Raw genomic sequence first — 288358 nt, 5'->3', positions numbered from 1 at the left:
AATGGGTACTCAGAGTCGTGCACTCTTTGTATCTGTATTCAATTTCGAGGGATGAGTGAAGAATGAGAGAGGAGAGGGAGGAATGATAGTGCCCCCTTCACTGCATATAATCGTCTCTCTTTGTCCTTGTTGTCTGATTATGAATTAATTCTTTTTGGTCGCTAACAGCACATCATTTGTCAGCATCGGCACTGAACACAGCGAAGGAGATTTTCAGATGAGAATGCACACCAGCAGATTTCTAATAATTGTTTTTTGAAACAGACACAATTCTTTGGAGAATGAAACATAACCGTTCAACCAACTGCAATTTCGATAGAATGAACCACGGCATGGTTTGCAGGGTGATAGATGTGGTAAGATGTGGAGTTCTAAGACATGTGCATACTATAATTGTTTGCCACGATTTTGCTGATTGACAAATTTTGCGGATTGTAAAAGATTTCATTTGTTGAAGGGAGAAATCGGCAGTTATAATGGTTTACTTACATTATGCTATTATATTGATAATTTAGATTTCCTCACCCAACCCCAAACCTAAACCTAACCTATTAACAACAATATAAAACATGTAACAATAGGCAGGTACATGTAGTCACAATTATTTTATTTACATTACATTAAAATATATATATTTTTGAAACTGAAGGTTTTAAAAATATCTATATATCTATATAAAATATATATCTATATATCTATATTTTAATAATACAATATATTGAAACTGAAGGTTTTAGTCGCTGAAAATCTTCCTCTTTGTGTAGGCAGTCACATCTTATTCAAAAATATACATCCAAACATTAGTCACAACCGGTCACATGACACATGAGAGCCAATGGTATTTGACATCAAAGTGACATCTAAAATATGGACAAAGGGTGATGTTTTGGTGACGTAGGGAAGAAATAGCTGTAAGTATGTATCGTAGAGACTGTGTTGGACTGCTCCAATGAGGGCTGTCTAACAAACCAATAGGAGCAAAGCAATTCATGAAGTACAGTAGTTTTCTTTGCTATATGTATAAGTATATGTACTTTATATGGTACAGTTTGACATAAAAGACTGTTGATACTATGATACTAAAGTCTGCCTTGGATTTTACCCAAGATCTTACAAGCAACAATATTAAAGGACAGAATAAAATGACAGAATCGCACAGTGTGCATCTGACTTAAGCTGTGCTAACTATAGATTTCATGCTACATTATTGTCAGCTAAACCACTGGAAAATGTTTATTTATATCTTTTAAAATGTATAAATGACCAGATTTAGGTCTTTTAGGATGTCCTACGACCAAATATAGATATTTAGAGACGTCTAATTTTGAAATTTAATAGCTGTGGAGGAAATTGCCTTTTCGATATGAAGGTGAAAGTAAAAATGAGGTGCAAGCTACTATATATATCCAGTACAGTAACTAGGGCTTGGTGATGTATTGAATATTCACAATATAATCACAATGATTTGGCCTGAACTATTGTGAATATCACAATATTTTGAATTTTCTTTTTATTTGGCGTTTTCTAAAAATTTTGCTTATTTCACAACCCTTCAGGGCTACAGTTAATCAAACTAACACCAGAATCACAATACTACAGTAGGTAGTCAACCAGAATGACCCTACATCTGTGTTTAAGGCAACATGGTAAATACATGCAAGCCATCTTGTTCACAAAAATACTACCAGGTGGTGGCTGTTAAGTCAGAATGAAAAAGGCAAGAATAGTTGTACCCGTAATGTGGTGATAGTGGTCGGGTCTCGGATCCTTCCATCTTCATCCTTCAGGTTATATCCCTCCGGTCTCTTATCTCTCTCACTGATCTTCCACAATTTTACAGTTTTATCTAAAAATAAATCAAAACACAGAGAGCAGCTTCAATACACCATTTAGAGATAGTGGGACATAATAGAAGAAGAAATTGGGAGAAAGATGGAAATAGAAGGTGGGCAGTGGGAAATTTTGCAATCTGTGGCACACAATCTGGCACAGGGCTGGCATTGATCCTGCACCAACAGGGAATGAAAACAACAGCCATACCATCTGAACATGCAGAGATGTATGATGACACTGAAAAAGAAAGCCGAATTTCCTGTTCCTTCGTAATATCTTGATTTCGTTATTAGAATCTTAGCTTGTACATTCTGCTCAAATGATTCAAATCATTACAAATCAACAAAATTCTCATGGAACTGTTTGGTTAGCAATTTTTTGGTGACTGGCAGTGGTTTTGGAAACATAATTCAGAGGAAGAAGGGTGAGGCTATTGTATTCAACTGCAAAGAATTGAAAATACTCTATAATCTTCTGAAGGGAAAACAATAGAGCACAACAATAGGGTCCAAAATCCCATTCATTTTCTCCATAGCGAAAATCATTTTCATATACACCTTTCTAGACAGAGCTAATGTGAGCTCTGAGGTTGTTAAGCGATGGATGGTACTAGAGAAGCCTGTGTCAGTTTGTCAGTGTGGTTTCTACTTCATTTAAAAGTTGTTTGATTAATTATTGGATTCTTGGTGAAAAATAATACTACCCATATTCCTGAAGAGAGATCCGCCAATCAGAGAAGTTGCTGTAAACTAGTTACTCAGCAGTAACCACCCACTCATATAAAGTATTGCATATATTGTAATAGAGTCTCCCTACACTCTCAAAAAAAAATATTTGATATATTTTAATATATTTCGCAATTTTTATAATCTTACAGTCAATCATTTTATACAGTACCTCAATGAAGTACAATACAGTACTTCAGTCGCAATAAATTCCTATGCTTCATTAGAATAAGTAGTTTGTTCCTCTTAAAAGTACACAGTCTGATCCCTAAGTAATTTTTGATTTTCAAATACCTTTTTAGCTTTAAATGTAAGTTTGTAATGCTGAACTGGTTTGAGCTGGTTTGCTGTTTTAAAATACTTTGGTTCCAGAAATATTTTCCTCATTCATTTTTTTAATGCTTACCGATTACCATGCTAGTGGAACCATTACTCAACCTACTCAGAACCGTTCAGCCTGATGGTGGAAAAGTTCATTAAACTTATGGTTAATTAAAAAAATGTTTTATTGAAACCTCAAGTGCACTCACCATTGGTGGACAGCAGGAAGTATGCAGCATTTTGTTGAGGCAGCCAACGAATCTTATTGATCTTCTCCTCAATCTCTAAACTCTTCAGGTAGTCAAACTCCGGCTCATGACTCTGAAACGTGCTGTAAACATTGTACTCCCCACGTCTGTGCGGCTGGTTCTTGCTCTGTGGGAGAGAAAAGAGAAATGTGTCAAATAAATCCAAATCCAACTGTCTAGATTGCCAACTTTGTTGATTAGACCAGCACAGCTGGGGACCAGAACATGTTGTGTTTTGGACACTGTTACCAAGCATGGGCTGCTGGTGTGCTGGCGCCTTCACCTGACTCTATCTAAGTGTCTCATCGGACATTTAACCTAGAATTGTAATACGCGTACAAAACCGCGTAATATCATCTTGCAAAACTTTGCCACAGACACATAATTTTCATGAGATCAGGCTGGCTTTATCTGTTTGCACATGCACAGCGATTTGAAGAGAAGAATTTGTGTTCATTCTTGAGTATATAGGTGCTGAATAACCATTCTCAGATGCAATCTCTGGACATTCTATTAACATTTAATGTGAAACAGAAAGTCCAGAAGCAGAAAGTTGATTTTGGAAAATAATTGGTGGAATGTGGAATTGCTTTAAACCTGGTTACATGTGATAACAGAGCTAAGAGCAATGCATGCTTAGTGGTAGCTAAAAACATAATCTGCCAAAAATATTTAATAAACAAACACAAGGAACAGAGTATGTGTAGTACTCTGTGAATGGTGGGTGCTCAAATTCTCAGGAAATTTGCAGTGCTTTGTCTGGGCCTGTGAAAAACCTATAAAATGCTTCTGATTCTGTTTCCAGCTAATTGCAGGTTTCCAGTTCACAGTTGACCAGTTACATTAATGCATTCACAATCAATGGCAGCATGGAAATAAGGAAGTGTTCATGATGGGAACCATCAAAATCAATAAATGTGAAACCACTCATGCAGTTAAATTAAAGTAAACAGAAGGGTAACGAGAAGGAGGCCCTTTTTAAAGGGGGTGTGTTATGTGTGTGCGTGTGTGTGTGTGTGTGTGTGTGTGTGTGTGTGTGTGTGTGTGTGTGAGTGTGTGTATGTGTGTGCGTGTATTTATCACTTTGTGGGGACCAAATGTCCCCATAAGTATAGTAAAACCTGAAATTTTTGACCTTGTGGGGACATTTTGTCGGGTCCCCATGAGGAAAACAGCTTATAAATCATACTAAATTATGTTTTTGAAAATGTAAAAATGCAGAAAGTTTTCTGTGAGGGTTAGGTTTAGGGGTAGGGTTAGGTTTAGGGGATAGAATATAAAGTTTGTACAGTATAAAAACCATTATGTCTATGGAAAGTCCCCATAAAACATGGAAACACAACATGAGTGTGTGTGTGTGTGTGTGTGTGTGTGTGTGTGTGTGTGTGTGTGTGTGTGTGTGTGTGTGTGTGTGTGTGTGTGTGTGTGTGTGTGAGTGTGTGTATGTGTGTGCGTGTATTTATCACTTTGTGGGGACCAAATGTCCCCATAAGTATAGTAAAACCTGAAATTTTTGACCTTGTGGGGACATTTTGTCGGTCCCCATGAGGAAAACAGCTTATAAATCATACTAAATTATGTTTTTGAAAATGTAAAAATGCAGAAAGTTTTCTGTGAGGGTTAGGTTTAGGGGTAGGGTTAGGTTTAGGGGATAGAATATAAAGTTTGTACAGTATAAAAACCATTATGTCTATGGAAAGTCCCCATAAAACATGGAAACACAACATGTGTGTGTGTGTGTGTGTGTGTGTGTGTGTGTGAGCGTGTATTTATCACTTTGTGGGGACCAAATGTCCCCATAAGGATAGTAAAACCCGAAATTTTTGACCTTGTGGGGACATTTTGTCGGTCCCCATGAGGAAAACAGCTTATAAATCATACTAAATTATGTTTTTTGAAAATGTAAAAATGCAGAAAGTTTTCTGTGAGGGTTAGGTTTAGGGGTAGGGTTAGGTTTAGGGGATAGAATATAAAGTTTGTACAGTATAAAAACCATTATGTCTATGGAAAGTCCCCATAAAACATGGAAACACTACGTGTGTGTGTGTGTGTGTGTGTGTGTGTGTGTTTATAAAATGTAGGGTTTTGTAAAAAAAGCTGGCATGTCCCAATGTGGCTGGATTAGCTAACAGTGTGCACCTTTTCCACAGACAACAAATTTTATTTGATTTAGTGGCTAAATAACTCAAAAAAGCTTCATGTTTGAGAATGTGCACGTCCGATTAAACCTGTGGTTTATTAGATGCCTGTGTTTCTTTAAAAGCCTCATCTGTTTTCAGATTGTGTGCCCATTGAATCCTTGTTAAATGCCACAGGAATTATTGTTACAGGGTGAGGTTCTGAGGTTTTTCTCTTTCTCGGTCATACAGTAAGAAAAGTACAGATTCTTTGACCTGCTGTCAACATGCTGTCTACATGAATCTGTGTATAGGAAAGATTTTATGATCTTACCTCTTGTTCCCTTTGGAAAACTACCACTCTTCCTCCTTTGTCTCCTGTAGCCAAGAGCTCTCCTGTAGAGTTGAACTCCACAGTAGAGATGATGTCAGCTGCAACAGAATACAGTCTTTATGATTACAATGCTTAACATTTTATGTAAGAGATAATGTAGAGTCAGTCATTATCTACTTCACATCATTGTCTTGATCAACCTTTCAGTGTTTATTTAATGAGAATGACCAGCTGACTGCACATTATCCCACTTACTACAAGATTACTTAACAAATAAATAATAAAATGGACATGAAATATTGATCCTTATTTTTAGAGAGGTCTGAGTGGTCTGATACAGATAACTGATACTTTACAGCTTGTTGTGGCCGATAACGATAACTGATCATTTTACTTTTGACGTTTTAACCCTTTAAAATGGAGCTGCTAGCGGTTTTTTTCAATATTCACAATTGAACCAGAAAGTATGTCTGTATTACAGATGTTATGCTGATTTGATTAATAATACATTAGAATAATCTTGCTCAAATTGTACTGTGCCCTTAAGAGGACACAATATTTAACCATGATATTTGTAATTAAACTATAGCGATAATACAGGAAAATGAAAATATTAATAAAAACCATAATTTTGTGGTTATGTTTTTACAATACAAATACCATAGTTTAATTCATATAGTTTTACTATAGTAATATTATAGACTATATAGTAACTATAGTTTTTGGCGGAAATAGTTTTTCTATAGTAATATTGTAACCATTACTGTTGTAGGCTAACCATGTTTTGTTTTTTGGCGGAAACCATGGTTTTACTATAGTAATATTGTAGTAACTAACTACGAAACGTAAGTTAAGTAACCATGTTTTTTTAGCCGAAACCATGTTTTTAATACAATTCACTGTATCCATATAGTATCCATGGTTGTACTATAGATTAACCATGGTAATTGTTTTTGTTACTATGGTTTTACAAATATTTGTAGTAAAACCATAAAAACAAACACAAAACAGCCATACCATCTGAACATGCAGAGATGTATGATGACACTGAAAGAGAAAGCCGAATAAAAACACAAAATTATGATTTCTATTACCATAGCTTTCCATTTCCTGTATTGTTAATATGGTTTTACTATGAATATCAAGGTTAAAATATGGTTACTACTTTAAAACCATGTTCAATTTATTCCAAGGGAATGCAAAAGTACCATTTCTTAAAAACATTTTCCTGCCCTGTCCTCTAAGGGGCTCTGTAGTGTCCACATGAGAATTTAAGTTAATCCTGATGAATGTTGAAAAAAATAAAATAAATAGGCATGATAATAATAATTACATTTTCCTAGTTATCAACCAATAGTATATCGGCTGCCAATATCATGTGTACCTGTAGTTATTTTAGTGAAATGAGCAGTGTTTGATAAGTTACCTCAAATGAAAATGTTATTACTAACATTACTAATTACTTTTCGAAAACAAATTCAAAATAATGTCTATAATTTCTTCTTGTTCATTGTTGCACACAAGTCATACACTCAGCACTGCATGTTTCTCCTTTATAATTACTTAAAGTGACTCTGCAGCTGTCATACAAACACAAAGAGACATATATATATATATATATTAATTTAATTAGTGATTAAATGTATTCTACAAAAATACTATTATTTTAGAAATATGTTTATCCCAGTAATTTAATTAAAGTAATTAAATTAACTGAAAGTCAGTAACTGTAATCTGATTACAATATTTTTAAATGTAATTTATTACACTACCTTTAATACTTTAAAAAAGTAGTTCACTTACAGTAACTAATTACTCTGTACTTGGATATGAGAGACATGAAACCATCACAGCTATGTAGGAAATTGGTTGCCTGGATCTATCCATTTGCGGTCATTATACAAAAATATTTGACCAAGCAATACTGCGATTGACCAAATATTTGGTCAAATATATTTAAAAAGACAATATATGTAATTTTACGGTAAATTTAAAAATATATATATATTTTGTAATGTTAAAATATGATTTTCTGTATAATTAACAGTAAAAATGTATATTATGTTTAACAAGAGAGTACATGTATGGTAAATTATTGTTAAAATGACGTTAAAAACAATAATCGGGCATTCACAGAATTCCCTGTGTGACCCATTTCATTATATTTTATGGGATTAGTTATGTTTTATAACATCACATGACAAATACAGTAACAATACAACAGTTTATTTACTGAAAGAAGTGCATTAAACAAATACACATATCCCCATACACACACTCAACTTGCATCAATAAAAAAAAAATGTAACTACATTATTTACAATTTGTTTTCAGGTAAAGCCTACATTTCATTTTCAGGATGTTCATATATGGTACAAAGAGCTGAACAAAGTCTTCCCAATTGCCCTTAGCAATGCAAGTTAGTCTTTCCAGACCTGTACAGTCGGATAGCTCCCTTATCCACATTTTCAAAGATGGAGCATTCATACTCTTCCAACATAGTGCAATAGCTCTACTGGCTTGAAGGAGTCCAAAGTCCAGAAGTTTAGTCTGTTTCAATGTTTGTATAAAGTCTATCGGATATATTCCAAGAACACAAAGTTTAACATTCAAAGGGACTTTGGTGTTAAACATTTCCAACAGACATTTCATAACCTCCTTCCAGATGTTTTGGATCTTTGGACATCTCCAAAGACAGTGATATAGAGTACCATTCTCATCTAAACATTTAGTACACTCATCTGGAATATTAGCAGACATATAATGAAGTTTGACAGGAGATATGTACATTGTCATTAACCACTTATATTGGAGTCATTTAAACCTTGTAATTATTGTCTCTGTTTGCACTTTTAGACAAGCATCATTCCAAACTGCCTCACCAAAGACTTCTTGTATATCCATTTTCCAAGCATTTAATTTGTCTAGTGTTGATATTGTACTATAGTTAACATTATGGTATAATATATAGATATGTGTCCATTCCCTTCTAAATTCACAAGTGTTATTTCCTCTAATTCTGATAAAGGTGGTATACATGTTATCTGTTCATATTTTGATGACATGTAGCTTTTTAACTGTAAATATTTAAATATTTTTTTTGGGGGGGGGATTAGATATCTCTGACATAATTGATCAAAAGAAAGTAAAAATCGATCATCATAAAGATCATCATGTTCCGAATAACTTTTATATTCCATGACTTAAATCCTCCATGTTTCCTATCAGGCGTAAACTGTTCATTACCCCAAATAGAAGTACATTTAGACAGTGCAGGCATATCACCTATATGTTTATGTGCAGCATGCCAGACTGAGATTGTGTTTTTAAGAAAATAATTTTTTGTGCACTTCTTCAGTTACTTAATATCCAAGGAGTGTAGATACAGATTTAATGGTAGATTTGGAACGGACTCTTGTTCGATGCCTACCCAGGCTGGGGGTGCTTTTGTATGGAAATAATATGATGCTGAGGTCAGTTAGGCAGCCATATAATACCATCTGAGATTGGGAAATTTAAGCCCTTCCCTCTCATAAGGCAGATATAATAGTTTAAGTTGAAGTCTAGCTTTCCTGTCATTCCAGATAAATTGACCAAATAATTAGTTACATTTGTCGTAAAACATGTTTGGTAGTGGCAGTGGGAGTGCTTGAAAATAAAATAAAAATATGGGTAGAATAGTCATTTTTATTATATTTATTCGTCTGAACATGGATATAGGCTAATTGGACCAGCTATTCAATTCTCCAGTTATTCTGTCTACCAGGGGGTCATTATTTGTTGGGATTATTTCACTGAGGTCAGGGGTGATTTTGACACCCAAGTACCTGAATCCTTTAGTCAGAGTATTGACTATGGGATTATATCTTTCTTCCTTATTAAGAAACATTAATTCTAATTTTATATGCAGAAAATTCCCAATTCTACTTTTTACCTTTGTCAGGAAAAATATGTAATTTACATATAAAGAAATACGATGATCTTTCCCCCCAATTGTAATGCCTGATAATCCTGTATGCATTCTCACTGCCATGGCTAGGGGTTCGACTGCCAACACAAATAGCAGTGGAGACAAAGGGCAACCCTGACGGGTGGATTGTTGTAAACTAAAGGGTCTCGAGATGGTACTATTAACAATCGTATAACAATCAAATCCATTCGAGAAAAGTTTCGCCTAATCCGAATCTTGGGAGTACTTCAAAAAGGTAATTGTATTCTATCCTATTGAAGGCTTGACATGCATCTACTTATAGCATTGCTGTGTCTTTTGCATTATGCCTCATGTAGTAAATTAAAAACTTTTCTAATATTGTGATAACCTTGTCTTTTTTGTACAAAACCTTGTTGATCATCAATAATCAACTGAGGAAGATATTTATCCAATCTTCTAAAAAGCACTTTACATAGTATTTTTGTGTCACATCCCATTAAACTAATTGGTCTGTAAGACAAGCATTTTTAATATTTAAGTTATTATAGCTAATCTTAATGAATCTGGGAGCGTTCCTTCAATAAACGATTCTTCATACATGTCAAAAAGTGGCCTTACAAGTTTTCTCTTAAATGTTTTGTAAAACTCTATTGGTAACCCGTCCGGGTCGGGTGCTTTACCACTATTAATGTCCCCTATACCTCACAAAGGTCTTCTGTCTTCAATGGACTGTCTAGTGCTATTTTGTCATCATCTGATATAGTCTGAAATTGTAACTGGTCAAGAAATGCGTTGTGAACTTTTCTATTTTCCGTATATTCTGATTTGTATAGCAATATATAAAAGTGTCTAAAATTATTATTAATCTCTAATGGGTCCATAGTTAAGTTGCTAGATACTGATTTTATACTATTAATTGTTCTTTCAGCTTGCATTTTCTTTATCCTCCAGGCCAATAATTTACCTGCCTTTTCCTGCTGATCATAGTATGTTTGGCTAGTCCACATTAGATTATTTTGCTACTTTGTCTGTATCATAATTAGCTCTCATGACAGATAGATTATGCTATTTTTCAAGGTCGTTGTCAATATTAATTTCAGTTTAGCTTTTTTAATATGGTTTTCTAATGCTCGTAATTCTTGGTTGTACTGTTTGGTTTTAGAACTTGTATAACTAATAATTTCTCCTCGCTTTAAATGCTTCCCATCAGATGCTGGCTGTGGTTTCGTCCGTATTTAATTCAAAATATTATCAATACAGCTTTCCACAAATGTAACAAATCCTGGATCCTGTAACAAATAAACTTGTAATGTCCATCTTGAACACTGCTCAAATCTACCTAAATGGATCTATATATATATATATATATATATATAGCGGCATGATCACTAATTAATATACTATTGTAACAGCATTCTTTTAAATTAGACAGTAGTTCCATAGAAATGAAAAAGTAATCAATACATGAATGAGTTTTATGTGAGCTTGAGTAACAGGAGTATTCCCTTTTGTTCGGTTTCTGCATTCTCCAACCTTCAATTAATCTTAGATCCTTCATATAGTCAATCAATGTTTTTCTAGTTTGTACATGAGTTGTATAAATTCGGGTGGATCTGTCCAATACTGAGTCGAGGGCAGAGTTAAAATCTCCTCCGATAATATTAAGTCCCTCTAATGTAGACAGTTAAAAATAATCGTTAAAAAAATTATGGGTTGCCATCATTGGGACCATAGATATTTATAAGATTTACTTTTTGTGACAAAATATTACCTTGAACAATAATATATCTTCCAGATGGATCTTGGGTAGTTTTTGTAATTTCAAATTATATTGATTTGTGTATGAGGATAACTACACCCCTTGCATTGAAGTATTAAAGGTAGCATGAAATACTTCTTTCACCCAAATAATGTATGGCTAATGCAATCAAATGTGATTCCTGTAGAAAAACGATTTACATTTGAGATATTTTATCCTATTTAATACTTGTTTCAGTTTGGCAAGCTTTCTCATTCCCCGGACATTCCACCTTGTGATTTTAATATCGAAACTACTTTTCTGTTTCGTTTTCACCATAAATGATTAGTTATGTTTCTTATTTTTACTATCAGTTATTTACACTGGAGTGTTTTGTGTTATATTTGATGTAGTTTAGTTAAGGTTTATTACATTATTTTAATTTCACATGTGTTACCCTGATGGTGTTTAGTGTTTGTGAGAGTGACACTGAGCACTGTCTGCAGGTTAATATATCAAGCGTATTATTTAATATCATAAATGAGAGTAATGCATTGTAAAATATACAGGCATCAAAATAACATCATGTAAAGCCTGAAATGTGGTTACCGTATTTTTTACGCTGAATTTCTGGCAACTACAGTGCCCGTTTTCTACCGCAGCTTTAACAGGATTTTTTTACAGTGTAATGATTAGGTCTGATGTGCATCTCAATTCAGAGAACAACTGGTCTAGAGAAAAGCCTACCAGAACATTTTATATCAAGACACAGTAATATTGCATTCAAATAATGCATGTTGTCTCAGTAATTCTTAAATCTACTCTAATATCTACACCATTCATTACAAAGTGTTGTTACACATTTCTTTCTGCAAAGCCAGAGCACAATAAGCTCCATCAAATCTATTAATCACAGCAGAATTAAAACCTGGGTTCTTATCAGCTACAGTGATTAGCATTAGTAAAATGTATTATTTGTCAAAACAACATGTGATTTGTGGGGAAACATCAATTAATCCTCCATCTTAATCTGCATGTGTTAACATGCTTTAAATCTGTTGTAAAATCTGCCTCTCTGAATAAATTTAAGCTGTCGATACCAGCAAAAAGAAGGGAAGAATGGCATGCTGTTCTACTGCCCAACATTTGTGTGAAAAATAGGTCAAATGAGACTTATGAAATGTATAGGATTTTTTGTGTATACAAATGCATAGCCTGAAATAATCCCCCAAAATAATTTTTAGAGGAAGATTAATTGTTTTTAATGTGATACCTTCTTTACAGAACCCCAGGATACTTAAACAGAGAGCAAATGCTGCCATTTCTGCATCATATTCAGTTCAAAATTCTTCCTCTCCGCCCCTCCAGAGAGCCATCACTCCCCTCCTCCGACACAGACAATGATTTGCTATCCATTCATTATCGTCTGACACAGAAATACACAACATCCTTCACATTCAACACTAAATCCTCAAGATTCACAGCCAAGGACCCAAACTGCCGTACAATTTACATACGGAGGATTAGCGAAGACATCTAATAAATCAGATTCCAGAAAGATTTATTCTGATGTTCATACATACAGTGTGTACATAGAAAAGCACATTCAGAGCAAGGAAGCTTATGCATCCATCACAAAGCAACTCTCCATCTTCTCCCAGCACATAAAATGAGCAAAAGTGACAGATTTTGTGACTCAATGCATTCTACCAAATACTATTGGAGTACTTATAAAATAGGAGGGTCTCCTACCTTGAAGAAATCTCCTTTTATCTTCCTCAAAAAGATGCATCTGTTTCACAAGCTGAAGCTTTGTAAGGTTGATCAACTCAATATAAAGAAAACAAATTCTTAATTAGTCTGCATACAATTGTAATCTAAATGCATGTTTTTGCAGAGGTTGTGTCTTTAGTGCTGTTCGCTTATGAAATATGGAGCAATAGATGTAACAAGTAGGAAGGGGTGCTTCAATTTTTTTGTTTTTTATATACCCACACACACACCCTCAATGGATTTATTGCTTGCTAAATTGAAAATGGGAGGAAATGGTTGCCATGGAGACCCTTTCCATTTCTGTTGTGCTACATTTGACTGAAAGACTTGTTAATCAGACTAAATGCATGGTTTACAGTCAATGGTACACTGAGAGAGACGACTCTATATATTCCCATACTACAGGGGCCAAGAAAAACATCTAAAAATATTATGTATGTACACAATATATATATATATATATGTGTATCCATTTTAAAATATATTATCATATTTGAAGTAGGGCTGTTGATTTAATGCATTAATCTGGTGCGATCAGTTATATGAAAAATAACACATTAAAAACATCAATGCAATTAATCATGTCCCCAACCATTACATAAATCCCATAATAAGGAATATTTCTATCATCAGAGCAATTCAAGCCTGATGTACCACTTTGATGTTTTTGTGAATATGTGGCATTAAGGGGCAGTCAGCACAACTCTGGCAGAGCAGTCTTCCAAAGATGACACACTCGTACGCTCAAAGACATCCAGATAAGGCACAACAGAACACAGAATTCTCAAGACCGGTTTTTGACATTTTCAAACTACGATTAACTTGCCATAATGTCCTAAAGCAATTAAAGGCGGTCGCACACCAGATGAGAATCACCATGCCGCATTGTGATGTGGCTAGGACACATCCATGAGGTTCATGTGGCAGACAGTACACACAAAAGTTAGCAAGGTTTTTCACTTCTTAAAGAATGAACAAGGCTAGAGTAAATAATATATGTCCATTGATAATGATTTGGGTCGAATTTAGTGGAAAATATTTGAGTTGAGCTCCGTGGCGCAGCAGAAATTTGAGCAGCCTCCAGAGTTGTAGGTGGGCACCGCCGCTTACAGACGGTGTGCATACATTCATAGAAAACAATTGTTTTGAATTTTAGAACGCGCCATGTCATGCTCGAGATGCCAGTGTGCTGCCCCCTTAAGACTAGTGACGCTGAATGACTAGAGCTAAAGACGCTAAAATGTAGTGAGATGCGACCAAAGTGAGACACTCCAAAGGCATCCGTCTGAAGCATAGGTACACAGACTAACAATTCAAAAATTGTGCAGATGGAATATGGCTAATAATAAGGGTACATTTCTCTATATTTAATATGCAATTAATTTGATTAATTAATTGTTACATTTTTTAAAAGATTGACCTCCCTAATTTTAATACGTACATTATATATAATTATTTTATAATATATATTAATATATATTTAATAAAATTATATTCAGTCATATATCTTTATCAAATTTATATAGATATCGCTATAGATGCTATACTAATTTAAAACAAACATTCCATTACAAATTATATTATCAGCATAATAACATAATAAGCACATAACTGGTAATCTGGTAATCAGAAGTTTGCTGGTTCGAGCCCCACAGTCACCACCATTGTGTCCTTGAGCAAGGCACTTAACTCCAAGTTGCTCCAGAGGGATTGTCCCTGTAATAAGTTTCCCTGCAAGTTGCTTTAGATAAAAGTGTTTGTCAAATGCATAAATGTAAATGTAATTCTGTAGATATATTAGATGTAGCTAAATTTATATATACAGTATATAGATACAGAAACAATATTGGTTATGTCAATTGAAACCACCATATAACCAGCTTGTATAAAATTAAATAAGGAGGAGTCTACTGTTTTATTGTTTCCTGTAACTACACGAGCCTCCCTTTTCTAACGGTTAAGTATGGAGAACAGAGCGCTTAGTGGTGTGGTTAGGTGGGGTGTCAGAAGACTCCGGCCCTCCTTTAAATGAAGATGATGGAGGACTCTGAATGAGGATTAGGACACAGGGGTCTGTTGTTTCACAGAAACGTTACTGAATTACTGATGCATTGTCCAATAGTCAGAAGATCTGTCATGCACTCCCTTGCTAATAAATAAAGCAGGGATATTCAACCTGATGTTTGAGTCCATTGATCTGGATGCTGTATTTCTTATCTGTGCCTGCAAAAAGACTATAGATCCCCCCAGATTTTACAGCTTCTTGAGGGAGGGTGAGTTGAGCTTGGGGAATACATTCACTACAGTCACACTTAATAAAATACTAAATAGGCTTTCATCTTGTTGTTCTTTGTTTCTCAATAGTGATCAACTTATCAAAAGAGAAAAAAGAAGCAAAAAAGCTTCTAGTACAGGGTTGTATAATGACACACTAGAGTTCTAAAGACTAGTAAGGTGCCTTGCTTTCTACTGATTTGAAATGCTTTTAGTTATGTCTACTTTTCGGTAAATAATTGTTACCTGTGATGCATTAATTGCTGCTTCTGGAGGCAGCTCACTAGGTTTTGGAACAGAGCAAAGGTAATGATACAGCTTTTCAGAGCAGCTGCTGTATACAGCAATATTTCATTAACTGTTAAGGTGCGCCTGACAATAAACACACCGCTTTGCAGCAACGCAGACCTTTCTCTCATTATAAACACATTAGCATGATGCAGTCTGTGACGGAAGAAAACTGATGACAATGTTTTAATGAGTTTGCTCAATTACAGACACATTATTCCTCATCTTGCTCTTAAGGATGAATGGGAGAGTGCAGAGCAGAGATAGAAAACTTGAGGGGGAGGGGCTAAAATCAAAGCATCTGTTGACTTAATAGAGACTGATTTTATAAAAGCAATTTCAAGGCTTCTTGACCAGGGTCCCCTTGCACATTACTGTTTGACAAGGAAATATCCAGGACAAGACTATTTTAAAATAGCATATCCCTGTTTTACTTGCTTTGACTCCCCAGAACTAGGTCACATTTCAGGCCAAAATCAAGAGAAAAGAACTAAGAAATTATATTTTGCAGAATGTTTTGAAAATTAGGACAATTTGAGAACACTTTTTTGAGAAAAGATTTTTTCGCAATGTGACACTATCATTTATCTGCAAACGGCAATGCAAAAACACTCATTATTATTACTGTAATGTGAAGAAAATAATGTAATGTAATGTAATATTATTCAAACTGTTAAGTATTTATTAGGATTTTGAATTGAATAAATGTTTTTAATTAATTAATTGCAGAGTATCCTGTGATTGCATGTTTACATGCCAATCATGTTATTAAAATTTGGGCAAAATCAGTGGACTCAAATGGGCAGATTCAGTTCATATCAAGCTTTACTGGCAAGAGAAACTTAAGTGTACATTGCCTATGCAGTATTTGACAGTCTGTACATACAAATATAAAACAAATTTGATCCTGCCTTTCAGTATCTATTGCCACCTTCCTGTCTCTCTCCAGTGGTTTCGCTTTTGACACGGACTGGTTCAGATGGCATTGAGTGAGCGTCTTCGGGCGATGCGAAGAGATGAGGCAGCTTGCCCGTATCTCTCCCACACTTGGCTCACAGCTTCCAGGTAAAGTCTCCATTCTCAGTACAGTAAATCCACACCCTTGTTTATTATGCTCGGGACATGTGTCGTGCGTAATGAATAAGCATGCATTGCTCCACGCAATCAGTTTCTGTGCTAGTATATGCAGTCGAGTTGAGCGTGTAACTTTGAAAATTTACATATGCCAATTTTAGCCACATGAAGTGTGGAAAAACATTAGTGAATTTCAGGAAGTGAAAAAAAAACAGACTAATTAAATTAGTTTAATTTATTTTACATATTAACGGTCAATTATCAAATTAAGATGTAAAATTTCCCAGCCCTAGTATTTTTACATCATTAAAATAAAATAATCATTGTATTATAGTAATTCTTTATTTAAATGACTGAATAAAAGTAATTCAAATCTAATGAGAATTACCATTGAGAATTATGGCAATTACAAAACCTGTCTAGAACACATTATGGTAATGAGAATTGCCTAAAAGCTTCATGATCTTAAAAATCGAATTTCTTATTTCTTTCTTTTAATTTTGGCATGAAGTATGAAATATGTTCTTGAGAGCAAGTGGAGAGCATTCATTGTATCAAAAGGAATCAAATATCAGGTCTAATGTCCTGCGGGTTAGTCAGCTACTTTGAATATCTTTATGCATTGCTGGCCATAACAAAGTGGGCAGTGAGTTACAGAGTGCAGTCAATAAATCCTGCCGGCAGCCGTGTCTGCAGCAGCAGGGTCAAAGTTCAGGGTCTCATATAGCAGAGTGCTGCTGGGAGTGAAGCGATCGCTCTCGTGCTGTAATTTGCAGCCGCTCTCATTACTCACGCACTATAAAGTGGGTTACCGTGCCAACCTGTCTAATCCCAGCACCCCTGGCGACTGTTCGACATGTATGATCATGGCTTCCCCAACACCAAGGCATCATGGGAAATACCAAAAATATAATGTTCTGGATAGCATACTGCCATACTACATGTACTCCTTCTAAAGTATGGAGTATGAATCCACAGTGTTTGGATTCTCTGTAGGCATGGAATACCTGGATCACAATACCTTATTAATTTACAAATGTATTTTCTTCACTTTTGCACACACAAAATAAGAATGAGATAGAATCAAGATCATCATAACAAAGTATTAAATGCCACTGAAGGCTATGCAGTGATGTAAAGGACAAGACCAACAAGCACTGGGAGGGTAAATTGCAAATTGAATGGGTTTTGTGGTATAGTTTCTACTATCAACCCTCAAATAATATGAATATCTCATTGAGGTTTCAGCATAGCACAGCTGTCTGCCACATAAAAGAGCGACTGGTTTAGGCAAAAGTAGGTCAGTGGGAGTCTGCTCAGCCACTTGCAGCCTAAAGAACATCCAATCATGTTTATTTTAAAGTTAAGCCCAAATGAAACTATTCTGTGCAGAGCCTGAGTGTATGTGTATGTCTGCAAGGAATCTGCAATTACCACAGAACCTGATAGAGCACTGTGTTGTAATATATTGTTGCATGTTCAGCGGCGTCTCTGAGATTAGAGCCCTTTTGCTGAGCTCAGCACCTATAAGGATCAGTCTGAAAAAGAAGATTACTGCCTTAACTTCTCTGTTCTCTGGTCATATACATTAAGTGCCTATAAAGAATGAAAAATTGGTTGGTTGACCCCTAACAGTGAACAAACAGTGTTAAATGGTCAAGATTGTATGGGGTGGATTAAAGGGTAGTTCACTTAAAAAGGAAAACTCTGTCATCATTTATTCACCCTCATATCATTCCAAACCTGTATGACTTGCATTTATGCATTTTTAAGCATTTATGCATTTGGCAGACACTTTTATCCAAAGCGACTTACAGAGCCCTTATTACAGGGACAATCCCCCCGGAACAACCTGGAGTTAAGTGCCTTGCTCAAGGACACAATGGTGGTGGCTGTGGGGATTGAACCAGCGACCTTCTGATTACAAGTTTACCAGTTATGTGGTTTAGACCTCTACACCACACCACCACCACTCCTTCAGACCCGAATTTCTTCCATGGAACACAAAAGGAGAGGTTAGGCAGAGTTCCTGTAGCTCAACCGGTAGAGCATGGCGCTAGAAACACCAAGATCATGGGTTTGATTCCCAAGGAACACACAAAATTATACAATGTATACCCTGAATGCACTTTAAGTTGCTTTGGATAAATGCACAATAAAAATACCATAAAAGTAGTCCAGACTAGTTACTATTAATTACCTATTAACTGAAAGCCTTCCTCTCTGCTGGAGCTTTCAAATCACATTCACGTATATTTAGATATACACCAGATTTGATGTAAATTATTCTAAACGCCATTGGTTCTCCTTTGTCTGGTGCAATCTAAATTGCTCTGGATGCAGCAACTTTAATATACGTTTCCTTATAGGAAACTATCTTATTGATTCAGAGCATTTGGAATATAGCGCACAAGTAGCCTTGGGCTCGATGCCTTTTTCACGCATTGATAATCTGAAGGTTCTCCCGATGATTATCAATATATATCAGTATTCTTTAAGATATAAATTAGGCTGTTTGTTGCACAATAGTCTTTATCTTTTCAAATATTTTTCTCAACACAACTTTAAAGTGTGAGCGCAGGGTAAACTACAGGGACACCAGACGTGTCTGGCTGACGACATGGTGTGTTCTAATATTTGAGACAATTATTCTTCACGAAAGTACGCACACACCACCAACGTTCAGCACCAAAATTCTGAAGTGCTACTGTTTTCCATTAAATTGGACCTAAATCATTATCCAAGGACAAATATTATCTATTCTTGCCATTGCTGGATGATATATTGTGTTCATTCTTGAAGTACAAAAAACTTTGGACTGCCATCTGCTGTGCTGCATCAGCTAGTCCTGTGTGTGTGTGTGTGTGTGTGATCGTTACCAAGACCGGCTTCAGTAAATTTTATATCACCCTCTTGTGGTCTCCCAGCGCTATTATGCCATACTGTTAAACAGAAGCCAACTGAGTGAATTGGAAAGCACGCAAATTAGGCCTCTAATTCCAATGTAAAATTCCCCCTATTCACTCTCCATGCACTGTTGCCTTGTTATTTAGATTATAGATTTAAACGCTGACCAATAGCTGTGTGCACAATGTTCTAACTGGCTTCTGTTGTGAAAAATGTTACATAAAGTCACAATCATATAGATTATTATTGTTAAATGGATATCATAGAGCAAACACAGACAGCTCTTGATGTTTCTGATTTTCCTGTTCATTCTTTACCATTAAAATCAAATCATATTGATCAACCAATCTATACTTTTCAGCCAGGACAGCAAACAAAACAACAAGCAGTAGACTGTGCCTGATGGTTATTTATATTCCTGGATTGTATCAACTGATGACTCCATCGATTTGCTTTAAGTCTATGTCTGGCAGTTTCAAAGGCAGTGGAATAAAGGGTTGCCTTCGGCCGGCTGCTAAATGAAGCAGGTCTGGACTAATTTCACCAGACACGGGCATGATTTGAGCGGGTAATAATAAGCTTGACCACCTGCTGATCGACAACAATGTCAGTGATTCTCTGATACACACAGTCATAGCGAAGTCATAGTCATCCATTCACCACTGCAGACAGAATGAGACCAAATAAAAAAGCTAATTAACCTTATTTCTTGGAAAAATGCCCTGTGGAAATGAAAGAGAGAGATGGTGCAGGACTCTTGGGAATGATTTGTTGGTTGTGTGTGTGTGTCTGTGTATCTGAGACAAGGGCTGTAAAACGAGATTGCATGAAGGGGGCTGATCTTCTAAGAGGGGGAAACTTGGTTTGAATTTCACACGTCATTAACAGATACATAATTTAACTACAGATGTGGTGAACTAAAGCCATGGGATGCCAGATAAAACACAAGAAAAGTGACAGACAGTGTATGTACAGTGCCTCATTAAACTGTAGTGCGTCTTCTCTCTTTGCCAAGAAAAAAAAAGCATGAATGGCTAAATATAAAGAGAGAAATTAGCTCTGTTCCAAAAACTAGTAACTAGTGAGCCTAAGCTGGTTTGCTGGTCTCAACTGGTTTCCAGCTGACAGACTTGCTAAACTAGCTGAACTCCACTGGCAAGACTGGAAGACCAGCTTGGAGGCCCGCTAGGACCAGCAAAATAGTTTATCTGGTTTAAGATGCTTTTTTTTTCAGCAGGGCTATCTAACTCAACAACATTTTAAGGCATCATACACACTCCTGATGTGAAGGCCATTCCCAAATCTCATTTGATCTAATTCTGCTATCAAAGGTACATTGTTTTGGAGGAATTTTAAGGCAGAATCACATGTATACTTTGCAGAAAATGCAATTCCATAATGTACTGCGATGAGCACAGTTAAAAAAATTATGGTGATGGTGGACAAAGCTAGAAAACTTTTGACTATAAATATGCTTATACTTCATTTAGTACTGAAAATTAATAATACAAAAAGTGAAATCTAATTAAAATGTACTGTTTTACCCAGTTTTTGCACGTGCAATGTATTTTTATGCATACTAGAGTATCATCCTAGCAACATCATAATGTCATACTTAATAGAACAGTCTGGTTCTGGAAGAAAAAATTCAGTTAATTTTCTTCACAGGCGAACTGATTTTGAAAACAGACCTACCATTTAAGTTGTAAATCGATTGCATAAGCTTCTGTTGAAGCCATCAACCTGCGTCATTTCAACTTATTTAAAAAATGTGCTTAATGACAGAATTTCTGGTGAATAATTATACTACCCATGGTCATGAGGAGAAACACTCCACCAATCAGAGATTTGCGACCAACAAATTGCAACAAAAGAGCTTGGCAGCAGCCACCACCTCCCATGACACACTGTGAATGACACAAGTGAGTCAATCTACAATCTCAAAAAATTTATATAGTTGTATATATCTGAATATTTTGCAATAAAATTCAAGTATACCTTTGTCTTTTTGTTTCAAATTAAAAAAAATTTTCAAATCAAAATTTGTAATGTTACGATTCGCCTTTGAGCTGATTGGTTTGGTTCATGGCTTAGAAGTCTTTTATGAAATCTCTATGGAACAAATGTAAGGGAAAAATTCTTCCAGAAACAAGTCATCTGAAAAGGTTGGCTGGTACTTTTTTGCTATTGTAATCAGCTGAATTGAGACTCCTGTTTGGAGCACTACTTGTGTGGCGTATGAAGTTGCCACCTATGTAGAGTGTTTCAAATACATTTCTATCTTGGTAGGCAGCTGTCTATGTAGGCAGTTGACTAGGTTTTATGTTCCCTCCTGAAAAAAGAAAACAGAATAGCTGGTCACCAGCATATATTATGTTCTGATTGCTGGAGTACTGGTTTTCCAATAAGGCTTCTAAACTAGCTTAAGCAAAAAGACACTCTTGTCAAACAGCATCACCAAAATGTCCATGCTGGTCAACTTGTCTCTCCGCTAAATACTGCTGGTGAACCTCAGGGCTATGCTGGTCCAACAGCTAGAAAAGTGTCAAACCAGCTAGGCCCGTCTGATCGTGGTTATTTGCATCAACCACGGTTATTTGAGATAACCGTGATTATTATTTACTTCAAATTTCAATCACATTTTAATGCCCAAATAAGAAAATTTTAAGTGAATATATAAATGGCATCAGTAGTGTGTTTGTGTCATTCGGTTGAACTCTGAGCATCACTGAGCCGCACCGCAGATGTCAACCAACGCAAAGCGCTCCTGTTTCACTTTAAACAATCGCGTACTGGGAAATGTTCCTGCTCATAATGGGTTCATAAACACAGTGTTAATGACATGCAGTGACACAGAGGAGGAGACACTCGCTTACTCTATTTCTCTGGAGTGATATAATGATATCTCAAAGGATTTGCTCCATGAGAAATAAGGGCTCATGGGTTTAATCAAAGAAATATGACAATTTATATGACAAGTAATCGTGAAAGCCCTAAAACAGACAACTAATCGTCATAAATCCCAATTATTTATTTGACAATTAATAGTCAGCCAAATGTCATAATTGTGACAGCCTTAAAACCAGCACTAACAGCACAAACTAGCCTGGACCAGCACAGGAATTCATGCTGGTCTTTTCAGCAGGATTATTTGTCCTTTGAAGGAGCCTGATTTCAACCTCATACTTCAGTTTATGAGTTTAGATTTCTCCTCATGTGGTATTGGCTACATCCCTCGTTAAAAATCTCAGAGTTTGACAGCAGTTCAATGTTTAATGCAACCAGCCCCTCACTGTTTGTCCTCCTCTTGCACTCCGCCTGACGCTTGGCAACAACATTAGCACCTCACTGTTTCCCTCTGAATTAAAAATGGGCCCCTTTGGGCGGGTGAGATATTTCTCTTTATGATTAAAGTCTTAAAGTGTAGCCTTGAACAGTTTGTGTTGGCAACGTCGACTGATGCCGTCTGTCTGCCCGTCACTCTGTCTCTCATTCTCTCTTTCCTGGATAATACCACCAGGCCTGTGCGGGGAAGTGCATGTCATTATCCCTGATGTACTGTTAGAGCATGGGGGTGTAAATTGTATTGCAGGGGTTAGAGTGGTGGGGTCACCCCCACTGGGCCGCTTTGAGCTTCGTCCTCCCTACTGATGAACTACAGAGCTATTTTAAACAAGACCATTACATGGCAAGAGCAGAGAGGGCTATGAACCTTCTGAGAGAAAAAAAAACAGTACAATGTAGGGGGAAAGATTTGGTTACACATCTAAACGAAAATGGATTTAGTTTGCCCTCAAGCACTGAATATGTTGTTTATAAGGTTTATAGCTAGAATGACCATGCTTTTATTCTGTAAATGGTAGCATTTTATTACCCCAACATGAAGAAGGGCAGATATATATAGTCAACATCACTGGTTTCCACAGCAATTCCATTTACTCATTATTATAAGGTAAGATTATATTGTGGGCTGAGATTGTGATGAGGTAATATTGTATCGCAAAGAGGTAAGATCTCATTGCAGTAAGAGTGAGGTAAGATTGTGGTTAGACACTATTAAATTAAATAGTTCACCCAAAAATGACAAATCAGTCATCCAACAAGCTACACCATGATCATAAAAAGCACCATAAAAGCATTGCATATGACTATTCCAAATCTTCTGAAGCCATATAAGACAGCTTTGTGTGAGGAGTCCAAATTTAAGTTATTTGTTGAATATTTTCCCACTGCCAAACAAAACTTATTCGCAAGGTTGTCAAATAAAAATGTGAATATTTGTCAAATTTTAAATAAAAATGCACATTTAAATGCAAAAACTGTGCATTTGAATTTGAGATGTGTGCCAAGCACTGATGCTGACTTGTGGAGGCTATTGGTCATCATCCCGCAGCACAAGGAGGCCATTTACACAGAACCATTATTTGTTGTCTGCTCTGTTTTCCCATTGTTTTTCTATGTAATACAACCTTTCTATGTTGCACCACGTCCAGCTGCTATTTTGAGTCTTGTGTACGGTGGCACCGGTGTACCATGCAATACTAATGCCATGTCCACACTAATATGTTTTTGTTTGAAAACGCATACTTTTGTCTACATTTTAGCCTTCCGTCTACATTGAGACAGCGTTTTTGACAGCGAAAAATGAGCTTTTTGAAGAACGCACTCCCAAGTGGATACATTTACAAATTACATCTTTGCGTTGTAGCGAGGACAAGAGAAACGGAGATTTATGAAACCGATGACGTATTTGCTGTCATGTGATCCATTCAACCTATCACAATCAAGATGCAGCCCATGTTGTAGCGGCATTGTTGTATCTGCGATTCACTTTGATAGCATTGTTAAAGATAAACGTTACTTTGTACAACCTTCACATTGCATTCCTTCAAAGGCAACAGCAAGTTTACTGGGAACTGTTGTCCCGTGACAGAACACGAGGACAATTGCATTTCAGACCATAAATGGAACGCTAGGTAACCTTCCATTTTGACGTGAATGAACTATACTTCCGTGCATGCATACACAGGCAGTTGGCGCATCCGCGCTACGATTGCTATGAAACACTGGACTTTCTCTTTAGACCCTTTATAGTCCTTCAGACTCAAGTTATACAAATACAGGTATCTCCAGACCTCCTCCACACACACTCTTGACTTGCACATCCACTGTTGTAGTTTTTACCTTCATGTCCTTATGTTTAGCAGCGATCACATCTTCTTCAAGCGCTTCTTCGTGACAGCACTAGCTCAAATGTGAGTGCTGCAACCTTGTGGACCCACTAATTAGTACAAATATCTCGATGCAGATACTGTATATACGGGCTGCACACGTTCAATGCTCGTGGACTGCTGGTGACGACATTTACATAATGCATCCTGTACGCAGACCCTCATTGTTTGTGTCTGACCGAAGTATACTTTGGGCGTAAGGAGATTTAAGAGTTTTCATACATTTCAGTGTGGACGAACAACTTTTAGAAAAAGCTTGAAAACAGCACTGTGGACGAAGAGCGTTTAGATAAAACTAAAACGCCATTTTCAAATTGATCTGGATTAATGTGGATGTAGCCTAAGTTAACAGATCTGTCTATTGAAGCGTTCCTTCAGCTTAAGATAAGAAAATACAAACTGGCTTAAAATCTTTTGATTTTAAATTTGATGTACTTTTGTTTAAAATGAAATGCATTTTCATTAGGTACAGTAACTGAAATAATGTCTTTAAAATCATATGTATAGTGGTAATATTTAAGTGAAATATTCAAATTTAGTTCCTCAGTATTTTGACAGCCCTAACTTCCAAAAACAATGAGGTGTTTGGCATCAATGATGTTAAAATTGGCACAATGCGTCTTCATGTGGCAACTAAAGTCTTCAATTTCAGTCTGTTCTTCACACAAACTGTCTTCTGAATCATATGGCTTCAGAACACTTGGAATATAGCGAACGAGTCATCTGAACTACTTTTATGGTGCATTTCTGATGCCTTTGTGTCCTTCAGCCCATGATCACTGTATGTTTTCATTATATGAATAAAAGCAGTATGTAATATGGGTTTGGAACTTAAATCTAGATGCTGCAATCTACTTCTTTTAGTGCAGTAGTGCTTACATAAGTAGTATTATAACTGCGTCTGGACCAGCTGCCTGCTCTGAACCATGGGGTCATTACTGTCTGTTGAAAGTTCTGTTGGCTTCGGTCCCTGTCTCTCTCTCTCTTTCCCTATGAGAACTTAAGCAGTGCCGTAGAATTGAGCTACTTTGCTAGCTTGTATGATGATGTTGTCTGTTTTTCAGTGCATTTTCTCATTCATTAGTGTGTCGTGTAGCATGAGTGCTGGAAAGGTCTGATGTTTAAGGATGTAGGGGGAGCGTTCTGGTCAGTTAAACCCATTCAACCCAAATAAAGACAAAAGCAGAATCTTTTTTCTCTTTCTCAGCATGGTCACATCCATCCTTCAGCTGTTAACACTGTCATCCTGCTAGCATCGTTAAATTGTATTGAATTTTGTGCAGTCACCTTATTCCAACAGGGAAAAAACTGATCTAAAAAATTGTATCTGTGCGTGTTTGGCCTATGGTCATTTCCAAAAAAGGTATGAAATATCAGAATACCCGGTGCAAAGGAAATGCTGGGGAATTACGCTGCTGTGGAATATGACTCCCGTGGATATCATTTTGAAAGGCGCAATATTCCAGGAGCTATTAAAAAACTAATTTCCAGATCAGCTCTGCACAAATCAATGCAGCGTTTACACTGCAGTCGTGGAATATTAACTCTATTCATATTAACTCTTTACCTAAAAGGTCATAATGCACCCCCCCATAGCATAATTTGATATTTGTCTTTCCCGTAATGGATGGGGGTGCCAATAGTTGTCTTTTCTAAAACACTTCAATATCACCTCTTTCACCTCTCTGTCAGGGTTTTATTAGGTTTGGGACCCCACAAACCACTACTGGGATTACAAAGTTACTCTTTGAAATCCAATTACAATGGCCATGCCACTTAAGTGAATTAGTCAAATTGGGTAAGAGAAGAGGTATTTTGGTAGGTCACGTTCCTGGGTCATAGGGCACTTAGAACAGTTTGTTTCAGGGATGTGTGCACGTGATAATAAAAATCAAAGATGGAATGGTCTATAAAACAGCAATTATCATTGTGCATCAACACACACTACACTCCACTGTAATTGATCCCAGTGGAGAATTCACAATACACCAATCTACAATGCCACATTCTATGTGTGTCTATAGATGGAAACACAAGAGTGTTATAGTGCTGTGTTATTAAACAGCCTCCTCAGCCTGATGGAGAAAACATAGAGAGTGTAACCTTGGACCTGAAGTACACCTCTATGGATGTCTGTAGTGGGAAATACCACCATCATCTACAGCATCACGTGAGCCAGACAGTGTTCGTAATGCACTGAAATGTAGTAGTAAGGGTGCGGGGATGATAGATCCACATCCATTAACTTTAGAATCTAGAGCACTAGATTGTAACACTCAAATGCAAATATGTGCACAGCATTTGCAAATGGCATATTAAAAAACATTGGTGTACTGATTAGTGGTCGACCGATATGTCGCTGAGGCCGATAAATCAGCCTGACTTTTTTAATAATCGGCTTCTACCAATAAATTTTCCAGTTTGGGCAATTTTGTTCTTGAGGGCACCAAAAATCACCTGCATGCATGTGAAGCGGCTGGGACATGTAAACGACCAGTCATGGTTAATTTTGTTGTTACATGCCATCGTGTTACCACAATACTGTGCAATACAGTCTAATTTAAATGATCCGCATATCAGAGCCGCCACAGCAGATGTGTTTGAGCTCATAATGTTAAAGTTTTAACTTTTAACGTCTTGTCTAATGATAAAAAGGCAAATATCAATACAAATATTTTCACGGATGTAATAAACCAACCTCACACAACTTCAGCAGATCCAGCATCCTCATAAATCTTCCTCTGAAACACGTATACTAACAGTCTCTCCTCAACTGTTCCCTGTAACTTTTCTAATTATAAAAGGCAAATATCAATAAAACTTGTATTATGTACCATTTGCAAATATGCAGATATCTTGTTAAAACCTCATGAAAATCCAGCATTTTCTTCCCATCGTGCACTCATCTAATATCTTCCTGCGTGTATTCCATCAACCAGAATCAAAAACTTCATGATCAGGTTCAAAGTGCCTCTCATTCACAAACCATTATGGTCACTCCGTATTACTCCAAGCAGGCATTCTAGCCCGTTTAATCTGTCAGGAGATGTCAGCTGCTGCTCGCGCTGGATCCGCACAAGCTCATGAGTGCAACTTCAAGGCTGTGTCCGAAACTAGGAAAATGCTGCCTCCAGAGGCTATACACAGAGGTATGATTAAAATAAGGTGGTTTTCAAACTGTTCGGAAACCAGTTTCCTAAGGAATTCCATTCATTCAAAACAGATGTCAGTTAAGCCATTAACTGATTAGGCAGCAAGGTAGCAAGCAGATGTGGAAAGTAACAAATTACAACTACTCTCATTACAGTACTTGCGTACATTTTAAAACATTTTCAACATTTTAAAGAATAAATAAATAATAGTACTATAAAAATGAAGTATTCAACTTCGCTACAATTATTTTTCAATTACCAAGTAAAAAAAACAATTCGGAATTTTTGGGAAAAAGTAAGTTCTAAGGGCACAGATTCATGAGCACAGAAGCTTGCATAAACTGCCACCAGTGTCCTCTCTTCTCTAGCTTCTCCAAGACTTTCTGGCCTGTCACGATACAAGAACTATAATACTGTGATTTTCTGCATATGTCATTTTATTCTGGAAAGGTACCGTTCATTCAGGAACGAGGCAATCGTCTGAACATGTTTAACCACTGATCAAACTTCACTTGTTTTTAAGGTAGGCAATGTTTTAACTGTGCCACACATTAACACAATGTAGTTTGACATATATGTGGAAATATCTTGTTTAATTGTTACTATATATCTAAAATAAACTTTTTAAATACTTTAGAAAGATACAATGCCAATAGTGTTGGAAATTAACAGGGAATCGGAGCAAAAATGCCACCAAAATTGGCAAAAATATCCCTGAAATTAAAAATATGGGGGCAAAACAGAGTTCCCGTGTGTTTTTAATAATATCTGATATAGTTACAATTACATATATTGTGATATTCTTTTGACTTTCCCCTGAACATAATTGTTTCCCCGCCATCCAGTTCTTCGCACCATCGCTCTTCGCTTCTATCAATCCGCATCAGTTCGGTATTTTACTCCAGCATTAAATTCCATAACCGTTCACCCCTCTTGTTCCAAATAAACTGTCCTAACGGGTTACACTCTTGCTCACGGTGCTGTACTGTACATCTCTGCCCTGTGCTGCTGTTTATCTGTCTGAAAAGCTTCACACTCTAAAGGCCAAAAGTGCACAAGGGATAGATGTTATATAAAAAAGGTATGAGAATCACAAAACGTTTATTATTACAATTGTAATTCAATAATACATATACAGAACAACCACTTTTAGTGTTTGAATCAATTATATCTCTCAATAAACATTGTGAAATGTTTATTTTTGCCTTATATTATTCAGTTGGCGTGTAGGAGATGATAACAGTTTTTTCTTAATAATCTCATTCCATATCTGGATAATTGCTGCAATATCATAGAGGATACATTTCCTCCTCTATGATATTGCATTATATTAGATTTTTACAGTATGTTATTTAATAGCCAAAATACGCAGAACGACGTGATGGCGAGGAAGTCCACCCCTCCTCCCAACGACCAGGTGCTCTGTCTTACCACGGCAGATGTGCGGAAAACTCTACGTAGAGTCAACCCACGGAAGGCTGCTGGACCAGACAACATTCCTGGCAGAGTGCTCAGAGGATGTGCAGACCAGCTAGCAGATGTTCTTACCGACATCTTCAACATCTCTCTGAGCAGCGCTGTCGTTCCAACGTGCTTCAAGGCCACCACCATCATCCCCATGCCAAAGAAGTCTTCAGTGTCCTGCCTCAACGACTACCGTCCCGTCGCACTTACACCCATCATCATGAAGTGCTTCGAGAGGCTCGTCATGAGGCAGATTAAGACCCAGCTGCCCCCCTCACTAGACCCACTGCAGTTTGCGTATCGTTCAAACCGTTCAACGGACGATGCTATCACCATAACCCTCCATCTGGCCCTCACCCACCTAGACAATAAGGACTCATACGTTCGAATGCTGTTCATAGATTTCAGCTCAGCATTCAACACAATCATTCCCCAGCACCTGATTGGAAAGCTGAACCTGCTGGGCCTGGACACCTCCCTCTGCAACTGGATCCTGGACTTCCTGACTGGGAGACCTCAGTCAGTCCGGATCGGGAACAGCCTCTCCACCACCACCACCACCACACTGAGCACTGGGGCCCCCCAGGGCTGTGTGCTCAGTCCACTGCTGTTCACTCTGCTGACTCACGACTGTGCAGCAATGCACAGCTCGAATCACATCATCAAGTTCGATGACACGACCGTGGTGGGTCTCATCAGCAAGAACGACGAGTCAGCATACAGAGAGGAGGTGCAGCGGCTGACGAACTGGTGTAGAGCCAACAACCTGTCCCTGAATGTCGACAAAACAAAAGAGATGGTTGTTGACTTTAGGAGAGCACAAGGTGAACACACTCCGCTGAACATCGACGGCTCCTCTGTGGAGATCGTCAAAAGCACCAAATTCCTTGGTGTTCACTTGGCGGAGAACCTCACCTGGTCCCTCAACACCAGCTCTATCACCAAGAAAGCCCAGCAGCGTCTCTACTTTCTTCGAAGGCTGAGGAAAGCACATCTCCCAACCCCCATCCTCACTACATTCTATAGAGGGACTATTGAGAGCATCCTGAGCAGCTGCATCACTGCCTGGTTTGGGACTTGCACCGTTTCGGACCGCAAAGCCCTGCAGAGGATAGTGAGGACAGCTGAGAAGATCATTGGGGTCTCTCTTCCCTCCATCAAAGACAATTACAAAAAACACTGTATCCGCAAATCAACCAGCATTGTGGACGACCCCACACACCCCTCACACAAACTCTTTACCCTCCTCCCGTCTGGCAAGAGGTACCGAAGCATTCGTGCCCTCACGGCCAGACTGTGTAACAGCTTCTTCCCCCAAGCCATCAGACTCCTCAATACTCAGAGACTGGTTTGACACGCACGTGTCCTGAGTTGCACTTTAATTACTGTCACTTTATAACTGTCTGCTACCTCAATAACTGCTATGTGCATAGAACATTATCTCATAGTATGTTATGTTTACATTTTTAGAAACTGTCATCTTTTTGCACTACTGAGTACTGGTCGGCGCTGCACTGTCTATTGTCCTGTTCATTGTCAGAAATTTGTTGTACTGTCCTGTACTTTTTGCACATGTTTGCACGTGCACTTTATATAGGTATATGTAGGTTTTTTTATATAGGTATTTTATTTCGTTGTGTTGTCCTGTGTTGGTCCTTTGTTGTTTTTATGTAGCACCATGGTCCTGGAGGAACGTTGTCTCGTTTTGCTGTGTACTGTACTAACTGTATATGGTTGAAACGACAATAAAAACCACTTGACTTGACTTGACTTGGACATAGCTATTTCTATTTAAATAAATGTTGTATTCTTAAAATATTCTGTTTGCCCAAGAATCCTCTTGCAGCAATGCAGGTCCCTCACAATTGCTTAATCTATCACTCGCTGTCCACTAACGCATTGTTTCTGCCACTCATGCCATTGATCTGCTCTGCTCTAACCTACTGTATTTCTGTAACCCGCACACACAAACACAAGACGAGACAGTCACAATGTTGGAGAAAACTGCTTTATTCCAACAAAGCAGGCAACAGTACAAAAACAGGGCAAATCCAGTGAAGAATGGTCAGGGTGAGCGTTAAATCGAAGCCGGGGAATCAAGATAGGGTAAAGGGGCAAATCCAGGAGAGAGTGGTCAACGAGAGCGTAGGGGGTCAAAGCCGGGGTAATCAGAATAAGAATAACAAGTGGGAGCAAAAGACAGGGGAACAAGGGGAGCTGGCAAGCTAAGAGGTGAATGAGAGGAGGTCAAAACTAGACTAGCGGGGGCAAAGACACGGGAAACTAAATACAATAACCAACAACCGTGAGACGAAAGGGTAGTGATATATATATAGGGGCAAGTGCAGGTGTAAACCATGACAGGTGATGAGACGAGTGCAGGTGAAACTAATGTGCAGGAGTGCAGATGACGCGAGTGCAGGTGGTCATAATGTTCTGGGGGATTGGAAACGCGTGAGAAACTCAAGGAAGGGAGATTGCCTACGAGCATGTGAGCGAGTAGGAGCAAAGTGGGCGTGAGGGCTCGAGCGAGCAAAAAGAGCGTGCGAGCTCGAGGGGGCGGAACGAGCGTGGGAGCTCGAGGGGGCGGAGCGAGGGAGCGGGGTTCGTGACAGTACTCCCCCCTCTAAAATGGACGGCTCCTGACGGCCGCGCTCGGTTGCGAGGAAGTGGTGCTGGACGAACCCAACAAACAAAAAACCCTGAACAGACAACCCACAAAACACACAAACAAAATTGAGGGCAGTCCAAGGGGCACAGAGGGAAATGAGACAGTCCATGGGGTCAATGGGCAGTATCAAGGCAAGGTCTGGGGGAAAATAGCGGACAGGTGGGTGGTCAGGAGATCTAGGGGGCAGCTGTAGGGCAGAGACAGGGTCAGGGGGTCTGGAAGGCGACTGGAGGACAGGGACTGGGTCCGGGGGTCTGGAAGGTGACCACCGGACAGGAATAGGGTCTGGAGGCCAGGGAAGAGGCCACAGCACAGGGAGAGGGTCAGGAAGTCCGGGCTGAGCCGTGAAAGGCGGTGCCGTCAGAGGCGGCACTGTAGGCAGCTCTGGAGGTGGGGTTCTGGAAGGCTCTGCAGGTGGAGCCGAAGGAGGCTTTAGGGGCGAAGGCCTGAAAGGCTCTGGAGGTGGAGCCGACGGAGGCTTTGGGGGGGAAGGCCTGGAAGGCTCAGGAGGTGGAGCCAATGGAGGTGGCGCCGTGGGAGGTCCCCGAGGCGACGACCTGGCAGGCTCTGTAGTCTCGGGGGGTAGAGCCGTAGGAGGCCGAGAGGCGGAGCCATAGAAAGCTCTGAAGTCTTTGGGAGCAGAGCCGTGAGGGGCTCGGGAGGTGGAGCCGTGGGAGGCTCGGGAGGCGGAGCCGTAGGAGGCTCGAGAGGCGAAGCCCTAGGAAGCTCTGGAGTCTCTGGGAGTAGAGCCGTGAGAGGCTCGGGGAAAAAGGTCACGGAAGACTCGAGAGGCTCTAGAGGTGGGGCCCTGGAAGACTCGAGAGACGAAGCCCTGAGAGGCTTGGAAGGGGGTGGAGCCCTGAAAGACTCAAGAGGAGAATCCCTGAGAGGCTTGAGGGGAGGGGGAGCCCTGAGAGACTCGAGAGGGGAAGCCCTGAGAGGCTTGAGAGGGGGAGGTGCCCTGAGAGACTCGAGAGGCAAAGCCGTGAGAGGCTTGAGGGGTGGAGCCATGAAAGACTCGAGGGACGGAGCCCTGAGAGGCTCGAGGGGAGGAGGAGCCCTGAGAGACTCGAGAGGCGAAGCCGTGAGAGGCTTAAGGGGTGGAGCCATGAAAGACTCGAGGGACGGAGCCCTGAGAGGCTCGAGGGGTGGAGCCATGAAAGACTCGAGGGACGGAGCCCTGAGAAGCTCGAGAGGAGGAGGAGCCCTGAAAGACTCGAGAGGGGAAGCCCTGAGAGGCTCGAGGGGGGGAGGAGCCCTGAGAGACTTGAGAGGAGAAGCCCTGAGAGGCTTGGGAGGGGGAGCCCTGAAAGACTCGAGAGGAGAAGCCCTGAGAGGCTTGGGAGGGGGAGCCCTGAAAGACTCGAGAGGAGAAGCCCTGAGAGGCTCGAGAGGAGCCCTGGGAGGCTTGAGAGGAGGAGCCTTGGGAGGCTCGAGAAGAGGAGCCCTGGGTGGCTTGGGAGGAGGAGCCTTGAAAGACTCGGGAGGAGAAGCCCTGAGAGGCGGCGCTCTGGGAGGCTCGAGACTTGAAAGGCAGAACCCTGGGGGGCTTGGGAGGTAGAGCTCTGGGAGGCTCGATAGGAAGAGCCCTGGGAGGCTTGAGAGGAGGAGCCTTGGGAGGCTCGAGAAGAGGAGCCCTGGGTGGCTTGGGAGGAGGAGCCTTGAAAGACTCGGGAGGAGAAGCCCTGAGAGGCGGCGCTCTGGGAGGCTCGAGACTTGAAAGGCAGAACCCTGGGGGGCTTGGGAGGTAGAGCTCTGGGAGGCTCGATAGGAAGAGCCCTGGGAGGCTTGAGAGGAGCCCTGGGAGGCTTGGGAGGAGGAGCATTGGGAGACTCGAGAGGCGGAGGCCGCGAGGGATCTGAGGGGCGAGCAAAGGCTGGCAGAGCCGTGGAAGACTCTGGGGGCGGAGCAGAACCCAGCAGAGCCGTGGAAGACTCTGGGGGCGGAGCAGAACCCGGCAGAGCCGTGGAAGACTCTGGGGGCGGAGCAGAACCCGGCAGAGCCGTGGAAGACTCTGGGGGCGGAGCAGAACCCGGCAGAGCCGTGGAAGACTCTGGGGGCGGAGCAGAACCCGGCAGAGCCGTGGAAGACTCTGGGGGCGGAGCAGAGGTCGGCAGAGCCGTGGAAGACTCTGGGGGCGGAGCAGAGGTCGGTAGAGCTGTGGAAGACTCTGAGGGAACCTCTGCGGTCTTGAGCACAAGACGAGACTGGGGAGAAGGGGCCCTCTTCCTTCTCTTGCGTCCTCGGCCAACAGGGGACGTGGCCATGGGGACGGTTGAGGCTACAGGCGCTGGCTCGCCGACCGTGGCGGGCATGGGCGCTGGCTCGTTGGCCGTGGCGGACATGGGGGCTGACTCTCTGGCCGTGGCGGGCATGGGCGTTGACTCGCTGGCCGTGCCAGGCTTCGAGACTGGGGCCGTGACAGGCTTCGGGACTGGGGCCGTGACAGGCCTCGGGACTGGGGCCGTGTCAGGCTTCGGGGCTGGGGCCGTGTCAGGCTTCGGGACTGGGACCGGGACAGGCCTCGGGACTGGGGCCGTGTCAGGCTTCGGGGCTAGGGCCGTGTAAGGCTTCGGGGCTAGGGCCGTGTCAGGCTTCGGGGCTAGGGCCGTGTAAGGCTTCGGGGCTAGGGCCGTGTCAGGCTTCAAGACGGGGTACGTGGTAGGCTTCAAGACGGGGGCCGTGGTATGGAACGCTGGTTCAGTTTCTGCCTCCCCCACAGTAAACGAGGAACCAGCGTACAGTAGGGCGAGGTCAATAAACTGAGCCAGGTTGAGAGAGCAGCGACCACCAGGCATGAATGATGAGGCTGGCTCATTCAGTCCAAACTGAAAAATGTCTTTCAGAGCCACCTCATCAAAATTCACCTGGTACGCCAGGGCACAAAAATCCATAATATAAGCCTCCAAGGGTTGGCTCCCCTGGCGCAAACCCAAGAGTTGGGCCGCTGGCTCCATAATGTCAAGGACGGAGTTATGAGTTACATAACCACTGCCTTGCACGGAAAACCCTTGGTTCGCGTCCGATGAGCCATAAAACCTCTCCGGGATGGAGAGCATACGGCGCTCGCGGATGCGTGGAAAGCATCAACGGGCTCAGGGGCAGACACAGGTGAAACAGGGTGAAAAATTTCAGACATAGAACATACCTGCTGCCCCTGGGCCGCGAGCGCTCGGTCAAGTTTCCACACCGTAGCTCCTCGCGCTGAATGTGACGTGTTCCTCCGCTCTAGTGAGCTGCGCGAATCCTCAGCGTGACGCATTGTGACTGTCTTCGGTGGGGTTGGTTATTTTGTAACCCGCACACACAAACACAAGACGAGACAGTCACAATGTCGGAGAAAACTGCTTTATTCCAACAAAGCAGGCAACAGTACAAAAACAGGGCAAATCCAGTGAAGAATGGTCAGGGTGAGCGTTAAATCGAAGCCGGGGAATCAAGATAGGGTAAAGGGGCAAATCCAGGAGAGAGTGGTCAACGAGAGCGTAGGGGGTCAAAGCCGGGGTAATCAGAATAAGAATAACAAGTGGGAGCAAAAGACAGGGGAACAAGGGGAGCTGGCAAGCTAAGAGGTGAACGAGAGGAGGTCAAAACTAGACGAGACTAGCGGGAGGCAAAGACACGGGAAACTAAATACAATAACCAACAACCATGAGATGAAAGGGTAGTGATATATACAGGGGCAAGTGCAGGTGTAAACCATGACAGGTGATGAGACGAGTGCAGGTGAAACTAATGTGCAGGAGTGCAGATGACGCGAGTGCAGGTGGTCATAATGTTCTGGGGGATTGGAAACGTGTGAGAAACTCGAGGAAGGGAGATTGCCTACGAGCATGTGAGCGAGCAGGAGCAAAGTGGGCATGAGGGCTCGAGCGAGCAAAAAGAGCGTGTGAGCTCGAGGGGGCGGAACGAGCGTGGGAGCTCGAGGGGGTGGAACGAGCGTGGAAGCTCGAGGGGGCGGAGCGAGGGAGCGGGGTTCGTGACAATTTCTGGAGTGTGCGTGCATCGACCGGGCTTCCCTCGATAACGTGGTGCAGACAACCCATTTGAATTCTAGTTAGAATTTTCTAGTTTAAAGTGCTATGGAAGAAGCCAAACCTCTCAAACAGCCCTGAAATACTAAACAGCTTTGAGGAGGAAAAGTTAAACAGTTGTGTTATGCGCCAAAATAAAGGGTTTTCAAATTAAACATTATCACTCTTAATAAAATGTATAAAAATTGCACTATAAAAGAAAATGCGAGCCAGACTACATTAAATCCAGGTTACGTTTTTTCCTAAGTTGGTCAGCCACTTGATGTCCAATGTAAAATCTGGGTCTCAAAGCAAAACCAGTTGAAAACCACTGCTCTAAGGGGGTCTGTAGATTTGCAATGGCCAATTCTTAAACTTTTACATTTGCCAAACCCCCCCCCCCAGTCGTAAATATTTGGTTACATTTATGCTTGCACCCATAGTCATGAATCTCTAAAGCTCCAGCAGTGAGTCTGTGTAATTACGACAGATTTCTAAATTTTGCTCTCTTCAAACAGCAGTAACACGCACTAAAAACAGCAGTGAAAACAGCTAGAACCATGAGGTAAAGCCCTACTTAGTGATCTCTGAGATACTGCAAAGAGAACAGAGCTTAATGACTTTGTAGTGTTTAATATTTATGCTTGGAGACGGTCAATGCCTTACTGCAGATAAGAACGATCTGTTCTCTGTAGTATCTACTGGCTCAAATGGTCTTTTTACAAATCACACATATATTGTGTAAGATGATTTCTAAATTTCTTATGATCAACATAAATGAAACTGCTTATGATTGCATATCTGACTCTCAAAAATGTCAATTGTCGAATGCACCGGAAATATAGTCAGCCTAAAATCCAAGTCCAAAAGACTCTGCCTTCCCCTTTATGACTGTACATGCATTATAAATATACAAAAAGAGCCTAGATATTTGACGGTAAAAGACGATGTGCGGCTTGCAGTATTTGTGTGTGCGTGCGTGTGTCAGCAAATGCTTTACTGCTACTGTGTGATTTACAGAGTAGCCTGGGTTGGCAAGACAATTCATAAACCAGGAAAACTAGTGGTATGTGAGTCTGAGGGCCACTGATTGATTTTGCTCAATGGGTCTGTTTTGCAAAACCTCCCACATCCATTAATCACTGCCCAGGAAGATGCCCACAACTTGGGAAGGGAGTGTCCCAGACCCTGCTTCCACTGAAAATGTATGCTTTACACATGACAGGAGATGGCTGACCTGAAACCTGTGCCTGACTTACATTTCTCCAAAGTAATTTACAAATGAGAATAATACAAGCAGACGTGAGTAATCCAAGTGAGAGGGCAATACAATAAGTCTTACAATACAATATCTCAACTGCACAAACCAAATCTCTAGTGGGGCACTTACAATGGAAGTGAATGGGACCAATCTGTAAACAACTGTAAACAATGAAATACTAACTGTTTTAAAAGTACAGTCATAAAGAATATGTGTGTAAACATGATTTTAGATTTCTGTGTAGTTACAATGGCTGTGTCTCGTTTGGAAGGCTGCATGCTAGGTAGGACGTGTCCTTTGAAGGCTGCAGTATACCAAGTGTCTTCATTTAAACAAGCCTTGTTTAAACGAGACGGCCTTCGTGTGACAAACAGAAACGGGACGTAACATGGTTGCTTTGACAGAACGCCACTTTCTCTTTAGAAGGGAATATATGAGGTACATTTTAGGAGAGTTCTAATGATGTAAAGAGAAAAGAAAATAGATTTTACATGTGTACTTTTAGTTTAATACTTTATTTTAATTATATACTAATAAAATTATACATATTATATACTCTGCACCCATCTGCTGAGGTACTTCAACTTAACATTACTTGCATTTGAACATCATATTTATGGGCAAATTGGCTTCATTTTTTTAGACATTTCCATTGAAGCAAAGAATTGTGGGTTGTGAGTGCCCACGAAGGATACACCTCATGGATCCTCCGAATTCCTGTGAAAGAAGGTCGCATTCGAAGGCTGCATTTGAAGTGCCCTACTTGCTTTTCTGAAACGAGACAGCCTCGATGATGTACTGTATGCAGCCAACAAATGCAACCTCCAGAGGACACAGCCTTCCAAACGAGACACAGCCAGTATGTCCAATTTTACAACATTGTTGCCACGGCATCATAACGTCATTAACCCTTAACCTTAAAACTACCATTAAAACAATGGTTCAAACAATTCTACAGCTGAAATAATACACAGGATTTAACAGAAGAATTCATATAAGTGCTTTTATATAATTATAAGCTTCACATTTCTGTCTTTAAATTCTCCCAAAAATTGGCTCCATTCACTTCCATTGTAAATGCCTCACTGTAACCTCAGTTTTACAGTGTTTTTTGTGGTAATCAACACTGTGCCACAAATGCTGTCAATTGAGCTTAACTTGTATTGAACCAGGAAAATTCCTTTAAGCTGGTCACTGTTCAGCTAAACCAATTGTGCACCAGCATGGCCAGACTGGGGGACCATCTTAAACCAGCAAAGACCAGCAAACCATTTTAGCAGGGACATTACATGTCCTTTATCAAAGCTTTTGAGTATGCATGCATAACTTGCAATGTGCTGACATCAAACAGAAAGTCTAGAAAAAGATGCACCCCCCACACACACACATATACAATGTATATATTATATCTTAAAAAGATCTTCCGTGACACACCCTTAAAAGCAACCATTCCAAAGCATACCCATCCCCTCTGTATCACTGCACTGCTGATAAATTGCACAAGTCTTCTGTTATGCCAGTCATATCTGACTCATTGTACATGTCACTTGCTCAATGGCATAGTAACACCTAAAACCAGAGCACAGTGAAATATAATGCCTATATATAGTCCTTAATAGTTTTTAGCCTATATAAAAGTAAATAGATTTTATTCCAAGCTGTCTTGAAAATATGTTATCTAATGCGCCATGCACACTACATAGGAGATATAATAAACTGCACCCTACATATGAATAGAATACATAAATCACAAGTATACTTAAAATTACCAATCAGCAATAACAATCAGGAATGCACCAACAAGCTCTATATGCACATCCACCATATTAATACACAGGAATGGTCTTCAACATAAACCCACTTCGCATCTCACCCACCCCCCGCCATCATTAATATCCGAGAGAATCGAATTCAATTCGATTTTTCCAAATACCTTCGGTTGCATAGTTGTGGTCCCGAAGGAAGCTGTTGTTGATTTTGCGGCTGTCACTCTCCTCCTCCATTTATGATACCGTTATATGTTAATCTTAAAGTAGACACGCAGGAATCCATCGTGGACACCGAACATCAGCAGGCGGTTCTCGGGTCCATCGCGCTGTCTGTCATGACACCGGTCGCTCCTCTCATATACGTGACGGATGATCTAACGCCGGAGGCTCCTGTCCGTTTGCCACGGGGGGCATCAACTGTAACGCTTGGCAGCAAAGCGACGTCCCACGGTGATACAGTGCCAAAAATCGCTCAATTCATAATTCACGCGTGGGAACGACTTCTGAAACAGGTGTATCGGCGAACCCGTCTAAAAATCTCCTTTCTAGAGAGCTTGAATGAAAAACGAATGCGTAAAAGGAGCAAGACTGTCGCATGAGCCCTGGTAAACTGGGTGCGCGAGATGTGGTAAAGTGAGGATTTAAAACTAGGGCAGGGATTTCCACCTTCTGAGCCGAGGGGGCGGGGTTATGCGTCAAGTCCACCTCTCCAGCCTATCTTTCTCTATCTCTCTCTATCGCTCGATCTTGGTTTGCTGCTAAAACAGTCTGTTTCGTTACGAGAACGAGCTTCTCATACGATTGCAACGTTCTAGAAGTTCTAGTAAGCGCGAGCTCCTCCCATTCATTCAGGCGCTGTCCAGTGCTGAAATGACAGCACGTGCCTTTCCGAATGTCCTCTATCGTGGATCTTACCACAACTGCGAACAAATGACTTGAGGCACTAGAATAGCTGACAGTTATTCACCATGTGTACACTGTTTTATTGGTAGCACTTTACAGCGCCTAAAAACTAAATACCTTGCGATTCCAGTGCTTGCTCGGCAGCAATGTATTGACATTTTTCTTAGTTCTTTTAATTCCATTTATTCTGCTCGAACCAATTAATGAAATCATTTCAAACTTTATTTTCTAGATAATTCAGCATCAAGGGCTGTTCTGAAGTCTGCGCTATTTTTAATAGTTTTACCTATGCAAACATGCGCTAGACGGACATCACTGTTGCGTCTGGAGCTCCGGGTTTTTATAGCCACGTTTTTAAATGTGTTGTTTTTTAAAACATTTCCTTGTGTTTATTTAGTAAAAAAACGGTGGGAAACATACCTTCATTCATTTTAACTAGATTTTTATTTAATGCCTTTAAAATATTGAATCTACTTGGCCACAATGGCTGTTTGCATTACATGATGGTTCCTTAGATTATTATTTATTTTTGTATTTTTTTTAAATGGCACGTCAGTTTTGGATAGATTTGATTTACATGCTGTTTTTAATATCAAACTCTGCATGCATGTTCCCTTGCTAATCTAATTTTCTGATGTCTTCAGCATATTTTCCACTTTAATCTATCAGATGTCAGTGTCGAAAACAAATTGGCTTAATAAATAAATCTGGTTTATTGCGCCTAAAGGCTCCAGACATTTAATTTCAAAAGCCAAATTACAGATCAAATCCTTTTGCCACAATCTGTCTGTAGGCCTTTTCGTTAATACAGTCCACCATCATGTGCCATTTTCCACTTAATCGGCCCTTAGTTTCCAATAGAATGCATGTGTGCTGCATCTCTGGGCAAGCTGTAATCAAGCATATTGCACTGCACCTGTTTCCATGTGATTTTCAAACCTTTCCACCCCACTGAATGTATCTGAAGCATCTCAGCTCAAGCCCACATGCTGTTCCTCTCCCCTGATGACAATCCTTATCATTATTCCAACAGGGCGACAAAAATCAATGATTTTCTGTCAGGGGAGAAGGAGGACCGGGATGATGACAAATTCCAGTTGGCATCATTTAAAGATCAACAGAGAGAGCAGATATCTGTCAGTCAGAAGGAGAGAGGGGGGCGAGAGATATAGGGGAGAGAAGGAGATGCAGAGATGCATTAATAAAAAAAGAGATGGAGTGGGAGGGAGGGAGGGAGGGAGGGAGACAGTCGAGAGAAAAAAAGGAGAGATTGGAGAGTGGGGCAGACTGTTTTACAGAGAGAGCCGCACATTGCCAACAGCATCAACAGTCTGCTTGGAGATCAGTCGTGATGCTTTATTTAAAGTCCAGCCACTCTGCCTTTACATTCCTCTGTAGCAGTGACTTAAAGGAATAGTTTACCCAAAAAAGAAAAACCTGCACTGAAAAAAGTGGTAACCTGTAACCTTAAGGAGCTACCTGACATAAACCTTACAATGACTTTCGCTGGTGTAACTTAATTAATTCAGGTTGATTTAGTGGTGTTAAATGGTTCTCAACCTTTTTGACTCCAAGGCCCCCAGTTGATGGAGAAACTATTCAAAGGACCCCCATGTTGGCCAATATTTCCTCTGTAGTTCCAGTGTAATGATGACAAAGCTGCTTGCTTTCAAACTTTATTAATAGAAACTAGGAATGTCAATAGATAAATTAATTGTGATTAATTTTGTGATTCCAGAAGTTTTGAGAACTGTGTGTTCTTCAGTAAAAAAGTTGTTAAAGGAAGTAGTTGAATTAAAATAAATAATGATGTCAGTTTACATGTTTTACATCTTGATTTTAAGCAGTTCTAACGTCTCACGTGTTGGGTTTACTTCATATATATGTAGCATTTTTGCATCACGTTTTTTTAAGTAAATTCAACTTACGGTCATTTTATGCCAGCATAGCTAGAAAAACTTTGCTAAATATATACACAAATGTATCAGTTCATTCAACTTTATTTACTTGAAAAGGTATGTCACATAAATTATTCAAGTACAGCGGCTTATGGGTAATCCCCACATCCTCAGTTCTGTACTTGATTATTTGTTAGTAGCACTTAAAATCTTAATTTTATGGATATGTAAGCCAAAGAAGTTCAAGGAACTCACAGTTATTCATTTACTTTATGTAACACTCTAAGGTCACCTTCTAATTAAACATTTGTTTTGTACACATTACTGCAAATTAGGTAAAGCTAAACATTTTATAAATATGCACGTTTCAGAGTAGAAGCTATATATTTTCTTACGTAAGGGTTCATAATTTCTTTCGGTGTATTATAGCGAGTAAAATTCTTGTAATATAGCTTATATTAAATACTTTAAAATCACCTCGAAGCCCTTTTGAATGTTTTTGGTGCCCCTTTTTATTGGGCCCTGGCCCCCTGTTTGAGAACCACTGGGTTAAATCATATTTTTGACTTAAAGGTGCAGTAAGCAATTTTTTTCATGGAAAGGTAAGCAAAAAATTGTCCTACTCCCTGAAAGATCTTAATGAAATAAGTGTTGTGAGATATCTCACCGGTTTCTGTGACAGCTCTAGACTTATCTCACAGGCCGTGGACAATGATGCTTTCTGCATTTTGGACATTCTCATAGTATTGCAGTTGCAGTGAATTATTGAGGCATAATGCCATTTTTATGCCATGTTGCTCATAACGTCTAGGTTACGTATGTAACCTCCGTTCCCTGATGGAGGGAACAAGACGTTGTGTCAGAAAAGCGACACTAGGGGTCTCTCTTGAGCGCCGATATTCACCTCTGAACTATGAAAAAAGGCCAATGAGAGTTGGCAACCAGTATTTGCATGTCCCGCCCCCGGACATACGGGTATTTAAGCGGCGCAAATACGGCAGTTCATTCAGGATTTTTCCGAGGAGCCGGAAATGGTCCGGCCACAACAGTGGCTCGGCTCAGCGACGTGGCAGGGGAGACACAACGTCTCGTTCCCTCCATAAGGGAATGGAGGTTACATACGTAACCTAGACGTTCCCCTTCTGTCGCTCTCTCCACGTTGTGTCAGAGAAGCGACACTAGGGGTCCACTTATAAAAGCGCCACGCGCTGAGCCGTGTACGTGAACTGCTGATACAGGAGCGAGCAGGTATTCTTACGTGCAGGACGACCAACTGTATCAGGCTGCACGTACCCTTCCCCAATGCCCCATTTAAGCCATCAGGATTCCTTATCGTTACCCTGGAGGGGGGAACAAGGTGCTGGCCGCCAACCTGGGAACGGGCCAAGCCTGGCCGGGCCTCTTTTCTCTCTATGTTTCTCGCATAGAGCAATTTACACGCATTGAGGGAAGGGGGTCTTAGCCCTTATTCAGGGTGGAGAAGACCCTGCGGAGGCCACGCCTACCCGAGAGGGGAGGCAAGTTTAAGTGGCAAAACCATCACAGGCCTGACTTAGGGCCTATGTGGAAAAGTCGGTGCGGTGGTGGATCCAGCCTATAGAGGGGGGAACATACAGCACGGCAACCGAGGCAGCCGTGACTGCCTAAGGGAAGTACGGGAGTCCACTCGCCAGAGGGGACAGAACAGTGGCGTTACACACAGGGGGATTCCGAAGGAGGCCTTACCTGTGGAGCACCTATACCAGTGCAGGGTAGCTTGCGGTACCCGCAGTGGCTTGGGTCGGCGAGTTCCTCCGCTGAACTGCGACCCACGAGGGCTAGGGAGGAATCAACCAGTGTCCCAAACCTGAGATCTCCTGGGAATGAAGGCGCACTGTTTTCCCTGGTTAGGGGGAAGGGCGCTAGATGCAAGCGATTCACCCGGTCAGATCGTGGGCGTGCCACAGAGTTCTATGGGCTCGGTACCTGAGAGAACACGGGACGATACTGACTCAACTCGGAGATTGTAGAATCTCGCGAAAGTGTTCGGTGTTGCCCAGCCCGCTGCTCTACAAATGTCTGCTAGGGCAGTGCCCCTAGCCAGTGCCCATGAGGACACAACACTCCTGGTGGAGTGGGCTCGGACCCGCAAAGGGGGGGGCACGGCCTGGGTGTGATAAGCCAGGAAATGGCGTCGAGAACCCAATGGGCGAGTCTCTGCTTGGAGACAGCATTCCCTTTCTGCTGTCCCCCAAAGCAGACGAAGAGCTGCTCAGAGCATCTAGTGCTCTGTGTGCAGTCCAGGTAGATACGTAAGGCATGTACTGGACACAGTGAAAGGGCTGGATCTGCCTCCTCCCGGGGCAGCGCTTGCAGGTTCACTACCTGATCCCTGAAGGGTGTGGTAGGAACCTTGGGCACATAGCCCGGTTGCGGTCTTAGGATCATGAACGTGTCTGCCGGACCGAACTCCAGGCAAGCGTCGCTAACAGAGAATGCATGCAGGTCCCCGACCCTCTTGATGGAAGCGAGCGCGATCAGCAGGGCGGTCTTGAGAGAGAGGGCCCTGAGTCCAACTGAGTCAAGCGGCTCGAAGGGGGGTCTCTGGAGTCCCGTAAGGACGACCGAGAGATCCCAGGAGGGGAACAGGTTAGGCCGGGAGGGAGCTATCCTCCGGGCACCTTTTAGGAACCTGACGATTAAGTCGTGCTTCCCAAGAGACTTTCCATCTACCGTGTTGTGGTGGGCCGCGATAGCGGCGACATACACCTTGAGGGTGGAGGGGTACAGCCTCCTCTCCAGCCTCTCCTGAAGAAACACGAGCACTGACCTAACTGCGCACTTCTGCGGGTCTTCGGCTCGGGAAGAACACCAGTCCGCGAACAGACGCCACTTTAGGGCGTAAAGATGCCTGGTAGAGGGGGCTCTGGCTTGGCTGATTGTATCTACGACGGTAGATGGTAGACCGGCTAGATCTTCCACATCCCGTCCAGGGGCCAGACGTGGAGGTTCCAGAGGTCTGGGTGCGGGTGCCAGAGCATGCCCCGTCCCTGAGAAAGAAGGTCCTTCCTCAGGGGAATCCGCCAGGGAAGGGCTGTCGTCCTTCCGGGTAGGCCAATAGGGGGCTACCAGAATGACTTGCTCCTCGTCCTCCCTGACCCTGCATAGCACCTGTGCAAGAAGTCTCACTGGGGGAAATGCGTACTTGCGCAGCCCCGCGGGCCAGCTGTGTGCCAGCGCATCTGCCCCGAGGGGAGCCTCTGTCCGGGCATACCAGAGCAGGCAGTGGGAGGTTTCTTGGGAGGCAAACAGGTCTACCTGAGCCTTGCCGAACCGGTCCCAAATCAGCTGGACCGACTGGGGGTGGAGCCTCCACTCCCCGCCAGGCAAGCTTTGTCTTGACAGCGTGTCCGCTATCACATTGAGGTTGCCGGGGATGTGAGTGGCGCGCAGTGACTCCAGTCGCTGCTGACTCCAAAGGAGGAGACGACGGGCGAGCTGTGACATGTGGAGGGAGCGTACTCCGCCTTGGCGGTTTATGTAGGCTACGACCGTGGTGCTGTCTGTCCTGACTAAGACGTGTTTGTGCCGAATTAACGGAAGAAACTTCTGCAGGGCCAGAAAAACAGCCAGCAGCTCTAGGCAGTTGATGTGCCAGCGCAGCGGGCCTCGGTTCCACCGGCCTGCGGCTGCGTGCCCGTTGTACACGGCGCCCCAACCCAATTTGGAGGCGTCGGTCGTGACCAGAATGCGTCGGGACACCTGCTGCAAGGGTACTCCAGCCCTTAGAAAGCAAAGGTCTGTCCAGGGTTTGAAGGTCTGGCGGCAGGCAGAGGTAACATTTACGTTGTGCGTGCCGCGGCTCCATGCTCGTCTCGGGACTCGGGTCCAGAGCCAGTGCTGAAGTGGTCTCATATGCATCAACCCCAGCGGCGCGGCCGCCGCGGAGGATGCCATATGTCCCAGGAGCTGTTGGAAACGTTTTAGCGGGACCACGGCGCCTGGCTTGAAGGAAGCGAGGCATTTCAGCACTGACTGATCACGCTCGTTGGAGAGACGTGCTGTCATTGAGACTGAGTCTAACTCCAGACCGAGAAAAGAGATGCTCTGAACCGGGGAGAGCTTGCTCTTTTCCCAGTTGACCTGAAGCCCCAAACGGCTGAGGTGCCTGAGCACCTGGTCTCTGTGTGCGCATAGTAACTCTTGAGAGTGAGCCAGTATGAGCCAGTCGTCGAGGTAATTGAGTATGCGTATGCCGGCTACTCGGAGCGGGGCAAGAGCTGCCTCTGCGACGTTCGTGAAGACGCGAGGGGACAGAGACAGGCCGAAGGGGAGGACTTTGTACTGATACGCCTGACCGTCGAACGCGAACCGTAGGAAGGGTCGTTGTTGAGGGCAAATTGAGACGTGGAAGTACGCGTCCTTCAGGTCTACCGCTGCGAACCAATCTAGATGCCGGACGCCAAATAGAATTTGTTTCTGGGTAAACATTTTGAACAGGAGTTTGGACAAGGTCCGATTGAAAACTCGCAGGTACAAGATCGGTCGTAAGCCACCGCCTTTCTTGGGTACAACAAAGTAAGGGCTGTAGAAACCCTTCTTCATTTCGGTTGGAGGGACAGGCTCTATCGCGTCCTTTAATAGAAGGGAGGCGATTTCTTCGCGCAGGGAATGGGCATGTTGGCCGTGGCAAATGAAAAAACAAAGGATTCTCCTCCCGGCCCTCCACTGGGGGACGGAGCGGTCTTACCACCTCCGGAGCTAACTTCTTGGACTCTGGGTGCATTGTCTCAGGAGCGCCTGGGAGCCTTCCGGGTCCTCGAGGGGGTCCGTGAGACAGGGGGCGTGTGCTTCCCGCAGTTTGCTCAATGCTGGGGCTGAGAGCTGGGCCCGGGTTGAGGCGGAGCTGGAGCTTGACTTCTGGCCGCGGGAGGACGCCCTCGGCGAGCAGACGGGGCATGGGCCGTGGCGGCAGGCTTGCGGCGAGGCATGATGTGAGAGATGGCCTCCGTCTGCTTCTTTACCGTGGAGAACTGCTGGGCAAAGTCCTCGACGGTGTCGCCGAAGAGGCCGAACTGGGAGACAGGGGCGTTGAGGAAGCGAGTCTTGTAGGCTTCACGCATCTCGACCATGTACAGCCACAGTTGACGTTCCTGGACCACTAGCGTGGCCATCGCCTGCCCGAGTGCTTCCGCTGTGACCTTCGTCGCTCTCAGGGCGAGGTCGGTCGCTGAGCGCAGTTCCTGCAGCGTGTCGGGATCAGGGCCACCCCCGTGCATGTTGCGAAGTGCCTTGGCTTGGTGGACCTGCAGGAGAGCCATGGCATGCAGGGCGGAAGCGGCGCGTCCGGTGGCGCTGTAGGCCTTCGCTGTCAGCGAGGAGGTTGCTCTACAGGTCCAGGAAGGGAGTACGGGGCAACCTCGCCAGGTGGTAGGGGTACCGGGGCATAGATGGATCGGAACCGCCCTATCCACCTGGGGAATCGCCAGCGTACCGCGGGCGCTCCGCCGTCGAGGGTGGCGAGGGCGGACGAGCCTGTGGCGGTGTGACGAGTGGAGAGGGTTGCTCTCCACGAAGACGTCAGCTTGTCATGCACTTCCGGGAAAAACGGAACTGGGGGGGCGAGGCTGTGTGCGGCGCGCAGACCCCAGGAACCAGTCATCCAGCCGTGATGGCTGTGGGGAGGATGGAGGGTTGTTGTATGAATGGCTATTATAACACTCGAGGCCTTTGGGCTTTCTTTTGCAGTCCTGTGAGTGGCGCGCAGTGACTCCAGTCGCTGCTGACTCCAAACGAGGAGACGACGGGCGAGCTGTGACATGTGGAGGGAGCGTACTCCGCCTTGGCGGTTTATGTAGGCTACGACCGTGGTGCTGTCTGTCCTGACTAAGACATGTTTGTGCCGAATTAACGGGTGGCGAGGGCGGACGAGCCTGTGGCGGTGTGACGAGTGGAGAGGGGTGCTCTCCACGAAGACGTCAGCTCGTCATGCACTACCGGGAAAAACGGAACCGGGGGGGCGAGGCTGTGAGCGGCGCGCAGACCCCAGGAACCAGTCATCCAGCCGTGATGGCTGTGGGGAGGATGGAGGGTTCCAATCCAAGCCCACGCTGTTGGCTGCCCGGGAAAGCATGTCGGACATCTGTGCGTCAGCCCCAACCATGGGCGTGCAAGCCCGAAGGCGGCAGCCCAGGGGAGTCCTCTGCATCAGATGCCACACCCTCCGATGTCGCGGCGAGCTCATCGGCTTCCATCGCAAGAGGGTCGGCTGACTGGCTGTGAGGCGAGTCGCCGCCGCCTCGAGCACGGACGGGAATCAACGAGCGTGCTGGGGCGCGGGTGGTCCGAGGGGGCGTACCCGGCGGAGCTGCACCTGCAGCCATCCCCAAATCGCCTCCATCGCCAGCCGCATCGTCCTCAATCCCGTGGGAAGAAGGGTTGTGAAGCTGTTGTGCGCCGTGGACTCCAACAGTTATGCAGCAGAGGGATGACAGGAACTCGGTGTGTAGTATGCAGCAATTGCAGAAATGACCATCGGCTCCGAAGAAATTTTCTGAATGAACTCCCGTATTTGCGCCGCTTAAATACCCGTATGTCCGGGGGCGGGACATGCAAATACTGGTTGCCAACTCTCATTGGCCTTTTTTCATAGTTCAGAGGTGAATATCGGCGCTCAAGAGAGACCCCTAGTGTCGCTTCTCTGACACAACGTGGAGAGAGCGACAGAAGGGGAACAGTTGTTAGATGAGGGCGCTATTTTGCAGCTTAAAAACACCATAAATAAACCATGACAATTACTTGTATACTATATTTCAAGACGTGAATTCTTGTGAAAACTTTGTGCGATGAACAGGCCGAAATTTAAGTTGTTATTTAAAGAAAATGTTCTTCTCCACCAGAGCAGTCAAATAAAATATTTTGAAGCCAGTGATGTTTGTTCATGCACAAGACACACAACATGATGCCAATGACGTCCAAACTGACATGATGTGTCAAAGGTCCTATATTTATATTTGAAAGCCACAGCAGAGGGAAAGATTTTCAGTACATAACAACTAACATTTTTTTTTTTTCAAACAAAGGTATTTTATGACTTTAGAAGACACAAGTCATATGGATTTCTTATATGGCTGTTTTGGCAGTTTTTCACCAATTTGGAGATTGATAGAAATAGTCAATTAAAAATGAAAAGATTTTTCCCAATTACCTAAGTTTGATATCTTATAATAATTTGTATTGATGGCAAAATCATGAGTTGTCATGAGACCATGTTGAAGCATGAATGTTTGGAACAAACCATGGGTGAGTAAATAATGACAGAATTCTCATTTTGGGTGAACTATTCCTTCATAGAAATGCTCCAATATTAATCTGTCTGTACATGTCTCTGCAAAGCCACTTGAGACCCTGTTTTGGCAAATCTCTCCTACACTGCAATTATACTCTGTGCAACAAATTAAAACATAGCCATTTCAAATACAGCAAGATCCATATGTACTCTAAGAGAGTATATTAGGGGAAATTGCTGTGTTCTTAGAAAACCTGTGGCCTCACAGAGATGTATGAATGGCTATTAAAACACTCGAGGCCTTTGGGCTTTCTTTTGCAGTCCTGTGATTTAGCCCATGCAATGGTGTGCATCAAGGCTTCAGCACAAAACATGAAGATAATTACAATGCTGTGATATCTTCATGGCCAATTGCTCGCACTGATGTGCAGTAATTGTGTTGGCCTGAGGATGCCTTTCCTGGGAAGCCTGCAGCACTCAGACCAACAGACCACTGAAGCCTTAACAGAGAACAGCCATGATAATTTCACAATGGTTAATCAATACATTAGTATTGATCCTTACTCCTCAATCATGTGTCCTGCAAAAAATATGATTTGAGTTTTATGATTATTAGTATCAAATGGCTTCATCAATATATATATATATATATATATATATAGAGAGAGAGAGAGAGAGAGAGAGAGAGAGAGAGAGAGAGAGAGAGAGAGAGAGAGAGAGAGAGATTAAACCCTAACCTGACTGAGATGGGAGTAAGAATCCTTTTGAAAGTAGCTGACAAAACAAGATCCTCAAATATGTGCTACTGCAAATGGAGCGCTTCAAGAACAGCATATAAAGTATAAACCAAATGTGACATTTATCAAGCCAGAAAGCATGCAATCAACATAGATGACAAATGTTGCAAACAAAGAAAATAAGGTCATCATGGGATGTGAGAAAGAAAGAGAGGGGGGGGGTGTAGACAACCAGATGGATGCATAGTTTTAGCAATGCTTTTAACCTAAAGCCCAGAGGCAAGCGCCTTTGTCAGGCCAGTTTACATGCGAAGTCATTCCAGTTAAAAGATTGAGTAGCTTACTCCATCACTGCATTTAGCATACTAACACAAAGACTCACATCCTGAGAGAGCATGTGCATGCTGGGTAGATTATTTTAGAGGGCATCCAGTTAACCCATCGCTATATATATATATATATATATATATATATATATATATATATATATATATATATATATATATATATATATATATATATATATACATACAGTACACACACATCCTGTACATTAGAAATATGATGGCTTGATTAATTGAGTGAAAGTAAAAGGAAGAAATTAAAGCAATGCAGAAAATTGTTTGACATTTTATATAATTAATATTATAATGTTAATTTGAAAATAAAAACATGGACAAATTAACCAATTTATAAATGGGAGCAACTAATGAACTTTCAACTTTTAAGACACCTCCTCTCCCACGTGCCACTCGAAGGAGATGTAAGACGCCCTGTCATTGGATGGTTATTTATTTATATATGTATGAGCAGTTTGTGCTCTATGAAGCCAGAGCAAAAGAAAGTACCATGAAGCATTTCAGAAGTTAATGGTCTCTTGTCACCGCTGCTGTTAAATGCAGAGTGTGGCCCTCCTCGAGTGTGAATAATGGAAGGGAGCCGGTGAGGTACCGAGCCGCTGGAGAAAGATTCTGGACCTCCGGGCTGCAGCGGCCGCCGGAACTTGAACCAACCTGAAGCAAATACTTCTTCTATTTGTCAAAGTCAAAAGAACCCACAATCAAGTCTCTAATATTCTGGGTTCTACAGTATATACTGTACGTTTCAGGTCCCTCTTTCAGTGTAAATCTATGGGATGTTTCTTGCCTGTTTTATTGTCTGCCAGTCGGAAAATATTTGGTCTAATCACTCAGAAAAGTAATCGCAAATCTCTCCTCAACAAGCCGCATGGTTGAGGTATCAGTCATGTCTGTAGCTTGTTAAATTGTAATACTTAGGGTTATAGGTTTGTTCCAGTAAACAGCAGTAATAATAAAACTATAAAAAATAAAAGATATTTAAATCAAAACAAAAGAGAAAAGGAGAGAGCAAATACTAACAAGTGTGTGAGCTGATCTCAAAAGACATGTGCAAATAAACCAACACACTCACATGGCGAAATCGGCAGGATTCGTATCACTTTTCTAAATTTGGTTAATTCATATGATATCGTGTGACTGCACTCGTTTGAATTCCTACGACTTTCACTACAGCCAATGACATCGCCCGACATCATTTCCATCTAATACGTGACAATTACTTGCTTCTGTCACACACAACAGCTTCATATCATGTTTACATACTCTACTGATTTAAGTTTAGGATAAGTTAAATTAAGGTTAAGTTTAGATAAGTGATTTGGGTTAGGGCATAATATTATTAAGTATGTCCTTAATGCCTCATTGTGTGGAACTAACGCTTCCACCCTCATTAGACATCCGGGAATTTGCACGTGATGAAGTCTTACAAGTTTATGCAAACAACATCGTGCGAGACCATATGAAATAGCCAACCCGTAATTATGTATGACTTTTGACTTCTGTCCCCTAACCCTCACAGAAACCTTTTTGCATTTTTACATTTTCAAAAAAACATGTTTAGTATGTTTAATAATCCATTTCCCTCGTGGGGACTGCTGGCTAGGCCCCACAAGGTAGGTGATCTCAGGTTTTACTATCCTTTTTGGGACATTTGGTCCCCACAATGTAGTATAAAAACACACACACACACACACACACACACAGGCACTTTTCCAAGGCAGAGTATCATTGTGAATTCTCATAAGAATACAGAAAATACAGAATTTTACAGTCATTCCCAATTGTGATTGTAAGGAAGAAAAGCACGGCAAAGGAATCCTTTACCATCACACTGGTTGCTAGGAAACTGCTTATAGAACAAACCATTGCTATGCAGCACAACAGCTGTCTGTATAATTGGATCATTAAACATCCTAAACTTCATCATTTGAACCATAGCTGCTTTAATGCAGTCAAAGCACAGCTAACATCTTTCTAACATGAAGGTTAATCGCCCAAGCAAGAATAACTGCCAAGATGACTCGTCTATTTACACGTTTCATTTGAGATTTTTGGAATTAATCTTTCACAGTATATGTAGAGTGGTGTTGACAAAGTGTTTCAAAGTGATTTTACTAATGACATTAAAATATATCACCCATGTCTATGTGCCCATATACAATTTCCTATGCAGTCATCAAACATGTACCTTTTAAACTGTGGATTTTAGAAAGTCAATATTTTAAAATAGCTGCAGGGAAATACAAGTATTCTTGCCCCTCATTTCAGGATGCATGACAGACTTTCACATTACCTGTCTACTATCTTGTCATCTAGACTTGTAATTGACCAGCAGTGACCATTAAAACAAGCCAACCTGTGCTGCTGGAAAAAGAAATAAAGAAATAATGGATAAAAGCTGAGAAGGCTTGGTCAGTTTTTTCCATGAATGAATGATGCACGAATTTGCACCATTATAGTAATTATGTGTAATCATTTAATTGTTGCTTGTAGTAATTATCTACAATGGCTGCACCATCACTCAGAATCTCTGCTCTATACCAACAAGATGTATTTTTTGGTCAGCCAATTATGGTATAAAAAGCATAGCTCTTCAAGTTGGCAGTCGGGCTCCAGGGATTCTCTCTGGCATAACTCCACTCCAATGATGAATATTTTAATAGAGAGAGGGAGAGAGCCCGGGGTTTAGCTCTCTCGAGTCTCAACAATCATGCTCGGCCAGAGTCCTAACAAGCCCCTCTAGAGTTGAAAACAGTGTTATCAGATCTCGCTAGAAAAACAAGCAACCTTGCTTAAATTCATATATCACATTTATTGTGCACTGTAAAACCGAATGTACTCAGGTTGAATCAGTCATGTTAAATAATATTTTTTGACTTGAATCAAACCAGTTAATTTGAGATGTTTCCACATAAAGTTCTGTACCGTATACTGTATTCTGGAAATAAGCCCAAAATGTATAAGTGACTTACCAAAAAAAAAACAAATCCCAATGTTGCTCTTTATAAGCAAACATGGCAACACTGGTTATTTTGGTAGATTCTGGTGGATTTTACATAGCCAAGCTCAACCCAAAGCCCCTACTCTCCCTTCCTGGCCCCTCCCCTCTCCTCTGCCCCAACACAGACCCTTAATCTGCGGGACAATCCCATTTGGCCGAGCAGCTGCCAGGTCTGATCACAAGCAGGCTGCAGCCGTCTTCCCCCGCGGGGATGCCAAGCTGTCCATGGAGGACCCGACACAGCCCACCCACTCTGTTTTCCCTATTCGTTCTTTGCTTGTCTTATTCAATCACTCTATACTCTCTCTCTCTCTGTCTTCTTCAAATCTCTCACTCTCTTGCTTTCACACCCCCCTTCCCCCCATTCACGCTTCTGTGCCCAGGGGCTGCTCGAGACCTTCGTCATCCTCCATTTTCCCAGTCTCTGGAATGGATCAACGGGTACTGTTTGATATCGTGATGACAGAACCATTATAAGTGGAGAACTCTGACTGAAATGACTCACACAACAAAGAAACTAAGCTCAATAAAGTCATGGAACTATATAAAATAAAATAATAATAATAATACAAAAAAGTTTTTATTTTAAGTAACATTTACATTTTTGCTGTTCAACCATTTATGCTTGGATGGGCCACTGCTGGCAGGTCCGTGAGAAAAAATATAATTATCAAAATATTAATAACTACAGTCTTGACCAACACAAAATAGGTATCATTTTTAAAGCATTTGGAAAGGTTAGAGCTCCCTAAAGCTTCAAAGCTCCCTCAGAAGATGTTCTTTACAACGCATGTACTTTACAATGACCAAAAGTGAGCAAGTGCTTTCAAATTTTCAGACAAATCAGAAGTGTTCAGTTTTGATAATTTAGAAATAATATTTGCAATGTGTATATTTGCACTGATCAAATAGCCATGTGTCATATGTCGTTGGAAATACAATGAGCATATTTGTTTTGTATTATTATATTATTACTTACAGACAAAAATATAGCGAGTACCACCCAAGCAAATGTGTTTCACATACATGTTATATGCAAACAGATGTTTGCCGCGTTTTCGCTTTTAAATTCATGAAAAATAAACAGTATATAAAATATCACATACCATTAATTAGAGGAGGCGATGATCTTTCAGTGAGCCCACACACAAGGTTTCATAGATCATTAGATAATTTGTTAGCTTTCCTGGATCTGATTATGTCATCCGAAATGATGTAGCATCATGGAACGCTAAACAAATCGGATTGGGTTCAGATCTGGGCAAAAAGTCATCCATATTTGGGCAAAGAGACATGTGATTGGTGATGGTCACATATGGCCACCAGATGATGACTCAAATGGCACAGAATGAAATCATTCTTTGAAATCTCCTTACTGAAACCATGTTTGCATGATATGCAAACCTTTAGTCACTGTTGTGTTTGCATGTGTATTAGTTGTATATTTTCATTAGTTTTTATGTACAATTATAATGTTTTATTTGTTTGGAGAGGCTTTTGGACAAATGGATATGTTTTTGTACACTAGGATAAATTATTTTTGTTATGCAACAACAACAAAAAATTCTCAATTCTACAGTTACAAATACAGTACACGATTGGGAACAAAACAAATACAGTTTTTCAGAGCTAACTTATTTAAACCAGAGATAAGAAAAAAAGTTAATTTTTGGTTAAAGTTTTTTAGCCATTTCTTTGGCTGAAAGTCACAGAATGTATCATAATCTATATCATTCAACGTTTTTAAAAGTTTACTTTACAATGATACAAAAGACTTTATCCTCCTTGTTTTTACTTTTTTTTTTTTTTTCTACAAGCCTTTCATTTTGGGCATGCCAATGAAACAGGAAATATTTAAAAACACCCTCAGAGCTTAAAGATTTAAAGAATCATTTGGTTATTCATAGCAGTTTTCCTATTTACATTTAGCTTAAAAGCCATTAAATTAGACTTAAAAAAGATGTAATTAATTTAACAAATGTTGACCTTTTGTGACAAGTTATGGGGAATGCTGTCACAATAAAGGTCAGCGTGTGTTAAAGGAATGTTCCGTGTCCAATACAAGTTAAGCTCGTATACACTAATATACACAATCTCGAAAGTCTCAAATTTATAGACACAAGATGTACACATTAAAAGTATTAACATGATTTTAGTGAGATAAAACACTTACTATCCTTATTAGTGTAAAGTTACTGTATATCCAGTACTAATATTACAGGGTTTTGTTGTCATGGCAACAAAGTTGCAATATTAAGCTAGGAAGCAATTTTATCACACTAAAATCATGTTAACATACTATAATAATACACTATAATGTTAACATCTTGAGGCTATACTTTACTGTAAAACAGTGTGTATTTTAGCATTTATGGACTGGCCCCTTTCACCTCCATTGTAAGCATCTCACTGTAACCACAATTGTTTTTGTATTTGTTTAATAACCAGGGTAGAGTCAAAACTTTTTTTTCTTGTGAAAATCAGCATTATAGCTTAACTGGTACATTCCTTTAAATAAACATTTTCCTGGGCATTAACAGTGCAACATTTCTATATATAGTTTGACAACAAGCCATGATCTGCTCTAAAATAATAATAATAATAATAATAACAACAATAATAAACTTATTTTATAGAAATCCTTTATTACAAGCAAAGGAAGGTATCCAAAAAAAATATTTAGCCTTATTTTAAATATTTTTTAAGATTTGTAAGATTTACACAATTTCATAAAAACGTGCATTGAATTGAATTGTGTAATTTTTAACAAAGTTAAATTAATATATATTTGTTAATATATATTATTAATAAATATACATTCCATTGATGTGCCCTTCACCGAAATCAATAATACCCTCAAAACTAAATTTTTAAATGTACACACACACACACACACACACACACACACACACACACACGCGCGCGCGTGTTAAGCTTAAAATTTCGTTTTTCAGTGTATTATTGATTTCGGTGAAGGTCACATCAATAGAATGACCCAATAATCTGCTGAATGGTTTTGACTGTGTGTAATTCATCATAGCTGTGAGAGGCATTGAGCTGTTTGTGGAGGATACAGGTGCTCTAGTGAAAGCACGCTACAATGTGTCTGGCTGATAGGATGGGCCGGTAACATAAGATGATGCCATGTGGCAGTCAGAGTCACAGACAGACCTGACATCTGTGTGAGAGGAACATTTATTTCTTCATCACATTTAAACCACATTGTGTATTTACATTTATGCCCACTGTATTCTCCTGTATCCTTGTCCCTATCTTTTATTTACCCCTTCATTTCCTTCATATTTATTTACTTCACCAACACCACTTATTTCTGGTGCTTGTTTAAGGTGACACAACTGAGTGACATAACTATAACACATTTGATATATTTATTGTTTGATTTACTTATGGCAACTTGACTTGTATTCACTGGATTGATAATTATAAATGATACATTAAAACTGATTCACTGTAACCAAACTTTAAATTAATTTAAAATTATCCATTTCCAATCCTAATTTTGTGTTCAGTTGTAAAGGGTTTATTCAAACTAGTAAAGTTATCCAGTGAAAAGCAGTGTATTTTTCTTTTTTGTATTGTTGTTTGATTAATATTCCCTACACATTCATATGTATGTACGGGACGTATGCAAACTAAAGGACTGTTAATAATTGTATATTAATTAGTATATTAGTAAATACCATGTGCTCCCTTTGATTTACCCTGATATTATTAAAGCAACATAAAGTGGCTAAGGGTAAAACATTATCCTGCATATGGTGAGGGTTTGTCCAATCCAGCCATTCACCTAAAATTAATTTGACCCTTGATTTATCAACCTGAACAACCAAACATAATATATGGATAAATCCTATATGTAACGTGAGAGTCACATAAATGCATTTAGAAATTGCATTTAAAGTTTTTGTTTTTTTTTGAGAGAGAGAGAGAGAGGGGGGTTGATGGGGTGACATTTTTCTTGGTTTCTGCCACTGCCCTTCAAAATGTCTGTGCATGTCCTTGCCATAGGCGTACATTTAAGAAGGATATCATAACTGGAGTGGTGGCTTGGGCAAGGAAGCAACCTCCCAGAAAACCCTAGCAACCACCAAGCAACGCCCTGGCGACCACCCAGAACACCATGTGACCATATGCTGGAAAACCTAAGAACACTACCAACCACATAGTAAAATCCTGGCAACCATACAAAACACCCTAGCATTGTGCCAACAAGTTGTGGACAAGAAAGGATCTGTAACATTTTCTTCAGAAAATCTAGTTTTTTATATTGTATATTTCTATTATTCTAAGTACTTTATAATCTTTGTGAATATTGTAAATGTTAACAATCATTACAAAAAAATATCTGAGGACACAACTAAAGAGAAAAAAAGAAAGACATAGCAGAGCTAAATAGAGAGATAGTTTTTGGGAGAAAAGGAAGAATATGTATTTATATTATTAGATATATACACTGGCAGCCAAAACTGCTGTTTCGGAAGGAAATTGGTACTTTAATTCGTCAAGGAAAGAAATAATTTTTGATCAAATCTAGACAGACCCCATTTCCAGCAGCCATCACTCCAACATCTTATCCTTGAGTAATCATGCTAAATTGCTAATTTGTACTAGAAAATCACTTTATCACCATTATATCAAACACAGTTGAAAGCTATTTATTTCATTAAATGAAACTTAGCATTGTGTTTGTATTTATTTTTGTGTTGCCACAGTATGCAATAGACTGGCATGTCTTAAGTTCAATATTAGGTCAAAAATGGCAAAAAAGAAACAGCGTTCTCTAGAAACCCATCAGTCAATCATTGTTTTGAGGATTGAAGGCTACACAATGCTTGACATTTTTCAGACAAAGTGCAACTGGCTCTAACAAGGACAGAAAGAGATGTGGAAGGCCAGATAAACAAGAGGATAAGTACATCAGAGTCTCTAGTTTGAGAAACAGACACCTCACATGTCCTCAGCTGACAGCTTCATTGAATTCTACCTGCTCAACACCAGTTTCATGTACAACAGTAAAGAGAAGACTCAGGGGTGCAGCCTTATGGGTAGAATTGAAAGAATAAAAAAGAAAAAATCCTTTTGTTGGATCAGCTAAATCAGGGGTCGGGAACCTATGGTTCTAGTGGCTCTTTGTTAAAAAATAAAATGGCTCGCTGGGTGTCTCACCATTCACAAACACATGATCATTTAAAACTTTCTAGATATAATTTTCTTTGCAAAGCTTGAAGTCAATGACACTGTTTTGATTTCCTTTCTCCTGAATTTGTTGTACAGCCTACTCCTGGTGAACAAGGTTTGAAATGAACACCCGCCAAATGCAGATTTTTCATACAGAGTATTTTGCTGATATACCAGCCACTGTGGAGGCGACCTGTAAGACTTCTCAAAGTAATATATTACAAGAAATTAGACACAAAGACGCAAATTTTCAGAAACATGTGTGATTATATTTTGAAGAACAGACGAAAGAAAAGCGCCACTGCACGTCTGATTTGATATATGTGTGCGCAGTTAGCTCTGAGTGCAATGAAAGCGCTTCTCCAAGACACACACATGTACAGAGTTCTGGGCCTTATTTCCCAATAACTGTTGATCTTAGCTGTTAAGATCATTTTCTACAATCGATTTTATGAACATTTGTAATTTTTTTATGTGCGCCCAGGGTGTGAAATAGCACCCACCACACTCCAAATGCCACGAGACTCAATCCAGTTTGCAGGTCCTCGTCCAAATGTATATCATGCGCAAGTAATTTTACTTATCTACCAGCAACAGGCAGGTGACCTGTAAGATGTCTTGGAGTGAAACGTGCTAGAAAAAGCACACTTTTTTATTTTTTTAAGAAAAGCCATCAATGCTCGTGTCTGATTCTCTGTTTGTTCAGAAGCGTGCAATGGGGCCCTGTCTCATGGAACAAGCACATGTACAGAGTTATCTCTCCCTTTTCTCTGTTTCATTCATCTAAAAACTGTTTGGAAGAATAATGTTGTCTATGAGAATGCAGCACATGATCTCCGATCATCTCATGAAGTACTACGAGTTTAGTTCGCTCTTACACATTGTGAATGTGACTCTGCAGGTTGAGTAATATATACAAGCATCTTTGTATTAAAGAAACAAGGACGAAAATTATTAAATCACAAAGCAATACAAGACACATTCACCTTGATCCTAAAATTGAGTTTTCTTTTCTTTTCTTTTGGCAGCATTAGCTATGATGATTATTATAATTATCTTTACATTTATAATTGTCTTTAGTTCTTAATCTGTAGGCTATTAGTAATTTTCCACCTGTTGTCATTAATGGATGCTTGCGTGATGGCAAATGGGGCCATTGGAGATGGAAATGTTTGGATTTGAGGAGGTGGTTAAATAAGATAATTTAATCACTTTGTTATTTTAATGCTTTTTGGTTTCTTTTAAATTGTCATTTGAATTTCGAACTGTCTTTTGTTTTAAGTTTTTCATATTTCAAATTAATGTAATTTTTAAAGCAAAATCAATAAAGCAAAAATATTCACCGACCCTTGGCAGGGGGTTGACCATATAAACCGATATCGCAATATTTATAAGGCGATTATCGTAAAAATATTTTTTACATATCGCCCAGTGAAAAGAGAAGTTTAATTTTTCATGAACAATTGTAAGTCAAACACGTGTACTTAATTACATATTGCAACATGTTACCTATTCATTTTAGCATATTGTGTTTTTGAGTAGTCTATGTGCAATATAAGCACTTTATTTTATTGAAAAACTTTGATTTTAAAAATAGTAAATTATTTGTTTGTGGTATGGCTCTTTCGAAAACATTTATCAACCAACATTTTTAAAATAGTCTCTTTATTGAAAAAAAGGTTCCTGACCCCTGAGCTAGACTGTAAGGACAAGACAGTCACATCTATGGCAAGTGCTACAGGAAGTGTGGGGTGAAATGTCACCAAAGTATCTGAACAAACTGACAGCTAGAATGTCAAGAATCTGCAAAGCTGTCATTGATGCAGGTGGAGGATTTTTTGATGAGAACTCTATGAAGTAGTTTAAGAAGTTCAGAAAATTTTTATTTGTTTATTTTTGTCAAATTGTAATAGTAATTTTTCACGTTATTAATGTCCTGACTGTACATTGTGATCAGTTGAATGCCACTTTGGTGAATAAAAGTAACAGTTTATTCCCATAAGAGCAAAATCTCTACATTATTCCACTGTACATTATACTAATAATATATATATATATTATTTTCATAGATAATATTTATTTATATTTATTTTGAAATTAATACATATATATATATATATATATACACATGTTATTTTACACATTTCGCAAAAACTATCTCTATTTAGCTCTAGAATCCTCCTGGCTAATAGTCTATCTAATGTCACAGCACCATCTGCTGGACTGACCCTTAAAAAACACTAATGTGGCTGTTCCATGTGATGGAAATAGATTGTAATACCATGGTACTTTAATAGGTTAAATACCATGATACTGAATGAGTACCATATTCATGTACTATGGTATTTACATAATACTCCAAAGTACTTAAAAAAAATACCACAGTACTACTAGAGCATATGACCAAAAAATTGTATTAGCATGGTAAATATTAAAATGAAAAAACCCATGGGATTATTATGATGGTGTCACGTACAGAAAACATAGTAGTGCAATTGCAGTTTTTGTTAAGGAGAGAAGTTTATTTCTCTACCTGGAAATAAAACTGAAATAATTCTTTGAGTGAAACAGCAGAGAGCGCTATAACACACACACTAGATTATAAACCACTGTTTTTATCCAGCATTGTACCATTACTTTAATTCAAGAGCAGCTAGAAACAGAGTTCAGCGTGTGCTGCTATATTTACTCCATTACCTGCTGTTGCTCTTTCACATTTTGAGTCAAAGGTCAATTTATGAGACTGTACGTGAGTTCAAACTAAACATATTGACTGTGCCAAGATACCAGCCTGGTTGGTTATTCTGTCTTAGTGGGGACTTTCCATTGACTTCTGTTGTTTTTATACAAAACTGATGATATTTTCTGGCCCCTACTTATAAACCTAACCCTCACAGAAACCTTTGCATTTTTATATTTATATTAAGCCATTATTTAGTAAGTTTATTAAGCCATTTTCCTCATCTTAGCAAATCAGGGCAGCGTTTGAGACATTAATAAGATCTCCCCTATTTCTTAGGACACACATTTGAGTTACTGGGGTCTTTCTCTCATGAAAGTATCCATTTGCTAATTGAATCTACAGTAATTACTGTCAAGTAAAAACAAATGAGAAAAGGCCATGTTTGTGTTTTCTGCCCTATGGAGAGAGAGAGAGAGAGACCCCTCACATGCGCATAGACAGTCATAACCTCATTCTTACTTGTGCAAATGTTAGTCTTGCAAAAACAATCTCTCTCTCAATATCCAACAAACCCTAGGCCCAAACAAATCGTCTCGGGTTATGACTATAACCCTTGTTCCCTGAGAAGGGAACGAGACACTGCGTCGTTGAAAACGACTCTTTGGGGAACGCTCCTTAGCGTGCGCCTCTGAATTATGAATGAAACTATTCCAATCTTGATTGGTGTTAGCGCCATGACGTAACATGTGACGGCATAACCGATGCATAAAAGTGACGCCGTACACATACACATTAGCCTAGCGATGAAGCAAGCCGCCTCAGGCCTTGAGGGGCGTGGCAGGACGACGCAGTGTCTCGCTCCCTTCAGGGAACAAGGGTTATAGTCATAACCCGAGACGCTCCTTCCGAGGGAACTCGCGACCGCGCCGCTGAAAACCACTCTTTGGGGAACGAATGCCCACTAGGCCACGCGACCAAAAAAAGGCCTGCCCTAGGGTGAAACTGAACTCAGGCACTCAGCTAGGACGAGAGCACATGTGCCAGGCGCATTAGGGAGGTGCAGACTGTAAAACCTGATGAAAGTGTGCGGGTAGCCCAACCGCTGCCTCACAGATCTCCTGGAGGGGTACTCCCGATAAGAGAGCCCTAGAGGACGCCATGCCTCTAGTTGAATGAGCCCTCACGGCCAAAGGTGAAGGCAAATTAGCGACCTTGTAGGCCGAGATAATAGCCTGAACAATCCAATTACTAATGGTTTGTTTCGAGGCAGGGAGCCCCTTCTTAGGTGACCCAAAACACACTAACAGTTGGTCCGACCTCCTCCAAGAAGAGGACCTCTCGAGGTAAACACTCAAAGATCTGACAGGGCAGATCAAATGGAGCCTCTTCTTCTGCCGACACATGAGGTGGAGGATAAAAGCCTGCAGGATCAGAGACCGTGCCGTGTTAGACGGCACCTTAGGCACATAGCCAGGTCTCGGTGTAAAATGGCTTTAACTCCGCCAGGGGCAAACTCCAAGCAAGCTGGCGCCACTGCCAGGGCTTGAAGATCACCCACCCTCTTTAGAGAGGTAATAGCTAAGAGAAAAGCCATCTTGAACGCCAGGTCCTGGGCTGAGCCGACTGAAGGGGTTCAAGGGGGCCAGGGATAACCCTTCGAGAACCACCGCCAGGTCCCAGGCAGGAACCCTGGACCTGGTTGTCGGTCTCATCCTCCATGTACCACGGAGAAAACGAATGACCAGCTGGTGCCTCCCCAGAGGCCCATCACTCAGTGGTGCATGGAACTCAAATGGCAGCCACGCACACCTTAAGTGTGGAAGGGAGAGACCACGAGAGAAACGATCTTGAAGAAACTCCAGAACTGAAGCCACCGGGCAGTTAACTGGATCTAATTCATGTTCTCTACACCAAGTGGAGAACACATTCCACTTGAGGCCATATAATCTCCTAGTAGACGGAGCCCTAGAGCCAAGTATGGTTTCAACCACCCCCGCTGATAGACCAGCATTTAGGTACTGAACCCCTCAGGGGCCAGACCCACAGTTTCCACAGCTCTGGACGAGGGTGGAAGACTGTGCCCCCGCCTGAGACAACAGATCCCTCCTCAGAGGAATCTGCCATGGCATGAGCTATCAGGAGTGAAATTATGTCTGAGAACCATACTGGCCGGCCACATGGGGCAACCAGAAGTAGACTGATGCCCTCTTGGCGACCCTTTCCAGGACTCCCGGAGCAGAGCGATCGGGGAAATGCGCACAGGCTAAGCCTCGCCAAGCCTGTACCATGGCATCCAACCCCAGTGGGGCTGGATGTGAGAGGGAGAACCAAAGTGGACAGTGGGACGCTCTCGAGACGCCAATAGATCCACTTCTGATGGTCCAAATTTGTCCCATATCAACTTCACCACCTCTGGATGAAGTCTCCATTCCCCGGCCTCAGCCCCTGCCTCGACAGGATGTCTGCTCCCTGATTCTGAACCCCGAATATACATGCTCTGATAGACAGTATTTTCCCTTGGGACCAAAGAATTATCTGATGCGCCAGTCTGCACAGAGGGCGCGATCTGAGTCCTCCTTGTCGGTTCAGATAAGCTACCACTGATGTATTGTCCTAACGCATCTAGGACATGGTAACCTTTGATGTCTGGAAGGAAGCTCCTCAGAGCCCTGAACACAGCCAACATCTCTAGACAGTTTATGTGCCAAGAATGATGATGGTCCTGCCACAGACCCCTGGCAAAAGCTGCCGCCCATGATCAAGGCTTCAGCCAGTGAGGGAGGCGCCTGTCTAAACGGTTTTCCGCGCACATGACGCCCCAACACTGGCCCTAGGGACAGGAACCAAGGTTTCTTCCATATTAGCAGAGAACGAAGGCATCTGCGCTGCTACTCTGATTATACTGAAATGGATTCCCCTTGGGGAAAACACCTTGGCTTTCAGCCACCACTGGAGGGGCCTCATGTGTAGAAGGCCCAAAGGTATCAAGTTGGATGCCGCTGCCATGAGGCCCAGCAGTCTTTGAAACTGCTTTACAGTGATGGCCTGGCCTAGTTTTAACCCGACACTATCGCCAGAACGGACTCGACACGCGCAGGAGACATGCGTGCCTGCATCGTAATCGAAGTCCCACACAACACCCAGAAACGCTGTGCACTGGGATGGTTGTAACACACTCTTTTGTGTTGAGTCTCAACGCCAAACTTCGAATATGGCCAAGGATCTACATCTCGATGTCGAATCGCCATTTCTCGAGACTGGGCCAGAATGAGCCAGTCATCGATAAAATTCAGTATGCGGATGCCCTGAAGTCTCAGAGGAGCAGGAGCTGCATCCATACATTTGGTGAATGTGCGGGAGAGAGTGCTAGGCCTAACGGAAGAACCCGATATTGGTAAGCTCACTCAAAGCTTAACCTCAGGAACCTCCTGTGACATGGAAGGATGGGTACATGAAAATAGGCGCCTTTTAGATCTATCATGACAAACCAGTCCTCGGATCTGATCTGACTCACGATGACAGGAATGGTAAGCATTTTGAACCTGAACCTCCTCAAAGGCCGGTTCAAAACTCTGAGATCTAAAATCGGCCTCAACCCCCATCCTTCTCTACAAAATCTACTACGGAACCAGCCTCTCGAGGCTGGTCTCGGTGTTTTTCGAGCACTGTTCTCGACTTCCTGAAGCTGAGATACCGCAGGATTTAGTCGATACAGTCCTTGTGACCACAATTGATGTGTGTTTTTTATTTTTTGACGCTAACAGCACGGTGTAGCGCTCACTGGAAATTGATGTGGCCCGGCGCCAGAGACGGGCGGAACCGACACCGATTTCCTGAGAACTCAGCCATGCAGAGCAACCTCGGTTGCTCTGCAGCGGGAGACAGCCCTCCGAGGTTCTACCACCTCGGTAGGACCTCTTTCCCAAGCTTCCACTAAGGAACCAGCCTCTCGAGGCTGGTCTCGGTGTTTTTCAAGCACTGTTCTCGACTTCCTGAAGCTGAAAGACCGCAGGATTTAGTCGACACGGTTTCTGTGACCACCATTGATGCTTGTTTTTTTTTTTGACACCTAACGGCACGGTAGTGCTCGCTGGAAATTGATGTGGCCCGGCGCCAGAGACGGCGGAACCGACACCGATTTCCTGAGGACTCGGCTGCAGAGCAACCTCGGTTGCTCTGCAGCGGGGATAGCCCTCCGAGGTTCTACCACCTCGTAGGACCTCTTTCCTGAAGCTTCAACTAGGGAACCAGCCTCTCGAGGCTGGTCTCGGTGTTTTTCGAGCAGTGTTCCCGACTTCCTGAAGCGGAAACCGCAGGATTTAGTCGATACGGTTCTTGTGACCACAATTGATGCTTGTTGTTTTTATTTTATTTTTTATATTATTTTTTTTTTTTTGACACCTAACGCTCGCTAGCGCTCGCTGGAAATTGATGTGGCCCGGCGCCAGAGACGGCGGAAACCAACACCGACAGTGTGCGCCATGTAAGCCCTACTTATTAAAGCAGATGTATCTCTGCAGGGCTTACTAGGCAGCGCCGGGTTTTAGCCCATATACCGCGCTCCCCAAAACATCGCCTGTAATCAAACACTGGGGCTGGAGATACGGGATGAATGCGGTTTACCCCACGCATCTCGCTTTTAGATATCTTTGTGGAGATCGGGAAAACGGCAAACCCCGGCGCTGAGTTTGTGATCTGTGCCGCAGGAAACGCACGCCTAATTGCTTTCAACTTGCGCTCCCTGCTCATTTTGTGGCCAGCTGATATGCAGTCTGGCCACGGCACGCGTCACAACCTCAATCAGCTCCTCATAAGCTTGGCCAAAAACTGGCGTGCTTGGCTCCCGGTCGTCCACATCGATGCTGAGCATATCCACTTCCTCGGAAGCAGTGAGCTCAAGCAAGGGGACCTGATCATGGGCAGAAGAAGCCGCGACGCGGGCTTCTGCACCACTCACAGTAGGCTCGGATCCTCAAACGAAGAATGAGAACGTGCCGCAGCAGTCTCATTCTCATCTGCAAAATCCGCTGCGAACCCCGCGATTTCAACCGCCGCGCTGCCTCAACAGACGCGGGCCAAAACCGTGGGGAACGCGAGCCTGACCGTGCTCATCGAAGCACGCCAACCGGGAGCACAGCACTCTCATGGGTAGTGCTTCATTAACTTTCACAGGCAGATCCCTCGAGAGCTGCCTGTGCAGCTGTGCTCCCAAACAGTTCACACATAAAGCGTGCGTGTCCCTACCCGTAATGAAACGAGGGCAGGGGTGCACGCACTTCTTGAACTGTTCGGTGGCCATAATATTTTTAAATCAGACAAACAACACCAAATAAGACAAACAATTTCAACATAGAGCGCTTGCTGAAGAGCGAAAGCTAATGTGTATGTGTACCGGCGTCACTTTTATGCATCCGGTTATGCCGTCACATGTTACGTCATGACGCAACACCAATCAAGATTGGAATAGTTTCATTCATAATTCAGAGGCGCACGCTAAGGAGCGTTCCCCAAAGAGTCGTTTTCAACGACGCAGTGCGAGTTCCCTCGGAAGGGAACCACAATCTCTCTCACTCACTTTTTCTCTTTTTGAGACACGCATTCCCACATATACACATTCACACACACATACACTTAAGTATGCTCACACTGACTGGATATCTCCCCCATGTGATGTCATACTAAACAAACAGAAAAGACATTGATTCCAATCTGCCTGGAGCAAGAGCTTTTGAAAGGAAACAGGGCTGGATCAAAGCTCTGCTGTAGGACTGTTTCAGGCTCCATCTGTTCCACACTAAATTACAACAGAACCATGATACAACATCAAAACCCCAGCCTATACCCATAAACTCTCAAAGAAAGTTTTAGAAAAGGATGTGATCCCAGTCTATACAAAACATTTTCCTTGAAAGTTTCTATGTATTTCCTTCTAAAAAACACACACCTAGCCCATTTCTCCTAATACATTCAGATCAGCACACCGCATAACGGCTTTAAAGGGGTCATTTGACAATTTTATTTTTTATCTAAATGGACATCCAAATGGTAATGTACCCAGCAATTGACCCTATTCTGCCAGATGACTGACTAGCGCTATCCCCATCAGACATTTTTGTATTAAAGGTGCAGTAGCTGATTTATTCATGGAATGGTATGCACATTGTTTTCTTACTCCCTGCAAGATATTAATGAAATAAGAATCATGAGATATCTCACTGGTCTCTGTGACAGCTCTAGACTTCATAAACAGCAAACAAAAATGTGTCCATAGGCCGTGGACAATGATGCTTTCTGCCTGTCAATCATTTTGGACATTCTCATAGTACTGCCGTTGCAGTGAATTATTGAGGCATAATGTCATTTTTATGCCATGTTGCTCATAACAGTTGTCATTTGAGGGCGCTATTTTGCAGCTGATGTTTCTGTACAATGTTGGTCTCAAATAAAGCTCATTTGGTATCTTTGGAGTGCGGGTTTTGGAAAAAGGGGGCGTAGCTAATTCAAAGGCTCAATTTGTGGAAATTCTAGAAAGTCTAAAATCGCTAAAAGCACCTTTAATTCAAACGTGTTCACCTTTCCCTATGACGCTACTGATGCATGAACAACCTCCAAGACTGGTTCTTGGAAACATGTAAGTAATGGTGTTCATATATATATAATGGGGAGTGCGATTCAAAGGCTCTATTTTCATTCTAAAATGTTTTGATTAACTTTTGAATGCTGTTTGAATAACTCATGTACGCTTTCTATATTTTTCAAAAATATTGGCACCCTTTGTAAATATGAGCAAATAAGGATGTGGAAATATGTCTTTATTGTTTATCCTTTTGATCTTTCATTCATTATGTGGGATCTCATAATTAAATAAATATTTTTTTTCACCCCTATTATTAGCACCCCTAGAAATTCTTATGAGTAAAATGGATCATGAGGATGGCATCATGGACTAAGCTGCCAGAAAGCTTAAAATGGGCTGCGGTTGGATCTTCCAGCAGGACAATAATCCAAAACACACATAAATATCAACACAAAAAGTTCACTGACCACAAAATCAAGGTTCTGCCATGGTCATTTTAATCCCCTGACCTGAACCCATAGAACACATGTGTGGTGAACTGAAGAGGAGAGTCCACCAACATGGACCTCTGAATTTGAAGGATCTTTATAGATTCTGTATGGACGAATGGTCTCAGATCACTTGCCAGGTGTTCTCCAACCTCATCATGCCTTGACTCAGAGCTGTTATCTTAGCAAAGGGAGGTTGCACAAAGCATGGAATAAAAGGGTGGCAATAATTGTGTCACACATATATTTAACGTGTTGTGTTTGCAATCGTTTGATATCCATTAGAGGACAGATTTTTGTGAATATTTTGAATGAAAGACCAAAAGGATAAACAATAAGGATATATTTTTCACATCCTTCTTTTCTCATATTTACCAAGGGTACCAAGGTCTTTGAAAGAGAACTGAAAGAGGAAACTCTACTTGTCTAAATATATATTTTTATATATATCAACAGGCCTCTGTTCAGATACCTCAATCCAATTACCAGCCTGAACCGAAACCCAATCCGGGAGGTAATTACCTGAAAATTACATACCTCTTACAGAGTTCATGACATGAGAAGTGGTCCATAGCTCGAGTGCCGCAGAAGAGGTATATCTGGTGTATTATTTGGAGAAGAAAAGCCTGACTTAAGCAGAGATGGTGTATTAGTGAGGTTAAAAAAGAAAGAGTTCTCATTAGCTGTGTAAAGAGGCGGTAATGTAGCAGGGGCATTTTGTTCTGCTTTTGTCAATTCTAGCAGAATCACTGTGTCTCTATGAGAACCAGGGTATAGATGCCATAAAGTCAACATGAAATCAAAATTGACCCTATTTGCTTTTTAAAAATCTGTTCCTGGTCTTATTCCTAGTGCATTCATCAGTGCAAGATATTCCAAAGAAGAAAAAAAGCTTATCTTCGTAATCTTTCATCAAAATGTAATAACTTGCTCCACCTCTAAAATGACTTTCTTATTTGGCTGACATCACCTAAGCCATATGGGTGGGGAAAATAATAATGTTATCCAATAGTCAAACAATTTAGGCATTGTTTTTGGCTACTGTTGTAGTATATGGAGTCAAATACCTTGACAATATTTAATGCAATAATTTAATGCCGGTTTACGTTGCCGTTATGGCAATAGCAAATATTAAACAATCTAAAAAAATAAGTGGTTTCATTAAGAGATGCTCTCAAGGGTAGACTTGACTTTCAGTCTTCCATGTCCCAGTCACTCTTGGTTCCCAACAGATAAAGTCTTAAATAAGGTACAATAAGATACCTGAGACAACATTTTCATCACCTCTACAATAGCCTACAAACTTGCATTCATGTCTTGCTCTATTCTATTATTCAACAGTCGATTATTTTTGGACGGAAAGTGTTCCAAGGGTGCTGATCAGCCATCAGACCATCAGCACTGGGATGCTTCACTCCGCTTGTGTTTGTGCCGTTCCAAATGTGTAAGAGCAGCTAGATGTGTGAATTTTCATTTGTCCCTATGATATTAAAGATTTGAGCCAGTAGGTGGCGGCAAAAGACCGTCTTGTGTGTGTTACGAGCGAGTTAAGCTGATGTTGACAAACTGTCAGTCAAGTGGGGTCACACTACACATTACCCACTACACGGAGGGGTAGAGGGAAGACCGCCGTCCGCGAGGGGAGGAGGGAAGTAACTCCCCGATCGCCTGGAGTGGTAGGGCCACTGCCAGGGGCGGAGGAATGTCCCCAGGTGCTGCCAGAAAAGCTGGAGGTCGGAGGTTTGACTCCGGTTCGCCCCAGGAGGAGCGGCTGTCGTCCGCTGGAGAGTGTGGCGGAGTGTTCGAGGACCACGCGAAGGTACATCAGAGAACCGGTGAGTGAGCTTATTCTCTCTCTCCTCTCTCTCTGTCGCACCGTGTTGGCCTTTTCCCTCACCTATTTTTTTGTTGTAGTTGTTGTTTTTCCCCTCCTGTCTCCTCCCAGGTCGAGGAAGGTGGGGATGACCTGACGGGGCGCAAAGCACGCCCCTCCCCAGGGAAAGAGGGGGGGTGTACATCATGCCGGTGGCACCCCGGCCTGAGGTAACGCCGGGACGAGTGTGGAGCGGAGGGGGGGGCGGGGCCGGGCTACAATGTCGCAATCGGTTCGAGAGAGAGAGAATTACGGGCATGTCCGTCATGTGTGTGTTTATGTTTGTGCTTTTGGTTTAAGTTTCTATTAAATTATTATTTATATTGACAAGCCGGTTCTCGCCTCCTCCTTGCCCATCTTAACCCCCTTACAATGATAAACATGTATAAACAATTATTCTTTGAGGCACTGATCCTCACAAATCTTAAAACTGCCATTGGACAGGCCAGTTGTATTTATTTTTTTGTCATACAGATTGAGGAAAATGTCCGAAAATTTAAATGAGAATACCAGTATCTATCATTAACAGGGACAGTACTGGTATTCTCATTTAACTTTTCATACATTCTTCCTCAATCTGCATGACTTTCTAAATAATAAAAAAAGAACATTATAACAGCACTGCTCACTTTAATATTGTGCAATCAGTCAGCATTTAGTATTTATTGTGTGTTTGTTTAATTTTTTTCAGCAGACTGCTAGTTTTCCCACATCCCCTGATTGTGCACTTCTTTTTTATGTGGCTATTGTTGTTGTTTCTGTCTGTACTGTCACCATCTGCACCATGGTACATTTCTTGAATATTTTTTATATTCAAATTTGAAATTGAAATTCAAACTCAATTCAAATTTAGTTTGACAAATGTGTGTGATATTATTTGACATTGCTGGGAAGAACCATGACAGAACAGAAAAGAAAGCCTAAATGTGAAGACATTTTGAGCATTCTCTTTTTCACTTGCATACTCTATTCACTTTTAAAACAAACATTTTCCTTTATAACAAGTTAAGTCCCAGCTAAATCCTCCTTTTAAAGCTCTACTCAGCTTCCTTTGACATATTTCTTTTCACCCTATTTGAGTCTCTGCTCAACATAATTGTGCAACCTTGCAGAAACACGTTACTATACCAATATTTTTGCATTGTTTGTATCGCAGCAGTTTCCTGGTTAAAATGAACATTAGAGGTGCTACAACAACAACAACACTTTTATTCACTTTCACACAAATCATGGCAGACCTAATTGTGCGGTAGCTCAACTTAAGGCCAAAGTACACTTCGGTTGTCCACGTTGCTGATCGCTCCACGCACACTATTTGTGACGCAAATTTCTTCCTCAGCACAATCTGCACGGACTGTCAGCTGGCGGCACAGATTTGACACTCGCACATCCTTGTCTGTGCACACATTGGTGCATGCGGCAGCCATTGACAGTACTAAAAAAGGATCACAAAGCATTCGTAGTGCACATGTGTCAAACGCATTTGTATCTGCTTGCTATCAGAAGAGTATACTTTGAAAGGTAACACAGTTGAATGGACACAATGCGATCCGGAACGCAGAAAAACAAAGTGTACCCGGGCTTTGATAGATCATTGCACTTGCGATACAAAGGACCGGGTACCAGTCCTGAAGACACGTGAGCTGAAAGTGTCCAAAAATCACTACAAAACAACATGGTTGCTTTAACAAGTGTGTTTTTCACCTCACATTTGCTTTTTATGACACTATTGGTTAGGTTTAGGTTTAGGAAAGGGTGGTCGGGTTTTGTTGATTTAAAACTGCATAAAGCATTCACCTTAAAACCCCCCTCTGTTTGGGAGAAAATTAAACTCACTTTGCTCCACTCAGTGGACATTTCACCTCAGAACTGCTGCAATATGTGTAATGAACCACGCAATATTATTTTGCAATAAACTCGCCACAGTCAGATCATTTTCATGAGATCAGGCTGTACTTTTTGTCAAAAAAAAATATTTATCTTGACTAAGTAACTTCAGGGAGACATAGCAGGATTAGCTTATGTACAGTATAACATATCAGTATAAGAATCCAACATTTACTTTGCTAATGTTGCCTTGATTAATCAGCAACTATTTCTGTTGATCTCTGTGTGTAAGCATTTTATTCACTTTGCCCTCAAAGTGCATGACCCAGATGTGCATATCTTCCTGATCCCAGAGACTCCATTCAATCATGCAATGCCAATCCTCAAATTCCTAATCCCACTAACCAAAATCACAGAGATAGAGGATCCAAATGGTGTCAAAGAAGGGATTACCAGATGCAACAGCGCTCTGAGACCCTGCAAGTAAAACGCTTTCCAAAGACCAGATTTCCCTATCCAAACATAAACATTGACTTTATGTGAGATTTGTGGATTTCAGGGAAATCTCTGAAGGAAGGAAGTGACCTCAGCACACAAACATTTCAAAACACAGATTTGTTTGTTGATGCACATTAAAACTGATTAATAGACAGGAAATTATGTGAGCAAAGAAATAGGCTAGAAATCAGCAGTCGCGTGGTCACGTGTATGACTGTCAGTTCCAAATAACTGCCTTATTTTATCCATTAATTGACAGTAGGGGAAATCCTTAAAGGGGCCATTTCTAACACTTCTGTAAAATGTTATTATAAATATGTTTCTAGCAAACCATTGCTGAGATGTGTGGACTAAAACTTTCTGACTTTGTTAACACAGGATATCAAAACGTCACCTCAAAAATGGCTAATTTATATTTTCATTTTATGTGTGTGTATTTTCACTTTGTTATGCATGTGGTCTTCCCAGTCAAAAATGACTGACATATACAAAATTGCTTATAAGTCTCTAATTATGCTATATTATTACCAAATATTGGATTAGATCTTTTTGACAATTAGTTTTCTTTGAATTAGCACAGGTTTTGTATTTCTATTTGGAACTTACTGATCGTAGGCCTCATTGACCTGACCTTATGCACCTAATTGTTGAGTGGAAAAACATAAAACATTATTTGTGGTTATTTTTACTATTTAACACACTAGTGTGCTTTAATGTTTAACCTGGAAGTTTGTTTTAAAATGCTTTTATTTTGTACAAAATGGCACAAAGTCACACTTGTGGTGTTCCCGGTCAAAAATGACCGGCCATTGAAAACATTGTACCAACCTCAATTCCCAGTTGGCGTGGTTTGGCCCTAGGGTAATCGCAGGCCAAAAGCAATTGGCCATAAATCGGCCTAGGATTTTACATAGAAACTGGCCCAACTGGCTAACATTTACTAATATACAGAAGTTTTCCCATATTTAAGGTAAAGCCTCATATGGCCTTGCTCATTATTCACTTTGTGGCAGCACAATGGCCAAGCGGTTCTCTGCGAGTTTCAATAAAAGTCTTGATTTTTGTGATCTTCCCCATTCATTTTCCATGGCCAGTCATTTTGAGTTTTTCAAAATAAACTTCCTGTTTAGACCTTGAAGCGCACTTTTGTGATATATAGTTGTGAGGGACCGCACAGTCAAGGAATAAGGGCCGTAACAAACTGTTTCCCAAAATAATCTTTTAATTAATCAGACCAAAATAATTCAAATAGAAACAAAAAAACAAAGTCCAGATAACCCAAATCCAGGCAAATAAAAGAGGTCAACAGAACAAAATTAAACTCCAATAACAGAATATAAGAGAACTGAACTGACCTCTTGAATAAAACAACTGGGACACATTTATACAAACGGACTAGTCCACATGAACACACAAGGGAAACCAAAAACACAAACTTCAAATACAAATAACAAAATTCATAACCAGGCCAGTTAAAGAATCAGAATAAAATGAAAAACATATCTTGAAGAAATAAACAAATATCAATTAAGAAAACCAACAAATTAGAAACGAAAATCCACAACACATCCACCCCATTTCCCCACAGTCAATCTGCTTGTTGGTAGCGGCAAGTGGAACTAAAGCAGCGGTCGAAGTGCCATGCCGGTCCTTAAAACACTCGGACCAGGAATGCGGAAACTCCACCACTATTCACAGCCAACAGCTCCAGCCATCCACTCCTCAGCACCACAGCGGTAACTTAAACTCAGAAAATGCAATATTAATAAAAGTATAAACCGTACACCATAAACTAGAATGTGTGCACTCCAACTAGTCAATGATGCACTAGAACTTAAATAACTAAATATAATTACCATAATACCTGCGATATGAATACAGGCCCTTAAGAGAATGAACATAAGCTCAAAAATGTGCCGGATAAATTAGAGCCAGCATGTACATGTGTATGTGCGCGTGTGTGTGGTATGTATGTGTGCATGTGTAACATTACCGCTCATTGATGTGTGGCTGCCTCGTGGGCCATCACATACTCCCCCTTCACACATGTCACTGGCACAGCGGGAAAGATAGTCTGCCGTTAGGTTCTCTTTGCCAGGGACATGTTGGATGGAGAAGCGAAAGGGCTGCATGGCCAGGTACCAACGGGTTATTCGACTGTTGGTATCTTTCATTTTTGGAGCCACTGCAGAGCCTTGTGGTCGGTTTCCAGAACAAATTCCCTTCCCAAGAGGTAATATTTCAGGGAGTCCAACGCCCACTTCACAGCTGAGACATTCCTTTTCCACAATGGAATAACGGACTTCTCTGGGAAAGAGTTTGCGACTGAGGAAAGCAATGGGATGTCGGGCATCAGGAGGACCCTGCAACAATACTGCTCCTAGGCCTCTATCAGAAGCGTCTGTCTGAAGAATAAAAGGTTGGTTAAAATCAGCATTATGCAATAAAGGGTTCCTGCTCAAGGCAGTTCGAAGGTCTTTGAATGCCGCTTCTGCTTCTTTCGTCCAGCGAACCTGATTCGGACACTTTGAACCCACCATATCGGTCAACACTGCAGCTCTACTAGAAAAGTTGGGGATAAATTTGTTGTAAAATCCAGCCATGCCCAGGAATGATCGCAGTTCCTTTCGTGTCCGTGGCTGAGGGCACGTTTCAATGGCCCGGACCTTTCCCACCTGCGGCCTGATCACTCCACCACCAATTACAAATCCCAGATACTCAGTCTCAGTCTTTGCAATGGCACACTTTTGTGGGTTAACCGTCAAACCAGCTCTCTGGAGACGTTGCAGAACCAGCTGGATGTGTTTCAGATGTTGCTCCCACGTGTTGCTGTAAATCACAATGTCATCCAGATAAGCAGCTGTAAAGGTTAATCCTCGTAATACTTGGTCCATGAGTCTTTGAAAACTGGCGGGTGCCCGTGTAATCCAAAAGGAAGGACCTTGAAATGGAACAAACCCAATGGGGTCTTGAAAGCGGTGAGCTCCGGGACTCACAAGTCAGAGGGATCTGCCAATAGCCTTTTGAAAGGTCGATGGTCGTCAGAAACTGTGAGTTACCCAGGCGGTCGATAAGGTCACCTATACGTGGAGTGGGATAGGCATCAAATTTTGTCACAGAATTGAGGTAACGGAAGTCTATACAGAATCTTATGGTACCATCCTTTTTGGAACCAGGACCACAGGATGGCACCATTCGCTTCTGGATGGCTCGATGATCCCCAGCCTCAGCATCAAATCGACTTCCTTCTTTAGGGACTCTTGGAGACGCTCGGGGACCCTGTAGCTCATTCTCCTTACAACCGCATCAGGCTTCAACACAATGTTATGTTGTATTAAAGTTGTGAATCCAGGATATTCTGAGAAAACCCCAGCTAGATCAAGGGCCCTCACCTCATGCTGACACTGTGGGGACAAATGATGCAGACTGACATCTCCTAGAGCAGGCTGGGGTAAGTATTGGTCATCCAATTCCTCTTCTTCCTCCACCTGCCTAATCATCAAGATTTGTACAGTCGGATCAGGGCGGGGACCCATTGCTTAAGAAGATTAATATGCAAAATTCGGCTCGACCCATCTTTGCCCAACGTTGAAATTTCATAGGTGGTAGGCCCAAGTTTCCTTCGGACTTCAAACGGGCCTTGCCATTTGGCCAACAACTTACTTTCTTTACTGGGTAGCATCACCAGGACCTTCTGACCTGGTTCAAAACTTCGCCCCGAGCAGACTGATCGTACCATGTTTTCTGGCGCGTTTGTGCCTCAGCCAGGTGAGATTGGGCCAATGAAGCCATCTTTCCCAAGCGCTCTCGCATCTGTACCACATAGGACACAACGTTCATCGGTTCATCCCTTGTCTGGTCCCCGTCCCATATTTCTCGAAGCAAAGCCAGAGGACCCCTTACCTCGTGTCCATATAGGAGTTCAAAAGGGAAAAACCAGTAGATGATTGTGGCACCTCTCTATAGGCAAAGAGAAGGTAGGGAAGCCATTGGTCCCAATCTTTACCTGAATCACAGACAAACTTGCTAAGCATCTGTTTAAGTGTCTGGTTAAATCGTTCTGTAAGCCCATCCGTCTGGGGGTGGTAAGGGGTTGTTCTCAAACTTTTAATACCCAGCAGCTTGTATACCTGGTTCAAAAGGGTGGACATGAAGTTAGTCCCCTGATCTGTCAAGATCTCACAAGGAAATCCAACTCTGGAGAACAATTGCACAAGACAAGTCGCCACATATTTTGCTTTGATGGACTTTAATGGGAACACTTCTGGATACCTTGTAGCATAGTCTGTTACAACCAGCATAAATCGGTTACCTGCGTAACTTCTTTCCACAGGCCCGACCACATCCATTCCCAGTCTTTCAAATGGAGTGCCAATGATTGGAAGTGGCTGAAGAGGAACCTGACAAGGGCCATGTGCAGAGACTTTTTGACATTCTGGGCAACTTCTACAATACTGGGTTACCTCTGATTTCAGGCCGGGCCAATGAAAGTATTTCCTAATCCTAGCAAGGGTTTTACATTTCCCCAGGTGGCCAGCCCAGGGAATCGAATGGCCCAGGATAAGAATCACTTTACGGACACACTGCGGTACCACCAGCTGTGTCACCAACCCAAGTCGACGGTAGAGTATCCCCTGTTGAAGAAAGTATCTTTCCTTTGTGAGGTCACCATCAATATCATTCTCTACATCCTCTTCCTTTACCTTTCCCAAGTAAGGGACAAGACTGGCATCATCCTGTTGTAACTGAGCGATGTTATTGGGCAGCTTAAATTCAGAGGAAAAGTTAGAGAGGGAGTCATCTGGCATTTTAACAGCATTATACTTTATTTTTTCCAACCTTTTCTGTCGACGAGATTTCCTGGGCTTAACGGAGTCAACGATTTCCTCTTCATTATTAAAGAAAGGTAGGGCACGAAGCAACTGTTCCCCTTCTTCCTCTTTGCTTGCTTTAGCCCGGGTGACAACCATACTACATAAAGGTACGGGCTGCAACAAATCACAGAGCACGGGCAAGTCATGACCCAAGACCACAGGAAACGGCAAGTTGTCCGCTACGCCCACATCCAGGAGATAAGCTTGTCCTCTCACCTTGATATACACATCTGCCGTAGGAAGCAGTTTTTCATCACCGTGAACACAGCTGAATAGCTTTCCTGTCGCTGAAGTTAAGTAGGGCAGGTAGTATATATCTGTGATGTACCAGCGTCTGATCACTCCCAGTGTCTACCAGGGCCTGCAACTCCTTTCCATTCACCTCCACCGTTATCATCTGTGGTGACCACTTAGCTTTTCCTGGTGGCCCCGTACCACCCCTGGGCACATAACAAAGGTGAGTAGTCTTGACTGTATTTTTAGGACACATTGGTTTCAGTATGGCCTTCCTGACCACACAAATAGCAGATTGGCACTCTTTTGTGACTCTTGAGAGAGGTTGCAAATGCAGGTTCTCCTCCAGCAGGCTTACCGGCACTGGAAAAACTTCTCTGGCTTTGCTGGGGAAGGTTTAATCTGCGGTCATCTCTGCTGGTTTTCCAAGCCCATGATTGATTCCTCTTACGTGCAGCCACGAACACATCCGCCAGGGTTGCAGCTTGTGCGGCAGTTTTAGGATCATGTTCCCACGAGCCAAACCTGGAGCTCAGGAGAAAGCATTCTTAGATATTGCTCAAGAATTATAATTTCACCAACTTCCTCAACCGACTTAGCTTTTGGTTGGATCCACTTCCCATAAAGTTCCTTTAACCGCACATATAATTCTTTGGGACTCTCAAGGGGTTCAACATCCAGAGAACTGAAACTGTTGTCTATACGTTTCCTGGTTGATGTCATATTTTCTTAAGATGACGGACTTAACTTCCTCATAGTCAAGAGAATCATCCACATCCATATGTACATAAGCCGCTCTGGCCTTACCTGTCAAGAGAGGAATTAAACGGAAGGCCCAATCCTCCTTCGGCCACCGGCAAACAGCTGCAAGTCTCTCAAAGGTAATTAAATAATGTTCAATGTCATCAGCTTCCGATAACTTCTCAAGTCTTAGCTCTTTAAACTGATACTGACCTGCAGCACGAATTTCTGAACGATCCTTCTGACAGGTAGTAGACTGAGACAGCAGGCGACTAGGGACAGCTTCCTCATCATCAGGACCTTCCAAGGGGTCTCCAGCCATCAGCAGTGGATTGGGAGTTGGAGTCGTACGAGCCTGCACCTCCAGCTGCAACAGACCAAACTGGTGTTGAAGGACTTTAAAGCGACGCTCCTGCTGAGAATACTCTTGAGTCCTGTGAGCTTCTTGGGCATCCATCTTCGCCATATGAGCTCGAAACAAACCAGTCAAGTCTGCAAGTGTGGGCTCTCGGCTTCCAGGCTCCATATCCTCCACCTCACTCACTTTCTGTACTGCTCCATCTTCCCCCAGCTCTTGGAACACTTCCTCAGGTTGCTCTGTTGGAGAAGTCTTTGGGGCTGCCTTCCTTCCCCGGTTCATGGCACATGGAGTTTAAGTGGACAAATTTTTTTTTTTTTTTTTGGAGAAACTAGGCCCGACTGGCTTATCCCACCGCTGCCACCACTTGTGAGGGACCGCACAGTCAAGGAATAAGGGCCGTAACAAACTGTTTCCCAAAATAATCTTTTAATTAATCAGACCAAAATAATTCAAATAGAAACAAAAAACAAAGTCCAGATAACCCAAATCCAGGCAAATAAAAGAGGTCAACAGAACAAAATTAAACTCCAATAACAGAATATGAGAGAACTGAACTGACCTCTTGAATAAAACAACTGGGACACATTTATACAAACGGACTAGTCCACATGAACACACAAGGGAAACCAAAAACACAAACTTCAAATACAAATAACAAAATTCATAACCAGGCCAGTTAAAGAATCAGAATAAAATGAAAAACATATCTTGAAGAAATAAACAAATATCAATTAAGAAAACCAACAAATTAGAAACGAAAATCCACAACACATCCACCCCATTTCCCCACAGTCAATCTGCTTGTTGGTAGCGGCAAGTGGAACTAAAGCAGCGGTCGAAGTGCCATGCCGGTCCTTAAAACACTCGGACCAGGAATGCGGAAACTCCACCACTATTCACAGCCAACAGCTCCAGCCATCCACTCCTCAGCACCACAGCGGTAACTTAAACTCAGAAAATGCAATATTAATAAAAGTATAAACCGTACACCATAAACTAGAATGTGTGCACTCCAACTAGTCAATGATGCACTAGAACTTAAATAACTAAATATAATTACCATAATACCTGCGATATGAATACAGGCCCTTAAGAGAATGAACATAAGCTCAAAAATGTGCCGGATAAATTAGAGCCAGCATGTACATGTGTATGTGCGCGTGTGTGTGGTATGTATGTGTGCATGTGTAACATTACCGCTCATTGATGTGTGGCTGCCTCGTGGGCCATCACAATAGTACAGCATGTTTTCATATTTGATTTAATATTGCCAAAATGATCCACAAATAATATTTCTTTCACTCAAAAATTAGGTGCATAAGCGCAGGTCAATGAGGCCTATAATCAGTAAGTTCCAAATAGAAATGCAAAACCTGTGCTAATTCAAACGAAACAAATTGACAACCTGATCCATTACTACATGGCTTCAGTTTTCTCCTGTGTGTTAGCCCAGCAGCTCAGCAATGACTCACACACCACTAACAGACACACACTGAGATAGAGTGTAGAGAGAGAGAGAGAGAGAGAGAGAGAGAGAGAGAGAGAGAGAGAGAGAGACAGAGAGAGAGAGAGATTGGGGGAAAGTGGATCTTCACCAAGGCCCTGTAAGATCTATTCAGTGCTCTCCAGTGCAAAGGTCATTGGCATTAAACATGCATTTAAAATAGCTGATGGAGGCTGATGGGTTTTTGCATATTATAATTTAATTAGTCTAATGAATTGGACATGTAGGAGCAGATGTCTGATTAGTTCTCTTAATGTGCAATGTTTTCAACATGCAACACATGCACTGTATATCATCTCTCTCCATCTAGTTTGGAACCTTAAACCCTCTGATCATATGCAAATGTTCCCTGTCCTTGTTGCTGAAATTCACCTGCATGTCTATCAGACAGTGTTTTAAAAATATATATCTTTTGAAATATAAGCGTTAGATGTACAACATAGACATACTCTCAAAGCTCCCTCAAGTCCCTCCTTTATCAAGTTACACTTGATAAATGGCAACCAATGTTTATCCCGGGTACGGGTTCAGGATTAAACTTAAAGGGATAGTTCACCCAAAAATGAAAATTTTCTCATCATTTACTCACCCTCATGCCTGTGGTAGTTTCACATGTGAAGGTGTAAATTAAGGGATAATGTACAGTCAGCCCTTCATTATCACAAAATAAACCCAGACAGGACGATAAGGACTGCCTATACGAAGCTTACTACATGTCAATTTATAAATACATTATATAAGTTAAAATGACTCTATTTTGTGAGAAGAGACCACAGAATGATACGAGACACATTAAATGTGTGTGGGACAATGTTTTTACAGTCAGTTTTACAGTGATGCGGTCATTATAGAAAAATATTTGACCACAGAATGCCGTTATTGACCAATCGGAGTCAAGTATTTCAAGAGTGTATTAACTGAGGGTATTTACATATAGAGGTCTTAAAGGTACAGTAGCAAAACAGGTTTAATTCTAAGGATCCGATTGCATAACTATTTATCTCAATGACAGTTGCTTGGCGGGCACATACAAAAATTGCTGAAGCAAACTCACAATTTTGTGGTGCTTCGATGACACTATAGGCTCAAGTGTTGACTCTTATGCTTTTCAGGACTCCCCGATCATCCCCTCTATCAGCTGAGCTACTGCGCAATTTGACCGTGCTCAAACAACCTTGTAAATGTAGTTTATGTAATGCAAACATTACAACTGGACAAATTGATGCCCTATGCAGAGTTCCAGGTGGAAGGGGGGGGGTCATCTGTGTTCCGCAACTGCTTTCAGGCCCTTTTTCATACCCAATTTAAGATTCTCTTTGAACTGTTGCTCCACCATGACATTAGTTGACCTGAAAAAAGACAATTTACCATAGCAGTAGACAGTTTACGCAAATTACCCACCTTATCACCCCTTGCGGATAAGCTGAGAGCGCAACGCATACTTGCGTTGAAAGAGGGAGAGCAAATGTGTATATGTAAGAATGTTAAGCATGCAACACTTTAGATAACACTTCAGAGTGAACCAAACATGACATAAAAGATACAATGTATGTGTGAGAAGGAAAAAAACGCTGACTCATTCGGCCCATGTCTCTCTCTCTCTCTCTCTCTCTCTCTATGTCTTGCTCGGCTTAGTCATATGCCAGATGGGGAAAAAAGGTAATTGATCCAGCAGGTTTCTTTTTAAAGCTGCACTTCCCTTCTATTCAGCGTTTCCTAAATGTGCAGAATAAAGCCTAGACAATAGAGCTCCTTATCTATGAACACTGCAAAGCTGCAGCCCCCAAAATGTCCTGAGTGGCGAGCATTGTGTGAAAATCCCAGAAGATCAGCAGTTGCAAAAATTCTCAAACCAGCACCAACAATCATGCCATGGTCCAAATCACTGAGATAAAAATTTTCTCCATTCCGATGGTTGATGTGAACATTAACTGAAGCTCCTGACCCTTATCTGCATGGTTTTATTCACTGCACTGCTGCCACTTGATTGTCTGATTACATAATCGCATGGATGATTGTTGGTGCCAGACGGGCTGATTTGAGTATTTCTGTAACTGCTGATCTTCTGGGATTTTCACACAAACTACAGTCTCTCTATTTACTCAGAATGGTGATAAAAACAAAAAACTTCCAGTGAGCGGCAGCTCTGTGGACGGAAATGTCTTGTTGATGAGAGAGGCCAATAAAGAATGGCCAGACTGGTTTGAATTGACAAAGTCTACGGTAACTCGGATAACCGCTCTGTACAATTGTGGTGAGTAGAATGGCATGCAATTCTGAGATGCGGGTTGGTGCTGTTTTGGCAGCACGAGGGGGGCCTACACAATTAGGCAGGTGGTTTTAATGTTGTGGCTTATCGGTGTATGTAACATGCATTGAGCACTCTCTCTCTCTCTCTCTCTCTCTCTCTCTCTCTCTCTTCCTGGAGTTTCTTTACAGATTTGAATCAGCTGACCTGCCCTGGAGTCTGGAGAACACAAAGCAGGATTTGTGCTGCTGTGGTCTCTCGTCTCTCTTTATGAACGAGTGGACGGAAGACTAATGCATCTAGTGCTTTAGAAAGGAAACTGATGCAGGATTTAGACAAAGATAAAGTGTTTGTGAGAGCATGTTTAAGAATGGACAAACACCTGGCTTGGGAAAATTCAAAGCTGTAAGGACTTTGCTAATGAGCAGAAAAATCATACTTTTTAAATCTCCTATAATACTTTATAAATAACCAAATGCTCAATTTTACCAGAGCAAATTTTACCAGTTCAAAAGGGTCGTGTTAACACATGACCTCCAAACTGGAAATTGTAGGTAATTTTCTGGAAAAGGCTGTATGTGTGAACTATTGACTAAATCCAAAAAATGGGGCAAATAATTGTGTGATGGAGAGGCTTGCTTCAGAATCAATCATGTTAAATGTTAAGCCTCTTCTTTATTTTCCTGTGTGGATGGAAAATAACGATGCAGATAAAATTTAATGGAATTGAAAATCACACAGAGTGCATACCCCTCAACAAATGTACAGATGCATCCCTGCTGAGAAGTCAAATCTTTTCACCAATTTGATACTTTTGAATCTGTAAAACTGTTTCAAAAAGTGATCTGAATGATTCATTTTGCGAACTGATTCACAAATCTGAATCAAAATCACACAGAACCCCAAACAGCATGTGTTGAGTCTCCACTTGGGAAAGTGAAGAGGCTGTTAGTGTAAGCTTTAATCTTTTTTTTTTTTTTTTTTTGGCTATAAATGAATTTTTTATATTTGTGTACTTTATTAACACTGTGAAATATGAATGAAGTTTCCCAACTTTCCTGGAGAACTGTTAGTATGTGTAATATTTAGCAGTTTGTAAGTGAATACAAATTTGGTTTGCACTTACATTTAACCACAGTACCAAGATTATGAATCAACAATGAAGAGCTGTGCACTTATTTATGCCACTTACTTTACTTTAGGTGCATTTTATTTCAGCTACTTTAATACTTTTATATGAGAATGTTTCTCATGAGCTACTTAAAATTTAATTTGTGTCAGTTTCCATAAACTTATCTTTGGCAATTGGTTAATTTACACATCACTGATGTAAACAAATCATTCTATACCTAAAATTATTAAACCTAAAATTGTTCTTGACAAAATGTCCCATTGTTCGTTGATCGTTCCTGTCGCAGCTGGTTAGGACCAAAAATATATATATATTTTCATGGAAAATATAGATTTTTTTTAGTTTGTTGCTTCTGAATGTTCATGTATACTGAAATTAACCTCATTCTGCTGAATTACTGACAAATGCCTTCCCCATCAGACATTTTTGCATCAATTCATGATTAACCATTTCCTGTGGTGCCACTGAGACACGGGTTCTGATGCCATGAAAACTCTGGAGTAATCGTGTTCACATAAACATTAGTGAGCGCAGGGCCTGGGTAGTTCAGCTTTAAAGATGCTGAGTACCAAACCTGGAGTCGCAAGTTCAAATCCAGGGCGTTCTAAGTGACTCCAGTCAGGCTTCCTAAGCAACCAATTGGCCTGGTTGCTATGGTGGATAGAGTCACATTGGGTTAACCTCCTTGTGGTAGCTATAATGTGTGCTTCTCGCTCTCAGTGGGACGCGTGGTGAGTTGGCGTGGATGCCGCGGAGAATAGCGTGAGCCTCCACACGAGTAACGATGTCTCCGCGGTAACGCGCTCAACAAGATGCGTGGATTGACGGTCTGAGAAATAGAGGCAACTGAGATTCATACTCTGCCACCCGGATTGAGGCGAGTCACTACACAAGACAAAGAATTAGAGCACATTGGGAATTGGGCATGCCAAATTGGAGAGAAAAGGGAGAAAAAACAAAAAACTATAGTGAGTGCAATTTGGATGTTATATTTTCGAGTATTAGGGCACGAGCACACAGCATACAAAACTCAATGAGACAATTAACAAACACTGAAGATAAAAAAATACAGATGATCATTGTGATTCTTCAACACAACACAGCACTGCTACATTACAGTAGCAATTGGTCCTGTTCACTGTGAAGTCGGAGTATACAGTTGTCTTTTAATTGTAATTAATTGTAGAAATACTGCTGTTAAATATACTGTGAGTGTGAAAGTCATGCAACTAATCCAGGAATTTACTGTGAACTCACACAAATTATTATTTTACAGTTAAGTCTTTTCCTTCAGTCCCCTACTTCTCAGATTTTTCAGAGATAAAGACGGCAATCACAAGTCAGACTTCAATATGAACTTTAGTCAAAATGACAGATTTTCAATTCTCGATTCTTCAAACAAATTTCAATACTACATAAAAAAATTACAATTATGCTTTATTTAAAGTAAATATTATCAATTAAAATAAAAAATATAGCACGCAGCCTTAAAGTATTTCTCAATGAAGTAAACATTGCTTTAAGTTTTTCAAGTAATAATTCAAATTGTCAGTAATAAATAATGAACAAAGAAACAAATGACAAGCAATAGGACAAATGAAATCAATTGGACAAAGATACCAGTTAAGTAAACTTTGATTTTCAATTACCTAACAGCAGTGTCATGTATTCATGTGAACAGAAATAAATACCAAAAATTAAATAATAATAAAATAAACATCTTAAAACATCTTAAATACATAAGTCTCCTCAACCATGATAGAGCAACTTCTGCAATACAGCTTTCATCTGGACACACACGGCCTCTGTCCCGCAGTCTGCTTAGTTAAGAGGCTGGAGAGGCATTTATTCCTTGCATGCAGGCACTTAAAGAGATCGACTTTTCTTTCTGTTCACTACGTAATGTGTCCACAGTCTACTATCTCTGATGTCTCTCCTCCCCCCATTTAAACTCTCACAACTCTTCCCTCATATAATTATATCTGCTTTATAGCTCGGACACACACACACACACACAGAGAGAGAGAGAGAGAGAGAGAGAGAAACATGCTCTCATGTTGTCTAGTTTCCATCATTATTGGCTGATTAACAGTGATGCAGAAATATAGGGCTCTCTCTGAAATGTGTGCATGTGGGTGTGTGTTTGTGCACATACATGTGAGTTTCTAGGATGGATTTATTTATGACACACTTAGTGCGGTGTAGATACAGTTAGTGTGTATTTAGTACAATGGGAGTCCAAAAGTCTGAACTGAGTAGTGAAAATGCTTCTGTTTTGCATTTGTCTAATTTAATGAAAAGAAAATGTTCATAACTTTTGTTATCTGCATAACAATTTGAGTGAAAAATTGTATTTATGTAACACTTAATTAATGTTTGCTTTGTTAATGTTTTATAAAGGTAATCTTTAAGGAATAATAAGTAATTTACAAATGCATTATAAATCATTTATATAAAGTTATAGCAACTTGCATAAAAAGGTCAACTTTCTTCCAGTTCTTGCCAAATAGTGAGCATTACATGTTATAAGTGCTTAATAAATAAACTTATTCATACTTATATTAATCAAAAACATGAAATGCCCTAATTCATTATTTATATCACAAGGAAAACTAGACTATTATAGTTAGTTAAAGGGAGTGATAATGTCATTTTTTCAGTCCACTTTGTGTTTATATTCATTATTATAAAAGCACTCTAAAGTTGAACTTATTGCATTTAATATACATTCAAACAGTAATGAAATACCACTTCATTGCAATTAACATGCAATTAAGTGTCTGAAAATATAACATTCAGTTCACACTTAAGTATGTTCTTTTAAAGTACATTATTTCCATAATAAGTAGTACACTTAAGTAGCTTAAGTGTACTACACAAGCTTAAGTGTACTTCTTTTTCCCAAGGGAATAACAAAGCTGAAACCTTTTGTAAAGGAAACATGACATTGAATGCTAATATGCAAAAAAGAAATGCTAATAATGACCTTTCAAGTAGAACAGAGATATAGAGTAACCACACATGAATGATTTGGTAACACTTTACTTGAATATTCCCTTCGTTAAGGGTTTATAAAGGAGTTTATTAATGACTTATAATTACTTTTTTCCATACTGAAATCTGAATCCCACATTTTCAATGTGTCTCAGACTTTTGGACCCCAAGTATATATCTATACGTGACAAGCCACAGCTTGTTTTTCCTTGACACAAGCAGAAGGCAATGAGAAAATGATCACTGTTTAAAAGTTAATCCATCACAATATTTCTCGAACATGCACCCTTCCCAGCACACACAAACATGAATAACCCATCGAAAAGCTTGCAATGACTAAGCATCCTGTCTTTCTCCTAAAATCAACAGGGGCTCGGAAGAACCAATTCATCAGTTGACAAGCGCCCCGTTTCTACACCCTTTAGCTTGTAGGTGCTGGTGTTACAACAGTTCTGGTTTAGTCCCCTTTTCATCTTGAGGAAAACGATCCCCAGCCCAGCCTCTGAGTCCACACCCTGATATTACATCAGCCATTATTCAAACAAACACAAACAAACATCCTTTCACGTATGAACGACCAGATATTGTTGTGGAAGATGAGATACAAAGAGTGGTTTTAGAAGGCAATATATTGTTTATTTCGATATTGTTGAACATAAGCTAATCATTGGCCTACAGTCCACAGCAATCCATTTTGCAGCTGAACTCATCAATATGTCCGAAGCAGGATGTGTCTATGTACACATGTGTAAGATGCAGGGGCAAAGGTTTCCCCAATAATCAAAAGAAGCAAGTAAACACTTAGACTACTTAATTATACTTCATCTGAATTATCCGTTAGTCATTAGATGACACTTCGAAAGATCAGCGGCAGTAGGTTCAACGATGAAATTGTTTGAACTTTTAGTTGACAGACCGTACATGGGAGAACAAGCTAGCCTACCACAGCAATCCATCATCATCCATCCATCATTTATCGTAATTTTGGCATTAAGGTGATAGTTAAGACTTCAAGTGCTTCTGCTGTAATTAAATTCAATACAAAGTACTTGATCTTTGTCTAAAGGGTTTGTATGGTCTGTGAGGAGAAGGCCAAAAGTATCCTGAAGACTGAATAGAAGACAATCTTTCAAGATCCATGACACCCCTACTTCATCCCCTGCTCATCTGCCTAGCATTGGCCCTGCTAATACACAATTGCAAACTCTCTCACTTATTTACTCATCTGTTTTTCTGCCCCGTCACAGTGGCTACCGCTGAGCATTGGGTGTTGGTCAGCATTAAGCATCTATCAAAATGTGTCAGCTGTCTAGCTATATTATTTCTCACATAAGGTCAAGAACCCCACATGACACTCTTTGTTACAATGAAATGCTGCATTGCAATAGTTATGACTTATCAAAATGACAGGAGCAAAAGGCCTGTAAACAAGACTCTTTGGCAAGACTACAAACAAAGTGAACCAGCAATGATTTATTAATCTACTGTTGTAATATTAAAACTACCTGATAAATTTCACTATCATGGCCCTAAAGGGATTTGATAGCCACCCTGCTGAATGTTACACAATCAATACAATTATCAGGGTTACAAACGTCACAAGAGAATCTAGTATTATTCTGTATATGAATACCCAGTAATCTTTCTAAAAGTTTAGTGGGCCACATTTTCCTGTGGAACTAAACGCAGCAACCAAGATAAACTTAGATCAAAAAGATTTAGAGCAACCTGATTCACACATACTCACAAAAGGTTGCAATGATGTTTCTTGGGACTAATAATATGGTTTCCTCTAGACAAATGAACGCAGGCTGTATTTTTTAACACAGAGTTATAAACAGACAAAGTCACATCTAGTACATTCACAAAAGCTCAGAAGAAGGCTCTAATGATAGCATGGATTCATAACTGGAGAGGTCATTCATTTGGTCAGAAATTTGTGGAAATACAGCTATAAAAAAGCTGACTTTCATTACTCTTAACCAGGTGTATCAACTTAAGAACACAGTATTTTAGTTTCTTTTATACAGATTCAGCAATGATCCATCATTTTCAATCTACTCATGCACATCCCATAACATTTTGTAAACATTCCCTTTTCCTTCATTAGAGCAAATTATTTTGTCATTTAAATCTGCTTCTGCTTTGCATACATTTTTATACTATCAGCATAACAATTTGAGTGATAAACTGAACTGAACAGTTAACGTGTATTTCAGGATTTCCCGAAAAAAGTGACTTTCAAAACCTGTCAAATAGTGAGACATTTTTCATCACATGTTATAAATGCTTAATTACACTTATTCAACATTAGTAACCTATGGAAATGCTCCTTAACCTCTACAACTCTGAGGCATTTTGGGAGCTCACCATTTACACCCCAATTTTTAATAAATAAACATAGACAATGATACATAGACTGACCTTCTAGTCCACTCAGAGGCCGAGATATTCAATGAAACAATGAGGGTGGTGTATGATTACAAAAATAGACTGAATGTCAACAACATATATATTTGATCTTTTATTTGTTGTTGTTGTTGTTGTTGTTGTAAGCATGTAAATCTGGTTCTTTTAACTCCATCTCCCTCCAAAATTATTCCACAAGATGGTAGCAAGTAGGAGGAATTTTTCCTCTATCACCTTCCATCATTTAATGCCGATCTGAAATGTAGGTGGCGCTCTAGAGCATTTTAGCCATCACAGATGTGTTCGTCCATAGACATTCAGTCTATTTTTCTAATCATGAACCACCCTCATTGTTTCATTGAATATCTCGGCCTCTGAGTGGACTAGAAGCTCAATCTATGTGGCATTGTCTATGTTTATTTATTAAACATGTCAGTTTAAACTATTTGGCAAGTATTGGATTAAAGATTTTTTCACTTGTTTTGACTACAAAAACTCTGTCAGTACAGTTAGACAAAATACACATGTTAAAAATACATTCTCTGAAAAAACTAAATATCTTATGCAGTGTTGTTTTTGCCCTAATATCAAAGGTCTTAATAGAAAAAATTAACATGTGCATGTAAAATGGCTAGAAATAGCATTTTAGCTTAATGTAAAGCTGACAATTTACACAACATTTCTTCTATTTCTATTTCTTGTGCTTCAAACTTCAAACATACTTCTCTGTCTGCTCGTATGAATGTAACACATCATAAGAAAGTGTTTCACCGCTGTTCAAATGCACATTGGATCACATCATTTATTTGTATAAATGTTTTCCATCTGAAATTACTAAATATTAAATGAAACAAATGACAGTAAAATGCAAAGTAATCTCTTCAGTAATCAAAATACTTTTTGAATTTAACTGTATTCTAATGATCAATTATTTAAATTGTAACTGTAGTGGACTACAGTTACTTATATTTTTTATTTTAAATACGTAATCCCGTTACATGTATTTTGTTACTCCCCAACCCTGGATATGACTGCATATGAATTATTTAAAATGCTTTTGATTTATAAATGACGTATTAGTCATTAATGAACCCACTTATAAACCCTTAACAAAAGGAATATTAATGTACTGTTACCAATATTTATTTTACATTTTATGTTTTAACTTTATCTATCTATCTGTCTATCTGTCTATCTGTCTGTCTATCTGTCTATCTGTCTATCTATCTATCTATCTATCTGTCTGTCTGTCTGTCTGTCTGTCTGTCTGTCTGTCTGTCTGTCTGTCTATCTATCTATCTATCTATCTATCTATCTATCTGTCTGTCTGTCTGCATGTAATGTTTGACATCATACTACTATCTGGAAAAAGAAGCATTAGTTATCCCTACAGATGCACTTCCCAAGTTGTCATTACACAGCATCTCTTGAGAACACTGTGATCCGCAAAGTAAAATCACTGTCCTTCTGTCTGTGGTGTGACTTTTAGGCGCTCCTACCTTCCGTGTGACAGCTCGAGGACAGGAGGATACTCGGAGGTCGGAAGAGGTAAGGCAGGTACCGGGAGAAACATTTCATCTTTCTTCCTTCTGTTTTGCTTTGGTAGAGTCCTTCCCCACCATCCGCGCGTGTGATGACAGCAGATCCGGACCGCACGAGGGATGCTGCTGTGTTGTCTGGATGTGTCCGGAGTTATGGCAGCATCCTAAATAGCATTCATGCGTGTGTCAGGAAGACGTGCACGTGCATCCTCACAGTTCATCATGTTTGCACCCTAGAAGGACGGAATATGAAGGGCAGGGCTGTTTTCCTGAGCATCGGTTGGGAGGGGCAGCGAAAGCAGGAAAAGTATAACGATGGGGGCAGTTACACTAGTTACATGGACTTTTAGGCTATATGGACCCTAATTGTAAGGGATTTGGGCCATTTTAAGGTTTTTACCCTATGCAATTTAATTGTATTTACATTCTAGTGTTCCCCCTCGTGTATTACGAACACCTTGTAACACAATTAGACATATATGCAATAAATACTGCGTATAGATCGTTTGTTATGATCACCAGCTTTATTTATACGTGAGCAAACCATCCTTTTGCTTACGAAAGTGAGTAAACTTTTTTAGTTAAATTTTAAGTTACCAAACAGCGCCATCTAGTGGTTGTTGTGTATAACTCTATGACAACAGACCCACATACAAGTGTGTGTGTGTGTGTGTGTGTGTGTGTGTGTGTGTGTGTGTGTGTGTGTGTGTGTGTGTGTGTGTGTGTGTGTGTGTGTGTGTGTTTCCATTCAGTCATTCAGGCTGTACCATTTTAATAATTTCTGTGAACAAAATTATCCCTTTAATTTCTGACGCTGGTGTAGAGATATTAAAGATGAACCCATCTTTTCTAATAAGACTTATATATAATAAATAAATAATACCAGGGCTTGATCTAGGGGGCCAAATTACACCCCATATATTGTTTACAGCTTTTGATAATCTTAATGTTAGTTAATAAAGAAACAATTTTTATTGTAAGTTCATGTTAGTTCACAGTGCATTAACTAACGTTAACAAACACAACTTGTCAGCACTAACCATATTGGTCAATCACGACTGAGTAACATAAAAACCTATTCAGTCATCCTCTGCCATCTAAGAGCATGAATAAGCAGTTCTCTGCTGGAACGGCAACGAGCTGTCTGAACTTTAGGTATAATTACCAGTTTTTAGACAAGCACACTGAGATATGTTTTTATTGCTATTTTATTTCTAGAGAAATGCCACCTAGACCTCAAATGCAAATTTGCAGAATCATGTACTGTATGATATTTTGTCACAGAAATCACATGCTGACAAATCAGCAAGAGTGGCCAGTACCTTTGAGAACAGGTGCCATCTGTGCTGGTCCACTGGGTATCAGCATATCAAAATATCAGAGTTCATTCTCACCCACCATCATTTCTCTCTCTCTCTCTCTCTCTGACACAGCCTCACTCACTGATGGGATCTCTCACTGACTTCTTTTTTGAAGGAAGCACTAAAACATCTTAATATTTATGAGCCACAAGAACTTCTAAATATAGATTGACAGACCTGGATATATTGGGTTAGGAAAACTGAAATGGAGGTCACCTAAAGCTCTGTATACAGTATATATATGAAAGGACTTTCCAACTTGTGTGCAAAAGTACAGTTGCAATGTGCATTCCTATTACTGAGGCAATCATTCAGTTTGAACAAGTGTCATTTGAGTGATTAGTTCAATTAAATGTTCTGATCAGCACTCCATTAATCTGATTCACAGACAGTCTTAAGACTGAAAGTGTTACTCTTTGATGCACAAAAAGTCTATCTTGACAACAACATTACAATACTTTAAAATAAACTCAATAGGTTTGTTGTCAAATAGTGGGACAAGTTTGAAATATTTCTCTTATAGCTGCTTTGCAAAGCAAAGTGAGAGGCCATTAAGAGTATATGAGCAAGAGTGCAACATTGAGCGTATCATTGAAAGTGTATAATAAAAAGCAACCAATATACACTGGTGGCCAAAGGTTTGGAATAATGTAGAGATTTTGCTCTTATGGAAAGAAATTGGTACTTTTATTCACCAAAGTGGCAATGTACAGTACAGTCAGGATATTAATAACATGATAAATTACTATTACAATATGAAAAAACTACTTCAAAGTGTTCTCATCAAAAAATCCTCCACGTGCAGAAATGGCAGTCAGTTTGTTCAGATACTCTGGTGACATTTCACCCCACACTTCCTGTAGCACTTGCCAGAGATGTGGCTGTCTTGTTGGGCACTTCTCACACACCTTACAGTCTAGCTGATCCCACAAAAGCTCAATGGGGTTTAGATCCATAACACTCTTTTCCAATTATCTGTTGTCCAATGTCTGTGTTTCTTTGCATACTCTAAACTTTTCTTTTTATTTCTCTGTTTCAAAAGTGGCTTTTTCTTTGTAATTCTTCCCATAAGGCTGCACCCCTGAGTCTTCTCTTTACTGTTGTACATGAAACTGGTGTTGAGCAGGTAGAATTCAATGAAGCTGTCAGCTGAGGACATGTGAGGTGTCTGTTTCTCAAACTAGAGACTCTGATGTACTTATCCTCTTGTTTAGTTGTACATCTGGCCTTCCACGATCTCTTTCTGTCCTTGTTAGAGACAGTTAACATTGATCTTGAAACCTGTAGTGTACAACTTTGTATGAAATATTCATTTTATTGTCAAATTCAAGCATTGTATAACTTTAATTTCCTCAAAACAATGATTGACTGACGAGTTTCCAGAGGAAGAGAATTTTGGGTAATTTCAAAGAACACTAAGTCCTGAGAAATACTAATGATAAGAGCTTTGTACCTTTGTCATATTCATATGTATGTACCATTTTCAAAAGACCCTTTTTATTCTTAAATATTGACCTTAAGACATGCCAGTCTATTGCATAGTGTGGCAACACAAAGACAATGTTAAGCTTCATTTAATGAAATAAATAGCCTTCAGCTGTGTTTGATATAATGGCAAGTGATTTTCTTGTATCAAATTCACAATGTAGCATGATTACTCAAGCATTAGGTGTTGGAGTGATGGCTGCTGGAAATGGGGTCTGTCTAGATTTGATCAAAAATTACTTTTTTCAAATAGTGATGATGTTTTTTATATCAGCAATGTTCTGACCATACTTTATGATCAGTTGAATGCCACTTTGGTGAATAAAGTACAAATTTCATCCCGAAACAGCAAAATCTGTACATTATTCCAAACTTTTGGCCCCTAGCGTAACTGTGAGTGTTGTCCAGTTGTCTGACAGTTCCAACCTTCTGTTGCGTTCACCTAAGTTTGACCCTTCACCTGGACACAACACTAGCATTGTTCTCCAAGCAAACCTTGTGCTTTTTGCAAGTAATCAAACAAGAGTAATCATCAGAGTCAATGAAAGGCTTTTCAGCGGACTATTATTATTTGTTTTATTAGTAAAAGATGACACAACAGGCATGATGCGTCATTCTCCACTATTTTCCGTACCTCGGTTATCACCATTAAGATGGAGGTGATTAAGAATTGGTTAACCGACTGAGACTGGGTTATGACTTGCTCTTTAATCATTCGAAAAGTCATACATAATTTACGAGTTGCTATTTTGTATGGTTTTGCAGGATGTTGTTTGCATAAACTGTAAGACTTCATCACGTGCAAATTCACGGATGTCTAATGTGTAAGTAAGCGTGAGTTCCACGCACCAAAACTTTTTTTCTTTTCCCCAATTTTGGCATGTCCAATTTCTATTTCACTCTTATGTCCTCGTGGTGGCCTAGTGACTCACCTTATTCCGGGTGGCAGAGGATGGATCTCAGTTGCCTCCACGTCTAAGACCGTCAACCTGCTCATCTTATCACGTGGCTTGTTGAGCGTGTTACCACGGAGACATCGCATGTGTGGAAGCTTCATGCCATCCACCGCAACATCCACACACAACTCACCACGCGCCCCACCAAGAGCGAGAACCACATTATAGTGACCACGAGGAGGTTACCCCATGTGACTCTACCCTCCTTAGCAACTGGGCCAATTTGGTTGCTTAGGAGACCTGGCTGGAGTCACTTAGCAGGCCTTGGATTCAAACTCGCAACCCTGATACCTCAACCATGCGGCTTGTTGAGGAGAGATTTGCGATTACTTTTCTGAGTGATTAGACCAAATACTGCTACACATAATACATACAGTAGGTTACACATATGTCTTTTCTCTGGCACTTATTGAGTCTAAATATATGGACAACCTGCTCTACCAGAGTTGAACGTAATAGAGAACACATCTATTGCTTTGATATTAGTATTTCATTTTAATAAATGCCATATCAGAAAATAATACATTGCTTCATTATGCAGTGAACTGTATTTGTTCTGCAAATTTGAGTGTCTGTTTCTACAGCTGTGTGAATTGTTTTGAGAGCACTGATTAAAGTTTGGAGAAATGTATAAAGTTGACTGAGAAAACTAAATAAAAGAGTGTGCTGCATGATTGCCTATTTGTTTCTAAGGAATATCATATGCAATTAAGCATCAGCCTAACTGTTTGAGAAAGGAGAATTATTTTAATTACATTTATGATATTCAGTGTTGGGTGTAATCTGATTACAAAATAATCTCAATCGCTATGGCACAATCGTCGAATGACTATTAAAATTCGTCAAACAGTATGACTAACTCCATGAACATTAGGTCATTTGTTCACATGACTATAGTCATTTATAATTGCTTTGGCAAAAAATGCATTGAGTAAACATTGTTGATCAAAAACGTTTGCATTCATTTGCTATTGAATGAAATTACTCTCAAATGCAATTATACACGTTCATTGTGTAAATCCCTGCATTTACTAGAACAACCAACAATCACAATAACCTGTCACACATATATTAGATACATAGTAGTTATGTGGTATTGTTGTAATAGTTGTCAGATGCATAGACTTAGGCTAGATGGGGAACCATTCAATTTCCTCACAATTTAGAACAATGTCAGAATTCATCATTGTACACTACACAGTGCTGTAATCTCCTTGTCTTTCAGTATTGACAAGTATTGACCTGTATATGCAGAATATGTTACACAATGTGGGATATGTGTAACTGTATGATTTACAATATCTACTGTAAATTATTTCCTAAATTGCTTTATTATCTTTAATAGAGAGTGATGGAGCTGGAGGCTGATTAATCCCCACACATTTTGTGTATGTTGATGAGGCAGGATTCAACTTGACCAAATTCAGGAGATGTGGCCATAATATTATCGGTCACCGAGCCACTGTTGATGTGCCAGGCCAGCGTGGAGGGACCATAACAATGTGTGCTGCCATCAATGGGCCCTATAAATGGTCTTAGTGGTTACCAAAGTGCTTTACAATGTGCCCCAATCACCCATTCACACATACACACACTCACACTCCAATGATGGCAGAGTTGCCATGCAAGGCACTAGCCTGCCATTGGGAGCAACATGGGGTTCAGTGTCTTGCCCAATGACATTTCGGTATGTGGAGTCATGTGGGCCAGGAATCAAACCACCAACCCTGCGATTAGTAGCCAACCCACTCTACCACCTGAGCCACAGCCGCCTCAATAACACACAATGTCTCCTCAATTTCCTGGAAACTCTTCACAGGGATCTCGTTCCTGAGAATGAGAGGTGGTTGGTAAGAAATGACTTGCCAACATATGTTATAGTTTGGGACAACGTAAGTTTCCATCGTTCAAATACAGTCAGGGAATGGTTTGTTGCCCACCCATGTTATTTGATGGAGTTTCTCCCACCATAATCCACATTCCTAAATCCCATTGAGGAGTTATTTTCTGCATGGAGATGTAAGGTCTATGATCACCATCCACCTGACCAGTTGTATTTACTGTGTGCAATGGATGCTGGTTGTGAGGATATCACCACAGATTGTTGTATGGGGTGGCTGTGTCATGCCAAAAGATTTTTCCCTCGTTGCACTGCAGAGGATATCAGGTGTGATGTAGATGAAATGTTGTGGCCAGACAGAGAGGAGAGATTGGAAGACCCATGAGGTTGATGAACTTGCAGCATATATTCTTTTTTCTTGCACATATTGTAGTTCCTGAATTTTGCTGTTGTATATATTTTTTTCTGTACACACTTTCTTTACGTATTTTCGGTTTGCTGTAAAGTGTGTACATACAATAATGAGAAATGTTTGAATAAATGTTCTGTTGAAAGTATGTGTGTGCCATGACTTTTTGACATCAATACTATTCAGCTGCCTACATATACAATGTTAGCTATTGGACAATATTACATATTGGGTAACTATCAAACTTTCAGAGTACACTGTCATTTGACAAGATGTCTTTGCATTTTGACTTTCTTGGTCTAAGCAGTGATAAAGAAACCTTTTGTTTTGATGACAATGATTTATTCATTGACGGATTTATTTACATTTGAAACATGAGTTAGTTCTTTTGATTGAGTAATCCCATTTTGCAGGTCACAGAGTGGTGTGCTGAATGTACAACATGATGTGAGGTTCAATGTTGTTGAGTTTTTACAATTGTAAGTTTGTTTCAGTAAATGTGCCAAATTGATTGAGAAAAACTGTAATTACTCTAATCTAATTACTTCTTAGTAAAAAAAAAAGTAGTGTAATGCATTACATTTCACATGCACGTTATCAGATTACAGTTGCTATATCTTTCAGAGAAGTAAAAAATTATCTATTTTGTAGTGGATTACTTTCTGAGTAGCTGCTTACCCAACACTGATGATAATATAGAACTCAATATAAACACAATGAGCTTTCCCCATTTTTATCGTCAAAATGAGAACGTCTCTTGTAATCATTTGAATCATAAAATATTTTAGACATCAGAATACATCAGAAATTGCCGCACATAACTAAAACTTTGTGTTTAACAGAGTGAATGCATTATATAACATTTCACTCAAAGAAAATCACTAAAAAAAAGTATTTACAATTATGATCAGAATTCCTCTGCTGTAAGTTGTGTGGGTCCCACTCAGCTACCCTACGATGCACGTGCACCCCACTGCGATGCTCTCCACCACCGTTCTGTAACGGGGAACGCATTTCTTTTTTTTTGGTTTGCTGGTTGCCCGGTGGCACAGACGTCTTCGCACAGGGATCTTGGTGTAGATAAGTGCGCTGGTCATGGAGCGGTCTTCTTGCATGGTGAAAGGATTGATGCATCCCACGCATGAGCACACGGCCTCCGGGATGTCCACCGGTTTACGGTTCACATCGTGATTGATTCTGTATAGAAAAGTAGATAGTCTGAGCGTGCACACAGAATAATGTGCAATTTACTCCTATTCTGAGATGAATTTTTACTGTTTGGGGTCCGAGAGAACCTCTGCTGCATATTTAAAAATAATAATAGACGTTTCAAAATGAATCTATTATCCCAGCAAACACAAGATGTCCCAATCACGTTAGCGTAGGGTAACCTTTTGGTTATTCTTGGGACCAATTTCTATAGAAACGTTCTGTCTTGGTTTTATTTTTTAAAACCATAAACCAACGTTTTGGAACATTCTAGTTACTGAAAAATGTTAGCTAGGATTTTACCAATTGCACACACACACACACACACACACACACACACACACACACACACACATATATATATGGTCAATCTTTTTCATAAAGGACTTGTTATTAACAGGGCATGTTTATAATCAGGTCTCATAAAATCAGGAATAGTTATTATAGATTCTTAGTGTTACACATAAACCTTCCTGCAACATTCTGGGAAGGTTAGTTTATGATTTTAAAAACAAAACCCTAAAAATAACCATTATAGAATTAAATTTTTTATAAGTTATTTTTAGGTTGTCACTCAAAAACCTCCCTGCAACATACTGGGAACATTAGTTTATGGTTATAAAAAATAAAACCATTAAAATAAAACGTTCCTAGAATGTTAGGATAAATTAATAAAATAAATGAGAATCAAACGCTAACATTAGGGGCATGTTTTGTGTTTGCAGAGATCCTGTTTGGTTGTTTTTGGGGAGCCAATCCCTAACATTCTGTGAACTTTTTTAATTTTTTTAGGTTTTATTTTTATAACCATAATTTAAGTTCCCAGAATGTTCTAAGAACCAAAAGAAACTTTAACTTTAACTATCAGCTGTGTTACATTGTTCGTGAAGAAACTTTGAAATGTTATTCATTTAAAATTTAGTTTATAGTCTGTTTTCATTAAATCAGGAATAGATAGGCTAAGTATCAACCTGATACCTGTTTTATTATTATTATTATTATTATTATTATTATTATTATTATTATTTGAAGGTAAATAGGACAGAAGAGTTATGAAAACATATATAACATTTTGTGTTTCAAAGGTTATTAACAAAAATTACCCCAAATAACCAAGGGCAACTGTGCCTACCTGTAGGACCATGGAGACAGGCTGCGACTGTTGGACATCCAGAGTTTGCGATCCACCACACATTTGCTAATGGATAAGTTGGGATTGTTTCTGACCTGGGACACCATGTCCTTGATATTTTTTTCAAAGTCCATGTCATCAGCACCAGGCAACACCACGGCTGATTCTGAACCTGTCATCATTGGATCCGGGGAAATTCTGACAGACGAGGTGTTCCGTCGAAGATTTGACTCCAGTTTTCTTCTCCAAGTTTTTCCATCTCTGCTGGTATACTTTGTTTCAATGAGCACAAACACGTTACCCACCATCAGGACCATGAACAGCTGTGAACACAGTCAATATGAAGTGCTGAGGATTCTTTTAATTAATTTGATAAGTAATTTGTCATTCGTCACTTTTTTTTTAATTATTTTTGGGACTCACCTTATTCCAAATATTTTTCCACATTGTTTTCAGCCAGACTGCATTAGGTTATACGTTTCCTTGCCGTGATCTTGCATTAAATGGATTGAGCATGGGATTACTCATACTGAAGTGTCATGCCTCACACAAACACAGTAGCCTACAGGGACACACCTGAACTGAATAGTTCAAGGTGGGGCCACATGAAAAAGCTATGGGTCTATTCATGTATGTGTAACTCTCTCACGTCAGGCAGGCAGGTAGGCAGGCAGGCAGGCAGGCAGGCAGACAGATAGACAGATAGACAGATAGATAGACAGATAGATAGATCCTCAAAACCTTATAGTTAAAAATATTTTCTTGAGATACTGTGACATTTTCCACATGTGACAACTAGCCCCTGTCTCACCTATGTGATTTTATTTGCAAACAAAGTTATTAAGCCTTGATAAAATGCTGCTGTGTTTCTCTGTCTGATTAATCATGAGTTCAAAGAGAGCATATTGTTACAAATGTACAGGTGTACGATGTGTTTTCAAGAGAATTTTGGGTCAAAGAACACTAAGTCCTGAGAAATACTAATGATAAGAGCTTTGTACCTTTGTCATTTTCCTATGTACCAATTGAATGGTATTCACTCAAAAGACCCATTTTATTCTTAAGTCCCAAAGCCTGAGAACAAACAACCAGACAGAGCTTTATGCGCCTTAGGCCCATTCTGGGAACCGAAGAACAGTGTCTGGAACCTATAGCGCAGAGAACAGTATCTACAGCTACAAATTGGGTCAATCCATGTTTTTCTCCTCATCTGGCCCATTCAATGCCATATTCATTGTCACAATGGATTTCATTGTGATGTGTAAAAGAACACCTGCTGTTATGACATGTCAGGGCAGTTTAATAGGCATGCGTTTTCAAAGAGAACACTTGTGGCAAACTAATGTTTTGCAAATTTAAAAGGTCGATTGGATAAAAGCCAAAAAAATCTGATGCAGAATATTGTTTTGGATAAAAACTGTTTTCAAATTCTCAGACAAATACATCAGTCTAATAAAATGACTAGTGACTCAGATTTGCCTTCTCTCTTGTTCTGTATAAGCTTTCGACAAAGGGAGTAGAATGCATTTTCCTTTTAAAAGAACCTGTGAAAGTCAAAGCACATGTGAAACCCCACAAGACATTATAATATTGTACATTCTGACTGCATCTGGTTGTTTTGTATGGAAGGCAAAATTTATTGAAATAGAATCATTAAATAAAAGAAAATATTTAACTCCATATAGCACGATTGCCAGTGTGATATTGCTTTCATACAACAGTTCAATGAACAAGTACATTTCAAAATTAGGAAAAATTGAGGACGGTCATAAAATACGCATTTGTGCATGGAACTACTTTCAGAATCTGCCGTTGCTGGTCCAAAACAAATTATGCATCCAAGCCTCCGTTAGTAATTAAAAAATGTCACTTCAGGAATAGTATCACGGCTTGTGCTGTTTTGAACAAGTTATTGGATAAACAAGGATGGATGTGTGTGTGTGTGTGTGTGTGTGTGAGAGAGAGAGAGAGAGAGAGAGAGAGAGAGAGAGAGAGAGAGCATGTGCGATCACCTGTTGCCACTCCTAAGCAGAGATGCTGTCAGCATTCTGATGATCAGCTTTCTCAGAGTAAAAACAGCATCCAAGTGGGGTATTTCTCCTTATTTCACAGGAGCCGGTGTGCAATTGTCAATCACTACAGAAACCGCAAAGTCCTCCACCATTTTAAACAGCACCCATTGTGTAATTAATCAGTTTGTTGTGTCTCTTAGCTTTGATGAGCTGTAATACTGAAGTTGTTCGTTTAAAGCCATTTAAAGCTATTTTCTAGCTTTAGTAGTGTAGTAGTAATACAAGTGATCATGAAGAGCTGTTGTATGTAAACAGTGGCTGACAGATTCACTTCACATCACCTAACTGGCTCATTTAACACATAAAAATTAAGTTTTGCCACCACCTGCTGGCTAACATATATAATGTAAAAAGAAAAAGACAAACAGTAGCTCTTAACACATCTGCACTATTCTTGCACTTTAGTTTAGAAAGGCACAAACACAAGTGGAGTGATACACACAGTGAAGTGTTAGACCATCAGTGCTCATGGAACATCTCTCGTCCAATCAGATTCGAGGAACCAACTGTTGTGTTTGTGTGTATATATATACAGGTGAAACTCGAAAAATAAGAATATCGTGCAAAAGTTCATTAATTTCAGTAATTCAACTTAAAAGGTGAAACTAATATATTATATAGACTCATTACAAGCAAAGTAAGATATTTCAAGCCTTTATTTGATATAATTTTCATGATTATGGCTTACAGCTTATGAAAACCCCAAATTCAGAATCTCAGAAAATTAGAATATTGTGAAAAGGTTCAGTATTGTAGGCTCAAAGTGTCACACTCTAATCAGCTAAACACCTGCAAAGGGTTCCTGAGCCTTTAAATGGTCTCTCAGTCTGGTTCAGTTGAATTCACAATCATGGGGAGGACTGCTGACCTGACAGTTGTGCAGAAAACCATCATTGACACCCTCCACAAGGAGGGAAAGCCTCAAAAGGTAATTGCAAAAGAAGTTGGATGTTCTCAAAGTGCTGTATCAAAGCACATTAATAGAAAGTTAAGTGGAAGGGAAAAGTGTGGAAGAAAAAGGTGCACAAGCAGCAGGGATGACCGTAGCCTGGAGAGGATTGTCAGGAAAAGGCCATTCAAATGTGTGGGGAGCTTCACAAGGAGTGGACTGAGGCTGGAGTTACTGCATCAAGAGCCACCACACACAGGCGGGTCCTGGACATGGGCTTCAAATGTCAAACGTCTTACCTGGGCTAAAGAAAAAAAGAACTGGTCTGTTGCTCAGTGGTCCAAAGTCCTCTTTTCTGATGAGAGCAAATTTTGCATCTCATTTGGAAACCAAGGTCCCAGAGTCTGGAGGAAGAATGGAGAGGCACACAATCCAAGATGCTTGAAGTCCAGTGTGAAGTTTCCACAGTCTGTGTTGGTTTGGGGAGCCATGTCATCGGCTGGTGTTGGTCCACTGTGCTTTATTAAGTCCAGAGTCAACGCAGCCATCTACCGAGACATTTTAGAGCACTTCATGCTTCCTTCAGCAGACAAGCTTTATGGAGATGCTGACTTCATTTTCCAGCAGGACTTGGCACCTGCCCACACTGCCAAAAGTACCAAAACCTGGTTCAATGACCATGGTATTACTGTGCTTGATTGGCCAGCAAACTCGCCTGACCTGAACCCCATAGAGAATCTATGGGGCATTATCAAGAGAAAGATGAGAGACATGAGACCAAACAATGCAGAAGAGCTGAAGGCCGCTATTGAAGCATCTTGGTCTTCCATAACACCTCAGCAGTGCCACAGGCTGATAGCATCCATGCCACGCCGCATTGAGGCAGTAATTAATGCAAAAGGGGCCCAAACCAAGTACTGAGTACATATGCATGATTATACTTTTCAGAGGGCCAACATTTCTGTATTTAAAATCCTTTTTTTTAATTGATTTCATGTAATATTCTAATTTTCTGAGATTCTGAATTTGGGGTTTTCATAAGCTGTAAGCCATAATCATGAAAATTATATCAAATAAAGGCTTGAAATATCTTACTTTGCTTGTAATGAGTCTATATAATATATTAGTTTCACCTTTTAAGTTGAATTACTGAAATTAATGAACTTTTGCACGATATTCTAATTTTTCGAGTTTCACCTGTATATATATAATCAGCAAAAAAAAGAAACATCCTCTCACTTTCAACTGCTTTTATTTTCCGCAAATTTAACATGTGTAAATATGTGTATGAACATAAAAAGATTCAACAACTAAGACATAAACTGAAAAAGTTTCATAGACATGTGACTAACAGAAATGGAATAATGTGCCCTAAACAAAGGTAACAGTCAGTATCTGGTGTATTAAGTACTGCAGTGCATCTCCTCCTCATGGACTGCAACAGATTTGCCAGTTCATGCTGTGAGATGTTAGCCCACTCTTCCACCAAGGTACTTGCATGTTCTCTGAGATTTCTGAGGGGAATGGCCCTAGTCCTCACCCTCCGATCCAACAGGTCCCAGACGTGCTCAATGGGATTGAGATCCGGACTCTTTGCTGGCCATGGCAGAACACTGACATTCCTGTGTTGCAGGAAATCACACACAGAACGAGCAGTATGGCTGGTGGCATTGCCATACTGAAGGGTCATGTCAGGGCAAGCCTGTAGGGAAGGGTACCACATGAGGGAGGAGGATGTCTTCCCTGTAACACACAGCGTTGTGATTGCCTGCAATGACAACAAGCTCAGTCCGATGATGCTGTGTCATACTGCCCAGACCATGACAGACCGTCCTACTCTAAATCAATCCCGCTCCAGAGTACAGGACTCGGTGTAATGCTCATTCCTTCATCCGACCATCACCGCTGTGAGACAAAACTGCGACTTGTGAGTGAAGAGCACTTTTTGCCAGTCCTGTCTGGTCCAGCGAAGGTGGTTTGAACCCATAGGCGACGTTGTTGCCAGTGATGTCTGGTAAGGACCTGCCTTACAACAGGCCTACAAACCCTCAGTCCAGACTCTCTCAGCCTATTGCGGACAGTCTGAACACTGATGGAGGGATTTTGCGTTCCTGGTGTAACTCAGGCATTTGTTGTTGCCATCCCATACCTGTCCCGCAGGTGTGATATTCGGATGTACCGAATATGGATGTACTGTACAGGTGTTGATTACACGTGGTCTGCCACTGCGAGTACGATCAGCTGTCTTTCCTGTCTCCCTGTAGTGCTGTCTTAGGTGTCTCACAGTATGGACATTGCAATTTATTGCCCTGGCCACATCTGCAGTCCTCTTGCCTCCATGCAGCATGCCTAAGGCACATTCACGCAGATGAGCAGGACCCTGGGCATCTTTCTTTTGGTGTTTTTCAGAGTCAGTAGAATGGTTTCTTTAGTGTCCTAAGGTTTTATAACTGTGAACTTAATTGCCTTCCGTCTGTAAGCTGTTAGTGTCTTAACAACCATTCCACATGTGCGTGCTCATTAATTGTTTATGGTTCATTGAACAAGCATGGAAGACATTGTTTAAACCAGGGGTGCCCAATACGTCGATCGCGATCTACCAGTCGATCGCAAAGGCAATGCTGGTAGATCGCACAAAATTTAAATGTACTTTCGTTACATTTTAATACAAATAAATATAATGTCTTTCCTTCTTTTAGTTTCTGTCTGACTTGCACTTGACGAGTAAATATTGACCAGGCGAGGTTTTGTTTATCATCGCAATTTCGCGCTCTGTTTCAGAAGTCCTTGGAAGGCGCATATGCGCAAACCTAGTTGTCGTGGCAACTGATTAAACAAAACCTGGCCTGGTCAATATTTACTCGTCATCAGAATAAGGGAAATGCCCTGGCTATTGTAATCTATTGTGCTGTAGGTGTTTTGGGTTTAGTTTTAAAACTGAATGACATCAACTTTTTTTTATTAATTAGAAGATGAATTCCATGTAGGGATACATGCAGTAGTCCCAACAAGCATTTTCTTATTTTAAATGAAACTGTGTTTTTAGTTGGTAGATCTTATTGAGTTGGTCATTTAAAAGTAGATCATCACACAAAAACGTGTGGGCACCCCTGGTTTAAACCTTTACAATAAAGATCTGTAAAGTTATTTGGATTTTGACAAATTTATCTTTAACATTATCTTTAATCTACAGTGTCCTGAAAAAGGGATGTTTCTTTTTTTTGCTGAGTTTATATATATATATATATATATATATATATATATATATATATATTTAAGGAATATCACAATCGCAATCATGCTAAATGGCCCTACATCAGCACTGCTGTGATTTGGCTGCAGGCTGAGTGTCTAGTTAAGTACAGCAGTGCTGATGTAGGGCCATATAGCACAATTGCAAGTGTGATATTGCTTATATACAACAGTTCAATGAACAATTGCATTTAAAAAAAAAATTGGAAAAAACGATTAAGGTCATAAAAACACATTTTTGCATGGAACTACTTTATTACGCTAGGATCAGAATCTGCCATTACTGGTTCAAAACAAATGATGCATCCAAACCTCCGTTAGTAATTCAAAAAGTTCACTTCAGAAATAGTATCACGGCTTGTGCTGTTTCTAACAAGTTATTGGATAAACAATGATGGATTGATGGGTGTGTGCATGTCTATGTGTCTTTGTGTGTGGATATGTGTGTGTGTTTGAGAGAGATGGAGAGCGTGCTATCATCTGTTGCCACTCCCAAGCACATATGCAGTCAGCTTTCTGAAGGTCAGCTTTCTCAGCTGTCCAAGGGGGGGTATTTCTCCCTATTTCATGGTGGGCGCGCAAAAGTCGATCACTATAGAAACAGCGATGTCCTCCGCCATTTTTAAACAGTGTGTATGCAATGTGGAAACTCTGTAAGCACCTCGAGTTCTGTAATCAAACAGTCCTTCGTGTCTCTCAGCTGCAATGAGCCTTAATTGTTAATTTAAAGCCGTTTAAAACAATGTCCTAGCTTCAGTAATGTAGTGGTAATACGAACGATCACAGAGCGCTGTTCTATGTAAATTAAACGGGAGCCAGCTGGTAGATAGCTGTGCAGTGTGTAAACCTCACTCTCCAAGAGGTGCACTAGCGACTGACGCTAGAGGCTGTAGCCTTTAGCCTCCTTGTTAGTGCACCCGCCTCCCATGCCGGTTTGAGTCCTTTTCGGAGCAGGGCGACTAGTGCCGGTTACATAAACAATGGCTACCGGATTCACTTTACGTCACCAACTGGCTCATATTACACACAAAAATGATCTTTTGCCACAACCTGCTGGCTAACATATGTAATTTCAAAAATAAAGGCAGTAACTCCTTACAGATATGCACTGCTCTTACGCCTTAGTTTAGAATGGCACGAACACAAGTGGAGTGATACACACTGAAGTGTGTGCTAATCCTGTCAGACCATCAGTGCTCATGGAACGTCTCTCGTCCAATCAGATTTGAGGACCGGAACTAACTGTTGTATATGTATATATATATATACACACAGCAAATTTACCAGAGTTAAAACTGTAGTGTTAATGAAAGGTTTATGAGTTCAGAGTTAATTTATCTCAAATTGGAGTTAATTCACAAATGTGGTCATTGTATTTCCCTCTCTTTAAAAAAAAGAGTTGGTGTCCAAGTGCAGTGTTAAACCTACAGTGTTGATATGAAGATCTATGTACTTGACAACTGAATAGTTTTTAAAAACCTAGACACAAGCCAGTGATAGCTAAAAAGCTACATGACACAAATGCAATGTAACCAGGATTTTTACTCTAAAAATTTTTTTCAGCTTTTAACCTTAAGTGAAATTATTCTTGGTTAGAAATTAGAGAAAATGAGACAAAGTTTAACATTTTAAAGTGACATTTTTTGCTGATCGTGTCCGCTTGTTTTGAAGTTAGCAGGCATCATGGTGCATGTAAACTGCGCATGCTCCTTTTATGCCAAAAGTATGTTGCAGATTTAAAAAAGGATCTCAATTCTTGGGTTTCATTTACAACATACATTGTTTTTTTGCAAATAAACACAGCTTTGTCTTTTGCAGTACTTTTTTTTTTTTTTTTGCAAATATATACATCATCATTTTAACTCCATATGGGGTGGGGGAGGGGGTTCCAAGAGGTGTTGGTGTGTGTGAAGTGAAGTGAAGTGTAGATAAGAGCGGGGAACGGGTGTGCAGTAAAATACATTCAGTTCATCAGCCATTTGTTGATTCTCCACATAGCAAGAATATGGTGTCATATACTCAGTGTTGGGTGTAATGCATTACTAAGTAATTAATAACTGTAATTAAATTACTTTTTCATTGAAAAAAGAAAAGAGATTACTCTTAATTTTTCAGTATTTTAATTACAGTTACTTCTGATGTAATTGTGTTAAATACAGTATAGACTATAGAATAATTCTATCTAAAACAATTGTGAATTGAAAACCAAATTTCAATTAGGGCAGTGGTGGCTCAGTGGTTAAGGCTCTGGGTTACGCAGAAGGTCAGGGGTTCAAGCCCCAACACCACCAAGACACCACTGTTGGGCCCTTGAGCAAGGCCCTTGAACCTATCTGCTCCAGGGGTGCCGTATCATGGCTGACCCTGCACTCTGACCCCAGCTTAGCTGGGATATGTGAAAAATAAATAATTTCGCCATGTATATGCAGAAATGTATGTATAATGTGTGACAATTGATCAGTGTATTTATTATTTACACAGATGCATATATATATATATATATATATATATATATATATATATATATATATATATATATATATATATATATATATATATATATATATATATATATAGTCTAATAATATTATAATGTAATATTTATATTTCTGGGTAGTTTTTGGAGGGAGTTGGGTTTTTATTTTGAGTAGTTCTTCTAATTTATGTCTGTTTACAGGTTTTTGTTCGTTGATATTAAGTTTCATCACACTGTATTTTGTATAATATAGAAAGGCCATTTTAATACAAAAATACATAATTTTCACTTTTGCTGTGCCTATTTGTTTTATGCAGTTATAGTAAATGACCAATGTTAAAGAAATCACTAGTAACCGTTCAAATTATTTTGAATCTCCAATATGTAAATGTTATCCTTTGCACCGATTATTATGTTATTATTATTTAAAAAAAATTAATTCCAGATTTTGGACATCACAGATTTTTAAAATGCTATGGTTCACACAAGAAACAAGAGGTCAACACCGCCACCGAAATCCCATTTTCCACCGTGATCTCGCGAGATTTGCTCTACAACTAATTCTAGCGGAAGTAGATTCAAAGTCTCTTTTTCGGCGGCCATAGCGACAAGCGTCAGGGTAAGCAAAGATTGCTAAAGCATTTCACAAACATCCTTTGCCATCCATGTGGATTTTGGGTCCCTTAAATGTTAAAACACACATTATCGTGACACAATATCACTATCGTTAATTTAGGAGTGCTATTTCTTCCACACAGTAAAGAATTACGTTAGATTCGCCTAAGTTTAGCCAGTGTCTGCAGTAAGTGCTCTGGCCTGTCCCGTGCGAGTAACGTTAGCAATATTTGCATCACTAAACAAGACTGTAAATTCGTTTCATTAAGTGGCACAGGTTCTCGCTCAATCACTCTTGAAACTCTGAAAATGTGACTATGTTGTCAGTGGTTTTGACTGATATGTCGCTCAATGCTATACACGAAATGCTGTACATGACGTGAAAGCACATGTTTTTAAATTAATAGGGTGTTATTGTTTTTGGACAGCACGACCGCATTACTTAAAGTAATGTGAATTATTGTGTTCTCATGTCCAAAAAGATACGATTGAGGATCACTTCTGTAGGACAGATGTAAGAGGCATTTTTTGATTTTAATCTGATCATTTGTCTGGAGTTGAGTTTGAACTGTGTCCTATTATTTGCAGCCATCATGAAGCTCAATATATTTGTGACCTCTTCCCGGCGCAAGAACCGCAAGAGGCATTTCAATGCCCCTTCACACGTCCGCAGGAAGATCATGTCCTCCCCTCTGTCCAAAGAGCTTCGCCAGAAATACAACGTGAGGTCCGTGCCCATCCGCAAGGACGATGAGGTCCAGGTGAGGTGGCATTGCCAATTTATTCAACCCGATCACTGTTAAAATGACTAAAATGTGATCAAATATAATCGCTTTAGTTTAGACGTGGTCTTTGTTTCACTAGTTGTTTTGGGCAAGATCAGTAGTTTTGGACTTGTGCTGTAAACAAATCTATACATTTGTGGAGATGCTGTGTCTGTAACATTTGAATAGTGAAAATGCTTTTAGTGGCATCTTTAGTGGTGTACATCTAAAGGGAGAAATATGGTCATCTTACTGGCCCATTTAACTTGTCTTGCTTATTTTCATCAGGTTGTCCGGGGACACTACAAAGGCCAACAGATTGGCAAAGTTGTCCAGGTCTACAGAAAGAAGTATGTGATTTACATCGAGCGTGTGCAGCGCGAGAAGGCCAATGGCACCACAGTACATGTTGGCATCCACCCCAGCAAGGTAAGGGACTGTTATATCTACAGAAGTTTTGTTTTTTGTTTTTTTCTTTCTTTGTTTCTTTATAAGGAAAAAAATATGCTAGACTAATATTTGTTAAATATGGTGCAGGTTGTCTGGAAATATTCTGTTTTATAGCTAATTTTAAAAAAGATATTCATCTTGCATTCTGCACTTTGTAAGTGCTAATTATGATTCTCATCTGAAACACGCAAGCGTGTGTTGATTTAAGGAGCGAGTCGAGATATTCCAATGGAATAATGAAAGGGACATTGTTCATTTTTCGGGTGACAAGATTTCAAGTATCTGTTTTGTCTTTAACATTGTGATGGCTGAATTAACAGAAAAAGGAAAGTGTCCGCAACCCAGCATTTTAAGATCGGGTGACTAGCATAACCTTATCACTAGGGCTGGGATAAACGATTAATCTAGCGATTTATTTTTTTCAGTCCGATTCGATTTCGATTAATCGACTTGTGACAACACCGGTAATACCGGTTTCATCGGGGGTGGGGGTGTATAAAATGTTTTAAAAAAAAAAACATTTGCCGGGAGTTTGATTGACTGGCGATCTGATCAATCAATCATACGCCATTTTTGTCCGACAAAGTAGTCAGGAGAGAGAAGATTAACGTCGGTGGATTTGAATTTGAATAATGGATTGTAGGCTACTGTACTGACATCTTTTCGCGGTTAAAACAACAGTCCTTCTGATGTAGGCTACATTCATGTTTAGCCTATTTGATGCTATAAATTAACCAAGGAAAAGATGATCGGTTCACGAGCAGCTTTAACTGAGGCAATCTGTCACGACACATTAAAGAGCCACAAAATAGTAGGCCTATTTATGGTTTAATTTTCTTTGAATGACCAAATTTGAAAGTTGAGACTTTATTAAATGTTACCTGCTTGGTCCTGTCTGTCAGCGTTGTCAGTGTCCTCTATGTATTTTTCACGACATTCATAGCTATAAGCGCATTATTAATAGCTATAGCTGAAAACTTTAGGTGTCGACAACGTATTATAGCCTACTCCAACATCGAGTGCAAAGTGGGGAGTTGAAAAAAAACTTACGGTGCTCTGTCATCTGCAGCTGCTCCCGGGTGGTGCCTCTTCAGATGCTGGTGCATTGCCGTGGTGCTAGAATGGAAGGCCATCTCCATTTTGCAAAGACGACATATCACAGAATTGTTTCCTTTTAAATTAAAGAATTCCCATACTTAATAGGAACGAGTACATGCCGTCTTGCACTTCTGCACTACTCGCCGGCGCCGCCATCTTTGTTTTGGGTCCGACGAATCGACGCGCATGACGTCGACGCGTTGTCCCAGCCCTACTTATCACAAAATTAAATGCTTGCAGAGTTGTGTCCAGATAACTAAAAAAAGTATGTGCATGTACACCTTCTTTGAATGTGATCAGAATCCGTTCCTGGCCACCTCTGGATGTGGTTCAGTGATCCGACAACAATGTGTCTTGGGTGTATTTACACCTGTCATTTAATGTGGCCAAGTGCAGTCCGTTAGCGATCACCCAAAACGCATGTCAATGCAAGGCCCTGATCTCCCATGCTAAATCACCGCAAGTGAGATGTGTACAAAATGACTAAAAATGAACTTACAGAATATTTACTCTTAAATCTTATGAAACTGAGAAGACAAAATAGTGATTTACTTGGCTGCCAATAGAGTTTTTCCACGAGGGGCAGATAACCAGTCTGTTAATCAGACAATTGCATGTGCTTGTTCTCAAAATTGACAAATATTGTGAGATTATATAGATCTGTCGGTTAGTGTGCGGTTGAAGCATCTAACAGGTAGCAGCGCACTAAATACTTCTGTAGTTTTATATGGTTTATTAAGTAAATACTGACTCCAATTTCATTACATATAAACCAATCAAAGCCAGTGGCTTTGGATTAACTTGTGTTGCCAGTCTTCCTGACAAAAACGATGAAAGGGCATTTGTCCAGTGTGTGATCGCTGACACATTTATGTTCCTTTATCTGAGCATAGTTCCCTAGATTGTACAGATGGTTGTCTGAGCATATCCAGATGATCTGTTTAGAGTTACAGATTGTTAATGAGATGTTATAACTTTGAACAGGTATTAGCCCTGTTTGTGCTTATTATAAAGTCCCTTTTTGTGATCAGAAATGTCAGTTATTTTATTAACTGCTTTGTTAATATGGAATCATCTGCAAGAAGGACAGACAAATGGCTGCATTTAATGGAATGAAAATACTCTCATCATTTACTCACGTCATCCCAGATGTGTATGACTTAAGCAGAACACACATATTTGTAGAAGGATATCTCTGATCTGTAGGTCCAATGCAAGTGAATGGTGATCGGGCCTTTTGTAGATCCAAAAAGCACAAAATCTGCATTAAAGGAATCCATCAGACTCCAGTGGTTTAATCCATGTCTTCTGAATTGATCCAGTTGGGGTTGTATGAGAACAGACCAAAATATTAACAAATTTTCTTTACATCTTGACAGCAGTCTCCTTTGTGATCTTGATTTCAAGCTGAATTACACTTCCTGTGGTGCCATCTTGCGCTCTGTGCATGTATCAAACATTAGGAAGTGTAATGAAGCTTGAAATTCGTGATAGTGTCTAGAGACTGAAATAACGATATGTACTGTGAAAAATTAGGTAAATTTTGGTCTGCTTTCACCCACTGTAGTCATATGGATTACTTTTATGCTGACTTAATGCTTTTTGGAGCTTCCAAGACCTGATCTCCATTCACTCGCATTGTATGGACCTATAGAGCTGAAATTTTCTTCTGCTGAACACAAAGATTTTTAGAAGTCATACACATCTGGGATAGCATGAGGGTGTGAGTAAATCAGAAAATTTCCATTTTTGGGTGAACCATCCCTTTAACTGTGCATTACAGTGCATCTGGGCTGTTTTACCTGTGTTGTTAGAGCTGATATATGCAATTATATTTGACTGACTGGTTCTTCAGGCTGTTTTATTTGCACTTTTGTGGACTTTTTAATCCAATAAAAAAATCTTGTCCTCCAGGTGGTGATCACCAGGCTAAAGCTTGACAAGGATCGCAAGAAGATCCTTGAGCGCAAGTCCAAGTCCCGACAGGACAATAAGGAGAAGGGCAAATACAAGGAGGAGACCATTGAGAAAATGCAGGAGTGAAATTATGATTTTGTTATCAATAAAAGACTGTTAAAAACATGAATATTTTGTGGTTCTTTTGAGAGTGGGATTTCACAAATTGTACTTAAACTGTAGAAGTATTTTAGGTTTGAGCTCAATTGTGTATGCACTTGTAATATGGTAAAGCATACAAGACAGTGCTGTGTCTTTAAATTATCTTATTTTATTAGACCACCATGTTCTGTTTTGGGTCTGCGAGAGACCTTTGATTAATGAAACTTTGCATTAAAGTATCAGCCTGATACTTAGTAACCAATAATAGTCTTATGTGAACTGTTTTTAAACTCTTCAAATTAACATGGTAATGTAATACTACTTTTTGTGGTCTAGGAGACTGCAAGGATAAAAGTTAAAGAAATGCAGTGAATTTTCATACACTAGGATTCCCTGATTGGTGTAGTAGAAGAAAAACCATCTTGTCCGTTGTTTACTTTGGTTTGTTTTATTGTATTTTTCTAAGATGTGTTTTTGGGTCAAATAGGCCCCAAACAAAATTCACAGTTCTGAAACATTTAAATGATCTCATTTACTCCCAGATGTGTATGACTAACTTCTGCTGAACACAAATTAATATTTTAAGGAGAATATTTCAGCTCTGTTGGTCCTTTCAATTCAAGTGAATGGTGATCATTTTGATGGTCCCAAAAGCACAAAAAGTAATCCATAAGACTCCAGTGGGTGTGCTTTCTATCTTCTGAAGTGCAATGATTGATGTGGGTGAGAAGTTGATCAATGCTTAAATCCTTTTTACTGTATATCTCCACTTTCGGGTATCACACATGACTTTCAGAGGTGAAAGTGGAGATTTATAGTAAACATATTTCGCCCCCACACCTATCATCAATCAATACTTTATTGCCAAACAACATAGTTTGGAATTTTTCCCTGTGAGCTCACAACAATAATAACATACAATAAAGACTTTGAGAGAAAAACAATATCAGTGCAACAGCAAATCAACATCACGCACCACTGGGTTCAACATAAGAAAACAGCCCATCATTGTATGGTAATGTACAGATGTGTGAGTCCTGGAGGAATTAAGAACATGAACAATCCTACAATAAGTACTATTTAGGAAGTACTTACAGTAGGATTGTACAGTAAGTACAGGACATATCACTTTTGAAGATATTAAACCACTGGATTAATTTAATGAATCAGCTGAAGAAAGTCATACATATCTGAGATGGCATGAGGGTGAATAAATGATGAGAGAATAAAAAAAAATTGGGTGAACTATTCCTTAAACTTGTAGTAAAACGGAGGGTTAATGCTTCCGGGGGGAATATTCATTTTAATGTTTTTTTTGTTTAAATGCACATAAAGCATTTAGGTCTCTGCGACCCCAAACATGATCGAAAAGTCAGTCTCGTCAGATCATGTGCGTTCACAGCATAAGGGACAAGCACAGTTTGAGCAATACATTGTTTCTTCATAGGTGGAAAAATGTACGCAGGGACATTCTTCACAGACATTTTAAACAGGGAACTACATAAACTTCTGGCAACTTGTCAACCTGATGGTTCACTCCCTGATTCTAATTGCCCCAAATGAATTGTAATGATCAGATTTGCACTAATTGTTTTTTGTTTGTTTTTTACAATGTGATATGCCAGTGAGATTACATTTTTAATAATACGTGCTGGAGAAAAGGCTCATGTGACTCCAATGTAGATTAAATAAAAGTGACACTGACAAGACCAGCAGTACCAAAAGAAGGCGGTATTAATTTGATCTGTATTTTCCACAGTGTGAGTGCAGAGGAGGTGAGCCATCATCATCATCAGTCAAGTCTGTAACTTCTCTTTACGGCCTGTGGACAGTCATGTGATCATCACCGTCCACACAGCAGTCGAGCGAGAGCGTCGTGGAGTCTGCTGAACTTTAGTCGTTTTACAGAAAATTAGTTCATAAACCTCGATATACATAGATTAAATAATGGCGAGCACATCTTTCGTGATTGCTGTATCAGTTATGACTGTCTTGTGGGGTCTTGTTGGTGGAGTTATTCCGCTTTTTATTCCCAAAGGACCGAATCGAGGGTAAGGAAACATTAGCATTTCCATTAACTAAAATTGACTGAATATCATATATATGTCAAAGACATGCTGTATAACACTGAAAGTGTGAGACCTGGTAAAGACTTTATAAAAAGAACAAGTTTTAGTAGATAAGTCAGTTTAAGCATAATACAGTTGTTTTAAGACTTTTGAAGAGCCAAATAAGCACCAAAACCAAGCAAAGTTTGTGATCTGACTTGCATGGATATAGGAAAACCATTAAATTACGAAAATACAGTGTTTTTCTGAAATAGTTCTGTCTTTGAGCTGGATGTATCATGTGACAGAGGGGTTAGTCGTGAAACGTAAAAGTCCCAGCTGACTTTTTGTGCTAATTTGTATACATCGTGTTAATAAAATATCATTAGTTAACATTGTATTTTCTGCTCATTAGAGTCATTGTGACCATGTTGGTACTGACTGCAGTTTGTTGCTACCTGTTGTAAGTACATTTCCTTTCAAATATTTTTCATGTTTTATATATATTAAAGTTATTATCTTTAGTTACACGTACAAATGAATGCATTTAAATGTATTTGTATGTTACACACCATAATATGGCTCTACTGTCCCTTTGTTGTGAATTATTTAGTATTTTGAAGAAATAGGATTGTGTTTTATTCAAGCAGCCATAAGGAGGCAGTGCTTGCCAAAAAAAGTTATGCATGATATAACTTTTGGTATTATAATAATAGAAGTTGGGCATTTTCAGTTTTTATTCAATGTAATTTTTATTTGGGGGAAATGTATATTTATTAATGTAAGTGTCTTGGGGCATTTTCGGACTGCTGCCTGCAATTTTCACACTCAAATTTAAAAGCTTACCATTTACACATATTGTGGACTAATTGCCAAAAATGGTCTACATTTTTTTTTACTTCCTAATTTGTAAGCATGTAATTCTGTTCACTCCATCTCCCGCCAAACAGTCTTATTTTATTCCACCAGATGGCAGTAAGTACTCACTTTTTTCCTTCTATCACTCTCCATCACAAAATGTATCTGAATCTGAAATGTAGGTGGCGCTCTAGAGTATTTTAGCCCTCATAAATGTGTTCGTCCATAGACATTCAGTCTATTTTTCTAATCATGCACCACCACCATTGTTTCATTGAATATCTCGGCCTCTGAGTGGACTAGAAGCTCAATCTAGAAAGCTGAGATCCTCCCCTTTGCGATGATGTATATAGTCGATAACGGATATTTCTGATGATTTGTTTAGCATGCTTCTCCAGCTGGACCACATATTTTGTTCTGGACATCCAAGATATAACATTGTATTATTCAACTAAGCAAGCTCACAGACAAGTACAAAATGGCTCATTTCTAAGAAAACTGCCTAAGGTAAAAGCAGATATATAATATTTTTTAGCTATTTGAGGCTTACAGCAGCAGTGATCGGCACATAAAATAGAAGTTTGTATTTGATGCTTTACAGATATCACATTTAACTTTGATTCTTTTGAAAATCTTTCAAACTGGTATTATGACAACATAATAAACTATACAGTTACATTTCTGAGAATGAGAGCTTTTATTTGATATATGATTTGTCTATTTACATGCTATTTGAAAGACCTTTATATTCATATTTCTACCACATAACTTCTAGGTGGTGCTGATTTTTGACTCAAATTATTTCAGGCCTTTAATTTATGTAACATAAATGCAGAAGTGATAATTATCTATGAAATTTCATATTCCTGATTTCAAACGATACCGCATATGCCTGATTTATGTATTTAGAGACTTTAAGGGTAAAAGTGACATATCACCCCGTATTGGACCTGCAGAGTTAGAAGACAAAGTTAAAACAAAATTAAGCCAATATAGGAATTATATACAGGCTATTTCAAAGAGAATTATGCAGTTATTAAATGTTATTAGCAAGAAGACCTCTATAGTATGTGTATATACTATAGTATATACACATATTATACGTATATAGTATAATATATACTATAGTATAATATATATATACACTCACCTAAAGGATTATTAGGAACACCTGTTCAATTTTTCATTAATGCAATTATCTAATCAACCAATCACATGGCAGTTGCTTCAATGCATTTAGGGGTGTGGTCCTGGTCAAGACAATCTCCTGAACTCCAAACTGAATGTCAGAATGGGAAAGAAAGGTGATTTAAGCAATTTTGAGCGTGGCATGGTTGTTGGTGCCAGACGGGCCGGTCTGAGTATTTCACAATCTGCTCAGTTACTGGGATTTTCACGCACAACCATTTCTAGGGTTTACAAAGAATGGTGTGAAAAGGAAAAACATCCAGTATGCGGCAGTCCTGTGGGCTGAAAATGCCTTGTTGATGCTAGAGGTCAGAGGAGAATGGGCCGACTGATTCAAGCTGATAGAAGAGCAACTTTGCCTGAAATAACCACTCGCTACAACCGAGGTATGCAGCAAAGCATTTGTGAAGCCACAACACGCACAACCTTGAGGCGGATGGGCTACAACAGCAGAAGACCCCACCGGGTACCACTCATCTCCACTACAAATAGGAAAAAGAGGCTACAATTTGCAAGAGCTCACCAAAATTGGACAGTTGAAGACTGGAAAAATGTTGCCTGTTCTGATGAGTCTCGATTTCTGTTGAGACATTCAGATGGTAGAGTCAGAATTTGGCGTAAACAGAATGAGAACATGGATCCATCATGCCTTGTTACCACTGTGCAGGCTGGTGGTGGTGGTGTAATGGTGTGGGGGATGTTTTCTTGGTGCACTTTAGGCCCCTTAGTGCCAATTGGGCATCGTTTAAATGCCACGGCCTACCTGAGCATTGTTTCTGACCATGTCCATCCCTTTATGGCCACCATGTACCCATCCTCTGATGGCTACTTCCAGCAGGATAATGCACCATGTCACAAAGCTCGAATCATTTCAAATTGGTTTCTTGAACATGACAATGAGTTCACTGTACTAAAATGGCCCCCACAGTCACCAGATCTCAACCCAATAGAGCATCTTTGGGATGTGGTGGAACGGGAGCTTCGTGCCCTGGATGTGCATCCCACAAATCTCCATCAACTGCAAGATGCTATCCTATCAATATGGGCCAACATTTCTGAAGAATGCTTTCAGCACCTTGTTGAATCAATGCCACGTAGAATTAAGGCAGTTCTGAAGGCGAAAGGGGGTCAAACACAGTATTAGTATGGTGTTCCTAATAATCCTTTAGGTGAGTGTGTGTGTATATATATATATAATTACTTATACTACCGTTCAAAAGTATGGGGTCACTTGCCTGAAATGTTTCTCCTGATCTTAAAAATCTTTTGTTCTGAAGCCATAAGCTTAAATGTTTGAAATTTAGTTTTGTAGACAAAAATATAATTGTGCCAACATATTAATATATTTAATTATAAAACTAAAATGTAATTTGAATTGTTTTTATTTTAAATGTATGACTTGGACCAAATAATAAAGAAAAGAAGCCAAAAAGTGCCCAACATAGATGGAACTCCTTCAGTACTGTTTAAAAAGCATCCCAGGGCGATACCTCAAGAAGTTGCTTGAGAAAATGTCAAGAGTTAAGAGCCACTTTGAAGATGCTGAAATATAACACCATTTTAATGCATTTTTATTTTATTTTGTTTAGTCACAACATAATTCCCGTAGTTCCATTTATTTTATTCCATTGTTTTGATGATTTTCTTTTTTTCACATTTTAGAATAATAGTAGAGGAAGAGTAAGTGACCCTAAACTTTTGAACGTGTGTGTGTATGTATGTGTATGTATGTGTATGTATATATATATTATACATGCACAGGGTTGGGAGGGTTACTTTTGAAATGTATTCCACCACAGAATACATGCTGAAAATTTGTAACATATTCTGTTAAATTACTCAAGGTCAGTAATGTAATGTAACCTAAATACTTTGGATTACTTCTTCAGCACTGGCAGATTTATTTACTTCTCTTGACTATAAATAATTCAATAAGTAAAATCTGCCTGTACAATAAGACAGATGTTAAAAATACATTATCTGAAAAAAGACTAAATATCTTATGCACTGTTGTTTCTAAAACAAGAGAAAATATCAAAAACTTTTTCTGATCGCATCATTTATATGGATAAATGTTTCCCAACTGAATGCACAAAATATTACATAACAAAATATTCAATAAAATGGAAAGTAATCTCTTAATCAAAATACTTTTTTTTTAATGTAACTGTATTCTGATTACCAACGATTTCAATTGTAACTAGTGAAATAGTTACTTATATTTTGTATTTTAAATATGTAATACCATTACATGTATTCCGTATCTCCCCAACCCTGTATGTGTGTGTGTGTGTGTGTGTGTATATATATATATATATATACCTGGATTCAAACTAGCGAACTCCAGGGGTGGTAGCCAGCATCTTCACCACTGATCTATCCAGGCCCCCGTTAATCGTATTTTTTTATTTAAAAAATAAATAAATAAAAAAAATTTAAATACAACTTTTTTTTTTTTTGCGTATTATTGTAATGTCTTGTAAAATACTGTAATGTTTTTCACTCTGTTGGTTTTGCTTTAGCTGGCTTATAGCTATTCTAGCACAGCTGAACCCATTGCTTGGACCAACACTTAGCAATGATACCATCTGGTACCTCTTCTATCACTGGCCATAGGGTCTATTGCTGGATTCATTGGTCCCTTTACAAACCAGGTAAACTAGAATAAACATTCAGATTACCAAAATAAATTTAACTTTGTACTAAAATGCATGAGCATGTAGCTTTACATCACATTTTGTAGAGTTGATTAGCTTGCTCTATATTCTCTTTACCCTCTGCAGATGCTGGAAGTTTGTAGATTGCCAAAAATAAGAGAACATTTCGCCGTCGCTTTCTCTACAAGGGAAAACACCTTTCGATTCAAGATTTACATGCTGTTCTCTGAAGAATGACGACCAAATGCCTGTTTGTGGAATATGATTTGTGCTGATATATTTATTTGAGCTCATGTTCAAGGAAAGAAGCCAATAAATGCTTTGCCTTTTTTGTTTTATGAGTATTGTACTTTGTGCAGTGTTAAATTACATGATCGTTAGACTAGCTTTTTATTTGTATGATTCTGTATGTAAAATAAATAAATGAATGAGGAGAGGAAATGTTTTTTTTCATGATTTACAGCTGTGTCCAGTTTTTTAAAAGCACAGTTTAATTGGTGCAACACTTTATATCGACTTCATCTGCTGGAGAAAGTTACACCGATACATTAAAAGCATTAAAGAGGCAAATTGGTTAAAAAATGGCTTTAAAAATCACACAGACAATCTGAGATGACTGCCAAACCATATCAAATCTGATCTTGATTATACCAAGTTTGGATTTGTCATAACGTGTCTTTAGGGATTCGGGGTCGTGACATTGTGCATTCACATTCCTCTTTATGAGGAGTCCCATTAGAGGAGCCGTCGCTGTGGTTTTGCTCTTTAGTTTGGCACACGGGACAGCAGGCTGTCAGACCGTTCTCTCTACAGGTGGTGCACGACAGTACTAGCTGGCAGCAGAAGTCCGTGGAGCACAGCTGATATTGGTCCCACGGGAAACTACAGTATCTGCACTCTGGGGAAACAAGACAATTCATGTAAAGTCGGTTAATTGATATTAGGACTTTTGAAATGTGAATAAGCACAAAAAGCTTGCACTACACACCCGAGATGATGTCCTTGTTGAACGCGATTGCATAGCGTTCATCAAACACAAAGAGTTTGCCACGGTAGAAGCCGTCAGGAAACTGCTCGAGGTATTTGTGAATGCCACCTTTAAGCTGGTACACCTCCTTGCAGACATTCTGAAAATGGCTTCATAAGTCTGCGCAAGTTTATTCAAGATTTGTTAAATCATTTGCATTTCAACTTACTTTAGATCGAAGGTAAGCTGACCCGCGTTCACAGCGAATTCCCCCCGTACAGTACATCAGAACCTTTTTGTCCTGGAAAAGATCCAGATTCTTATCCACATAGTCTGGGAAGTAGCTGAATTTCCGGATGTCAGGGGCCAAACACTGACTAAATTGACCCTGAGAACAGAGAGTGTCGTGTTTTTCACTGAACTATTATCAGTAACATACATAAAGTTCTGACATACTTGACTTTCTTAACCAAATAAAGAGATTCTTACAATTTTACTCTCATAGAAGTTTCTGCAGTCCAACAGTATTGTATCACTGTCTGCTGCAGACTTATTTTCAATGAGGGCCTTCACTTCTTTATGAAATTCTTCTGGTTCCAAATGTATTCCTTTTGCATAAAATATTGTTCATCTCAATATACGTACACACAGATTCATACATTTTATGAATGTTTTAAAGAAATTATTCATTATTGAATAATTGAAAAAAGGGTTTCCCTTACCCGCCATCCTGAAAGGGATGTCATCTGGATCCACACCCATAGGGACAATTTCTTTGTAGACACCAACCCTAAGATCAGAAAAGCACTCTGCACCTCCTTTACTTCTCTGAGGGAAAAATCAGTGATTCACATAGTATGAAAAGCACTTTTGCCTCTCATTTGTCCATTTAATTAATGTTATTTTGGACAGTTGCCATGTGGGATGTAGCACAGATTTCTTTACCTTGAAATCCTGTATTTGCAACAGTTTAAATGCTGGATGTAAAAGCATTGCTTTTATATAAAGATATGTGGCTGTTTTGGTGCCACCAACAGTACCATTGATACCCTCAGTAGCTACTCTTATCTGTGGAAAAAGAGAACCATTAAAATAAGAACACATGGTTAGTCACCATATCTTGTGTTGACATATGTTGTGCTCCATCTAAAACTATTTTACACAACATAGTTAATTCTATTATAATTACCATGTATGCAGCTAATTAAAAATGGTGAAAAATCTAGAAACAGTGACAAGGTCCATGACCTGAAGTAAAATGTACACTTTCCCTTAAACATTCATTTACGGTACAAATTAATATTCCGGGTTCAATACAAGTTAAAGGGAAAGTTCACCCAAATGAAAATTCTCTCATAATTTATGGAGTGAATGATGAGAGAATTTTCATTCCTCATGCCATCCTAGATGTGTTTGACGACTTTCTATCTTATGCCAAACACAAATTAAGATTTTTAGAAGAATTTCTCAGATCTGTAGGTGCATACAATGAATGGTGACCAAAACTTTGAAGCTCCAAAAAAACAAAGGCAGCATAAAAGTAATCCAGAGGACTTCAGTGGTTAATTCCATGTTTTCTGATGCGATTAGATCGATTTTTAATGAGAACAGACCAAGATGTAACTCAAAGATCAGTTACATTTATGCTGCCTTTACATGCTTGTGGTGATGGGGGCGTGGCCAAGCGATGTCTGTAGTGAGTGAGGCCAGGATAGGAAGAACGGTAAGGATTGACACCTGTGGGAAATTATCTCTAACAGATGTTCTGTGTTGCAGTGAGAGCTGGAGTGGGATAAGAGGTAATCCAGACCACTTGAGGAGAGAGAGTTGCACGCAGCAGTGTGGATGTGTGCATTCATTTATGTGTTAAGCTGAAAAGCCAACCTGTGTTAAAATTAAAAAGATTTACGTTGACAGTTCACCTGGACCTTGTTTCCTTCAAAGAGAGTTTGTGACTTGTCACAATGCTTTTTGAGCTTCAAGGTTCTGGCCACCATTCACTAGCATTGTAAGCGACTTACTGTCACCTCAATTTTTTTATTTTTTTCCTTCAAATAAACGACAGACAAGTCTAAATTATTATTATTTTTTTTGTAATCAACATAGTTTCAAAATGGACATGTTATGCACTGAATACCCACACACTATGTCAAAGTCTATTTTATATGGATTTCATTAGTTAAGTTAATGTTTAAGTTACCTTGCCTGTAAGCTGAAGTTTTGAACAGAGCTCTTTCTGCCACTGACAAATGACCTGAGGATTGTTTAACTGGCAGTAGTAGTAATACAGCAGAACTTCCCCTGGGCCCCTAAAAGAGATCAACTCCATGAAAACCATAAAATTATCTTCATATAAAAAGCACATTATCATCCTAATTCTACTTGGCAGATGATATCTGAATCTTGCGATGCAACTACCTGATCAGATCATCGTCTGAAACTTGGCTTGTATCAGGGATCCAGGATGAGATATCTTGAATGGACTCTTGCATTGAATCTTCGCTGTCAGTCTGCTGCAGCATCACGTCCAGCGTCTCAGTGGTGAGCTGGTGAATCTCACTGGCATGACTACTGGCTACATGTTTGTGAATGGATGATGACTCTTCGAATGACTTTCCACAGCAAAGCCAAAGAGCTGGGGAGATGCGTTCACAGGCTACTTTCTTGGATGCCACAAATGTAGCGAATGTCTAAAACCAGGGTGGAAAAGTAATACAGTTAAACACAGAAATATGAAAATTCGTACATATCTTATGAGTTGGCTATTTCGTATGGTCTCGCACGATGCTGTCTGCATAAACTGTAGGACTTCAACACGTGCAAATGTCCTGATGTTTAATGCGGAACTAAGCGCAAGTTCTGCACATGCTTATTTTATGCCCTTACCCAAACTTAACCAATCAGTAGAGTTTGTAAACATGATAGGAAGCTGTTATGTGTGACAAAAGCAAGTAATTTGCCTATGTATTTGATGGAAATTATGCCCAGCGACGTCATTGTCTGTAGTGAAAGTCGTAGGAATTCAAACGAGCAGTCACGCGATATCATACGAATTAGCCAAATTTAGAAAAGTCGTACGAATCCTGACGATTTCTGCATGAGAGTGTTTTGTAAATACTCTAAACAATGTATGTGATTTTAAAATGATAATCTCACCTTTTTCTTTACACACGAGTACAATTTCCTGGTTGTTGAAAAGTCGGGTTTGTCTCGTTTAAGGAGCTCAGGTCCAAGACTTTCAACATCCAAATTTACAAGCACACTCTCAGTGAAGCTGTCACGCGCCATTATATACAGCACTAACTATTTTTGAGAGAAAAACAAACATTTTCTATCAGATGTGTTTTTAAAACACATCTTTTAAACAGTATTTTCATGCAATGTATGTCGCTTCTCCCGAATAACTCACTAAATACCCAAATATATTAATACAAATGATTAAAAAGACTGTTGCGTCCTGCCCGCGGAAGAAATAACGAGACGCACAGCGACACCACGTGTGTCCGGTGACGCAGCGGTTAGGGTTCCCCGGATGTGGTCTCATTAAATCAGCCGCTTTTATATTTCTCTTGTGGCTAACGGTCTTTGTAATTCAAAGCTTCTTACTTGATTAAACGAAAAGAACTGCACCCAAAACGTCAAGTAAAACGTTCAAATATAGAGGGTTTTCATATTATTTCAAGGGTTTGTATATTTTGTTTGAGAAATGTCCCGGCGTAGACACAGTGATGAGAATGATGGTGAGTGTGTTATCATGTGTTTTTGTAAACTGCATAATGTGTGTTTTCGCTAATGCAAGACTTTTTGATTAGGCGAAGCGCGAGGTGTTGGTCTAATATAGTTTGTTTATTTGCATCAAGTGCTGAGCATCACCTGCATACATTTGCATAATGAGGAAAACCACAAGTAACGAGTCAAATCAAAGTAAAATCTGTGTTTTTTTTGTTTGTTGTCATTTTAAATTAGCTGATAGGAAGATAAAACGAGCTGTATTTTAGTCCTCATACAGTTTCTGTGACTTCATCTCTTTGTTGAATGTGATTTGCATTTATGTAGGCTTTAAGAAAAGTTGTTCAAATCTCAACGCTAAAAGCTTCTCTTTATGACGCACATACTTGACCTTTTTGCCATTTCAGGAAGCTCCCAGCCACACAAACGGAGGAGAACATCAGAACCCATTGAGATTGAAGACCGTTTGGAGTCACTGATATGCAGAGTGGGAGAGAAGGTATCATCTTACATGTCTTATTGATCATTTAAAAGTGTTTATTAATTCAGACATGATCAGTGAATGCTTTGTGTGTGTGTGTGTGTGTGTGTCCAGAGTACATCCTCCTTGGAGAGCAATTTGGAGGGTCTTGCTGGCGTCCTGGAGGCTGATCTTCCAAATTATAAAAGCAAAATCCTGCGCATCTTATGTGCTGTGTAATGAACTTACACTTTCAAGCATTCAAATTACTTATGCTCCCTACGATTTGGGTCCAAAATGGCAGAGAATACAAAAGACACTGTGAATGACCGTTAGGTTTCTGTTGTCGCACAGTGCAAGGCTGTTGCCGGAGAAGTTGACGGTATACAGCACACTGGTGGGGCTTCTCAACGCCCGCAACTACAACTTTGGTGGAGAGTTTGTGGAGGCCATGATCCGACAACTTAAGGAGACGCTAAAGTCAAATCTGTACTCAGAGGCTGTTTATTTGGTACGTGTTCATCTGCATTCAAACAAAAATGCATCACTGATTTCCATTTGCTTTTTATAACATTTATTTCGCCGTGTGTTTTCAGGTGCGATTCCTCAGTGACCTGGTAAACTGTCATGTCATCGCAGCTCCCTCTATGGTCGCCATGTTTGAAAACTTTGTCAGCGTCACACAGGAAGAGGACATCCCACAGGTAGACATGCTCGCATAGCATACCGTTTTCTGTTCGTAGATAATCGTGGGCTAACAGAAGTGTTTGTGCAGGTGCGGTCTGACTGGTATGTGTATGCTGTGCTGTCAAGTCTTCCTTGGGTAGGCAAGGAGCTGTATGAGAAGAAGGATGTGGAAATGGACCGCTTGTTCAACCAAATTGAGGGTTATCTAAAGTAGGTGTCTATTTAAGCTATTAAATTAATTTGTAAACGTTATGTCAGAGAGATCTTTGGTTTAATAGATTAATAGGTTATGGGATTGGTTAATATCTACAAGTTACTTTTTTTTAGGCTTAATAATAATAATGCGCTCTAGGGCTGGGTAAAAATATATATATTTTCCGATGCATCGCAATCTCCATTTGAATGATATCGATTCTTAAGTCCCAAGAACGATCTTTCACTCTATGCACAACCCTCTTTAATGCAGGTAAAACACTCGCATATGCAACCAAATCTCACACTAGGCGACAAAAAATGTCTATGATTAGCCACTGGCTAGTAAATGTTCAGATTTCACTCACCCATAATTGAATAGTGTGGAGAAATTAGCACAGACGTCCTTTTGCAGTGTTATGATAATAAAAGTCTGGTTTAACTAGTTCTGTGTCCAAAGAAGAGATCCACAGATCCAGATGTCTTTGAATTATGTCTCTTTTAATCACACATTGAGAAATTATGCACATTTTCCTGTTTAATGCACTTACAGACTGAAGCTGGTATTCTTAAAGAGACCGTACCAATTAAGCATGTGTTCTACATATCAATGTAAATATAAAAATGTATGCAAGTGTACAATAAAAATGTAACAAAAATATATATATATGCAACGTAATATATGCAAAAGACATTGATTGATGGAATAGACTGAATTTGAAAAATTTCTTTTTTTAAATGTGACCCATTTGATGAAAAACGACTAAAAATATATAATTTGTAAAATTTCGAATTGTACCTAGATGGTTCCTTTTATAATTAAGAGCATTAGCTGAGAGAGAATATATTTTATATGTAAGCTAAATGGACATTGCAACACAAATGTATCGATATTGAATCAAATTCAGCGTAACGTGTTTCATCAGGAAGTGCGTAGAGGATGTTGTTCCGACCAAAACAATACGGATATACCCCAACCAGAAACCATGGGTTAACGGCGAGGTTCGCGCGGTCCTCCGCTTTTAATTCTTCTAACACGGAGGAGCGTAAACAAGCCAGTTATGCCCTCCGTAACACTATCAGTGAAGCCAAAAGCCACTACAGGCACAAACTTGAAGGTCAGTTCAACACCACTGACTCTAGAAGTATGTGGCAGGGAATTAATACCATCACGGACTACAAACGGAATAAAGACTCCACTGTGAACACCGCTGCATCTCTCCCGGACGAACTTAATACATTTTATGCTCGTTTCGAGGACAACACCACCGCTCTCGCGGAGAGAGCACTCACGGCTGACGCTACAGAGGTTGATTCACTCTCCGTCTCTGTTGTGGATGTAACCCGATCCTTCCGACGGGTGAACATCCGTAAAGCTGCGGGTCCAGATGGCATTCCGGGCCGCGTCATCAGAGCGTGCGCGAATCAACTGGCTGGTGTTTTTACGGACATTTTCAATCTGTCCCTCTTCCTGTCTGTAGTCCCCACATGCTTCAAAACATCAACCATTGTGCCTGTACCGAAGCAAGCCACAATCACTTGCTTAAATGACTGGCGTCCTGTTGCTTTGACCCCCATCATCAGCAAATGCTTTGAGAGACTAATCAGAGATTACATCTGCTCTGTTCTGCCCCCCTCTTTGGACCCATTGCAGTTTGCCTACCGCAACAACCGCTCCACTGATGATGCCATTGCATCTACACTACACAGTGCTCTCTCCCATCTGGAAAAAAGGAACACATATGTGAGAATGCTGTTTGTTGACTACAGCTCAGCATTCAACACCATAGTGCCCTCCAAGCTTGATATGAAACTCCGGGCTCTGGGCTTAAACAGCTCGCTGTGCAGCTGGATCCTGGATTTCCTGTCAGGCAGACGTCAGGTGGTTAGAATGGGCAGCAACATCTCATCACTGACCCTCAACACTGGAGCCCCGCAGGGCTGTGTTCTCAGCCCCCTACTGTATTCACTGTACACACATGACTGTGTGGCAACACATAGCTCCAATGCCATCATTAAGTTTGCTGACGATAAGACGGTGGTAGGTCTGATCACTGACAATGATGAAAGAGCCTACAGAGAGGAGGTGCACACTCTGACACGCTGGTGTCAGGAGCACAACCTCTCCCTCAACGTCAGTAAAACCAAGGAGCTTGTGGTGGATTTCAGGAGGAAAGACGGAGAACACAGCCCCATCACCATCAATGGAGCACCGGTAGAGAGAGTCAGCAGTTTCAAGTTTCTCGGTGTCCACATCACTGAAGAACTCACATGGTCCGTCCACACTGAGGCCGTTGTGAAGAAGGCTCACCAGCGCCTCTTCTTCCTGAGACGGCTGAGGAAGTTTGGAATGAACCAACACATCCTCACACGGTTCTACACCAGCACTGTAGAGAGCATCCTGACTGGCTGCATCACTGCCTGGTACGGCAATAGCACCGCCCACAACCGCAAAGCCCTGCAAAGGGTGGTGCGAACTGCCAGAAACATCATCGGAGGTGAGCTTCAGGACATATACACTAGGCGGTGTGTGAAAAAAGCTTGGAGGATCATCAGAGACTCCAACCACCCGAGTCATGGGCTGTTCTCACTGCTACCATCAGACAGGCGGTATCGCAGCATCAAGACCCGCACCAGCCGACTACATGACAGCTTCTTCCCCCAAGCAGTCAGACTGTTGAACACTTGATCTATCACGATCAATAATCAGCACTGCACTTTATTAATCTATAATCTTACACTGGACTGTCAACATATTCTCCTCAATATACTACTTCATATATATACACTCACCTAGTGTTGTCACGATACTAGAATTTCTAACTTCGATACGATACCTTGAAAAATATCGATATTCGATACCATTTTCGATACCACAGAGAAAAAAACTGCCACAATATTAAGAGGGTAGAACTGTCTAGAACATGACAATGAGGTATATTTTACATGAACAAAATGTCCTGAGGTATTGCACTTGTTCAAAAGCCTCTCAGATTGCCATACATTCAAAAACCAATAAAGTGCAAGTAAATAAAAAGTGCAATCTTTTGTATTTCCAAGTCAAATCAAATCCAATCTCAATGTCAACAAAAGATACTTAAATGTCAAGGGGGTTGGGGTTGACTAGCTTTCATAAGGTCTCTCGCTCTCACCCTCTCTGCGTGCACGCCATGTATGTTGTGTATGGCGCTATCTATGTTATGCGTGCAGTATGTTCTGTCTCGCATGTGCGCTATAGATTCGGGAGATTTGAACTAAATTGCGGGCATCAGGGAGAAGCTATCAATATGCGGGAGACTCCGGAACTTCCGGGAGACTTGGGATGTCTGGCTTCATATCAAAAATATTTCCAGATAGCACTCCTGCTGTGTTCTTTATCAAACAAAACTGGTCGCGGGGGTGCCGCATGTACTCGCCATCTTTACATTCACTTCACTTTTGCTATTTAACCAGAGCGAATGAGAGGAGTGCGAGTGTGTGTGTGGTGTTTGTCAACGCGCCTTTGGAGAGAAGTGAAAGTGACAGCTCGGCTAGTATCGATACTTAGGGAAATTAGTATTGGTACCGTTCAGATATTTCAGTATCGATATTTATCGAAATATCGATATTTTTGACAACACTACACTCACCTAAAGGATTATTAGGAACACCATACTAATACTGTGTTTGACCCCCTTTCGCCTTCAGAACTGCCTTAATTCTACGTGGCATTGATTCAACAAGGTGCTGAAAGCATTCTTCAGAAATGTTGGCCCATATTGATAGGATAGCATCTTGCAGTTGATGGAGATTTGTGGGATGCACATCCAGGGCACGAAGCTCCCATTCCACCACATCCCAAAGATGCTCTATTGGGTTGAGATCTGGTGACTGTGGGGGCCATTTTAGTACAGTGAACTCATTGTCATGTTCAAGAAACCAATTTGAAATGATTCGAACATCCCCCACAATATTACACCACCACCACCAGCCTGCACAGTGGTAACAAGGCATGATGGATCCATGTTCTCATTCTGTTTATGCCAAATTTTGACTTTACCATCTGAATGTCTCAACAGAAATCGAGACTCATCAGACCAGGCAACATTTTTCCAGTCTTCAACTGTCCAATTTTGGTGAGCTCTTGCAAATTGTAGCCTCTTTTTCCTATTTGTAGTGGAGATGAGTGGTACCCGGTGGGGTCTTCTGCTGTTGTAGCCCATCCGCCTCAAGGTTGTGCGTGTTGTGGCTTCACAAATGCTTTGCTGCATACCTCGGTTGTAACGAGTGGTTATTTCAGGCAAAGTTGCTCTTCTATCAGCTTGAATCAGTCGGCCCATTCTCCTCTGACCTCTAGCATCAACAAGGCATTTTCAGCCCACAGGACTGCCGCATACTGGATGTTTTTCCTTTTCACACCATTCTTTGTAAACCCTAGAAATGGTTGTGCGTGAAAATCCCAGTAACTGAGCAGATTGTGAAATACTCAGACCGGTCCGTCTGGCACCAACAACCATGCCACGCTCAAAATTGCTTAAATCCCCTTTCTTTCCCATTCTGACATTCAGTTTGGAGTTCAGGAGATTGTCTTGACCAGGACCACACCCCTAAATGCATTGAAGCAACTGCCATGTGATTGGTTGATTAGATAATTGCATTAATGAGAAATTGAACAGGTGTTCCTAATAATCCTTTAGGTAAGTGTATATATATATATATATTTCATATACTCCTTACTTATTGTACTGTATATTGTGTGTATTGATTACTGTACATTGTATATAATTATTGTGTTGTGTAAGTATGTGTACATTTGATTTGTAAATTGTTTTGTGCAAGTATGTTGTTTATTGTAATTGGTATATGTCTCGTCACTGTCATGACTGCTATGTTGCTCGGAACTGCACACAAGAATTTCACCTACTGTTGCACTTGTGTACATGGTAGTGTGACAATAAAGTGATTTGATTTGAAATTGAGATCGGAATAGTATCGAGTTGTGAGCTTGTTAATCGAAATTGGGAAATCTGTATCAATGCCCTGCCCTAATGTGCATTGATGAATCATTGATAATAAGACCAGGGACATTTATTAAGGAAATGGAGACAATATTTATAAAATTGATATCGCAGTGTTTGACAGCTCAATGCTGGTATGATCCCAGTGAGTTCTGAGGAATCTACTGTGATATATCATGGACTGGGTTTTGTTACAGGCGGCGACAGAAGATTCATGTTCCCATGCTGCAGGTTTGGACCGCAGAAAAACCCCACCCACAGGAAGAGGTGAGAGTCAGACCACAGGCTTCATCCAGGCTGGTCACTTTAACTAGAAGCCCTGACAAAGGGTCTGTTAGGTAATTAACTTCCTCACCTATTGTCTATCTCTCTAGTATCTGGACTGTCTCTGGGCTCAGGTACAGAAGTTGAAAAAGGATCGCTGGCAGGAGCGTCACATCCTGCGACCATATATCGCATTCGACAGTGTGTTGTGTGAAGCCTTGCAGCACAACCTGCCCCCATTTACCCCTCCTGCACATTCTGACGATGCCGTCTACCCAATGCCCCGCGTCGTCTTCCGCATGTTTGACTACACTGACGCTCCAGAGGTACAGGACTGTTTTGACAACCAGCCTGTATCAGTGAAGCTGTAATGGGACGTAGAGAAGAGAAACTAGCTCATCCAAACACCATTTTGAAACCACATTCACAATGGATTATACTTCTGTAATGTGATGTATTTCCAAGATAAACCGAAGATTCAGAAGGACATTATGTAGAGCAGGACTTGATATTATTGTTTAAGGTTACTTTTCCCTGCCCATGTGGCCTTGCTCGTGTCCGCAGTAAAAAGGGAGATATTTTCAGATTATGTGATGATGATTGGATGCATAATTAAAAATATATATATATGGTTTTGAATCATTCATCTATACCTCAAATGTTATTAAAAAAAAATATTTGGTGCCTCAAATGTATTGAAATGTTATTTATTTTTTGTTAATTTTTTATAAAGGAATATCTATGTTTTAATATTACATTATCTTATGACATGATATTTTTGTGGATGCAGTTGCCTTAAGTTGTGTGTCTGTGATGTCAGGGGCCAGTGATGCCAGGCAGTCATTCAGTGGAGCGGTTTGTGATTGAAGAGAATCTGCACTGCATCATCAAATCTCACTGGAAAGAGAGGAAAACCTGGTGAGTCCACTGCAAATGCTGATAGCTTTCCATTTTGAGATTGACAAGGACAATTGACTGATTATTGAAATTGCCTAAACTTTCATATTTTTTCTTTACCTCTCTTTCTCTCTCTTTGTTTTATTTAAATTTATTTTAAGTGCTGCCCAGTTGCTCAGCTACCCTGGCAAAAACAAGATACCCCTTAACTACCATATTGTGGAGGTAAATAACCACATTATGTTGAACAGTTGCATACATGGATGTACCAATACTGGTATAAGTATTTTGTCCGATACCATGCTCGTGCTTGTAAAAATGTTCCGATACTAAAATCGATACAATATGACATACAAAATGTCATTATGTAAACCTTCAGTGCACATATTAAAATGTTATGTTATGTCCTAGTGTGATTATTAAACTGCAAAGGCTGTAATTTAATTAGATAAATATATACTATAGTTTGCATGTGCTGCACGCATCAATTGTGAGTGCTTGCGACTGTGTAGCCGGTATTGTGCCGACATCAAGACTAGAGGTCTGCAAGGACCTTAAAATTAAACCTGACCCATACAGAGTCCGTGTGGCCCGAATTATACATAAGATTTTAAGCCTGACCCGAACCCGAAATCGCTTGCTATCTAATTTCTTCTCCTAGCAAGTACTGTTGCAATTGGCTGTATTTTATGTAAGCATATAGGCAATTTTAGTAACCGTACTGAAACCATAAACCTACACAGTTTTAACAAGGTACAGCAACCCCTTAATACTCTACAGCAGAAGGTAAAAAAGCATTGCCTTACCATATTTGCTGAAACTTCACTTTGTGCAGAACAATCTGGAATAAAATGAAATGGTCCCCTCTATGCAGCCTGAACTTGTTCAGATTGTTGAATCTTTGTGAGAACTGCGCTAAAAACAATCTAGACGCAGCGCAAAGAATGAAACTGAGCGCAGGTGTATTAACATGCGTTTTTGAAAATGTGAAGTTCTTTTTAACTTGAGACAGTGTTTAAAATGTGCCTGCCTGCTCGAGACGCTGAAGAAAACGCTAGACGTGGCGCAAATGTCCAGCATGTGTTTACATAGGATAACAATGGGAAAACAGAACAAATGGGAAAACAGAACTCGTCAGGTTGCAGACCTCCAATAAAGACACAAAGTGCTTGTAACTTTTAGAGCTCCTTGGGTCATACGTGGAAAACACCATTAACATTGCACGCTCCTATCTGTAGCAGATGACTGCTCGCACAGCGATAATTCACTTTGTAGCATGAGGCGAATAAGACTACATATTATTTTTCATTAAATGGCAACCATTTGCATTTTAATAATCACACTGGGCCACGTAGTGACCTGCTTTTCAGGAAGCGAGAAGCTACTGTCAAAAACACACAGAAATGGTAAGGGCTTCAAAATAAAAGCTTGATTGTAAAAGGCAAAAAGTAAGACTGAAATATATCACTACTGTATAGTTATGTAATAGTCACCTATAATAATAATAATAATAATTATTATTATTTTTATTATTATTATTATTATACTACTAATAATAAATCAATAGTATTTATTTAAGAAATGTCTCACATCTATGTTGCTCTGTTATGCTGCAGCACATACATGCTACATAATTATTTAATAAAATATCAGCCTTTTCCATTTTAATAATCACATTAGGTCAAGTATCTACCTCCTTTTCCAGAGGTGAGAAGTGGAAGGGCTTCAGGTACTTGAACTCGTTCTCAATTTTTTTTATCGGGACATCCCTAGTTGCATTATTTCAAGGAATAATGCTTTATAATTTAGCAGGTAATTACTAACTTAGTTTTGAATAATAAACTAAATCAGATATGTAGTTGAGTTTGTGTAATGTTTTATTTGTATCTGTTTTGATATTCCTCTGCAGGTAATATTTGGCGAGTTATTCCAGCTGCCCGCTCCTCCTCACATTGATGTCTTGTACACTGCGTTACTCATTGAGCTCTGCAAACTGCAGCCTGGCTCTTTACCACAAGTTGTATCCTTTACACTGACTAAAATGTAATTAGTTTGATTTCTTGTTCTGTCTTTTAGTGAATTTGTAACATACATGTAATTGTTTTAAGACTGTATAAAAATGACTTTTCAGGTACGAAAAAATGTATTTTATATTATGGTACGAGAGATGTCCTATATTCAGGGTTCCCACCCTTTTCAACAAATTACTTTTACTTTTCTAGTTGTTTGCGAATACTGGCTACAGACTTTTTTTTTTTTAATTCTCTCTGATTTGCTAAAGAGTCATTCAAACCAATTTGGGAAACGTTTAGACTAATTCATCAAAAAGAATGTTTCACTAACAAAACAAACATTACCAGGGTTTCCGCAGGTCTTAAAAAGTCTTAATTTGCCCTTCCGTAAATTAGGTCTTTAAAAAAGGTCTTAAATTGGAGCAACATGTCCTTAATTCATAAGGTCATGGCATGAAATGTTGTATGAGGCATTGTTTTCTCGTTGCATTTAAGTAGGGTGACCGGACGTCCCGTTTTGAAGAGGTGTGTCCCGTCGTCTAGACAATTCTCTAATTATGTCCTGCTTTCAGCTGTTAGGCTCACTGATTTAGTTTCTACTAACATTTGATGTACTCAATTTCATTCTCACTATTGTCTTTGGTATCGTTTGCAGAGACGAGAAGCAATTTCTAAGCGTTGCACGTTGATTTGACAATACTTTCATTCTAGTCTTTCTGCAAATCTGCTGAAATGTATCTGATACCATGGCAATGACGTCATATGCTTGGCGTGTACTCTTTGTCATCCTGTCTTTCAGCACAAGTAGAAATGCACCAATAAAAAAGGTGTTTAACAACGAGCTGAAAGAAGCCGATCCATTTCTTCGTGCAGCATGTGAATATGTAAGAGCGTATTCTTCTGTAATACAAATCAGACAAATGTCACATTTAGATAGTTACACTACACTTTTTACTTAGGACAAGCACTTACAGGTGCTGGTCATATAATTAGAATATCATCAAAAAGTGAAACTTGGATATTATATTCATTCATTACACACAGACTGATATATTTCAAATGTTTATTTCATTTAATTGTGATGATTAAAACTGACAACTAATGAAAATCCCAAATTCAGTATCTCCGAAAATTAGAATATTACTTAAGACCAATACAAAAAAAGGATTTTTAGAAATGTTGGCCAACTGAAAAGTAGGAGCATGTACAGCACTCAATACTTAGTTGGGGTAATTTTGCCTGAATTACTGCAGCAATGCGGCGTGGCATGGAGTCTATCAGTCTGTGGCACTGCTCGGGTGTTATGAGAGCCCAGGTTGCTCTGATAGTGGCCTTCAGCTCTTCTGCATTGTTGGGTCTGGCGTATCGGCTCTTCCTCTTCACAATACCCCATAGATTTTCTATAGGGTTAAGGTCAGGCGAGTTTGCTGGCCAATTAAGAACAGGGATACCATGGTCCTTAAACCAGGTACTGGTAGCTTTGGCACTGTGTGCAGGTGCCAAGTCCTGTTGGAAAATGAAATCTACATCTCCATAAAGTTGGTCAGCAGCATGAAGTGCTCTAAAACTTCCTGGTAGACGGCTGCATTGACCTTGGACCTCAGAAAACACAGTGGACCAACACCAGCAGATGACATGGCACCCCAAACCATCACTGACTGTGGAAACTTTACACTGGACTTCAAGCAACGTGGATTCTGTGCCTCTCCTCTCTTCCTCCAGACTCCGGGACCTTGATTTCCAAAGGAAATGCAAAATTGACTTTCATCAGAGAACATAATTTTGGACCACTCAGCAGCGGTCCAGTGCTTTTTGTCTTTAGCCCAGGCAAGACGCTTCTGACGCTGTGTCTTGTTCAAGAGTGGCTTGACACAAGGAATGCGACAGCTGAAACCCATGTCTTGCATACGTCTGTGTGTGGTGGTTCTTGAAGCACTGACTCCAGCTGCAGTCCACTCATTGTGAATCTCCTCCACGTTTTTGAATGGGTTTTGTTTCACAATCCTCTCCAGGGTGCGGTTATCCCTATTGTTTGTACACTTTTGTTTCTACCACATCTTTTCCTTCCCTTCGCCTCTCTATTAATGTGCTTGGACACAGAGCTCTGTGAACAGCCAGCCCCTTTAGCAATGAACTTTTGTGTCTTGCCCTCCTTGTGCAAGGTGTCAATGGTCGTCTTTTGGACAGCTGTCAAGTCAGCAGTCTTCCCCATGATTGTGTAGCCTACAGAACGAGACTGAGAGACCATTTAAAGGCCTTTGCAGGTGTTTTGGATTAATTAGCTGATTAGAGTGTGGCACCCGGTGTCTTAAATATTGAACCTTTTCACAATATTCTAATTTTCTGAGATACTGATTTTGGGGTTTTTCATTAGTTGTCAGTTATAATCATCAAATTTAAAAGGAATGAACACTTGAAATATATCAGTCTGTGTGGAATGAATGTATATATTATCTAAGTTTCACTTTTTGAATGGAATTACTGAAATAAATCAACTTTTTGATGATATTCTAATTATATGACCAGCACCTGTATATGTTCAGATGTGGGGGTAGTATTTAGAATTTTTGGTTACTATGTTGTGAATGTGTGCAGTTATTTCATAATTACACAAGCAATAAAATGGTTAAATCTTGAATTGTTTTTTTAAATAAAATCTAAATTTTTACAAACTATATAGCCTATACAGTTGTTCAGAAGTCTGCATAACCCTTTTGCACATTTCCACACCCCTTTCAGAATGTATATAAATAGCCTATAAGAGATTATATTTATGCACTATTACCTTTCAAAAGCTATATAACACAAAATGTACTCTTATTTACACAAATCATACTGTTCAAAGGTTTGCACCCCTTGGTTCTTATGTTGCCTTCTTGAGCATCAATAATTGTTTGCACCTTTTGTAATAGTTGTGTATTAGTCCCTCCATTGTCAAAATCTGGACTTCATAGCCACTGTTTGGAAGGACTCAAATGGGCAGAAGATGCAGAGAAACCAAGTAATTTTACTGTAGTTTTTTTTTTCACTGCTCAGAACTACACAAACCACACACCATATTAGAAACTAAGGGAATTTAAACTTATCAGGATTGTGTGTAAATTCAGTTACCATTTTGTCATGTGGAATATATGGGAGGATGTGTTGGCAAATAGCTCCTTTGGGGCAGTACTAAATAAAAGCAAAATGCAATCATGATCCCTCTTTTAAAAGAAAAAAAAAAAAAAATTTTGGACTTTTCAAAGCTGACAGTAACCCAAATGACCACAAGCTACAACAGTTCTATGTAGAAAAGCATTTCTGAACACAACACTGAGCATTGAGGCAAATGGGCTACAGCAGAGGACCCTTCTGGATACCACTACTTTCAGCTTAGAACAGAAAACTGAGGCCGCAGTGGGCACAGGCTCACGAAAACTGGACAGATGATTCTAAAAATGTCACCTGGTCTGACAAATCTGGATTTCTGCTGAGGTACACAAATGGTAAGCCCACTGCAGATAGGCTGACAGAAGTAGAATCCACCATGGTCTCCTGTTGTTGTTGTTGTTGTTGTTGTTGTTGTAGTACATCTGCCTCAAGGTTTGACATATGCATTCTGAGATGATATTTTTCTCACTACAATAGTGCAGAGTGGTTATCTGCGTTACTGTTGCCTTTCTGTCAGCTCAAACCTGTCTGGTCATCCTCTGAACTCTCATCATCCCCTATCTACATGATTTTATACATTGCGCTGCTGCCACACGATTGGCTGATTAGATAATCACATGACTAAGTAGGTGTACAGGTGTTCCTAATAAAGTGGCTGTTGAGTGTATATTCAGGTTAGCAGTTTTTTTTTTAATAGTGCAGTACTGTTAGACTTTATTGACCAATCAGCATTCATAACTGTAACTATCTGTTTTAAAAAATACATGATGGCTCATTCAAATTCATGGGATGGGTTCCTCTGCTCTTGTAGTTTTCTTTGACCTGCTGCTTTCAGCTTGCCCAAGCCACAGAAATGATGTACATGAGACTGGACACAATGAACACAACATGTGCAGACCGGTGAATTCCCAGAATAATGTTGAATGATTGGCTGTAAGCCTTGTTAGCCAGCTGAATTTTGAAGTCCAAAACATAGGATGAATGTTTTTTTTGACTGAAATTCTCATAAAATCCTTTCTTGTATTGGTATCACCTGTAGGATTGATTTTAAAAGAGAAGTGAGATTCTTCATGGATTTTATTTTTCTGTGTTTCAGACTCATCAGCTGGTTCTCACATCATTTGAGTAACTTCCAGTTCAGATGGAGCTGGGATGACTGGTGAGAATTAGTTATTTACTTATCATGGAGTGGTGGTGTTGTAGTGGGCTAAATCACATAACTGGTAATCAGAAGGTCACTGGTTTGATCCCCACTGCCACCACTATTGTGTCCTTGAGCAAGGCACTTAACTCCAGGATGCTCCGGGGGGATTATCCCTGTAATACGTTCACTGTAAGTCACTTTGGGAAAAAGCGTTTGCCAAATGCATAAATGTAAATCATGCTGATAAAATGTTCTTCCATTTGTTGAGGCTGTGTGTTGTCTGTTTGCATGTATAAAGACTTCAGCTGCATTTGTTGTCTTGAAGAGTTGAACTCTCTGTGTCTTCAGGGCTGACTGTTTGACACAAGACGCTGAAAAGCCCAAACCCAAGTTTGTTAAAGAGGTTTTGGAAAAGTGTATGAGGTAACTTTCTCACACATTGCATCCAAACTAATGTTTTTATTTAGTTGCAGTTCAGCTTTTTGCATCAGCGCTATATGTTTACATCAGTAGGGGGGAAGCAATGGCAACATTTTATGGCACTACTTTCTTTCATAACTAAACACACCTAACACTGTGTATATATTTAAAATAATATATTTTAACATTTTAGAGCAAATGAGTAAACCGAGGGAGATCTGCTGATATCAACCTCCATAAGAAGAAAATGAAATTACATAATGACAAAAATGCCTTAACTATTAGTGTATCCAAAATTAGCAAAATGCAATGCTTAATAGTTACAAGGACCCAGCTGGTTGTTATTTTTGCTGTTTATTAATGTTGTGTCCTGATTGTAAACCTGCAGGTTGTCATACCATCAGCGGATAGTGGACCTTGTTCCTCCGAGTTTCTCTGTTCTGATTCCTGTTGAACCCTTGTGCCACTATAAATATACAGATGAGACCAGCAGTACGTACTGAAACCTTTACACATCTGTAATTGACTGTGTACAGTTCTATTTAGATTATAGATGCACCGATACCACTTTTTTCTCTTCCTATTTCGATATCGGAAATCTCAGTATCGGCCGATCCGATACAAGTGTTGTTGTTTTTTTTTTGCATAATCAGTTTAGAATATCTTTACATTATTGTGTGGAACTAATTGTGAGTACTCTTTAATATGTAAAGAAACACAAACCTCAAACTACACATTATCTCAATATAAATGTATAGCTTATTAAGAGCTGTGCGTGCATTTTATATATTTACTTATTAAACACAGCCTTTTGGGATTCACAGAGCTATCGTATGTCTTCAAGTGGCTTTGAGTAAAATGCACTAGTCATATGAACTGCTTTAATGGTGTTTTAATGGTTCTTTTACGTCATTTTTGGAGCTTGACAGAAACGAACATGATTAACACACAGTATTGGATTAGGATCGGGCTCGTCAGACCGATACCTGATCCATCTAAATGCTTCAGTATTGAAGCCGATGCAGGTATCGGATCGGTGCATCCCTAATTTAGATTTTTACATTATCTTTTATAAGATATAAGACAAATAAAAAACTTTAAAAAAATTTTTAATGAATTTTGTCATTTATATGGTCAGGATCTAAAAACCGGTTCTTATGGTATAGAGCTGGTTCCATTAAAATAAATAAATACCACAATCGGATGATTTTCATGACTTTTAATGGTGTTAACGGCTCTTGAACATGCATTTTCCGCAGATGTGGACTGAGCACCGTACTTAAACACTCAGTGTTCCTGCAGTGCAATTCGGATGTAGTGTATTCTGGTTCCTGAACGAATAAGTGTTATGAGACTATTCTTTCGAATATACAATGTGACTATAGCGCAACCAGTGAAGTAAAATTCCTGAATGAATGACTCTTACGAGAGCTCTTTTGAATCTACATTGTGAAACATACGGCGCGACCAGTGTATTCTGATTCCCAAACGAATGACTCCTATGAATCAGTTCTTTTGAATCTACAGTGTGAAACATATAGCACAACCAGTGAAGTCCACTTCCTGAACGAATGACACTTACGAATCAGTGCTTTTGAATCTACAGCATGAAACACAGCATGACCAGTGTAGTCCGATTCCTTTGGTTCTTTTTAGTGAAACGAAAACACTGCAGGAACAGTGTGTTGTGTAGTTGAAAATCGGTGGAATAAAAAATTGACAATTAAATATATTAGCATTTTTATTTCGAATTTAAATGAGGTATCATTGAAACGTGAGGTGTTCTTTTTTGTCATGTTTGCGCACATGTGATTTGTCACTTCTGTTACAGGTACACTGCCTGGATTTGCTGTGTCAAACACAGTGGCTAATGCTATCAAAAACCGTGCATCAAATGAAGAGATTCTTACTGTACTAAAAGATGTGCCTAATCCGAACCAGGATGATGATGGTGGGTCAGACTGCCTTTGGTATTTTACTACAAATATGACTTAATAATTGTAAGCTTTTCAGTTGGTCTCAGAAGGTTTATAGCCTTATTAATAATGTTAAAAATATTAAAGTCTTTAATCATAAGAATCGCCATAATAGAATTGAACTTTGACATAAAAATGGTTGTCCAGTATGTTATTCTCAGATAGAATAAGTAATCTGTCAGCATTGAGCAGCATCTAAATGCAGTTCTCATCTCTTTCCAGATGAGGGCGACAGCTTCAACCCTCTGAAGATTGATGTGTTCCTGCAGACCCTGCTCCACTTGGCTGCCAAGTCCTTCAGTCATTCCTTCAGTGCTCTTGCCAAGTGAGTGTCTCCTGCCAAACCCCACACGGACCTGCCAGCAGTTGGCTCTCTGTTCCCTCTCCTTCTGCTTATGAACGCCGTCTGTAATTGTTTAAAGTGATTCTTGTGTTAGATCGCAGACCATTGAGAAAGAATGAAAGACTCATTTTATGCTAGTTGATTGTAAAATGTCTTAGCTTTTTTCCCCTCATAAGTAGTGATGAGCTGATTTCTTTTCTCTGTCAGGTTCCATGAGGTTCTGAAGACCCTTACAGACAGTGACGAGGGGAAACTGCACATCCTTAGGGTTCTGTATGACTTCTGGAAGGGTCACCCTCAGGTGAGATCATTCACACTTCATATATTAATTCTACTGCTACATGTTTTATTGTCTTAACACGGCTCTCTAGAATTCTGGATTCTGATTAGTCAGTTGTGGTATCGTGGGGTCAAATACTTGTGTAACGATGACTAAACTGTATAAGCGGGCAAACAATTTGGCTAAACCAAAAAAATCCATGAAAAATTAAGCTTTTCAGTGTTGCTGTATTTATGGCTTTTTAGGAACTTTTGTGTTGTCTTACATATGGACACGTTTTTTATTTTTTATGAATATGTGGGAGTGAGAGCTCATGTTGTGAACACTGTGCGCAGATGATCTCCGTGTTGACAGACAAGTTTATTCGAACTCAGATTGTGGACTGTGCAGCCGTGGCCAACTGGATATTCTCTCCTGAAATGGCTCATGATTTCACCAGGTAAACCCACAGAACAAGCACACATTCACACCACTCTCAGAAATGAACCTTTTTTTGTATTATTCTTTACTTATGAAGAGCCAATAGTTGTCTGCTGGAATTGATTTTCAGGGGGAATTTTTTCCTTTTATGAGGTCATATATTTTTTGTCTAACCATATTTAAACCTAATCAATTAATTAAAATACAGTTTCAGTAATTGTGTTGCTAACTATCAAATAAAATGAGCTTCAATTCATATTTTGTATAATATATTTATCTAGGCCTCTAATAAAAAATCAGATGACATGAACAAAAAATGAATTCATAAAAAATAATTTTTTCCCCCACTTTTTGAATTTAGGGGGCGTTTTTGTCTGTTACGATGGTTGATACGTTGTCATGGGCCCCCATTAATTTCTGAACCTGAGAAGATTGCACCTGTAATTTATTTGTGTTTGTCTGGGCTGTGCAGGTTTTACTTGTGGGAGATTCTTCATTCAACCATCCGAAAGATGAACAAACATGTGCAGAAGATCCAGAAAGAGCTGGATGAGGCGAAAGAAAAGCTGGAAAAGCAACACAACAAAAAGGTTTTCCAAAAATACAATTGACATCAAACTTCAAACCACTTTCTAATGTCACTGAGATTAGTTTTGTAACAGTTTCATGCAGTTATCAAGAGCTTTTTGCTTTTTAGTCTACAAAACATTTATTCTTGGTAGGGGCAAGTAAAGGCCCTGGCACACTTCTTACGAGATCAAAGAACAAAGGGGTGTGATGTCATTTCGAACAAAATCTGTGCAAAAAGGTGTTTTTGCGTTTGTTTCTGTGGTTTGTAAGTTCAGTTTCAGGCTGCAGATGATGTTTGAACCACTCAACATGATTGGCAGACATGGGACAATTGTAATCAGCACGAGCACATAGATTCAGTATTTATCATTTTATTTTAACATGATTGGCAGTGGTTGGATGATGCTTGCCATTACTTTGAATCAGAAATTAGCATAATTCTGATGTCTGTAACAATTTAAAACTTAATAACCTATTCTCCTAGAAACATAAACAATTTGATAAAAAAATCTGACTTCCTATAGATTTTATTAGGTGCTACTAGTTACAAATCCAAAGGAAAATAGAAAATGCACACAGCAGTCACGCTCTGGTCTCAGGAGGTTAAGATCAGTCAGCATGAACACACCGGCATGCAATTATTAGTGAGCTGGTGCAAACTGACTTACATCTGTATGATCGTTTTCTTAAGAGACATTTTCCAAGACCATGTCATATGATTTTTATTGTTATTATTATTAATCTACAAATGGAATAAAATCTACTCAAATACTCTTAAGTTCCCATTCCCTCTGCTGTTTGATAATATGCTTCACTCGTGTGCCGTTTGCAGCAACTAATTACAATAAAAGAGTGTAACCGGTGCATATTTTGGCCACGTATAACATGACTATAGAATGTAAACATGACAAATGAAACATTATCTACTGCATATATTTTACTTAAATCATCATTGTGTGGTTAAAACAGCATGTTTTACTGATTTTAAGTGAGTTATATTCATAGAAAGAGGCATGAATTCATTGATAATACATTGTAATGTCACATTAGTTCAGGTTTTACATGTAGTCTTGTGCATCCTTCTATTTAAATGCTCCTCTAAATGCCTTCAACAGCAGTGTTGCCGGTGTTTGAATGTTCAAAAACAGTATGTTGTTGCTCAGCTGTTTCAAACTTCTCCTAGTTATCCTTTAGTGTGCTGGGGCCTTTAAGTATGATTAAGAGTCAGTTTAGGAGACAAGCAGATTGAGCACATTTACATGCACAATCTTATCATTTGGATTGCTTGTAAACGGTGTCATTTATTCATGTTAGGAGAGAGTTGGACCTTTGTACATTTTATTGCATGGAAATAAAGGAATATCTCTAATTGCATAAAATTTACAATTAAGTAAACTGTTACAAAAACCCTCTGTACCCTATATTGCTGAGAATAAACTTTATTTCTAATATTTGGTTCTAATGACTCAACTGAGAGAAATTCTTGTGCACTTCTTTTACAAGCAGTGTTGGATGACTAACAAAACTTGATGCTGAGTGATGTTCATGCTGGAGTCATATGTGAGTCTCTCTTGCTGTAGCAGCAAGACAGTGGTGATGAAGAGGATATGGAGAAGAACAGTGAGGATGAGGAGGGTCAGCTGGAGGAACAGATCGAGAGGCTGCAAGAGAAGGTGGAGTCGGCCCAGAGTGAACAGAAGAACCTTTTCCTTGTTATTTTCCAGGTGCGTCCGTGACTATGCAGATCCATTTTTCTGATTTAAAAGGCCTTTTTTTAATTGGTAAAGTCTGCATGAAATGGAAGTTGCGAGCCACTTCCGTATTGTGACGTATTTCCGAGTGAAACAGCTAACTGAACAAGAAAAAAAAATTATAGTGTGGGGATTTGAGTTTATCCATTAGAGTAAACTAGTGAGTAAAAGAGAACCATATTTTAACATTTTGAATTCCAATACACTAAATATAAAGGGAAAAAAGCACTTAATTGTGCTGTGCATTTTGAAATGACTGCATTCAAAAATATAAATAAACTCCAGAGGCAACCGAAATGTTGTATTCATTATTGAGCACCTCAGCAATTCAGGCATGAAATGTCTCGAACACAACCGTGAATTCGCCATTATGTAAATGTAAATTCAAGCCAGCTGACCCATATCCAAGGAACTTTGGTTTAAGGATTAACGATTGTTTTTTTTTTTTCTCCTTTTTTCCCCAATTTGGTATGCCCAATTCCCACTGCGCTCTAAGTCCTCGTTGTGGTGTAGTGACTCACTTCAGTCTGGGTGGTGGAGGACGAATCTCAGTTGCCTCAGCGTCTGAGACAGTCAGTCCACACATCTTATCACGTGGCTTGTTGAGTGCTTGACCGCAGAGGCATGGTGTGTGTGGAGGCTTCACGCTATTCTCTGCGGCAACCATGCACAACTCACCACAAATCCCACCGAGAGTGAGAACCACATTATAGCGACCATGAGGAGGTTACCCCATGTGACTCTAACCTAATTTGGTTGCTTAGGAGACCAGGCTCGATGCACTCAGCACGCTCTGGATTTGAACTTGCGACTCCAGGGGTGGTAGTCAGCATCTTTACTCGCTGAGCTACCCAGGCCCCAAGGAACAATAGTTTTGAACGAAAACAGACGAAAATAACCCTTGCCATCTTCATCAACATGCGAATGATGTTCGGTTCAACTCTACACAAGGTTGTGGTATTAGTCTCATTTGAGATGCCTCACCTTGAAAGTAGATGAGATTAGACTGCTGCAGTCAGGGGAGGAGTGAAATAAGAGCTGTCAAGTCAGACAGTTCTCACTTCTCGTAGTGGAACAGACACCTTCAAGATCAAAGGCAGTTATTGCATGAATCACATTCATGGCTGGTGAATACAATTTAAATTCTGTTGCTTAATAAATGTCAATAAATATGACGAACAAGACATTCCGTGTACCTTTTATTTAATTTCCCCCATAAGACGTGTCTTTCCATCCATTTTATTTGAATAAAGACACGTATTTTAGATATTTCACGTGCGGTTCGGTGGGCTGGGGATCTCATCGCTGCTTTTTGCAGATGTTGTCTTCATGTCATCATCGGTCCGTGACCTTCAGCTCTCACTGGATCGCTTGGCAGTCGAGTGTGAAGTGGCTGGGATGAGGATTAGCACCTCTAAATCTGAGGCCATGGTTCTCAGCAGGAAACCGATGGAGTGCGTAATCCAGGTAGGGAAGGCGGTATTGCCCCAAGTGAAGGAGTTCAAGTACCTCGGGGTCTTGTTCACGAGTGAGGGGACAATGGAGCGGGAGGTTGGCTGGAGAATCGGGGCAGCGGGGGCGGTATTGCACTCGCTCTATCGCACCGTTGTCACGAAAAGAGAGCTGAGCCGGAAGGCAAAGCTCTCGATCTACCGGTCAATTTTTGTTCCTACCCTCACCTATGGTCACGAAGGCTGGGTCATGACCAAAAGAACTAGGTCGCGAGTACAAGCGGCCGAAATGGGCTTCCTCAGAAGGGTGACGGGCTTCTCCCTTAGAGGTAGGGTGAGGAGCTCAGTCATCCGTGAGGAGCTCGGAGTAGAGCCGCTGCTCCTTTGCGTCGAAAGGAAATATTTTAAGAAGAGAACGAAACATTGCTGTTTAAACCAGGATTTCCCAAATGGGGTTCATGAGGAAACTCCAAGGGGTTCGTGAGAGAGTGTAGAGATTGCATACCAAATATTTGTCATTAACTGATTTGTAAAAACGGATTATTCCAAATGTTGTCCCATTTAATAAATAAAAAAACAAGAACACAACGTAAACCAAGTGCGTCAATTTTCCTTTAAACTAAACTTGTGTCTATGGCTTCAGTGCAATTTTCTTTCCTCAATTAAATGAGAGCTGTCTCTCGCGCGTGCTCACTCTCTACCTGTATGCTCTGCAGTGTGTGTGTGTGTGTGTGTGTGTGTGTGTGTGTGTGTGTGTGTGTGTGTGTGTGTGTGTGTGTGTGTGTGTGAGAGAGCAGGAGTGTGTGCGCTCATGCAATGGACCGATGGTAATTTACGTGCTTGTCTCCACACAAAGTTAGGATGTAGCATAATTACTTTCAGTTTCAGCAACGCAATCATGTTTTAAAAGTAATAAACCTTCATTAAAAAGTTTAGTTAAAGTATACTTTATTGTCCCCTAAGGGAAATTTCATGGTGCTGCATAGACAAAATAAGAAAAAAACACATCACAAAGCATCAAACATTACCACACAGACACACAAATAGTACATGTAATATGATAAAAGTAATAACATCATCAAGTTACAAAGGAATTCTTATATCTATTTAATTGAAAATGGAACTCAATATCTTCTCCCGGAGGGAAGCAATTCATGCTGTGAATACAAAAAATGAGTTTGATCACCTACGATCTTCTGCACCTGATTAAGAATGCATTGCTCATATAAAACCTGAAGATTAAGATGTTCTTCCTGCCCAACAATTTTCTTTGCTGTCATTACCAGGTGCACCAATTTAGATTTAAGCTGTATAGTTAGGTTCCCAAACCATACCGTAGTACCATACCTGACAATACTTTCTAAAACAGCTTTGTAAAACAACAACATAATATCCTTGTTAACCCAATAAAGACATAGTCTGCATAAAAAGCACAATCTCTGGTGCAGACGAGTTCAAACTCATTCAATGTGTGTTTTCCAAGAAAATTAACTATCTATGTAAATGCACAAATACCTATAAGTCTACGTGTGAATAATGTGTTGGTTATGAACAACCACTTGACGATGGTCACCTATACATTTTTGATCAAAGGCAATCTCCTCAGTTTGCCCTCTTTTTCGCCGGCATCTACTTTCAGCCAACCGTGCTCTCAAACAGTCCAGTAGATCCACAGGTATGTCGTAGTCAGCAGAATGGAGAAGCAGCAGATCCTCTCTTGTCTATGTCAGTATTGGGTCTTTGCTCTTAGACGCTGTTGAGTATGATTATCAATAACCCAATAAAGAGCCGTGTATGTCGCCATTTCAACGTCTTCGCTTTATCAAACTTATCAGAAGAAGGAGCATGTGGTGCTAAATTAACTGGACGAGTTAACGTGACATACCAACACAAAAACAATAAATATAGCTGATATAGGTGATAGCTGTACCTCCTTGCATGAACTGTCAAATGCTTGTCCGCTGGTTCCATTCACTGCCAGACCGACTGGTTGACGGAGGCTTCTGATGGGTCTAAAAGCTGTCAATTAAGTGGCCGCCTACTATTTCCTTGTATGACAGGCAAAACTTAAAATATAGGCTAATCATGGATCATTTCCTAAAATATAACTACAATGATCAGCCACAACATTAAAATCACTGACAGGTGAATAACATTGATTATCTCGTTACAACAGCACCTGTCAAGGGGTGAGGATATATTAGGCAGCAAGTGAACAGTCAGTTCTTGAATTTCATGTGTTGGAAGCAGAAAAAATGGGCAAGCGTAAGGACCTGAGCGACTTTGACAAGGGCCAAATTGTGATGGCTAGACAGTATGCAGTGGTAGTACCCACCAAAAGTGGTCCAAGGAAGGACAAACGGTGAATTGGCGACAGGGTCATGGGCGCCCAAGGCTCATTGATGCGTGTGGGGAGCGAAGGCTAGCTTGTCTGGTCCAATCCCACAGAATAGCTACTGTAGCACAAATTACTGATAAAAAAGAAAGGTGTCAGAACACACAGTGCATCACAGCTTGCAGAGTACGTGGCTGCGTAATCGCAGACCAGTCAGAGTGCCCATGCTGACCCGTCCATGGCCGAAAGCACCTACAATGGGCATGTGAGTGTCAGAACTGGACTATGGAACAATGGAAGAAGGTGGCCTGGTCTGATGAATCTTATTTTCTTTTAGATCATGTAGACGGCGAGGTGTGTGCGCGTCATTTACCTGGGAAAACGTGGCAGCAGGATGCACCATGGGAAGAAGGCAGGCATACAGAGGCAGTGTGATGCTCTGGGCAATGTTCTGCTGGGAAATCTTGGGTCCTGGCATTCATGTGGATGTTACTTTGACACGTACCACCTACCTAAAGATTGTTGCAGACCACGTACACCCCTTCGTGGCAACGGTATACACTTATAACAGTGGCCTCTTTCAGCAGGATAATGTGCCCTGCCACACTGCACACATTGTTCAGGAATGGTCTGAGGAACATGACAAAGAGTTCAAGGTGTTGACTTGGCCTCCAAATTCCCCAGATCTCAATCCGATTGAGCTTCTATGGGATGTGCTGGACCAACAAATCCAATCCATGGAGGCCCCTTCTCACAACTTACAGGACTTGAAGGATCTGCTGCTAATGTCTTGGTGCCAGATATCACAGGACACCTTCAGAGGTCTTGTGGAGTCCATCCTTTGACGGGTCAAAGCTGTTTTGACGGCACGATATTAGGCAGGTGGTTTTAATGTTGTGGCTGATTGGTGTATTGTTTCGTTGCCTAAAAATATTTTTAGAAGTAAGGGGGACATGTGCCCAAACCCCAGGTTATAATGGGTGTTACAGCCCTGGCTTTGTTCAATTAAAAGGATTTTTTTATGATTGAAAATGTAAAAATTGGCTATATATATCAAGATATCAAATGTAGGCTACATACACAAATATAATGGCAAAGATTTATAAAATTTTCAGGGAAATTAAAACATAAAAATAAAGAAATAAAATGGACTATTAGACAAAGACAGAGAAAAACAGGCCATTTGACAGACCATGGTGAATGAAATTAAATGTATAAATATTGTAAGAAAAGAGCAAAAGATGTAATAAAGGTTCATTCAAATATAACAATTTGTAACCGATTCGAGCAAGAAGGGAGCGGGATAGCAGTCCAGGTACTATAGATTTTATTTAAAGCTTCAGCTTCACAAATAAAAAGACGGGCTTTCCAGCCACACAAATCAAGGCCAGGCTTAAATAGAAGGTTTACTATGACATGGCAATCTCTGGTTTCTCGTGTCGTTCTCTCCCTCTCTCACTGGCATTATCAAAATTATATTTTGAAAGGTTAACATTAACTTAAATTATTTATTTGAAGAACCCCCTGTTATTTTAAGTAAAAGGGTTCGGCTGACAAATACATTTGGGGAACCCCTGGTTTAAGCCAATGAGCATTAAGCTGTGTTGTCAGCAAGTAATTTCCATCGTGCTTGCAGTTCACGCAGCTCGGAAAAAGCAACTGCGTCACCTCCCTGCAACAACTGCTGCTGCCTCGCTCTTGCGGGACATTTTTGTGCATACGTTATCATGTCATCACAGCAAGTCGGATGGATTTCTAACCGCCATGCACCTGCCGGTGATCGATTCTACGCAGAACTTGCTCATCTCAAACGAGCCTATTTATAAGAAAGGGGCAGGTTTTTACGTGGACTAAATGATTGAGGAAGTCTGTCATTTCACCGTAAGATCGAGTTATGAAATTTTTATTAAAGATTACATTGTCAAAAAATAAATATAAACTTATGTTCACAATAAGATCAATAACATGCATTTAGAAAATAGATTAATTTTCATTTCATGCTGACTTGAATATTTTTATAGAGATAACACATTTTCAAAGGACAGTTCCTGTCAATGGGGGAAAAAGCTCTTTTACAGCTAGTTCCTGCTTGTCTGGGGAGAATAAACATATGATTCTTTCATGTCTCTTTCTCTGTCTGTCTTTGTGTTGCATTATGATATTTGAACACTCACAGTGCCTGGAGCTAAGAGATGACAAAAAGTGTTTTTTATTTAGTTTTTTTCTCTCTCTCTCCATCAGCGCTTCATTATGTTACTGACGGAGCACCTGGTTCGATGTGAAACGAGCGGCATTGACATCAACACGCCCTGGTACAAGAACTGTATTGAGAGGCTACAGCAGATCTTTCTCATGGTACATTTTCTCGTTCACATGCTTGCTTGTCTGTATTGTAGGACTGAAACTATAACTAACTAAAACTTTTCAAATGTTTGATTAGTTGCTAATGTGGTTTTATTTTGAGCTGTTATAACAGCCCTTATTCATCAACCATTGTTGTCTTCCAAAGCATCATATGATCATTCAGCAGTATGCGGGCACCCTGGAGAACCTGCTTTTCACAGCTGAGCTCGACCATCACATCCTGACTGTGTACCAGCAGTTCTGCGCTCTGCAGCTATGAGATCCATTAATGCATCTCTTCTGAATGTCATACCTGCCCGTTTATGTGGCATCACAAGTATTAGTAGCATCCACCAGGAACATTAGAGATGGTTTTCTTTTATGTAGTAATATTGGAATTTGTCAGACCCTTTTTAGTGCCCTTGACATGTTTGTGTAGTGTTTTATTTTGTTTTTACTCGTTGCCATTGGCCATTACTCTGTGAAAAGTGTAGATCTTTTAATGGCCATCATTTTGAAAACAGTGATGCTAAACATAATATGTACTTGAATACTTGACTTCATTTTTATGCGTTTTATGTCATTTTGATGGAAAATTGATTCAATTGAGTTGTTTATTATGGATAGTGTGCCCTTGTAGAGCAGTCTGAGCTCTATTGCCAATGTAATGCCAAGTTTTTCAAAAAAACACAATAAAAAAAAACAGGTCTGTTTGTCTCTTGTTTTGTTCTTGAATGCCTGTCACCATTTCAGGCAGATCTTTAATGTGGAGTTGAAAGGTTAGGATTTTACAAAAGCAAGTCAAGTGATTATTAGTTTTGTTAATTTAATCAGCCAGAATTGAATGCCATTCTCTCTCATGAAACTGTTTCAACATGATGTGATCAGCAGCTCTTGTTTACATGGCTCGTGTTTGTACATTTACAGTGTTGGGTTAAGTTACTAAAAATTGGTAATCCACTTCAAATTGTAGTGGAATATCTAAAATTAGATTACTTTATTACTTTAAAGTTACTATCTAAAACACTTTTCCGCTCAAGTTCAAATAATACCTATATTTCTTTCTTGTTACACAAAAGTCGTACTTGGCACCTCACATTTCTCCTTCACACTGACTCTTTACGGGACCATAATTAATGTATTCAACATAAATAATATATTAGAAATAAGCATAACCCTATATTGGACTTAAAAGTAATTAATTGAAAGTCAGTTACTGCAATTGGATTACTAGAAATTAAAATGTAATTCATTACTTTTTTGACAAAGTAATTTGATTACAGTAATTACTATAATTGAAATACGATACTGTATACAAGCAAGTCTATGTGTGTATATATACTGTATATAAGGGCTGTCGATGCATGATTACATAGACCAGCTGAAACCAACAATTCAAAATATCATGGTAGTAGACCAATAATAGTGTTATATTCAATGATATGGAAATTAAGCAAACAATATTTGAACTTTAACATGGACAGGTTTTTATTATCTAAGTGCTTTACTTGTCTGTTGCCACAGCATATGTATATGATATAATGTTTATTTATTTGAATTATCTACTAAATTGTCTTTGTGAGGCTTTCTCAGTGAATATTGATATATGATTAATTGTTATTAATTCGATAAATATATTGGCATATCATGTCATTTTTTTATTACAAAATGTTATGAATATACAGCTAATATACTATAATATATGTGTATTCATTTCATGTCAGAAATGAATGTATATGAATTTCTGATCCTATACAATATATATATATATATATATATATTCTGTATATATACATACACATCGATCATCCACAACATTAAAACCACCTGCCTAATATTGTGTAGGTCCCCCTCCTGAATTTTCATTCGTCATACAAAGTCCAGTAAACATAAAAAAAAGCTAAATCAATATTTGGTGTGACCACCTTTGCCTTCAAAACAGCCACAATTCTCCTAGGTACACCTGGACACAGTTTTGCTGGTTGTTGGCAGATAGGATGTTCCAAGCTTCTTGGAGAATTCACCACAGTACTTTTATTTATTTAGGCTGTCTCAATTGCTTCAGTCTCCATGTAATCTCAGACTGACTCTATGTTCAATGGGGGGCTTTTGGGGGGCCATGACATCTGTTGCAGGGCTTCCTGTTCTTCTATTCTAATCTTTTCTATTTGCAAAAGTAATGTTTGGGAGTAAAAATCTTTTTTTTCTTATTGACACTAAAGCTGAAAATATAAATAACCATCTTAAGACAAATGCTTTTGAGAAACATCTTATGTGCCTAAGAGTTTTGCACAGTACAGTGTGTGTATATATATATATATATATATATATATATACACAAGACAATATTTGAAGGCCCCCTCGCCCAAAACTAAATGTGTCTGATTAAAATAATTAATCATGGATCATTTTGATTCTAGAAGTTTTTGTAGGCATACATCTTAAAGTATTTTTTAGCATTTTAATTAAGTTGAATTCTTTAATTATTTCTTATTTTAAATCAATTTTACATCAACTTGAGGCCCCCTTGGAGTGTGCTGAGACCACCAAGTGGGATCAGACCCCCTGGTTGAGAACCACTGATTTAGAGTATGAAATAAATAAACACTGTAACTAACATCCAAGGCACAATTTCATATTTTAAAGGCTTTAAATGAGGTAAAGTTCTTGGTATTAATATGTGCATAAATGGTGTAATGAGTGGTTTCTCTTCCTCTTGGGTCAGTCCATCAAGCGTCAGTATTGTTTGCCCAGGTGCCTCCTGCTGTTTGCTGGTTTGTCACTGTCTTCAGTGTGGCCGAGGCTTCTGCACTGAGTCTCAGTAATCCATGTGGAAAAACACCACAAAGCAGCAGGTGCCCAGAGCACACAGGCGTGTGTAGGTGTAGTGGTAGAAAGAGCAAGACAGGGACAGAAAAAAAGAGATAAAGAGGAAGAGACAAGTAAATGCATGGAGCTCTGCCCAACTCTATCATTATCTCATCAGAACATGTCTAAAGGATGACCCAGAAAAGCAGGAAGGCTGGAATAATCTGGACTTGTTCCCATTTCAAACATGTTCCCCAACCACACAGGATCCAGTTTAGCTGGAAAGAGGAAATGAAAGTAATGCACAAAACAGCCACACAGGACTGATCATGTCAGTAGTCGTATACACTGTGTACTGCATACTATCTTTTAGAAATAGTTTGTGAAACTAAGACTTGTCCAATGTTTGTGCGCATTTCAAACACTAGTATGCAGAACAGTATGTGTGCTTACAAAAGAGTACTGTCGCACAACCTCATTGCATGTGTGTTTATTTTGACAGATGGCATCATCATATCAAAACCAAAATTTGAAAGTCTCAATTCTTGGCATTGCATTGTTCAATATTCAAGAATATTCCATGTTCTGTTGTATGACCTACTGCACATTTAGGCAAACGTAGTGGGTGATTTGTGTATGCATACACAAAATTCACATACTGCAGAAATAGTTTCAATATAACAAAAAATAAAAAAGTTTAAATCTGTTAGTTATAATAAAAATCAACCCCTGGGCCATGAAACTGTCTGAAGTTGAAGAAACACCCATTTATCGTCTTATCACGAAACCAACAGAAAATCCAACACTAACCTGTCCAACTCAGACTGGCATCTCCTTCAGCAGCACAAACAGATAATGGAGAATCTGCCATCAGGTGGGTCAGAGTGTCACATATTCCCTGTTGTCTTTTGTTTTTGTGCTTTTATGTTGAAATTCTTGTTTAGTTCCTGTTTCCTGTTAGTTTTTGTAGTCCTTTGTTGTTTCATTTTATGATTGGTTTTCCCCTGATTGTTTCCACAAGTGTTCCTTGTTCCCTTGTTTGTTCCCTTGCATATTTAAGCCCTTGTTTCCCCCAGTTAGTGTGTCAGTTCTCACATGTATTGTCATGCTCTGTGCCTGGTTTCCTGCGTTTTTGTTATATTCTGAGTTACCATGTTTATCTTTTGTTTTATTAAAGCTGCACTTAGATCCCTACACGTGGGAAGAGTACATGGAGTTAATTTTAGAGATGTTTGCTTCTGAGAATCCTCTTGAAGAACCGACGCCCATGCCTGCCACGCCTGCCACGGCCAACGAGCCAACGCCCATGCCTGCCATGGCCAACGAGCTGGAAGCCTTGTCCATCCCAGAGCCAGCGTTGCCAGCCTCGTCTCCGCCACCCTTCCACGGCTCCGCCTTCCACGGCTCCATCCCCAGAGCCTTCCACGGCTCTGCCTTCCACAGCTCCGCCCCCAGAGATTACTCCTCCCGCGACTCCGCCACTCCCCCAGTGACTATTCCTCCCACGGCTACGCCCGCTCCCCCAGAGACTATTCCTCCCACAGCTTCCTCCGCTCCCCCAGATACTATTCCCCCTGTGGCTCCATCCGCTCCCCCAGAGACTGCTCCTCCCGGGGCTCCGTCCGCTCCCTCAGAAACTGCTCCTCCCACTGCTCTGTCCGCTCCCCCAGAGACTGCTCCTCCTGGGGCTCCGTCCGCTCCCCCAGAAACTGCTCCTCCCACGGCTCTGTCTGCTCCCCCAGAGACTGCTCCTCCCGTGTCTCCATCCGCCCCCCATAGAGACTGCTCCTCCTGTGGCTCAGGGCACTCCCCCAAATACTATTCTTCACGCAGCTCCGCCCGATCCCCCAGAGACTCCTCCTTCAGTGGTTACGTCCGCCTTACTAGTGACTCCTCCTATAGCGACTCCACTGCCTGAACCAGTCCCTGTCCTGTGGCTGCCTCCCAGGCCTCCTAACCCAGTCCATGTCCTACGGTCACCTCCCAGGCCTCCTGACCCTCTCGGCCCTGCGGCCACCTCCCAGGTCACCTGTCCCTGTCCTACGGCTACCTCCCAAGTCTCCTGACCCAGTCACTGTCCTGCGGCCAACTCCCAGGCCGCCTGACCCAGTCCCTTTCCTACGGCCGCCTCCCAGGCCTCCTGACCCGGTCTCAACCCTGCGGCCGCCTCCCAGACCTCCTGACCCGGTCCCCAACTTGAGGTCATCTCTTTGGTCTCCTGGCCATCCCCCGGATCTGCTCTGGTCTCCTGGCTGTCTGCCGGATCAGTTCTGGCCTCCTGGCCATCCGCCTGATCAGCTCTTGTCTCCTGGCCGTCCACCTGATCAGCTCTGGTCTCCTGGTCATACGCCTGATCAGCTCTGGTCTCTTGGCCGTCCACCTGATCTGCTCCCTGACCTTGCCTTGTTCCTCTGCTCCCCTTGTGCCCCCCTGAACCACATGTTTTCCCCCACACTCCATGGACAATTTGCTTTTTTTTTTTTTTTTTGGAGCGTCTGGAATCCGCTCTTTAAAGGGGGGGCTCTGTCACATATTCCCTGTTGTCTTTTGTTTTTGTGCTTTTATGTTGAAGTTCTTGTTTAGTTCCTGTTAGTTTTTGTAGTCATTTGTAGTATAATTTTATGATTGGTTTTCCCCTGATTGTTTCCACAGGTGTTCCTTGTTCTCTTGTATATTTAAGCCCTTGTTGCCCCCAGTTAGTTTGTCAGTTCTCACATCTGTTGTCATGCTCTGTGCCTGGTTTCCTGCATTTTTGTTATATTCTGATTTCCCTTGTTTATCTTTTGTTTTTATTAAAGCTGCACTTAGATCCCCATTCTTTGCCTGCCTCATCACACAGAGCTTGAAAAAGCAGCAAGTAGACGGCAGACTGAGCCTGTCTGATTAAACATTACATTAATCATATCAAAATTAACATAAAACAGCATTTGCAACAAATTTATTTCTATAATGTGATGAATTTCCGAGTGAAACAGATTGGAAACTGACCGGATTGTGGAAAATGGTCTCTATATGACAGATGTATGGAAGGGAGGGCTTGGTGATGTCAGCCAGGAAGAAAAGTTGTTTAAGATACAGAGCAAGCAAATACATTTTGACAAGATTACAAAGGCTTTTGCTTATTTGAAATAATGTTCACAGATGATTCTTTCACAATAAAACCAGGAATGTTTCTTCTGACAAAAACAGTTGTGAATTTTAATGTTAGAAGTTAGACTGCAAAACAGATATGAATATTGAAACTGTTAAAAAAATCTAAACCTAAACAAAAGTTACCCAGATATGAAAATCAGTCCAGATGATGTTACTTCACCTACAGGATATGAACACTCCACTCTGAGCTCCATGGCGATGGGATATACAGAAAACCCGAACAGGCCAAACCATGCACAAGTAGCACCAATGGCAATCTTCTGGTCCCTTAGTTGAGAAACCTGACAGACATTATAAAAACATATCTTTAATCATCTAAACTCAGGCAGATATAAAAAAACATCACAATCTTTCACTCTACTCACTACAGCAAATGCCGTGTAGCCCAGGGATGCCAGGCACATGTTTATTTTGGTGTAAACTTCTTGGGCCTGTCCACGTACAGGCCCAGGATGCCAGCGACCACAATGCTAAATACAATGGAACCTGCACCACAGAATCCTGAAAATTCCTGCAAAATGAAAGTTTTTGTTAAAAAAAGATATGATTATCTATCTATCAATTAGGGATCCCTAATAAAATATCGATATATCGATTATTGATTGGTATGTAATTTTATCAATACATTTTTGAAGCAACAATACATTAATATCACATAACTAAATTAGATGCCTAACTTGTATGCTTTCAATTCACTGGCAGTTTCATTCCATTCAATGTAGTCTAATGTAATAGCTTTGGGAGACCACAAGGGGGTGACATAACATTTACTAAAGCAGGTCGTGGCATGTATAAGGGACAGATCACACACACATTACGAACTGATGGGAGTCCAAAGTTACAAAGGTTTTTGTACTTCTTTAAGAATGAACAAAGTGACATTGATAAGTTTGAAGGTTAGTGAATGAAACTGGTGTAACTTGACAAACTGAACGATTAGAAATTCTCTGTATGTAGCACTGAATAGATCTTTCATTCAAGCTGTCAAAGAAAAAAAAAGACATTGTTTGTAACTGAAAATACATTGTATAAGCTCTAGGAAAGATACATATACATGATATATGATAAGCGTGGGTGAGAAACAGATCAATATTTAAGTAATTTTTTTTTACAATAAATGTCCACATTCAAATTCATATTCTTTTGTTTTTGACAATTTAAAAATGTTCTGCATATCGGCACTTACAAAGCAGGGAGGAAAATGTATTGTATAAATTAATTAAATATTGATCTGTTTCACACCCACACCAATCATATCGCTTTTGAAGATATAGATTTATAAACTGGAGTCTTATATATGATTTTTAAACTGCCTTTATGTGCTTTTTAAAGCTTGAAAGTTCTAGTCACCATTCACTTGCATTGTATGGAACTACAGAGCTAAAATATTCTTTTTTAAATCTTTGTTTGTGTTCAGCAGAAGAGACTAAGTCATACACATCTGGGACGTCATGAGGATGAGAAAAAAATTTGAGAATTTATTTCCGGGTGAATTATTCCTTTAAATGTGACTTAAGTGTGTACTGAATGCTGAATGCTAATTTCAGACTTCAAGGCATTTACATTTGTCTTTACAAACTTTCCTTCTTTAGTTCCACCCTATTATTCCAGAATAATACAGAGGTCGGTATTACACATGAGGTAAACATATAGGTTTGGGCTGACAATAATTCTGTAGGCTTGTGTTGTGTTTTTACATTTGAGTATCCCTTAACACAAAGTATCTGCTCCAACAAGGTGGAAAAACAGGTGAACATTCCTATTCCCGAACCAAAACACACCATCAGGATCATGTTCTATTTCATAATTACTTGTAATAAGTAGATGTTGTAAACTTAAGATCATAGTCTAAGTGACCCAAATTAGTTATAATAAATTAAATGTGTAGTTACTGCATTTTGCCTATGCAAGCCCAACTAATAACTGATGTAAGCTACACAAACCAGACATGTATTACTAAAACATAAATCTTTAATACAAGGTTTTTTGCTTTGAGTGTTATTTTGCCAAATTACTCAAGCAAACGCTATTAGATTTGTAATTCGATCCATGTGTGACAAGGTAATGTGTTTGGAAGTGTCTTTAGTACTAGTTTAATGCCCTGTAGGAAAGGTTCAGTGCTGGAGGTCGCCACACTGGCAGATGGGGGTGTCGGGGGAACGCGTTCACGAATCCTCACTGTTGCTAGGAAACAGGCGACGATGGCAGGTATAGCATATATCAAGAGCTACGAGGCAGAGACAACAGGACTGTTAGAGAGATACCTCATAGGAGAAAAACAATTCTTTTGTGACCAAGTTCTGTCTAAAGCTGTCCTACCAGCTTAAGAACATTATTAGTGTAACGAATCATCATGGGAGAGAAGATATTCGCAAAAAGCAGTCTGAGAGGATTTGCTGGAAAACAAAAGACAAGAATATTAGCCTGCTGTAATATTTTCATTCTTCATGAAGTGGGATGCAAATGTCTGAGTCCACTAGTAAAAAGGTTTATATTTTAGATTATAATTAACTTTTTCATTTGTATTTTCATTACAACTTCTGGTGTCCATGGCAGCTCAAAATGCATGCTGTCATTAAAGCAAAAGAAGCACATACCAAATACTAAGAAATTCAGAAATTCATGTACATTTTGTTATGCTAATATCCTCGTGTGACCCCACGTACACATGTATGGATGTTGTATTTTGGCTTCGCTATACGCAACGCATAATTTTAATGAATTTAAACCAACTGATTTCACATCAGGAAACCAAACAACATGCCGCCAACCACAGCAGAATTTGTCTTTGGGAGCAACACCAACAAAACTACTATCTGGTAAGAAACCCCCTTTTTTATGAATAACATTTTTGTTGATTCCAACATTGATCACAGAAAAGCTAACCATAAATACACAGAATCAACATTTAAGTCCCACTACTACCCATCCCCAACCCCAACACTCAACAAGCGCACCTGTGATCACATATGAGTACATACACACGCACACACACAAAAAAAATATATATGTATAATAATCACACACATTAACAACTACCCCTCTCTCTCCACTGTTCCACCCAGAGAACCCTGCAAAAATGCCAAGTATTTCTTAACAAACATCTCCAAATTCCCCAGTGTTCTATATGACCCTTCTTTGAAAGCCGCCACCCTCCCCATCTCCGAGCATCACTCCTGAAATGGGGGCGCTCCAGCTGACTTGCAACCCCTTAAAATCACTTGTCTGGCGACTATAACACTGGTTAGGACCCAATTTTTTTACATGTTTATTCCCTATATTGATGACCGCCCCATCACCTAAAATACATAGTCTAGGGAAAAATGAAATTTGATTGCCCAAAACGTCAAATATAAACTCTGAACCTTCAACCAAAATTCTTGGATCTTAACACACCTCCCAAAAACATGGGTTGTGTCTCGATCTTCTGATCGGCATCACCAACAAGTGGGTGTCTTTTTTTCTCTCCATTTTCTCCGAATTTGGCATGCCCTATTCCCAATGTGCTTTTAAGTCCTTGTGGTCACCTAGAGACCGTCATATTATCATGTGGCTTGTTGAGCGCATTGCCATGGAGACATTCATGCTCAAGTCACCACATGTCCCACCAAGAACGAATCACATTATAGTGACCACGAGGAGGTTACCCCATGTGACTCTACCCTCCCTAGCATCCGGCCCAATTTGGTTGCTTAGGAGACATGGCTGGAGTCACTCAGCACACCCTGGGATTCAAACTAGCAAACTCCATGGGTGGTAGCCAGCGTCTTTTACCACTGAGCTATTGGGGGTCCAATAGAATCGATGGTTAATCTTGAATTGCATAAGGTGAACCCTTGTATCGCTAGATACAGACTCAGAATCCTAGTCCACACTCCTTCCTCCTATACCAAGTTTATATTTCCCATAATCTCTTGATAGGAGTTAAAGCTCCATCCCCCAGACTCTGAATTAGCAGGGAGTGATACACCGATACCATTTCCAAAAGCAGTAATCACCTCTCCCAGGGTATCTGCCAATTTATGGGGCTGTATGCTACTCCCAAAAATAGTACAGAGTAGGTGGTGCAGCTGTAAATACCTATAGAACTGAGATCTGGAAATCCCAAAATGTTGAACCAAATTTTCAAAAGATCTTAATACTCCACTCTCATATAGGTCACCGAGTGTAGTACCCCCCTCACAATCCACTCTGACCAGCAGAAAGGGGACTTATTAATCCATAATTTAGGGTTCAGCCATATGCTTGAGGCAACATTTAAATAAATGTCTGAATTAAACACTCTGGACACCTTTGTCCATACCGAATGTAAATGCAAAATTACGGGTTGTAACTTAACGTCTCCGGTTAGTTTAATAGAAAGCTATTTTTTTAATAGCTTTGCAATGGTGAAATAGATGTAAGAACTTCCTGTTCAATACAAAACCAGGGAGGGGCTCTCTCAGGTGGAAGTGTCTGAGACCGAATGCATAATAATAAAACAAAATTTTGTGTTGGCCTAGCCCACCTTTTTCAATCGGCCTATGCAACTTATTAAAATGTAATCTAGGTCGCTTTCCATTTCAATTGAAGGACTTCGCTATGCTATCAAATTGCTTGAAATAAGAGAGGGGGACATCTACAGGGTGAGATTGTAACATGTAGTTACATTTTGGAATGCAATTCATTTTAATAATATTAACCTTCCCAATCATACATAAATGTAATGAAGACTACCTGCCCACATCACTCGAAAACCTTTTTATTAAGGGGTCAAAATTGAACTAAATCAGACAAATTTGCTGGGAACAAAATGCCCAAATACTTAATGCCCTGTTTGGGCCACTGGAAGGCGCCCGGCTGGAAAGCTGTTACTGGGCAGTATGCTGTCAGAGACAAAGTTTCGGATTTAGACAAATTAACTCTGTATCCTGATAACTTAAAAAAGGAATAAATAATTCTATGGAGGCAAGGTATAGATCTAGTGGGGTTGGAGACGAATAAGAAAATATCATCTGCGTAAAACAAAAGCTTATGCGCCACACCTCCCGCCATCACTGGAAAATCATCTTCCTTTCTTATTGCAGCTGCTAATGGTGCCAGAGCAAGACAGAACAATAATGGGGAAAGAGGGGAACCCTGCCAGTTGCACCGATCCAGAGTAAAATAATCTGAAATTAATTTGTTTGTACTGCCGCTACCGGGTGTCTATAAAGTAAATTAATCCATCCAATAAAAGTATTCCCAAAATCTTCAAAAGATAATCCCATTCTACCAAATCAAACGCTTTTTGGCATCAAGTGAGATGGCAGCGACTGGAGTCTGATCATTCGCCACTGACCACATGATATTGATGAAACGTTATCAGAAGAGCTGCAGCCCCGAATAAACCTCACCGCTAAATTTCCTCGGACAGTCAAGTGAATGTTTAGTGAGTCTGGCCCACTTGGCTGTTACATGATTGCAGCTGATGACCCAATCACTCTAATGTTTTACAAGAAATATTCCACAAAACAAACTCCATCCAATAGGAGGCATAAGCACAAAGAACGTGCAGATTCATCCACAAACTGTCCCGAAGGAGTGTTATTAACAAAACAAAATCCAGCTGCTAGACAGAACCAGCACAAAAAGAAAAAACAACAAAAAAAGGTTCCCAGTTTCCTCAGATGGTCAAGTGAATGTTCAGTAAGTCAGGCCCACTTGGCTGCATCAAGAGCATCACACAATGACCCACTCATTCCATTGACTTCAAGAAGGACATCGCTTGCTGTTGGCATGTAAATATTTTGCGGCAATCCTTTGTATCTATTCTAAATTTGGCCGGGAACATCAGTGCGATCTTCTGTTGATGTAAGAGTTTCTTGCATTCCTTGAATCAACCACGTTTCTCTCTTGTTGAACTCCTCGCCTCCGTAACACAAGATCTTTATCGGATGATCTCAGAAATTTGGCCAGAATTGTTTCGGCCTGTCTCTCTCCGTGGATCTTCGAGCTAGAACTATGTGAGCTTGCTCGATTTCCAACTTATGGCCTGTTATGTTGAGCAGACTCAGGAAGACCTCGTCTAGGAATTTCACCGTATCTTGGCCTTCTTCATCTTCAGGAATTCCAACAATTCGGACGTTGTTTCCCCGGTTACGATTCTCAAGGCCTTCCAACTTTTCCCATAGACGCTCCAAGTCCACCTTGGTCGCAAGCGGGTTAGCAGCTAATACCCTTTCCGTTGACTCCAGATAATCGATCCGTTTCACAACATCCATCACTCTTGATACCAACTCAGTGAATTTTGTCTCCATGGCAGAGATTGATCGACGTATTACAGCAAGATCCTCCAGGTCAGCCACGACCTTTGTAAGCATCGCTGTCCTGTTCAACAGTTGATGCTGAATCTCTTTCACCTCTCTGGCCAAATTGAGTCCCAGGCTTGCGGCCTGTTGCTCAGGGGCTTCAGCTTGAGCACGTAAGTGTCTTTTAATGTCTCCAGAGCCCGGATATTTTGAATTCTTTGACATATTGTCTTCATGGAATAGTTATGGAACAGGGTGTATCGAATCCGGATTATGACACAAAAAGTATTAAAACCTTGCACAAAGTGCAGAGTTTGCCGTTCACATGTCCGAATCTCGCATGGCACCACACTAAGTTTTTACACTGAAACCTGTTTGAGTCAAAAGATTAGAGTCTCTTGTTTCATCTAATATGCCATTTTTTTCTTATTTGAGCAATTTACTCAAATCACTAATGTGTACAATAACACAAGGTTTTCATAAGAAATCCTATATTCACAGTGTTTTTTCACAGTGAGAGTCAGTTGGTTCATCCAAAAGCTGAAAATGTTTGTTTTCAGAGGCTTTATATGGAGTTGAATGAAAATAAGGTGCATTTCAAACTGTTCTGAGACCAATGCAGACAGAGAGCACAATGGAGGTTAAGTTAATCACTAAATAGGAAGCAAGGGAACATCCTATAACTTTCTTATAAAGCCAAGTGCATTCACTCCTAAATTCCAGTAAAAAGTTCACTTTCAGTCTGCAGATGATGTTTGAACCACTTAACATGATTGGCATTGTAATCAGCACGAGCACATAGATTCAGAATCTGTAATGTATCATTTTATTTTAACATGGTTGGCAGTGAATGAATGATGCTTGTCATTACTTTGAATCAGAATTATGTATGTTAATTACTGATGTAATGTCTGTAACATCTCAAAAACATGAATAATCAACACTCCTGGAAACATAATAAACAGTTTGATAAAAAGCTTTCTATAGCTTGGTATTATTTTACATTTCACAACTTATTCCCGCTGTCCACACACTGTATGTGAAACTATTTGCTCTAGAATTGTTTATTTTGCTTGTTTATTAGGTGCTTCCAATTACAAATCAAAAAGGGATATAGAAAATGCACACAGCAGTCACGCTTGGGTCTCAGGAAGATAATATAATTTGCATTGCTTTGTATTAAATTATAGAGTGCAAATCAGAAGCACTAGTGAACTATAAAACATGTGAGCTGTTGTTATTGCATTTATTATCCATTGAAGCAATCATGTTAACTGTGGCCCTCTAGTGATCTGGGAACCAAAGTAACACCAGTTTGGTGGGGGCGAATATGACCAAAGGCTAGGCAAGGGCACACAGTGTCTGGCCCCTCATCACCAGGGGAAACACAGTCCACTCTGGGATGCAGCTCAGTATGCCAACGACACGCAGGATACTGCCCAACATGTTGAGCCAAGAGCCCAGGATTAACTGTGTTTCAGAAGACAGAAAGGAAGGAGTTCCATTTGAATAGTTCAAGAATCACACTATATACACTTCCTGCCTCAAGTTTCTTTAGGATTCTTTCCATTGCTCTCTTTCTTAAAGACAAGGAAACAGTGAGTGTAGCATTATGTAAGATCTAGAAATAGAGCAATAATTGTATAGTATAAGAACAATACAATTAACCTATTGTACAACTACATGTTGTTCTGCAAAATTCTTACAAGATGCTGCTACTGAGGCTAAGGTACGGGAAGGTTTAGGGGTACGGTGAAGGTTTAGATTAGGGTCAGGGTCAGGGCTGGAGTAGGGTTAGGTTTAAGGTTAACAGTGTAACTACAGATGTAATTCAATGCAGGTACTTTAAATGTAAGTTAAATAAGTAAGCCTGAGTGATGAAACTGAAGGGAACAGCAACCACCATGTAGATGAGAGACAGCCAGTTGACCTGATCCAGAGAGTTTCAGGTACTGTGCTGTCTGGTCAGGCACATGTGCAAAAGTCAGCCATAGCTGTGGCGGAAATTGAAAACAACACATATTTACATTTACATAAACATGTAATTTATATGTTGGATAAGATGTTGCAATCATGTGCAACTTCTTATTCAATTTTCGTGCCAGCGTAAAGTGCCAGTAGGCGTGGGTGGGAGTGTTTGTACTAACTGTGGGTGTATGGGTGCAAACTGTGGGTGTATTGTATGGCAATGAAGTAGCGCAAAGAGCAATTTAGGTAAAACCTGTGCCAATTCAAATATGTGGATCAAGGATGGTCCCCTGTGGCGACCCCTAATGCGAGCAGTCGAAAGAAGAAGAAGATTATTGTGTTTATATTTACAATTGTATTAACAATCTAATTTGATTGGTATGTTTCCACCAGTTGTTATAGCTTGATTTTTAAGTCACTGCAAAAGGGCTGGTGGAAGAAGTTGGAGAGAGTAAAATGTTTAGATTTCGTATGATTAGGCATGGGCTCCCCATGTTACCCAAGCCTAAATCAACCACTGCTTCTTTGAATATATTTGCAGTTAAAAAGAACTGAATAATCTTTGACAAAATATAAAGACATGTATGATCATTCATTTGAAGGGCTGCGCACAAAAGCATGTATTTGTTTGCAATCAAGGAAATTAGATTTATGCAGCAGCGTGGCGAACGGCAGTCAGCTGGTCCCTGAACACAATACAATTGTTTCATGCACCACTGCACAAGTTACTGGCACACAGTTTCACATTAATTCAGATGCATAGATCCTGTTTTCACAGCTGGTGTAGAAATCATATGTGCACTTTGTGTAACACAACATGGTTTCCTGGACAAAAAGTAAGTTTAGTTCTTCATATGCTGATTGTACCTTTCTAGTGCAGAACTACTCTTTAACAAGTGCCTAGGAAACAAGTTCAGAGTCACTGAAGGTTCAGACCTTTATCAGATTTCCCTAAGATTGTGATATTTAAATAAGCCCCGAATTGCTGCCTTAAATTACACCATCTGTTAAGCTTTAAAAAGTGTGCCAAGATACACTCATATTTCAGAGGAACAGCTTTGGACGTCTTGGCCTTGTATCACACATACAATGGTGTCCGTGGCAATGACATGTCCCTTTGGACCAACAGGGGTGTAATTAAGATTGACATGCCCCTTTCTGGCACACGCCCTCTTCAGAGATAATAGCCTCAGGGGGAAGTATCCATGTCCTACTACAGCTGGGCTATTAGGACGACCCCGGTATGACCCTGCATGTAGACTGAAGCCTATAGTGGACTGAAAATCACTATGGCAAGTGTGAACATTTCCTGTGAAAACCTGTGTAGATTTGGTTCAACAGCACTTGATAAATGGACCAGCTACAGATATATTTATATATCAGTAATAATCATTCAGAACAAATTAACAAAAAAATTTAATTTAGAGAAAAATTTGTCTGTCTCAAGTGAATGCTTTGTACTACATCAATTACTGTTTAAATATATGATTTATTTGTTTTGGTAATGGTAGTTATGGTTAGCCGTCTTTGTCCGTACATGTCATTATATAGTTCCAAATGAGATCCAAATGTCTCTTGATCTATTTTTACACTTTTTAGTTTGAATTAAAATATGCCAAGAAGATTACAATAAAACTATTTAACAAGACTTAAAACCACGACCCCAGAAGTTATGGCCTCTGTGTCTTTATAAACTACAATGAGATACTTAGTTTTATTTTGTAAAGAAAAGAAGGTTAGGTTTATCCACTGTAACGTACAGTACATGCCATTAAGATTTATGCTACGCCCCTGAATGTAGCCCTAGTACTTCTCAAATGAGAACAAGTATGACAGATAAAAACTGTTCATGACAGAAATTTTACAACTCAGCCCATCAGATTGACGGATACATATTTTTTTCTAGAGCATGGTGCCACAAACAAACATTCCTAATAATTTAATCTAACAAAACACAACTAAAACCTAAACATCCACATCAAAAAGCTCAAATGACCCCAAAAGCAAACAAGATATAGGCTAATCGTCAAAGGCTCTGCATAGTATCTCACTAACGCGCATTACGAAACTACATTAAAATGAAAGACTCTGAATATTTTGTTCTTGTAATCTACAAACCAATGTATCAACAACCTCAATCTGTGGGGTGCAGCCCCCACCTGCCACTAATGTAGAGATGCCGCTGAAAAAATGAAATGTGGTTGGTCACTTTACATGTTGGTCAAAAAATAAGTGGGCGGATCTTGGCCAGCATAAGCTGTAACGTGCACCAGACATTATGCTGACTTTCAAAAGTTTGTTTACTGAGACTGTTTGCTTTCAGACAACAAGAAACAGGTAGATTACCTGTAATTGTGGCACACACAGCCTATTTTGGGAACACTTTCAAACTTAAAATAACTTTTATTAATAAAATTTACAAACATTATAATTTTTTTTAATACATAACAAATACAAACAATTGATATAATATTTGCTAATAAATGTAAATTAAGCAAATTCTTTATGAAGCTGACTGAATTTGATATAAAGACCCAACTGATAAAATCCATTTAACATACTGAACATCTTTGGAAGACCAAAAACACTTAGCTTTGACAGTAACATACCACTGAGTTAGAACAGTTTAGTAGGCAGAGTACGGATAAGATGAACCATCTCCTTCTGTAAACTTAATATTCAGCAGCATTCTTCCCTCCGTTCAGGTGAGACCGGTCCTCTGAATCCTGCTCCCGGCGAGAGCTCCAGTCTCCGCACTTCCATCATCCATGATGCCAAAACCGAACCAGATCCAGACAAGATCGCATTGTAAATTAGTTGAAAACTCAAAACATCCTGAACTTTTTATCCACTGTGAGGGAAAAAACAACCCTGCCGATGATCAATAATCTACTTAAATAATAATAATAACTTCTCAAATGTCAATGTTCCCAGACAGTTGAGTGAGTTGAAAAGTCAAGAGATGATTTACTTAAAAGAAAGACCACAGGTTTTGTTTTGGTTTTGGTATACCCTCTTCCGTTCGAGAATCACATAACCGCGACTTTAACCCGTGACTCCACGATGTCATAGTGCCAGTCCCTTTTCTGATGCAACTCCAACCAATTATCTTCAGTTTGAGGCTTGGTCAGCAACTGGTAAAGTATTTCCAATGAAATCCAATCCATTTCTTCTTCTTCTAAGAAATATGTCGACACTAGGGCAATTAAAACGTTTAACGCACACCTAGCCAATGATGACCCCTCTAATACCATGGTCACTGGCCAGAATTGCATAGTTACAGCTGTCATAGATTTTTTTTTTGCCATGCAAACTTTGACCGGAAGAATACAAAATAACAGTTGATTTGATCTAAGGGCCGTTTTGGATCTGCAGCTCCGCCTGTTCTAAATCAGACAGAGAAAAAGTAGTGCGACAACACACTTGGTCAAAACTAATGTATACAATCAGAAATAATAATATCCAAAGAAGGAAGAGGTGCTGGCACTCCAGATAAACTTTATTATTTAACTTTTATTCATTGTCATTTTCACATTAATGTGGAAAAAATGATGTTACAAATGTGGCAGTGACAGTAAAAGTAGCACTTACTGTGTGATAAAGGGGGAAACCATTGAAAACACTCTGGAACCTGCAGATTATGACCTCTGAGACAACGGTACGGTATCCATCAAAGCTGCACGATTAACTGAATTAAGAATAAAATTGTAATTTGTCCTTGAACAGTAGCGCTTCACAGCTAAATGCTGCCTGCAATTTGTAAACAAACAGCGCTTCTCCTTCAGACTCAAGTGGCTAGAGGCGGCACTTCAAGCACAGAAACATAACGTTAAACAACACATTACAGTTTAAATTTTGATGGACAACGAAAGATGCTTTTAATAGGTCCTGATTTCAATCTCTCACCCTCCGTGCAAACAAGCTGAATATTAGCTATGCTGATGAAAGTGGTTAGGAAATGTCTTATGTTATGTTGCTATGGTTACAAACAGCGCATTAATGTGACTGAGGCTGTCTCGTTTGGAAGGCTGCGTCCTCCGGAGGTTGCATTTGTCGGCCGCATACGTCATCGAGACTGTCTCGTTTCAGAAAAGCGAGTAGGACACTCTGAATGCAGCCTTCAAATGGAGCCTTCTTTCACGGGAATTTGAAGGATGTGTATCCTTCGTGGGCACTCACAACCCCCAATTCTTTGCTTCAATGGTAATAAACATAATTTGTCTAAATAAAATGATGCCATTTTGCTTGAAATATGATGTTCAAATGCAATTAATGTTAATTCTCAAATTATATATATATATATATATATATATATATATATATATATATATATATATATATATATATATATATATATATACATTTTATTTGTATTTAAATCAAAAATATTATATATTTTATTTACATTTATATAGTACAATTTTATAATTATATTTTTATATCACATTTTTATAAATTATTTTTGAAATAAATATATGTTTTTTTTTCAATAAAAAGCATTTATAAAAGTTATATTTGTAGGTAAATATAATATAAGTCTTTCTTAAAATTGTAATATAATATAAGTCTTTCGATTTTAGCTCTATTTGTATTTGTGCAAATGTATTCATCTAAATGAATACATGTAATTTATTTTAAAACTCGATCATTAGAAAGCATTTTATGTATAATCACCAAAAGATTCTTAATTTAAGTATGATGAATGTTCTTCTATGTTGTTCACTGTAGCTGGCGTGATCGGTATAACTTTTCTCAAATGAATGAAACACATCAAACTAATAATGCAATGGCTCTAATCTCCACTCCCATTCACCCCTCCTCCCATTCAACCGTTCTGCGCATGCGTAGTAGGGCGCCTCAATGCGCTGTTTCGGCCTGTTTCGGCACTGGCCGGACATTTTCGCCTCTTTGTTTTACTGACAGTGGATTTAACTCGGATTCAACCCAATATCCAGCGGACCTCTCCGGCCATAAACAGGTTTGTTCCTTTAAACTTCAACCTATTCCCGCAGATCATTGAACGTGCGCGTCTTCCGACCTTTCTTTCGCACGTCGACCGGGGAGTTTTCATTTATTCTCGGTGTGTTTTTCCGCTTGATGGCAGCTCTGCATGGTTATACGTGCTAGTGTGTGTTTGCGTGTACAAGTGTGTGTGTGTGCGCGACGCAGGGCCCTGCGGACCCTAACCGGAGGTCATCTTTTCTAAGAAGGTTAAAAAGTGTAATTTCGTGTAGCTGGAGTTTCATCAACAAGCATGCACGCCTGTGTCTATTTACAGTTGTGGTGTAGGTCAGCTCAGCTCTCCTCTGCTTCCTCCTGCCTGGAATGTTCTTGAAATCTTCCTGCCTCATCATCATCATCATCATTTGCCCCACTGGGTTTTCAAAGTTGGCGTGTGATGATATGGGATGTTTTCATGCAAACTAAGATGAATTCAGGGCCAGAGAAAAGTTAAAGCCCAGAGGGTTTTTGGGTGCCTGCAAGCATGTGCAAACCTGCACACCAGACTTCTGGAGCAAGAGCTGCCAACAAGTCTTGCTTCCTGTGCATGGAGATAATAAGTACACTTTAATTCACTAGTCAGTGCATTATGCTTAACTGGGGAGTTATGGGGTTTTGGAGGTGTTTGCAGGGCATTTGTCTCATGACAAACAGAACATTGTCTTTACAGTATTGATTGGAGTGTAGACAATTCGATGTTGGCCTAAAGTTTGGAGACGTATCCCTCTTGTCCCCGACTTCCCCATGGGATCTATGCCCTACTACATGATGATCATATTGAGTTGTTGGTGTCTGCATTGATATGAACTTTGCTTATATTTCCTCTGACTTACAGCGAGTATCGGCATGTTGCAAAAATCTGTAGTCTTGATTTCTAACGAACAATGTTGGACAATTAAACATCATTGGCCTATCCCAGTGAACAATATGTTGATCTGGTACGTTTTGTTAATATAATGTTTCGATTTTTACCTGCCCTGACAACTCTTTCACTGGCACACACACTTCATTTTATAGCAGGACATTTTATATGTGTTAGAGAAAGTATATATTTCTATTATTCATTTTATTTTAAAGTTTCCTTTGCAAAAAACATTATTTACAACAAATAGGCAATTTGTTTAGGTTTTTAATAGTTGGAAATTACACAGCTGGAATGTAATGACAACTATAAATTCATACATTTTTGCTGTAAACATGGCATACAGTGCCAACCATAACTGATTTGTAAAAATGTTGACCCACTTTTTAATTAATGCTTCCAAGTAGTGATGCAGCGTAATGAATATTTTGGGCAGAAACTAAAAATTCTGGACACACTGGACTGAAAAATTGCTGCTTTTGAAAAAGTAATGTGACTGACTGGAAAAAGTAAACAAAAAATATTTATCAGATTACATGTCTGTTATGCAAGTAATTACACTTGTTCTTCCATCTGTTGTCATTACCATAACGTCTAGGCTCTTTTAAGAAACGTATAAAAATGTTACCATCAATATATCATCCATCATCAGCTGCTGTTTACATTAAATGTAATTTAACCAGGATTGTTTCACGTGAATGGATGCACCAAAATTTCATTCTTCAAAGTCTATTACTAGATAAGTCATTTTTGTAGTATAGGCCATGTCCACACTAATAGTTTCAGTTCATTATGCAATGTATATGCAGGGCTAGAGTTGAGCGGGGATGCAAGGCGATGCCATCCCCCTTGTTGCAAGAAATACCAAAAAAGCATCCCCCTTGTAAAACCACCATCCCCCTTACCATCCCCTTTAGATCAATTGTGTCATGTATTACTTCGAACTAATCGTACAAGTAAAATGTTTAATTTTAATACATTTCGTAAATAACAGACTTTAAATAAGGGCGATTAGCCAGTCAGAACAAGATTTCGACATGTGTGAGGATGACAGATTTCTATTGGTGAAATCCCCCGATTAGATCTGGACACTTGTACAGTTTGAATATTTTCTGCCAGGGTTACAATTTAGTCTCGCAATCTGGCAACCTTGAGTGCGCAAGCTCTTTCTTCACTATGAAAAAAGATGCCGGTTTTCTGAAAACACTGTAAAACAAGTATGTGGGAGTTTGCGATGGTTTGACTTGTCCTTCCTAGTGTTCACATGAAACTTACACCACAAGTTTTCAAATGTTTCATTCACTTTCAAACATGGTTAAGTAGTAGATTAATCATAAAGTGCAATCACAGAGGGAAATAGGTGCATATTATGGCCATGTGCCCTAAGGGTCAATGATGTGACGCTCATTTTTGTCCAGATCCAGTTAATTAAAAATACATAAAAAATGCAATTCGCACAAATCATTTACTTGAATACACCTCTTCTATGATGAACATTTTTCCAGTGCTGAGTTTAAAGTCATATTTATATTTTTTGGGGGCTTACAGTAAAATAAATGTGATGTTGTGTCCAGAGACAGTAAAAAAAAATAGAAATGTAGGCATGACTAGTGAAGAATAATATTTTATTGTTATTTCTTAAATAAACAGTGAAAAAATTGTTTCTCTATGATTCATATTTTAAAATGCTTTTGTCCACCAAATCAAAACCTTTGGGTGTAACTAAAATGTAGATAGCCATTTTGTTGTTTATGTTGACCAATAAAAATAATAAAACACAGTAAAATAGTGTTTTGTCAGTATTTAGTTTGCTGAGATAAACATTGGTACTGAGAATATTTAGTATAGAGATTGCTGCGTTATTAAAATGAATGGCAGAAATTGGACGGCCAGCAGTCAACGGATGTAGAAAGGATGTTTAAAAAACATCTGATATTTATTTTGACGTTTATGAAACGGCACATTTTGTTCATGTGATGTTACCCTGAGTAAAATTCTTGATATTTTTGAATCCCAAAATTTATAAAAAAAAGTCCTTGAAAAATTTGTTTGAAAACCTTTTGGAAATTAATGAATAAGTTGTGTATACTCTCATGTATTCAAGGTGCAAAGAAAGTACTAAACACATTTTTACTTACTGGTTACACCACATGACAATTTGAAAATGCTATAATGTTTTTAAAAAATGTATGAAACCAAATTGGACAAAGATGACATTTCTGAGAATGAGAAATGTTGGAATTGCATTTTGCTCCATTGAAAATGGAGACTTTCAAAAACCCTCTCCATTACTGCATACTTAAGAAAACGATGACATTAGGAAACTGAAAACGGACGTTTCTACCTTAAACTGATTTATGCGGACGTCTATGTTAGCCAGCTACAAAATATAAACTCGGTGACATAATAAATTGAACAGAGTTCACAACAACCATACATCTTTGAAAACCAATGTTCACAAGGTATAAACTTAATCAATGGACGCAAGTTGTAGTAACAACACAGTACTGGCCAGATAGGCCCAAATCTCTCTCACGCTGGCCCTGTGCCATACTCATCGTTGGGCTTGTGTGTGTTGGGCAGTGGGTTTAGTCTAATGACACCACCTTCATGTCATGCTGATTACAGTATTGCACGTTGAGGCTTTTTACACTGCAACTCAAGAGAGGAAATATAACTGTGGTCACAGATAATAACACATGAGTCAAACTTTCAGATTATGGCTCTTTAATACATGATTAATCGCTTAGTCAGTGTCATGCCTGGTCTAAGATCCATTCGCATGTGGAATGATGCCTAAATGAATTCTATGTATGTAATCATCACCAGAATATAACTTGTTGTTTATAGTGTCAAGTTAAATATCTGATATCTTTTTGTAGGACTGGCTTAAACATGTGGCCTGTGGCAGTTGCGCAGCGGCAGCCCTCTTTAATGTGCCAGCAACAAAAAAAAGCGAGTTGTGAAAGAGGTCAAGCCAGCAGGAATGGCATTGCGCAAGATGGCCAATTATTCCAGCTGATGTGACTTTCTCACGTTAAATAAATGAGTTTAAAACTGAGCTGGTGAAATGTGACCCTGGTTTTGCTGAGGTGTAAGTTTACATTTAGAATGATGTAGATTTGATCCAGTGGGTTGAAGGTCTCAAATCAAAGAGAATCCTCAAGTTATTAGTAAGTGTGTGTGTGTGTGTGTGAGTGTAATGACATACATTCGTAGAGGGTTAGCGTGATGCAGCTTTCACTTCATATACTGTTAAAATCTGTCAAACTTCAGCTTGCTTTAATCTTCTCATCGGCTTCACACTAAAGGCACTGGCACGCTTCATACGAAAGTGAAGAACGAGCGGGTGTGACGTCGTTTAGAGCCAAATCTGTCCCAAACAAATGTATTTTTGAGTTTGTTTTGGTGGTTTGTAACAGCTCGCAAGGGCAAAATTTCAGGAAAACTTTGTACTGGCTGCTAATTACCTTACTTCAATTGGTCCACGTCTTAGGTAGGTAGGACCTGGAATTCGGTCAACATGAACACACCTGTGTGTAGAGGTATTAGCAAGAGTCTTGTGCATCCTCATATTTAAATACTCCTCAAAATGCCTTCAACAGCGCTGTGGCGGTTGTCTGAATGTTTGCAAACCGTATGCCGTTGCTCAGATGTTTCAAACTTCTTTTTGGCTCTGAGCAAAGAATGAAGAAGAACTTCTCCGTGAGTATGCTGTGGCCTTTAAAGGGATAGTTCACCCAAAAATGAAAATTCTCTTATTCGCTTACCCTGATGCCATCTCAGATGTGTATGACTGTCTTTCTTCAGCAGAACTCAAATTAAGATTAGTTGAAGTAGATGGATCTCTGTCATGGAAGTACATGTGTGCCAGAGGTTTGACGGTCCAAAAGTTTCATTTAGGCAACATAAAAGTAAACCACACAATTCCAGTTGATCAATGAATGTTTCTGAAGCAAATTGATATGTTTATTTAAAAAATAAATTGATAATTAAAACATTATTAACTTTTAAAAAGCGCTTGCCGCCATCAGCAGACGTGAAACATGACGTAAGTATCTTGGTGATTTCACACGAGAATTCGGGAGTGCCACTTATTTATAACAGATGAACGAACGTCATGCAAGAGTTCTGCCATTTCAAACTGCATCAGTGCCCTGGATGGAAGTAAAAGTTAAAACATTTTAATTATCGACTTGTTTCTTACATAAACTTATCAATCCATTTCAGAAGACATTCACTGATTGACTGGAGTTGCATGGATTACTTAATTGCTGCCTAAATGTGACTTTCTGACCGTCAAAGTGCTGGCACATGTACTTTCAAAATAAGCTCTTCTAAAAATCTTAATCTGTGTCATACACATCTGAGATGGCATCATAATGAGAGAATAATTTTTTTTTTAAGTGTCCTAATTTGTTCTTATGTTATGAATTAAGGCTTGTTTGATGCATTTAAAAAAAAAATTGCATGCCAAGGATATAGCTTTTTTTGAAGAATTGGTGGTTTTCAAGGGCGAATACGGATTGCAATATTTAGAGAGCAAAATGGTTATTATTATAACATTATTATAACAGGTTAATCCCTTGACATTAAAAATCTATTTTCCAAGAAAGACCTGGCCAAAATGGCTGCATAAAACAATTCAACAATAAACGTAGCTACATCTTAAAACAGGACAATCGATACAGGCACAGATGTAGTAAGTCTAACTATGCATTAATACACCGACCTTAGTTCTGGTATTAAAAAATCTTCAATATGTCTCCTAAATTCACTTAAAGGCACCAAACACTGCTGTCTTAAAGTTTGCTGAAGAGTATTCCAAGATTATGAAGCAGCAAAAGCAAGGCCTTTTTTCCAAATTCTGTTCTCCCTTTAGGTACTGACGCAGGTATTACATCTTCCGATTGTAAGCTATAATGTAAATTGCACTGGAATTTAACATAAGTTGTAAGATATAATGGTAACAAACAAACCAGTGCTTTATTAATAAATACATACCAATGCAACAACCTACGCATATTTAACAAAGGCCAGTCAAAATTTGCATACAGTACACAATGATGAGTTAACCTTTTACATCCTGTAATGCAGGGGTCAGTGATCTATGGCACGTGTGCCAGCATTGGCACATGGAGGGGTTATCACTGGCACACCAGTAACGGCGAGAGAAGAGTAGACTGTTTTATACATATGAAATTCTGCACCTGCATTCCGGTCTACATCTTGATGTAATCCTTCCTCATGATCACACAACGTGTTTTCATGAGCTGAATGGGAGGCTAAACAAAAAGTCAAAATCTGACGAGACTGCGGTCCCAACAGACTTGTGCAGTGCGTGCAAGCCATTCACGAATCACGAGCCGGCAGCGCTTCACTTTTGGTTAATCGCGTGAGTGAACGCGCCTGCTTTGTTTCGGTCAGGCTGCACAGATGACAGCCTACATTTCGTGTTTTGTTTGTTTCTTTTTGTTTTCAGAACAGCACGTGATGTAATAAGGAAAACATCACTATTAATCCTTGAGATTTCGCATACAGGTACACCCTCCTTAAACCATGGTCACACTCAAAATTACATGAAACCACTAAAAGAGAAAACATAAAACATAAAAATCTGAGTATTTAAAATACAAATCAAACCCAGAAGTAAAGTTTTAGGATTTTGCAGGTGTGAACAAAATAAAAAAATGGCACTCCATGTCAAAAAGGTTGCTGACCTTTGCTGTAATGAATCCCAGAACCCCATGATAAACTGTGTCGATCATATGAAATGATGAAGCTGAAGCTTTTTTGTATAAAATGTACATAATCTAATACAGGTAAAAAAGTAGCAGAAACACGTTTAGTTTAATTTTTTATATTCAAAGAAAAACAAGACTTATTTCTGAAATAGTATCACAATCTCACTCTCAACTTCCTCACTAAATCATCAAAGTGTGCTTTAAACATCAGGCTATTATCTCATAAAATACCTATATATTTAAAGCTGGACACAATCTCAATTTCAGCCCCTTGAACAGTCTTTATTGGAATTAAGTTCTGAGATATTTGATTTAGTATAAATCATAAGTTTGGTTTTGTCTGGGTTTAAAACAAATTTTGGGTTTCTATTTTTAACTGTCAATTTTCCAAAGCAGTTTTCAATTTAAAAGCAGAACACAAAACAAATGTTATGTACAATGCAATGCAATTTACTGATGGCAAATGTTCCCAAACAGTTTTTTTTAAAGTGAAATTAAATGAACAGTTCTCTTACAGAAGATTTAGGCCTACTCAAAACAACAACAACAACAACATGTAATTTTCATTATCCATTACTGAGACTAGTATATATTGGGACTGACACACTTAAAGGAATATTTTCATCAAAAATTGTAATTTTGCAATAATTAATGTAGTTCCAAACCTATTTGACTTTCTGCCTTATGTGAAAAACACAAGGATATATTTTAATGAAGACCCCCCTTGCAACACAATGGCAGTTGATGAAGACTATAGCTGTACGATTAATTGAAAAATTGCAATTTGATGTAGTGCGACTACTAATTATGATCTGCAAAGGCTGCATCATAATTAAATAAATAGTCTGCACAACTATGCTGCTTGCAGTTTAAGAAAATGTTACATAAATATGGTACTATTTTATAATTATAAATGATAATAATTGTTGTCATTAATATTATACAAAAATATATTTCCATAATTTCTTAACTTATTGGTGGGTTGAGACCCTATCACAAAGTCTTCAAAAACAGGTACATAGTGAACAGTGTTTCACTGTTTTTATATTTATCTGGTTCTTTTTAAGAGGACACCCTTTCTTGAACAGTATTTCTGTTGGCAGTAGAGCATGTTTACCCTTGTCATAATTTTGGTCAACACTTAATGTTTTTTGTTTTGTTTATGTTAATAACCATATTGCAGTTCAAATCACAATCGCAGTATTTTTCAAAATAATCACATTTAGATTTTTTTAATGCACTGTTGTTACAGCAAAGTGCCATTTTCGATCAAAATCAACAGCTTTTATATTATATTCCAAGTCTACTGAAGGCATACAATCTTTGTATAATGAGCAGACTGAAGTTCTTATGTCATGCCGTCATGTTGCACACAAGAACCAATTACATTTATGTTATTGATGTGTTTCCATTAGGGCTGTGCAATATGGACAAAAAGTAATAATTGTGATTTTGGTAAATGCCTTCAGAAGACTTGGAATATGATGTGAAAGTCACATGGACCACTTTATATGTGTACATGTAAATATGGTAGTAAATTAATTATACAGTATCATTGTCACAGTAGCATGTTATTACCATCTGATACCTTCACTGAACCATGGTACCACCACAGTACTTTTTAGTTAGTTGATGTATGTGATGATGTACTGTTGGCCTGTCATTATCAAAAATAATCCCAGTCACAGAGACCAGGACCCTGACACCAAGAAGAATAAATAAATAAGTAAATGGACATAATATATTGATTTCAGTTTAAACTATTGTATTATTTGTGTAGAAAGGTACTGCAGAGTAATAGAAGAGACATGAAACTAGTACTGGTGTGTAGAGAATCGGTTGCCTGGGATAACAATCAATAGCCGTAATTATAAAAAAACATTTCACCTCAAAGTTGCGGTTGACTAATCAGAATCCAGTATTTTAGAGAGTGTAACTACCCCCAGGATTTACAAATATTTTCCTTTACAGTGGGTATCTGGAAGTGAATCACAGGATTGGCTTTAAGTTCAGTACTAAATGAGGTTACAGTGTCTGAATTACACAAGAGTACAAAATTCACTGGGGTGCTTCTTGTGTACCTTATCTCGAGAAGGCAACCTTAAAACACTCTCTATTTGTGTGTTATGATTGCAGACTCTGGAACACAAACATGCCGATGTAGAATTCAATAACTGAAGTTCCAAGGCAATGTAAAGCTTCTTTTATAGCCCAAATGACTGGCTCAGGTCTTCAGAGAGCACAACAATGCTTGCCTTGTTAAAGGAGTCCATGCAATAAGCTGATGATCTCAGATTAATTGTGATTTAAGGGTTTTGTATGAGGTTAACAGCTGGCATATAAAAGATAGCCTACTGGATTTTGGTAATAAATTCATGCCTTCTCGCCTGATGAACATATTAATTTATTTGTGTGGTAACTGATAAAAGATGTGGGTCAGTAATGCAAAGGTCAGTACCCTGTAGTAATTGTACAGCAAGATAAGACCAGTGTCTGCTAAATGACATCAACAAATCGCACACTATTCCTTTTGTAGTCTGAGGTACAGAAACAGTAAAAGCTGGCTCTCTTTTAAACGTGAGTATCTGGCACAGTGTTATTGCCCATCTTGGCAATGAAATGTCACCGTTTGATGAGTTGGCTCAGAAATACCTAAAACAGGTGCTGGCCTCCTGATTTTTCAAATAAAGTCCAAGAAAATGCCTCTCAAAAATAAATTGAAAGGTAAAAATGTAAAGACTGGAGCTGTTTGCAACTTGACAAATATAACTATGCTTGAGCTTAGGTGTTTTCCAGGTTCAAAACAAGCTAAGCTCTATCAACAGCACATTGTCGATTACCACAGAAATGTAATTCTGGTGACAACTAACAAGCCAAAATTGTGGTTACAGTAAGCCACTTGCAATTGTATTAAGCTGGGCAAGTCAATACACATTACAATACACACTGTTTTGAAAGACTTAAGGGCTGTTAATTCAAAGAGCAATTAAAATCCTTACATCAATTCAAGCCATTTTGCGGCACTGCTTTTTTGCCCAGTGGTCGCTATCGTTCATGTCACTGGAAATTGAGCACAACATGTTCAGGAAAATCCCTATTTCGGAATCAATTAACGATAAGTTATAAACTGTTAAAGACAGACAACTCATGAAATCCAAGGTTGTTAATCAGTGGCACATGCTTCATAATAAGGCCAGCAGTCCATATTTTCAACTCCATTTAAAAAAGAACCTGTTTAATAGCAGAATTTCTGGTGATGAATAACACCAACCATAGTCTCAGCCTCTGACGGCACGCCCACAGACTGCACAAATCCATTCTATAACTGTCTGATGATATAGCACACAAAAAACACCCAGAGAAGAGGTTTGAAAACACCCAGAGTTTGGGAAATTGCCATTATTGTTGGGAAATGCCCATTATTGGTCCGCAGAGACCAATACTTCCATAAAACTAAAAAACTCTTTCTCAATCAACTCAGCGAATATGTGATTGGCTGGCTCAATGGAACTTCTGCGAGTGGATGCATACAGGACTTTTTATTAGTCCGCCTGGCAGCCGAATTTTGTTCACAGGTTTCCGTGTTTTATAAAATGAGTGCTTTTGATGACAAAATAATCTGATAATTTGCCCAAGGTTGCCAGGTTAGTGACAATTTGAGGCATGTAGAGTTTCGTTTGAGGCACATAGCAGAAAATGAAGTGTATATCCATGAGCAAATCTGAATTTTTGCAAATTTGCTTTGTTTACTTTATGTCTGTGAAGTTCTCTTTAATGAGGTTTTCTGTGCTGTACTTAGACTCTCTACACATTTCTGCTATTCTCCTGTGTGCTTTCTGTGCAGGCTGTGCAATATTATATAAATGTTTTTTTTCCCCATGTCAGTCTTTTATTATGGCATTCTACATCTCTGATAACCCTGCCCCTAAACACACTGTAATGACAAACCTGACTGTAATTGGTTGATTAACCTGTCAGTTAGATGGCTTTTCCTGCCTAAATGGGCAATTCTTGGCCAATTAATGCTGCTGTAGAGCCCAGACCTATGCATTTAGTCATAGGTCTGGCTAGGCGAGACTACACTAACATGACATGTTATGATGGGTAACAATCCACCAATCAGAAAATCGCAAAGAGCCCAGTCTCCCTACACTCTCAGGCTTCTTATACAGGCCTATTTGTGTATGTGTATATATATATATATATATATATATATATATTTTGCAATAATCTTTAAATATTTTGATACTACTTCTAATCAACAACTTTATATCAGTAGTTTTATATTTTTCTATTGTTTTTCATTCGATTATTTAATTCGCTATGCTTCATTCGCTATGCTAAATTCCATAAAGACGGTAGAACTCAGTATTGTACCATCATCTTTTTGTCCAATGTTCAAATACTTTTAGTTTCAAATCAAAGTTTGTAATGTTATGATTTCCTTTGGAGCTTGTAGGTATGGTTCATGTCTAATGGGGCTTCTCAACAGCATGACTTACACAACAGACACAACAACATGGAATAATTTACTGCCATGTGCATTTCTTTACACATTGATTTTGGTGCAGATCAGTTGAACATTATCCATTGTGCTTATGATTATGTCTGACGGTAGAAAACGACGCACTTTGCTTTTGGATTGTTCTAACTATACAAACTCTACTTTGCTTCACTTACAGTAGAAATGTACATACACCTTAGCCAAATACATTTAAACTCAGTTTTTCCACAATTCCTGACATTTAATCATAGAAAACATTCCCTGTCTTATGTAATGAGGAGCCTTTCCTCCTGTGTAATATGTATGTTGTGTTTGAATTATGTTTGAAATTAGGAAACAAATGGGATAATAATGGGCTCATATAAGTAAATATACTCTTCAATTTTTAAAAGGTGGGAGAGAAAACGTACTTTCGCTTTTGTTGTTTAAGTCAACAACAAAAATAATGTCACTCGATGGATGTCCTTGTACTTGAAAACCATGAACAAAACAATGCAACATAAAAGGAAATGCAACCCAGGATACATTAAATACAGGTTACATTTTTACTATGGCGGGTCGCCACTTGATTTCCAATGTAAAATCTGTCCTGAAACAAAACCAGTTGAGAACCACTGAGTTAAAGGTACAGACATGATCAGTCTGTGTGCGCTGTCGTGCATCTACAGTATATGTTAACTGTTAATAATCAGAGGACATTACTTCAAAAGCTCACACAGCTGATGTTATTTTTTATTTAGTTGTTAATTTAACATGCTATGCTAACATGTAAACTAACATGCTTTATTTATATAACATGTTATAGTTACATGCTATTTTTTTATCATGTTTATAAATTGGTATTTACTATAATTATGTTAGCTTTCTTATATATTCTATTTATTTTATTTATTTTCAAAAGGGAGACGTTTTTACGCATACTTCCATAAAAAAAACCCTTCTGTTTTCACTTCTTTAAGGGTCATTGTAACTGATAATAGTAAATGTGTAATATCGTATACCGTGATACTGTGAAACTGCGATGTTTTCTTAGATTGTATCGTACCGTGAAAATCTCTCAACCTCATTGCAATCCTAGTCAGAAGTTTACATATACTTAGTATTTTGTGTTAGTATTTGGTTGAATTGCCTTTAAATTGTTTAACTTGGGTCAAACGTTTTGGGTAGCTTTCCACAAGGTTCTCACAATAAGTTGCTGGAGTTTTGGCCCATTCCTCCAGACAGAACTGGTGTAACTGAGTCAGGATTGTAGGCCTCCTTGCTCGCACACGCTTTTCAGTTCTGCCTACAAATGGGATTGAAGTCAGGGCCTTGTGATGGTCACTCCAATACCTTGACTTTGTTGTCCTTAAGCCATTTCGCCACAACTCTGGAGGAATGCTTGGGGTCATTGTCCATTTGGAAGACTCATTTGCGACGAAGCTTTAATTTCCTGGCTGATGTCTTGAGATGTTGCTTCAATATATCCACATAATTTTACTTCCTCATGATGCCATCTATTTTGTGAAGTGCACCAGTCCCTCCTGCAGCAAAGCACCCCAACAACATGATGCTGCCACCCCAATGCTTCACGGTTGGGATGGTGTTCTTCGGCTTGCAAGACTCACCCTTTTTCCTCCAAACATAACGATGGTCATTATGACCAAACAGTTACATTTTTGTGTCATCAGAACAGAGGACATTTGTTCATAAAGTAAGATCTTTGTCCCCATGTGCACTTGCAAACTGTAGTCTGCCTTTGTTATGGCTGTTTTGTAGTGGCGGCTTATTACGTGCTGAGCAGCCTTTCAGGTTATGTCGATATAGGACTCGTTTAACTGTGGATATACTACCAGCAATCGCAGGGAAAATGTAGTAAATCTATTTTAAAAGGCTGCTTGTCTGTATGCCAGTTGTTGTTGCTGGACCTGTCATTTGCTTCAGGCTGCATATTCAATAAATATCATCCATTGTTCTGCTTTATATGAATGGAATCCACATTGTATAAGTAAAAGCTGTTATAACCACTCAAAAGTAGTAAGATATACATTGACTGAGTACTTTATTAGGAACACCTTGTATGACTACTTATTCATGCGATTATCTAACCAGCCAATCATGTGGCAGCAGTGCATAAAATCAAGCAGATATGGGTCAGGAGCTTCAGTTAATGTTGACATCAACCATCAGAATGAAAAAAAAAAGTGATTTCAGTGATTTCGACCGTGGCATGATTGTTGGTGCCAGATGGGCTGGTTTGAGTATTTCTGTAACTGCTGATCTCCTGGGAATTTCAAGCACAACAATCACTAGAATTTACTCAGAATGGTGTCAAAAGTATAAAGCATCCAGTGAGCAACATTTCTGCTAGGGGTGTGCAGCGAAGCCATTATCTTTATTACTTCATATGACAAAATTATTTGTCTCTGTATTCGGATAGAGCCGGGTGTGGGCAGGGCTTGAACTGGAATTGCATAGAAACTTAATGAAACGGCCATTTTATTATTTTACTCTTACATTTATAGATAAATTAATAAAATATGCTTTACAATTATTATTATTTTATTTAAAATATAATTGTATAATTGTATTTTCTTACCAGATGAAGCTGAATGTTCTGGCCACTTTAACTATGGAATATGTTGTTAACTTTGGTTTCTCCTAGTATTTCTGATATTAATATCTGCCTGAAACAGAATGTTTGTTCATCTGTTCATGTATAACAACATTCTGGAGGCAGGTGTTGTCAAGCATACTTTTTGGAGAGAATAATAAATACAAATTCAAACATTTAAAGACATAATATATCAATATAGCCTACAAACAGGTGAAAGTCACATAAGTCTATCAGGATTTTTTACGATAGGGCACCGTTATTTAGTTAAATAATAATAATGTTACATTAATACAGCACCTTTTCAGAACTCAAGAACACTTAACAATCTCAAATTTAGCACATTTTAAAGAAGAACAAGAAAAAAAAAGACAGAGCATGTTTCAGTTGCTTTGTTTTACATAAGCAGGAATATTCCTAATAGATGAATACTATATGAAGCATTTAAACCTTTATGGAGCATTGTAAGTTTTTTGTCTCGAAATAAAGTCTTAACCAGGTAGTTACCTTGATCGCTGATGTGAATATAAATGTGGTCAACTTTAAGAGATGGCTAGACATGACATGACAAGCTCTGACATGAAATCATCACATCAGGTCAGAAATTTAACATCACGCTCAGGTTTAGGATATAAATGAATTCATTGGAATCACATGTGTATCGTGTGATACATTAACATTTCAAGAAGTGTAAAGTGTACATGATGTCGGATCTTAGTTAATTTTACACTTGACAAGCTCCAGATGCGCACAATTTACAGAGACAGCAAACGGAGTTGAGACCACACCCATCCGATCTGTCATTATGAAGTCATTATTCGTGCCTTACTGAATAGGGTATTCGGCTTCAGGCACATCCCTAATTTCTACATATGGAAACACTTTGTTGATGAGAGAGATCAATGGAGAATGGCCAGACTGGTTCGAGCTGACAGAAAGGCTACAGTAACTCTGATAACCGCTCTGTACAATTGTAGTGAGCAGAATAGCATCTCAGAATGCACAACACGTCGAACCTTGAGGCAGATGGGCTACAACAGCAGAAGACCATGTCGGGTTCCACTTCAGTCAGCCAAGAACAGAAAACTGATGCTGCAGTGGGCCTACCATCTGCGTAGGGCTGTCATGATAATTATGTTATCGACTCATCTTAGGTTATTTGGACATGACCTCAATAATTTTTGTTGACCTCTATATCGCACATTGTGTTTACATGCGTGTTTGTTTACATAAGAATGACTGTCACCAACATTTTAGCCAGTCGTGCTGCTTCTGTCTGCTCTTTTTTTTTTTTTTTTTTTTGGGAGGCGGGGCATAGGCAGCTCCTCCACACACACAATGGACAGCGACAGGTGAAGATTACGTGGCTCGACATTACTGCTCGTCCATGTGTTTGGGAGAAAAGGAATTTTTGAACGGGCAAGTTAAAGTGAATTGGACAATAGCCTGATTAAAATCTCAGTAACGAATGTTAGCTCAATAGCGCAGGATTGCGGGGATTGAGCACAGTTTTAATCATTCCCGCATGTTTCACTTTCAAAATGCAGGGAATTCCCTATATCACGCCATCCTCACTCCCTTTCGCCTTCACTTGTGATGCAGCGTTCATCAGCTTGTGAGTGCGAGCAGTGCACTGATATACTGAACTTTAGATTTTACATACAGTATATAAACTGGTATAAACCTGTTCATTGGACATGCGAATTGTGTTCTATAAGCGAGCGATGCTATAAAACTATTGCTCCTGTTTATAATCAACAAAGCCACCTTCATCGAAAGCTGCAACATTGGAGAAATCAATTTTTGTCTCATTACATCTTGGCACTCCCTCATAATAAAGCAAACAAGGCAGAAATTGCAAAAACGCTTTGTGTAATAATACCATCTGTAGAGTGAAGAGAAACACCCTACAGAAAAACAGACTTGCACCCGTTACATCTCTCATCTTTCTAGAGCTCCATCTAATGTATGTATCCAAGGTATTTTCTCTGCCATGCGAATCACTCAATTTTTATAAGTATAAAACAATATACATGATAATAATATGAACACTATAACATTAATAAATAACACAATTAAATCATATTATCATCTTTAATAAGCATATTTTGAATATACAACATAACTGAGTTAGCAGCAAGGTTCTCTCAGGATTCTATCTGTTAACATTTTCAATGCATTTAGTCAATATTAAACAGACGTTTTTAATGCAGCTGGTGAGAATTGACTTGTACTTTCAAAGATTCAAAAATTCTGTCATCATTACTCACCTTCATGTTGTTCCAAACCGGTCTGACTTTCTATCGTCTGTGGAATTCAAAAGGAGATGTTAGGGAGAATGTTAGTTTCAGACTCAATCCACTTTTATTTTATGGAAAAAATATGCAGTGACAGTGAATTGTGACTTTGACTAACATTCTGGCAAAAATGTAATTTTCTTGTGTTCCTCAGAAGAGAGAAATTTATACAGGCTTGAGGGTGAGTAATGATTTACCATCTTTCTGCACTGTGTTCTGTGTTTTCCAAGCTGGGAACAAAAACAGTTTGCAGTTGGAGATGGGGAGGGGCCTTCCGAAATTCAATTCTTAAGAATGAAAAGTGAATTGCTCTTTGAAAGGGTGTACTTGCATTATTATGCTATTATATTATCATTATATAAATGGTATAAAATTGTCTTAAAATGATAATAATATTGTTTATTGCAATTATTTCTTGGACAATATATCGTCCAACAAAAGTAGTTATCGTGACAGGCCTACATCTGTGTACCTCTGCAGAAATCGAGATTTATCAGACCAGGATATGTTTTTCCAGTCTTTAACTGTCCAGTTTTGGTGAGCCTGTGCCCACTACATCCTAAGCTTTCTGTTCTTGGCTGACAGAAGTGGAACCCAATGTGGTCTTGTGCTGTTGTAGCCCATCCGCCAACCATTTGTCATTTGAATAATGTCTAAAAACAACAAAAAATAAACATTCTATTCTAATCATGCATGGATAAAGCCAACTGAGTTCTCTTTTGTTAACACGTGCTCACCTACAGACACAACGATTTTACACAAAGATAGTACCAGTTTTACCACGTGTTCAACAAATCAATGTAAATTCTTGAAAATAGTACAAATTAAACAATCAATATGTAGCAAAAATAATATATGAAATATAATAAAAACTTAAATATACACGTATAAACCAATATTGAATCAAATCCAAATCGAATCAAGACCTTATAAATCAAAATGTAATCTGGAAATCTCTGTCAGTACCCAGACCTAGAGCATTGGATAACCACTTAAATACCAGGTTACATGAATATGGTAATCAGTCAGTGGCATGGTTCCATATCTCAAGGCACCATGGTTTTACCCTCTTATACCATTACTGTGCCATTGTTCCACCGCAGTTCTTTTTGAAAGGGTATTGAATATGTCATTTAATAATTCACTAGGCCAGGTGCTCTTACGGTTTGAAAAGCAGTAACCAGTATTTTCAGGTTGGTGAATGACATCAGTAAATCTCAATTGTTTGACCGTTTTATAAAGTCAATCCCAGCACCACCTTCTATTTAGAGCCAAACCACGAAAGACCATTTGTAACAAGTGTAACCCACTCTTTTTGGCGGATTGCCGGTCTGTGTTCATTTAAGAATTGGGGTCACACACAAACTCATTTGTCCAGAGGCAAAACTGCACTGCTTAGTAAGTCTGTCATACTGCGGCCTCTCATTAGCCCCTCACAGAGCGCTTTTACAGCTGGCAGAGTCTGTGTGCCCTCCTGTCTCCCAGAACATTTCAATAGGCGCTGACGGATAACAGCGAGCCCTTTGTTGCTGCCAATGTGTGAGAAGCTGGTTGAGAGGTGTTAACGGTGGACGTTTGCTATGAAAGAGTATGACACACCCTGTTATACAAACATATTCACCTCAGGAATATGAGACAATCTAACTTGAGGGAAGGGCACTGTCTGTGACCTCTTGCTCGTGTCGGTCCTAAGAATGAGTGCTGGCCATCAATGAAGGCTATTTCTGTTTGCAACCCCCCTGTGGTTCTTGGCTGAACATGGTTTTTAGTTTCTCCCACAGAAAGCTTGAGCTGAGATCAAAATTGAGAGAATCTTTAAGCTGTCTGAAAAAATGTTTCATCTTACATCTGGACTAAAGAATTCAGATCTCTTTTTTGTTAAATTTAGTTGTAAAACTTCATCCCACTTATCATTCACACAATTGTGTTTGGAACCCATTCAACTTAAATATTGTTATAAATTATAAAAAAATACTAATGACTATAATAATTAATTATTCATACTCATATTATTATTATTATTGACTTTTAATTTTAAACACAACAGTAATATATTTAAATCGTGCACTTTTTAAACCCTCATGCTTTTATTTTGACATTCTGAACTCTCCAGGAAGTCCTGTATGTGTCTGTTTGTAGGCAAGTTCACAGTAGTTTAATTCGCTTGGTCAAATTCTGGTAAAATGCACCACTGGTGTCATTCTAAATGCATATTATAAGTGAACCGAACTTTTGAGCATCTACGTCTGAGATGTTGTTCTTGAGTAGCGTTCAAATATTTCGCACCTCTGTGAAGGCTAAAAATAGCCGTGAGTGCATCACCAGTCTGTGCCTGAGTTTGTGTCAACAGAGCAGCACCATTCACTAATGCGCTGGTGCTGCACATACTATATATTTACTTATTAAACACAGCCTTTTGGGATTCACAGAGCTATTGCACGTCGTCAAGTGGCTTTGAATAAAATGCACAAGTCATATGAACTGCTTTAATGGTGTTTTAATGGTTCTTTTACGTCATTTTTGGAGCTGGACCGTAACGAACAGGACTAACACACAGTATCGGATTTGGAAGGGTCTCGTCGGACCGATACCCAATCCGTCTAAAAGCATTAGTATTGGAGCCGATACTGATCCAGGTATCGGATCGGTGCACCACTAGTCTGTTATGGACAATGGAAGCACGGTAGTGCCATGTTTGTTTTCATACATAGTACTGTAGTAGTAGACAGACTGATCTTATAGTTAAATCAGAAAGAGTACGTTGACTTTTCTTTTGCTAAAATCGTTCTGTGCTTAACAAAATGCAAAACACTGCCCCCAGTGGCCAAAGAGCTAAGTGTGGATGAAATGTCAAAAGCGAGTTGTGGTACTCAGGAAAAGTGCAACTTCTGAATCGTGCTGATTAAGCTATGCTAACGTGATTACTTCCTGGTTTCAATGTGGGATCCAAACCCGGGTCTCCCATAAGAGAAGGTAAATACATTGGAGCTGATACAAAAATGTCTGATGGGAGATGGTATTTGTCAGTGGCCTATCCTAGGGTACTGGAAATCTCGGAAACAACATGCCGACTTGCCGTATGATCATGTTGTTGTAGAATAGTATTCTTTAAAGAATATGGTAATCATTCACTTCCATGGTAGCCTTTATGGGTGTTTCTTCAACTCTGGATACTTTTAGCACTGTGAATTACTAGAAAGTAAAGTATAGCAAAATTTTACACACATATTTTTTGTAATATTGCAGCCCTCTACATTACGAGTAAATCACTTGCATATGCGTGTAAATTTCGCACTATGGGACCAAAAAAACCTCTGTTATTAGGCACTGGCAAATAAATATTAACATTTCACTAGCCAGTGATAGAGTTGTGTAGTGTCGAAGCACTGAGGCCCTTTTACTGAATAAAAAGCAGTTGATTAAGAAGCTGGATTCAGCTTCGTCTGTCCCTGCATGCTGTCTCATGAGCACAGGAAAAAGCACGTGTCTCATTCAGTTGAACTACGAGCATCTCAGGGAATCACACCGCAGACGTCTCAAGAGCAGCTCTCTTGAGAGTGTGTGAAGATGAACCTTCTCTGATGTGCACCCCGTCTACAAAGGCTTGCGCTAAACTTCCACGAAAATATAAACAAGGTATAAACGTATTAATTTTGTGAACGCAAAGCGCTCCAGTTTCACTTAACAGCCATGTAATGGCAAATGTCCATGGTCATTATGTGTTTATTCACGCAGTGTTAATATCACGCAGTGAGGCAGAGGAGATGTCCTGCTCTTTCTATGGAGATGATAAAATGCAAGAAACAGAATCTCATAGTCTTCTTTCAAGAGAAATAAGGGCTTTTAAGTTAATCAGAGAGCCTTAAATTAATGTGTGAAAGTGAAGAATTTAAGGCAGAAATATTTTACTATTGCATAATATGTGACCCTGTTTGTGAAAACCCACAAATGTTTTTTTTTGTGAAAAAACATTCTGTGAAAATATAACCTTGATGTCTTTAATATTGACTGAGTAAGGCTATGTCAAATATTTGCTGAATTTCGGGCTCAGAAAATCTTGTTTTTGAGAAATTCCAATGTAAAAACAAGCTTATTTTTAAAACTGCAACACATTTGAACCATAATTATCCTGACTTTGTGCCATAAAATGGGCCATTTTCAGTGATATATGACACATTTATGGGTCAATTCTTAAAGTTTTGTAAAACAGGCCTAGTTTTTATGATGCACATGTCCAAAAAGCATAAAAACATTGAAATGAATGGAGGATACAAGAGCTTGATTGTAGCAACATTTGCCAATTCAATTTAGTGGAATGATTTGTATAACTTTATTTAGAAAATCTCATTCTCTTACTGGGCTATTGTGTAACATTTGAGTAAATTTTGTGTAAAAAAACAAAAAAAACAAGAGATATTTCACCCAAGAGATAGTTCACCCAAAAATCACTCAAGTTGTTTCAAATCTGTATTAGTTTCTTTCTTCTGTTGAACACAAAAGAAGATATTTTGAAGAATGTTGATAATCAAACAGTTGAAGGTAGCCATTGACTGCCATAGTAGGAAAAAAAAAATACTATGGAAATCAATGTACCATCAACTGTCTGGTTACCAACATTCTTCAAAATATCTTTTGTGTTCAACAGAAGAAAGAAACTCATACAGGTTTGGAACAACATAAGGGTGAGTAAATGATGACAGAATTTCATTTTTGGGTGAACTATCCCTTTAACAGGTCAGTCTCAAACTTTGTGTACACAGAACCACACACTCTAAAATTATTAGAGCAAAATATTTGATAATTTCAGGGATTCTATTCACAAAAGTATGTCAATTTTGGTATCAAAAAGTCTAAAATTAGCATTTAAATAAAAAAAACAAAACGGTTATATATAACATAATTTGAGGCAATTCCACCAAGTTTAATATCATACAAGCTATTTCAGCAATCAGCTATTTTCTGTTCCTGCTCGCGGTTCATAGGTGCCATGTCAGACAGATAATTCATCAACACAATGCATCAGCATCCAGAAAACTAATTATTTAGACACGTAGCAGGCCTAAAATGTCCTTAAAATAAGCTGATTATTATTGACAGAATGTTGAGCTACAAAAGAAATGTAAGAAAATGTTCTTAAAATATCGGCGATGATTCGAAGAAATCTCCACAGACATCGGATCCCGACTTAAGTCACATTTTCTTTGCCTTAACTGGTGTTGACCTGATTGTCGCTCGTGTGGATTGATATTGAGGTCTGTTTACACTTTCTAATTGTAGAAAAGATGTCCCTGAACTGAATGATACAAGAATCAGCAGGTGTTTTTGCACCAAAATAAACCCAGAGACGATTGAAATCAATGTTTAGGAAGCCCACGTCTGGTATTTTTATGCTCAAAATGATTAAACGTAGTGTCAAAAAAATCATTAATTTCAGTATTAATCATGTTATAAATGAACATTTGAGTATTGTAGCTCAGATCCCTTGGTATAATATATCATTTACAGCAATAAACACACACTACCTATTTTCATCATTTTTATGGCTATGACTACTTTGACGTGCTTAATCTCATAACTAGAGTATGACTTAAGACGGGGTTTCACAGACGGTGTCACATATAATATAATATAATATAATATAAAATAATAGCTATACAGGTTGGCTGGGTTACAAAAGAAAACATAACATTGAAAAAGTCCAATGGATCAAAAGTAAATTGGACAAATAAGAAAGATATATTTTAGTTATTTAGACATATTTTGATAATTACAAAATTATTTAAATTATTTTAAATGTTATACTTTTATATTTGACTGTCATTCATACGTTTTTGAAGCCTGAAAAGAAAATCATATACCCTTATTTTATTATATGACACAAGCTAAATTTGTATAAATGACTTTGTTGTGTGTATGAAGCACACATAGCTTCATAACGATTGAATGTATGGTAATTAATCATCATATTCATGAAACACTTAAAACAGAAAATGTATCATCATAGCCCTAAAACAGGCAATTCATCGTCATAATGGCAGTTATTTGTTTGACAATTGATTTCAGCCAAATTTCACAATCGTGACCCCTAATTTTCATTATTAGGATCCTAACTTGTGAATTGTTTTGTTAAATATGTACAAAATTTCAAACAGTGACAACAGCTTGTATCATTAAGAAAAAAGTGATTTCATGACATCATATAAATTGATAGAATGTGAAATTTGTACATCTTTTAAAAAGCTAAAATGTGATTAAAATCATTAAGCAAAACAAAATAAATTACAATATACAATGTTGTGTGAATATTTATGAAGAGGCCCCCTCTCTCAGTCTGCTTAATATATTTGTTTAGTTACATTATGCTTGCATGCTGTCAAAAGTCTGCCGAGTAAAAACAAAAATGTACAAGCCTATGACGATTCTTTCTCCAACATGATCATAGATGGTTGTATTGCCTTCTAATAATGTTTAACAGTGTGTGTACATGCACCACAGGAGATTAAGTTGTTTTGAATCTCATTGTCATTGCCAGCACATCTCAAATTCTGTATTGTGTTTAATAGAATTGTTTGGTGGAAGTGATGCTGATAGAAATTACATTTGTAAATTTGTTTTTACAAATTGCAGCCTCCTTTGTTATACTAACACTTTTTGTATAATTTTGCTAAATACAGATTGATTGGAAATTACACTTAATTAAAAAGTAATATTTACCTTTGAATGTTCTTTGTTTTCTTTAAACATCACTTTTCTCATATTTTAATTCAAGCATGCTCTTCACTTAGCTACTCATTTGTTGACCAGGACGACTTTAAAGCTATCGTGGGTTTAGGTGCTACTTTAAGCATTAAAATGCTTCATGAATTACTCTTACATCAAATTTTACTAGTCCTAAAATCAAGTGACTAAATTTTCATGTTAGGAGCTACCTTTTAGCCTTAAGATGCTTTTGTGAATATGGGCCATGAATTCACACAAGAGTACACAACAAATCAATATGAACTGATATGAACCAATATGCACCGTGTTGTAGCAGTTGTTTATTGTGTTGTAGCCATTGTTTATTGTAAAGAAAATATCTTGCTGTTAACAAATGTGCGTAAGATGATCAATTCAGAAGATTTAGCCAGTTCATATTCTCAAATATTGAGTAAAAAAATCAAATGAAAAAAGAAATGCTTTAGTAGATGGTTCTATGTTAACTTAGTGTTGCACAGTAGCACTGGTACATAGTACTACCACGGACACAGGCTTCATAATACTGGCGGCAAAATCAGCAAGACGCTGATAACAGAGTAAGGCAAAGTCAAGTCACAACTAGGGATGCACCGATCCGATACCTGGATCGGTATTGGCTCCGATACTGACGTTTTAGATGGTTTGGGTATTGGCCCGATGAGCCCGATCCTAATCTGATACTTTGTATTAGTCATGTTCGAAAGTGACATAAAAGAACCATTAAAACACCATTAAAGCAATTCAAAGTGTGATAGCTCTGTGACTCAAGACACAAAAGACTGTGTAGAATTAGTAAATATATAATATGCACGCAGCAGCCAGCGTGATATTGAATGGCACTGCTCTGTTTACACACACTCGCAGCTATTTTTAGCCTATTTTTAGCCTTCAAAGCGGTGCGCAATATTTGAGCGCTACTCACGAACAACATCTCAGATGTAGATGCTCAAAAGTTCGGTTCACTTATAATATGCATTTAGAAAGGCACTGGAGGTGCATTTTACCAGAATTTGAATAAGAAGCGATTTAAACTACTGTGAACTTACCTACAAAAAACACATACAGGACTTCCTGGAGAGCTCAGAATGTCAAAATAAAAGCCTGAGGGTTTTGGTGCACGATTTAAATATATTACTATTGTATTTAAAATTCTGAAAGTCAGTAATAATAATAATACTAATTTATTATTATTATTATTATTATTATTGGTTTACAAATGAGAATCATTTTTAAGCTGAATTAGTTCCAAAAAATAACTGTATGAATGAAAATTGAACTGATATTTTACAACTTAATTGAACAAAAAAAAAAGAGACCTGAATCCTTTAAAGTCCAGATGCAAGTTGAAAACCTGCCTTCTTTTCCACTGAAAACTAAGACTGGAATTACTGTTAATTTTGCTGCAACATTATCCAGTAGACTAGTTAACAATAAAGTGTTTCTTAATAAGCTATACATTTATATTGAGATAATGTGTAGTTTGAGGTTTGTGTTTTTTTTACATATTAAAGAGTACTCCCAATTAGTTCCACACAATAATGTAAAGATATTCTAAAATGATTATGCAAAAAAACAACAACACTTGTATCGGTATCGGCCAATACTAAGATTTCAGATATCGATTAAAAGAGAAAAGGTGGTATCGGTGCATCCCTAGTCACAACCCCAAATACCTCCACCTCTGGGAGCCTTTCACTTCAAATGCATCTGTATTTTTCTGTAAGCATGCGCTATAGACAAACATCTTTGACTGTTTTGTCATGTCTCGCAGTTTTTTCAGCGTCTCGTGCAGCAAGTTTAAATTGATGATGTATCAATTTAAAATGAGATTCAACCTTTAAAACATGTCTCGAGACACCCGTGTTCTGCTTTGTTCATTGCACTGTGTCTGGTTTTGCCCAATAATGTAGGACATCATTAGTGCTTGGTACACATCCAGAATTCAAATGCTCATTTAAATGTGTGCTTTTATATTCAATTCAATGAAGTGAAGCCTCACAAGTGGTCACAGGAGACGCATTTAAGCATCCAGATGTAAATAGCGATTTGTCCCGCCTGACAGCATGTGATTGGATCACTCGAGGCGCATCTTAATACCAGGTGTAAACTGGGCTGCTGATTTTGGCCTGGTCGGTGATAAAGGGGTGAAAACAAGACCACAGACTTGCACAATGGACCCAAGCAGAATATCACAAAGACTTGCCAGTGAGTAGCAAATGTCTATAAAACCCACACAACCACAAAGCGAAAGGCTTAAAACCTCACACAATGCCATAACCACATAACAACGCACAGGCAACCACTCACAACACGTTTGCATTGTGGCGGCAAGTTTACACAGGCAGGCACCACTCACATCATCTTCAGAAAATCTAGGTTTGCAATGTTATAGGTTGTGAGCCAAGCTGTGGATTTTTAAAGTACAGAGATTGCTGTTTGGCTGAGGGCGTTTAAAGTCCTGCATTGCACACCTTCAGAGTACTGTGAGTTTAGGCACTGAACAAAGCTCTTGAGTTTCAGATTTTCTGTGAAACATTGATATCTTGGGTTCAAATTCTCTGAAATGAAGCATTGTCTGAAGTGTATGCTGTTATCTTGTGTCAAGACATCACATTGGTTTTTCTTTTGTTTGTTTACATTGTTGCTGAGCATTTACCTCAGCGGCATTATGATAAGAACATAAAGCGTATCATCCGTGATATCAAAACCAAACCGCTTTCACACTTTACAGTTGAGTATACAGTATGTTTAGTGTGATTTTGCTACCAGCTGGACAGGGGGATGGTTCCCAGTTACATCTCTCATGACATGATGCTTGTGCTCCAAACTCAAACAAACAACTGATTCAATTTGCGCAAATGTCAGTTTGATCAATCAGAAGGTGGAATTAAATGTCAGTTCGAGTTTGTACAAAAAACAATCTGACTGTGTGGCGTTGGTCTGAATATTGGTTGTGTGTTATTGTAAAACCCTCCGAGACCCTGCTTAGAAAGGGAACCATTTCCTGTATAAGAAAGAGATTGTGTTTGTCTAATTGTGTGTACCCACTAGGGATGTGCAAAACAACCAATTTTCATAATCCTCTAGTCAGTCGGTTGTTTAAACAACTAGTTGAATAGTCAGTGTTAAGTATAATGTATAGTTGGGCTCCCTTATTCACTTGACCCTGAGCAGATGTGTGTCAGAGAGATGGATGGATACTAAGCGCAGCATTTCAACATGGTAACGAACGGATATTCAACAAATAAAAGGCTAAAAAACTGTAACATAATATTGCACAAAACTATCAAAGTAAAAAATAAAATAGGCTCCAATACACATCAGCATGAAACCGCTTATGTGCATCCTGTATGCAGAATGACATGCTTCAATGTAACTGGAGTGCTTCAGGGCAATCATCACTGTGCATTTAAAAGCGCAGAACTTCAAGATAATTTTGCGTGTAGGCATTTAGTTCACAACATCAGTTTACACCTTTTTTACTACAACTATTTACTTAAGCAGTGTCCGATAGAATCAGCGAAAGACTTAACTCTCTCCCCAGCACCTAACATACACTGTAACATTACTCACATCTGAGGATTTAACTTCCGACAGTGATGGTCTTGAAATGTATTGTTGATTCTGCGCTTTGATTGCTGTAGAGACTAAAGAATTAAAGAGACGAAACTTCTTGCATTGGGTATAACATTGCTGACTGTTATTCAATGTTATTGAGGCCCTATTATGCTTTTTGGGATTTTACCTTTCCTTTAGTATGAAATATAGCTGTTTGTGGATGTAAAAGGTCTGCAAAGTTACAAAGCACCAAGTCCACGCCAAAGGGAGTACTGGTCTCCTAAAGAAAATACTGCTCCTGAACTGCCTGAAACACCTGGATTGAAGTCCGGCCATTACTTCAGTGACTTAGCTATGTCACTATGTAACACATTTGCATAATGCACACCAAAGGGATATTTTGGCCCGCCCTCAAACAAAGGTAGTTATAGCCAAGGCCAGGATGAGTTGGTGGTGTTGTCGAGAAGACGCTGTTTTCTTCACTGCGAACGCAAAACTCCTTTGTATGGACATCCAAAGGCAGACGAATTGAAGAATCCGTGGTTAAAATTAATTTTCACCACTATTCCTCAGAAGATAACAAACAACAATAACAAAATTGTCAATATCAAGAGTCTTTATCAGTGGTAAAGAGAGGATGTTTACTTATAATTTCAGGCTGTAATGTTAAGGCCGCTATCCACTGTAGTCCATGGCTAACTTGCTGCATTTAAATGCACTACATGTCTTTTACTTGAATCTTTGTTTGGTTCACAATAATCAACAGTGTACTTGGTCCTAAGTTACACAACTGTTGTTAGCATGATGTAGAGAAATGACACCGTTATTATGTAAGAGAGCTACAAAATAAAAACTTAACACTGTGAACGTCCTGCTCAAGTCGTGCTTGCGAAGTTGGTTTGGGTCGATCAGCTTATTCTTCCAAACTTTCATTATCGGACCCCTGCTTGTAACCGTAGTTACAATTAGGGATGCACCGGTACCACTTTTTCTCTTCCGATATTGGAAATCTCAGTATTGGCCGATCCCGATCCGATACAAGTGTTGTTTTTTTGCATAATCATTTTAGAATATCTTTACATTATTGTGTGGAACTAATTGAGAGTACTTTTTAATATGTAAAAAAAAACACAAACCTCAAACTACACATTATCTCAATATAAATGTATAGCTTATTAAGAAACACTTTATTGTTAACTAGTCTACTGGATAATGTTGCAGCAAAATTAACAGTAATTCCAGTATAGGTCATCAGTAGAAAAGAAGCTGTTTGGTTTTTTTTTGGCAATTTTTTTGGCAATTTTTTTCAACTTGTATCTGGACTTTAAAGGATTCAGCTCTCTCTTTTGTTCAATTTGGTTGTAAGACATTAGTCCTCTTTTCATTCACAAAGTTATCCCAAATTAAATATTATAATTTGTAAACAAATGATAATAATAATAATATATTATAATAGTAATATATATTAATATATCTCAATCGTGCACCTTTTGTCACGGATCCACCGTTCTCTCTCTTTCTTCCTCACTACCTTCACAGCGCTCGCTCTCTTCTGAGTTCTGATTACACGTACCTGCATATCATTAGTGGCTAATCAAGGACTGCATATATACCTTTTTCACACACTGTCTTTGGCTGTGACTCGTTTCGAAGGCTGCGTGCTTAGTAGAATGCGTCCTTTGAAGGCTGCAGTATACTGAGTGTCCTCCTTTAAACAAGCCTCGTTTAAACAAGATGGCTTTCGTAGCACAAACGTAACGTAACATGGTTGCTATGACAGCAAGCCACTCTTTAACATGTGCGAGCGCTTTGAGTGGGAAGGGAACAAAGTCCCATTAGAAGGGAATATATGAGGTACATTTTTAGGAGAGTTATAATGTTGTAAAGAGAAAAGAAAATAGATTTTACATGTGTACTTTTAGTCTAATACTTTATTTACTAAATATTACATCATATTTATGGGCATTTCCTTTGAAGCAAAAAACTGTGGGTTGTGAGTGCCCACGAAAGATGCACCTCATGCATCCTCCGAATTCCTATGAAAGAAGGTTGCATTCGCACACAGACTTTGTCTGACATTTCTACTATGTCAAACATACCTGTGTCTTCATTATTGCCTGCAAGTATCATAAGACTGTTGTGAGTTATCTGTTCATCGTGTCTGTACCCTGTCTGGATATTACTCACCTGCTGTTTGCCACACTGCTCAACTGAATTTACTCACAATGGTAACATCACTGTTTCAATCATCTGTTCATATCTCTGCCTCCGTGGGTCTCTCCGTGACACCTTTAACTTTTAAAACACTCTGGCTTTTATTTTGACATTCTGAGCTCTCCAGGAAGACTTTTTACATACAAAAAGGTGTCTTTTTGTATGTAAGTTCACTGTAGTTTAATTCGCTTCTTATTTAAATTCTGGTAAAACAAAATGCACCGCCAGTGCCTTTCTAAACGCATATTATAAGTGAACCGAACTATTGAGCATCTACATCTGAGATGTTGTTCGTGAGTACTGCACAAATATTGTGCACCGCTGTGAAGGCTAAAAATACACGCGTTCAAATGTGTGTAAACAGAGCAGGGCCATTAAATAATGCGCTGGAGCTGCACGTGCATTTTTAATATTTTTAATATTTTTAATATTAAACTCAGCCTTTTGTGATTCATTGAGCTATCGCACGTCTTCAAGTTACTTTGAATTAAATGCACGAGTCATATTAACTACTTTAATTGTGTTTTAATGGTTCATTTATGTCATTTTTTGAGCTTGACAGTTACGAACATGACAAACACATGTATCGGATTTGGATCGGGCTTGTTGAACCGATACCCGATCCATTTTAAAAACGTCAGTATCTGAGCCGATACTGCTCCGGGTATCGGATCGGTGTTACATTAGGGTTTACAGCTGCTCAGGAAGCCTCGGGAGCTGAAACTCGGTTATGTAAGGGGTGCTACATTTACGACACACGCTCTTAAGCGATTGACCAATCACAACAGACTGGGCCAACTGACCAAGCAGAGCAGACTGGGCTTTTCGGAAAAGGGGGTTTAAAGAGACAGGTGCTAAAAGAAAGCATTTCAGAAAGAGGGTGAAAAGAGGTGCTGCAGCAATGTACAGTATGAGAAAAATAACGTGTTTTTTTAACACTAAAACCTGTTCTAATTATGAACCTGTAAATGAGCATAATATGGGCTTTTTAAGCACAGCAAGTTATCATCATGCAAACATGCTCTCCAAGAAGTTTCGTCTCTTAATTTGAGATGTCTCTTAATGTCTCCCATTAAAACCACCTCCACATGTTAGTAGTTGACCCCAATAAGTGACCAGTCAGGGTAATGGTTGGGAATTATTTGTAAATCTGGTGGCTTATGGAAAGAAAAAGTTGTTTTTGTCTGGTGAAGTTTGCACACTCTGGAATTGTCTGTTTGATGGCATTAGCTAAGAGACTTGAAGAGCTATGGGTAGGAAGGTTCTTTGAGGATGTTAAATGCTCTCCTGTAGAGACTGTCTTGTGGTATATGTCATGTAGTGATGGCAGGGCTGTACCAGTGATGGACTGTGCAGTTTTAACCACATGCTGAAGTGCTTTGCGAAGTTGGACATAGGAGTTGCCATTCCAAAAAGTAATACATCTGCGGAATATGCTCACAATGGTGCACCTGTTGAAGTTACTGAGTATTTTAGATGTCATGCCAAATTTCCTCAGTCTTCTCATAAAAAAGAGCTGCTGTTGTGCCTTTTATTTTGTGTGTGATGTTGAGTGACCAGGTGAGATCCTCACTTTTGTGAACACCATGAAACTGCTCACCTACCTCAATGGCCTGTGCATTGCCTTCCTTTTCCTCATGTTGACAATCATCATCACTGATGTTCAGGAGGGGGTTGTTTTTCTCACACCAAATTGCCAGGTCTACCACTCCCCTCCTTATTCCCAGTGATGATACATTTTATGGTGGTGTTGTCAGCAAACTTTATAAACATGTTGTCTACATGGGCAGTAACAGTAATGGATGAAGAGGGTGTGAAGCATGTGGCTTAGAACACAGCCTTGAGGGGCACCAGTGTTTACAGTCAGTTTGCCGGAGTCCAGTCTCTGGTCTGCCTTTAGTTAAGTTAAGCGAAGATGTTATCAAGAGTGTTTTTCTTTCTGGTGGGAACATCAGTGTGTTGGTAATACTTTGGGAAGACAGTTTGCAGATTACAATGATTAAAGTCCCCATCGATGATGAATGCTGCATCATGCACACTTACTGTGTCGTAAACAAGACCTAGCACTGCTAGTACATTAGCATGTGATGGAATGTAAACAACTGCAACAGAGACCACAGAGAGTTCCCTGGGTAAATAGAAGCTCTGCATTTCACAAGCAGCAGTTCTACATCAAGTGAACCACGCATTGTTGACAAAAATGCATACAGATCGGTTAGTCGTAAAGTTCATTCAGGTGCGCAATACCGATGCCCAGTAAAGTTTGTGTGTCATAAGTTATAATTGCACAGCAGTAACAGATTTAAAAACAAAACTAGTGAATAAATAAAGCAAAATGTGCTGATCATGGGAGGAGTTGGCTACACAATGTCATCAGCCATGGTGGGCGCCATCTTATTTTGCCCATCTTATTTAATTCAGTGGCAGAATGAATTGTTTTTGATTTGGTTTAGAAGTTTAGTTCATAAACTGAAGTGATTTGTTTACACTAAAGGAGTTTTGGTGGTCTAGAATGTTGGAGAAATGTTGACAAGCAGCATTTTTCACAAAGAATTTCACAAAGAAAATTACTTAAATTTTGTAAAATCAAATAAAGTTGGGACAGTGGCCTATTGTTAAGTATATTTACACAAGACACATTTTGCTTAGGTGTCCATCCATCCATCCATCCATCCATCCATCCATCCATCCATCCATCCATCCATCCATCCATCCTCAAAGTTTTGTACTCAGAAATTATGTTAATGTGTGTAATACTGTAAATAACTTGAGTCAGTCTGACAAAAATATCCTTTTAGCTGCAATTTGGCTTTTTTTTTAAAAACGGAAAATATTATTTACTGAAAACATTATGGAAAAAGACTGGGGGGACAGATTATTTTTCCCTGCAGATATTTTTTGTATAAATGCATGTGAATACATAAATGTTTGTTTGTTTTTTGCAGCTGTGTGAAACAGAGCACAGGATGCAGAGTTAACACCACCCTGTGTCTCCCAGAAGAAGCCCGGCTGAGACCTTCAGCAGTAGACACATGGCGGCATTAGGGGTAAGTGCATCACTTCGTGTTTGCCGAGTGTGATTAATTTTGAAAAGGAATTTTCTTCTCTTTTTTGAGTGTTTTTTTAATTTATACTCTAATAAGAAAGTAATGAGCTAAATATTAAATAAAATCAATAATTATTGCAATTAGGGCTGTGCCAGTACCATCAAATATCGATATATCGCAACAAGTTTTCTCACAATATTGCATTGATACTTTAGGTCTATATATTGACATTTATATTCACTATTTGTGTATTCATGTCATGTCCAGCATTTCAATAAATCAAGTCATCTAAATAAATGCAAACTCATAGCGACATTCCTCATTGCTGTCAAAGATTATTCTATGAGGCGCAAGGGACACCAAAACGAGCCCGTTTCTCTCACACGTCTGGCTCTATAGCAGAGCAAAAATTTTGATTTTCTGCTTAATCTTCATTTAAACGATCCCTATGTCAATTCTTAAAATTCCAAGATCGCTCTTTCTTTCTATCTGCACCCCTCTACAGTGTTAGAAAATCACTTGCATATCCAACAAAAAATGTGTGAGATTACCTACTGGCTTGTACTCTTTCAGATATCACTAAACAGTGTTTGAGAGGTATAATGGCAAAGAAATTCAGCACTGAGATTTTTTCGATGCTAAGTAAAAGTTTTGACCATATAATGTGTGTCCAAAGACTAGATCTGCACAATCCATTTGTCATTGAATAATGTCTCTTTTAATCCCCTTTCTGTTTAATATTTTTCTCTATAGTCATAGTTATTGATCAAATCAACAAACGAAAGATTTAATTCTTATCACACATAGCACATATACTGTAATGATGCCATTTGACCAAATGGACTTTCTGTCAAAGTCCCTGCTGCTGATCTTAAAGAGACAGTGCTGTTTTAGCACTTGTTCTGCATATCAGTGTAAATACATGTTTATTTATGGAATATTACATAGAAAAGCTAAAATGTGACAAAAATGATGAAAAACTAATTTTGCAAGTTAGAAGATTATATTATAATTAATAACAGCATTAGCTGAAAGAGAATTTATTTTATATTGCATGTCAACAAAATGGACATTATAACTGGAATACACCCAAATAAATTGGTATTCAAATCTTGTGAATCAATATCATGATATCATGATGTATCGTGATATATCAGGTTGTGTATATCATAATTAGTATCGTGAGGTGGCTGGCGATACTCAACCTTACTGGCAATATGATCTATTGTATGCCGTTCCAATCTATCCTATAGATTATGTTCTATTTTATCCCTTAAGTTTCTGTTCTGGTCTATCCTAAAGATGTTGTTCTATTCTATTCTGAAGAGTCTGTTTTGTTCTTCTATGCTAAAGATTCTGTTTTGTTCTGGCTGATTGTTATTTCATTCTGTTCTATTATTTGATTCTGTTCTTTTGAATTCTGTTGTGTTTTATGAGACTTTTATGAGATCTGTGTTCAAAAACGCACTGCTGATAGAAATCCACCCTCCACCCTTTCCAAATGCATAGGCTCAGGGCTAAATGAATGGTTTTGAAGCTCCAACTTTTATTGAAGGCCACTAATATGAGAGTGTAATATTCAGTGCAGCACATGTCTGTGTTCTGTGTCCTCATTTGACTGCAGAGCAGTGATTGTGTTATTGCAACATGGCTGATGGCAGAATTCATGACTGCAGCTTTGAAAATCTAGTGTATGGAAATGCCATAGCGTACAGCATCTGTAATTCACTTTGTATGCTTGCAAGGCATTTTCTTCTACAATATTTTCTGCATTTAGCATGTCCATTTAACATACTTAATTTTCTACTTATTCCAGATAGGTATGATATATATGTATGTATGTATAATTGTAAGTATTCAAGCCATTTTTCTACATTATGACGTGACACCAAGTTAAGTGTTTGTGGGAACCACAACCTAAGTGAGGGGGAGGAGTAAAATCTTTATCTGAATGGAAGGAGAGAGCCTGGCTGATATCTGTGAATGAAATGAATCCATCAATGTGTTTAGCAGGTTTATACGTTCTGAAGGCTTTTAAGGAATTTGATCCATTGACTGTGGCTATCACTGTGATTTTACCTGGCAGTCCAAATGCTGAATGCACCTCTATTTTGCTTGCAATCATATTATATGTACAGTATGGCTTCCCTTAATTATTTTACTGGCTAATCCCAACAAAAAAAAACACAGGATTATTCAACGGTTTGTTATCCCAAGGAAGCTTTTATTATGACTAGTCCAAATGTCTGCGATTGTGGAGACATACTCTTAACACACAAATGTTTTTAAGTTCAGACTCTATGTCAGCATAACATTTATCCAAATACCGTTCATCTGCCTGTCACGGGAATCTTCGTGACTATGTCTCTAAATGACTGTGACTCCGCAGTCATTTCCTCCACCCCATATGCTGCTACAACTCTCTTTATCTGCTCAGTAGTTACCTTCCCTCCCAATCCTGAACAAAAATGCAGTCTAGCTTGTTTAGTAGAGGTTGGACTACTTTCTTCATAGGCACTGGAATCCTCCTTAGCAATGAGTTTTGCCATAGAATGCTTTCTGTTTAGGTGCTTCGACAAATCGAGTTAAGAGTGATAGTACGTTTTGCATTTAACAGTAAGAATTTCGTTTTTATGTTCAATGAAATCTAAATAATGTCTGTATTTCCATTTGAAGAAACAACCACACTCCTCAGTGTCCATTCCCTGATAACACACGTACATACCCAGACATCTTTTTGATGTGTGTTTTTAAATCTGGAAGATGATTTTTACATTGTTTACTCATCTGCAATATGTCTATAAGATTTATTTCAATAAGTATATCTCATTCAGCAGATTTCTATGAGACTTTTGTTTTGAGAATGTTTGTAATTATAATAGGGCGGCACGGTGGTTAGCACTGTCGCCTCACAGCAAGAAGGTCGTGGGTTCAAACCCTGGTTGCCCCGGCCTTTCTGTGTGGAGTTTGCATGTTCTCCCCGTGTCTGCGTGGGTTCTCTCCGGGTACTCCGGCTTCCTCCCACCATCCAAAAGACATGCAGGCTAGGTTAATTGGTGTCTCCAAAAAAATTGCCCTAGGTGTGGATGTGGATGTGGAGGTGAGTGTCAGTGTATGTCTGTCTATGTGTGGCCCTGCGATGGACTGGCGACCTGTCCAGGGTGTCCCCCGCCTTTCGCCCAATGTTAGCTGGGATAGGCTCCAGCCCCCCCGCGACCCTGTACACAGGATAAGCGGTTGACGATGGATGGATGGATGGATGGATGTAATTATAATCTTTTACAGATGTTTAGCAGATGTTAATAAGATTGTGAAGCTTTCTAGATGAAAATATCTACAAAACACATCTCAGTGATGTACTTGTGCTATCTGGATTGTAACACATCATTCACTCATCTGCCATCTCCTCTATGCGTGTCCTGTATGGTGGTTTGTTAAAGTGCATGTTCATTAGCTGACATAGCAATTCAAATTGAAATACTTACATTGGAATGTACAGTATTTCATTATTGTCTTAGCACTATGTGTAATCAACGTAAAGTAATTATATCCATGTAAGTAATTGTAATCAGATTACATACATTTAAAGTGCAACGCTTTACCTTACTGACCAAATTGGTATCTGAAAAAGAGAGAAAAGTCAGCCCTTATTTACCCCAGAACAATCAATCAATATACATCACATGATTAACCAGAGATAAACACTAGAAAATGTTGTGATGCCTCAAAATGCACAAAGGGAATAAACAATCAAACTAAAGACCACCAAAAAATGCAAACCAAAATAATAATAATTTAAAAAAAATTATACATGTGAATCATGATAACAAAATAGATAGATAGATTGTAATCAAGTATGAATAACACAAAAAAGTATATACTAAAACAATCTATATCCAGAGGCAAAAGATACCATCACAATACCATCAGGACATGGGACAAAGGAAAAGTCACATTGAAATGTGACCTAAAGGTGAAAACCCAATCAATGCACAAATGAACATCCTTGTACACGAACAACCCTACTGCAAACTATTTTTATTACGGCTAGACTATACCGCACATAAAATAAATACGAAATATTTAAGAAATTAGATAAATGTTAGAGAAAGGGATGAATGTCTAACTCTTAATTCAGTCCTTTAGGTGCTACAGTATCTAGAGAGTAAATCCAATATGTTTCACACCTAAAAGCAAATTGTTAATGTCACTTCCCCTATGAGGAAACTTTACTGATTCTATACCGATATTCTGTGGAAATGGAATGTCTTAAAGCAGCAAAATGCTGTGTTACCGGAATCTTAGAATGTTGATGCCTAATAGCACTTTGATGTTCTGAGATACAGGTTTTAAGAGGTATATTGGTTGTTATATTGGTAAAACCAGTAGACCTCTTAAAACCTGTATCCCTGAACATCGAAGTGCTATTAGTCTGGGAAGGGTTACAAAGCTATTTCAAAGTCTCTGGGACTCCAAAAAAACACTGTTAGAGCCATTATCTCCAAATGGAGAAAACTTGGCACAGTAGTGAACCTTCCCAGAAGTGGCCGACCTTCCAAAATTCCTCAAAAAGCACAGTGACGACTCTGTTCATGACTCCACTATCAGAAAGACAAAATTGGCATCCATGGAAGTGGTGAGGCGAAAACCACTGCTAACCCTGAAGAACATTAAGGCTCATTTGAATTTTGCCAAAACACACCTTGATGGTAGTGTGATGGTGTGGGGATGCTTTGCTGCTTCAGGGCCAGGGCGACTTGCAATAATCCTAAAGGAGAATGCCTGGTCATCAGTCCATGAGTTGAAGCTCAAGTGCAACTGGACAATGATCCAAGCATAGGAGTAATTCCACCTCTGAATGGCTCAAAAGAAGCAAAATGAAAGTTTCAGAGTGGCCTAGCCAAAGTCCTGACTTGAACCCATTCTGATGCGGGTCCTTTAACAGGCAGTTCATGCCGGAAAACCCTCCTATATATATATATATATATATATATATATATATATATATATATATATATATATATAATATTATTATTAATACTTTTCATTTTTGTTCTCATGATTGTTTATTCTCTTTGTGCATGTTGAGGCATCACAACATTTTCTAGTGTTTATCTCTGGTTAATCATTTGATATATATTGATTGATTGTTCTGGGGTACTTAAGGGCTGACCTTTGAATGGTTTTATTGTCTGATGAAGAGCCATGGGCCCGAAACGTCACCTTAGGTGAGAACATTAAAATAAATGTTTCTGATTTTGGTGCACTGTTGTGCCAACTTTTCACGCTTAAGTCACTGCATTATCACAAAATGTAATTAGAACACTACTTTGTAATGTATTACTGCCAACACTGGTCCTAGCAGAGTAAACAATGTAGTTCATCATATTAACTATGGTCATGGTCCACTAAAATAAAATTTAGTTTTTTTGTCTTTGCATTTTGAACAATATATTTCTTATTTTTGTGAATTTTTTGGTTTAAAAGTGTGCATGTTTATGCTATGTTTCTTTCAAATAAATGCCACTTGTTATAAAATAAATGCAACTTTGATATTTTGTTATCTAATATAATGTAATTCATAAATTGTAAGTTTGTCATAGCATGTTTGGGGCCACGATATGTTTTCATTACTGACATGTCTCTCTCTCTCTCTGTCTTGTCCAGAACCCCGAGATGTTAACCAGAAAGATTAAGCTGTGGGACATCAATGCCCACATTACTTGTCGTCTGTGTGAGGGGTACCTGATCGACGCCACAACGGTCACCGAGTGCTTACACACCTGTGAGTCCAATTATAAATCAGAAACATTTCTAGACCAATAGTAATTGTCTTTATTTTGGTCAAGAGCAGCTTTTTAATCTATATTTGCCTTAAATGTTAAAGGGATATTCCTTAAGGTTTTATGATTTAAACTACAATTAAAATGAATTAATGAATCAAATACACCTCGAGTATATATGGTTCAGAAATGAATGGAGCAAAAATAATGGAAATGTCTCAGATATTTAAGCATATTTAAGCAAAAAATATTTGCGTGTGTGTGTGTGTATATGTATCTATATATCACCATTATTAATAACTTTTTTTTAAGCTACATTTAGAATTAGAAACATGTTTAAAACTGAGAAAAACATGTTATACTACAGCACACTATAACAGCATGTAGTTCATCTGCAGTAATTCATTTGAACACTAGAGGGCGGCCTTATGACACAAATGGTTTGTTAGCACTTTAAAGGAAGCTTTGAAAAAAGCCTTTGATTTATTAAACAAGAGGGATGGTAAGTTTAACTTTTATTTTATCTCTTGCTTTGAGCCAACTCATGATAATTTACACAAATGTAATTCCCTGTCAATGTGACGTACTTGCCTCTTGGAAATCTGCATAATTATCTCTATGATATCAGACAAGTAAAATGAATTGATTAGACTAATTTCTATATTGCGTGTTTGTGTGTAGTCTGCAGAAGCTGTTTGGTGAAATACCTGGAGGAGAACAACACGTGTCCCACATGTCGGATTGTCATTCACCAGAGTCATCCACTGCAGTACATTGGGTAAGACTGTACTGCAGCACACACACTCTTGCATATCTCAATCAATGTAATCCCCAGTACAGCCCAGCAGGGGTCCACTAAGTCACACAGATGAAGAGCGATGTCTTTGACTGTTAGGTGCTGTGTGCATGCGTGTGTTCGTTGTTGCGTGTTGTGGATCCACATGGGTGTTTAAGTCGACTCCCTTCAGTTCTCTTTGTTTGAGGGTAAATTATTGATGTCCAGGGTGGAGCATTTCATTCTGTCTAGGATGTAGGAGATGCATATATCCTCTGCTACATCCCTCCACTTAGTGTCTTTTTAACAAGAGTAGTTGTGTTCTGTGCCAAACCATTGGCAGTAGGTTCACGAAGAAGCTGCAGATCTGAGCCATGAGTCAGAGTTGGGCACATATAAAATAAATATTACATCCTCAGGGTGTTTATTTCCTGTACAGTGCAGAATTCTGCACCCTTAGTAGGCAGAATGTTTGGGACTGATGCCCTCAAAATGCTGTAATAATTTTCTGTTTATCATGTGGTTCCAGACCCATATGCTGTTATTTTAGCAGTGGAAAGCAAACATTTTTTTTTAGGAGTTGCATACAATGACACTGCATAGTGACCTTATTTATCACGCTCTAAAAAATCATGTTTTACGACATGTGCACATTTTTCAAGTCTTCAAGTATGCCAAAACTGACGGAATGCATCAAAGCTATTGCATGACATAAGAATACTATAGGGCCTGTTTCATCTTTTTTTGGAGCTTGACTGCTGTGGTCACTGTGAACTGATGAAATGACATGATGATAAATAAATAATGACAACAATGAAAGAAATTTCATATTTTGGTGAACTTAAAATTAGATAAATTAGTAAAAAATGTGTTTAAAAAACTTTATATATTAGGACTGCCAATAAGTAATTTTATTTGAAGCAAATTAATTAAATTATATGCTATGATAATTAATCTAATTAATAGGAATATTTCACATATATCAATATTTGCTGAAAAAGGCCATATCATTTTATATATATAATAATCAAAATTCTCTCTCTCTCTCTCTCTCTCTCTCTCTCTCTCTCTCTCTCTCTCTCTGTGTGTGTGTATATATACATATTGATATACATATCGATCAACCATAATATTAAAACCACCTGCCTAATATCGCGTACGTCCCCCTCTTGCCGCCAAAACAGCTCTGACCCATTGAGTCAACTCCTCAAGGCCTCTCAAGGTGTCCTGTGATATCTGGCACCAAGGCATTAGCAGCAGATCCTTCAAGTCCTGTAAGTTGTGAGGTGGGGCCTCCATGGATTGGATTTGTTGGTCCAGCACATCCCATAGAAGCTCAATCGGATTGAGATCTGGGGAATTTGGAGGCCAAGTCAACACCTTGAACTCTTTGTCATGTTCCTCAGACCATTCCTGAACAATGTGTGCAGTGTGGCAGGGCACATTATCCTGCTGAAAGAGGCCACTGTTATAAGTGTATACCGTTGCCACGAAGGGGTGTACGTGGTCTGCAACAATCTTTAGGTAGGTGGTACGTGTCAAAGTAACTTCCACATGAATGCCAGGACCCAAGGTTTCCCAGCAGAACATTGCCAGAGCATCACACTGCCTCCTCCAGCCTGCCTTCTTCCCATGGTGCATCCTGCTGCCATCTCTTCCCCAGGCAAATGACGCATACGCACCCGGCCGTCTACATAAACTAAAAGAATAAGTGATTCATCAGACCAGGCCACCTTCTTCCATTGTTCCATAGTCCACTCTGACCGGTCTGTGGCTACGCAGCTCCTTACTATCATGGCCAGCATTAAGTTTATCTGCAATTTGTGCTACAGTAGCTCTTCTGTGGGATTGGACCAGACGGGCTAGCCTTCACTCCCCACGGCCATCAATGTGTCTTTGGCGCTCATGCCCCTGTCACCGGTTCACCGGTGTCCTTCCTTTGACAACTTTTGGTAGCTACTAACCACTGCTTACTGGGAACACCCCACAAGACCTGCCATTTTGGAGATGCTCTTAGCCAGTCGTCTAGCCATCACAATTTGCCCTTGTCAAAGTCGCTCAGATCCTTACACTTGGCCATTTTTTCTGCTTCCAACACATGAAATTCAAGAACTGACTGTTAACTTGCTGCCTAATATATCCTCACCCCTTGACAGGTGCCATTGTAACAAGATAATAAATGTTATTCAATTCACTTGTCAGTGATATTAATGTTGTGGCTGATCAGTTTATGTTATGAAATTATTCAGACCCCTTAATTTTATTTGTATTTTATTATGTTGCTGCCTTAAGCTAAAACACTTTAAATTATTATATTTTCTCATCAGTCTACTCTCCATACCCTATAATGACAAAGCAAAAAACAGATTTTTATTAACTTTGCAAATTCATTAAAAAGAAAAAACTGAAATATCACATTGACATAAGTATTCAGACCCTTAACTCAGTACTTAGTTGAAGCACCTTTGGAAGCAATTACAGCCTCAAGTCTTTTTGGGTATGATGTGACAAGCTTTGCACACCTGGATTTGGGGAATTTCTGCCCTTCTTTTCTGCAGATCCGCTCAAGCTCTGTCTGTTTGGATGGGGACCATCAGTGGACAGCCATTTTCAGGTCTCTCCAGAGATGTTGGATTGGGTTCAAGTCCGGGCTCTGGCTGGGCCACTCATGAACATTCACAGAGTTGTTTTAGGCCACACTTGTGTTAACTTGGCTGCGTGCTTAGGGTCATTGTCCTGTTGGAAGGTGTACCTTCGACCAAGTCTGAGGTCCTGAGCACTCTGAACCAGGTTTTCATTAAGGATATCTCTGTATTTTGCTGCATTCAGCTTTCCTTCAGTCCTGACCAGTCTCCCAGTACCTGCCTCTGAAAAACACCCACATAGAATGATGCTACCACTACCACCACCACCATGCTTCACCGTTGGGATGATATTGTGCAGGTGATGAGCGGTGCCTGGTTTCCTCTAGACATGATGCTTGGAATTGAGGCCAAACAGTTCAATCTTTGTTTCAACAGACCAGAGAATCTTGCTTCTCACTCTCTGAGAGTCCTTTAGGTGCTTTTTTATGAGTCTTGCACAGATGAGAGGCTTCCGTCATACCACTCAGCCATAAAGCCCAGATTGGTGGAGTGTTGCAGTGATGGCTGTCCTTCTTCAAGTTTTTCCAGTCTCCACACATGATCTCTGGAGCTCAACCAGAGTGATCATTGAGTACTTGGTCACCTCTCTTACCAAGGCTCTTCTCCCCTGATTGCTCAGTTTGGCCAGGTGGCCAGCTCTAGGAAGAGTCCAAACTTCTATTTTAGAATTACAGAGGCCACTACGCTCTTGGGAACCTTCAATGTAGCCTAAATTGTTTGTAGCCTTCCCCAGATCTGTGCCTCGACACAATCCTGTCTCTGAGCTCTGCAGGCAGTTCCTTTGACCTCATGGCTTGGTTTTTGCTTTGATATGCATTTTCAGCTGAGACTTTATATAGGCAGGTGTGTGCCTTTCCAAATCATGTCAAATCAATTGAATTTGACACATGTGGACTCCTATCAAAGTGTAGAAACATCTCAAAGATGATCCAGAGGAATGGGATGCACATGAGCTAAATTTCAAGTGTCATAGCAAAGGGTCTGAATACTTGTGTCAATGTGATATTTCAGGTTATTCTTTTTTTTAATTTTGCAAAGATATCAAAAATATGTTTTTTGCTTTGTCATTATGGGGATGGAGTGTAGATTGATGTGAAAAAAAGCTAATTTTAGCATAAGGCTGCAACATAAAATGTGAAACAAATGCAGTATGTGTGTGTGTGTGTGTGTGTGTGTGTGTGTGTGTATATATGTATATATGACATATGACATATGACTGCCATTCAGTCTCTATCGCGCACATGCTGGGTCTGTCTCTCGCGCAGTTTTGCTTTTGACGCGGCGGGTTCAGGTGACAGTGAGTGAGTGTTTTGGGTACAGCAGTTTGCTAATATCTCTCCCACACCTGGCTCACTACTTACGGACGAAGTGTCCATTCTCCCTATAATGTCCCAGTGTTTATTATGCTGGGACATGCGTCACATGTAATGAATAAGTGTGCACCGCTCCACACAAACAGTTTATGTTTAAGGATGTGCAGTTGAGTCCAGCGTTTACTGCCTAGAAATGTATATATGACAATTTTAGCCACAGGAAGTGGGGGAAAACTTAAGTCAAGTTTCAGGAAGTGAAAAAAATGGATACCACAGCTAACCATTTTGTAATTGAATTTAATGCATTCTTGCTCTTTTGGAGCGTCTAAATGTGGTTACATAGTGTTTTAAACTGGTTTTCTGCATCTTTAGCCATAAACTTTAAAATGAAAAATGCTTTGTCAAGTTAAATGCAGTATGAAACTTTGAAAACTGACTACTCTGCTGCTCTACTCCTGCTGACTGTAACTTGCAAAATGCTTGAATGCTTCAATATTAGGACAATTCCTTATTACAGAATTTACATACAGTCAGGGGGCATGAACTGCATACATTTTTTCAACACATTTTGTATATAAGTAACACTTAATAATTAGCTAAATCACCAGACTTATAATAAATAAACTTCAGGGGGAAACAAAATGATACAAAAAGTGTGGCACCTTTAACAAATATTAATAACATTGAGTAATATACAAGTTTATACTGTACCATTTTTGTTTAAGTTTCAGATTAGTGGGCCTTTTTATTCAGAAAGTAGAAACTGTGCTACAGAAAGATTCACAGATGTGTGTAGGTGTGTGTAAACTGTTGGGCATCCATCTGTGCCCGGAGCATCGACGCTTCTGTGTCTGATGGATTCACTTGCGTGCTAGGCTGGATGCCAGCTCTTTCATAATTGTCATTTAGCTTCATAGAAGCTTGCGGTCGCGCTCTAATGAGAAACAATTTCCAAACACATTAAATATTCACCTTGATCCCAGTGCTGCTTCGCTGCCTTTTGAATGGGGCGGAAAAGAGAAGCGCCATCCCTGCTGGCAGATGAAAGCTGTGCGAGTGTGTGGTACGAGAGAAGCAGACAATATAAGGGTTTTGGGTCAGTTGAATTACGATGCGCAGCATCAAACTAGTGCGACTTCCCTTGCATGATTAATGTGACCTTAGTTTAACACCCTGGTATTTATGAGCCGCATTGTTTGATCATGAATAAAAACTGGACTTGTCTGAATTGGCGACAGTGGCGGTTCATTGTTTAATCTCCCACACACTAACACAATCATAAACACAGGGTCCAACATTTGTTATTTTTTTTGCATGCCATTGGCAAGTGGATTGAGTGCATTTAGCACCCATCAATATATCTTTTCGTCCATGAAAATTCAAAATGCAGTTTCGTGGATGATTTTTATGGTTGGTAAACTTTCTCAATCCACTTGCCATTTATATGTATATGTATACAATAGTTAGTTCCGGTCCTCGAATCTGATTGGACGAGAGACATTCCATGAGCACTGATGGTGTGACAGCATCGACACTCGGACACTTCACTGTGTGTATCACTCCACTTATGTCTGTGTCTTTCTAAACTAAAGTTTAAGAGCAGTGCATATGTGTTAAGAGCAACTGTTTGGCTTTTTTTACATGTATTTTTTTTACATTATATATTTTAGCCTGCAGGTGGTGGCAAAAGATAATTTTATTGTGTATAATATGCCAGTTAGGTGATGTGAAGTCAATCTGCTTCAGCCAGTGTTTGCATACAGCACTCTGTGATTGCTTGTATTACTACTACACTACTAAAGCTATAAAATATCTTTAAACGAACAACTTCAGCATTACGGCTCATCACAGCTGAGAGACACAACAGACTGATTAATTACACAAACTGAAGGTGCTTACCTCTTACTGGAGTTTCCACATTGGTGAGAAACAACTGTTTAAAATGGCAGAGGACATTGCAGTTTCTATAGTGAAAGACTCTTGTGCACTGGCTACTGCAAAATAGGGAGAATTACCCCTGCTTGGACAGCTATTTTTCCACTGAGAAAGCTGATCTCTGCTTGGGTGTGGCAACAGGTGATCACACGCTCTGTCTCTCTCGCTCTCTCTCTCTCACACACACACACACACACACACACACACACACACACACACACACACAAACAAGCTGTGATATGATTTCTGAAGTGACATTTTTTAATAAGTAATGGAGGCTTGGACACTTCGTTTGGTTTGAATGAGCAACGGCGGATTCTGATCCGTTGTGTAAGAAAGTACTGCGCCCAAATCACAGCAGTGCTGATGTAGGGCCATATCACACTCTTGCTCGTGTGATATTGCTTATATATACATATATATATATATATATATATGTATATTATATATATTCTTTCACAAATTGAGCCAGATGAATCTTGGCATTGTTGTCCTGGAAAAAATGAATTGATGGGATAACCTGGTCTTTCAGTACATTCAGCTGACTTCATTTTATTGCCGCATAACGTTGCTGAGCCTAGAACTGACCAATTAAAGCAACCCCAGATCATAACACTACCTCCAGGGGCTTGTACAGTGGGCACTATGCATGACAGGTGTATTTAATAATGGGTTGGACAGTTCTTAACCCAATTCCAGTGATTTCAGCAATATCCTTAGTTGTTTTCTTTGCTTGATGCAGGCCAATAATGTGCCCCTACTGAAACACAGTAACATCTTGACCACGACTACGTCTTCCGACATGGTTATTTAAGAAATTAGAAGCTACACACTGCATTAGTGTAATGATTCACAGGATGGGCAAGGAGGAGGCGGGTACCGGCTGAGCAGTCAGCGTAAACTTTTAATAAACAAATGAACAAAACACAACATAAAACTGCTTTCCAGCATGACACAAAACGCACACACACACAAGACGGCTGCGTGCGTCTCTCTCTCTCTCTCAAACTGTGGCTCTGCCTCCACCTTATCCCTCTCTTGGCTGATTGTGATCATTCTCCCTCAGCCATCCCTCATCGCTCGGCCACAACCCCCCACCGCACTAATGATCCAATCATAGGCTCTTAAGTACCTGCTTATACAAATCCAAACAGCGACTTTTTTTGGCCAGATAGTGTATATACACTATATATTTAATTTAATTTTTTTAAATGAAATACTTTTAATTAGAATACATTTCATTTTTAAATGTGTGTATTCAAATAAGTTACTTATTAAATGTTATGAATACATATATTTTACATTTTTAATCAGTACCAGATTACATTTCAGAAGTAATCTACCCAAGACTGCTCTTATGAGCCGGGTCTTTTAGTTAATGAAGCCAGTGAAGAAACAGTCAGTATTTTTGCAATTCATTTTGGTGATGCTAGTTGTGCTGAAATAACATACTTGGCCTTTAACGTGAGACTTAAATTGATGTAATCACTAACTGGTTATTTGAATGATAATGTGTTGCTACAAATACACATATGCAAAGAGGAAGGGTTCAAACCATTTTGGAGGGGAAAGAATTATTCAATAACAGAATACTGTAAGAAACATTGGGGTTATTTAATGTGTTTTTAGTGATCATATTGCTATCCGATTGAATAAGCCCATTCCATTTACCCTTGGCCACATCAGTGTGTCAATGTATATAGCCAAACAGATATAAATCCAGTCTTCAATTCCTGTGCTATATAATAGTACTATAATAGTATTATCTATATAATAGATCAAATGGAGTTCAGGTCTGTGATTGTGCTAATACAAATAAAATAACGAATTTAAAAGATCTGATTTATTATTTAATTCCAAATTACTGCCCCATGCGGTTATGTATTTGTGTGCACCACTGGTGTGCACGCTGTGTATTGCTTTTGGTGTAGTTGATATATAAAGAGCTTCAGCTACACTAATTGTCAGTATTTTGTTTCAGTTCCATCAGCGATCTGCTTAAAAAAAAAAAAGTTCTCTCTCCTTAAATGTGCGTCAGTTTCTAACTTAATTTTTTATTGCACAATGTGAGCCCTATGCAAATACTCTGTAACAGGTGTGATGTTTTGCTTTATCCTTATGCTGATGTAGCGCTGTTTGTGCAGAGTAAAGTTTACATGTGTTTCTTGACCAGACAGATGCATTTACACTTGACCAAGTGTCATCTGGAATGCATCTCAAACCACCTCCGTAGGTAGTACACACACACAGATTAGAGCTTTTGTTGCTCATCTGGCTAAATGTCATTCCCTCCGTACCAGCAGCCAAGTCCAGCCCCCGCTATATGGGAGCTCAGTGGCAGCTAATTGGCCCTGGGCTGATGGGATTTGGGAACAGGAGGCAGCTCTGCCATCTGTTACCAACAATCATGCCACGGCCCAAATCACTGAGATAACATTTTTCCCACCATTCTGATGGTTGATGTGAACATTAACTGAAGCTCCTGACCCATATCTGCATGATATTGTGCACTGCACTGCTGCCACATGATTGGCTGATTAGATAATCGCATGGATGATTGTTTGTGCCAGATGAGCTGGTTTTAGTATTTCTGTAACTGCTGATCTTTTGGGATTTTAACACACAACAGTCTCTAGAATTTACTCAGAATGGGGCCATAAGTAAAAACATCCAGTGAGCGGCAGTTCTGTGGATGTAAATGGCCAGACTGGTTCGAACTGCAATTTGTGTTATCTACAATAACTCCGATAACTACTCTGTACAATTGTGGTAAAAAGAATAGAATCTCAGAATGCTATTCTATTATATTTATTATGAATAACATTTATTATCTCGTTACAATGGCACCTGTCAAGGGGTGAGGATATAATAGGCAGCAAGTGAACAGTCAGTTCTTGAATTTCATGTGTTGGAAGCAGAAAAAATGGCCAAGTGTAAGGATCTGAGCGACTTTGACAAGGGCAAATTGTGATGGCTAGACGACTGGGGCAGTGCATCTCCAAAATGGCAGGTCTAGGGTGTTCTCGGAATGCAGTGGTTAGTACCTACCAAAAGTGGTCCAAGGAAGGACAACCGGTGAACCGGTGACCGGGTCATGGGCGCCTAAGGCACACTGATGCATGTGGCCCGTCTGGTCTGATCCCACAGAAAAGCTACTGTAGCACAGATTGCTGATAAACTTAATGCTGGCCATGATAGAAAGGTGTCAGAACACACAGTGCATTGCAGCTTGCTGCGTATGGGGCTGCGTAGCCGCAGACCGATCAGGGAGCCAATGCTGACCCCTGTCCACTGCCAAAAGCACCTACAATGGGCATTTGAGTGTCAGAACTGGACTATGGAGCAATGGAAGAAGGTGGCCTGGTCTGATAAATCACGTTTTCTTTTAGATCATGTGGATGGCAAAGTGCGTGTGCATCGTTTCCCTATGGAAGAGATGCAAAAAATAATCCTAATATAGGCTTCATTTTCTTTATGCAAAATATAATTTCTTCATGAATACTTTAATGCACCCCAGCCTAATATGCAGAGAACTATATATGAGCCATCGGTAGGTTGATGTCCTGAAGAGTGCAAATACTCTGGTTCTGTGACACTATCAAACATTGCTTTACTTGTTTGAACATCCTAACCATCTCGACACATCAGCTCAACCAATAGCGCAACTTGACAACCTGTTTGAAACCTGATGAAATTCAGTTTGGTGGCAGAGAAATTTCTTCCAAGTTTGTTTAGCGTGTCCTAGAAAGTAGAAGCTGTTTATCTCAGAACGGGTGCCTGTTATGACTGTTGGCTGCTGGAAGCCGCCACTCTTGGGCTTTGTAGCATGGAAACGTGTTCTTAGAGGCAGGCAGGAGTACCAGAGGCACCACACAGATGAACATGTCAACACACACTGTAATAGGTTTCACAGCTGAGCACTCATCAACAGCCTGAGAGACCCACCAGTCACAGGAGAATACAGTAACTCCTGGAGATGGCAGAAAGACTACAATATAAGCTAATTAAGTGGCATAGTTGTGAGAAAACATGCCTGCCGAATACAAATGCTAATTGCAATTTCTTGGTATTCTTTATCCTGTGTGTTTCTTTTTGTCCTGATTTACTCAAATGTGTTTCTTGCTGTAATCATGCATATTGTTTGAAGAAATTGTATTCATTACGCGTTTTTTTTCCCTCAGCCATGATCGAACAATGCAAGATATTGTCTATAAGTTGGTGCCAGGACTTCAGGAAGGTTTGTGGCTGTTTTACTTTCTGTTTTACCTCTTGTGCTCACCAGTAAGAAATATTGACATTTGAAGTGCTTAAGCTGCCTTCATTTACTTCCTTAATAAATGTCTTTGGCCATAATGCTCACAGTTCACAAGTGCATGCCTAATCTATTATAAAAACGTAACATTTCAGTCAACTTGAAATGACATCTTACATCTGTAACATGACATATTTCCAAGTGAAACTGGATGTTAAATGATAAAATGTAAAGCGGGACTTGAATTTTTGCATTGGGAATCAATTGTTTGCTAAAACAATTAGGACAGGATGCATCACAATCTTCATTTGAACAATCTTGATATCAATTCTTAAATCTCATCTCACATATTGATCTTTTACTATATGCCCAACTCTCCACAATGTGATTAAATCACTCGCACATGAGACCAAATTCATGCTATGTGACTAAAATGTCTGTGATTGGCCACTGGCTGGTAATTGTTCAGATTTCACTCACCAGTGATTGAGTATTATATTGGCGAAGAAGTCCAGCATCCTTTCTTGTTCCATGTAATTTGTCTCCAAAGATGAGATCCATGGAATCCATTTTTCATTGATAATGTTTCTTTAAATACCCTTTCTGTTCTTTTCAGTAAATTGGTGATCAAATACAACAAAAAATAAACATTTAAGTCTGATCAGGAATAACTAACATTAACAAAGACTAATAAATTATATAAAAAATGTGTTGTTAATTGTTTGTTCATGATGCTAATGCATTAACTAATATTAACAAATGTAACCTTATTGTAAAGTGTCTACCTAAAAAGCAAAAATGTCTGAAAAAAATTATGAAAATCAATTGGTACAATTGATATATTCGTAATGTACCTAGTTAGATGGTACCCTATATAAATAACAGCATTAGCTTGGATATAATTTATTTTTTATATGTAAGCAAAATGGAGATTATAACAGAAATATACTTTCATGAAATTATATTAATAACAATTAAAATAATCATATTTTTATTTTTATAAGCCTTTCTAAAAAACAAGGTCACTTAACAAAATCAAACAACAAAAAATGTATCATTCTCAACACACACACACACACACACACACACACACACACACACACACACACACATGTTGTGTTTCCATGTTTTATGGGGACTTTCCATAGACATAATGGTTTTTATACTGTACAAACTTTATATTCTATCCCCTAAACCTAAACCTACCCCTAAACCTAACCCTCACAGAAAACTTTCTGCATTTTTACATTTTCAAAAAACATAATTTAGTATGATTTATAAGCTGTTTTCCTCATGGGGACCGACAAAATGTCCCCACAAGGTCAAACATTTCGGGTTTTACTATCCTTATGGGGACATTTGGTCCCCACAAAGTGATAAATACACGCTCACACACACACACACACACACACACACACACACACACACACACACACACACACACACACACACACACACACACACACACACACACACACACACACAAAAGACATCATGGATCAGTTGCATTTAAATATTGAATCTAAAAGTATCAAAACTAGAATTGAATTGAGAGTTTATGAAATGTAATTGAATTAAATCAGGATATCTGTGTTCATACCCAGCCATAAAAACAATGCAATTCGGTATTTATTAACTTTAATCGTCAGCCTCCGAGGCCTTATGGCACTTTTCCACTGCACGTTACGGTTTGACTTGCCTCAACTCTACTCGTTTTACTTTTCTGAGCTTGCTTTTCCATTGCTATTTAGTGCCGCCTCAACGTGGGTGGGATTATAGGCTGACCGTCATAGTTGTGCTGCCTCTACTGCCGTGACATCATCTTAAACATGACACAAACTGACCAAAACAATAACATGACCACTAGCTGTTAGCTACTAGCTCATTGTGCTGCATAAAGCAGTTGTTGCATGGTGATTTTACACAAGTGTAACAGTTAAATTGAGTTGGTTGTTTTAGAAGCAAGCTTCCAGTAGCTGGTCAACTAAATAAAGTGAAGCTTTCAAGCAGAGTATAGAGTTAACGTAACAAAACATACCATCCTCCATCGTGGATCAACACCTGTCCAGGGCACTCTGCCTCCAATTGCTCGCCAGTTTAGATACCGTCCATTTGGTCAAACCACTTCCAATTTTCCTTGATGGTTCTGTTGAAGTTTTTTTTACTTTTCCCTACACTTGGTAGGTTGGTAGGTCCGGTGGTAGCCTGAGAGACTTTATTGTTTCGCTCATCACTAACGAGTGGACCGTCTGCACCTCGTTTATTGACCATGGCATGGTTTTGCGCACAGCCATTTCTTTTTTCACAATTTGAATGTCGCATGAACAAATGATACTGTTATCACTTTTGCTAACTTTAAAACTAGCGGGTTGATGTCACATATCAGAAATCCAATGATGCTGGTAGTGAGGATTCTCCCTGACCAATCAGTGATCTGCAGGATTTTGACATTATATTTAGTATTGGCTCGGCTCGCTTGGAACCTCAACCGAAGTGGTACTAAAAATTACCTGATTACTAATTAGTACTAGTGGTACTAATCAGGTACCAGGTACTATCCACAATGGAAAACCCCCAAAAAGCGAGCAGAGCAGAGTCGAGTCGGGTCGTACTGTGCAGTGGAAAACCCCCATTAGTGACATCGGCTAAAAAGGAAAGTTGTTTCAAAAGCAGAGCAAGCTATTACATTTTGATAAAGATTAACTTGTATTATGAGATTAAATTTTAATATTATGTTGACTAACTCTGAAACAACTTATCTGTTGATGTAGTTGGGGTCACGTGGGTGGAGAAAAACTCACTGATTAAAAATGTAAAAAGCCTACTTTTCACAGTCTAATCAATAAATAAATTACAAATAAAGAATAAAATCAAGCCCTATAATGCATGCTTTGCAAAATATTTAACTCGGGGATGTGTCACATTACGGTAGTTGCAATAAATGTGCTGCACATACAGTTTCACATTGTTTATTAGAAAAGATCCCTAAGATTTGTGTTAACAATTTCTATCAGTTAATATCACTCTCTCATATGATGTTATAGGAAGCATATCTGAAAAATAAATCTTTGATACATATGGGTAAATCTTCAGCCTGATCTCATGAAAATTAAGTGACTGTGGCAACATTTTTGCAAAATGATATTGCGTGATTCCTTACCTGTATTGTGGCAAAATGTCTCATGTTGTGAAGCATCTTATAGTGTGTTGTAACATTAAGACTTTGATTCATCCTAATTGCTCTCTTCTGTGCAGCGGAGATGAAGAAACAGAGAGAGTTTTATCAGAAGTTAGGCATGGAGGTGCCTGGAGACATCAAAGGAGAACTGTGCAACGTAAAAACCCACCCGGACACTCCACGCAATGGTACATCCCAGCTCTCTACACCTGCTGTGGTAGAATCCATAAATCACAGTAGTGGGGGGACATTTCGCCTTCATTTACTCAATATTCTTTGTTTTATTGGTCTAATAGAGGTGTGAATTGGGGACAAAAACAGTGTTTTGTTCTTTTCATCTCTCAGAACTCTGTGCAGTGATCAAATTTGTGTAAATGTTGGCCCAAAGGCATGTTGAGTCAGCAGTGGTAATGGCTGTGTAGTAAATAAGGCTTAGATGGAAGTGGTCTCTTGTTCCTCATTGTCTTAGCCAGTTTTACTGAACAGTCTTTGATATGTGACCAGAAAACAAATGCATGGAAACAGATGCGTATGGTTTCAGCCATTTTGAGACTTGTTGTCTATGTAGTTTTTGGCTGCTCTTGCCTTTTTGTCTTACAATAAAGGGAGACAAAATTATTTCCAGGTCCAGACAGAATCTGCAAACTTTTTCAAATGTATTGAACACAATTTTTAGGCATATCTGCCGAGCTTTCTGTGGATTCAGATTTCGTGTGTGCCTGCCTAATGTATTACCAACAGGTTCTTTTGCTATTTTTTGACATGATGATTTTAGAGGGGCCCTCAACCCAAATCGCTGTTGCCCTATAAATTTGTCATGGTGGGGTACCTGAGGGTGTGTCTTAAATCTTGTCACAGACTATTGCCAATCTTGAAAATGCGGTCACCCATCTTGAAAGGATGTCAAAATTGCTATCCATGGCTTTTCCGATGCCAGCATAGGAACAAGCTCAGGTAGCAATTTCGGACGGCTTTGCCTTGTCTATTAACAGCCCTTACGAAAAACTTTTTTAGCTGGAAATCCTGTTTTTTTCCCCCCCTCAGTTTCAAGGTCTGCCCACCACAGATTAGCTCAGACTCTGTGAACTATTTCCCGGCAAGGAAAATTTTTACTATCGGAGAGGATAGCAGTATTAACATCACCCTGCCCCTCTCTTTCACACAGACTGCACTTCTCATAGATTCAAAAAATCTCTTTTCCTTTTACATTACTGCAGGGGAAATATGTGGTGATGCAATCACAATGTCATGGTGATGTTTTAACAGCCCCTCATACACAATCATGAGTGTGTGCGCACAGTGTTTGAGTTTAAATGCAACACAATATCTCAACCAAACTCAACCGGGCACAAGTAACGAAAGTTCCCTGTTTGCGATGGGGAGTTTTGGTGATATTAAGCAAAATACATGTGCTTTATGGGGTTTAAGGAATATTCTGTGTTAAATACTTGAGCTCTATTGATCGCATCAGTGGTCTGCTGTCAACAGTGTTGGGTAGTAACAGATTACATGTAATTATGCATTACTCAATCAGATTACAATCAGTTAAATACTTGAAATTAGATAAACAGATAATGTATAAACAGATTATATTTAATTTTGATTACATAATAAAATTTTTTAAAAGAGTGTCTAAGCCAGAGCCTGAAATATGTGTGATAGGCATAGCAAGGTAGTACTACATACATTTATTGCTGTCACGATTATGACCTTTGGCTGATGATAAATTGTCAAACAGATAGTTGCGATTATGACGATTAATTGTCTGTTTTTAGAGCTCTCATAATTAATTGTCATACGAATTGTCATATTTAAGGTGCATACACAATAAGAAGTCATTTTTACTTGTGGTCGACCGATATATCACAGAGGCCGTTAAATCGGACGATATTCAGACTTTAATTATCTGCATCGACCAATACATTTTCCCATTTTGCTGATTTGTTTCTTAAGGGTGCTGAGAATTGGCTGCTTGCATGTGAATCAACTAGGACATGTAAACTGCCAGTCACGGTTCGTTTTGCTGCTACGTGCCATTGTGTTACTACAATAATAGACCGGTGTGCAACACTGTATAATTTAAACGATCCACATATCAGAGCCGTAGCAGACGCGTTTGAGCTCATAATGTTAAAGTGCTCCTGTTTCATTCTCCCTCTCTCCTCAACAGTTCCCTGTAACTTTTCTAATGATAAAAGACAAATATCAATAAAACTAGGTAAAGGCACTTCTCGTGTGCTATAAGCAAATGTCTTATATACACTTACTATACACTGTATGCACAAGTGGTTTGATTCAATATTTTAGAGTAAATGCGATTTCTAAAGTGGACATGCCATCCATGGTTGCTGGACTACTGTGTGTACTGTTATTTCATTCATCCTCATATACATAACAATTTCTTCATGTGCAAATAAATTACAAAAATGTAATGACTAAACAGAAATCTGAAGAAACCTCTATCTACCATTTAAAATACAATATTTTTTAGTTTTGTGTGAAATTTTGTAAATAAAGTGCTAAATAAGAGCAATTTAGTTTTTTTACTATATAAAATTTTGTTATACACTCACCTAAAGGATTATTAGGAACACCTGTTCAATTTCTCTTTAATGCAATTATCTAATCAACCAATCACATGGCAGTTGCTTCAATGCATTTAGGGGTGTGGTCCTGGTCAAGACAATCTCCTGAACTCCAAACTGAATGTCAGAATGGGAAAGAAAGGTGATTTAAGCAATTTTGAGCGTGGCATGGTTGTTGGTGCCAGACGGGCCGGTCTGAGTATTTCACAATCTGCTCAGTTACTGGGATTTTCACGCACAACCATTTCTAGGGTTTACAAAGAATGGTGTGAAAAGGGAAAAACATCCAGTATGCGGCAGTCCTGTGGGCGAAAATGCCTTGTTGATGCTAGAGGTCAGAGGAGAATGGGCCGACTGATTCAAGCTGATAGAAGAGCAACTTTGCCTGAAATAACCACTCGTTACAACCGAGGTATGCAGCAAAGCATTTGTGAAGCCACAACACGCACAACCTTGAGGCGGATGGGCTACAACAGCAGAAGACCCCACCGGGTACCACTCATCTCCACTACAAAAGAGGCTACAATTTGCAAGAGCTCACCAAAATTGGACAGTTGAAGACTGGAAAAATGTTGCCTGGTCTGATGAGTCTCGATTTCTGTTGAGACATTCAGATGGTAGAGTCAGAATTTGGCGTAAACAGAATGAGAACATGGATCCATCATGCCTTGTTACCACTGTGCAGGCTGGTGGTGGTGGTGTAATGGTGTGGGGGATGTTTTCTTGGCACACTTTAGGCCCCTTAGTGCCAATTGGGCATCGTTTAAATGCCACGGCCTACCTGAGCATTGTTTCTGAGCATGTCCATCCCTTTATGGCCACCATGTACCCATCCTCTGATGGCTACTTCCAGCAGGATAATGCACCATGTCACAAAGCTCGAATCATTTCAAACTGGTTTCTTGAACATGACAATGAGTTCACTGTACTAAAATGGCCCCCACAGTCACCAGATCTCAACCCAATAGAGCATCTTTGGGATGTGGTGGAATGGGAGCTTCGTGCCCTGGATGTGCATCCCACAAATCTCCATCAACTGCAAGATGCTATCCTATCAATATGGGCCAACATTTCTAAAGAATGCTTTCAGCACCTTGTTGAATCAATGCCACGTAGAATTAAGGCAGTTCTGAAGGCGAAAGGGGGTCAAACACAGTATTAGTATGGTGTTCCTAATAATCCTTTAGGTGAGTGTATATATGAGTGTTCTCTGGGCAGGTTGCTTTGTGTTATTTTTCATTAGGGAATGAGAATCACAAATTAATCTGCTTCCATTGATGAGCTGCAAACTTGTTTTCGAGAGTTGCGAATGTATGCAGGAGCAGGTTGAGATAATTGCTTTTTTTGTTTGAATGTTTCAGAGTTCATAATGTGTAATGAAGAAACTATCTCACAAATACACTTTATAATTCCAGCTTTGATAAACAATGAATTATAAAAACAGATTAAAGTGTTCGTTTGGAGAAATGACAACATAGTCCAAAAAGTTGAAGTACATTATTATTTTTAAAGCAGAATATCTATGGATTGACATGTATAAAAAATATGTCTTTTTAAAATATTACAATTTTACCCAACCAGGTGACCTGAAATCAGAAAACCCATCCAATAAGGACGCAGGAGAGGAGAAAGCAGAGGAAGACAACGATTACCACCGCAGCGATGAGCAGGTAGGATTCCCTGTACCCATCTGACCTCACTAATATCTCACGAGGGAGGCTCACTCTCAGTGTGGCCTAGTTAGAATGAATGACCTCAGAATAAGTGAAAAGGGCTCAATTTTGTATAGCATGCTACTCTACTACTCTTATCTTTGCTGTATACAGTATGTGTACTGTGCACAATGTGCAAATCTGATGGAATATGGATGATCTAATAGGATTGCCAAAATGTGCAGTATACAATAGAGCACACTGCATTAAATACATGCGTTAAACTTGACCTTCCATTTGCAGGGTGATGGATTAACCAGAAATATATCTGCTATAATCATTCTGCCAAGAGCTAAAACATTTTATTCAAATATTATCTAAAAATGTAAATGCAAATAAACCATTATATGTCCAAGATGATAACTGGATGGCACTCGCTGAATTGTATTTAATGCGATGAGGTGCCATCAATGTTGTAACCTACTGTTTAAAATGTTTATTGTTGCATAACTGTTTCACATAGTATTCAAAAAAAGGCAGTATCAAGTGTATGCAGAGTAGTAAACAGTAATAGTATTCCAGTTCATATACCAAATACTCCACCTCTTCATATCAGTAATATCCAGTCCGTGTTCACAATCTTTTGCAGAGCCTGTTCCAGTCTTTCGGGCTTGGTTGTTTTATTAAAGACTCTTATATAGTAGAATTTGTATTCTTTCGGTTCTCTTAGATGGTTCTTAATAATGTAACTACAGAAGGCTGTTGTAACATTATTAGTTGTCGTCTAGAGCCTCAGTGCTGGTGTGCTTGGAATACAGATTCAACTTCCAAACGGATCTAATGCCACGTGGAGTATGTGCATTAGAGAGATTGAATAATTGAGCATGAAGAATAAAGAAAACAGATGTGGGCACAGTATGCTAGTATTGAAAAATGATTGAATGAGTTAAAGGGATGGTTTCCCCCAAAATGAAAATTATGTCATTATTCACACATCCTTACGAGTTTGGTTCTTCAACGGAACGCAAAAAGAGATGTTGACAAAAGTTACATTTTTGTGTGAAATATACCTTTAAGTGTGCGTCTTGTCTTATGGTTGGGCTGAGGAGCGATTGTGTTTGTGTGGTCAGCGGTTTGTAAAGCTGAGACTTTTTTTTTTTATGAGAATTTTTCATATGTTATGTTAAAAAGTAAATTAAAATGTCAAGAGTACTCGCTTGGATACGCTTGGATGGTTGTGGAACATTTCTGCTAGTGTGTCTGTTGGTCAGATCTGTCCGGATTGACCTTGAGAGAAGTAATAGCAGAGAGAACCAGTCCATGCAGCACAAACGGAGACTAGGAAGCAAAAAAGGAATTAATGAGATTAATTTGTAGATGCTCTTCTGTTCATGCAGAACATTTCACTCCACTGCTAATAGACAGATTGTCTGGATAAATTTCAGCCTGCATCTGGCTTACATTTAAATACTAATATGTTTTTGAAAATCTGAACCTCCTATTATGGTATAATTTACTTTGGGAAAAAAGAGACTTGGAAACTCTTATAAGATATAATACAAGAAATTGCACTTATAGGGGACATGGAAAAACAAGATTTTCCTTGCTCTTTTAAAATAATCTGTTATGTAGACATACTCCAATGCTTGGAATGCAAAACTCCCTCCCTTCTCCACCCAGGCCATTTATGGATTGTCATAGTTATGACTTCACAACCATGAGCACATTAACATGTGACCACCCATGTTTACATATGAACACCTATTCTGCATTAAGCAACTTGGGCCACGCTGATAAATAATAGTGTGAACTACTCTGGTTAGGTTAGCCAATCATAACAGTGTTTAAGAGACAGTTGAAAAACAGACTGTTTAACATAAACTTGAGAATAAGGTTTATTCCAGTTTTTGTTTTTGCATTCTGAAATGTCATGTAAGCATGATCACAGTGTTTCTTATGCTGCTAAAGGGATTAAGAAAAAGCGGTTTAACACACAGGTTTCTGCTGGATAAAACAAGGCTTGTTTGGTGGTGTAAATTCATAAGGGCTGTTCTTAAATGTTATTGAATAGTGTGCATGTGCTTGGAAAAGACCAGAAATCATAGCAACAAATAAACATGGCAGCAAGAATCGAACATTTCTAGGGAGTACTGTGTGAAAATGAAAATCAAACACACAATATCAACTAGATAGGACAGGTTTGTCAAAAGCCTTTTCTGAAAGTCTAAACTAATTTAAAAGCTGGATGGTTGTACAGAAGTTGAAGACAAACTGGCAACTAGCTAGCTAGACAGAGTGTCACATAGATAGTCTGTTAAATGTCAGATAGATAGATGGATAGAGAGATAGAAAAGATATAACTTTATAAAGGGGGTTTGTTTACATTTGAATTTTTAACAGTTAGAGTTTGAATTAATGAGCATACTGTTGGCCCATTTGAACATCCGCTCTGCGAAAACCATAACTCTGATCTGTTAGAAAAGACACCGCACACTATTCTAGAACAGTCTGAATGTCTGTACCAAGTTTTGTGGATGTATCTTCAAAGCTTTAAGAGGAGTTAGTGTTAGAAATTTTGGTCTCAGTTTAGGGATTTTGAAAAAACCCTAAATCAAGTTTGTAGAATAACAGAATGTTGGCTTCACGTATGCATATATGCTCAAGTTTGCCAGGGAAATCTCAAAGTTTGACGTAAGAGGGAAAGCCCACTTTTGCAACACAGTGCCACTGTGATGGAAAGTTAAGGAAACAAGAACAGCAGCAACTGTGCGACATCTGGTAATACAGTGACACAACAAAAACTAGTGATTCTTCCTCACATGGCATGTTTCTTATTTACACCATCATCACAGGGAAATTATGTTATATCCCCTGTGCTGTGGAGAAATTCTTACTGATTGAACCACATGTATACAAGGGTTGAGGGGGTCCATTTATATCGATGCCTCATTTGTGACTCGCCACAGAGGATTTCAAAGCTCCTCCATGCTGTCACAGTTCCCCACAAAGCTTTTGGCATGCTGCACATTTTTAGCGACATATAATATATAATACATATATAATAGCCTGTAATATAAGTTGCTTTCTGTCATGTGTCTCTCTCTGCCTACCAAAGCCTCATAGTGCAATTTAAGACAAAACTTCAGAGCACTGTGCAGATAAATGCATTTGCCGCTTAGCGTCTTAAAGGGATAGTTCACCCAAATATTTTAATTCTCTCATCACCCTTATGTCATCCCAATTGTGTATGACTTTCTTTCTTCTGCTGAATACAAACAAAACAAGTGAATGGTGGCCAGTACTTTGAAGCTCTAAAAAGCACAAAGGAAGCAATTAAGGTAGTCATACGAGTGGTTTAATAAATGTCTTCTGATGCGATATGATAGGTGTGGATGAGTAAGAAATCAATATTTCAAGTCCTTTTTTACCATAAATTCTTCTCTCTGCCCAGTAGGTGGCGATATACACAAAGAATTCAAATTGCCAAAAACAAAAGAAGAATTTGAAAGTGGAGATTTAGAGTGAAAAAGGACTTAAATATTGATCTATTTCTCACCCACACCTATCATATCACTTCTGAAGACATGAATTTAACCACTGGTGTCATATGGATTACGTTTATGCTGCATTTATGTGCTTTTTGGATCTTCAAAGTTCTGTTCAACATTCACTAGCATTGTATGGACCTACAGAGCTGAAATATTCTTCTAAAAATGATGAGAGAAATTAAATTTTTGGGTGAACTATCCTGTTAAGTAGCTTTCTCGACATAAATTGCTTTCCTGGTGTCCATGTCAACAAGCTCAGTATGAAAGCTCTTTCAGGGTGAAAATCTGGATTGCTATTGTTTTTGGTGCAAGAATCGGACTTCAGGTTGTACCTTTACAAAATGACCTCAGAATATGGAGATGTGACATATCGTAATAAAACCCATGAGACAAGTAATTTTATCGTATTGCTGCTTATGTACCAAACAAAAGCATTCATACAGTCGGTGTGTGATAGATTTCAGCCCGCCAAGATGCCCACGTAAACCAGAATATCTACCCATGTAGAATTAGGTTTTAAATCAGCCTCGCGGCATCTCGGAACGGAAGGATATGCTGTGGTGGCTGTAAATAAAATGCCCCTCTTACTGCCGTTCTGGGATCTGGAAATCTAATTGGTTGAGTGAGTTTTCCGTGCTATAATAACCCAGTAAACACACACACACACACACACACACAGCTAATAGAGGAGTTCCTGTGGTATGTCTCTAAATCACCATTACTTGCTTGGGTTTAATAGCACAGCAGTGTTTGTATCTCGCCGCCGCCTGCGCATAACCAAGTGCATCTGCAATTTACTGCCCACTGTTCTTGTAAGTAATGTGGCGGTAACCGGACCTCAGTAACTCTGTTCTTACCCGGCGCCATTTGCCCTTGAAATGGATCTCCGTTTAGCTGCCAGGCACAGCTGCCTCGCCTCATCCTTCTCCATTACTGTGTTCTGGGAGATGCCTGGTCCAAACGGGCCACAGAGCCACTGTGCATTCCTCAGTCACTTATCTGCAGAAGGACAGATGGACAGAGAGAGAGGCATGAAATCCGTAATGCATGTTGACTCTGTGAAGCCCTCACTCTGCCACCGCACCTGCCAGGCAGCCCGAGGCCACCATACTCGCCTGCCGACTTAACCCTCAGCTCAGTTTAGAAAGATGGTGGAGGGCTTGCTTGGATCTACTCCATTTGTGTGTAAATTGCATTGGCGGCATCTGTTTTTTTACAGTTTTATAAAATGAACTATATTACTTGGTGGACAATTGATTTATTCTTATTAATAATAAATTTAACTTCTTATTAATCATTGGGGTGTTTCATCATATTGCTGTAACCGCTGTTTTATAAAAGCCATGAAAGACTGTGTGTTACAGTGGTTTTCCAAAGGTAAGATTGTGTTAGCCTAACACCCTGTCTACTCAGGACGCGAGCAGCACGTCACTTTGCGTCAAAAGCAAAAGAACCCATTATAATCAATGATGCTTTCTACACTTGAAGCGTCCATTGATGCGCCAGAAGTAAACAAGTGTCCCATCTCATTTTGCTCTGCATGCATTGGCGCTACAACTGCCAACAACACAAATAAACAAATTGTAATGTTTGTGTTGACGTGTCCAGAGTAGAAAGCGCCCGGTGTACTGTAGACAGTGTGTAAGAACACCTCTTACCCTTGGTAAAATCACTGTAATGCACAGTTTCTCATGGCTTATTGCTTTATTTTATGTGAGCGTTATGTTGTTAAACCGTGACACTTGAATTGATTTTTGCTAATACAACAAATAAGGAATACTACAACACAAGTGATTTATTGTAAGGAGACAATAACGTAGAGGTGTTTTCACACTGAAAGTGGTTGAAGGTTGCCAAGTCATTGTACTAGTACAATGAGGATGCTAGTAGGGGTTCCTCTCTACTGCACTATCTAACTGTATCAGGAGGCGGCTCACTGTTTGCACTCCTTTTGGTAATCCGCAAATATCTTTATAATATCAGAATAACTTCTGGTGGTTTTTTCACCGTGTTTGGCAATTGAACACCATCAAATAATTTTCAATGAGTGTTGGTAATTTGAGGTGACATAAGTGATGGTAACTGTTGACAATATGACAAAATTAAACTAACTGTTTGCAGATGAGTAGCAAGCAACCAATGGGAGTGCAGCCATTGGAGCGTGACCCGCATCCTTATACAGTTGAAGTGAGCTCTCGCGTAGGAACTCTTACTAGCACAGAGACTTGGTGACCACATTGTGAACACATCCCAAGAAATACTGCAAAGCAAAGTTCAACAATTAGCAAGAAAAGTATAAGCTACTATAAGCGTGATAATGAGGTAAGGGTTTGGTAGGGAGTGTAGTAAGTGTGCGTCTGCAAATGTTTCTTGAAGATTGTGAGGGCTTCGTGGAGTTTGAAAGATCTTTCACTGATTTAGTGTGCTTAGCACATGAAACGGTATATCTATACATTTGAAATTATGACTAATTGGTATCTGACATTTAGACCAGTCCAGATGGAATCTGAGGGCTTTTCCTCGATTTCTTTTAGTTTTATAAATCTTTGGGAATTATCTGCCAATTATGTGGGATGGTATCAAACATGTTCAAATGTGTTAATCTGAGCTGACAGTACCATACTTTTATTGGTGGCTGACAGCATGATCAAATTAGCCAAAATATTTAACAACAAATTAAAAGGTCTGGGATTTTGTACAAGCTTGCTGAATTATGGGGTTTTTCCTTTGGTAATTTGCAAAGATTTCTGAGGAATTATGCTGGCCTAATTTTACACATATATTAGGGGCACATTCTTGGCCTGAAAAAAGTTTGATGCAACACTGGTGTTTCGATCTTTTTAACTTGTCGCAGTGTCTAACAAACGTGGCTCTTCTGCGGAGAAAGATATTGCTGCAGTCAGAGCTCCAAAAAGGGGCGGGAGCCTCTTATAGAATAACTCCACCCTCTTTTGGAGATTCCAACCCCATTTGGAGCTCAATGGCCTGCAGCTGTATCTACTTGCTTCAACCTGAGATGCTGAAAAGCAGCAAGATGCAGCACAATTGTCATAGATGTCCATCAATTGCATGTTTACATAGAAAAACTATTGAAAAAAAGCTGACGGATGCAAAATTGTGTTCAGTGTGAACAGCCCCTTAAACTTGTACCATTAGCTACTTATTTAAATTTCTTGTCTTATGTCAATTTCATGTTACTTGCATCTACCATAGAGAGATTCTCCATAAAGAGATTACCAGTACCAAGTCAAACACACACTCTTTTTCTTGTTCAGGTGAGTATCTGTCTGGAGTGTAACAGCAGTAAACTCAGAGGTCTCAAGCGGAAGTGGATTCGTTGTTCGGCTCAGGCCACCGTTCTCCACCTTAAGAAGTTCATCGCAAAGAAGCTCAACCTCACATCCTTCAATGAGGTATGTACAACTCCGATCTAAAGCTCTGTAGGTTCCTCATGCGGTGAGCTATATTTATAGATGCAACCCATTATCTCGCTTTTTAAATATCTGTTCTCTTGTTCAAAGTTAACTTGTTAGAGACCTTTGCTGACACATTGTCCATTTGTCCCCTGGTATAGTCCTTCCGTTTATATCGATGCCTCGTTTGTGACTCACCACAGAGGATTTCAAAGCTCCTCCGTGCTGTCACAGTTCCCCACAAAGCTTTTGGCATGCTGCACATTTTTAGCGACAAATAATAGCCTGTAATATCATTTGCTTTCTGTCATGTATCTCTCTGCCTGCCAAAGCCTCATAGTGCAATTTAAGACAAAACTTCAGAGCACGACTAATTATTGGTGTTTCATCACTGTTTTTTTTCTTTTCTTCTTTTGTGTGTGGGCTTTCCATGGCATAAATCTGTCAAACCCCCCCCACAATATAACTGTCAGATGCTTGTTGTTCTCTGTGAGTATTGAGAGTTATAACTGCCAAATCCACAATACCGCTCCAAGCCAGATAAAATAAGCCTCCAAAATGGAAGCAGTTTGTGTTGGAGTACCACATTCAAGCTGAAGAAAAACTTTCTTCAGAATAGAAAAACAAGTTTTTGAAGAACAAAATTCTAATAAGCATTCATTCTTTTAAATTGTATTTGTTTATCTACCGTGTTTCTGAAAATGACTGGGCTCAGTCTATGTAAAATCCTTGTGAGGATCTGGGACTGAGAATTAAACACTGTAGATCATGGCATGGAGCACATGGCCTCCAGCAGGTGTTGCTGTGGTAATGCTGCTCTTGTTGCGAGCCAAAACACACTGGTGTTTCATGCTATTCTAGGGAGAGTAGCATCTTTTCTTGCACTGTGATACAAATAAACCTCTGGGCTGTTATGGGTGCTCTTGTGCATTACACATTGTTTAGTGGCCATTTGTTTTGGTTTAAATAATAGGTGGAACATTCTGTTTAGGATTGTCACTCTTCTATAAAGCACCATGAATTCCCAACTGTCCCTTGAGTCATTCCTACACAGCTGAATATAGGGATTTAATTATTTAATGGTGCACTTAGATCATGGAAAGTGTTGCTTTGTTTTGACTTTTTCACATTACACAGTGCTGCTTATAGTAAAAGTCCCTTGCCAAATTGGGTTGCGTACTCATAAATATTCGAGTTGCAACATGTTTTTCAATATGTACATTTCTAATGAAATTGCTGAGAGCAAATTAGTTCTGTTAAGTTTACTTTTGCTCTACCATGTGACCTACAGTTGAAATCAGAAGTTTACATACCCTTAGGTTGAAGTCATTAATATTAGCAAACTATAATTTTGGCGAGTCGTTTAGGACATCTACTTTTTCCAACAATTGTCCTACATACAGAGTGTTTCACTTTTACAATTCCATTGGGTCAGAAGTTTACATACACTAAGTTATCTGTGAATTTAAGCAGCTTGGAAAATTCCAGAAAATGCTGTAAAGCCAATTAGCTTCTGATAGGAGGTGTACTGAATTGGAGGGATACCTGTGTATGTATTTTAAGGCCTACCTTCAATCTCAGTGCCTCTTTGCTTGACATCATGTAAAAATCAAAAGAAATCAGCCAAGACCTCAGAAAACAAATTGTGGGCCTCTACAATCTGGCTTATCCTTGGGAGCAATTTCCAAATGCCTGAAGATACCACGTTCATCTGTACAAACAATAGTACGCAAGTATAAACACCATGGGACCACACAGCCATCATACCGCTCAGGAACGAGACATATTCTGTCTCCAAGAGATGAATGTTGTTTGGTGCGAAAAGGATCACTACTTTATTTTAAGAATGTGAGATGTCAGAATATAGTAGAAAGCTTTTATTTCTTTCATCAAATTCCCAGTGGGTCAGAAGTTTAAATACAATTTGTTAGTATTTGGTAGCATTGCCTTTAAATTGTTTAACTTTGGTCAAACTTTTTGGGTAGCTTTCCACAAGCTTCTCACAGTAAGTTGCTGGAATTTTGTCCCATTCCTCTAGACAGAACTGGTAACAGAGTCAGGTTTGTAGGCATCCTTGCACGCACACGCTTCTTCAGTTCTTTCCACAAATTCAGATTGAAGTCAGGGCTATGTGATACTTTGACTTTGTTGTCCTTAAGCCATTTTTCCACAACTCTGTAGGAATGCTTGGGGTCATTGTCCATTTGGAAGATCCATTTGTGACCATGTTTTAACTTCCTGGCTGATGTCTTGAGATGTTGCTTCAATATATCCACATCATTTTCCTTCCTCATGATGCCATCTATTTTGTAAAGTTCACCAGTCCAAAGCACCCCAACAACATGATGCTGCCATCCCCATGCTTCACGGTTGGGATGGTGTTTTTCGTCTTGCAAGCCTCAACCTTTTTCCTCCAAACATAACGATGGTCATTATGGCCAAACAGTTCCATTTTTGTCTCATCAGACCAGAGGACATTTCTTCATAAAGTAAGATCTTTGTCTCCATGTGCACTTGCAAACTGTAGTCTGGCTTTTTATATCGGTATTGGAGCATTGGCTTCTTTCTTACAGAGCAGCCTTTCAGATAATGTCAATATAGGACTCGCTTTACTGTGGATATAGATACTTGTCTACATGTTTCCTCCAGCTCTTCACAAGGTTGCTGTTGTTCTGGGATTGTTTTGCACTGTTCACACCAAACTACGTTAATCTCTAGGAGACAGAATGCATCTCCTTAATGATTGGTATGATGGCTATGTGGTCCCATGGTGTTTATACTTGTGTACTATTGTTTGTTCAGATGAAAATGGTATCGTCAGGTGTTTGGAAATTGCTCCATAGGATGAACCAGACTTGTGGTGGTCCACAATTTGTTTTCTGAGGTCTTGGCTGATTTCGTTTTATTTTCCCATGATGTCAAGCAAAGAGGCACTGAGTTTGAAGGTATGCCTTAAAATACATCCACAGGTACACCTACAATTCAGTGAAAAAGTGAAACAATATGTCTGTAATCAATTGTTGGAAAAATTACCTGTGTCAAGCACAAAGTTGATGTCCTAAACGACTTGCCAAACACACACACACACACACACACACACACACACACACACACACACACACACACACACACACACACACACAGTATATGAGAGATCCAACTTTTGACACAAAAATTAATTGATGCTCAAGATGGCAGCACACTACAATATGCATAATATGCTTTATGTAAATATCTGCCTATGTAGATTCTGAAGGTCAGTACTAAATAAACAAAATGTTTTATCTCTTATATTTGTATAAATTATGAAAGGGGTGTAAACATTGATGAGACAAAAGGGAATGCACACTTGTGTATCTTCTCAACTATACAGTATATACTCTTTATTAAACCTCTGATTAATGGGTTATCAGCAGTCTGCCTTCTGCTTTCTCTCATGTTTCTGAACAACAATCTAATGATTTGATGAATACAAACAGTCTTTTGGCTTCTTAATGTGTTCGTTAAGGCTCCGAAGTAATTTTTTGGGTCTGGAGCCCTGCAACTATCCTAAGACAGGGAATGTTTTCTATGATTAAATGTCAGGAATTGTGAAAATTTTAGTTTAAATGTTGATGCCTTAGCATTAGTATTTGACATTTTTTCAAACAGATTGTGTTTAATCAATTCCAACAGCATATATATTTCTCTGCGTAATCCAAGATTTGCAGAGATATTTAATTGTATACAAAACATACAACAATTCATTCTATTAAATTGGTCTATATTGTTTTAGTCATAAAAATAAAAAAAGGAACTATGATGATATAGCAAATGCTGCATGTTTTTGATAAACACAAAATGTTTTATTTTGGGTTTTTATCAGAGTACGTCCTGACATAACTTAATATTTCATGTTTGTGTTCAGCTGGACATCTTATGCAATGAAGAAATCTTGGGAAAGGACCATACTTTGAAATTTGTCGTGGTAACAAGATGGAGATTTAAGGTAATTTATGAATTTATTGACTAATTATAAAGTGTAATTGTAACTTGGAGGGGGTGCAAATGCTTGTATGCTGGTGTATATTTGCTTTCACATGGTGTGCCTTTAAAAGGTTGCATATTTAATTATGCTTCCCTGAAATGCCTTCTGCAAAACAATTGGATGTTTAGAGGCTCTTTGACTTTCCCTCAAATCAATGCTTGTGTGTTTTGTTTGCATTCCAGAAATCGCCCCTCCTTCTGCATTACAGACCCAAAATGGATTTGCTGTAGTCGGACAAAAGCGGTTGGTTGTTTTGACCCGGTGACTTTGGACTGTGCTACACGCTATATATGCAGAGACCATCAACTCCCACACCAAACAAAAAGCCTGTCTTTTCTGAGTCAACACAGACACGAGCCAGCAAACAACAAAACCAGCACAGCCGCTGCGACACTGGTGGCTTTTACCATCTGTCCGTCCGCTATATGTCCTAGATATGTGAAAAATTGAGAGAAAGCATATATTTATACTTTTGTATAGATGAGAGAAGTGGAACCAAGACTCTATTGGTGCACTGTTTACACATTAAAACAACAACAACAACAACAAAAAAGGTCATGAGAGGAGGTTTAAAGGTTTTTTTTTTTGTACCATTGGACTTTGTTCCCACCTCAACAATGGGCAAAAGATGGTGCTCTTTGTCTGCCATCCTCCGTGGAAATGTCCTCTTACACTGCTAACCAGGGGAGAGGAGGCATTTCAAACTGACCGCTCTCTCTCAGGTCTTATTCAACACTTCTTGGGAGCGCAGAAACTTTCTAATCTTATATAAAGCGGTTTATATGAGTTCTGTATTAACTCCGATTTTCTTTACTTTTCGGCGTTGCTACAAGTGGAATTGTGAATAGGCAAATTTATGTGTAGTATTTATGTTAAATTTACCATATTGTATATAAAAGTTGTTAACAGAGAGGAATGGAAGATGTTATGAAAGACAGGAAGTGTGTGTGTGTGTGTGTTTGTGTGTGAAAGGTTAAAGGTTAGATAACTAGAGACTGTTTAGAGTGATTTTCCAAAAGTGCTATATTTTGAGCTGCATTTATGTAGCTACATGTGAAAGGCATATAAATACTAAATTCAAGATTCGTTATGGCGTGAATCTCACAAAAACATGTCGGAGTCATATCCCCCAATCAAAAGTAATACAATTTGAAATGTTATTTTGCATTGTGACATTATTTTCATGACAATCAAGCACATTTCCCCCAAAAATTCTAATAACAGTAATGCGTTTGGATATCTTTTGTTTTTCTTTTTTTCTATTCAATAGTGGGATTAGAATCCATTGTTTTCTTGTTACTGTAATACTTTATTTTTACTATATTACAGTAAAGAATGACTGTAATAAGATTTTTTGTTCATTTAAATCAGCATAAAGACAGTTCAACATTGCTGCCATGATATGTAAATACTTACTATTTAAATAAATTATTATTATTATTATCATCATCACATTACAGTAACAAGAATGAGGTTTTTTTCATTACTATGAAGAAAAATGGGGAGTACTTAATTGTCATGAAAATGATGCAACAATCAAGCATTCTTAATATTCTTTGAAATGATGCTTAATTTTCTTCAAATAATAATAAAAATAATAAAACATATATTTTTTATTTATAATGATATATATTATTTTTTTGTGTGTGTGTGTGTGTGCACATATATATATATATATATATAATGAAATTAATTTCTCTTTTGATTTTGGTTGAAATATCAACTGGACATGTTCATGACAGGTTTTTATGAGATTCACCCAATCATTACATCTATTATCAGTGCAGACTTTTCATGATGCAAAAAGCATATATTTTGGTCCTTATTAATTTAGGAAGATGTTTAGTTATTAAATGCAGCAGAGATATTAATTGGAAGTGATTTTGAAATGCTTTAATCATCCATCCCTCCCGATCTTCAATTTGCAGCTCTAGAATCATTAAGGATGTGTAATAACGAATCCTTATTAACTAAACTTACTTTAACAAACAGCCAACCTGCCCTCATTATATACATGTACGTCCATCACTATAATCCTGCAGCCTCAAATCCAAAATGCCATGCATCAGCTTTTAATTGAGACAGAAAGATGAGTTATTGAGTCCTTATACTGACATGATGTCAGTCCTCCGCAGTACGAATGTAACCCACATATAGCCGTCCATATGTATTGTACAGCTCTTTATTTTAGTGCAGTCTTTGTGCCAAAGGCTTAACACACCATCCTGACTTCACTCTATTCTGCATGGCAAGCTGTACGAATGGCAGAACGTATACGGCAAAATCCGCGTTTGACCGTAATTGATTTGATACAAAGTGATATAGCGACGATTTGTCTAGGTTAATGTCCAGTCGTTAAATTTGACTCGTTTCTTTTTTATTGTTTATTTTTGTGAGCCCCCTTTGAAGTTTGAAATCTTTTGAATCCATTGTGCCCAACAAAGTGTCTAGATGATCATACATTAAATGACTCTTAATAGTGTAATATTTCAAATATTTCTTGGATGAGCTAATTGACAACAATTTGAATTAAAACAAGTTGCATTAGTTTGTAAAACAGTAGATGATGCAGTAAAAAGTTAACTCATTATTGCAGTCCATTTTAAAACGGGTAAATGGCAAACCAGCTTCACCAAATCTTTCTGGTTCATTTCATAAGTTAGTCTATTAATACGGATGTTTTGTGTATTCAATATTATTGCAGTGTATCCTTGCAAGCGAAACACTCGCCAGTGAAATACATCTGAACGGGACTGCCCTTGATTCTGATTTCTCAGTGTCTTAGAATGTGAATTATACAAGTATACATCATTTCTTGTGCTTCACATTTTTAAAGAAGCGTATTGTTTTGCTAAACTTCATCACCGACATGCTCTTGTGAAGAGGATGCGGTCACAATGATTTCCATTTAAGCAGTTTATTCTCATTTCCTGTTTCTTGAGTTGTTAAATATTGCATTCTTGTAGTTTTCAGCCATTTCATGCGAACATTCTATGGCTAGCGTTCCAAACACAAACTTCAGGTTTATTGCAATGTGTCCTCAACGACTGGTGTAAATGCAACAATTGCATGCTTTCACTGTTTCTATTTAATGCTTTTCTGACTCCAGCATTTGGCAGGAATGGCTGCGAGGGTCTTACTTTTGGGCGGTTGGTGTCAGATGGGTCGTGGCCATGGTGAAGGCTGGTGATTCTCTTTTTTGAGCCAATAAATGGTGCTAATGTTTTGTACTTTTTTAAATAAATAACTAAACATGATGCAGACCGAAAGCAAGTCTTAAAATACTGGTATTGTTCATACCTGTCTTGCTTTTCCAATGTGTTTGGTGCTCTTGAGGTTTTTGAAACTTATTTTTAAACCCTGTCTTAAAATATTGAGGGAAGTTGGTTTGTGGATTCATGATTTTTCGTTTACTGCTGTACCGGGAAACTCTTACATTGGTGTAGTCGCACAATATGTCCATCATTGCCATCTGCTATCATAAAGAACACTGGCATTTAGAGGAAATGTCTGCCTTGCATCACTTTTTAAAGGGTTAGTTCACCCAAAAATGAAAATGTTGTCAGAATTTCCTCCCCTTCATATCATTCCAAACCTTCGGAATTTGCATTTTCTTTCTAAAAATTACATTTGTACTCCACTGACAGTTCGGTTAAGGGTTTGGGTTAGGGGCTGGAGTTAATAAAATTAGTATTTCTGTTGGACATTTCGCTCTTTAACTGATTTGAATTCGAATTTACATTGAGATCGGTCTGGAATGACATGAGAGAGTAAATAAAGTAATAATTTTCCTTTGTGGGTCAACTAGCAAACATGGCAACTTGTTCTTGCGCTAGTCTAGTGGCCATCACAAAATTGTTGACTTTTTTGGGTGTAAGTGATGAAGACTTCCTCTATAGACTCCAGTATTGTTTAAACCACCTCAAAGTTTAGGTTTGCTCTACCAGAACTTCATTGTGCATGAGCGGTGTGTTGGTGCTCTGAGGTGGATTCACTACTCTGCAGTATTGGGATGGATCGATGCCCGTGCCATGTTATCAGGCTTGCATTGAGACATTAGCGCTACTTCACTTGATAGGCAGGCTGCAGGAAGCTTACTGGATATCTGCTTTACTGCTTTAAAAGCTGTGGACTGTGTCCAGACTCAAGATGCCAAGATTGGAAGCTGGTATCCTTATCGTTTCTATTTGCTAGCTTTTTGGCAGCATTTGGTTCTGTGAGAATGGTGCTTCGTGACTGACTTTTACTTTCGAAACTGAGTGACAAATCTGGAGATGATATCAGACTGATCCATGTGTGAATCTCACAAAAGCTATCAAGTGCATGTCCTGGTCATATCTCAACCCTCAATTATAAGATGGTGTATTTCGCTTAATGAAGCCTATGGAAAGTCATGGAAATTAATAGAATCTGAAATGTCATGGAAAAGTCACGTAAATTTCCTGAAATTAAGATGATTTAAATAGTTTTTTTTAATGCCTACAAATATTTAATATTGTTCTTATGTTAAAAGACAACTTTTTTGTAAGCCATATCGATGTTTAATTTGCCAGTAAATTGTTCTTTTTAGTCAGTTCTTTTCAATGAATTAGTTGAAATGGTTCTCAAATCAGTCTAAATGATTCTTTGCAAAACTGCCTGAATCATGACTGGAAGCCCTGAACTGCACTGTAAAAAACAACAACAAAAAGACCCACGAGGTTAATTTTTTTATGTGCATGCGATTATCTAATCAGCCAATCGTGTGGCAGCAGTGCTGTGCATAAAATCATTCAGATATGGGTCAGGAGCTTCAGTTAATGTTCACATCAACCATCAGAATGGGGAAAAAATTTGATCTCAGTGATTTGGAGTGTGGCATGATTGTCATGATTTTGTATTTATTTAAAAAATTTTAAGGAAAAAAAGTATTTGTAGGACATAAGACAGTCAGTTACCTAAAAAATAAATTGAGGTAAAATTGTAATTAATTGTCATGAAATATTGCAACACAATGCAATGGTGAAATGGCCTTCATTTGCTTTATTTTATATATATATATATATATATATATATATATATATATATATATATATTTATTTATTTTTTTTCTTTGGATTTTGAGGTGAAATGTGACCTGGACATGTTTTTGTGATTCACCCTTTGTGAAATAACAAGGGGTGAATAATAAAAAAACTAAAACATTTAAATAAAAAATCTGTTTCTCCATTATGTGAGATTTGAGCCATGCTGGAAAGCACTTCTTATTTATTGTCTTTTAAAAGGCTCACAGCAGCCCTAAAAGGGCACTTCATTACAGTTTATGTCTCATCTCTCTCCAGTCACTCTTTTGAGTCATAGTTGTGTCACCCCTGAGTCATCTAGCGTGACTATATTCTCACTACAACTATATAAAGAGCTACAATGTGTAAGACTCCTAAACTCGTGATTTTACAAGCAAAGAAACTTCAATCCTCTCCTAATAGGGTTTCTGTACGGCAGGTGTGCAGCTTCATCACCTCATCACCCAAGATGTTATTGATTGAGGGATTATTTTGATTGTTCAGTTCTGGAGTTGCATTGATTGAGGACCTGTTATGATTGATGTTATCAATTTTAAACAACCGATTAGACAAATGGTTTTGTATTCCACAATATTCACTGAATGTTTGTGTTTTATTTTTTATCAAAGAACCAACCTTTACAGCGGCATTTCCAAATGAACCATACATTTTATCTTCACAGTTCTGTATCCAACTGTATCCATTTCCCCTTAAATGTTATTTATTTATAATGTAAAGATCTGTGTCCTGCAGTACCCAGTTTGTTTTGATATATAAAAGATGAAAACATGATGAAAAAGTATCACTTAAGCATTATAATCCTTTTCCTTCTCTCTCATTCAACATATAGTTTCATCCACTTATATGCTTTGTGTATAAAACAAGCTGTAACTTCAGCTTAAAGTTGTGGTCAGATTTATCCAGATTGGGTCATGCAGAACAATCGTTGTTTCCATGGAGAAAAATGTGCAATATATGTCTCTCAGATGGTTCTAGGTTTCAAAGCTGGAAGCTTCAATTGATTAGGTGCTCAGGTCACAGATAGAGTCCATATAGTTCTCATCCCACTGATTGTACGGGTGCCTGCTTGGCTCAGTTCACACTAATGTTCCATACATAACACATTGTTTTCCTCACATTTTGTTTTAGTTGTTTTCTTTTCTTTAACAATTATTAAGATTTTCTTTTAGTGGTAAAACATTGACATTTATGTCCTTTTCCTCATCTCTTTTTTTTTTTTTTCCCCTTCTGGCATAATGATTATTTATTGCACTTGTAATAAAATGGTTTCCATAGTTACACAAAGGAGTTTTGCTTAAACTGGGCTGTTTCTTACAATTTTATGGAAGCTTTTGTTGACATTTTGAAAGTGTGTATTTCATGAATAAATGCCTTTAAAAAATGTTTGCGTCTTTTGCTACCTGCTTTAAATGCCAGGAAAGGATAAGACTTTTAAATTAGACATTAGTATTGAATTTATATTAATTTCATTATATAATCTTGACAATGAAAATAGTGGAAGAACACTTTCCAGGAATGCTGTAGTTTACCCCAAAGTCTATATGAAAAACATAGACTATTTCACAAAACAATATGAAAATAATGTGTTCTTCATATCAGGTAATAAAGGTATAATATGTCAAAATTATGTAATTATGTTGTCGCAAAACTTGTGATGGGCAAATTATATTAATATGTTGTGGGACTGTGTTAAATATGAGTTGTTCATGAATGAATCATGTTTTTGACTGAATCTTTTAAGTGAACGTTCTTGTTCACTTCCACCTCTTCGGTCCGGAAACAAATCAGTAATTCAGTGACTCACTCATAACACATAAAACATGCTGGATAAGTTCAGAAATGCTATATGAAAATGAAGAATTTAAGAGAGAATTATTAAATGTTCGAAAATAGCTAATTATTATCACTTGCAAAGTGAAAGGAATGAATAATCCTTCAAAAAGAAATAAAAATGTAAAATATTTGAAACATCATGCATGTGATCTAGCATTTCTTCAAGAATCTCACCGTACAGATAAAGAGCCTGAGATGTTGCATAGAGAGTTTGTAGGAAAGGTTGTTTTTCTTTTAATCCAAAATCAAGAGGGGTGGCTGTATTATTTAATAAACTCTTACATTTGAAAACACAACATATTAAGAAGGACAATGCTGGTAGACAAGTAACTGTAAAATGTGATATTAATAATAATAATTACAGTGGCAAGACAAAGTATGTGAACCCTTTGGAATTAGCTGGTTGTCTGCATTAATTGCTCATAAAATATGATCTCACCTTCATTAAAGTCACAAGTATAAACGTCTAGGTTACTGTTGTAACCTCCGTTCCCTGATGGAGGGAACGAGACGTTGTGTCGAAGAAGCGACACTAGAAGCGACACTAGGGCTCTCAAGAGGGACACCTAGTGTCGCTTCTTCGACAACGTCAAAGTGAGCGACAATAGGGAACGTCTAGGTTACTGTTGTAACCTCCATTCCCTGATGGAGGGAACGAGAAGTTGTGTCGAAGAAGCGACACTAGAAGCGACACTAGGGCTCTCAAGCCCTAGTGTCGCTTCTTCGACACAACGTCGAAGTGAGCGACAGACTGGGAACAAAGCACAATGCGATTAAGCTAACTACACACAAACAATTATAATATCTCATATCTATACTGAACACATCCCAAAAGTGAATCCCTGGGCTAAAGATGACAAAAAAGAATTAGAGTCAGGAGTTGGCAAACCTGGCATGCAATTAATGAAATGAGATTGGAGGTGTGGATTAGAGCTACTTTGACCTATAAAAAGATCTCAAACATTTTGAGTTTGCTATTTACAAGAAGCATCTGCTGACGTGGACTATGAACCATAAAGTGACAGCTAAAAACTTCAAAAGCAATCATTGGAATTGGTTAACAACTCTGTTCATGAGTCTACTTTACGGAAAACCTTAAACAGCCACGGTGTCCATGGCAGGACACCACGAAAAAACATTGCTGCATGCCTGAAGTTTGCCAAAGACCACATTGACACTCCACAACGCTACTGGGAAAATGTTTTGTGGACTGATTAAGGTTGAATTGTTTGGTATGAATGCACAGCACTATGTATGTTGTAAAAAGTACACCGCCTACCAACATTAAAACATCATCCCAATGGCGAAGTACAGTGGAGCATCATGATTTGGGGCTGCTTCAAGGCCTGCACCGCTTGCCATCATCATGGGAAAATTAAATACCAAATGTATCAAGATATCCTACAGGATAATGTCAAGGTGGATGTGGGCCAACTGAATCTCAGTAGAAGATGAGTGATGAAGCAGGACAATGACCCTAAACATCGAATTAAATTCACTACAGAATGGCTTAAAAAAAAAACGAAAATTCACCTTTTGGAGGGTCCCAGTCAGAGCCCAGACCTCAACCCAATAGAGATGCTGTGGAATGACCTTAAGAGAGCCGTTTACACCATACATCCTAAGAATATGGCTATTAACCTGTTTCAGTGAGGTCACTTTTTACCTGCAGCTGCCATATTTGTGACCATCAGTGGGAGAAACCAATGGTGGCGAATGGAAAAACACCTGTAAAATCATATAAAGAAAAAACTCAAAAAATGGTTTTGATCCATGCAAAGTCCCAGGAAAGGTATATACAGGTCAAAGGTCAGCACAAATATTGACAAATGTGACTTTCTCATCTGTATGAATGTCAGAGCTGCTTTTATCTCATGAAGAAAGCAACTGAGGCATATTAGTGTATATGACAAATTTGTTTAAATTGTAGTTTGGTGGTGTGAATAAAATCAGTGCTTCATGATCTTATGGTGTGTTGATTATTGACTAACATTAGTACATAAAATATATACTGTATTGTGTGAATGGGGCGTGGTCGTGTGTCTGTCTGCGGGAGAGAGAGAGTGGTTTCACTTGGGTTTTTATTATCTCTAACACGTTTCTTTTATAGTGATGGTGAAGGGAGACCTAAAAAGCACACAATCACATCAGAGTAGGGGAGAGAGTGACAGAGGAGAATGTTGTCTGCATGTTCACCTCATATTGTAGCAAGAAATGCCAAGACTCTTCTAAGGGCCACTAAGAGCCCTTTTATGTTGAAAATTGTGTGTTTCTGAGTAAACAAATACTCACGTTAATAGTTCGCTGCCTCCTGACTCTATTATTTATTACAATGTGTTACAATTATGACACTGTAGGTGTTAGGAATAACATCATCCTATGTGCATTTTCAGTTTAATTGTTTCTGAATCAACGATATTATAAATATAATTGACACGTGTACAGATAACTGACATGTCTGAATAAATGAGCAAAGACCCACAATGTATTTATCCCCTCTCTACCCCTTCAACGCTGCTTGACTTAGGGGAAATGAAGCTGTGTCACTAAAAGATGAAACTTTAATGCAATAAAAATGACATTTTGGCTCTGGAAAGTAAACACCAGTATCACCTTTTCATGATTTATAAATAAAAACTACAATTTAGCCAGCATTTGCCACATCCCACTGCCAGGTACAATGAAGAAATATGGAATTTTGGTCACAAACATGGCATCATGTGATGTCATACAGTGATGTTACATGAAACAGATCATAATGAATATGAGCTGAAGCTGTTTTGTAAGAAAGAATGGTCCAACATTCCTTCTGAACATTGTGCAGGTCTAATCCGAAGCTACAGGAAACACTTGGTTGAGATTATTGCTGCCACAGGAGGATCAGTCAGATGTCCTAGGAGTTCACTTACTTTTTTTTCTTTATTTAGCACTGTGATTGTTAAATTGGATGTGCTCAGTAAAGACATGAAATATTATAATTGTTCGCGTGTTGTTAGATACTTGTGACTGATGAAGATGAGATCACATTTTATGACCAATTGATGCAGAAAACCATCTAATTCCAAAGGATTCACATACTTTTTCTTGGCACTGTATACTTTTATTAATATACATGTATATGGACCAAACCAAGATAACTAAATTTTTTAGCAACAACGTATGTACCAATGTGCGAATTGTATTATAGGTTGGGATTTTAATCACTATTAGATCGATCAGCAGATAAAGCATTTATTAAGAGATCACACGGTGTATTGAAACAGGGCATATTGGATAACAAATTAGTGGAAATTTGGAGGCAATTACATCCTAGGGAAAAGGAATATAATTTTTTATTTGAATATAGATTATTTCTTGATCTCTATAAATCTGTTTGCAGAGGTGATTGTGAATGTTTACAGACTGTTAATATAAGCCACTTTTTCTGAACTGCAGTTGCAGATAAATAAAAAAAGATAATACCAAAAAAAAAAATAATAATACATTTGAATTGGCATTTTAAGCCTATCTATTAAATTATCTTGATTCCATTAAGCTATGCAAAAAAGACATTTGTAGAAAATAATATGGGCATATCTTCTTATAGAATAAATTGGGACTGTATGAAAGCCTACTTGAGAAGGCATAATAATTCTTATAGTCTAATAAGTGGCAAAAAATATAAACTAATAAATCCTAATAAATTAGAACATGAAATTTATGAAAATGTGTTAAATCTAATAATACAAATATAATTTATAACAAAGGAAAATGTATTAATGGCCTTGAATAAGTTGCAAATTGGAAAAGCACCAGGACCAGATGAGTTTCCAGTCAAATTTTATGAAGTATTTTGGGGAAAATTGTGGGAAGTTTAATTTAAGATGTTAAATTAATCCTTACAAGAAGTGCAATTACACCTAACATTAGAAATGGCAACAATAAATGCATTTTTCAAACTTTCAAAAGACTGAAGAAAATTGAGGGTTGTATAGACCCCTTTCACTTCTTAATATGGTTTTAAAAATCTTTTTAAAATGAATTGCAATGAGACTGGAAAACGTTGTGCAACGTTAGTCTATGAAGACCATACTGGATTTATACATTCAAGACAAGGTTCAGACAATATTTGAAAGCTTTTATATGTTATTTATTCATCCTGAATGCAGAAACATAAAATTATGTTATATCTATGGATGCTGAAAAAGCCTTTGACATGATTGAGTGGGACTTATTATTAGAAATATTACAACAAATACATTTTGGACAAGTTTTTATAAAACATATAAAAAATATATATATAGTCACCTAAACCTCAAATACTTCCAAATACAAATTTTTCAAATATATTTACATTGGGGAGGGGAATGAGAGAGGTATGCCCTCTCTTTCCCCTGTTATTTACATTGGCTATTAAACCATTGGTAGTAGCTGTAAGAGTTAATACTTATATTAAAGGCATACTATTAAATAAAACAGATTGTAAAATATCCTCATATGCAGATGATATATTGATATATACACTCACTGAGCACTTTATTAGGTACACCTGTACACCTACAGTACTTATTCATGTGATTATCTAATCAGCCAATCACATAGCAGCAGTGCAATGCATAAAATAAAGCAGATACAGGTCAGGAAATTCAGTTAATGTTCACATCAACCAACAGAATGGTAAAAAAAAAAAAGTGATTTTGACCATGGCATGATTATTGGTGTCAGATGGGCTGGTTTGAGTATTTCTGTAACTGCTGATCTTCTGGGATTTTCACACACAACAGTCTCTAGAGTTTTCTCAGAATGGTGCCAAAAACAAAAAATGTCCAGTAAGTGACAGTTCTGCAGACAGAAATGCATTGTTGATGAGAGAGGTAAACAGAGAATGGCTAGACTGGTTCAAGCTGACAGAAAGGCTACAGTAACTCAGATAACCCCTTTGTACAATTGTCGTGAGCAAAACAGCATCTCAGAATGCACAACGCATCGAACCTTGAGGCAGATGTACAACAACAGCAGAAGACCATGTTGGGTTCAACTTCTGTCAGCGAAGAACAGAACAACAAAGCTACCCATTTAGAAATCCCAAAGGTGTGAGCAAATAAAATGGCTTTATTTTTCTCTTTGTTTGTAAATACCCAAGTGAGCACTTGTTAAAATTAGGCCTTTTCATTGTGTTAAAGAATCAGTGGTGAGAACAACTCTATGGCCTCTGGATGGAAAATGCACAAAAGAACACCAAGGATTTGACAAGGTGGCAGTCGGCGTTCAATCATAGTGAGAGGTAATGAGCACGTAATGTCCTCATTCCTTCTAATTTCTCTTTTGTCCTTCTTAGAAGCAGAAATCTAATGACGTATCGATAAGACGGTGCCCTTAATTTCTCTAACTTTCTCTAATATTTAAGTGAAAAGAAGAAAAAAGTGAAACACTTTCTTATGATGTGTTACATTCATACGAGCAGACAGAGAAGTACGTTTGAAGTTTGAAGCACAAGAAATAGAAATAGAAGAAATGTTGTGTAAATTGTCAGCTTTAAATTAAGCTAAAATGCTATTTCTAGCCATTTTACATGCACATATTACCAGACACGATCATATTTCTCAGTATTTAGAATACGTTACTGACCTTGAGTAATCTAAGGGAATACGTTACAAATTACATTTTACAGCATGTATTCTGTAATCTGTAGTGGAATACATTTAAAAAGTAACACTACAACCCTGTATATATATATATATATATATATGTACACATGGGCGGCCAAAAGTTTGGAATAATGTACAGATTTTGTTCTTATGGAAAGAAATTGTTACTTTTATTCAGCAAATTGGCATTCAACTGAATGTATAGTCAGGATATTAATAACGTGAAAAATTACTATTACAATATCTACTTCAAAGAGATCCTCCAAGTGCAGCAATGACAGTTTTGCAGATTATTGACATTCTAGCTGTCAGTTTGTCCAGCTACTCTGGTGACATTTCACCCCACACTTCCTGTAGCACTTGCCATAGATGTGGCTGTCTTTTCGGGCACTTATCATGCACCTTACAGTCTAGCTCAGGGGTGTCAAACTCAGTTCCTGGAGGGCCACAGTCCAGCAGAGTTTAGCTCCAACCCTAATTAAACACACCTGAAGCAGCTAATCAAAGTCTTCAGAAGTGCTTTAAGATTACAAGAAGGCATTTTGGAGCAGGGCTGGAACTAAACTCTGCATGGCTTCGGCCCTACAGGAACTGAGTGTGACACCCTGGTCTAGCTGATCACACAAAAGCTCCATAACACTTTTTTCTCATTATTTGCTGTCCAATATCTGTGTTTTTTTTTGCCCTCTCTAACCTTTTCTTTTTGTTTTTCTGTTTCAAAAGTAGCTTTTTCTTTGTAATTCTTCCCATAAGGCCTGCACCCCTGAGTCTTCTCTTTACTGTTGTACATGAAACTGGTGTTGAGCGGGTAGAATTCAATGAAGCTGTCAGCTGAGGACATGTGAGGTGTCTGTTTCTCAAACTAGAGACTCTGATGTACTTATCCTCTTGTTTATTTGTACATCTGACCTTCCACATCTCTTTCTGTCCTTGTTAGAGCCAGTTATCCTTTGTCTTTGAAGACTGTAGTGTACACCTTTCTATGAAATCTTCAGTTTTTTGGGCAATTTCAAGCATTATATAACCTTCATTTCCTCAAAACAATGATTGACTGACGAGTTTCTAGAGAACGCCGTTTCTTTTTTGCCATTTCTGACCAAATATTGATCTTAAGACATGCCAGTCTATTGCACACTGTGGCAACACAAAAACAAACACAAAGACAATGTTAAGCTTCATTTAATGAAATAAATAGCTTTTAACTGTGTTTGATATAATGGCAAGTGATTTTCTAGTACAAATACTCAATTTAGCATGATTACTCAAGGATAAGATGTTGGAGAGATGGCTGCTGTCTAGATTTGATCAAAAATTACTTTTTTCAAATAGTGGTGATGTTTTTTACATCAGTAATGTCCTGACTATACTTTGTGATCAGTTGAATGCCACTTTGGTGAATTAAAGTACCAATTTCATTCCGAAACAGCAAAATCTATCCATTATTACAAATATTTGGCTGCCAGTATATATATATATATATAAGAGTGTAATAGAAATGTTAATACTGTAATCACAATCATACATTAAGTCTTAAGTGAATATACTGTATGTTCTTCTTTGTTTCTTTTTGGGTGCATGACTAAAACTTACACTCCCTGTACCTGTGGAGACAGAGTGGCCTTGCACCACCCCCGCCTCCTTTCTTCTGATCTAACAAATAACTGAAACAGGCAAGTTGAGGAGGTTAGAGCTGTCAAAAGGTTGGGGGCGTCAGCATTTCAGAGGTGCAGAACGATTGAGCCCAGCTGCATCTTGGGGCCTATATACACTGTCCCGATTGGAGGTTCATTACCTAAGAATGAGTCCACTTGCAAGTGTGTTTATTAAATATTATTAGAAAGGCACCGCAGTCTTTGAGTCTTTTATTACAGAATTTCCACCACAAGAGAAAGTCTATTTTTAGGACTGTTGAGAATTTCCACATTGTGACATTTTCATGACAATAAGCACCCCCTACTTCTCTAATTGTCATATTGTGTCTGGATGTTTTACTTTAGATTTTTTTTTTTTTCATTATTCGCAATGTTGCTTCTCGTTACTGTAGAATCGCTGTAGTTCAGTGATATTAAAGGTGTGCTAAGTCATTTATCTTCATGTAAAAATTTTACCACTGTAGAAATGAACATTTGCACTTCTGTTTTTGAATGATACTGCTTCTACGTCACTAGGTGTCATAACAATATAAGCAAAAAATTCGGTGCACCTTTAATTTAAGCCATCATAAATTATAGAGAGTAGAACAAATGCTACCATGATGCATATTAAATGTGTTACTATTTATATATTAGTAATGATTTAATATATCATAATAACATTTAATAATTAATATATTTTTTATGTATGCTATTTAATTTGTTTTTGCATTGCTGTAATGAGAATTTAAGGGAAATAGAAGACCCAACTGAGACTCCTGAGCGTGAGTGCTGTGCGCCAAATATATTTATTTTTTAGACCAAATATATTGTTTCCTAAAAATGTACAGTATGTCCACATATTTGGATAGTGGGGCTAAGTTGTAAAATTTTAAACAATACCAAGCTATATATATTTTTTTTTTTTTATCAAACTGTTTATTATGTTTCCAGGAGTGTTTATTATTCATGTTTTTGAGATGTTACAGACATTACATCAGTAATTAACATACATAATTCTGATTCAAAGTAATGACAAGCATCATTCATTCACTGCCAACCATGTTAAAATAAAATGATACATTACAGATTCTGAATCTATGTGCTCGTGCTGATTACAATTGTCCCAATCATGCTGAGTGATTCAAACATCATCTGCAGACTGAAAGTGAACTTTTGATAGAAAGTTTGAATTTAATGCACTTAGCTGCATAGAGAGCTTTAGGATGCTCCCTAATTAGTAAATGACTTAACTTTCAGTGTGCTGTCTATCTGAACTGGTCTCAGAACAGTTTGAAATGCACCTTATTTTCATTCTAACTCCATATACAGCCTCTGAAAGCAAAATTTTCCAGCTTTTGGATGCATGTGATAATACACAGAGAATATAGGACATTTTAAATGAAAATGAATATGAGCATGGCGTTTCATGAAATTATGTATTGCGTATAGTGAATCCAAAATAAAACGTCCATGCATGTGGATGCAGGGTCACATGAGGTAAAATAAAGTCACATGGTAAACAGTTTTAATGGCCCTAAAATAGACTTTCTTAAAGGAATGTTCCAGGTTCAATATAAGTTAAGCTCAATTAACAGCATTTGTGGCATAATTTGATTACCTCAAAAAATATTTACAGCTCGTCCTTCATTTAAAAAAAAAAATTAAATATAAAAAATAAAGCAGTTCCAGTGAGGCACTTGCAATGGAAGTGAATGAAGCCAGTCCATAAACATTTAAATATACACTGTTTTAAAAGTATAGCCACAAGATAACATTATTTTACTGATAAAATCGCTTACCTTAACTGTGTAAAGTTATATCCAGTATTACAACTTTTATCCAATATTACAACAAGCAATTTTAACCCTAAAATGATCAAGAGCTTATTACACTAGAGTCATATTAACACAAATAATGTTTACATCTTGTGACTTGACTTATGAAACAGTGAGTATTTTAATGTTTTTGGATTGGCCCCATTCGCTTCCATTGTAAGTGCCTCACTGTAACCAGGATTTTTGAATAATCGAGGGATTAGTCGAAATTATGCAACAAATGCTGTCGAATGAGCTCAGCTTGAACCTGGTACATTCCTTTAATTCAAAATATAATTTCCTATTTCTTTTTATTTTGGGGAGCAAAATTACGAAGACATTTTCTTGACAGGTTTCGTGAGATTCACTTAAATATAACATTCAAATTCTCAAATACAACACTCAGTAATCAAAGTACGCTTTGTTTAAGAGTCCACAGTATTACCAAAACACAGCACGCATAGATCAAACCCACAAGTGAGGCATTGCAAGCCCCAACCACAGGACTTCATGTCTACTCAGTCTAATCGGACAGGTTCAGGCATATGAGTGAAACTTTAGCTGTCAAACTTTAAGTTTGAATACAGTATTCTGAGAAACCATCAGAGATCTATCAATGGAGTAACAGCAGAAACAGAACATGACCACAAAGAGCCACTTCTCACAGTTTCTCACGATTTTGCTGCTGATGTGTCAGCTGAAAAATATACTTTCATTTTATCAAAGGCCACCTGTTGCAGTTCACATAGTCAAACTGATTATGTATTCATGGGGATATTTCAGACATTTGAAGCCAGTTCCATTTGTACTTTTGCCTAGATTGAAGCTTTACATTTTTTTTTATTCAACTTCAATTTATTTCACAAAATATTCAATAACAAAATTGGTATTTGAGTCTCAATTACTTTCAAAATTCTTAGCAAAGATTGCTGTGCTTAGGATAAATAATATGTTTCTATGCAAGCAATAAATGACTAAAGGCTGTGTGAGTCATTTAGTTCCTTCTTATTACTTTTTATTAACTTGACAAAGCTGAAGGGGTGAAGCTGAAGAAGCCCCATGTGAAATAGCCGAATACTAAAAGTGAACCAAAATGCTTGTCCAAGCAGAGCTTGGGCAAAATATGACCTTGTTTATATACTGTATTGGGCTAAGAGGAATAATAATGAGCTATTTGTGAACACCACATTTGCATTTTAAAGTCAACATGCTTTTGCAACCCATTTTACTTCTGTAATGTGATGTATTTCCAAGTGAAACAGGATTTTCAATGAGAAGTGTCAGATGGGACTTTTTTTTATCCACCAGGAATTGTTTGGATCATGAAAAGTGAGTCAGACCTGAGTGTGAGTTTGCAGTGGATTGTGGTGGACTACTCCCCTCCTGAAACACTGCCAGCACCCACTTTTGAGGAGGCTTTTTCACCGGGACGTGGAGGCTGATAGTCAAGTTTACCCTGGAGAGCATATGCTGCATGCCAATGGAAACACTTCTTTTTCAAATCTATCATTATTTGCTATTATTTTTGTAACCTTTATTACATTTAGATCCAGCGTTAAATGATTGTGTTGGCTACTGCAATAATTATAAAGGATGCTTTATTAAATAGCTATTTGGTTACAAGTTAACATTAGACAATAGCCCACACAGCCTAGGTGACGCCTAGGAAAAGGAAAATAATTTCAGAGACAAATTATTATGGTTATTATGGAAGTTATTTTAATATATAGAAAAAAAAGAATGTAATTCTATTACATGCATTAACATGCATTGGTATATGTTGCACAATAAGACCAAAAGGCCAAAGAGGGTATAAATATAATAATCTGTCCTAAATGCCGTAAAAAAGGCCCTAAATGTTATAATGTTTGGCCTAAATGTATAAGGCCTTAAATGTAATAATATACTTAATAACAAAACATAATAACATTTGGGGTCATTATTACATTTAGGACCAGATGTTATACAATTAGGTACTTTATTACATTTAGGACCAACAGCTATTACAATAAGGGCCATTATTACATTTAGGATCATATGTTATTATATTTAGGGACATTATTACATTTAGAACCAACAGTTATTACATTTAGGGGCCAATATTATATTTATAATCCGCATTTTTAATACATTTTGGACCTTTATAACATGTAAGAACACATTTTATTACATTTAGAGCCTTTATTACATATTTAAAAAGAAAATATCTTCTCTCTTTGCCAAAATGATTTATGGCTCTTTTATATCTTAAATAAGCCATCATGAGCCCTCATGAGTGTGGTATATTCTATCATGCATAAATGAGATGTGTTTACTTAAAGCAATGGAATGTTGCATCTTTTACTCAGTATGTGTTTTTATCCTTCAGTAGGTTTATTTGGCATATGCTTCAACTGGTTGCCATTAGCAACTTGTTTAGTCAGATGTTCGCTTCCCTGCTAGTATGTATTATATGTATGTAAGCACACACACACACACACACACACACACACACACACACACACACACACACACACACACACACACACACAGTATATATATATACACTGATAAGCCAAAAACATTATGACCACCTGCCTAATATGATGTTGATACTCTGTATGCTCAGTCAGATTGAGATCAGGAGAATTTGGAGGCCAGGGCAACACCTTGAACTCTTCATCATGCTCCTCAGAAACCAATGCCGTCAGGGAATACTATTGTCATGAAGGGGTGTACCTGGTCTGCAATGATGTTTAGGTAGGTGGCACAAGTCAAATTCATGTCCACATGAATGGTCAGACCCAGGGTTTCCCAACAGAACATTGCCCAGAGCATCACACTCCCTCCACCGGTTGTCGTCTTCCCACAGTGCAACCTAGTGCCATCACTTCCCCAGGTCGATGAGCCTTGGCCACCCAACACCCTGTCATCAGATTCTGTTTTATCCCTCCTTGGACTACTGTCAGTAGGTACTCACCATTGCTGACCGGGAGCACCCCACAAGCCTTGACGTTTCAGAGACGCTCTGACACAGTAGTCTGGCCATAACAATTTGGCCCTTGTCAAAGTTGCTTAGTGCCCGGTTGCATAAAGCACCTGAAGTTTAATTTTCCCTTAAGAACACCCTAAAGTTTCCCTTAAATTTAAGGGAGTTTTATAAGTAAAATGTCATAATCCCTTTCGGTTTCCCTTAAGTATTTTTTTTTTTTATTAAGAATACCCTTAAAACAAGATAAATGTTGCATAAAGCCCCTTAAGTGTAATTTTTTTAAAAGTAATCCTTAAGGTTGGGAAAACTTCACCTTTAGTGTACGTTAAGAGTTAAAAGGTTTGTAAAAAACAAGATGGCTTAGTTTATAGAACCAACTGAAGTGTACAGTAGGTCAAGGCAATTGTTTTTTGCAGTAGAAAACTATTGTAGGAGTACATATTTGGCCATCACATAATATGAGAAATCAACAACAAGCTGTGTGCGTAGTATTTTCTGCCCTCTGCATCTTTATAAACTGTATAAAAAGATGCATTAAAGCCATGTAGCATGTTCATTTGCTATATATCTATATATATCTTACTGACCACAACTAATATTCTTCATTTCAATCAGTTGCAAACAGTTCTCTGCACAGTTATACAAGCCTCTAAACATCTTTCACCACCATGCACCCCATACCTAGCACAGTCATTAAAATTCAAAAGTGTCTTCCTCAGGAGGGCTCTTACCGACTGTAAAAACAGAATCCTTCATTAATTGGTACGCATGCAAAACTCAGGATGCTTTTTTTTTACTTACACCGGAAAGATGTGAAATCTGCCTGTGTATCCTCCAGAAATTCGTTATTAACCAATAATCACAAATTACTGTGATCGGTGCAGCCTGAAAAGTGCTGAGAAAAGGAACTCCTCATGCATTTATTCACAGCTTCAGAAGAGTTCGGACAATGATTTACACATTAATAATGATACTGAGAAAGTTTAATAGTCATTTTAATCAAATAAAAGCATAGTATAAAGTTAAAATATTTATAGGTGGTAAAACTGCCCAAATGTTGGTCGGGACATTTCCGATCTTCTGAAAGTAGGTAGGGACATGTTGTATCCATGGTAACAGTAGAATTTTATTACGATGAAACCTTGCTCACTGTTAGTAAATCCTGGTTTCCATTAGCTAAGAGAAGTGTCTAAGGGATTATATTCAACACCTTCATGCCATTTCCTTAGATAAGGGGAAATCACACTTTAAGTGTACTTAAGGTGTTTTATGCAACCGGGCATTGGTCTTTACCCCTGCCTATTTCTCCTGCATTCAACATGTTGACTACAAGAACTGATTGTTCGCTTACCATCTAATCTCCCCAGACCTTGACATGTGGCCTTGTTTGGAGATGATCAAAGTTTTTCACTTCACCTGGTCACAATGATTTGGCTCATCTGTGTACAAATACGTAGGCCTATACTGCATATGCTAGCTTAATACATGTATTTAGCCGTATTTATGTTTGCATATGTTGTGACCAGCATAAGTTGTGCTGATCTTAATGCAACATTACAATACATACAACAGTCGGGCTCCAGATGTAAAAATCTAATTTATGTTCTCATTAGAGAAATACATTTTTAGTGATAACATATAAATGCCCAGGTATACTTTGTTTTTTTGCGCTCCGTATTGGGTTTGCCTGGTCAGCCACGTTGCGTTTCAAAGTATACTCTTTTGACAGAGAGCGACTGGACATAGGGATAAGCGGGACTTTTCCCAGTAGGCCCACCGCGGCCGAATGGGGCCGAACAGCCAAACACACAAGCCCCCCCCAGATGAGGACCATCTGTGTGTCAACTGTTGAGAAAATGCATGGACAGTCCACACAGACTGTGCTGATGGCGAAATCTGTAATTTTTTATAATATAAATATTTATATGTAATTGTAATTACATGTCATTTGCATCACACATGACAGAAGTATTCTTTGGGCTATACTTTGCACATTCCGTTTAGCAACACAGACAAACTAAGTATACTTTGGCCTTAAGGCAGCTATAGATTTAGAAACAAACCCATAGACATTGACTTATAGACCATAGTTTTATATTTTTGTGTTTTTGCTGATTCGATTACATCATTCGCAATAAGCAATTCATTTCCGACACTTGTTTTGCTTTGAATCAAATGTTGCCGCATCTTGATTCATATTGTTGCCGGTTATTTAAGTTTAAAGCTTAGAAGTCTTTATTGATGATTTTTTTTATAAATCCCAATGGAGAAAATAAATGGAAAAATATTTTTAGCTAAGGTCACTGAAAAAGTGGGTACTGTTGCGCTCTATAGAGCTCCTTGTGCATCAACACACGTGACCACTGTCTAGATTAGCCCCTCGGGAAACTTTATTACCAAAGGCTCGGACAGGCAGCAGGACATACACTGAACAGGCCCCTCACCACTGATGGATTTTCGATGCGATCTATACCTCAGCAGACATCAGAGCTGCCTGTGATTATTCATCCTGAAACACATGTCCTTGAGCTGACTTTCTGTAAAGAGTATGTTATCAGTTTGACAAAGACCTGAAGCTCAGTTCATGTTTTAGATTCATATTCCTCTAATTTATGACACAGTTATAGCAAAAATGAAAATTCTATCTTTCTTCTGTTGAACAGAAAAGGCAAATAATCTTTACTATTTTGACAAATAAATAGTCCACTCATTACAACACACACAAACGAAATGGAAGCTCCTATTCAAGAATTAGAGATGTTTCCTCTGTATTAGACACATCCTTCCATATGTTATTTTGAAAAGTGGTGGGGACACAATTGACAAAAAAGTGATTTATTGATGCCTGTTTCCAAGTCTTAGAGGTTTGAAACACTATAAGGTTGAGTAAATGATGACAGAAGTTGCATTTTTGGGTGAACTATCCTAATAAATGTTGAAAAGTAGATGGTGTTTTATACTGTCAAGCTCCAAAAAGGACAAAAAAGCAAATACAAAAAAGTAAATACAATTTATGTAATTGTGACAGCGGGGGCGTGGTCAAGCGCCCGTCCGGGAGAGAAAAGCGGTAAGGGCGCTTACACCTGCGCTAAATTATGTCTAACACCTAATTTCAAGTCTAATTTCAGTAAGCATGAGGAGAGCGGCATAAAAAGCAGCAGCCACAGAGCTAAGAGAGAGAGAGTGCCTACACCAAACCCAACTATAGTTTAAGAAAAGTCTGCTGTACAATTGTGTATAAAGAACTGTGTGAATTAAAAGGGCATTACCTTGTAGCCAAGAAGCTGTTTCACGTGTCATCCTTGGGGCAAACCCTTACACTGGTCCTGCCGGAGCTCAAGCAGGGTACTCCACTGAGCTCTAGCGGTCTCTGCACGCACCTTCTATGTGTTTTCTTCATTTTACGGTGCTTCTGTGACACATTGGACTCAAGCGTCGACTCACATGGTCTTCAGAACTCGTACCCCTGTCCTCTGCATTGCAAGTGCTATCGGTTGAGCTACCGTGCAATTTGATCGCACTTGAACAGGCTCGTAAATGTAGTTGGTTATGTAATGCAAACATAAAATGTATTGCCTTATAAGTCATGTACTACAGTAAAAGTGTTTATGAACTGATAATATACCATTTTACTCCTGACTTGTGTGAAAGTCAATAATGGTCATTGTTGTTGTGTTCATTTCACAGTAAACATGTCAGTAGCTTTAATTCAGTAATATGATTCTTTGAGACCAGGTTGACAAATCATCACCCATTTTCCACATATGGATTTTTTTTTTTTTTTTTTGGATATTCTGCCTAAGATCTCCATTTGAGTTTTGTGGAAGAAAGAAAATCATTTACGAGTGTACTACTCCTTTAAGGATCAATGCTTTTTTTTCAGAAGCGTCTCCTGTGATTTGCTATATCATTGACTCAACCGGACATTGACTGCTCAATCAACAAATAGCTCTGGCACAGTAGTTTCAATCTTTGTTCGTCAGAATCAATTCTTTTTGAGACCCAAAACTCATTCTATTTTATACTGAAGTATACCAATGCATTCACTTTCAAGTTTGTAATCTTGAAAAGTCTTTTTAAGAGGGACCTCGGTGAGAGAAGACATCAGTGTTAAGAATCTGTTCCTCTGTTTGCTGCTATCGATTTCTCGGATCTCAACAACTCTTTATTGATCTCTCCGTTTGTGACCCCATCTGTTGACCCACCTTTAGTTTTAAAGCAATTTACCTCAGCAGTACCCCTGCTAAAATACATTCCTCAAGTCTGTCAGAGATGATGAAGACTCAAAGGCAATTTCTCTATCATCCAGGATGTTGATGTCAATGTTAGCAACCCAGGGAGACACTAGCTTTAAACTTTCAGTTACCCTTAAACCATTACACCACCTTCTGCAGTGGTGCATCATGTCTTAAAGGGATCCACTGTGTGGTCATAGACAATTTTTATCAACACATTAAAATAGTGGATCTTAGTGTGCTGGTTTAGCTGGTTTAAGTTGGTCTCCCAGTCTGACCAAACTGGTCTAGCTGCTCTCAAGCCTTGTTACTGGTCCTACTTTTAAAATGGATTTTCCCTTGTAACGTTAAAGCAACATATATTGAAATGAAAGTTGATTATATTTTTAAAGTATATTAAAATAGCATATACATTACTTGTACTTGCTTTGCTTATATCCATAACTATTCATACTAGGGGCCACATCAGGATTTATTGACAGGGGGACAACACACACCCATCCTTGTGTTACTCACTCTCTCACTGTTTAGGGATGCTCGTCTCTCCCTCAATTTCTGATAGAGGGTGATATCATAGGAAGAGTCTGATTAAGAATGAGCTAATTGCAAGCTTTAGTAAAAAGTTTCAAGTTTAATTAGTTTAATTCCAGCAGGTTGCAATATAATTGCCTTATAAGTAGGGATGTATCGTTAGGATTTTATCAATACTATTACTCTGATCGATACTCCTTATCGGTTAGTTTTTTATCAATTGTTAAATAATTGATAAAAATATATAATTTTTAAAATAATGTTGTTTCTAGAGTAGCAACAGTAATGTTTACAACAGAAACGTCACTATGTAAACTCAATATCTCACTGGAAACAAATCTAAAATGTCAATCACATAATTGTATCCAATGGCTGTGAAGAAAGCAGGGAAGGCTGCCATCAACGGGCTGTGTTTGATGTCAATCAAACTGCGCATATGTGGGTCAAATGCAGGTGGACCTGTCACCGTTAAATAAACATCATATAAAAAATTTAGACTTCTCAGAATTGGTAACGTGTCCCACAGTAACATAGCTACTCTTTGTCCCACATTTTGTTTGTTGGGATCTGGTCACCCCTAGTGTGTGCGTGTGTGTGTGTTTGTGTGTAGCTCCGAAACAGAGTAGAGAGGCTGCAGCAGCGTTATTATAATTTACACCAAAATGTTAAAAAGAACCGTGATGTCGCAGCTTATCAATAATCATTAATAATTTAGCACTGGGGCCCATTTAATACCGTGTTTTAGTACCCATCCCTACTTATAAGGGCATTTATATCAGTCTATTGTATTGATATCTTATCTAGTTAAGTGAACGTGCTAATGTTATTTAAAGATTAAGCTAGCTAGCTGCAGTTTTATTTGCTAGTCTACACTAGCTCCTCGCTTTATACCTAGTGCTTCATGCTTGGCAAGAAATTTGGCCATCGCCTCTCTGCTTCTTTCGTTCACTTTTGCTCTCTGTTTGCTCACTTTTCTTTTTTGTGCCCCTGATTTTAGCCTTTGATGAGGCATTTTGACTCTCCTAGTCAGCCCGCTTTGCACAATGCACATTGTGTGTGTTCCGCACATATGATTGGCCAGGTGTTTCGACCTCACCATTTTCACATTAACAGCGGGGAGATGGGGGATCAGAATCAGTTGACAAGTTGAAATGTGTTTTAATGATAACAATTAATGTATTTATCATGCAAATACGGATACATTCTATTTTCGGTGATATAAGTCAGTAAGTACAATTGTTGTGCTTCATCCCATTAAGGGTCAACTATAGACCTTTGCATGGGCACCCCCTGGGCCTTGGGCCCGGGGTCATCTGTACCCTTTGACCCCCCCTGATGGCAGGCCTGCTCATATTTAAATTAGGGGTTTATAAATATGTATTTCATAAATAGCTCTTCATACAAAACACTGTGTTAAAAACTACTCAGAACACATAGCAACCAAATAGCAATGCCCTGACAACCCTAGAATCAGTTAGATTTTTTTATTCTTGCTTGCGTTTTGTATACACAGTAACACAGATTTGCTTCTATATAATCAACATGCTTATTTTTTTTCTTCAATGAGAGCTACTGATATGTTTTAGCCTTGTTGCTTTACAAATGTTTTTCTTAATGAATTTTACTAAACACTCTAACATGTTCGGGTCTTTAGAGACCCGGCACTTTTTTCCTGACTTCTCCATGGGTGGTGCCATTACAGCTGGAGACTTCCTCTTGGATGCTTTGAACTTCCGCTTAGTTGTTTTTATCAGCCAGACTAACGTTACTAGTGATGGTGAGCAGCGGAGGCTCTGGAGGAATATGTGCTGTTATAGGGTGTTATAACAACTTCAGGTGGCTTCAAAATTCCTGGAAAATGAATGTTACAATTATAAGCCCCCCAAGTCGAACCAAATGTTAGAAGCAGTATTTGCATTAACCTACTCTCTTCTTGCCTTAAAACATTGATGGATAATTCCAAATGCTATCCGTCATTTTGGCAGATAACAAAGATGAAAAACATTTGAACTTAGCTCCACATTTTTTATTTGAATCATCTTTAGAAGTTTTATATCTAATGTTGTGCTGTGAGTGTATGTGACAGCAGTCTGCGTGAGAAGGCATCACTTGTTAATGCAGAAATAATGCAAAGGTACTTCCCTTAAATCGTATAGTGACCAAATGTCCTATTTTCACGGATATGTCCTATTTTTCGAAACTTAAAAGGCATCTGGTTGGGATTTCTAGATTTCCTAAATGTCCGTGATTTGGCTGTTTTAATATCGAAGTGCTCAGCAAGAAACCTGATGAAATCTATCGCATTATATACATGCTCTCTCTCTGCATGCACGCTGTATGTCTGTCTTTCTCTTTTACACACAGACACACACACACACATAGAAGGTGCGTGCAGAGACCGCTAGAGCTCAGTGGAGTACCTGCATGTAAAGTGTGAGATTGTGTACTTATCCATTCAAGGATTGCTGTTGAAACCGTACTGTATGTCCATATGCAGACTTTAGTGAGAAAATGCTTTACATTAAGGGAACTCAGACTGTTCTGCCATTTTTGAATGTTGTTAGTTATATTTCAGTGCTTGGTTATAGAAATAAGCTGTGAACTGGAAGTCCGTTGCGTCCGCATTGGAAGAATGCGCTAAACATAATGGGTAATTTCGCTGCCTATGAAAATCGTGGATATCTGTCACAAATGGATCTACAAAATGCTCAGAAAGTGTCAAATTTTCATATTATTTTCAAGATAATTAGAAAATAATATTTGGATGTATTATTTTTCATATATCAAAGAAAAAATGCAACAAATCAAGACAAATCTAGAACACCCAAATGACAACAGTCACATCATAGGCTACAGTTCATGTGTTAAACTTGCTATAGTTTACTTCTAAACCTAAGGATCTTACATTTATGGTTGCCAACAGCCTTGTGCCTCTGTCCTCCGAAGTGCGGAACTTGGGTGTCATCTTTGACACTCAGTTGACATTTGGTGCACACATTAAAAATATTTCCAAAACAGCCTTTTATCACCCGACTTCCTCTCTCTGGCTGATGCAGAAAGGCTTATCCATGCCTTTATCACCTCTAGGCTGGATTACTGCAATGCCCTCATTTCTGGCCTACCAGCAAAAACCATAAATAGGCTTCAGTATTTTCAGAACTCTGCTGCTCGTGTTCTTACACATACCTCACCATGTTCACATATTACCCCTGTGCTCTTGCAGTTGCACTGGCTTCCCATTCCTGCTCGTATTGATTTTAAAACTCTAATTTTAACATATAAAGCAGTTCATTGTACCAGAGTATCTTTGCAGTCTTGTTGTGCCCTACACTCCCTTCCGTTCTCTTTGTTCTGTCAATTCATGTGCACTTCAGCAGCCCTCATGCAAACTTAAATCTATGGGGGGAAGAGCTTTCTCTTTCAGAGGCCCTAAGCTATGGAATGCTCTTCCTTTTACTATGAGAAACGCCCCAACAATGGATTGTTTTAAGAAGTTACTTAAGACTCATTTATTTAAGGTAGTCTTTTAATATTTATTTATATTAGCAATATTAGTTTTATGTGTGGTTGCTACTGTATGTTATTAATTTTGTGTTAGTGTTTTTAAATTTGTTGTTATGGTGGTTGCTGTTGTATGTTAGGTGTTTATTCCATCTTGTAGCACTTAAAAAAGGTATTATTTATTAAAAATAAAAAAGGTATTATTAAACTACTGGCATTCAATAGCAATGTCAAATGTAAATCAAAGTAAGAAATAACATGTATAATATGCATGTGCACACTTATATATAGAATACTGATAATCCGCCTCTGTTGATAATTCATTGTTGCACAGAAAATCAATGTGATATAGCATTTATTTGTATGAATATTGAACTAATTTCTCTTGTAATAAATATTTGTTTATTCCCCCATTTCGCCCAATGTTAGCTGGGATAGGTTCCAGCCCCCCGCGACCCTGTACACAGGATAAGCGGTTGACGATGGATGGATGGATGGAAAAAAAATACATAGTTTAGGCCCCTTGGGCTTAGAGGCCAAGGTTAATCCGTGCCTGGATGCAAAAGTATCACAGGGTTCCCAACGTGTCAAAACATGGAACATTTTGCAATGGAAAATTCATGGAAAATTTTAAAAATACTAAAATGTCCTGGAAAATAATAATTTGTCCTGGAAAATATTTTTGGAATAAATACTGTTTGACTGTGGGATTTTGTTACATGTAAAAAGAAAAAACTTTGTAACTATCGGGACTCGTGATAGGTGTCAAATACACAAACTTGTTTCGTTTGGTCACTGCCAGTGGATGCACATTGTAAAACAACATCAACTGCTTACTGTCCTGAACAAATCCCTGTCATGTACTTTCTCTGCTCATCAGTTGCCATCTCTGCTTTGCTCCAATTAAATAGTTTAAGTATTGATGTAGCACAAAATGCAATTTTTTTTGTGTGTTTCCTGTACAATTATTCATAGAAACTGATTTACCGAAACATATATATTTCCACACCAGTCCGTTATTATGCCATAATTTATCTCAAATAACCACATGCATAAATGTCCTGTAAAAACAATTCAAACTATGATTAATCATTTTATATGCCAGTCAGATATCTCTTCATATCTATGCAGGCTAGAAGCTAGCAGCAATATGGGTTGGGGGTTTCGCTGTCCTTTTCTGCATATCGCTGACCCCTTTGGAAAATCGCACCGCCATTTTGTGGCCCGTTCTGCATAATGCGGCGGCTCATTTCAGCTTAGTACTCCTGATGGCCAGTCTGCCCCTGATTGGCCCAAAAGTGCATCGGCCCACTGGCAAAATGCCCGGTATGCCAGATTACCAATCCAGCCCTGGGCCTGGGACATAACAGCAGACCACTTGCCATTTACAGCACGCTCTCTGTCCTCTGATTGATGGTTGAGATGTTATAGAGGCGTCTATGCTCCTTCCAGTTCACCGACGATGGGCTGCTCCTGTGGAGAGAGTGAATTATTATGACAGGTTGAAAGAGACTGCTCAGGCATGAACGTATTGTACTGACTCGGCAGGTGCCCATCTCTTGTCTCTCTCTCTCTGTGTCTTCCTCCTCTCTCATTCTGAGTTTCAGTCAGGTATCCGTTATCTCTGATTAACAGGAAATTCTAATAATAATGCTGCATGTTGAACCTTTACAATTAAAATTATTTTTGTCTGCCTTTATCTTCTGTTACCGCCTCTGAATGTGTGAACATGGCAACTAGTGAAAAAATATAATGCACCTTGGTTGTACTGATGGAATAACTTAAAGGTAGGACTCTAAATTAAAACACAGAACTTTGAGAGAAAACAGTAATACACAAATACAAATGGACAATCCCCAGGAAGTGCAAAACTCTCACAGTGTGGAAACAGAAGTGTGTCACTGCCCCCAGTGGCCGAAGATGGAAGCGTTGTTGAACGGATGAATATTGAGCTCCAGTTTCCAGGTGAAATGTCCACAGAGTGTCACCAAAAACGAGTTGTATTTTTATGTGTAGTGGTGGTGGCGTAGTGGGCTAAAGCACTTAACTGGGAATTAGAACTTGTAATCAGAATGTTGTAGGTTCAATCCCCACAGCCAGGTTGCTCCGGGGGATTGTCCCTGTAATAAGTGCACTGTAAGTCGCTTTGGATAAAAGCGTTTGCCAAATGCATAAAAAAAAAAAAAAAAAAGAAAATGTGTAAATGACGCAATACAGTCAACAGCAATGCGTATTTGATTAACTCAATGCATTAACCCAAACATCATCCCTAAACCTAAATGTCAGTGGAGTAAAAATGAGCGAAAAATGCAACTATGGAATCATGCTCACCATTGTTTGATTGCAATGTTGATTATGTCCTGATTTCCATGAGACCATTGTATGGTTGTACTCATTCCATGAGAATTGTGAGAGTGTCTCAGATGTTGCTCGCACAACCAAAAATCGCAAAAATGTCTGATGGAGATGACGCTAGTCAGTAATTTGGCAGATTTGGGGTTAATATCAGGGTACAATAACTTTCTGAAGCAACAGACCATGTTGAACACAGTAACACTTCTTCTTAAATGCAGAAAAAGTATATAAATGTGGGCAGTCATATGTTAATGTGCTTAAGGTTGTGATATCATAACCTTGACGATTTGTGAATGACCCATTTTGCAGCCAAGTTTCAGATAAATCTTTTCATTGGAAGAATAAGTTTATGTCTTCATAACATAGTACATCAAACTCTTTAATTTCAAAAGAGCATGGAAAATACTTTTTCCCACGATATGTCTTCTAAAAGAAAGGCAATGACCCTTAAGATTTCAGAAATCTTTCAGAAACGTCTCCTTGCTAGAATAGTCAGGTTGCCCTTTTGTCTCACAGGCGCATCCTGAAGTGCATTGCAGGTCCCACATCACACGCATCATACTCGCTGGGTGGAACTTGGAACTATAATTCTGATATTAGATGTTAAAGGGGGTTATAAATCACTGTGACACTGCTTGAAAAACCTTATTAGAGAAACATTGTCTGTGTCTGAAGTTTTAACAAACGTGTAATGTGTCTAGCATACTATCATACTGCTCACTGTATATTTCCATACATTAAACTGCATGCTACATTTTTATATTACAGTTCAGTACACTGTATACAACCACATGTGATTGTGATATACAACCACATCTTGTAAGTTTTCAGCTATTTCAATTTTTTTTGTCATAATTTTGAGATCCTCAAGTCTCTTTAGCAACATTTTGTTCAAGTTAGGATTCCATGGAGAGTATGAGAATGACAGATTCAATGCCAAAATTTTAATAATGACAATGGAAACTTGATTTTTAGATTTTCTTAAAATGTGAGTGGTGCTTGTCCATGATAAGGTGTTTTGGGTGTATGCCAGAAAAATGTTATAAGGTTGTTTTTTAGCATGTTGCTGTGCGGTTGATATTGCTAGCAATTAACAGTCGATCCCCCAAGTTTCTATAATATAGTCTCTAGATATGGCTCTGGTGCCTCCTTAATTTCAAGGCGTAGGAAATTTTCGCCTGATCAATTGTCCAACAGGTGAAAATCGTACATCAGGTAACTTTAGGTTACTCATGTAACCCCGGTTCTCTGATAACATGATGTGAGGTATCTCACTAAGGGAACAACCCAGGCATGACCGACTGTGGAAACTCCAATAACACAACAACTGTCAAGATTGACAGACCAATCACTGCAACTTTTAAGGAATCCAACCTCCCTAATATAAACCACAGCTACCTGTTTCTGCCTCATTCTCTGCATATCTCTTCTCCAGGTAAAAATGCAAGGAGGGCAATGATGTGAGATACCTCACTTCATGAAACCGTAAGTTCTCTTTCTTACTCTTGTTCGGTATATCACTAAGGGATATAGACAACTCCTGAATTGCAGATTTTCTGGATCTGCTACTGTATACTGTATATTTGTGTGTTCTCCTTGTATAGTATGCTGCATTCCCGCCTCAAGGACAAAGTGAGCCACTGAAGGCTCTGTAACTTCCAGTCTGTAAAACCTAAAAAATGCAGCACAAATCTCTTGAACTGAAATGCCCTTGAACAGCACCCAGGATGTGGCCATACCCCTAGTTGAGTGAGCCTTTAAACCATCTGGATTTTGCCAGAATTTGAGCTGTTATAACATAGCACAATGGTGTCCAACACCGAATGAGAAAGGGAAATGCATAAAGTAATGTATGGGGCCACTGGTGGGCTAGTGCATCCACACCCAACGGTGCATCGTCGCCCACCAGGGAAAAGAACAGAGGACATTGCGTGTCTTCTTGCGATGCTTCCCTGGACAGTTCGGAGCTATTAGAATGAGAGAATGACCAAACTCCCTCACTCTCCACAGCGTCGGTCTGATCAGGCTCAGTGGGGGAAATGCATAAAGTAATGTATGGGGCCACTGGAGGGCTAGTGCATCCACACCCAACGGTGCATCGTCGCCCACCAGGGAGAAGAACAGAGAACATTGCGTGTCTTCTTGCGATGCAAAGAGATGTACGGCTGCTTGTCAGAATCTCTGCCAGATGAGACTCATCACTTGAGGGTAAAGCCTCCATTCTCCATGCAGAGGATTCCCTTTGGAAAGCAAATCCACTCCCTTGAACATTATGACCAGAACATGCGTTGCTCGCAATGATGACAGGTTTGTGTTGCTCCATACAATCAGTTTCTCTTTCAAGCTGTGAAGCTGGCGCAAATGAACTCCACCATGCCGATTTATATAGGCTATCACCAGTCTGTTCTGATCAACACATGATGATTCCTGAGAAAACTCGCAAAATGTCTGAGAGCTAGAAACACTGTCAGCAACTCCAGAAAATGTATGTTCTTTCCCTCAGTGTGGGAGTCCAAAATCCTCTCACAGTTCTGCCCTCAAACACAGCAATCAAGCCTGTGAGAGAAGCGTCCATTGTCACCACTTTTCTCATTGAAATAGGACCCAATGGGCATCCTGTCCTTAGAAAAGACGGGGCTCTCCAATGATGGAGAGACTTCATGCATTCTGACGAGACGCATTGGTGCTGTCCAGTTCTAAAATTGCCTCATTCGCAACAACCCCAGGGGAATCATGGCCACTGTTGAACATTGCATAGAGCCCAACCGCCGGAGACACGTCCTGAGAGAAACCGATCTCCCGTTGTAAAAGAGAGATGCAGATGAAAAACATCTTTATGCACTCCTCCGAAAGGAATACACAAGGCTAAATGGAGTTCAGCCTGAGCCCCAAATAAATTATCTCTTGTGAGGGAATAAGACTGCTCTTTGCTTGGTTTATTCTGAATCTCAAGCTCTCCAAATGTGTCACTAATGTGTTCATATCTCTCTGAGACAGCGTGCGAATGAGCAGATCCTCTAGATAAGACAACACTCTGATCCCTGCATTCCTTAGTGATTTCAGAGTCGACTCCACACATTTGATAAATACTGGAGGTGCCACAGAAAAGCCGGAAGGAACTTTCACATACTTGTAGGCTCTGTCCTGATAAGTGAACCTGAGATATTTCCTGTGAGCAGGAAAAATGTCTATGTAAAAATACAGCAATAGCAGCAGTCTTGGAGATCTATTGATGTAAACCAGTCTCCGTGATAAATAGAATAAAACAAAGTTCTGAGTGTGAGCATTTTTAACGTATTTCCTGAGGTGTTTGATGAGGACTTGTAAATCTATAATTGGACAGAGACCTCCTCCTCTTTTTGGAATGACAAAATACTGCGAATAAAAAACCTGATTGCGTTCTTTCAATGGTACTATTTATATCACTACCTTATTCGGTAAAGAGGATATTTCTTCTTCTAAAATCAGAGCCGACTCCCCTTGTGCCACTGACATTAACACTCCATTGTCTCTTCTTATGCCCCTGAGTGTTGGAAGGGCGGTGCCTTGTGGAAGCTGCCGCAAAAGACAGTTTTAGCTTTGAATTGTCCAGGTTGGTTTGTGACGTCGTGTTTCACGGTTGCTGGAGCGGTGTGGGGTGAAGAGGCTGTAAATCAGGCTGTCCTCCCTTTCCAGAGGGCTTGAAATCAGTCCGACTTGACTGATAAGGATGAGCCGGCAGCTTTCGTGGGAGACATTCTTTAAATGCCTCTCCCTCCTTTCTACTCAGGTCGCACTGCTGGTGCAAACATGGCCTTCGGGTCTATGGGGGTGTCCAAAAACTATTTTTCTTTGTAAGAGAGCCATGATAAGTTCAGCCATAGGGCTCTCTCACCTACCACCACAAAACACATGCTGCTCCTGCAGCTTTGAACCATGCTGCGAGACGTACGCAAGATCAAGTCTGCAATAACACAAATCTCCTCACTATGCAGTCTTCAGCACTCGAACTGCAAGCACTGACAATTATATACTGTATCTTCTGGAAGACAGAGGCTGCGAAGCAATTCAGCAATTTTGTAATCGAGGAATTTTATAAATCGAGTAATCCAATTAAATCGAGTAATCGTGACAGCCCTAGAATGCATCAGGACATCCATTATACCATATTTAAGCATCAAAACAGCCGAGGGTGTTCCCCTTCCCAGGTCGACTGGCGCAATGATCGGGAGGGTGACTCCCCACCTAGCAAACATTCCGTATTTCAAAATCCACAAGACAAGTTGTCCGAACACTGAATGACCAACAGACTAGAAAAAGTCTATAAAAATGTATATATTTGTATTTATTTTAGACTTGCATAGTGAAAAAGTGCAATGTGTAAATTAAAAACAGACCAGTTAACAAACTTTTCAGCCCATGGCACATAGCATTAGTGTGGATAATTTTTTTGTCTTTATGCACCTGAAGTTATCCAAGTCTTGTTTGAGCGCAACAATTCCATCTACTAAAGCATTCCATATTTGCTTACACAGGATGCATACTGAAACGGCCACACTAAGGAGGCAAGCACCTGGGTCAACCGTCCATTATAGCTGGATACAGATTTATTAAACCTTCACATTCACAACTTTTGCTAGCTTTATATAGCATTATTGTCTCATCAAATCTTGTATGCCTAATAATATAAGTATTTAGCAAGAACAGTATAACGACTTGGAAAAACTGAAGTAATTAGTTTGATTGCGAGCTTCACATAAATTGGGAAATACAGATATTAATGGCTGCATGGATTGAATGCTTTCAGGGGATTTGAAAAATCGCTTGCTCATTTTCCTTCTTTCATCCTTGAAAAAAATTAAATAAACATTTCCACAAGTTTGGGTTCAAAGATGTTAGCCAATCATAACACAGCCTATCCATGTATGTAATATATAAGTCTTACAGGGAACTGCACAGAAAACTGAGTGTTTCAGACAGAGGGCTAGAGGCATGTTGGGAAAAGGTAATTTAATACTATATTAAAACTTATACAACATTATAAGTGCACCTCAAAGAAAATAATAAAGAAAAAAAATGCATGACCTGATCCCTTTAATCTAAAATTGGAATTAAACAGGTGTGCCGTTTTTAGGCCCAATATAGAATGAATGATTACATTATACGTTGCTGTGAATTATAGCAGTCAGTAAAACGTCATTGTCTCAAATATGTAAATAGGGAGAAACTGCAAACACAGCACAGATAACATCAACTAGACTGTTCAAAACCGTCCATGAATGTAATTTTTATGAATGTCTTTATCTTTATCGAAAGATTTCCTTTTTGCCTATACATTAGTGAAACAGTAAAATAACTCCCAGCAGCTGTTGTTTACTCTCCCGCCTTCAGTAGAAAGGGCTTTCCTTCTCCATTTGATGTGTTGCTCTCACATATTTCATCAAGAGCTGGGGTGCCCAGTTCTCCTTCATGAGTTCATGTTTATTAAAACCATAGACAGAGGCACAGAGGGTTTATAGCCAAATATATCGAGAAAGGGTGCAGCTGTGCCTTGATTTAACATTAAATTATTTTCTAGGAAAAGCTTAAAGCACCTCATGGGCAATTTGATTCATCTACAAAGATGAAACATTTCCATTTTTACAGAAAGAAAGATAAAAAGGCTGCATTACGTATCTGTATTATACATTGGCTTGACTTATATTGAACCTTGAATATTCCTTTACATATTAAACAAATTAGCGTCCTTATTTTCATAGCTTATAAAATCTGTTCTATTGGCATGTTTTCCATTTCTTTGCTTGCATGGTGTTGTGAGTGCAGGTTTTTACAGTGATCAAACAGAACCAAAGCAGCACAAGTTTCTTTCATGTCTGAGCCTGTCCAAAGTGATTTGCTATACAGGTGAAACTCGAAAAATTAAAATATCGTGCAAAAGTTCATTAATTTCAGTAATTCAACTTAAAAGGTGAAACTAATATATTATATAGACTCATTACAAGCAAAGTAAGATATTCCAAGCCTTTATTTGATATCATTTTGATGATTATGGCTTACAGCTTATGAAAACCCCAAATTCAGAATCTCAGAAAATTAGAATATTACATGAAATCAATAAAAAAAAAGGATTTTAAATACAGAAATGTCGGCCCTCTGAAAAGTATAATCATGCATATGTACTCAGTACTTGGTTTGGGCCCCTTTTGCATTAATTGCTGCCTCAATGCGGCGTGGCATGGATGCTATCAGCCTGTGGCACTGCTGAGGTGTTATGGAAGACCAAGATGCTTCAATAGCGGCCTTCAGCTCTTCTGCATTGTTTGGTCTCATGTCTCTCATCTTTCTCTTGGCAATGCCCCATAGATTCTCTATGGGGTTCAGGTCAGGCGAGTTTGCTGGCCAATCAAGCACAGTAATACCATGGTCATTGAACCAGGTTTTGGTACTTTTGGCAGTGTGGGCAGGTGCCTAGTCCTGCTGGAAAATGAAGTCAGCATCTCCATAAAGCTTGTCTGCTGAAGGAAGCATGAAGTGCTCTAAAATGTCCCGGTAGACGGCTGCGTTGACTCTGGACTTAATAAAGCACAGTGGACCAACACCAGCTGATGACATGGCTCCCTAAACCAACACAGACTGTGGAAACTTCACACTGGACTTCAAGCATCTTGGATTGTGTGCCTCTCCATTCTTCCTCCAGACTCTGGGACCTTGGTTTCCAAATGAGATCAAAATTTGCTCTCATCAGAAAAGAGGACTTTGGACCACTGAGCAACAGACCAGTTCTTTTTTTCTTTAGCCCGGTAAGACGTTTGACATTTGAAGCCCATGTCCAGGACCCGTCTATGTGTGGTGGCTCTTGATGCAGTAACTCCAGCCTCAGTCCACTCCTTGTGAAGCTCCCCCACACATTTGAATGGCCTTTTCCTGACAATCCTCTCCAGGCTACGGTCATCCCTGCTGCTTGTGCACCTTTTTCTTCCACACTTTTCCCTTCCGCTTAACTTTCTATTAATGTGCTTTGATACAGCACTTTGAGAACATCCAACTTCTTTTGCAATTACCTTTTGAGGCTTTCCCTCATTGTGGAGGGTGTCAATGATGGTTTTCTGCACAACTGTCAGGTCAGCAGTCTTCCCCATGATTGTGAATTCAACTGAACCAGACTGAGAGACCATTTAAAGGCTCAGGAACCCTTTGCAGGTGTTTAGCTGATTAGAGTGTGACGCTTTGAGCCTACAATACTGAACCTTTTCACAATATTCTAATTTTCTGAGATTCTGAATTTGGGGTTTTCATAAGCTGTAAGCCATAATCATCAAAATTATATCAAATAAAGGCTTGAAATATCTTACTTTGCTTGTAATGAGTCTATATAATATATTAGTTTCACCTTTTAAGTTGAATTACTAAAATTAATGAATTTTGCACGATATTCTAATTTTTCGAGTTTCACCTGTATATTGTCAGTGCTATAGATCTTGCTGGTGGGAATGGAAATACATGGCTCACTATATAGGGATCTCCTTATATCATGTGTCAGGGGTAACAGTAATAAGTATAGCATTACCATGATGGAAAGATTGCGACATTCAAAACACTGTGTGACACAGGATTTTCCTGAGCAGATAATGTGATCACTGTGCTACAAGATCTATTTATACAAGTCTCTGTACAGAGAATTTGTGTTTTCTCTTGCAAAAAGATACAGTCCTCTTCCTACTCACTCTTAAACATTCTCTACCTGTCAAGATTCAGGAAGCTTTATAGAAAATAAATAAATAAATAAAAATGGTAAAAAGCATTACATTTCCAAAGCACTAGTAACATTATATACAGACATACATACATAATGATTTACACAATTTGAAAATGAAATAATCCAAAAATCCAAATAAAACCACAACAACACAACAACAACAGTTTATGACCCTATTAACCTACAGCGCTCACTTGATTTCCCACTGAAACTAAGCAGGGTCATATCTGGTCATGCAAGACACCATCTATGGAAGCCATTTGGCCATTAAAAAAGAGTGTAGGGGTGTAACCTCAATTTCCTGGCCAAATTTGGCCTGAATCAATCATGACCTCATATGATATGTCCAGGTGAGAACACTCTGTGCTTCCTGTGTGTCTACATGTTGTTGTATTGTTTTCCTCGTGTGTTCGCTCTGCCTCATGGGTGACATGGTTTGCGCTTCCTTGGAAACGCTCATTCACTCCGCTCACAGCTGATTGTTTTCATGTGTGACTTGTTATCCCTCACGATATAATCCCTATCGTTTCTCATGTTCATTGTCAGGAATTTTTTTTAGTTAGCATCTAGTCTTGCCTGTCAGTCAGTCTTGTCTTGTTTTATTCTCTCCCAGTTTTGCCAGTCGACATTCCTGCACCTTCCTCATCTCTGGAATTATTTGCTCTGTGGATTTATATTGGACTGGATCCTAGTGTTATTACCTACCTCTACACCATTTCTCACCACCACCGGCCGGGGTGTCCCTCGCCATTCTACTCATGTACAGATCTCCAGTTCCACCTCCCTCATATCCTCAGTTTGTTTATGGACATTTACTCTTTTATCATCTGTGTGTGCATCAATAAACTCATCACATATCTCCGGAACTTGGGTCCTCCCTTTAATTCCTGTGACAGAACTATCGTACCAAGAATGGACCCAGCGGAGTATGACGCGCTCTACTTAGCCATCAACCAGCAGGGAGCACTTCTTGGTTTCGTTATCACTCTGCTCTACGGTCAGGCTCAGGAGTGGGGAACGGCAGTATGGGACAATGAACATCAGTACTGCTTGTCCTTCCGCATGTTCTCTGAGGAACTTACCAAGGTTTTGGATCAATCTGCCACCAGGACTGAGGCAGCAAGAGAACTGTCAGAATTACATCAAGGAAGTCACTTAGTCTCTGACTCATCGAGTTTTGAACTCTTGCTGCATCGTGTGGATGGAACGAGCAAGCGATGTGGGATCGGTTCCTGGCTGGGCTCTCCGACTGAGTAAAGGACAAAATATACTCCCTAGACCTCAAGCATCTGGATGGCTTGATTGACCTCGCACTCAGAGTGGACAATAGTCTCGCTATGAGATGCTGACAGAGTCACAATGTCTTGTTTCTGCTCTTTCCCCTGTCTCATCTTGTTCTGTGCCACAGGAGGAAAAGGTGAGTCTTGAGGAGGTCTACCAAGATTTGATGGTAGCAAGTCCCGGACTGTTTCTCTTCCTCCACACCACCCGTACAATTGTGTGATTGATGTGCATTCTGGTACTTCTCCACCTCGTGGTCACCACTATTCTATATATTATTATATATTATCTCATTATTTTGAGTTAGTATCTCATTATTTGATATAATGTCTCATTGTTTTCAGATTTGATCTAATTATTTGGAGATACTAAAAATAACAAGGTGATTATTGATTTTTGTAACAGAGTTTTAATTTCACATGGTGGAAACAGGCTTCCATAACTAGTGTTTCCATAGCTGGTGTTTGTTTGCGTTCTGGCACAGTATGGCTGTCGCCACATCATTCAGGTTGATGCAGCACTAGTGTTGTGCAGCCGTTCTCTGTAATTATGTATTTACTCTGAAATTACTTAAAAAACATGTTTTTAATCAGAGGCACTATCATTTCAACCAAACAGACCAAACAGATATAGCCAAGTAGATCTCTCTCTCTCTCTCTCTCTCCCTCTCTCTCTCTCTCTCTCTCTCTAATTCCCCCTCAGATTCCCACTGGCTCATTCACCTGTTCCTTGAGGAAGTGCCCATAGTCTGTATTGTATGTATCCACACTGTGGGATTTTAGCATCATGCTGATATTGCACTCCTTTGATCTCTTGGACTCACCCTAGTAAGAAAGGGATCAATTCTTTTAAAATTCTTAATTTTGCCTGGATCCCCATAATCAACAGGTCCCACAAACAAATTATCTAAAGGCTTATGGCATAAAATTACTGTCACTTTATTATAAAATGGTAAAAACCTCAAAAGATTCCTGATGGAATAAAACATTTTCATGCCATATACTTTGTGGTTAGCTTCCAATTGTTAAAGTGTTAGTTCATTAAAAATGGAAAATCTGTCATCATTTACCCTCATGTTGTTCCAAACCCACACAACATTCTTTCTTCCATGGAGTAAAATAAATGTAGCACCTGTTCATACAGCTAAAAGTGAATGAGCACTGAGGCCGTTAAGCTGCAAAATTGACTAAAATAGCTTTGTATGTGGAACAAATTGAAATGTAAGTCTTTATTCACTGAAAATCTTGCCCTCCACAATTGTTCTCAAATTTTAATCATACCACAACAAATCAAACTAGGTGTATGGCAATCAGATAAGACAACGACTTCAGGTTGTCAGGAAAGTGTGCGCTGTGGTAGATCCACAAACAAAATCATTCTAAGTACCTCAGAAAGATCCTTAAAGGTGAATAATACCCACAAGTATTGTAGTTCCTTTTATAACAATCGGTTGTTTGACTTTTTTTTAATAAATCAGTCGAACGTAAAAATGCTAGATAGACCATGTAAAGCAACTGAACAGGCCGCGGCCACCTCAGACTTGCCTGTGGAAGATGTCCCTTAGGACAGCATTCAAGATCCAGGTAACAAGACTGTGCTCAGCGCAATTGCTTCACACAGAACTACGTTCAGTTAAAACAGAAAAGGCTGCAGCAGAAAACAAATCTCCAGATATTTAATGTCAAATAAGGGGCGGAATCCAGCAAAAATCCCAGGGAATTCGCGCACATCTTTTGTTGGAGGCATTATCACTGGAGAAGCCCCCTCTCTTTGATCGTGCCCACCGTGCGCTGTGGTATCGTTCTGGGGACGATGAGCCTATGAGAGATTTCATTCTCAGGTTACATTGTGCACACAGAGGAGGAGATGGCGGGTGAGTTGTGACATGCGAGGGGGTGTACTTTGCGTTGGCGGCTGCATGCACGTTGCATACAGCACCCCAGCCCGTCTTGGAGGCATCGGTTGTAACCACAACGCACCTGGAGACCTGTTCTAGGGGAACCCCTGCCCATAGAAATACGAGGTCGTTGAAAGGCTGAAAAGGTGGCGACAGATTGGCGTGATGGCCTTGCGAATCTCAGGACTCGTCTCCAGAGCCAGTGCTGAAGCAGTCTCATATGCATCAACCCGAGCAGTGTGGCCACCACCGAGGATGCCGTATGCCCCAGGAGCCTCTGAAATTGTTTCAGTGGGACCGCAGCCTTCTGTCTGAATGCCTTCAAACAGGTCAGCACCGACTGGGCACGCGAGCACCAGGTCCCTGTGTGCACACAACACGTCACGAGAGTGAGCTAAGATCAGCCAGTCATCGAGGTAGTTGAAAATGCGAACGGCCACTTCCTTCGTGAAGATGCAAGGGGACGAGGACAGGCAGAAAGGGAGGACTTTGTACTGGTACGCCCGACCCTCCAATGCAAAACGCAGGAAGGGTCTGTGTCGAGGTAGAATCGAGACATGGAAGTATGCCCCATTCAGGTCTACCGCCGTGAACCAATCTTGATTGCGGACAATTGCTAGAATGTGCCTTAGTGTCAGCATCTTGAACAAGAGTCTGTGTAAAGCCCAGTTCAGAACTCATCAAGTCCAATATTGGCTGCAACCCACCTTTTTTCAGTACAATGAAGTAGGGGCTGTAAAACCCCCTCTTCATCTCGACTGGAGGGACAGGCTCTATCGCATGCTTCTGCAGAAGGGTGGAAATTTCCAAGCGCGGAAACTTCACCGTGGTGAAGTGGACACCGGCAAACCTGGCTGGGCGCCTGGCGAACTGAATCACATAGCCGAGTCGGACGGTCCGGGTCAGCCAACGTGACTAGTTGGAAAGCGCGATCCACACGTCCAAGCTCCGGGCGAGGGGGACCAGGGGAACAATTTTGTCGGGCATATCGGCAGGTGGGGCCTCACGGCAGGGTGGAGCCAGGGAGGCCACATTGACAGGGTTTGAGCCCTGTGGCAGTGCTGAGTCGAGAGACATCGAAGCACTTACCTGACTCCTGATACTCACCGGCGGATCGGTCGAGGAGGGGGGAGAAGGTTTTTCATCCCCACGGTCCATTTAAACCTTCCGTGTTTGAGTATGTTTGTGCCACAGCTTGGTGCGCAGGGGCAGGAGACTGCTGCCGGGGCGCTGGACCTGCCAAAGAGAGGTGGTCAGGGTGATGGCCGAACACACTGGCTATGTGACCCTTGGACTGAGGAAACTACTCTTTTGTTGAATGTTTGGGTACCGCAGCTACTGGAGCGTGTGGCAAAACAAAATAGTTAGAAGGACTGAGGCAGGGAGCCTCTAGGGTGACTTGCTTTCTTACAAAAGCGAGCCGTGACCGCAACGTTACCATGGTCATGGCCTTGCAATGAGTTAAATCCAGTGCACCCATGCAGAGAGGGGAGAAAGCCGCTGTAATGCACTGTAAGGATCCAGCAGAGGTGAGGGATGGCAATCGCTTGCTCAGCTTGAACCATCGACCAATCGGCTCCGAACAGAAAATCTGAATGAGCGGTGCACACGTCCCCCTCCTTTATGTCTGGTGGAGGGGCATGCATATCAAAGATAATTTTTTCCCCATTCTGATGGTTAATGTGAACATTAACTGAAGCTCCTGACCCGTATCTGCATGATTTTATGCACTGCACGATTTTATGCACTGCACTGCTGTCACATGATTGGCTGATTAGATAATCTCATGGATGATTGTTGGTGCCAGACGGGCTGGTTTGGGTATTTCTCCTGGGATTTTCACACACAACAGTCTCTAGAATTTACTCAGAATGGTGTCAAAAATAAAAAACATCCAGTGAGTGGCAGTTCTGTGGATGGAAATGCCTTGTTGATGACAGAGGTCAACAGAGAATAACCAGACTAGTTCAAGCTGACAAAGTCTATGGTAATGCAGATAACCGCTTACAATAATGATTAACATGGTTTGTGCCGACCACAATGTGTTTTGTGCAATTACGAATTTTATGATTTACTTTTTAAATTCAAAAGACATTTGGAAAACAAATATGTTAATCATTTAGCATATTATCGGGCCTATGCAGTTTGATCTTGTATGCTTCTGTACTGTTTTGGTCACCACTTGACAGCAACTTTAACTTTAAAACTGTAGTGTATCCGACATGTGGTCTCCGGCTTGGGATCTGGGAGCAGAATTCCCTCTCACACTCCCACAAGCATCTTAACTCAGAAAAAAGAAACATATGCCCAGTTATTGGCAGCTGCATCCAAATGATCTGGAATTGAAGCTTCATAATTGAACTTTCTTTTCATGTGGGATGCTTGGATCTCGTAACCTGGAATTACTCCACCTCCAGCATCCTCCTACACACCTTTAGCTCAAACTATCTCGTCTTCCCACCTCTTTTCTTTTCTCTGCGTTCTTGTAGAAGAAAAATCACAATATCCCAAGAGATTCATTAAGAGTTTTTACTAATACATGTGAAAAAAAGCTAAATTGTTTATGCAATATATATTTTTTCTTTGTGACATAGCTTAGCTCTACATTTTAATTCTGCTTTTTTCTTTTTACCTTTGGACCACAGTGAAACTAATGCATATTATTTAAAGGTGGCATTTTGATATCACAAATGGAAATAAGAGGCATTTATGTAAGTCAAGCAAGTTCAAGGCATTATCAGATGTTGTTTTTTATTTTATTGATTTTTTACTATTTTATTATTTACTTTCCCTTCTGTGTCAATGTCAAGTTTCTAGTGTTACTGATGTTTATCAACCAAAGAATCCTTTTCAATGGAGCAGCTTTGAATTATTTTCACCACTATGCAAGGCATTCATTTTTCACACACTACCTACAAAATATTTTATGAAATTGTGGCATAAAGTGTCTCTAAGTCTTGAAGTGTTCTTCAAATGTTTTGAAGAAAGTTTTAGTACTACTTGCAAATAAACCTCCACAATGACTGGGTGTTGTGGGTGGTTGACAGGGCAATTCTATGTGGTTGCTAAGGTATTCTGAGTGTTTTTAGCTCATTCCTATGTGTTTGCCAGAGTGTTCTGATGTGCGTTTCCCAAAAAGTATCGTTAGCCAAATATGGCCGCAAGTTCCATCGTTACCAACATAGTTCAATAGTTTGGTGTTTCATGAAACCAAAGTTCCAACAAACATTCATCGCAAAGTTGTGTGGTTGGAACTACAGCTCTCCACCTGTGGTTAGAATCAGAGTTTCTTGTTCATTTGCTGTGTGGACATCATTTAGCAGAGGCTTCTATATCATGTGTTTCATGTATAGGTTATCTTTCATTCTGTCAAGACGTTGACCACATTTACATGCATTTAAGTTAACGGCTTATTTCGGGGTGAGGCGTTCGAACGTAATGTAAACACAATTTAACGGATGGAGAATTAATGAAAATGGAGAAAAAGAAAAAAATCTTTAACATACACAGTTAATGTCTGAAAACACAGCTTATGTGTCCATGTTAACGTGGACACATAACGGCATTCTTATACGTTTTTGAAGAATACGCATTTGGGTATGTGCACAAGTGCATTGGGGGAATCCCAAAGTCTAATGTAGAGGGAAACCCCACTATTCCATCCAATATGTCTGTCGCATTTACAAAGTACACACAGCTTTTGTATCTTTAGTAGCTTTCTTGCATTAAATAGTTTTTTGGAGTACGTGTAAATTAGCTATTTTAACATCCTTAATGACAGCTCTATTTTGTTGAACCAACAGGGTTTGAACGATGGATCAGCGACTAATTTGCTATGGTTTCAGGAAAAAGTCATGACAAGCTAGTTCATTTCTCTAACAGTGCATCGTACTATGGTGGTTAAGCTGAGTTATGTAGTTGTATGGGAAACACACCCCTGGGTGTTTGCTAGGTGGTTGCTTACAGGCCCAAATAAAAAAAAAGCTTACCCCCAAGTTACTGATATTCTGTTGCTGGTTGCAAGAAACCTCTTAAGCTAAGAAAACCCTTAAGCTGGCTCCACACTAGCAGACATTGAACAACTCAATTTCAGTGGGGGGTTTCACACTTAGTGACTGTTGTTGCTGATCTTTCTCTTCTAGTCGGTGAGCCTGTCACACCAGTTAAAAATGGAGGGAAGGTGTCACACTTATCGACTGCCTTTGACTTTTCTCAGCTCTTCACTGTCAAGCCCCATTTTGCAACCAATCAACCTGAAGCTTTTGAATACACAGGTATTTTTCAATATTTCTCCAAGAGTCTACAGCATCTGCTATGCTAGGCGGTTTGTTAAAGATACATTCTATTGAGAAAGCATAGCAAAAAGAAGTAGCATCTTTTTCTTTCACACATTTATTGTCACATCAAGAGCTGGGCAACAAAAAATTTGTCATTTGGTAGAAATTGAACTATTTCAGAAGCTGTAAACAAATATAAAGCTTGTTAACTATATATAAAATAATATAAGACCCAAATACTGAATGTAAAAGGTTTTACACATTTATTGTCACACTGTGCAAAGATCTGGGCAGCACAAATGCTTTTCTTTTAATGGTCTGTTATGATATGACATATTAAATATGTTATACAAACATACTTGTTGACTCCAAAGAGCAAGAAGTTTGTCCTCAAAATGCACTGTCCAGAAGCACTTTGCAGACGCCATGCTTTTTAAGCAGAATAAAAAAATTGCTACTGTCCTCCAGGATAAACCACACTTTTACACATGAAGTGCACTCATTGGTCATTGCCTTGGTAATGTGTACCTACCCCTCCCAAAGCCAGTGATAATGCAATATGCTGTATATAGCAGTGTTGTGGTACTCGAGTCCATGACGATATTGATGACTCGTGACTCGTTTCTGACTTGAACTCGAGCATTAGGTGCATTCTGACTTGGAGGAGAGGACTCGTTACAACTGTTAACTGTTTTTAGAATCAGATCTCTGCCTATCTCTCACAGAACAAGCTGCTGGATGACAATCAGTCGGGCTTCAAAAGTGGACACTCCACCGAGACTACCCTGCTGTCTGTCACTGAGTCGCTGAGACAGGCAAAAGCTGAATCCAAATCATCCGTTCTGATTTTGCTACCATCAGATCCTTCTCTCCACCCTCTCTACTCTGGGCATCAGAGGAACTGTGCTGGACTGGTTGACCTCCTATCTCTCAGATAGGTACTTCAAGGTAGCATGGAGAGGTGAGGTATCCAAGCAACATCAGTTACTTACTGGGGTACCTCAGGGATCAGTGCTTGGGCCACTTCTCTTCTCCATATACACAACATCACTGGGACCCATCATTCAGTCACATGGTTTCTGTTACCTCTGCTACGCTGACGACATGCAACTCTACTTGTCTTGGCAGACATCTAGGCCTGGATGAAGGAACACCACCTGCAACTCAACCCAGCCAAGACCGAACACCTTGTCTTTCCAGCCAACCCTGCTGTTGAACACAACATCACAGTGCATCTGGGTTCAACTACAGTATCACCTTCCAAAACGGTCAGAATTCTAGGGGTAACCATCGATAACAAGCTAAATTTCACAGACCACATCTCAATGACTGAAAGATCATGTAGATTTACACTCTACAATATCAGGAAGATAAGACCTTTCCTCTCTGTACATGCTACACAACTGTTTGTTCAGTCACTTGTCATAACTAGACTGGACTACTGTAACACTCTCATTGCAGGCCTTCCTGCATGTGCAATTAGACCCCTGCAAATGATCCAGAATGCAGCAGCACGTCTGGTCTTTAATTAACCAAAGAGAGCGCATACAATTATTATGAACAACAATATTTACAGGCAAATACACTTCTTGTCAATGACACAAGTACACTATGATTATATGTGTGTTTTCATCACAAAACGACACAAAAAATGCTACAAATCGCATGACAATTTTTTGAGAAAAGCAAATTTGCTCTTTTTATTCTGCAAAAAGGCAAATTACAGAAGTGACTGGATAATGAACTAGGGAACAGTTGGGTAAAAGTAATTAAAAAGTATGTGAAGTTAGTTATACATAATTTGTTTGCAGATGGAACTTTATTTGACTGTTTGATATTTTGTTATCCAATGCAATGAAATTACCATTTAAGCATGTCTTGTGTGACTTGAGTGCACAAAAGTTAACAAATACTTTTTAGGGCTGTTGTATGTCTAACAAAATAACAGCTATTCCATTTTACATGTCAGCTTCCTGATATAATACATGAAAAAACATTTGAAGTTAATACACAGGTAAACATAACAGCATGTTGAGATTTCTGTCAGTACACCTGCATTAATTTGTACATCTATGATGTAAGGAATGCTGACAATCCAGGGCCGGGAAGGGGTGGGATGTGGCTATTATTCCATAATTTTCTCACCTTTCATAACAATCCTTCCTTTCTACACTCCCAAGCAGCTTCTCTCTTTCTTTCACTTGCTGGGTCCCTCAGCTACTCACAGGACAGATGGCTCAGTCAGCTGCACTTTCTTCACTCTCACGTTGTTCCAACGTGCTTCAAGGCCACCACCATCATCCCCATACCAAAGAAGTCTTCAGTGTCCTGCCTCAACGACTACCGTCCCATCGCACTTACACCCATCATCATGAAGTGCTTCGAGAGGCTCGTCATGAGGCAGATTAAGACCCAGCTGTCCCCCTCACTATACCCACTGCAGTTTGCGTATCGTTCAAACCGTTCAACGGACGATGCCATCACCACAACCCTCCATCTGGCCCTCACCCACCTAGACAATAAGGACTCATACGTTCGAATGCTGTTCATAGATTTCAGCTCAGCATTCAACACAATCATTCCCCAGCACCTGATTGGAAAGCTGAACCTGCTGAGCCTGGACACCTCCCTCTGCAACTGGATCCTGGACTTCCTGACTGGGAGACCTCAGTCAGTCCGGATCGGGAACAGCATCTCCACCACCACCACACTGAGCACTGGGGCCCCCCAGGGCTGTGTGCTCAGTCCACTGCTGTTCACTCTGCTGACTCACGACTGTGCAGCAATGCACAGCTCGAATCACATCATCAAGTTCGCCGATGACACGACCGTGGTGGGTCTCATCAGCAAGAACAACGAATCAGCATACAGAGAGGAGGTGCAGTGGCTGACGAGCTGGTGTAGAGCCAACAACCTGTCCCTGAATGTCGACAAAACAAAAGAGATGGTTGTTGACTTTAGGAGAGCACAAGGTGAACACACTCCGCTGAACATCGATGGCTCCTCTGTGGAGATCGTCAAAAGCACCAAATTCCTTGGTGTTCACTTGGCGGAGAACCTCATCTGGTCCCTCAACACCAGCTCTATCACCAAGAAAGCCCAGCAGCGTCTCTACTTTCTTCGAAGGCTGAGGAAAGCACATCTCCCAACCCCCATCCTCACTACATTCTATAGAGGGACTATTGAGAGCATCCTGAGCAGCTGCATCACTGCCTGGTTTGGGACTTGCACCGTTTCGGACCGCAAAGCCCTGCAGAGGATAGTGAGGACAGCTGAGAAGATCATCGGGTCTCTCTTCCCTCCATCAAAGACATTTACAAAAAACACTGTATCCACAAAGCAACCAGCATTGTGGACGACCCCACACACCCCTCACACAAACTCTTTACCCTCCTCCCGTCTGGCAAGAGGTACCGAAGCATTCGGGCCCTCACGGCCAGACTGTGTAACAGCTTCTTCCCCAAGCCATCAGACTCCTCAATACTCAGAGACTGGTTTGACACACACGTGTCCTGAGTTGCACTTTAATTACTGTCACTTTATAACTGTCTGCTACCTCAATAACTGCTATGTGCATAGAACATTATCTCATAGTATGTTATGTTTACATTTTTAGAAACTGTCATCTTTTTGCACTACTGAGTACTGGTCGGCGCTGCACTGTCTATTGTCCTGTTCATTGTCAGTAATTTGTTGTACTGTCCTGTACTTTTTGCACATGTTTGCACGTGCACTTTATATAGGTATATATAGGTAGTTTATATAGGTATTTTATTTCGTTGTGTAGTCTCATGTGGTCCTATGTTGGTCCTTTTTTTTTTTATGTAGCACCATGGTCCTGGAGGAACGTTGTCTCGTTTTGCTGTGTACTGTACTAACTGTATATGGTTGAAACGACAATAAAAACCACTTGACTTGACTTCTGTTCTCAACTACATATTAATGCGTTTGTCTCTATTTAGCTTCCTGTGTCATCTTTAATACCTCCTTGAATTTCCATCAATGGATGTTGGGTGGATCAAAGCAGTTTGTGCATGAGAAGGCACAGGGGGAGACACGTGGTCTGGCGTACTTCAAAAGCAACCAGACTACCTTGAGCCTTTACCTCTGACGTACACATCAAACATGTAAAGAGCTGAAAAAGCAGTCCCCAGATCAGAATCAAGGGAATTTGGTAACAATAAATGTTAGTTTTGATGGGAATAGCATTTCAGGGTGGTATCACGGGTGACATTCATGAAGAAATGTCCAGGTCACATTTCACCCCGAAAATAAAAACATTTAGCATATAGGAAATGAAGGCTTTTTTAGGATCATTTACATGTTTGCATTGGCAATTAATCTTTTTCCTCTCCAAATTCTCATTATGCTGATGTGAAAGATATCTCATATTATTGCAATATAGTGATAAAAATCAGTGTGTCTGGATACAATGTTTATATTTATCAGAATAAATAAAATTATCATGACATATACTTAGAATAGTGTGGCAGCGGGGGCGTGGTCAAGCGCCCGTCCGGGAGAGAAAAGCGGTAAGGGCGCTTACACCTGAGCTAGATTATGTCTAACACCTGTCTCTAATTTCAGTGAGCACGGGGAGAGCGGCATAAAAGGCAGCCAGAGGGCCTCCATGAAGGGAGAGAGAGTGACATAAGAGTTACTGTGTTTGTATGGGAAAAAGGTCGCTGTTTAAAAGTGCTCTGTGCACGTTGTGATACTTAATAATAAAGAACCTCACCTCTGAGCCACTGCATCAAGTGTCATCCCTTGGAGGAGATCTTTACACTGGTGCCGAAACCCGGGATTTGTTTGTCCAAGTATGGAGATGGGTCGCCCCGTAGAGTCCTCCCAGCTGACGGAGGTCCTCCAGTCCCTCGCGACACTACACCAGAGCCACCAACAGTCCCTGCTTGAGCTCCAGCAGGACCAGGATCGCCAGTTTTTTTAGATCATGCGGGCTCAGGCAGAGGACTGGCACGCCATCCGGAGCCTCCTCAGCCAGGAGGCCGCGCCGGCCACAGCCGCGACCCCGGACCCCCGCTCCACGTTGCCCCCGCCCTCGTTACAGAAGATGGGGGCAGCAGATGATCCTGAGGCCTTTCTTGATTTGTTTGAGCGAACGGCAGAAATCTGGGGCTGGCCGCAGGAACAATGGGCAGCCCGCCTAGTTCCTCTCCTGTCCGGGGAAGCTCAACTCGTGGCTCAACAACTGCCGGCAACTAACCTCCTGGCCTACACAGACCTAAAAAGAGCCATTTTGCAACGGGTTGGTCGGAGCCCGGAAGAGAATCGTCAGCTCTTCCGGGGCATGAAGTTGGAAAAGTCCGATCGCCCGTTCGCGTTTGCCCAACGGCTCCGGGACGCCTGTCAGAGGTGGCTGCTCGTGGGGGACCGAAGGGGGTCGAAGGGGTTATCGATCAGGTGGTACTGGAGCAATTTGGCCAACTGCTGCCCCGGAAAACGGCGGAGTGGGTCCAGTGCCACTGCCCGGCGTCGCTGGAGGAAGCCGTTCGCCTTGCGGAGGACCATCTGGCGGCGATCCCGAGGGCGGATGAGCCCTCTTCTTCTCTCTCTCTTTCCCCTTCCCTTGTGTCTGCCCCTGCCCTCGCCCCCTCCCCTATGTTCTCTCCTTCTGTTCTCTCCCCAGGGCCCGTTCCTGCCCCGCGCAGGCGTGGAGGGTTCCAGAGACCAGCTTCCCGGCCTTGGGAGAATGTACCCTCCCATTCCCCGTCATTCAGCCGCTCTCCTCCTCAGGTGGGGGCGCCCGCCAGCACAAGTGTGGCTGCAATGCCTGGGCCGGCCTGTTGGAGGTGCGGAGACCCGAACCACTTCCGGGATCAGTGTCCGCTGATGGAGGTGGGCACGGTGGTGCGGGTCTCTGACGTCCCGCAGGCGTCCCCCAATCGGGCTGGAGCATACCGGATTCCGGTAAGGATCAGGGGGGGTATTTACCAAGCTTTGCTGGATACCGGCTGCAATCAGACCACCATCCACCAACGCTTGGTTCAACCCATGGCTTTGGGTTTAGCTAAACTGGTGAGGGTGAGGTGTGTGCATGGGGATATTCACAAGTATCCCATGGTGACTTTGGCGATTAAATTCAGCGGAAGAAACCATAGTGTGGAGGCTGGGGTTAGTTCCCGCCTCACTCATCCGCTAATCTTGGGTACTGATTGGCCGAATTTTGAAGATATTTTAGAGGGTATTTGTGCGGATGGGTCCTGCATAAAGAGGTGTGCGGTGTGTGATGCTTTGGCAGGGAGGCGGAGCCGGGCCGCCCTCGGCTGCTCTGAATGACGAGGAAGAGGCGAGGTGGCCACCCCTCCTCTCAGGAAATTCCCTGAGGGGGACTTCCCTCTATAGCAGTCGCGGGACGAAACCCTTAAACATGCTCTTGACCAAGTGAGAGTAATTGATGGTCAACAGCTTCGGCCAGACATCGCCATTTCATACCCATATTTTGCCATGATTAAAGATCGGTTATACAGAGTGACGCAGGATGCTCAAACGAAAGAGGAAGTGACACAATTATTGATTCCACGGAGCCGCCGGGAAATGGTTTTCCAGGCGGCTCACTATAATCCTATGGCCGGTCACCTAGGGGAACGGAAAACACTTCTCTGCCTAATAGCCCGTTTCTATTAGCCGGGCATTGGCGGTGACGTCCGCAGGTGGTGTGCGGCGTGCCGTGAATGTCAGCTGGTAAACCCACCGGCCACCCCAAAAGCGCCATTGCGCCCTCTACCATTGATCGAGGTCCCCTTCGAAAGAATTGGGATGGACCTCGTCGGGCCATTACAACGGTCAGCGCGCGGACATCGCTTCATGTTAGTCCTAGTGGATTACGCGACGCGATATCCGGAAGCAGTACCTCTGAGAAACAAACTTTACGAGCTCTTGGGCATTAAGTCGATTCGCACTAGCGTTTACCATCCACAGACAGATGGCCTAGTGGAACGATTTAATAAAACGCTCAAGAACATGATTCGTAAATTCGTACACGATGATGCTACAAATTGGGATAAGTGGCTAGAACCCCTGTTATTTACAGTATGGGAGGTCCCGGAAGCCTCCACAGGGTTCTCCCCATTTGAGCTGCTGTACGGGCGACGCCCACGCGGGGTCCCTGACGTCATCCGCGAAGCTTGGGAGGAGGGACCTTCTAATAGTAAAAATGAAATTCAGTTCGTTCTCGATCTTAGAGCAAAACTCCACACACTGGGGCGACTAACACAGGAGAATTTGCTCCAAGCTCAAGAACGCCAACGTCGGCTGTATGACAGGGGTGCTCGGCTAAGGGAATTTGCACCGGGAGATAAGGTACTCGTATTACTCCCAACATCGAGCTCTAAATTACTCGCCAAGTGGCAAGGGCCCTTTGAGGTCACACGACGAGTAGGGATCTCGATTATGAAGTTAAACGTACCGATAGAGGGGGCGCACGTCAAATTTATCACCTCAACCTCCTGAAATTGTGGAGGGAGGAGGCGGCCTCTGTGACGTTGGCCACGGTAGTTCCGGAGAGGGCGGAGCTCGGACCGGAGGTAAACAAAAACTGCAATCTTAACACTCCGGTTACTTGTGGAGACCACCTCTCACCGCGTCAACTCACAGAGGTTTCCGATTTACAAAAGGAATTTGCGGATGTGTTTTCCCCTCTACCGGGCCGTACAAACATCATACAGCACCACATCGAGACCGAGCCGGGCGTGGTGGTGCGTTGCCGCCCCTAACGCTTACCCGAACATAAAAAGAAAATAGTACGGGAGGAATTAGATGCGATGCTTGATATGGGCGTAATAGAGGAATCCCACAGTGATTGGTCCAGCCCGGTTGTTCTTGTTCCCAAGAGCGATGGGTCTGTTCGATACTGTGTGGATTACAGAAAAGTCAACGCGGTGTCTAAATTTGACGCGTACCCAATGCCCCGTGTTGATGAACTGCTCGATCGGTTAGGTACTGCTCGATTTTATTCGACCTTGGATTTAACAAAGGGTTATTGGCAGATCCCCTTGACACCAGTGTCCCGTGAGAAAACAGCCTTCACTACGCCGTTTGGATTACA

The 288358-nt window shown here is 39.4% G+C and overlaps 7 protein-coding genes and 1 pseudogene across 14 annotated transcripts in view; 4 read left to right on the top strand and 4 right to left on the bottom strand.

Moving 5' to 3' along the window:
• LOC127660014 (serine/threonine-protein phosphatase 2A 55 kDa regulatory subunit B beta isoform-like) overlaps nucleotides 1-90649 on the bottom strand; it is a 107486-nt gene extending 16837 nt beyond the window's left edge. Inside the window, exons 1-4 of one of the 3 annotated variants that reach the window (XM_052150057.1) lie at nucleotides 90431-90649; nucleotides 5579-5676; nucleotides 3089-3254; nucleotides 1734-1846 (exon numbers count right to left, since the gene is read on the bottom strand). In XM_052150057.1, the coding sequence (XP_052006017.1) occupies nucleotides 1734-1846; nucleotides 3089-3254; nucleotides 5579-5676; nucleotides 90431-90509 (456 nt within the window). In that variant the 5' untranslated portion in view covers nucleotides 90510-90649. Of the gene's footprint in view, nucleotides 1-1733; nucleotides 1847-3088; nucleotides 3255-5578; nucleotides 5677-12999; nucleotides 13095-39288; nucleotides 39785-90430 lie in introns of those variants that run through there. The other 2 variants (XM_052150058.1, XM_052150059.1) reach the window with 2 other exon arrangements.
• A 6232-nt stretch (nucleotides 90650-96881) lies between these two features.
• Nucleotides 96882-99408, bottom strand: LOC127660196 (interleukin-17B-like). Of its 3 annotated transcripts, none has more exons than XM_052150312.1 (3): nucleotides 99288-99408; nucleotides 98865-99187; nucleotides 96882-97720 (listed from the first exon to the last, which is right to left on the bottom strand). In XM_052150312.1, exons 1-3 carry the CDS (start codon nucleotides 99309-99311, stop codon nucleotides 97471-97473), a joined length of 597 nt encoding a protein of 198 aa, XP_052006272.1. In that variant the 5' UTR covers nucleotides 99312-99408; the 3' UTR covers nucleotides 96882-97470. The 3 variants fall into 3 exon arrangements, with proteins under 3 accessions (XP_052006272.1, XP_052006274.1, XP_052006273.1); XM_052150314.1 differs by having other exon boundaries at nucleotides 98865-99136; nucleotides 99288-99382; XM_052150313.1 differs by having other exon boundaries at nucleotides 98865-99212; nucleotides 99288-99356.
• An 8666-nt stretch (nucleotides 99409-108074) lies between these two features.
• LOC127659383 (60S ribosomal protein L26-like) lies at nucleotides 108075-112566 on the top strand. The gene is made up of 4 exons (XM_052149171.1): nucleotides 108075-108172; nucleotides 108757-108929; nucleotides 109221-109361; nucleotides 112395-112566. Exons 2-4 carry the CDS (start codon nucleotides 108762-108764, stop codon nucleotides 112521-112523), a joined length of 438 nt encoding a protein of 145 aa, XP_052005131.1. The 5' UTR covers nucleotides 108075-108172; nucleotides 108757-108761; the 3' UTR covers nucleotides 112524-112566.
• Nucleotides 112567-114330: 1764 nt separating this feature from the next.
• On the top strand, nucleotides 114331-119921 carry atp6v0e1 (ATPase H+ transporting V0 subunit e1). Its single transcript, XM_052150310.1, has 4 exons — nucleotides 114331-114589; nucleotides 115002-115049; nucleotides 119155-119286; nucleotides 119416-119921. Exons 1-3 carry the CDS (start codon nucleotides 114486-114488, stop codon nucleotides 119246-119248), a joined length of 246 nt encoding a protein of 81 aa, XP_052006270.1. The 5' UTR covers nucleotides 114331-114485; the 3' UTR covers nucleotides 119249-119286; nucleotides 119416-119921.
• Nucleotides 119922-119954: 33 nt separating this feature from the next.
• On the bottom strand, nucleotides 119955-123737 carry LOC127660193 (thiosulfate sulfurtransferase/rhodanese-like domain-containing protein 2). The gene is made up of 9 exons (XM_052150309.1): nucleotides 123413-123737; nucleotides 122675-122946; nucleotides 122457-122565; nucleotides 121202-121324; nucleotides 120979-121084; nucleotides 120746-120864; nucleotides 120486-120644; nucleotides 120278-120416; nucleotides 119955-120187 (listed from the first exon to the last, which is right to left on the bottom strand). Exons 1-9 carry the CDS (start codon nucleotides 123542-123544, stop codon nucleotides 119955-119957), a joined length of 1392 nt encoding a protein of 463 aa, XP_052006269.1. The 5' UTR covers nucleotides 123545-123737.
• A 52-nt stretch (nucleotides 123738-123789) lies between these two features.
• LOC127660126 (nuclear cap-binding protein subunit 1) lies at nucleotides 123790-150380 on the top strand. Of its 3 annotated transcripts, none has more exons than XM_052150216.1 (23): nucleotides 123790-123996; nucleotides 124393-124484; nucleotides 124581-124681; nucleotides 124800-124956; nucleotides 125042-125149; nucleotides 125221-125342; nucleotides 130519-130588; nucleotides 130696-130911; nucleotides 131406-131503; nucleotides 131644-131707; nucleotides 133392-133502; nucleotides 137480-137544; nucleotides 137741-137803; nucleotides 138137-138211; nucleotides 138597-138700; nucleotides 140040-140159; nucleotides 140407-140509; nucleotides 140735-140828; nucleotides 141143-141246; nucleotides 141700-141817; nucleotides 143381-143521; nucleotides 149576-149689; nucleotides 149844-150380. In XM_052150216.1, exons 1-23 carry the CDS (start codon nucleotides 123963-123965, stop codon nucleotides 149955-149957), a joined length of 2388 nt encoding a protein of 795 aa, XP_052006176.1. In that variant the 5' UTR covers nucleotides 123790-123962; the 3' UTR covers nucleotides 149958-150380. The 3 variants fall into 3 exon arrangements, with proteins under 3 accessions (XP_052006176.1, XP_052006175.1, XP_052006177.1); XM_052150215.1 differs by having other exon boundaries at nucleotides 143378-143521; XM_052150217.1 differs by lacking the exons at nucleotides 149576-149689; nucleotides 149844-150380 and having other exon boundaries at nucleotides 143304-143437.
• Nucleotides 150381-152659: 2279 nt separating this feature from the next.
• LOC127659544 (solute carrier family 49 member A3-like) lies at nucleotides 152660-169241 on the bottom strand (annotated as a pseudogene).
• On the top strand, nucleotides 168750-240545 carry LOC127660128 (polycomb group RING finger protein 3-like). 2 transcript variants are annotated; one of them, XM_052150220.1, is made up of 10 exons: nucleotides 168750-168853; nucleotides 200332-200433; nucleotides 206101-206218; nucleotides 206898-206994; nucleotides 217066-217121; nucleotides 220392-220502; nucleotides 224481-224569; nucleotides 231375-231512; nucleotides 235420-235500; nucleotides 235722-240545. In XM_052150220.1, the coding sequence occupies exons 2-10, from the start codon at nucleotides 200419-200421 to the stop codon at nucleotides 235767-235769; spliced, it is 753 nt and encodes a 250-aa protein (XP_052006180.1). In that variant the 5' UTR covers nucleotides 168750-168853; nucleotides 200332-200418; the 3' UTR covers nucleotides 235770-240545. The 2 variants fall into 2 exon arrangements, with proteins under 2 accessions (XP_052006180.1, XP_052006181.1); XM_052150221.1 differs by lacking the exons at nucleotides 168750-168853; nucleotides 200332-200433 and adding an exon at nucleotides 205636-205661.
• Nucleotides 240546-288358: the final 47813 nt, after the last annotated feature.

Source organism: Xyrauchen texanus, chromosome 19, assembly GCF_025860055.1.
Source record: "Xyrauchen texanus isolate HMW12.3.18 chromosome 19, RBS_HiC_50CHRs, whole genome shotgun sequence".
Lineage (NCBI taxonomy): Eukaryota > Metazoa > Chordata > Actinopteri > Cypriniformes > Catostomidae > Xyrauchen > Xyrauchen texanus.
This window is presented reverse-complemented; position numbering and strand designations above follow the sequence as displayed.

What these genes read in the sequence shown, in the direction of transcription:
- LOC127660128 (XM_052150220.1), top strand. An exon ending in CATCCACTGCAGTACATTGG is followed by an intron (nt 206,995 to 217,065) that starts GTAAGACTGTAC and finishes TTTTTCCCTCAG; the next exon opens with CCATGATCGAACAATGCAAG. An exon ending in ACCTCACATCCTTCAATGAG is followed by an intron (nt 231,513 to 235,419) that starts GTATGTACAACT and finishes GTTTGTGTTCAG; the next exon opens with CTGGACATCTTATGCAATGA.
- LOC127660196 (XM_052150312.1), bottom strand. Translation starts at nt 99,311, where the DNA reads ATGTGGAAAAATATTTGGAATAAG. An exon ending in GGAAAAATATTTGGAATAAG is followed by an intron (nt 99,188 to 99,287) that starts GTGAGTCCCAAA and finishes CTGTGTTCACAG; the next exon opens with CTGTTCATGGTCCTGATGGT. An exon ending in CTGTCTCCATGGTCCTACAG is followed by an intron (nt 97,721 to 98,864) that starts GTAGGCACAGTT and finishes TTTTCTATACAG; the next exon opens with AATCAATCACGATGTGAACC.
- LOC127660193 (XM_052150309.1), bottom strand. Translation starts at nt 123,544, where the DNA reads ATGGCGCGTGACAGCTTCACTGAGAGTGTGCTTGTAAATTTGGATGTT. An exon ending in ACTCGTGTGTAAAGAAAAAG is followed by an intron (nt 122,947 to 123,412) that starts GTGAGATTATCA and finishes CCCTGGTTTTAG; the next exon opens with ACATTCGCTACATTTGTGGC. An exon ending in CAACAAGGACATCATCTCGG is followed by an intron (nt 120,188 to 120,277) that starts GTGTGTAGTGCA and finishes TTGTTTCCCCAG; the next exon opens with AGTGCAGATACTGTAGTTTC.
- atp6v0e1 (XM_052150310.1), top strand. Translation starts at nt 114,486, where the DNA reads ATGGCGAGCACATCTTTCGTGATTGCTGTATCAGTTATGACTGTCTTG. An exon ending in CCCAAAGGACCGAATCGAGG is followed by an intron (nt 114,590 to 115,001) that starts GTAAGGAAACAT and finishes TCTGCTCATTAG; the next exon opens with AGTCATTGTGACCATGTTGG. An exon ending in GCAGTTTGTTGCTACCTGTT is followed by an intron (nt 115,050 to 119,154) that starts GTAAGTACATTT and finishes GTTTTGCTTTAG; the next exon opens with CTGGCTTATAGCTATTCTAG.
- LOC127659383 (XM_052149171.1), top strand. Translation starts at nt 108,762, where the DNA reads ATGAAGCTCAATATATTTGTGACCTCTTCCCGGCGCAAGAACCGCAAG. An exon ending in GCAAGGACGATGAGGTCCAG is followed by an intron (nt 108,930 to 109,220) that starts GTGAGGTGGCAT and finishes TATTTTCATCAG; the next exon opens with GTTGTCCGGGGACACTACAA. An exon ending in TTGGCATCCACCCCAGCAAG is followed by an intron (nt 109,362 to 112,394) that starts GTAAGGGACTGT and finishes CTTGTCCTCCAG; the next exon opens with GTGGTGATCACCAGGCTAAA.
- LOC127660126 (XM_052150215.1), top strand. Translation starts at nt 123,963, where the DNA reads ATGTCCCGGCGTAGACACAGTGATGAGAATGATG. An exon ending in TGGAAAGAGAGGAAAACCTG is followed by an intron (nt 131,504 to 131,643) that starts GTGAGTCCACTG and finishes ATTTATTTTAAG; the next exon opens with TGCTGCCCAGTTGCTCAGCT. An exon ending in ATGGCTCATGATTTCACCAG is followed by an intron (nt 141,247 to 141,699) that starts GTAAACCCACAG and finishes TGGGCTGTGCAG; the next exon opens with GTTTTACTTGTGGGAGATTC.